This window comes from Bombina bombina, chromosome 4 (assembly GCF_027579735.1).
Source record: "Bombina bombina isolate aBomBom1 chromosome 4, aBomBom1.pri, whole genome shotgun sequence".
Taxonomy (NCBI): Eukaryota; Metazoa; Chordata; class Amphibia; order Anura; family Bombinatoridae; genus Bombina; species Bombina bombina.
In genome coordinates this window covers 882,440,359-882,728,716 of record NC_069502.1, presented here as the reverse complement: position 1 = coordinate 882,728,716, position 288,358 = coordinate 882,440,359, and the positions used below count along the sequence as shown (strand labels likewise).

General features: G+C 38.7%; 2 protein-coding genes across 2 annotated transcripts; both read right to left on the bottom strand.

The window, feature by feature from the left end:
• Positions 1 to 49,841: 49,841 nt before the first annotated feature.
• On the bottom strand, positions 49,842 to 167,201 carry LOC128657430 (sulfotransferase 6B1). The gene is made up of 7 exons (XM_053711782.1): positions 166,973 to 167,201; positions 148,232 to 148,344; positions 128,007 to 128,096; positions 101,755 to 101,881; positions 100,042 to 100,136; positions 70,576 to 70,732; positions 49,842 to 50,499 (listed from the first exon to the last, which is right to left on the bottom strand). The coding sequence occupies exons 1-7, from the start codon at positions 167,169 to 167,171 to the stop codon at positions 50,369 to 50,371; spliced, it is 912 nt and encodes a 303-aa protein (XP_053567757.1). The 5' UTR covers positions 167,172 to 167,201; the 3' UTR covers positions 49,842 to 50,368.
• A 40,950-nt stretch (positions 167,202 to 208,151) lies between these two features.
• Positions 208,152 to 252,721, bottom strand: LOC128655682 (sulfotransferase 6B1). The gene is made up of 7 exons (XM_053709265.1): positions 252,468 to 252,721; positions 246,834 to 246,943; positions 245,509 to 245,598; positions 230,806 to 230,932; positions 229,719 to 229,813; positions 217,429 to 217,585; positions 208,152 to 208,611 (listed from the first exon to the last, which is right to left on the bottom strand). Exons 1-7 carry the CDS (start codon positions 252,664 to 252,666, stop codon positions 208,484 to 208,486), a joined length of 906 nt encoding a protein of 301 aa, XP_053565240.1. The 5' UTR covers positions 252,667 to 252,721; the 3' UTR covers positions 208,152 to 208,483.
• Between the last annotated feature and the right edge of the window lie 35,637 nt (positions 252,722 to 288,358).

The window sequence follows — 288,358 nt, the reverse complement described above, 5'->3', positions numbered from 1 at the left end:
TATTTTAAGTGCTAAATCATCAGCTTATCGGAAGTTGGTGTCTAGCAATAGTACTAAAGGAATTTGGGAGCTTATCCTTTAAACCCTTTCTTGACCTAGGTTCTTCGACAAAAATTAACAGCCATCGAGAAAACTCTTTCGTAGTGCAGCCTAAGTGATTAGACTAAATATTGGAGCCTAGTGGAGTTTGGGCTAGCGTACATTACCCCTAGATGTCTGGGTAACAAACTCACATTGATGCTACTATCACCTTTCTACCAACTAAGACTACTCTATACCACTATTTCTACTATCCATCATGGTGACTGTCTCGCAATTGCTACATGCCCTTCTAGTAGACTTCAAAGCTACAATGCTCCAAATTTTTGACTCTGTGCTAAAGATAAAAAAGCCAGGGGAAGGACATCATCCTGATTCTAAAAAACTGACCGCAGAGGTGCCGATGCCCACGGAACAACAAAGGCAAGGAGCTAGGAAAATCGAGTCAGCATGGGTTCATCACACCTCGTGGGATGCAGCTGATCTCCGGGGACAGATCTCTGAACATTCAGCCCAAAAGATCGAAGACTCAGTGGTCTTACAGAGTGATCTACAGGGCAATCCAGCAAACCAACCTAACAATTGGAGGCTGGTGTTCTATTGAGAACTTCAATAAATAAAAAATTCCAATTAGACGTCATTTCCAGTGATTCCATACATCTGATTGGTCCGTTTCCAGTGAGTGACAGGATTCACAACCAATCAGATGGGCACTGTAATCGCCTATCTTCACTATCTATTTTGCCTCCGCCTGGGGAGTTCAAGGGGGGCAAAGCCTCCCTTGTAAGCCTCATTCCCCAAGGTTTACTTGGGGTGTATGCCAGAGGATCCGCGGTGTGCCCCCCCCCCCAGACAGAGGCAAAATAGATATTAAATGCCGCCCCCTGCAAATTCACGGCCAATTGGCTACTAGCAGGGGGTGTCAATGAACCCGATCGTATCTGATCAGGTTGATTGCTGCCCACCGCTCAGAGGCGGCAGACCAGTTAAGAAGCAGCGGTCTTAAGACTGCTACTTCTTAACTGCTGTTTCCGGTGAGCCTGAAGGCTTGCATGGAAACAGATGTATTAGGCACCATACGGTGCTTAATAATTTGGCCCCAAATCTGAAGGAATCCCATGTAAAAATATTGCAGCAAGCTTATATTACACCTAAACTTAGATCTAAGTGGGTACCACGGGCAAAAGACACATGTGTTAAATACAGTTAGGATTCACCAGATTGGATTAATTTATTATGGGAATGTCCAAGGCTGAGGTGGTCCTGGAACAAAATAGCATACTGGTTAACGAAAGTGACTAAAGAACAAGTACATCTTTAAGTCCAACAGGTAATATTCCTTCTATCGAAAGATAAAGTATCCAAATACAACAAGTTTATTACTTTGGTCCTATTGCTAGCAAGACAATTGATCCTAAGGGGCTGGGCAAACAGTAGAACACCCCCTTTCAACAGTTTCTTAAAAATAAACATACTCAGATGCTAATAGAACAAGCAGATGCAAGGGGGGACCCTGAAAAAAGTGTAAAGTGGTTTCTCCATAAATGGGAAGCTTACCTACTATACTTACCGGTAAGTGTTAAAGATAGAGTACTTTACCCATTTAGAAATAGTCCAGAGGCGTAACTAGAAAGCACAGGGCCCAGGTGCAAGAATCTAAGAAGGGCCCCCCCCCCCAAAAAAAAAAGTGAATTTGATACATATCTTTTTTTTTTTACATTTAACACAGAAAAAAAATGTGAATCAGATTACATGTCTGAAAAAGGAGGTACCCTGTGCCCACAGTCTGTGAGATGGTCTGACCCCCTATTACTGTATATAGTGACACTGTACTATATAGTACTGTATATAGTGAGTCAGTGACACAGTCTGTAATCTGCCGGTGAGATGGCTGGCCTGACCCTACCCACCCCAATACTTTATAAAGTGACCACAGAAGTCTGTGACATGGTCCAGCCCCCCATACTGTATATAGTGGTACTGTATAGTGAAACTGTTTACCCCCCCCCCCCATGCTGTAGTAACAAGGTCTGTAATTTGCTGGTTCCACAAACATACACACATACATACATGCATAAATACACACACAGTCACATACATACATACACACATACACACACACACACACACATAAACACCAATGGGTAAAACAGAAAGACTAACCCCTGTAGTCAGAGACACTAGTGAAGCATCATGTCACACTCACATGATATCAGTGCAGGCAGTGGCTGGTCAAGGTTTTTTATTATTTATTTATTTTTTTTTTTGAAGCTGGGCCCTTGGTTTATGAGGCTGATTTATGCCCCTTGTTTCTGGTGAGCCTTCAGACTTGCCGGAAACAGAAGTTATGAAGCGGCGAACTAAAGACCGCTGCTCCATAACTTGTCCGCCTGCTCTGAGGCCGCGGACATCAATCCTCCCGATCCATACGATCGGGCTGAATGACACCCCGGCAGCGTATGCTGTTGGCATTTATCGATGTGCAGCAGACATGATACGCTACATCGTATCATGCCCGCTTGCACTATGTTAAATATACCCCTATGTATGTACCTGTTTTTGGATAGGATGTCATCAGCACATCATCTTTTCTGACTTCGAAGGTATCCATCATCTTAAAGGTGTCCTTGTAGCAAATGCTGCTGGGATATAAAACTCCATTGTAGTTAAACAGTAAGTCATCTTCAGACATCTGCCGAGCAGCAGAATACCTATCCGCGAACTCTGCCCAGCTCATCATGTTTCAAGGTTTATGTAGGAAAGAAAATAGCAACGGCTTTATCCCTTCAGAGTGCACGAATACTGGCAGACTGGAAAGGAAATAGCTGGAATTTTGTCAGATCAGATTAACTGTGTAAAATGTACTCAGAATGAACTTTAGATTTAAAGCTGCAGTTTATAGTTTAATGATATGGTAAAGGTAAACAAAACATGAATATATTGCTTTTATAAGGCTCTGTTGCCAAATGAATAAACAAATTATGGGCTAGATTACAAGTGGAGCGGTAATTTATTGCACACCCGCAAACGGCAAATTTGCCCGTTTGCAGGTGCGTGATAAATAACTAGCTATTACAAGTGGCTGGTTATTGCTACCCTGAGCTCGCAGTAGCAATTAGTGCTTTTGAAATTAACCAGAGATCAGATCTCTGGTTAATTTTATAAATATGCCCCAAATTCCCCCAAAATACAGTGGTGTGTATTTTATTAAAATATAAAAATTGTAGCATTTTTATTTTGTATTAAAAGAACTGCACCAGGCAGTAATTTGGGGGTTAAAGTTGGAGGGTGTGGGGAGTTTGAAAAAAACGCCACTAAAAAGTACATTTACATTGCGGTCTATGGCAACTGTGTGTTCCCAGTAAATATATACGTATATGCTTATATACATATATATTTATGTGTTAATATGTGTATATATAGCATGAGAACGAGGCTCCCATTTTAGCCTATGGAAGCGTGCTCTATTGAGCGCATAGCTTCCTAGCGATGCACTGGTATTACGAGTGGAGGGCAAATCTCACTCTCATAAAAGCACAATTTTGCGCTCCACTAATAATCTGGCCCTATATGTTTAAAGGGACAGTAAAATCATTTTGTCTATCTATCATCTATATATAATATTATCATGATATATCAACAATAAACACTACATTGCAAAACAATCTGCATACAAATATATATTTTCAGACATTTAACCCCTTCACTACCGGGACTTGCCCCAAAAAAACAGATAATTTTTAGCATTTTAGCATCACTCCATTTAAACAGAAATAAAGCCTTGTTTTTTTTTTTTATTTACCTGCCAAAACTATATATATATTTTTAAGTAGACAACCCAAGGTATTTATCTAGGCCCATTTTGGTATATTTCATGCCACCATTTCACCACCAAATGAGGTAAAATAAAAAACTATTGTTAATTTTTTCAGAAACTTTGGATTTCTCACTGAATTTATTTACATACTGCTTGTGCAATCATGGCACAAATGGTTGTAAAAGTTTCTCTGGGTTCCACTTTGTTCAGAAATAGCAGACATATATGGCTTTGCCATTGCTTTTTGGCAATTAGAAGGCCGCTAATTGCAGCTGCGCATAACACTTCTATTATTCCCGGCAGTGAAGGGGTTAATTAGGTAGCTTAAAAAGTTAATTTTAGCTTTAGTGTAGAGATTACCCTCCCACCTGACACTTCCCAACCCCTGATCCCTACCTGATCCCTCCCAAACAGCTCTCTTCCCTCAACCACCCCCCCACTGGTCACCCCAATCTTAGGTACTGACAGACAGTCTGCCAGTATGAAAATATACGGGGATCTTTTTTTTAATAAAATACTCTTTATTTTATTTTCATGTTTAGGATCCACTACCCCCAACCTCCCTGATCCCCCCAAACAGCTCTCTAAACCTCCCCCCTATATTAGCTGTCTGCCAGTACCATTTTTTTTTTTTTTTAATTTATTTTATTATTTTCTGTAGCGTAGTGTGTCCCCCACCTCCCCGCTTCCTTGATCGTTAGTTAGGGCACCCCAAACCCCTTTTCTGTAGCGTAACTGCCCCATCTTTCCCTGTCCCTTTATTTATTTTTTCCATAGTGTAGGGCACTCCCACTCCCTCCTGCTCCCTCCCCCCTCCACTTCTGGGCTGCCCACCTGCCACCCGCCTACCGCCCACACCTCCTGCCAGCACCAACAGAAGATCGTTACAGATGGTGACATACACAGTGTCACTGTCTGTAACGATCACGCATCTGCCCTTATATGGAACCAGAGCGCCAATCGCGCTCCAGTTCCATATGCGGCAGATACCTGGAGCTTCAGGAACTCAAGCTCTCGGCTGTAATTTAACAATTTACCAACAATAGCCAAAGTACCGCAAGACGTATATATACGCCTTATTGGGTGAAGGGGTTAAAATGTGTTATGTAAGAACAATTTGCATTGTTTTTCAGTCTATAGGGACCTGTTCCTTGCAAATTCTCTTCAGTATGTTTATGTGTCCAAAATAAGATGTACCCCTGGATCAAGCAATAACTCTTTATTGCATTGTCAAAGGTAGAAATCCTGTAGGATGCATGCACACCGTTTTCTCTGGAGGCAATGACGATAAATGAAAGATGGGAAAATAAAAAGGGACATGATACTCATTTAATAAATCACTTGAAAGTAGGCCTGTGCATTCGGGAGCTTTGTAAGTTGCCAAATGTGGAAGAAGGAGGACACTCGAAGCCTTCGGCTCCTTCCAGAGCTGAATTTATTCTTGTGTAAGATTTGCGTTTGGACAGATCTTAGTGTGTTGAACTTTCACAAGAATGAATCCAGCTCCGAAAGGCAACTTACATTTGCCTTTCTATTAAACTATTTTTGAACTATTTAAGGAGCATTCTCACCATACCATAACTTAGTCTTGAAAAAGGCCCATATACAGGGCCGAAACGCGTGGACATTTATGGTGAGCTTCTTTTCAGTTGTTATATTTGACTTTTAAGCTGTATTGCACTATGTTCTGTTTCTATTTACAGGGGAACAGGAAATGAATATTTGAGGAAACCCTTGGATATTTATCGATTCTTCACCACTACTTTCTTGCACACATTTTCTTTTGAAATACATCACAACCATTATTAAGGAACTATTCATGAACTAATTATTTATTTCTACACGACTTGGATAATATTAGACTTTTGTATTATATTGGCGTTTTTTCATCACTTGAATACGTTTTTTCATCACTTGAATACTTTTTGGATTTTTTTGGATCACCATTTTATTTAATTTTTTCACATTTTTTCATATTTTTTATTTTGTAATTTTTGTACTCTCACATTTTTCACAGAACCACACGATTTTTATTGAATTTTTTATCCTAATAATTTTTTATCACCACTTCAGGGATTTGCATACAATTTTTTATCACCACTTCAGGGATTTGCATATTGTTTATATCCATGGACTAACTATCCATTGTATCCATACTCACTTCCGTCCATTCAACATTCATATTTGTTCATCTGTTTTTACAATATTGTTGATACGAGTGTCTGAACCGCATCACCTTGGTTTTATCATTAGTGTAACATTAGTATATGTTTTATTTCTTATTATCATGGATCCATGAATTTTAACATTGTATGTTTTACAGTATTGTATTTTACATTGCATGTTTTACAGTATTGTATGAATTTTAGCATAGTATGTTTTATAACATCGCTAAGATTTACTTTTAGCATTGTATTAACATTGTTTATTAAATACACTATCTCTGCCTACTTTGGCGCTCCTTAGCGTTTATTTATTCTATCTATCCTTCCTTAGGGTCAGCTAAGGACCCTTAGTCTAAAGGAGCCACAGATAGCCACTCCAGTCTAGCGCTGATAGATACATTATTTTCTACTTTCAAGTGATGCAGCATAATTGTAAAAAGTTGACAAGATATCACATGAACATTTCTATGTAAAAAAATGAAGATATTTTACCTCAAAATTCTTTCAGATTTCCAGAGTAAGTGCACTTTTTACTGTTGTCTGCCTAGGGATGCCACCCAGCTGGTATTTTACCGGTAAATGTTAAAGGTAGAGTCCTTTACCAATTTAGAAATAGTCTATACATACTAACCGAAAATCTCTGGGGCAATTGGTGTTTCTCAAAGCAATTCACATAAACCAGTCTTGTTTTGAGAATACTTATCTTCTGTGATATGCTCTCTTACATAGCTAATATGTGGTTGGTGGTCTGGGGGCACTCCAGATAAGTTTAATAGTTTTATTTTTTGTTTGCTTAGTTTTTTAAATTGTTAATATTAATAATTTTAAAAAAGGCGGGTCTTGAGCATAGAATCCTAGTTATTTAAACTTATGACTTGTAATTTGTCATGATACTTACATAGAGCATTATTCATTCTGTTACATAGATATGCCCTTATTTAGTTAACAACTGGATAGAGTCAAGATGCTTGTCTTCACTTTTGTTTGGTGATACTGCATGTTTTTTAAATAAATAAAGTTATACAAAGAATATATATTACAAACTCAACTCAATATATAATAAATAAATGTATCCAAAAATATGTCTCTGGAAACACTCTATTTCCCTTCTTTACAATATTATGTTGGCTAAACAGGGGCAAACAAATATTAAACAGCATTTTATTCTTTAAGAAAGGCTAGTGATCTCTGTAGGATGAAAAGAATCCCATACTAAACTAATACACAATGCATCTCTATCACCTAGTAAACTTTCTAAGTTTTATACCAATATAGAGTATCGCTGCCCTAAATGTTTGTTGGAAAAAGAATTCTGGTATTGTCCAAAAATATATCAACTTTGGTGCAAAGTTAATTTTTGGTATAATAAATTTTTTCACAACAAATTTGAAATTCACATTCAACATATCATTTTTTTTCTTCATTTTAGTGTGGAATTTATTGGACCGGGAAACTATAAAAGTTTAACTACATTAATTATGGTGGTAAGATATCTGATCCTGAGGAAATGGAAAGATCCATCTCCCTCCCGGTTTTTCCTGTTTTTGAAATACATAAACAGATAGTTTTTGAGACCCAGAATATCAACCTTTTCTCTGAAAGTAAGGTTAGCAATTTTTTTTGACAAATGGCTACCTATAATTATATCATACTCTCTGGTAGTTCAAAAACAGATTCTATGACCTCTCTTAAATACTAAAACACATTTAGAAATAGCTAATCCCGGTCATTCCCCTCCCCAATGGGCTCCGGCTTCCCTCGTAATTATGTAGATTGTTTGGAGTCAAAACATGAGGTTTTTATTGAATTTTTTTTTTTTTTACTTTTTTTTTGTTATTCACTCGGAGTAAGGGAGAGTGGGAAGTTTGTATTTTTTTTAAATTTTTTTTCTCTTTTTTCCTTTTTTTCAGTTCTCAGTTGTCTTTTATTTTATAGTTCAAAAATGATCCAATTCATGGTAAAAATGTATTGTCATTTGTATAATGTTAAGCAATGTGAACTTTTGTTTAATTGAGATTGCATTTTGCCTTTTGGAATATCCTGTAATATTGCGATTTTGACTGTCTTTGTCAAATGTATACAAAATTTATTGGTTTGTCATTGAATTATACCTTGACTTGGATTATAATAAATATATAAAAAAAACTCATAGGGGTAGATTTATCAAGCAGCGGATGCTGCAATCTACCCGCTGCTCCTTAACTAGTCCGCCACCTCTGAGGTGGCGGACTGCAATCATCCCGATCAGATATGATAGAGATAATTGACACCCCCCTGCTGTATGTGCAGGGGGCGGCATTGCACAAGCATTTGACCAGAAATGCTTCTGCAGTGATAATTGCCGACAGCATATGCTGTCGGCATTTATCGATGTGCGGCGGTCATGATCCGCTACAGCCTGACATTTGATAAATCTACCCCAATGTGTAATGTCTGGCAAGGACAGCTAATTAGGTTTATGTATGTACCTGATTTCGGATAGGATGTCATCAGCACATCATCTTTTCTAACTTCAAAGGTATCCATCACCTTAAAGGTGTCCTTGCAGCAAATGCTGCTGGGATATAAAATGCCATTGTAGTTAAACAGTAAGGGGCCATTTTAACATTGTGCAAGCTCTTGTGAACTGCTGGTGCAATGGCGCCCCTTGCATATTCGTGGCCAATTTAGCCGCCAGCAGGGGGTGTCAATCAACCCGATCGTTTTTGATCAGGTTGATTTCCGGCGATGTCTGTCCGCTGCCTCAGAGCTTCATAACTAGTGTTTCTGACGAGCCTGAAGGCTCGCCAGAAACACGGGGCATCTAAATATGCCCCTATGTTATCTTCAGACATCTGCCGTGCAGCAGAACACCTATCCGCTAACTCTGCCTAGCTCCTCATGTTTCACCAAATACAAGGTTTATGTAGGAACGAAAACAGCAGCTGCTTTATCCCTTCAGAGTGCACGAATACTGGCAGACTGGAAAGGAAATAGCTGGAATTTTGTCAGCTCAGATTAACTGTGTAAAATGTACTCAGAATGAACTTTCAGATTTAAAGCTGCAGTATATTTTTATGTTTATAGTTTAATAATATGGTAAAGGTAAACAAAACATGAATATATTGCTTTTATAAGGCTCTGTTGACAAATTAATTAACAAATTATGGGCTAGATTACAAGTTGAGAGGTAATTTATCACACGCCCTCAAACGGGCAAATTTCTGTTTGCGGGCGCACAACAAATAACCAGCCATTACAAGTGGCTGGTTATTGCTACCGCAAGCTCGAGGCAGCAATTAGCGCTTAAAAAAATAAACCAGAGATCAGATCTCTGGTTAATTTTATAAATGTGCCCCAAAATATAGTAGTCTGTATTTTATTAAAAAATAAAAATTGTAGCATTTTTATTTTTTAATAAAATAACTGCACAGTGCAGTTTTTTGGGGGTTAAAGTTGGCGGGTGTGGGTGTTTGAAAAAAAAAAAAAGTGTGTGTTCCCAGTAAATATATATGTATGTTTATATACATATTTATTTATGTGTTAATATGTTTAACACTAAGGTAGGCAGCATAATCGTGAAAAGCTGACTAGATATCACATGAACATATAAGATATTTACCTCAAATTTTTTTCAGTTTTCGAAAGTAAGTGCACTGTGATCTTGAGTTACTCTTTTTACTGTTGTCTGCCTATTGGGAAAAACAAAACAGTCGTTCATTCGTGCAGAGTTCTTTACTGTGATCTCATGGAATTTCATTGAAATCTTGAGATATTTCATAGTAAACTTCTTTAAAACAAGGAGGGAAATAAAGTGACTGTGCCTGCACATACCAGATGCATGCTTCATTGCAAGTACCAGGTCAAGTCAGCTTTTTTACAAATTGGTTTGGTTTTACAATTAATAGTAATGTGTTTGAGTACATGGCTTGATTCATGCATCCTTCACTAAGATAAATCTGCCCAATACCAGTCTTGCTGAAGCACCCCCAGATCATCACCGATCCTCTACCAAATTTCACAGTGGGTGTGAGATACTGTGACTTGTAGGCCTCTGAAGGTCTCCATCTAACCCTGGATGGTTAAGCCACGTACAAGGTTATCCTGGAAGAAAACGTCTGCTCTGACAATGTTCCCCAACTCTGAAGATTGTTTTTTCCAGCAGGATAATGCTCCATGTGACACAGCCAGGTCAAAAAAGGTGTGGATGGAGGTTCACCACCCTGTCATGGCCAGTCGAATCTCCAGACCTGAACCCCATTGAAAACCTCTGGAATGTGATCAAGATGAAGATGGATGGTCACAAGCCATCAAAAAAAGCCAAGCTGCTTGAATTTTTGCACCAGGTCACCCAACAGCAATGTGAAAGACTGGTGGAGAGCATGCCAAGATGCATGAAAGCTGTGATTGAAAATCAAACTGTACAAAGATAAAAATTGGTTCACCAGTTATTAGTACATATGTGTATAACATCTTAGTGTATTCCTCTTCCATCTAATACTTCCCTTGTAAAACTCAATATGCCACTTTTAGACCTAACCCAAACATTAACAAGAAAAAGAGGGAAGAATAAATTTAAGACATCTCTCTTAAAACCCAATAGGCCGCTTTTCGACCTAACCTATATATTAACTCAGAATGAGAGAGAAGTATGATTTAGCATGTAGAGGCAACTTGCAGGCTTAATATGTGTGGGTGTCTAGAAAGAAGAAAAAGATAATGGATCTTAAACATGAGGTATAAATATTAAAAACTCTGACTGTTGCAGTCAGAGTTGGAAACTAAGAAGCCTCCACTATAACTATAATGGGAACAACAGTTAAAAACATACTGGGGCCCATTTAACAAGCTCCGTAGGGAGCTTGTGGGCCCGTGTTTCTGGCGAGTCTTCAGACTCGCCAGAAACAGCAGTTATGAAGCAGCAGTCACAAGGACCGCTGCTCCATAACCCTGTCCGTCTGCTCTGAGCAGGCGGACAGACATCGCTGGAAATCAACCCGATCGAGTACGATCGGGTTGATTGACACCTCCCTGCTGGCGGCCAATTGGCCGCGAGTCTGCAGGGGGCGGCGTTGCACCAGCAGCTCTTGTGAGCTGCTGGTGCAATGCTGAATACGGAGAGCGTATTGCTCTCCATATTCAGTGAGTCCTGGCGAACCTGATCCGCACTGTCGGATCAGGTCCGCCAGACTTTAATAAATAGAGGCAATTTTCTCTAAAAGTTATCAAACCCGAAGTTGTCATTGATAGAGGGAATTATATCCTCACAATTATCTCTAAGGACAATGCTGAAGGGATACTTCAGATAAACAACTAATTAGATGACGTGCCTCTGAGATACTAAAGATATAAAGGGATAGTCAATAATAATAAGGGCTACTCTCAGTTAAATTCTTTTAAATGCCTTCTAATGTAGTTATTTATGTTACATGTCAGACATAAGTTATTAAGTGCCGGTAAACCTGGGTTTAGCATATGTACCAAGAGTGTTCCCGGACACACAAATAACAATCAATGTATGTGAGAGTAGGCGCTAGGGATTAGGAACTGGGAAGCCTCCCTTAATACTATAATGGGAATAACAGATAAAAACATATTGTTTCTAAAAGGTGTCAAACCTACAGTTGTCGTTGATATAGTTGTGAGGATATTATTCCCTAAAAGGACTATGCTGAAGGGACTCATCAGATGAACAGCCAAATAAATGACACGCCTATGAGATGCTAAAAATATAAAGGGATAGGTTAATAACAATAAGCGCTGCTCTCAGTTAAATCATTGCAGGTGCCTTCTACTGTAATTAATCTCAAAGTGCTAATGTCCCAACAATTAGTGAGGGTTACCTAATAGATCTACAAGCCTAGCTAAATTTGTTTTTCTACTTAAAACTTATGTTATAGGAAGCAGGATATAATCTATTACAATTATCAAACACTCAATTTCAGAATCAAATTTCCCTCTGATGACATTTCTCTTTTGCGTTGGGTCACAGCAAACAATTTCCAGCAGATCCAAGAAAAACAGTCCAGAGGGCAGCTGACATAGCTGTAAGGTCGTGGAGGGAGATTATGATGCTTAACATTTTTTACTTAGAATTCTAATATCAATGTGTTCATACAGAATAGTCCTAAGAGTATGTACAGTGCTAAAATTCTTACTACATAAGACCCAACAGCCGCATCTAAAAGTCTGGATATATCTATCCATATATAATAAACCTAGAACGCATGGCAATGTAAACCCTACTCCCCTGAAGAGTCAGCACCTGGTACTATATGAGGCTAAACAATGAAACATAATATGAAGCGCAGTAAAACACCCACAGTTGAAAAAAATAATAGATAAATGGCAATATTTTTATTTGGATATTGGGAGAAATGTTGTCAGTAGTTTATAGAATAAAACAAAAATGTTAATTTTACGCAAACACATACCTATAAATAGTTAAAACAGAGAAACTGATAATTTTGCAGTGGTCTGTATATGTGTGTGTGTGTATATATATATATATCTATATCAAGCAGATAAGGTAAGAACAGCACCGTTACTAATACACTTCCAAGTGCAGAATTTGTTTTTCTAGAACAAGTTTCAAAGTGCACGTACGCTGGGGAGGCCTGCCAACCTCTCGTATATAGGTCCACAAAAAGTCAAAGAATAGCGTCAGCACTGCTTTATATACAACATCCTATCTTTATTTAAGCAAAATAAGGATAAAAACAGCAACGTTTCGAGTCATGTAGACCCTTAGTTATGCTACAGATAATGGTTAACAACCTCCTTTTATATCACCTGTATGGGAATTACCTTTTATTGACCACATTGGTTCTCCTACCTGAATTTAAAGTGGTAGCACCCCCTACTGGTCAGGTTCTTAGAAAAACTTTTTTTTTATTGTTTTATTTCATTTTCTTTTATATTGACTACCATAATATATATATTCTTCTTATGGCCTGCTGGAGGTTGGATAACAATTAGATTACACCAACATATTACACACTTATAAAAACATTTATAAAAACAAATGAAGATCGTAATCTTTGTTTAAACCAATCGGATATAGAGTTCTAAGGTGTTATATCCACCATACTCCCCCTTTCCTGAGTAGTAACTCTCTGTTACCTCCTCTTCTTTGTTTGGGAATGTGGTCTATCACCTGAAATATCAGTTGGCTCACAGAATGACCTACTGACAAAAAATGTGATGAAACAGGCAGGGTCATATCCTTGTATCTAATGGAGGACTTATGGGCACTTATTCTATCTTTTATGGGATTTATCGTTTCACCCACATAGCCCCGCCCATAAGGGCATTTTAGAATATACACTACATAATCTGTGTCACAAGTGTAGAGACCATTGATCTCTCGTTTTTTACTGTCATTGATTTGTGCAATAAACGTGCCTTTAATCATCGAATTACATTGTGCTCAGTTTAAGCAAGGATATGACCCTTTGTTTGCAGTAGTTACGTAATTTATTGTCTCTCTTCTGTTGGTACCAACATCTGCTTTTACCACTAGATCCCAAAGATAGGAAACAATTTATTTGTTTGTCAGAATACAATCAGTATAATGATAGTATCTCAAAGATTAGGAAAGGAAACACTGGTACCTATTAAATCCCCATATTGATGAATTCTGTAGACCACCGATCAATTCCTATAAAAGAGTAAAAAAACATCAGGGACCTAGAGGTAAAAGCAGATGTTGGTACCAACAGAAGAGAGACAATAAATGACTTAACTACTGCAAACAAAGGGTGATATCATATGCTTAAATAAAGATAGGATGTTTTATATAAAGCAGTGCTGACGCTACTTTTTGACTTTTTGTGGACCTATATATACAGTATATATATATATATATATATATATATGGGTCACAATGACTCATTTTTTATACTTCAGTCTGCTTTTAGGTAGAGCCCCTATATTCCCTGTATACATAGCAATGCTATGGCATAAAGGGAATCTGCCTAAAAGCAGACTGAAGTATAAAAGTAAGTCATTGTGAACCCCATTTGCATTTTGTCTTACCCAGAATCCTTTCCTGCATTAGAAACAATGTATTCAGAGTTCTTCTGTGGAAAAGGAAGCCTTCTGACTTGTCTAGATTTATTAATGGGTTCCACAATGAGTTATTCTCTCTACATTTTGTGCATAGTGGAGGATTTTAATCTTACATTTCACCTCCCCATAATTTTAAATATATATATATATATTTATATATATGTAAATTAAGAAATACGGGTAATTCTAGGATTACCCGGGTAAAACAGATTTTACCCAAGTGGCTGTGGGTAAAACCTGATGTCCTGTAATTCCCCCATCTACACTATTTCCTTTACCTCCGTCTGGGGGATTCAAGGAAGGCGCCCCACCGATCCTCTGACATTCACCCCAAGTGATCCTTGGGGAATGAAGTTTACAAGGGTGGCTTCACCCCCCCTTGAAACCCCCAGGCGGAGGCAAAAAAGATTGCGAAGATGGGGGGGATTACAGTGCATGCTATAAATGTTTAATGCAGTGACTCTGCACTATGAGGGGATTTATGATCATACATCGGGCTTTATCCACAGCCGCTTGGGTAATGTCCGTTATACCCAGGTAATCCTAGGATTACTCAATATCTGACTTTACCCATAACATATATATATTTATATATATTCATCAAGTAAAATATTTTCTAAATCTGGCTACATTTAATATTGTAATGAGCTTGCTCATGGGATACTTTAAAGAGACACCACTTGGTTTGGTGTAAAATGTTGCTTGTCCCACACTCCGTAGAGAGACCAAAAAACATATCCTGTAGCCTAAATTTTCTTCACAATGCTGCAAATCAATAGCTGGTTTAGGCAATTTGCAGCATTCTGAATTAAACCTAGGTTACACTTTTTTTTGTGTGTGGCCTTTCTAGGGAGTGTGGAACGAGCACAATTTTTACAGAAAAGCAAGAGGTAGATTGTGTAACACCTTCACAAAGCCAGCGTACCCTGTGTATTGACTGTTTGCAGTGCTTCCAGGGCTGTAAGTACCACTATTTTTGCATGGCTTACTGTGCAAGGTTTAATGTCCTAGGACTACAACTGCAGGAAATTTATTTGGTTTTTAACATGAAAAATGTTACGCATTCTTTTTAAAATGAACATTAACTAAGGACTGGAACCTGCATTAAAATAAAAAAAGCAATAGAAGCACAATGTTTTGCCAAACATGTTATAAAACAGTGATTTAGCACTGGGAATCTGCTGTACAAATAACCTAGAGATGTAGGAAGATTTGAGCCAAAATATCTGAGTCAGAATATTTGCTTATGCCAGAATATTTATTGCTCCCTTGTGGTTAAGCAATCACAGTATGACAATACTGTACTAGATATCATTTGCAGGACTATAAGACTTTTACAATTAAAGGGGTATTACTGTAGGTTACCATATTGCCGCTTTAAAAAGGGACACATATGAAAAACATTTATTTAAACAGCCCTGAAAACAACCCCCGACATTTGTATTTACTTTAAACAGCCCTGAAAACAGCCCTGACATATGTATTTTTCATATGTGTCCCTTTTTAAAGAGGCAATATGGTAACCCTATTAATTACACTCAAAATCTTAATTTGATATAAAATATTAAATTATGTATTGTGTTTTTTTTGCTTTGGTTTTTCTGTAATTTTGGAAGTGCTTTTCATAAGATTCAGAACCCTGACTCTGTTATGAAGATTGCTTGATATATGCAAATATCTTTTCCTAATTGACCACAGTGAAGGAGACAAGATAAACAACATATGAAGAGTTTTTTTTATGTTGAAATAAACTTTATTGGATATTTTAAAGTCATATAACAAACAATAACAGAGTTATTTTGTTGTCATTCATTCACAAAATGATACATTTGGTTATTGCTAGAACATTATTTCTTAAAGGGACAGTACAGTAAAAATTAAACTGAAATGGATTGGATAGAGCGTGACATTTTACATAACTTTCCAATTTATTTATTTAATCAATTTTGCTTTGTTCTCTTGGAATCTTCTATTAATGAGTAATCCTATGTGAGCATAGGAGCGTGCATGCGTCTTTAGCCATCTGGCAGCAGGGTTTGCAACAATGTTTATAGCAATGTTATATGTAGTTGCAAACACTGCTGTCTAGAATGGTAGCAAAGTGTATCGACTAAAATAGGAGAGGAACAGCTTAAGGGAGATTGACTTTACTGACTGGGAAGGTTATAGGGGGTTGGGGGCTAGGCGTAGCCCCTTCCTTTGGATAGCACAGCTATAGCAGGACAATAGAAGAAGGGATGGGCAGTGTAGATAAGCTGCAACTAGCTGATCCTAAATAGGCTAGCACAGGGATTGGCCAGGAGGGGGAGAGGGGGTATGAACAGGAGTTGAGGAAATTAACTGCCTATAAAGATGATTGCACAATGCTTGGAGCTCACAATAATTATTTTCTTTTTTCAAGGCAGAGCAGTTTTCTTTGTTGCAGAAATGGCTCCAAGGAACAGGATAATTGCTAAGAAATTGGGAAAGAACTTTGTATACTGAAGTCTCATTCATTGTTACATTTCTAGCTGGTAATGTATAAATAGGTTCTACAGCTTAAAGCTGTGATTTAATAGTGTATTTTATATCTATAATTTAATATCAAATAGATCATTGTATCCTATATAATATTCATGCTAGCATTGATTCAATTTACCACTGTAGAAAGGGTTTTTGTTTTTTATACTCATAAGCTATTTTTAGTTACTGGTAAATGTTTTGAAATTGATTGTGGCCAGATCAGACTCATTATGCTGTACTTGTTGATATATTGAATTGTTAATAGGTATAAAATGCTCTGGTTGATTATTTAGTCAGTGTTTTTACATGTTTGTTTAAAATTAGGAGCCAGTAATAATATTTAGGAGCCAGGCATATCTTCTGGAGCCAGACAGTTAGATTTGTATATAGATATATGGATAATAACCCTTTAGGAGCCGGGGGCAAAAATTCTAGGAGCCAGTGGCTCTCAGGCTCCTGGGATTGTTGAGCCCTAATTTAAGTCATATATAACTATTTCGGTTAGATAGCTAAATTATACCTCCTGGAAATTATAGTAGCTTTAATATTTACTAGCTATATGTTATATAAGCCATATTCCAAATTCGTTAAGGTTACTGGCTAATCATAAATTGTTCTATCTAGTAACATTAAATGGTGATATTTTATAGTTAAGTTATTTTGAGGTAAAGTCATTTCCTAATAATAACGTGACCATATCCAGGATACAGGCGATTTAATTGAATATTAATTAATCTAATTAACCTTATTTTATATTATAATTTTTATATGGTAATAATCAATTTATATATATGGTCATAACCAATAGTCTATTTACTGCATACATATAATCACTGTGTTTATAAAAACAACCTGTTCAGAAATAAGCAAATATTTTCATTTGGGATATTTATTTATTTAATTTGATATTTGATAGTAAGCTTGTTGTCATTAATTGCTAAATATCTCAATAGTGTGATTTTGGAGTGCGCTTCTGGAATTATATAACAATTTTCTGGGGTGCACTGCTAAGATTCTACTATGTGAATTGGGGGTATTGCTGACAATAATTTTATTGTTGTTATTAATATTCATAATCCATAAATAATCTCATTGGGAGGGCACTCCTAAACTGTACTCATATTTATTGAATACACAGCTGAAATATTCTATTAAGCAAAATATCTAATGGAGGGGAGAGAACGGGGGTTTAAAGGATAAGGATACAGAACAATCTGATCAGGAATATGATGCAGATGATGAAGTCTCAGCAACAAGGTTGCTGCCGTTATCTAGGCATTTAAAGACAAAATTAGTGGAAAACGCTGAGAAGGCCCTGAATGGGTTATAGGTTTGGCTTTCTATGCACAGACAAAAGGGATGATGAGGTATTTGCATTTGATCGCTGATTGTTACATGGATGGCATATGGGGGGTTCTTACAAATTCCCAGAAGTTTTGAGAGAAAAACTAGGGAAGGAGGTAGCCTTAGGAAGGATGGCAGGCCCCCCCTTTAATGACAAACAGCTAAAGAATTTGATTAAATTATCTTTGGGGTGGTTACCAAAAAAGAGGCTGGTAAATTCTGAATGATTCAGCGATTATCCTACCTTAAGGGTCAGTCAGTAAATTATGCATCAGTATCCTACCAGCATTTGACCAGGCAGTAAATTTGGTTAGGTTGGCAGGCTGGGTCCTGATTTAGCAAAAGTTGATATGGAATCTGCATTCAGATTACTACCTATAAAGCCAAAAAGTTTTGTTTTGATGGGATGCAAATTTGAGGGCAAGTTTTATATTGACAAATATCTGCCTATGGGGTGCGCTATATCTTGTGTGGATTTTGAAATGTCCAGCACTTTTGCTTTGGCTGGTAGAGAGAAGGGCAGGTGAGAGTAGTATCGTGCATTACCTTGATTACTTCATGGTAGTAGGTAGAAAGTGTACAGGAGAATGTGATAGAGTTCTTAATGTACTGCTGAAAATGTTTGTAGAGATGGGGGTTCCAGTGGCAGATGACAAATCAGGGTGTCCCTGTTCTAAGTTATTCTTTCTAGGCATTTAGAGTTATTCAGTAATCCCCATTGCAGATTGCCCCAAGATAAGGTTGTGAAGATAAGGGAGGCCATACGGCAGGTGATTTATAAAAGAAGGTATCACTTGGAATATGCAGAAATTACTGAGGCTGTTACATTTTGCATGCAGGGTGATTCCAGTGGGAAGAATCGTTAAAAGAAGGTTGGAAGTGAGTACCAGAGGGGTTGTAAAGCCTAGTCACATGATTTGACTGAACAGTCAATAAAAAGGGGATTTAAAAGTATGAGATCATTTCCTAAGTAGTTTTAATGGCATCAGGATTTGGGAGCAGAAGGTGACAGCTAATGAAATCCGGTTATATACAGATGCTGCAGGAAGGGCAGGGTTTGGGGCTTATTTGGATGGCAGAAGATGCGTGGGTAAGTGGCCGCAGGCTTGGCATGAAAAGGGTTGGTGTTACTTGAATCTTTCCCAATTGTGACAGCGATAGAACTATGGGGGAAAGAATTGGCTAACAAAAGCATTTTGTTCCAGTCTGACATAGAGGAGTTGTAATTGTATTAAATAACCTATCAGCATCTTCCCCTCAGGCCATAGCATTCACGCAGCCTCTAGTTTTAAAATGTTTAGAGCATAATATAAAGTTATAAACACATACCAGCAGTTAAGAATGTCGTAGCTGATGCTTTATCAAGGTTTAAATGGGAGGCCTTTAGGAAGCTTGCACCCAATGCGGCGCAGAAAGGCAAGGATTGCCCCATTTATCTTTGGCAGATTGGGAGCAATTAGAGGTAATCAATGGTTTGGTCAGACAATCATTGACAACACGGACATGGATATTTTTGGACAATTTGGTATAACCTAGGCACGCAGGTATCAAGAAAGGCAACTTAAGCACTGTAATGGCAGGAATCTCCTTTGCGCAGCTGTTAGAGGAAGTGGATGCGACAAAAAAGATTCCTGGTTAGGAAAAGGGTTAGAGGTTGGTCAGCGGAGAGATTGGAAATCTTAGAAAAAATTTTAAACAAGGTTTGTACTGCTGGTTTTGAGAATACAATTTTTGCGACAATATTTATGCTGGCTTTGGGAAAGCATTGAGGATGGAATGCCTGTAGAATCAGGACTAATATTCATATGAAGATCAGACAGATAGGGAAGGGAAAGGGGCTTGGATAACTTCTAAAGCAACAGGGGGTAAATATGTCCTGTTTCACATGTGAGAGGCTATTTAGGTGTAGCCCCTGCTAAGGGCGTCATGTTCTTTAGGCACAAGAATGGTAGTAGTTTAACCAGGTTCCAGTTCAAAAGGGTTTTTTCATTAGTAGTGGAGAAGCTAGGTTACGTTGTGGTGATAATGTGTTGTTTGGTGTGTACATTTCAGGTAGAGCCACAAGATTATGGATAATCAGACACTCCTACGTGCACTGGGCAGCTTCACACACAGCTGCAACCAGACAGGGAGCAAACTTAGGTTTTAGTTCTAAAGAAGCAGGAAGTAGGTGGATTGGGAAGAGAGGGATGAAATGAAACCAGTTATTTGGGACAGCACAGATCTCTACGAGAAAGTGGGGTCTACCCGATATCTTAATTATACACCTGGGTGGGAACGACATAGGTTTGGTTCCTTCAATTGAGCTACAGGAGCAGGTAAAATAAATATTCAGCTGGTTCAAGCTAAAATGGGTGGGGACTGAACTAGTCTGGTCTCTGTCTTGGAGGGATAGTGTCACACAGGAAGGATGGACATTGAGTGGTGGTCTGCCGGTAAAAATAACATGCTCGCCTGCTCTTCAAACCTTGTGTTATTTGCTATGTCCTACAACTTCTTAGTCACGTGGGGCCGCCTATTTCTTTACAATGCTGGTGCCTTGATCTGTATGATCGGACAAGAGTAGGAAAAAGGTAAACCAGGCTGTTATGATCTGTTATGATCCAACAAGGGTAGTAAAAAGGTAAATCAGGCTGTTATGATCTGTTATGATCCGACAAGAGTAGGAAAAAGGTAAACCAGGCTGTTATGATCTGACAAGAGTAGGAAAAATGTAAACCAGGCTGTTATGATCTGTTATGATCCGACAAGAGTAGGAAAAGGTAAACCAGGCTGTTATGATCTGTTATGATCCGACAAGAGTAGGAAAAATGTAAACCAGGCTGTTATGATCTGTTATGATCCGACAAGAGTAGGAAAAGGTAAACCAGGCTGTTATGATCCAACAAGAGTAGGAAAATTGTAAACAGGCTGTTATGATCTGTTATGATCCGACAAGAGTAGGAAAAGGTTTAAACCAGGCTGTTATGATCTGTTATGATCTGACAAGAGTAGGAAAAAGGATAAATCAGGCTGTAATGATCTGTTATGATCCGACAAGAAGTAGGAAAATGGTAAACCAGGCTGTTATGATCTGTTATGATCCGACAAGAGTTAGGAAAAGGTAAACCAGGCTGTTATGATCTGTTATGATCCGACAAGAGTAGGAAAAAATGTAAACCAGGCTGTTATGATCTGTTATGATCCGACAAGGAGTAGGAAAAGGTAAACCAGGCTGTTTATGATACTGTTATGATCCGACAAGAGTAGGAAAAAGGGTAAATCAGGCTGTTATGATCTGTTTATGATCGACAAGAGTAGGAAAAATGTAAACCAGGCTATTATGAATCTGATCTGAGGTCTGAGATCTGAGGTGCCATCGTAAAGACCCTTACAAGGTAAGAAAAGGTCACTATGGTTGGCTTTGGTTTGGCGGCAAGAGGGTCTCTTTTGGTGGCGGGAAGGTGGGCGTCCTGGCACGGTGGGTAATGCAGTAATGGGGGGGAGGTGTGTAGGGGTACGGGGCGGGGTATTGGTCTGTCGGTCAAACCACAAGCCCTCCTAGTCTGCAGACCTTTCGTCCCGTACTAGCAAATTGACGACCCCTGAGTTAGCGCGCTGCTCACGCTCTCTTGGTTACGTGGGGACGCCCCAGTTCTCTCGTCATGCTGTTGCATGAATTGGTGTTACAATTCAAAATCCAAAATTGGATTAAGGATATTGTTATTATCCTAGGTAGTTGAGGATCGCTTCATTTTTCATAATTTAGGATTTGAATTTAATAAAATGTGACCTTTTTCCTAACGCCAAATCTGTGTCTGTCTATTATGGTATATGAAAAATTGGGTAAAAGGGGTTACCAAACTAAAGGTAAAGTGGGAGCATTTGGGGTATCAGGGTACCTGTGAAGATAGTTAAAGTGTTAAATCCCATTAGCAAAGTGTATCGACTAAAATAGGAGAGGAACAGCTTAAGGGAGATTGACTTTACTGACTGGGAAGGTTATAGGGGGTTGGGGGCTAGGCGTAGCCCCTTCCTTTGGATAGCACAGCTATAGCAGGACAATAGAAGAAGGGATGGGCAGTGTAGATAAGCTGCAACTAGCTGATCCTAAATAGGCTAGCACAGGGATTGGCCAGGAGGGGGAGAGGGGGTATGAACAGGAGTTGAGGAAATTAACTGCCTATAAAGATGATTGCACAATGCTTGGAGCTCACAATAATTATTTTCTTTTTCCCTCCCTCCCTCCCTAGAAATGACGAAGCCTAGCCCAAGGAAGAGGTCACGCACAAGAGCGATCACAAGCGACACGGCTAAGGGCAGATGCTGTGGTGTTTCCGCCACTCAGATTAAGACCGCCCGTGTAGCGCCCCTTAAGGGTTTTTTTGCCACGAAGCAGGAAATCAGCTACTGGTCTGTCGGTCAGGGCTGGTGGATGGCATAGAGAAATCATGGCATTTTTAGTGGTATATTTCATGACGCGGCGGGAAGTGGGCGTCCTGGCACGTGGGTAATGCAGTAATGGGGGGAGGTGTGTAGGGTACGGGGGCGGGGTATTGGTCTGTCGGTCAAACCCACAAGCCCTCCTAGTCTGCAGACCTTTCGGCCCGTTACTAGCAAATTGACGCCCCTGAGTTGCGCGCGGTCACGCTCCTTGGTTACGTGGGGACGCCCAGTTCTCTCGTCATGCTGTTGCATGAATTGTGTTATCAATTCAAATCCAAATTGGATTAAGGATATGTTATTATCCTAGTAGTTGAGGATCGCTCATTTTTCATAATTTAGATTTGAATTTAATAAATGTGACCTTTTCTAACGCCAAATCTGTGTCTGTCATTATTGGTATATGAAAATTGGGTAAAAGGGGTTACCAAACTAAAGGTAAAGTGGGAGCATTTGGGTAGCAGGTACCTGTGAAGATAGTTAAAGTGTAAATCCCTTATAGACACTCATATGGGCAGGCAGTGTTTTTCAACTATATAGGCTATAAATATAGTTGCAAACACTGCTGCCAGCTGGCTTAAGAAACATGCACGCTCCTGAGCTCACCTAAGACTACTCTTTAACAAAGAATACGAAGGTAACTAAGCAAATTTAGAGCAGTTTTATTGTTTTGTAATAACTTTGCGTGTGATAAATATTTGAACTCAACTTTGGGAGATATATCTGGGGATATCCTTTAGAACGATTGCCCTTACAAACTGTTTTATACAAAAATATTTAACCATTCAGACTGTCTTTTGTTTTACACTATTTAAAAATATTTTGGCTTAGTTACAAATAAAGGGGGACATTCCAGCCAAAATTGGAATCCACATGGATCAATTTTCATTTTTGTAATGTGCATGTATTAGCAAAAATGCTTCTAATAAAAGCTATAACTGTTTCAAAAGTGTACTTAAATATGCACCGTGCACCAGCATTTAAACACAGCATTTGTTTAGAGAGCCTAAATTGCTATGTACCATCTGGTAATGACTCAATTTGTTACATGATGACTGTGATACAAGCCCCACTGTGTTGCTGCTGATGCAGCTGCAAGTAGATTTAAATGATGGTGCACTGAGAATATCTAGGTATGCTTTCACATGGCAGGAAAAAATGTTAACACTAAAACTGATAACATTTACTAGAAGTATTGTTTGTGTCAATACAGATATTTTGTGCAAATATATGTTTTTAATAATAGAAATAATAAATAATTAATCTATGTGCATTTAAATTTGTGACCAGAGATTGTCCCTTTAAGTGAGGGTTTGGTTAATACATGAGGGATAGGTTAAGATTAGGTTTGTGTGGTTATTTGGGGTCTATGTTAACCAATGGACTGCCATAGTTTAATAGGACTGTTCCAGATGTTTAGTGTGTGTAATTTAATGGAGTATGACAGGGATATGAAACCCAAAAATTTTCTTTTGTGATTCAGACAGAGGATACCATTTAAAAAAAGTTTTCCAATTTACTTTTATTATCAAATTTGCTTTGTTCCCATGATATTCTGTGTTGAAAAGGTATATAGGGAGGTGTCTGTAGCACTACATGACAGGAAATAGTGCTGCCATCTAGTGCTCTTGCAAATGGATAACATTCTTGCAAAACTGCTGCCATATAGTGTTCCAGAAATAGGCCGGCTCCTAAGCATATGTCCCTGTTTTTCAACAAAAGATACCAAGGAAAGAAATATAGAAATAAATCATAAAGTTGTTAAAAATTGCATGTTGTTAAGAATTTTTAGCATTTTTGCTATCACTCAATTTAAACAGAAATAGAGCCTTGTTTTTTTTTTATTTATTTATTTTATTTACCTGTAAACCTAGATATACAACCCAAGGTATTGATCTAGGCCTATTTTGGTCATGCCACCATTTCACCGCTAAATGGGATCATATAAAAACATTGTTAACTTTTCACAAACTTTGGATTTTTCACTGAAATAATTTACATACTGCTTGTGCAATCATGGAACAAATGGTTGTAGAAAGCTTCTCCAGGATCCCCTTTTGTTTAGAAATAGCAGACATACATGGCTTTTGCCATTGCTTTTTAAGTAATTAAAATGTCGCTAATTGCAGCTAGGGGTTGCCACCTTTTCCTCAAAAAAATACTGGCGTCTGGTGGGGGCGGAGACACAAATAGGGCGGAGCCAAAAAGAGGCGTTATTCACTCAGATATTGCCTGGATAGCATACAATAAAAGAGGGACACTGGTGCAAACCCAGGACTAAATAGGGAGGTAAAATACTGTATAAAACTCATGTCAAAGTGAATAAAAGTGAACTTAAGAGGAATGTGATACATATTGAAAGTTAAAAGTAAAGGCAAAACTCACAGCAAAGGGAAACTTTCAGTTTTATTAGAAGTTCTACCGCTAGTTCAAAACAGATCCCCCTAACCCACAATTCTGCTGGTCTTCTTTCGCTGCCCCACTTTACAATGTAGCCCATTTGTCATGCTTAGAGCAAACACCCCTGTTACCCTTATACTTGACTTTAACCACAACTTTGACAGAAGGATACTCACTCACTAATCTCCATGCTCTGGAAACAATGATCTCTTTGCAGTTGAGATGTGCAGGAGGACTTTGGTCTGTGTGGCTGCACTCAGAGGACCACTTACAGTAGTATTATAACTTTAGCCTGTATATGGGCTAATACAGAAAGCTTCACCCACCCCAAGACCTGGTAGCCTGCTGCAAATGTGAATTTCCTGCCTGTAGGTGTCTCTGCTGTGCCTGTTTACATTCTCGGTGCTCACATGCTTTCTAACTCTCTCCACATCACCGTTTCCAGCAGGTTACCCACAGGCCATCACATCTCCAAAAGGCAAACAGCTGATCCCATAGCCCAAGGAGCAACACAGCAGGCCTGACATCATACACGACCACCAGCCAGCAGTCCAAGACTGATAAGAGGGTAGGGATGTAGGTTACACAAGAGCGGTGCAGCTCCCACTCTGCTCTCCCCTTTGATATTGCACAGAGGGCTCATGGGAGACCTGCAGCCGATCCCTCACCCCTGACCCTCGTGCTGTTCAGCACCGTCCCCATCAAATTAAATATTTTAAAAAAAAATTACACATACAAACAAAAATAAAAAAGCGCTTGAGAGGGAACATTGGTTAGAATTAAAAAAAAAACTGCTTTTGCATTGCTGGTATTTCACTAATGCCGGCATTGGCTCTTGATCACCAATTACTGATCACCAATTACCGGCTGTGCCGGTAAAATACCGGCTGGGTGGCAACCCTAATTGCAGCTGAGCCCCACACTTATATTATTCCAGACAGTAAAGGGGTTATTCAGGTAGTTTGTAAGGTTAATTTTAGCTTTAGTGTAGAGATTACCCTCCCACTCCCTTACCCCTACTAGACCCCTCCCAAACAGCTCTCTTTCCGTCCTCACCACCACTGCTCACCACCATCTTAGGTACTGGCAGACAGTCTGCCAGTATGAAGAGTTGAGGCAATATTTTTTTTAATACATTTTTTAAAAAAATGTTTTAATATTTTCTGCAGTGTAGGATCCCCCCTTACCTTCCAATCTCCCTGATGACTCCCAAACAGCTCTCTAACACTCCCCCATCTAACTAGCGTCCCCCATCTTAGGTACTGACAGCTGTCTGCCAGTACCTATAAACCACTCTTTTTTAAATTTATTTTTTATTATTTTCATTTTTAAAACAATTTCTGCAGTGTAGTGCCCCTCCTCCAGCATTAGTTAGTTAGGGAGTCTCCCATTCCACGCAGAGCACCCTTTTTCTGTAGTGTAGCTCCCCATCCGTCCCTCTCCCTTTAATTTTTTTTTTCTGTAAGGCAATCCCACTCCCTCCCTTTCCCTCCCCCCTCAGCTGCTGGACCGTGCTCCTGCCTCCCGGATTTCCTCCCACACCTCCTGCCAGCACCAGCAGATGTCACCGTCTGTAACAATCTGGCATCTACCTTCATATGGAACCGGAGTGTGATCGGTGCTCTGGTTACATATGCAGGCTGAAGCCGTGAGCTCACGCAAAGACTACTGGAGCTTCCTGCAGCTCAGACGTATATATACGTTGTGCATTGTGATAAACAAAGTACCGCACAACGTATATATACGTCACATTGGCTTAACGGGTTAATAGGTGAATAAACTCAACATTTAACAATGCATAAAATGTTTCAATATTGAAAGTATAACATTATTGCAATATACATTCATTTATTTTGGTGCCTCTTTTTTGTAAAATACATCTGAAAATTGTGCTTTTTCCACTTTCTCCCAGGAAGGCTAATACTGTTTTCAATTTTTCTATGAACTAGTGTTCCCCCCTCACCTTGTCTCTAGACATTTGCTCTCTTAAAATGGATTATTATTTGTACATCAACAACCACGATAGTAAAAGCATAGCTTACAGTGGGTATGAATAATATGTATATAAAAATATATATATTGTATTTAGATATTACATGAAGATTAGAAAGGAATAATAACAATCAGAAATATATCATTATTAATTAGTATGCTAAATCAGAGCTAAACTATATTAAGTTAAGAGAAGAGAACAGGGATACCCAACTCTCCTTTTTCCCTGCAAATTTATTAATAATGGAGGAATAACCATTAAGCAATATACCCTCATTTGAAAAAATAAGGGACATTATTCAGCGCAAATTTTTTTCTCAGATTTGAAAGTACAATAGATGAGCTATTTATTATTTTTAAAGCTGTCATGATCATATCAATTTTTTTTGAGGGGGCACAGCAATCAATTTGGGTGGGCATTGCCCCCCAATGCCCCCCCCTTGGAGCCGGGCCCTGCCCTTCCACGCTCTAAATTTAGCAAAAGTTCACCAAAATCCCAAATCTTACATTTCAACAAATGCTGAATTTTTAAGCTTCTTAATAGCGTTTAAAATAATTACTAACTCAATTGAATTAAAGTTGAATTTAACAAACGCGAAGTTCATTATTGGAGGATATTCTATTCTTTTTAACCTCTTAGCTGGGCATGACAAGGCTACTGCCATCATGTGCATTCTAACCTGTATTTGGAATGACCCACCATGTATTGTTATCCTTGGGAGGAATCCCGCCTGTCCAACTCTGATCCAGGGACCTCCGCACTGTCATCTCCTTCCCCATCGCTGCCTTCTTCCTGGCAGGTACTGTGAGGTCACCATGCAAGTCATGAAACTCACTTTCTCTATGGGGTCCGAATCACAATCCTTTAGAAAAGCTTTTAGATATTTATCCTATAAAAATTCACATAAAATTTAATGGTGATCGACCCGCTACTGAGCTATCTACCATTTCCAGGGGTAAAACATAGAGGGAGTCGTGCACAATCCTTTTCGAAAACCTTATCCATGGTATTTCAACGGTAATTTTGTTTTATTAATTCTTAGGAGATTTTTGTAGATAAATTATTAGATAAAAGTTTTTCTAAAGGGATGGTGATTGAGCTCCTATGCATTTCACCCTTTTGTGGATTTAAACACATAGGGGCATAATGTAATCAAGGCTCCGTATGGAGCTTGATGCCCCGTGTTTCTGGCGAGCCTGCAGGCCTCGCCAGAAACAGCAATTATGAAGCAGCGGTCACAAAGACCGCTGCTCCATAACCCGCCTGCCTGCTTTGAGCAGGCGGCCAGACATCGCCGCAAATCAACGAGTACGATCGGGTTGATTCGCGAGTCAGCAGGGGGCAACGTTGCACCAGCAGCTCTTGTGAGCTGCTGGTGCAATGCTGAATACGGCGAGCGTATTGCTTGCCGTATTCAGCGAAGTCTGACGGACCTGATCCGCACTGTCTAATCAGGTCCGCCAGACTTTAATAACTAGAGGCCATAGGGTGAGATTACAAGTGAAGCGGTATTTAACACTCTCGCTCGAGCTTTAACTCCGCTAGAAGTAAGCTTTTTGCGCATCGGGTAGCTCTCGTATTACAAGTTAAAAGTAAACAGATTTTGCTCACGAGCTAATCCAATGCATATAAAAAGCTGAACTTAGAATACTCATGCACAAACCCAATTGCATATTCTCAAGTGCGCTAACCCAACATGAAAATATGAATCTTTCCCATTCCAGTGTTATTCCACATAGCATATTATTTTTATACTTATTCAGAAAATACATATTTTCTACATATATCTGATTTATTTTGGTTGCAATATGTATCCTGTACCTATACATATATAGATGATTAAATATAGGTATAAATAAATACAGATATATGAATATTTCACATTCCAATGTTCTTCACATAGCAGAATATGTTCTATCTATTTATAAATACATATTTTATATATATATATATATATATATATAGATATAAATATATATATGTGTATGTTTATTTGGTAAAATATATTATCTATACCTATAAAAATTATATATCGGATTATGATATATACAGGATATTATACTATATATGATTTTACATGGTTTTCATCTACTTGACTGCAAAGGCCTCCACTTGCACATATATATATGTCTATATATATGTAGGCATATGTATTTATATGTGTAATATGTCTGTAAATACATAAATACACATAAATACATATGTAAACAGATATATACATACTGTATATATACATGCAAGTACATATTTAGTACGTGTTTAGTATGTATCTCTGTTAAAAGTTAAAATCCCTTTGCCGTCCTTTTTTTTTTGATTAACACCTGAAACCTCATATCTTTGAGCCTTTATAACTTTTTTGTGCAATATTTTCTATCAATATTTTTTTTATCAGACAGTTTTATTATGATTGTAACTGTACTATTATTTGAAGTATTTTATTCCATGTTTTGTCTCACGTAACAGTTAACCAGTGCTCTGAAGACACTCTAACCTGACGAGCGTAAATCACAATTGCATTTACTTTTCAACTTGTAATTACGCGTGGCTCCTTCTGAAGAGCGCAAACAGCTGCGATAAACCCGATATCGCTCGCGCAAAACAGTTAACGAGCCACTCGTTATCTAGCCCTATGGTAAGAGTTTGTTGCTCCCTGTAACTGGCAAAATAATTGAAAGTATTGCAATTGAGGTTTTTATATGATCCTTTATAAAGAATTCCTGGTATAGTATATATTTTTTTGTAGTAACCAATAAATTATTACTTTATGTACTACTGTAAAAAATGTTAGGTAATTGTTTTATTTACTCTTAATTGCAAAACATAAAGGCTATGCAAACTTGCCTGACAAGTGTTACGTGCTGATGTTTTCATTAACCTGTTTTACATAATACAGGTTAGAGTTGAAAGGTGTGTCTGTGCAAATCTTTTTTTTACCAATGAGGATTTCTTCTTAAGAGGACAGTAAAAGTCATAATTAGACCTTCATTATTTAGACAGAGCATACAAATTTAGACAACATTCCAATTTACTTTCTATTATTTAATTTGCTTCCTTCCCTTGTTATCCTTTGCTGAAAGGTTTATATCTAGTAAACTCAGGAGCAGCAAAGAACCTAGGTTCTAGCTGCTGATTGATGGCTGCATATATAATATATATATATATATGTGTGTGGTGTACCAATTGCCATTGGCTCGCCCATGTGTTCAGTTAGAAAACAGTAGTGCAAATTGCTGCTCCTTCAACAAATGAACAAAGAGAATGAAGAACATTAGATGATAGAAGTAAGCTAGAAGTAGTTTAAAGGGACAGTCAACACCATAATTTGTATTGTTTAAAATATAGATAATCTTTTTATTACCCATTACCCAGTTTTTATGCATAACCAACACAGTTATAATAATACACCTTTATCCCTGTGATTAACTTGTATCTAAGCCTCTGCAAAATGCCCCCCTTATTTCAGTTATTTTTGGACAGACTTGCATTTCAGCCAATCAGTGCTCACATCCTCGGGTAAATTCACCTAGAGTATGGTAATTTTAAACAACTTTCCAATTTACTTTTATCACCAATTTTGCTTTGTTCTCTTGGTTGTCTTAGTTGAAAGCTAAACCTAGGGAGGTTCATATGCTAATTTCTTAGACCTTGAAGGGCCGCCTCTGGCATTTGACAGATTTTTCACCACTAGAGGGCTTTAGTTCATGTGTTTCATATAGATAACATTGAGGCTCATGCACGTGAAGTGACCTAGGAGTGAGCACTGATTGGCTTAAATGCAAGTCTGTCAAAATAACTGAAATAAGGGGGGCAGTCAGCAGAATCTGATACAAGCTAATTACAGAGGTAAAACGTGTATTATTATAACTGTGCCGGTTATGCAAAACTGGGGAATGGGTAATAAAGGATTATCTTTCTTTTTAAAAAACAAAAATTCTGGTGTTGACTGTCCCTTTAAATTAATGTTTCTCAACTCCAGTTCTCAAGTTCCCTAACAGGGCAGATTTTCAGAATATCTGCAGCTTCCATGTGCTAGAAAGTTGGCCATACTGGTCTATATAATAATTGCACTACTTTTAATTTAATTATTGCCTTAAAGGGGCCTGAAACCCAAAATGCTTCTTTCATGATTTAGGTAGCACATAAAATTTTAAACAACTTTCCAGTTTATTTCTATTATCAAATTTGCTTCATTCTCTTGGTATGCTTAGTTGAAGGAGCAGCAAAGCACTACTGGTTTCTAACTGAACACATGGGTGAGCCAATGGACAATCGGTATATATAAATGCAGCCACCAATCAGCAATCTAGAACCTAGGTTCTTTGCTGCACCGGGGAGGTTTCCTAAATAAACCTTTCAGCAAGTGATAACAGAAAGAAGAAAGCAAGGTTAAATTATAGAAGTAAATTGGAAAGATGTTTAATAATTGTATGTTCTATTCTAAGTCATTGGAAGAAAACTTTTGGGGTTCATGTGCCTTGAAAGGACCTATAAATACAATAGATTTGCATGATCAAGCAAATGCATGATAACAAGACAAGAACGAATAGCACTTAGTAGGGGACGATTTATCAAAGGCTTTTGCCAGCCTTTGAGCCCCTACAGCAAGAATATAAGCTTAGGAGCCCGGCCTATTATTTTGGTTCAGTGAACCGAATAGCGCTTGGTAATTAGTGTCTAAATGTATCCACCAATCAGCAAGCACTTCGCCAGGTTTCTAAGACCAAAATTGGGGGGGCGCGGCTCCTAAGCTTACATTCTTGCTTTTTTCAAATAAAGATACCAAGAGAATGAAGAAAAATTGGTTAATAGGAGTAATCAGAAAGTTGCTTAAAATTAAATGCTCTATCTGAATCATGAAATTAGACTATACCTTTAATGTTAGCTTTACTGTCCCTTTAGGATAATGGTGTGCAGTGCAGTACTCCCACCAAGAGGTCGCTGTGGCTTTGATTTTACTACGTTTTCTTTATCTGGGTCTTCTGATGTTTAGCAGGTGTCAGTAAGGGGAAGCCAAGTGATATATAATACCAGGGAGGGCAGAAGGGCAATGAGGTGAGGATTAGGAACCAAGGCATCTCAATAGTGTTGCACAATTTGAAACATGTTTAATTGTCCCCTTTATATACTATAGGCTTTGCTTAGAAAGGGCTTAAGGGACATGAAAACCAAACAATTTCTTTCATGTGCTTGAGAGTAAGAGAGGTAGTGATAAGTCTGGCAGTGCAAAAAGAAAATGCTCTAGGCTAAAACAATTATATTATTGCACATCATTTAAGTCAGGTATAGACCATCAAATGCACCACTGGGGAGCTAGCTGATCACATCTTGTGAGCCGATGACAAAAGGCAACTGTGGTTAGCCCCCAGTATTGCATTTCTGTTGTTGAGCATATGTATATATTTTATGTTCAACAAAGTTAATCAAGAGAGGTTAGGTAATTTGATAATATAAGAAAATTTAAAAATGACATGCTCTATCTGAACATGAAAGTTGAATTTTTCTTTTCCTATCCCTTTAAGCAATCAGTATGGCTAAACGATACTTCTAGTATATAATCATATCCAGGCACCCTGCACATAGGAACATTAGTACACAGATAGGGTAGCATATGAACCTTCTAGGTTTAGCTTTCAACAAGAATACCAAGAAAACAAAGCAAAATTTGGTGATATAGAGTAAGTTAGAAAGTGTGTTTAAAGAGACATGCCCAATTTGAATAATTAAAGTTTATTTTGGGACTAGACTGGTCCCCTTTAATATTTTACAAACCAGTCACATCTGTTGCAATTTTTGTTTAAGCAATTGAATATTGCCACATTTGATGGAGATGAATAACATAGGGCTAGATTACAAGTATAGCGCTATATATTGCTTGTCATGAAAGCGATAATTAGCGCTCCACTTTGTAATACCAGTGGTACGATAATGTGCGCTGGTAATACAAGTTAGTCGGCAATAATGTGCGCTGGTAAATACAAGTTAGCCGCAATGCGAGACGCAAGCTCCGTTCGCATTGCTAGGAACTTTGCACTCCTATGGAATAAAACTTCAAGCGCCAGCGAAGGAGGAAAGTTGCGCAGCAATGTCAGCAATCAAAATATATATGTTATATGCTGATATATATAAAATATGTGTTAATATGTGTTATATTAACACATAAATATATATGTACTGTATATAAGCAGGCATATACGATATTAGTTACAGGGAACACACAGTTCCCAATTACTGCAATGTAAAGGAACTTTTTTTTTCTAACACCCCCCAACTCCCACCAACTTTAACCCCAAAATACTTCCAAGTTGCAGTCATTTTATAAAAAAAATAAAGATGCTATCTTTATATTTTAATAAACTTCATTACAACAGTATTTTGGGGGCATTTTGGGCTGATTTATAAAATTAACAAGGAAGATCTGATCTCTGGTTAAATTATAAGTACAGTAGAGCTTTCTGAAAGAACTCCCTCCTATATGCAAGTTGACTTCGTTACGAACCAAAGATAGCGTGACGTAACTGACAAGCACTGTTGCAAGCTCAAGTGCTTATAATCAACTCACATTTGTTACAATAACCTGAGTATGTTTATGATTTCTTTTTGAAATTTTGTGGTCGATTAAAAGTCAGCTTTTTATAAGTGTTTATCATCTCCCAATTGTCTAAAGGCTTCATCCAAATAACTGCTTTTTATTTAACACTACATTTGATCCACACTTTGATGAAGCCTTTAGACAATTGGGAGATTGATAACACTTATAAAAAGCTACTTTTAATCCGACCACAACATTTAAAAAAGAAATGTCACATTTATTAGATTGATGGTATTGAGAGGGGTATTCTTTCGAATAAAATGTGTGATTCTATTCATGTTGATTATCCTAGAGTACCAATTTTCAAGTTTCTGCCAAAGGTGCATAAGTCTTCGGTGGACCCCCCTCGGGAGGGCCCATAATTTCAGCAATAGGGGCCCTAGGGGAAAGATTGGGGTGAATGGTTAAATGCACAACTACAGCCGGTGGTACAGTCACTCCCAGGTTTTTCTTAGAGACACGAAAAAAACATCTTTTAAGATCTTTACATGGTTTTGAGTGGCATGCAAACTACAAGTTTGTGACCATAGATGTAGTTTCGCTCTATTCTGTGCATGCCGCACAATCTGGGCATCAAAGCCATGGAAAGGATGCTGTTGAAATACTCTAGCTATGACTCTAATCTAATTGAATTTATAATTAGAAGCGACTATGTTCTTTTGAGCCATAACTATTTTATTTTCAATGGGGATTTTTTCTTTCAATTAAGAGGCACAGCGATGGGGCAAAATTTGCCCCGTCCTATGCGAACCTTTATCTGGCAGATTTTGAAGACAGAAGATTATTTAATATATGTAACAGCTACAGGCAAGATATTGTTTATTATACACGCTATATAGACGATATGGCTGATATTTTGGATGGGATCAGAAAACACTTTGGTAGATTTTGTACATTATCTTAACTCTAATGAGGATAATTTGAATTTACATTACAATGTATCAAAGTGAGAGCATGTCCTATTTGGACTCTAACACTGACCAACAATAAAGATAACAGTCTGTACAGAAGTGTTTTAGGGAAAGAGATATCTGAACACGATTTGAGGGTCTGGACTCATGTCATCCAAGGCATTTAAAAAAGAAGGATCCCAAAGGCCAATATGTAAGGTTGAGGAGAAACTGCAGCACTTTGGATAGTTACAGATCAGCATGCAGCAGGAATTGACCACCCGGCTGAGTGACAGGGGTTATGATAGATCTACACTACTTAGGATAGCTGATCAAGTAGGAGATTAGGATAGGGAGAATTTTACTCAAAGATAATCCGAGAGGAAAACCACAGAGAGATGGTATTAATTTTATTACGACTTACAGCAGACAATTTGATGAGATCTGTAGATTGATTGGTAAAAGGTTACCTATCTTGGATAGGGATGCAGATCTCAAAAACTTATCCAATACTTGTAATTATATCTCAAGAAGAGCAAAAACCATAAGGAGAATTTGGTAAGCAGAGATTTTAGTAGAAAAGTGTAACCACTAAAGTGACACCTAGAATTGGCTTTCCACGAGGGAGTTTTTTTTAAATGCAAACATAAAAACCCTGTAAGAGTTGTAGTTTTTGCAGTAGTGGGAGACATGTTTAGGTCAACACAGACTGGGACAGATGTATAAAATTAAGGAGAGAATCACTTGTATATCACCTTTGTTATTTACCATACTTACTTGCAACTTATGTAAGAGTCAATATGTAGGGTTAACGTTGAGGATGCTCAAAGACAGAATTAGAGAGTACCTCTTGTCATTAGAGGCGGAGGTCCCTAAGGACTCCAGTAGCGAAAACACTTTGCCTCACATCATAATAGTGAGGCTTCCTTTGGATACCAAGGTATTGAAATGGTGACGCTAGGACCCAGGGGAGGTGACAGATATGCGGCAATTGAGCAAAAAAGAGGTATTTTGGATTCACACTCTAAAGACAGGGGCACCGCTTGGTATGAACAAGATCAGTGACATTAAATTGTTTATTGATAGGTCTGAGTAAATTTGTTATGCAGGAAAACTGGAGTGTTTTTTTCCCTTGTTCCTTTTTTCTTCCATCCTCTCAATGTTTCCAATTTCTTTTATACTATGGTGTAATGTAACTTCTTGAACTTGGATATGGATCTGTTAGGAGTTTGTGATGTGTGGAGGACGTGAGGTGACAACAATTATAACCGCTAATTTTTTAAACGTTATACGTTTAGCCCTATTTAGGCATAGCAGGTTTTGTTGACACTAGGACACGTCCGTGAACCTCCTGAACTCGGAGGCGGTTTAAATCTTTTGTTTTAATCTTTGCTCTGTATACCTTTTTTTTTTTTTTTTTTTTTTAATATTTTTTATTGAGGCATTAATGTAACAACAATAAGGAATAAAACAGATATCAATGATACAGAAAATAAAGACTGTTGTACAGAAAGTGTTTATTCCCAATAAAATAAAATGCATAGGTTACGTGATATAAATAACAAGATAAGCCCTCACATTTTTCAGTTTTTACCAATTCTATCGGTAATAGTACAAGTTGCTAACCTTTTGGCTAAATACGGATATTCAAGATATAAACCATAGAGTATAAGTAAGATCCTGCTAAAGCTATAAGACAGAATACTTTCCCGCATTGTAAAGGGAGAATAACATATAAGTCGTATATGGCAAGGGAAAAGAAATAATTGAGTAGTGAATAGGACCTACCGTGTGGTTTAAGATGTCTTATCAAAGCATTCACAGGATTTAATACAAACATGAGCATGAGGATCTAAGTTCAGAACATGAAGAAAAAGAAAAAAAGAAAAAAAAAAGAAAAACTATGATTGCATTTGCGGTATTTATCAAGGGAAACTGCATTAAAACACTCCAAGCATAATTACGCATGCCAGGGTGTATGGAGGGGGGGGGGGGGATGGGGATTATATAGAATAGAGATTTTTATTGTTATTAATATTATGGGGGCAGCAGGAATGTTGGGCTAGATACCTTGGTCACAAAGTTGACGTATATTGGTATGGTGAGATTGCCAGATCAATGACTAACAAGGGTAATTTATAACCTTAAAACATATAGTATATGTAGTAATCATAGAGGAGGTAGGACATATAACTAACTACACCGATGAATATATATATGTGTGTATAAACCCAGTTAAACAACCTTTCCATGGCAGATGCGCACTAGCTCAGAGTAGGAGTGCCAGTGTAATACCTATCCCCTGGGTGTGGGCCCTACACCCAGTAGAACAAACATAAAGTATGATAGATACATAGTAACCTGGTCATCTAAGAGGAAATTCAAATACCTTGTGCACATACCTATCTCTGCACCTTATCAAAGAGTGAGCTACAGACATATTATAGACAGTATTTAAGATTCAGTGTTCCCCGAAGTAGTAATATCGAGCAGTATCAATCTGGAACGTTCTTACACATCCCATGAGTATTAGTTATGCCATTGGTGACTATGCGTAAAGTAAGAAGGCTAAACTACAAACCCAAAACCTAGTTGGTAAAATTAGTGTGCCCTGCAATCCTACCTAAATAAAACATAAGAATGCAGTAGACATTAGTACAGACAAATAAATAGATGCAACACAATGTAAACTGCAGGTATCACCTTCATATAGTAGGCTAACAAAATAGAATGTATGAGAGGGTCTAGAAGTAGGCTCCAGACCTTAAACCTATGATTTAACGTTTTACCCTGAATTGTGCATATTAATAGGGCACATCGGTATATGCATAGAAATATAGCATTTGCAAGTACGTCAAACAGACAAGAAGAAAAAAGATAAAAAAAACTTAGTATCATAAACATCGGTATCCCACCACTATGGAAAAGCAAAATATATCATTTAAGTCCCCAGACTGTCATTATGTAAATTTAAACAAGCAAATTACCAATTCTCATTAAAACAAGCTTAGGGAAGTGAGGGTGGTGTCCCTAAGTATTACTTTTGGAGGGTAACTGCATATATAAGTAAAAGAGCAAACCATACAATGAAACCTCAATATAACAGAGGTCACAAGCTGCATATAAATAAACTGAACTTCGTAGAGATGTAATACAGGTCATTCCCCAATGTAGACTCAGCAGTAGCTGAATAAAATGCTAAACATGTTTTGAGATAATATAAACAACTAAGGGAATAGCCCCTGATTTTAGGAGTATTCAATCCGGAAATATAAGGCATATCACAGTGGCCTAAATCAAACAGTCTGGTAGCCAGTATAGGTACTGTAAAGTAGAATGAACTGTTTGCAATCAAAGCACAGTCAAGAACCCTTATAAGTAAGACGTAAGCTCACTATACAAGTATGGCAGTTTATCCCACTCCAATACTCCTGAATGTTCGTTGGTAATGTAGGATTTGTGGGTTTACCTATATACATCTGGCCTTTATAAGGGCAGCCAAGGGGTTAACCTACCAAGTCTGCGAAAGTTTTGTATGCTGGATGTCGAGTAGGAGAGCTCTGACCCATTCTCCTCACCACTATTGAACAGCTGTCGTCGGAGAGTGTGTTGCGTAGCACTAACTGTAATGGCCTCATATCTGTGCCACGCTCCAGGGGGCCAGCCGTACCCCCCCGCAGTGGAACACACAGGCCGCTCTGCTCCGGATCCTTCCAGTTCGCAATCGGCAGGGTGACCGTCCGTGAAGTCCACCATCTCGCCCCGTTGGGGCTGCAGGAACATGTCATTCGTGGCTCACTGGGGTATGTCCGGACCCAACAGGTCAGTGGCGAGGCTTGGTGTAGGATGAGTAGCTGTAGTGGGGTAGATTTTTTTCTCTGATGTCTAGGTTCAAGTTTGCGATCAGTCCACATACTGGTCTCCACATTTCTTGCTCTCCCTGTGCTCCTTCAACCGGCAGCTGCTGTGCGTCTAAAGGTGGCATAGACATTTCTGGATGTGGGTTAAAGTTACGGTATATCACTAATCCTAAGCTCCTCTCTAGTTCGCAAAAATGGCTGCGGAGTAGCTCCGCCATTGCAACTTCCCAATTAATGAGAGTGTCCATGGCTGACCCGCTATGTATTCTTTGTATCTCTAGTGGGATCATTGGCAACTCACTGCAGGAGGTTCAAATGATTAGGTTTAGAAAGTTGGGTTAAATGTCTCTGGCAAGGGTCCAGGTGGGCTGAGAGATGAACTCCTTCGGGGCTTGAATGCAGCACAGTCCCAAGTAATATTGTGTCGATTCTAAGATGAATTTTTCCCTCGAAAGTCTGGCGGAATAGGCTCCTTAGCCTCCAATGTGGCCAATATTATGAAAATTTGGTACTGGATGTCGCTAAACTTGACTTTAAAGATTAATATAGCTGGAGCTGTTGAGAGATGCGTCCATCCAGGTTCAGGAGCTAACTCCTCCCCCCTCTGTATACCTTTTGATTCTTTAATCTTTGTATAGCTGTAGTTTTTAAAATCCTTTGAAAATCCTTGGGATTATTTGATTCATATCTCACCATACAGCAAGCGACCAAGGTAGTGCAGTTAACATAAAGTAATTTTTCTTGGTTAAATAAATACATGTTCCCTGTCATTCTTATTTCACGTTGCTAAGAGGAATCTGGGTCTTCAATTATTGTAATTTTTGATTGGATTGTGCACAATTCTATTACTAGCGATACCATCATTATATTAACATTGCATTACACACTGGTATATTAGACATGTGCACGGCTTAAAAAATTCGGTTCATTTCGGTTCGGATCGATTCGGACTTTTTCGAGATTTCGTTTCGGATCGAATCGGATTCGGCAAAAGAGTTGAATAGAATTCTATCGGGATTTATTCGGATCCGAATAAGATTCGTTTCGGATTTATTCGGTATTCGGCTGAAATTCGGTTCTATTCCGTTCCGAAATTCGGTATGTTTTTAGTACACTAACACCCATTTAGTACACTAAGTCACTAACACCCATAAACTACCTATGAACCACTATAAACCGAGGCCCCCCCACATCGCAAACCCTATAAATACATTATTAAGCCCCTAATCTGCCGATCGGATATCGCCGCAACCTACATTATAGCTAGTATACCCCTAAGCTGCTTGTCCCTAACACCGCCGACCCCTACATTATAGTTATTAACCCTAAGTCTGCCCCCCCCAACGTCGCCCGCAATCTAACTACAAGTATTAACCCCTAATCTGCCGAGCCCGATATCGCCGCCACCTACATTATAACTATTAGACCCGCTAATCTGCTGTCCCTAACACCTGCCGACCCCTACATTATAGTTATTAACCCCTAATCTGCCTCCCCCAACGTCGCCGCAATCTAACTACAAGTTATTAACCCCTAATCTGCCGACCCGATATCGCCGCCCGCCTCATATATAGCTATTAACCCCTAATCTGCTGTCCCTAACACCCGCCGACCCCATACAGTATAGTTATTAACACCCCTAATCTTGCCCCCCCAACGGTCGCCTGGCAATCCGAACTCTACAAGTATTAACCCCTAATCTGCCGACCCGATATCGCCGCCGCCTACATTATAGCTAATTAACCCCTAATCTGCTGTCCCTAACACTTCGCCCGACCCCTACATTATAGTTATTTAACCCCTAATCTGCCCCCCCCCAACGTCGCCGCAATCTAACTACAAGTATTAACCCCTAATCTTGCCGACCACCCTTATCGCCGCCGCCTACATTATAGCTATTACACACCTAATCTGGTGTCCCATACACCGCCGACCCCTACATTATAGTTATTAACCCCTAATCTGCCTGCCCCCCAAACGTCGCCACAATCTATACTACAAGTATTATCCCCTAATCTGCCGACCGGCAAATCGCCCGCTCACTATAATCAAATGTATTTAACCACTAAACCGCGCGCACTCCACATCCCCGCCTCGCAAACACTATAATACATTTGAGTTAAACCCCTAATCAGCCTCCTCTATACATCGCCCCGCCAACCTTACCTACTAATTAGTAACCCCTTAAATCTCCTCGCCCGCCACGTTCGCCCGCGACTATAATAAGGGTTATTAACCCCTAAAACTAGGGGAGTCTATAACCCTAACACTAACACCCCCTAACTTAAATATAATTTTAATGAAAACGAAATAAGTTTACTATAGTTTAAATATATGAATTACCTTTTAAATTAAAACCTAAAGGACTTACCTGTAAAATGAAACCCTAATATAGCTACAATATAACTAATAGTTTACATTGTAGCTATTTTAGGATTTTATTTTTATTTTACAGGCAACTTTGTATTTATTTTAACTAGGTACAATAGTTATTAAATAGTTAATAACTATTTAATAACTACCTAGCTAAAATAAATACAAATTTACCTGTAAAATAAATCCTAACCTAAGTTACAATTACACCTAACACTACACTATCATTAAAATTAACTAAATAAATGAATCATATTTAAAACAAAATACTTACCTGTAAAATAACCCTAAGATAGCTGCAATATAACTAATAGTTACATTGTAGCTATTTTAGCATTAATTTTATTTTACAGGCAACTTTGTATTTATTTTAACTAGGTACAAAAGCTATTAAATAGTTATTGACTAATTAATAGCTACCTAGTTAAAATAATTACAAAATTACCTGTAAAATAAATCCTAACCTAAGTTACAATTAAACCTAAACACTACACTGTCATTAAATAAATTAACTACAAGTACCTACAATTATCTACAATTAAATAAACTAAAGTACAAAAACCCCCCACTAAATTACAAAAAAAACAAACACTAAAATACAAAAAATAAAAAAAATATTACAAGGAATTTTAAACTAATTACACCTAATCTAAGCCCCTAATTAAAATAACAAAGCCCCCCAAAATAAAAAAGAATGCCCTACCCTATACTAAATTAACAAAAGTTAAACAGCTCTATTACCTTACCAGCCCTGAACAGGGCCCTTTGCGGGGCATGCCCCAAAGAAAACAGCTCTTTTGCCTGTAAAAAAAAAACACAATACCCCCCCCCCCCCACATTACAACCCACCACCCACATACCCCTACTCTAACCCAGAACCCCCCTTAAATAAACCTAACACTACCCCCCTGAAGATCCTCTCTACCGTGTCTTCACCCAGCGGGCCGAAGTCTTCATCGATGGGGCAGAAGAGGACATCCAGACCGCAGAAGTCTTCATCCAAGCGGGGCAAGAAGAGGTCCTTCCATTCATCAGAAGTCTTGATCCAGGCGGCATCTTCTCTGTTCATCCTCGGGGAGCGGAGCGGGCAGCATCCTGAAGACATCCCACCGCAGAGCATCCTCTTCTTTCTTGATCCGACGACTAGGTGACTGTACCTTTAAGTGACGTCATCCCCCCACATTACAACCCACCACCCACATACCCCTACTCTAACCCAAACCCCCCTTAAATAAACCTAACACTACCCCCCCTGAAGATCTCCCTACCTTGAGTCGTGTTCACCCCAGCCGGGCCGAAGTCTTCATCCGATGGGCAGAAGAGGACCATCCAGACCGGCAGAAGTCTTCATCCAAGCGGGGCAAGAAGAGGTCTTCCATCCATCATACAAGTACCAAATACAAACAAACACTAAATTACCAAAAATAATAAAATATTACAATAATTTTAAACTAATTACACCTAATCTAAGCCCGCCGACTAGCTATTAATATAGCTTCAATATAACTAATAGTTTACATTGTAGCTATTTAGGATTTATATTTATTTTACAGAGGAGCGGCAGCATCCTAAGACATCCCACGCAGAGCATCCTCTTCTTTCTTGATCCGACGACTAGGTGACTGTACCTTTAAGTGACGTCATCCAAGATGGCGTCCCTTGAATTCCGATTGGCTGATAGGATTCTATCAGCCAATCGGAATTAAGGGTAGGAAAAATCTGATTGGCTGATTCAATCAGCCAATCAGATTCAAGTTCAATCTGATTGGCTGATCCAATCATGCCAATCAGATTGAGCTTGCATTCTATTGGCTGATCGGAACAGCCAATAGAATGCGAGGTCAATCTGATTGGCTGATTCCATCAGCCAATCGGATTGAACTTGAATCTGATTGGCTGATTGAATCAGCCAATCAGATTTTTCCTACCTTAATTCCGATTGGCTGATAGAATCCTATCAGCCAATCGGAATTCAAGGGACGCCATCTTGGATGACGTCACTTAAAGGTACAGTCACCTAGTCGTCGGATCAAGAAAGAAGAGGATGCTCTGCGTGGGATGTCTTCAGGATGCTGCCGCTCCGCTCCGGATGGATGAACAGAGAAGATGCCGCCTGGATCAAGACTTCTGATGGATGGACGACCTCTTCTTGCCCCGCTTGGATGATGACTTCTGCCGGTCTGGATTTCCTCTTCTGCCCGATCGGATGAAGACTTCGGCCCGCTGGGTGAAGACACGGTAGAGAGATCTTCAGGGGGGTAGTGGTAGGTTTATTTAAGGGGGGGTTTGGGTTAGAGTAGGGGTATGTGGGTGGTGGGTTGTAATGTGGGGGGGGTATTGTGTTTTTTTTTACAGGCAAAAGAGCTGTTTTCTTTGGGGCATGCCCCCGCAAAAGGCCCTTTTAAGGGCTGGTAAGGTAATAGAGATGATTACTTTTGTAATTTAGTATAGGGTAGGGCATTTTTTTATTTTGGGGGGCTTTGTTATTTTATTAGGGGGCTTAGATTAGGTGTAATTAGTTTAAAATTCTTGTATTTTTTTTTATTTTTTGTAATTTAGTGTTTGTTTTTTTTGTACTTTAGTTTAGTTTATTTCATTGTATTTAATTGTAGGTACTTGTAGTTAATTTATTTAATAATAGTGTAGTGTTAGGTTTAATAGTAACTTAGGTTAGGATTTATTTTTACAGGTAATTTTGTAATTATTTTAACTAGGTAGCTATTAAACAGTAAATATCTATTTAATAGCTATTGTACCTAGTTAAAATAAATACAAAGTTGCCTGTAAAATAAATATAAATGCTAAAATAGCTACAATGTAACTATTAGTTATATTGTAGCTATATTAGGGTTTATTTTACAGGTAAGTATTTAGTTTTATATAGGATTAATTTATTTAGTTAATTTAATGACAGTGTAGTGTTAGGTGTAATTGTAACTTAGGTTAGGGTTTATTTTACAGGTAAATGTGTATTTAATTTAGCTAGGTAGTTATTAAATAGTTATTAACTATTTAATAGCTATTGTACCTAGTTAAAATAAATACAAAGTTGCCTGTAAAAATAAATATAATCCTAAAATAGCTACAATGTAACTATTAGTTATATTGTAGCTATATTAATAGCTAGTAGGGGGCTTAGATTAGGTGTAATTAGTTTAAAATTATTGTAATATTTTATTATTCTTGCTAATTTAGTGGTTTGTTTGTTTTTTTGTACTTTTCTGATGGATGGAAGACCTCTTCTTGCCCCGCTTGGATGAAGACTTCTGTCGGTCTGGATGTCCTCTTCTGCCCATCGGATGAAGACTTCGGCCCGGCTGGGTGAACACGACTCAAGGTAGGGAGATCTTCAGGGGGGTAGTGTTAGGTTTATTTAAGGGGGGTTTGGGTTAGAGTAGGGGTATGTGGGTGGTGGGTTGTAATGTGGGGGGGGGATTGTGTTTTTTTTTTACAGGCAAAAGAGCTGTTTTCTTTGGGGCATGCCCCGCAAAGGGCCCTGTTCAGGGCTGGTAAGGTAATAGAGCTGTTAACTTTTGTAATTTAGTATAGGTTAGGGCATTTTTTTTTATTTTGGGGGGCTTTGTTATTTTATTAGGGGGCTTAGATTAGGTGTAATTAGTTTAAAATTCTTGTAATATTTTTTTATTTTTTGTAATTTAGTGGGGGGGGGGTTTGTACTTTAGTTTAGTTTTTTTAATTGTATTTAATTGTAGGTACTTGTAGTTAATTTATTTAATGATAGTGTAGTGTTAGGTTTAATTGTAACTTAGGTTAGGATTTATTTTACAGGTAATTTTGTAATTATTTTAACTAGGTAGCTATTAAATAGTCAATATCTATTTAATAGCTATTGAACCTAGTTAAAATGAATACAAAGTTGCCTGTACAATAAATATAAATGCTAAAATAGCTACAATGTAACTATTAGTTATATTGCAGCTATATTAGGGTTTATTTTACAGGTAAGTCTTTAGTTTTATATAGGATTCATTTATTTAGTTAATTTAATGATAGTGTAGTGTTAGGTGTAATTGTAACTTAGGTTATGATTTATTTTACAGGTAAATTTGTATTTATTTTAGCTAGGTAGTTATTAAATAGTTATTAACTATTTAATAACTATTGTACCTAGTTAAAATAAATACAAAGTTGCCTGTAAAATACATATAAATCCTAAAATAGCTACAATGTAACTATTAGTTATATTGAAGCTATATTAATAGCTAGTAGGGGGCTTGGATTAGGTGTAATTAGTTTAAAATTATTGTAATATTTTATTATTTTTGGTAATTTAGTGTTTGTTTGTATTTTGGTACTTGTATGATGGATGGAAGACCTCTTCTTGCCCCGCTTGGATGAAGACTTCTGCCGGTCCTGGATGTCCTCTTCTGCCCCATCGGATGAAGACTTCGGCCCGGCTGGGTGAACACGACTCAAGGTAGGGAGATCTTCAGGGGGGTAGTGTTAGGTTTATTTAAGGGGGGTTTGGGTAGAGTAGGGGTATGTGGGTGGTGGGTTGTAATGTGGGGTGGGGGGATTGTGTTTTTTTTTTACAGGCAAAAGAGCTGTTTTCTTTGGGGCATGCCCCGCAAAGGGCCCTGTTCAGGGCTGGTAAGGTAATAGAGCTGTTAACTTTTGTAATTTAGTATAGGGTAGGGCATTTTTTTTATTTTGGGGGGCTTTGTTATTTTATTAGGGGGCTTAGATTAGGTGTAATTAGTTTAAAATTCTTGTAATATTTTTTTATTTTTTGTAATTTAGTGGTTTTTTATTTTTTGTAATTTAGTGGGGGGGTTTTGTACTTTAGTTTATTTAATTGTAGATAATTGTAGGTACTTGTAGTTAATTTATTTAATGATAGTGTAGTGTTAGGTTTTATTGTAACTTAGGTTAGGATTTATTTTACAGGTAATTTTGTAATTATTTTAACTAGGTAGCTATTAATTAGTCAATAACTATTTAATAGCTATTGTACCTAGTTAAAATAAATACAAAGTTGCCTGTAAAATAAATATAAATGCTAAAATAGCTACAATGTAACTATTAGTTATATTGCAGCTATATTAGGGTTTATTTTACAGGTAAGTATTTAGTTTTAAATATGAGTCATTTATTTAATTAATTAAATGATAGTGTAGTGTTAGGTGTAATTGTAACTTAGGTTAGGATTTATTTTACAGGTAAATTTGTATTTATTTTAGATAGGTAGTTATTAAATAGTTATTAACTATTTAATAACTATTGTACCTAGTTAAAATAAATACAAAGTTGCCTGTAAAATAAACCCTAAGATAGCTGCAATATAACTAATAGTTACATTGTAGCTATTTTAGGATTTATTTTTACAGGTAAGTCTTTAGTTTTAAATAGGATTCATTTATTTAACTATAGTAAATTTATTTCGTTTTATTTAAATTATATTTAAGTTAGGGGGTGTTAGTGTTAGACTTAGGTTTAGGGGTTAATAACCTTATTATAGTAGCGGCGACGTTGGGGGCGGGAGATTAGGGGTTAATAATTGTAGGTAGGTGGCGGCGATGTTAGGGAGGGCAGATTAGGGGTTAATAAAATGTATTATAGTGTTTGCGAGGCGGGAGTGCGGCGGTTTAGGGGTTAATACATTTATTATAGTGGCGGCGATTTGCGGTCGGCAGATTAGGGGTTAATACTTGTAGTTAGATTGTGGCGACGTTGGGGGGGGCAGATTAGGGGTTAATAACTATAATGTAGGGGTCGGCGGTGTTAGGGACAGCAGATTAGGGGTTAATAGCTATAATGTAGGCGGCGGCGATATCGGGTCGGCAGATTAGGGGTTAATACTTGTAGTTAGATTGCGGCGACGTTGGGGGGGGCAGATTAGGGGTTAATAACTATAATGTAGGGGTCGGCGGTGTTAGGGACCAGCAGATTAGGGGTTAATAGCTATAATGTAGGCGGCGGCGATATTCGGTCGGCAGATTAGGGGTTAATACTTGTAGTTAGATTGCGGCGACGTTGGGGGAGGCAGATTAGGGGTTAATAACTATAATGTAGGGGGTCGGCGGTGTTAGGGACAGCAGATTAGGGGTTAATAGTTATAATGTAGGTGGCGGCGATATCGGGTCGGCAGATTAGGGGTTAATACTTGTAGTTAGATTGCGGCGACGTTGGGGGGGGGCAGATTAGGGGTTAATAACTATAATGTAGGGGTCGGCGGTGTTAGAGACAGCAGATTAGGGGTTAATAGTTATAATGTAGGTGGCGGCGATATTCGGTCGGCAGATTAGGGGTTAATAAAATAATGCAGGTATCAGCGATAGCGGGGGCGGCAGATTAGGGGTTAATAAGTGTTAGATTAGGGGTGTTTAGAGACTCGGGGTACATGTTAGGGTGTTAGGTGCAGACTTAGTGTTTCCCCATAGGAAACAATGGGGCTGCGGTGTTAGTTTTTTTTCAGCCGAAACTCCCATTGTTTCCTATGGGGAAATGCCGAATTTTAACGAGCTAATTCGGATTTATTCGGAGATACGGCAGCTATTTCGGATTCATTCGGTAGATTCGGAAGTATTTTAATTCGGAAATCCGAATCGATCCGAATCTCCGAATTTACCGAATTTCCGAATTAATCCGAAACGAACCGCACATGTCTACTGTATATTACCTAAGTAACAATGTACTATGGTTTTCACTAATAAGGAATACTTTCTATACTTTAGATTGTATCGCTTGTAAGATAAAGCACCTTTGGGTAAGAGACAGACCATTTACAATCATACATAAATCTTAGAATTCACAAAATTGTAGATGTCACGCTTTGATTTTTAATCTTTTGTATTTGTATTGCGTTACGTCAAGCATCTGCCATTGGAACTTTCACTTTAAGGCTTTACTAACAATTATGTATAATGTTAGTGAGACGATATATTGAAGGTTTTTCGTATGATTATTGCGCTGCATAGAGTTAGTTATCAAACATTATATATGCTTTTCTGGGAAAATAAAACTGGTATTTTACTTGAACATATAATGTCTCCAAACAAATTTTAATTGCAAAGTTAGTGTATATGTAATTTACAATTGTTTTGTTAATGTTTATACAGTTTAAATGAGATGAAATTTGTATTACATTTAATGTGATTTATGCACCAGGTGTGGGAGGAGTGTTTTTCTCCAGAGTAGGGTACAAAGGGTTACCTGCACACCTGTTTTGTAAGCTCTGATGAAGTGCAGAGTGTGACAGGAAACGCATCAGCGGTGATCAGGTCTGATTGTACTGTGCCTTTTGAAACTTTTATCTGAGTAACCTAATAAAAAGGACGTTTTAATTGCAATTTTATAGCCTGTCTATGGTCATTTATGGAAAAGAAAATCTGAGAGGTGTTGTACTTTTCTGTATCTTTTTAAATTTATAAGCGCTAATTGTGGTAGCAATAACCAGCCACTTGTAAATGTGCACGTTTGCGGGAGCGCGATAATTTAGTGCGCCACTTGTAATGTAGCCCATAGTATGTAAATCGCTATAACTCTTCTTTTTTTCTTCAAGATTAATATTGTGATCAACATTGGTGGATGTGTATTTGTTACATAAGGGAGCAATAGGATCATTGATTAATTCTGTGGATAAGCTTGCTTCATACATTTAGGGTGATATGATTGCACACTTTTACTTAAAGGGACACTGAACCCAAATTTTTTATTTCATGATTCAGATAGAGCATGCAATTTTAAGCAACTATCTAACTTACTCCTATTATCAAATTTTCTTCATTCTCTTGGTATCTTTATTTGAAATGCAAGAATGTAAGTATAGATGCCGGCCCATTTTTGGTGAACAACCTGGGTTGTTCTTACTTATTAGTGGATAAATTCAAACACGTGCCGTCCAGGGTCTGAACCAAAAAATAGCTTAGATGCCTTCTTTTTCAAATAAAGATAGCAAGAGAATGAAGAGAAATTGATAATAGGAGTAAATTAGAAAGTTGCTTAAAATTGCATGCTCTATCTGAATCACGAAAGAAAAAAAATATGGGTTCACCGTCCCTTGAAATACCTTACAAACTACCTAAATTTAAATAATTATCCTGCTCCCTTTTGTCCTGTTATATTATATGTATTACCTTTTTAGGATTATTCTATAAATGATTTACTCACACTATGATAAATATTTGTATAATTGCTAATTAGGGCTATCACCCATTGTGACTATATTCCTAAGTATACTCGTTTTCCTATGATGTGATTTTAACTTGCGCTATCAGTGAACAGCTTAATGCCAAATAAGCCATTTTAAATTTTCAAAATAATTTTTCTTTTTTATATTGTTTCCTTTTTCTTTCTGTCTTGATACAATTTATAGCACCTTGTGCATTTTTACACTGTGGACTCCCTTTGTCTTTTGGTTACGTTATGTAACTTAGTTAATGGAAGTATATTGCAAAAATGCTTGTATTTAAAATTGAAATGCACCCTATGCACATTTCAGTCTTGACCTTTCTATGATACACTTTAAAATTTAAAAGCAAAAACAATGTAGTGCAAATAGTAATATTCCAAGAAAAAAAAAAATCAGAAATCAAGTCCAGCGGGAAAGCATGGGAACTGAGTTCCTGCACTATTTTTGCAGCTTAAAATTAAGTTCCCCCTGTACAGAGAACAGAAACGCTTCAATAAAAACTGCTTCTGCTGGTGGGAGGAGCTGGAGCACAGTCTGTTTAGTGGGATAGTGAGACCCTCTAGTAATGAGCAGTAACACTTCCTACAATATACTAAATGCAAGTTTGTCAGCGGTCATGTTGTATGATCACCCCACACTGTGGGGAACACATGTTGCTTACATTTCTGTGTGCCCCTCAGCTGAAATAGGACTATTGCACCTTTAGTGGGTTAAACTCTATGAAACAGGAGGAGTCTGGAGTTGCTGTCAGACACCAAGGTCTTAGCCCGCCCTGGAAAGGAAGGAGAGGGGAGGAAGGAGGGTGTGAGGAACTGAAGCTAAGCTGGCTATGCACCATGTGAGTTAAAAGCAAAGTATGGACACCCTGGATCTTGACATTAAACAACAGGCAGGCATTCATGTGTGTCTAGTTTAGTTATTTTAAAGGTGTTTTTAAAAAATTCAGTGTTTCACCAAAGAAAAAATCATGGAGTCATGTCCTTCCAGCTTCCTATCTGATTGAAATTCCTTGTAGTTCTTCCAGAGATAGCTGGGATGAGGTTTGCAAGGAAATCTGTACACACAAAGGAAAATAATGATGTATTTGCTGCAGATTTAACCTTACCAGTTTTATCCCAAAATGCAAGGTGACCTGTTTTGCTTTCAATGTTACTGTGCCCACATGCCTTCTGCTTTCTCTGCCATTGTTATTTGCTCCACATTTACTTGGTATACGTGTTAATGGTAAAAGAAAGAGACACTCAGATCATTGTGACCATAATTTTACTTTAAATCACATTATCATTATTTTTTTTATTGTAGCGTGAGCGCACTCAGATGTTTATATTACAGACCTTTACACACCCTGAGAGCCAGGGAGTAACATCTCCTAAAATTTGAGTAAGGCTCTTAGCTTTTTGGATTATTCAACATCATCTATATACAAATGCCCCTTCATCTGTTTTAAAAAGTGTGTGCCTGACTTCTCAGTATTCAGAATCAGTTGAATCCTAAACTACAAATAAAAAAAATCACCCTTGACATGTAAAAATGTAATCATGGGTGTCCATCCTCAGGCTCAAAGGTAACCACTCAGCCCATTGGTTTTAATTGGCTTTCATTAACCAGAGTGTATAGATTATATACATATAAATATAGTGTGTGTGTGTGTGTGTGTATAAAACTATATTAATTGCGAGGGGGGGTGGAAGTCTTGGTGAGTTCCCACACTTATTTTTGTAGGACTTGATCCCTGAAAAAAATGTTTTATTGTGCAATCTACAGATAGGCATTTTACATTTTACAATACGCATTATAATTCAGTTTTTCTCCTAGTTTTGTTCCTGCTAAACATTCTTCAAATTTTGCATCAACTTCTTGACTCTGAGCTTCTGAGAAGTGATTTTTCCAGTCTCCAACGTCACCTTTAAGTAAAGACAATATTACTTATAAATAACATTTACAAGTACATCACCAATAGCAATCTATTGTTTAAAGGGGCATGAACCCCAAAATTAAACTTTCGTGATTCAAATAGAGCATGCCATTTTAACCCCTTAATGACCGACAAAGTACGCTGTACGTCCTTAAGAAAAAAAATAAAGTTAATGACCAAGGACGTACGGCGTACGTCGTCAGTCTTGGAAAGCGGTGAAAGCGATCCTGATCTTACCCCTCCGGTGCAGAGAGAGCCACTCTGAGGCCCTCTCTGCACCGGACATTGATGGCCGGTATCGTTGGTGGGTGGGAGCCAGTCTGGGAGGCAGGTGGGCGGCCATCGATGGTTTCTATTAGTAAGAGGGGGGTGGGATTGGGGGCGAGGTCGCCAACAGATGTGTGTGCATGCACGGGGGCGAGCACGGGGAGGGAGCGGGTGGGAACAGCTACACTACAGAAAAAAAAAATTCTGTTATAAGTGGGAGAAAGGGGGGAGGGAATGCTTAAAAAAATTATCTAAGGGATATGGGAGGGGGTGGGGGGTTGGTCTTTGGGGGGGGGGAAGCTACACTACAGAAAAAATAAAAAAATAAAAAAAATAAATCTATTTTATTGTAAACTGGGTACTGGCAGACAGCTGCCAGCACCCAAGATGGCTCCCAATAAGGTAGAGGGGGAGGGTTAGAGAGCTTTTTGGGGGGGATCAGGGAGGTTCGGGGCTAAGGGGGGATTCCACACAGCAGCATATGTAAATATGCAAAGTACTTAAGATGGCGGGGACAATTGTGGGGTGGGGGAGGGACGAGAGCTGTTTGGGAGGGATCAGGGGGTGTGATCAGGTGGGAGGCTGATCTCTACACTAAAGCTAAAATTAACCCTGCAAGCTAACTAATTAACCCCTTCACTGCTAGCCAGAATACACGTGTGATGCGCAGCGGCATTTAGCGGCCTTCTAATTACCAAAAAGCAATGCCAAAGCCATATATGTCTGCTATTTCTGAACAAAGGGGATACCAGAGAAGCATTTACAACCATTTGTGCAATAATTACACAAGCTGTTTGTAAATAATTTCAGTGAGAAACCTAAAGTTTGTGAAAAAGTGAACAATTTTTTTTATTTGATCGCATTTGGCGGTGAAATGGTGGCATGAAATATAGCAAAATGGGCCTAGATCAATACTTTGGGTTGTCTACTACACTAAAGCTAAAATTAAGCCTAGAAGCTCCTTAATTAACCCCTACACTGCTGGGCATTATACACGTGTGGTGCGCAGTGGCATTTAGCGGCCTTCTAATTACCAAAAAGCAACACCAAAGCCATATATGTCTGCTATTTCTGAACAAAGGGGATCCCAGAGAAGCATTTACAACCATTTGTGCCATAATTGCACAAGCTGTTTGTAAATCATTTCTTTGAGAAACCTAAAATTGTGATAAATGTAATGTTTTTTTTAATTTGATCGCATTTGGCGGTGAAATGGTGGCATGCAATATACCAAGATGGGCCTAGATCAATACTTAGGGTTGTCTACTACACTAGACTAAAGCTAAAATTAACCCTAGAAGCACCCTACATGCTCCCTAATTAACCCATTCACTGCTGGGCATAATATACGTGTGGTGCGCAGTGGCATTTAGTGGCCTTCTAATTACCAAAAAGCAATCGCATTTGGCAGTGAAAGGGTGGCATGAAATATACCAAAATGGGCCTAGATCAATACTTTTGGATGTCTTCTAAAAAAAATATATACATGTGAAGGGATATTCAGGGATTCCTGACAGATATCAGTGTTCCAATGTAACTAGCGCTAATTTTGAAAAAAAGTGGTTTGGAAATAGCAAAGTGCTACTTGTACTTATTGCCCTATAACTTGCAAAAAAAAGCAAAGAACATGTAAATATTGGGTATTTCTAAACTCAGGACAAAATTTTGAAACTATTTAGCATGGGTGTTTTTTTTGGTTGTAGATGTGTAAAAGATTTTGGAGGTCAAAGTTAGAAAAAATGTGTTTTTTTCCATTTTTTCCTCATATTTTATCATTTTTTATTATAGTAAATTATAAGATATGATGAAAATAATGGTATCTTTAGAAAGTCCATTTAATGGAGAGAAAAACTGTATATTATATGTGTGGGTACAGTAAATGAGTAAGAGGAAAATTACAGCTAAACACAAACACTGCAAAGACATAAAAATAGCTTTGGTCCCAAACGGACAGAAAATGGAAAAGTGCTCTGGTCACTAAGGGGTTAAACAACTTTCCATTTAATATCTATTATCAAATTGTCTTTGTTTTCTTGGTATGCTTTGACAGCAGTTTTGCAATATTGTTACACACTTGTAAGAGCATTATATGGCAGCTCTATTTCCTGCCATGTAGTGCCCAAGACATATAGACGCTACCTACCTGAGAATCAAGCAAATTTGATAATGAACTTTTTTTAAATTGTATGCTCTGTCTAAATCACGAAAGTAAAATTTGGGGTTTCATGATCTTTTAAGTTCCACAAAGAGATGAGCCCTTTTCATTGTAGACGTGATCACAATCAGCAATTTTCATTGCTTATCAGCAACATTTTTTATATTGTTGGTTCAGTGAAAAATAACCCTGTGCTTAGTATGCGCCAGTCCTGTTTAAAAATTAAACAACTAGAAAAACTAATTGTATAAGGAATACAATAGGATTCACAGCAGAGATTACCACAGATTTAGTATCATATAAACTCCAAATAGAGGATTCAGATAAGGATTATATCAAGTATTTAAAATGTTCCATATCATTCATACCTTTATATCTTTATTAATATACCTAGGAACCAACATTCACACAAAAGTAGCGAAGAAAGAGTTAAAAACACTTAAACCCAGTCTTAAATAATTATTATGCTGAGAGATCATATAATTTACAAGTGCCTGCTGGCCAATATCTAAAGTAAGCTAAGCCCTTACAATCCGAGGGCTGATTAACTTAACTTATAATCTAAGCAGGCACCAGAAGAGCAATTATTTGAAAACAATGTCAGTTAGACAAGGGTAAGCAAGTTAAAAACGGCAGACAGGAGAGACAGAGCTACTCCTGCTGGACCCCTGACGCGCGTTTCACAGAACGCTTCCTCAGAGGGGGTGCGGGCCGCCGCTACTCAGCGTTACTTAAGATCATATTGAGCCCACCTTCCTAACACAATAGGTTGCCCATTACCGATGCAAGGTATCTGATTTGTTCAAAGATCCGTCAGTCAGTGCTGTTAGTTCTGACGTGAGTGATCTCATCATGTGACCGGAGGGCGTGAATAGTAAGAAGTATCTTCAGTGACAGTTGGCCAATCACGGATTGTATGCAGGGGGCGTGTAAGTACTGCTTAGGGACAATTGGATGATCACAGAGCAGTATAAACAAAGGGCTGAATATCGTATATTAATCTAACATTTAATGATATCGATGACTTTGTTTGATATACATACAGATCTAATCATAAGACCATATTGTAAATTCACAAATGACGATGTCAATGGATGTCAATTTTCTGACTTCGAATAATAATAACAATGAAAAACATAATGAGTTCATAATACAACTTTTGGAGTTTGTTCTAACTCATAATTTTTTCACTTTTAATGATAGATATTTTTTGCAAACACAGGGTACCGCCATGGGTACAGCCTGTGCGCCCACTTACGCAAATTTGTTTCTTGGCTACTGGGAATCTTTTTATGTATTTACAGATCATCTTAATACATATACTGAACATATACCCATGTGGTTAAGATACATAGATGATGTCTTTTTCATTTGGGAGGGGCCGTATGAAAAATTAGAAGCCTTCATGAAAGAAATTAATATGAACGATCTTAATATAAAACTAACCCATGAAGTGAATCAGCAGGAAATATGCTTTTTGGCCTTAAAGATATTTAAAAATAATGAAGGATTCATCAATACCACAATATACAGAAAAGAAACTGCAACAAACACGCTCTTACACCATACTAGTGCCAATTCACCTAGTACTTTAAAAGCGATACCTTACGGTGAATTTCTGAGACTTCGCCGTAACTGTACCAGTACTGAAATCTATATGTCAGAAAGTACAGCCTTAACACAAAGACTATCTGCACGGGGATACAGTAAGAAATCCATAAAAGAGCTAAGTACAAGGCACTAAGAAAGAGCAGAGATGAATTACTTACTCCAAAGGTAAGAACTGTCCAAGAGTCCTGTCCTAGACTGATAACAACATACAATCCCCAAATGCCACACATTATCAAAATTATTAATGACCACTGGGGAATACTGCAAAATGATGATACCCTCAAGTCAGCAATAGGAGAGAGAGTTGGATACAAGAGACCCAGCAATTTAAGAGACCAACTGGTCTCCAGTCATTTTGTAAGATCTGCTAAGAAAAAAGATACTGACCCAGGCATGTACCCTTGCAGCACATGTCCAGCTTGCAAATATGTATTGAAAACTAAAATAATAACTGACAAAACTGGAAGATCATACAAACTCCAAGCACGTTTTTCATGTAGAACTATAGGAGTGGTTTATGTACTCTATTGCTCATGCCAGATGGCATATGTAGGTATGACCACAAGGGAGGTCAAGACACGTATCCTAGAACATGTCTATAACATTAAATATGCTCACAGAGACAAAGGTAAAAAAATTACCTCAGTCACAAAACACTTTCTGATTCATCATAATGGCTCACCGAAAGATCTAAAATACACAGTAATTCAGAAAGCATCTCTTGGTATAAGAGGTGGCAACATTGAAAAATCTTTATTGAAACTTGAATGTAAGTGGATTTATTCCCTAAATGCTGTTAAACCTTCTGGTATGAATGACTTTAATAATTATTTTGTATACTTATAATCTAATACCGGATTGGATATTCTAATAACTAAGGCATTTAGCCTCTGTATTTAGAATCACGTAAAATCTACGTGTTTCCATCAAACATATTAGGAATACCATATACATTAAGATATATACAGAGTATGAACTTTAAGTTGAATTTATGAACAAAAATATATTCCATTCACTGGCATTTTAAACACATTATTATAGCGTCACACTATGATTTTGTGCTGGCCATTAGAATCCTGATAATACTCAGGGTCACAAGAACACCATTTTTAGAAAGGTGTTGTCCCTTTTGCACCATCATTGGTTTTTCTAATGTACCCCCACTGCACCTTTTCACCTTCCCTTCCCTCTTTTGTTTATCCCTTTTACTCACTATATATTGAAATTATTCACTTTTGTGTTATAGACTAAATATGAAGTCAGGTTATTTAATATCACTATGATATCCATATACAAGCATTATGTAGCAATGCTGTCACTCTCTTGCTTCTTTCATTGTGAAGCATCATACCACACAACTTGAACGTTAACACTTGATCATTCTTATCACTTGTCACTATGTTGCTGATTTTTAAATTCTAGTGGAATATATAACTAGTAATTTTTTAATATTCATTGTCATTTAATTATATATAATTTAAAAACAGTGGTTTCTGAACAATGAGCCAAATGTTCATAATATACCATATCAAATCGGTTTATTTAATGTGTTCCTCGGCTTGTAATAATTTAATCCCCACAATAATCATATCATTAGACGAGAATTTATTATTATGGCACTATCTATAACTTAAAGTATAAATCATTTGTAGTACTCTGATATATGTATAAATAATTGATACAGAAATAGACTAGTATATTTGAGAATCCTTATTCTTATAATTCCATATGTATATCCTGAATAATCATTATTACTCCATCTTATTTGCTGATATTATTCACCTTGTACACACCTAGTTACTATGATTACAATACTAGAAGATTGTCCAAACGGCATATTTATGAGATACCTTTTTTGTTTCAACCCAAAACTTACGATCATTTTGTGATCTGTTGATACTTGTTATGAGCCATTGACATCGTCATTTGTGAATTTACAATATGGTCTTATGATTAGATCTGTATGTATATCAAACAAAGTCATCGATATCATTAAAAGTTAGATCAATATACGATATTCAGCCCTTTGTTTATACTGCTCTGTGATCATCCAATTGTCCCTAAGCAGTACTTACACGCCCCCTGCATACAATCCGTGATTGGCCAACTGTCACTGAAGATACTTCTTACTATTCACGCCCTCCGGTCACATGATGAGATCACTCAGGTCAGAACTAACAGCACTGACTGACGGATCTTTGAACAAATCAGATACCTTGCATCGGTAATGGGCAACCTATTGTGTTAGGAAGGTGGGCTCAATATGATCTTAAGTAACGCCGAGTAGCGGCGGCCCGCACCCCCTCTGAGGAAGCGTTCTGTGAAACGCGCGTCAGGGGTCCAACAGGAGTAGCTCTGTCTCTCCTGTCTGCCGTTTTTAACTTGCTTACCCTTGTCTAACTGACATTGTTTTCAAATAATTGCTCTTCTGGTGCCTGCTTAGATTATAAGTTAAAAGTTAATCAGCCCTCGGATTGTAAGGGCTTAGCTTACTTTAGATATTGGCCAGCAGGCACTTGTAAATTATTTGATCTCTCAGCATAATAATTATTTAAGACTGGGTTTAAGTGTTTTTAACTCTTTCTTCGCTACTTTTGTGTGAATGTTGGTTCCTAGGTATATTAATAAAGATATAAAGGTATGAATGATATGGAACATTTTAAATACTTGATATAATCCTTATCTGAATCCTCTATTTGGAGTTTATATGATACTAAATCTGTGGTAATCTCTGCTGTGAATCCTATTGTATTCCTTATACAATTAGTTTTTCTAGTTGTTTAGTTCTGCTTCTTGAGATCCCACACCAGATATGGATCCCATTTGGCAATATTTTATATAACATATAGGTACATATATATGTGTTGTAATTCTAATATAAGGGACCATTTCTGTTATTATTTAACTCCAATAATCCCCCCATAACCTCTAATTCTACTGTTTAAAAATTAGCCAAATCAGCAAACTGGCCAGAGGAACCTGAAATAGTTTATAAAATTGACATGAGCCTCCCTTATTGGAGACATATTCTATTACATTGATGTATTCTAATTTGTTAGAGATTGGCCTTATTATGTGATATACTCTAATCAAGTGTTGTTTTTTTGTAGAAAGCATTACTAAAGTCTGGACATTGTTGTAGATAAATAATTTGCTAACCCTTTATATAGGATAGCCCTATGTGTTTAAAGTGAAAGTCAACCCTAGCGTTTGTGAAACACTAGGATTTACAATTGAAACAAATAAAGGGGACTTCATGCAGAAAGCTCCTTTATTTGTTTCAAGCGATCGCCGCTCTAAGCTGCTAAGACAGCCTACGGCAGATCGCTGTTTTGCTATGAGGTGACATTTTCACCTCTAAGCCAATAGCCGTGCGGTAAATACGGCTTGGCGCCCTTGGTTACACGTCAAGAAATAGGGTTACACACACACACGGCTAAAATCAAGTTAGAAGCACTACATGCCGGCTCTTGCGTAGGAACTGTAATGTATGAAGGTTCATGGTACTTTTACTATGTACTTAATGACTTTGCAGGGTTTATTAACACATAGGTCTGGATTCCAACCTTTTCTGAAAAACACCTGATAATTAAATATGTGTATATATATTTTTTTGTATTAACAGGGTCAGTAAAAATGGCAAATTACTTTTAAGGTTCTGTGGGATATGTATCGGCTTCTGGTATACAGGGAGTGCAGAATTATTAGGCAAGTTGTATTTTTGAGGATTCATTTTATTATTGAACAACAACCATGTTCTCAATGAACCCAAAAAACTCATTAATATCAAAGCTGAATATTTTTGGAAGTAGTTTTTAGTTTGTTTTTAGTTTTAGCTATTTTAGGGGGATATCTGTGTGTGCAGGTGACTATTACTGTGCATAATTATTAGGCAACTTAACAAAAAACAAATATATACCCATTTCAATTATTTATTTTTACCAGTGAAACCAATATAACATCTCAACATTCACAAATATACATTTCTGACATTCAAAAACAAAACAAAAACAAATCAGTGACCAATATAGCCACCTTTCTTTGCAAGGACACTCAAAAGCCTGCCATCCATGGATTCTGTCAGTGTTTTGATCTGTTCACCATCAACATTGCGTGCAGCAGCAACCACAGCCTCCCAGACACTGTTCAGAGAGGTGTACTGTTTTCCCTCCTTGTAAATCTCACATTTGATGGACCACAGGTTCTCAATGGGGTTCAGATCAGGTGAACAAGGAGGCCATGTCATTAGATTTTCTTCTTTTATACCCTTTCTTGCCAGCCACGCTGTGGAGTACTTGGACGCGTGTGATGGAGCCTTGTCCTGCATGAAAATCATGTTTTTCTTGAAGGATGCAGACTTCTTCCTGTACCACTGCTTGAAGAAGGTGTCTTCCAGAAACTGGCAGTAGGACTGGGAGTTGAGCTTGACTCCATCCTCAACCCGAAAAGGCCCCACAAGCTCATCTTTGATGATACCAGCCCAAACCAGTACTCCACCTCCACCTTGCTGGCGTCTGAGTCGGACTGGAGCTCTCTGCCCTTTACCAATCCAGCCACGGGCCCATCCATCTGGCCCATCAAGACTCACTCTCATTTCATCAGTCCATAAAACCTTAGAAAAATCAGTCTTGAGATATTTCTTGGCCCAGTCTTGACGTTTCAGCTTGTGTGTCTTGTTCAGTGGTGGTCGTCTTTCAGCCTTTCTTACCTTGGCCATGTCTCCGAGTATTGCACACCTTGTGCTTTTGGGCATTCCAGTGATGTTGCAGCTCTGAAATATGGCCAAACTGGTGGCAAGTGGCATCTTGGCAGCTGCACGCTTGACTTTTCTCAGTTCATGGGCAGTTATTTTGCACCTTGGTTTTTCCACACGCTTCTTGCGACCCTGTTTACTATTTTGAATGAAACGCTTGATTGTTCGATGATCACGCTTCAGAAGCTTTGCAATTTTAAGAGTGCTGCATCCCTCTGCAAGATATCTCACTATTTTTGACTTTTCTGAGCCTGTCAAGTCCTTCTTTTGACCCATTTTGCCAAAGGAAAGGAAGTTGCCTAATAATTATGCACACCTGATATAGGGTGTTGATGTCATTAGACCACACCCCTTCTCATTACAGAGATGCACATCACCTAATATGCTTAATTGGTAGTAGGCTTTCGAGCCTATACAGCTTGGAGTAAGACAACATGCATAAAGAGGATGATGTGGTCAAAATACTCATTTGCCTAATAATTCTGCACTTACTGTATATAAATATGCTCATGAGTAGTAAACACATAAAAGCAAATGAAAAACAATAAGAAATGATTTTCATGGGACTTATGACAGATTATTCAGTATATGACAGTCTAATGACTGTTTTCACTTAAAGAGCCTTTATAGTAGAACAATTGCATGCTGTAATTCATCAGAGCATCTAATTTTAATTTTAAGACTAGCGACCCTGCGCCTCTATGTGTTTCTACAGAAAAAGGTGGGAAAGGGTTCCATAACGATCGTGGGATGGGGGGACTACTACACTACAGAATTATTATTTTTTTGAATTAAAAAAAACCAAAACACGTATCTATAGGTACTGGCAGACAGCTGCCAGTACTAAAGACGGCTGAAATTAGTGGGAGGGTTAGAGAGCTATTTGGGGAGGGAGATCACTACACTGCAGAAAAAATCCATATATATATATATATATATATATATATATATATATATATATATATATATATATATATATATATATATACTGTTATTTATTGTTTCTATCCACAAACCAAAAATTTAATTTGAAAGGAAACAAAGAACATTCACCAACTTAAATTGCAATTTATATCTACACTTATATCTTTCTTAAATGTGTGTATCTATGATTCTACACATACAACAGATAGTAGATATGGGTTACACAATTTGAGATACAATTCATATATTTACACATATTTAAATTGTATTTCCTTACATTTAAAACTAGAAATTATGCTGATTTAGGAAAAGATACCCAAAAGGATTAATCTCATTAGTACTGTTTCAGTCTGGAGAACTTAATCACTAAAGTTACAGAATTAGATATTTTATTTTGAAATTGTTGGCATATTGGTTTATACATTTCTTTAAGTATATTTATTAGTCTAGACATACATCAAGATTCTAACATTATACTATATATTTGTATACTTTTACAGAAAGGGGGCAAAGTTTATTTTCTCATTCAGTCTTCGGGGTTTTAAAGCTTTAAGATTGAAGATCTATTTGCATTCTACTTGCAGTAATCTCTGATCCAAATTTCCTCCCCTCCCTTGCATGGTAACACATTCTAGGCCTCTGAATCGTAATAATGTTTTGTTGCTATTATGGAACTCTAGGAAATGTCTTGCTATTGCACTGTTTTTTATATTATTGTTTTTAATATCTCTTTTATGTTCTTTAATTCGCTCCCGTAACTCCCTATAGGTTTTGCCAATATAGTACATTGGACAGTCGCAAAATAACATATAGACTACTCCTTCACTGCCACAAGATATGTGGCCTTTAACTTTATGTTTAATTCCATATTTATCTTGAAAGCCATTGTCAGTTACCATGTTTTGGCATACTGAACAATGGCTACATTTATAGTTCCCATTTCTAACTCTCCATTTATCGAGCCATGTTAGTTTTGGTTTGGAGTTAAAATGTCAGGAATCTAGCTCACAGTTCAATGTCCCTTTAACATCTGCAATATCCTCTCCCTCTGCCTATTTAAGGCTCCTCCTTGCTAAGCTCATTGCTTAGTATTGCAGTTCTGAAGTTGTTCATTTCTGTGAGCCTTGCCTGGAAAACTACATACAAGGATTTTTACCTGGTCCTGTTTCCATCTACCACCTTCTGCATTTAATATCCTTTTATCCTACATGATAACCGTTTGTACCTTAACTTGTAATCTCTGCTCAACCGTTATTACTTTGTCTAGGTCTTACGATCTTGTTGCTCTGTTCCCTGCATATCTCTTTAAGCCTCCGCTCTCCATACCTGCTTCCTCCTCTGCTCTACTCTGCAACGCGGTGACGTCATCGCCGGCTGCGACTCACTCTGCATCTCGCCGGAGGCCTGAAGCCTACTAGTACTCCGGAGTTTCCTTTTGCCTTCTACCTTCCCAGTCAGTACTTTATCTAGGAGTTCGTGAGTAATTATTTCAGTTCATTGCATCAATCGATTCTCCTGCCATCTTCTTTTTGCCGCACTGAGACTTTATTTTTTACTTTATCAGCTTATATATTTTTATTTTTGTTTTGCTCTGTATTTTATATTTCCACAGTGATCCTCTGAGTATGTCTTGGTTTATATTACTGTTACTATACACTCAGTTGTGAATCTCTGTATCTCAGGACAGATTAACATTTACCCCTGCTGCTATTAATTTTTTTCCATCACAGTGTCAATCCTGATACATGTGGCAGCCATAGGGTGTATGTGTAATCCCTACCTGTATATTAAACATTGCATAGTGATTGCCAGTTTATGATTGTTGCCAAGGTTTATTCATATATTATTCAAACTTATCACACATGCAAAACAAACTATTGCCTATAGTTAATCTCTCAGCAGTTGTGGTCCTTAACTTTTTGTCTATTATCAAAAGATAGGGAAACTTGTTTTCAGCAAACCCTGACATAATACTAAGCCCTCCTCATGGATCCAGCTGGGATGAATACCCATTTACAGAACCTCACACAGAGGGTTGATTTATTCACTGAAGCTTTAAACACCCTGAAAGTTGAAAATGACACCATGAAGGCGTACATTAGAGATGTGGTGGATAAGAGGGTTCCCATACTAGAGCCCCAGGTTAGCACCCCAGAGAAATTCAGTGGTGATAGGTCTCAATACAGAGATTTCAAGAATGCCTGTCTTCTTCTATTTTCTTTAAAACCTCATACATATCCAAATGACAGAGCTAGAGTTCTCACAGTTATCTCCTATTTAAGAGGTGAACCCCGTACCTGGGCTAACTCTTACTTTGAAAACAACGATGAGATACTAAACTCTCTGGACAATTTTTTTCTTGCCATGGGAAACCTGTATGAGGATCCCTACAAGCAAATTACAGCAGAGAATGCAATGAGAAACCTTAAACAAAGGAAAAGATTAGTCGAAGATTATATCACTGAGTTTAAAAAATGGGCTAAGGACACACAGTGGAATAATCTGTCACTAAGAAACCAGTTTCGGTTGGGCCTCTCAGAAGGTATAAAGGATGAGCTTTCCCGTTCTGAGTTACCCCAAACCCTTGAGGAATTGATGTCATTAAGCATCACCATTGATAGGCGTCTCAGGGAGAGACAACAGGAGCGCTCTTATCATGAAAATTATCCTAAAAAACATTACACACCTCCTGTGACTAAGTCCACTCCTGAACCTATGGACATAGGTTTCACTAAAGGCCCACTCACAACCGAGGAAAAGAATAGAAGAAGAGCAAATAACTTATGTCTCTATTGTGCTTCTGAGTCACATACTGTTAGAGATTGCCCTTCCTTGCAGAAACAAAATAAGGGTAAGACTTATATTCAGCCTTTTTGTTGCACCACCCAACATTCTCCAACTCCTTATTTACAATTCTCTCTTCTCTTACAGTGGGAGTCTCACCGGGTCATGGGTTCCGCGATCATTGATTCTGGAGCTACAGCATCATACATTGATAGTGTGTTTACCCATACAAATAAAATACCTATAGTCAAAAAAATATCTCCTGTGTTATTACGGGGAATTGATGGTAATCCTATTCCAGATGGTCCAGTAGAATATCAAACCATTCCCTTACTTATTTCTTCCACTGATCATCATAGGGAGTACATCACATTTGATATTATCCCTTGCCCTATCTCACCTATCGTACTAGGGATAAATTGGCTCCACACACATAACCCAAATATAGATTGGACTAATTTCACTCTTTCCTTTAATTCAAAGTATTGTCTTACTACTTGTTTTCCAGCTACTGCTTTACATACAACTGAACTTCCTCCCGTTGCCAAGATTCCTGAGGTTTACCAGGACTTTGCTGACGTTTTTAGTAAGGCAGAATCTGAAAACTTACCGCCCCATAGGAAGTATGATTGCCCTATAGAGATCATACCTGGTTCAGAAATCCCTACAGGGCATATATACCCACTTTCCAACCCAGAGTTATCACACCTGAAGTCTTACTTAGAGGAAAATCTGAAAAAAGGTTTCATCCGACCATCTACCTCACCTGCTAGTGCAGGGATTTTCTTCATAAAGAATAAAGACGGTTCACTTAGACCCATTGTCGATTATCGACAATTAAACAAGATAACGATTAAAAACCGTTACCCGTTACCTCTTATTCCTGAGCTCATAGAGAGGCTGGAGGGTGCACAGTTTTTCACCAAACTGGATTTAAGGGGTGCCTATAACCTCATCCGAATTAAATCTGGCGATGAGTGGCTTACGGCATTTCGAACCCGCTATGGGTTGTTCGAATATGTCGTAATGCCTTTTGGGTTATGTAATGCCCCCGCGACGTTTCAGCACCTCATAAATGACATTTTTAGAGATATACTCGATATTTTCGTTGTCATTTATCTTGACGATATCTTGATATACTCCAAAACATACCAACAACACATTTCTCACGTTAGACAAGTACTATCTAGACTCAGGGGTAACCACTTATATGCTAAAGCAGAAAAATGTCTTTTTAACACACAGTCTATCACTTTTTTGGGGTATGAAATTTCTCCCAAGGGTATTTCAATGGAAAACAAAAAGGTTGAAGCAGTCTTGAATTGGCCTACACCCAAAAATGTTAGACAAGTTCAATCATTTTTGGGGTTTGCAAATTTTTACCGCAAATTTATAAAAAAACTTTTCTAAAATAGCAATACCCCTCACTTCCCTCACTAAAGGTCATACTCCTTTTAAGTGGACACAACAAGCTCAGTATGCTTTTGATTTATTCAAACAAATGTTTACCTCTGCACCCATACTCCGTTTCCCAGACTCCAAGTTACAGTTCATTTTGGAGGTTGATGCATCCAATCATGCAATTGGTGCAGTCCTGTCACAAAGAGAGAGTTTGACAAAACCACTTCATCCTGTGGCATATTACTCGAAGACTTTAAATTCAGCAGAACAAAATTATCCTATCGGTGACAAAGAATTGTTAGCCATCAAACTTTCTTTGGAGCATTGGCGTCACCTCCTGGAGGGCACTACATTACCAACTCTCATATACACGGATCATAGAAACCTCCAGTACTTAAAATCCACTCGTACTTTATCAGCCAGACAGGTTCGGTGGAATCTTTTTTTTTCCCGTTTTAATTTTTTGATCACATACCGACCAGCTGGTAAGAACAAAAAGGCGGACGCTCTTTCAAGACTTAGCAGTCATTCTTCTTGTCCACCGACAGTTAGTTCTCTCTTGCCAGATCATAATTTCATATCTTTTGTAACAGATTCCACTGCTGTTTTAAAAAGAGAACAAATGAAGGATCTGACAAAACCCACAGAACTCCTACAAGTAAATGCACAGGGACTCTTTTCTCATGACACAAAATTATATGTCCCACCTACGCTCAGATCTCCTTTTCTACGATCTGTTCATGACTCCCTTTTCGCTGGCCATCCAGGTCTCCGTAAGACCCAAGAGTTAGCGAAACGGAACCATTGGTGGCCGACCATTACATCTGATGTTAAGAATTATGTTTCCTCTTGTCCTACCTGCACTACTTCCAAAAAGGGCAAACAACCACCCTACGGTCTTCTGCTACCCTTACCAACACCAAAGAAGCCTTGGTCGGAGATCGCCCTAGACTTTATAGTTGACTTACCTCTCTCATCCAAGAATAATACCATCTTAGTTGTTGTCGACCTTTTCACAAAAATGTGTCACTTCATTGCCTACCCCAAACTCCCTACTGCATTGGAAACCGTAAAATTACTCCTTAATCATGTCATTAAACTTCATGGTCTACCCATGTCCATACTCAGTGACAGAGGGACGCAATTCTCTAGTAAACTTTGGTCCCAATTCTGCAAAACTTTCTCTGTAGAAAGGAAACTGACTACTGCTTACCACCCTCAATGTAATGGTCAGACTGAGAGATGTAACCAGTGGCTGGAACAATTTCTAAGACTTTTTTGCTCTGCTAATCAGAATTCTTGGTCAGACTTTCTTCCTTATGCAGAATTCTGTTATAACAATACTATTCATTCCGCCACTGGTATCTCCCCATTCTTTGCTAACTACGGTTTCCATCCAGTTTTCCACTTGTTTGAACCGTCTGAAACCTTCTCACCCACAGTATCAGAACTATCAAATAACATCTCATCTAACTTTCAAGCCATTGAATCTGCAATAAACAGCGCAAAGGAGGTATATAAGAAGTATTATGACAGACATAGACGTCCTCCTCCTACCTATAAGGAAGGTGATCTTGTTTGGCTCTCTACCAAACACTTACATCTGAACACCCCCTCCAGAAAGATGTCTCCACTGTTTATTGGTCCTTATCCAGTTTCAGCAGTTATCAATGCCAACACTGTACGTCTCAAACTGCCTGACACCTTCAGAATTCATCCCACCTTCCACGTCTCCCTCCTTAAACCCTATCGGGTTCTCAGGGACTCTGGAAGCCTTGCTGCTACTCCCCCGATCTCCATCGATCCTGCTTTGGAATATGAGGTGCATTCCGTTTTGGATTCCCGCTTCCGCCGTGGTCGTCTAGAATATCTGGTTCGTTGGAAGGGGTATACTCCTGATGAGGATTCCTGGGAGCCTGCTGGCAACATTTCGGCCCCGCGTTTACTCTCTTCTTTCCACAAGCGCCATCCGGATCGTCCTAAACCTTGAGCCTCGGAGTGGCTCCTTGAGGGGGGGATTCTGTCAGGAATCTAGCTCACAGTTCAATGTCCCTTTAACATCTGCAATATCCTCTCCCTCTGCCTATTTAAGGCTCCTCCTTGCTAAGCTCATTGCTTAGTATTGCAGTTCTGAAGTTGTTCATTTCTGTGAGCCTTGCCTGGAAAACTACATACAAGGATTTTTACCTGGTCCTGTTTCCATCTACCACCTTCTGCATTTAATATCCTTTTATCCTACATGATAACCGTTTGTACCTTAACTTGTAATCTCTGCTCAACCGTTATTACTTTGTCTAGGTCTTACGATCTTGTTGCTCTGTTCCCTGCATATCTCTTTAAGCCTCCGCTCTCCATACCTGCTTCCTCCTCTGCTCTACTCTGCAACGCGGTGACGTCATCGCCGGCTGCGACTCACTCTGCATCTCGCCGGAGGCCTGAAGCCTACTAGTACTCCGGAGTTTCCTTTTGCCTTCTACCTTCCCAGTCAGTACTTTATCTAGGAGTTCGTGAGTAATTATTTCAGTTCATTGCATCAATCGATTCTCCTGCCATCTTCTTTTTGCCGCACTGAGACTTTATTTTTTACTTTATCAGCTTATATATTTTTATTTTTGTTTTGCTCTGTATTTTATATTTCCACAGTGATCCTCTGAGTATGTCTTGGTTTATATTACTGTTACTATACACTCAGTTGTGAATCTCTGTATCTCAGGACAGATTAACATTTACCCCTGCTGCTATTAATTTTTTTCCATCACAGTGTCAATCCTGATACATGTGGCAGCCATAGGGTGTATGTGTAATCCCTACCTGTATATTAAACATTGCATAGTGATTGCCAGTTTATGATTGTTGCCAAGGTTTATTCATATATTATTCAAACTTATCACACATGCAAAACAAACTATTGCCTATAGTTAATCTCTCAGCAGTTGTGGTCCTTAACTTTTTGTCTATTATCAAAACATAGGGAAACTTGTTTTCAGCAAACCCTGACATAAAATGACTCCTTACCAAAGTATCTCTTAAGCTTCATGCTCTCCTTGGAGTTAGAGAAGGACCTGTGCCTACTATTTCTGCTATTTGTGGTTCTGCTTGTAGGATATGCCAATGTCTCTGTAAAATTTTCCTCATTTCTTTCCATTTATTGTGATAAGTAGTTACAAACCAAACAGTATTTGTGTTTTCTATCTCTTTTTCCTTATTGCCATATAGTAGTTCACTTCTCTTTTTTCCTTTTGATCTATTATATGCTCTTGTTAAAACTTTATTTGGATAGCCTCTTTCTTTGAATCTTTCCTTTAATTCACCAGCTTCCAATTTGAATTTATTATCATCTGAACAATTCCTTTTTAACCGTAAATATTGACCATACGGGATATTGTTTATTAAATTTTGAGGATAATGGCTGTTCCCTGCTGTCTGTTTTCTATAAGTAGATGTTTCTATTTTGTTATTTGTTCTTTTTATATTCAAGTCCAAAAAACTAATGCTGTATGTACTCTGGGAAAATGTGAATTTTAGATTCCAATCATTACTGTTAAGATTTACCATAAATTTAGATAATTTTTCTTTTGAATCTTCCCAAATTAGAAATATATCATCTATAAATCTAAGCCATAGGCTAATAGAGTTTTCTCTATTGAATTTACTACCTAGGACACAATCTTGTTCCCATTTTCCCAGGTACAGACATGCATAAGTAGGGGCGCAACATGTCCCCATTGCTGTTCCCAATAGTTGTTCATAGAACTTCCCATCAAAAGTGTAGTAATTATGTTCAAGAATAAACATTAATAATTTCAATACAAAATCCGCATGTTTGTCATATATTCTACCCCTCTGTTTAAGGAAGTATTGACAGACCTCAGTACCTAATTTGTGTGGGATCGAAGAGTATAATGACTCCACATCTATTGCTACTAGGAGAATATCTTGTTTTACTGAAATATCATCTAGTTTCTTTAGTACATCAATAGTATCCTTTGTATATGATGTTAAGTTTTAGAGAAATGGTCTGAGGCAAAAGTCTACATACTCGGAGATCTTTTCAGTTAACAAACCAATACCGGAGATTATTGGTCTACCAGGAGGCGGGATCTTTTCTTTATGTAGTTTGGGAATTGTAAAAAGTATACAAATATATAGTATAATGTTAGAATCTTGATGTATGTCTAGACTAATAAATATACTTAAAGAAATGTATAAACCAATATGCCAACAATTTCAAAATAAAATATCTAATTCTGTAACTTTAGTGATTAAGTTCTCCAGACTGAAACAGTACTAATGAAATTAATCCTTTTGGGTATCTTTTCCTAAATCAGCATAATTTCTAGTTTTAAATGTAAGGAAATACAATTTAAATATGTGTAAATATATGAATTGTATCTCAAATTGTGTAACCCATATCTGTTGTATGTGTAGAATCATAGATACACACATTTAAGAAAGATATAAGTGTAGATATAAATTGCAATTTAAGTTGGTGAATGTTCTTTGTTTCCTTTCAAATTAAATTTCTGGTATGTGGATAGAAACAATAAATGTGTAATAGTGAAAAAGCAATATGGCAACATTTGGTGACTAAAAGTTTTGATACAATTTCAACCCGGGACGAAAGAAAAGCAAAAGAGGAGCAGTTTTAAGGCAGATTTAAATCACATGGAATTTGTGACCAATCACAACTCAGCCGGACGAAGCCCGTACAAACAAGGGTGAAACGCGCGTAGCTGTAACAAGCTGGATGGGTAACAGCTGACCGCCTCCGCAAAATCAGTGAGCCCCAGTAAAGACAAGCCCGGATAAGACAGCCAAAGGAAGGAAAGAATAAAGAGAAACTAGGCGTGGGTAACCACTAAGTGCCTAACCGAAACGTAAAGTCGGTAAATATATGGAACTAAGTTTGAGATAGCACCGCCTGAGTTGAACAATGTATAAGCAGCAGCAAAAGCTATAACACAAAAGGCCGGTTCGTTGTGAAATACGGACGATGATTTGAGCCCTATAGTTAAAGCAACACCTGCTAAAGAACTGTATATAAGGGAAGTTTGTTTGTATTACGGGCCGCTATCAACCCTTAACATTTGTCAAGAAAGTCGCTCGTAATTAAGTAGCGGTGTCGACCATCAAGTTTGAATCCATAACCTGACAAGTTTAAAACGCAGTTTTTTTTGCTTCTAAACCAATGTGATCTACGAGATCAGTTCCACAAAGTGTTAATGCTCTGAACTAACATGATCTATGAGATCAGTTTCATAAAAGTGGCCGTAACAAGGATTTATACTGAAAGGACACAATAAGGGTATTATTTACCAAATATTACTATTATCCTTACAAAAACAAGGACTTTGTGATCCTATTATTGAGATCTGTGCGGGTACATTATATAGGATACTTTAATTCAATATTCCTATATACTAATTGGGACTTTTCTGGGGTGTAATTTTGTTGCCATAGATTTTGTTTTATGTAATTTACTTGAAGTGATATAAAGTTATATTCTGTCAGCAACCTGATTCACTGTGTGTTTCTTCCCACCTGGTTATATAATATTAGAATCAATACTTTGTGCTGGGTTAGGAGCCACTAAATTTTCTTTTATTCTTGGTATATATATATATATATATATATATATATATATATATATATATATATATATATATACATACTTAAAAATGTATATGTATGTATCTCTTTGTTAAAACCCTTTGCAGTCCTTTTTTTCCTCAAACACCTGATACCTTGAGCCCTTAAAACTTTTTATGCAAATGTTTTAAATCATTTTTATTAGATAGAAATGTATGTTTTATGTGTTTTTGTTTCACTTATCAGTTAACCAGTGCTCTGAGGTTGCGCTATCCTGACCTTCGTTAAATTAAATTACATACAAGCGATCGTGTTTTCTTTCAATTTGTAATACGCACGCTACATCTGGCGCACACAAACAGCTGCAATTAACCCGATATTGCTTGCGTGGAACTGTTAGCGCACCTCTTGTATCTGGCCCTTTATCTTTTAATAAATATATTCTTTTTTCATTTAACAATATTCTTTGAGCGCTGTCTTTTGTTTATAATATTATTTTATAATTAAAGAGTTATTGTTATTATTATTATTATTATTAATAATAATAAAAACAAAAATAGAAATAATTTCAGTTTGCTTACCTTTCCTAAAGAAAATATTTCCAATTTCACCATGTGTTTCTTTGGATTTCTCTTTCATTGATTTGAAAGTCCCCTTTTCAGTTATTTGCTGAATCTGCTCCTCAGTCAGATTAAACCCATAGAAATTAGAAATTTTCTTCACGGCAGCTTCCAAATCCTTCAAAAATATAGTGAAACAGTTTTCCATATCCATTAAATAGAATAAATACAAATGAAAATGTAAAACATAATGATACTAAAGAGGTTGAACATCATTCTTGTAAGGCTGACTTCACAACTGACTTGTATTTACTCAATAGCTGACTTGGGAAATTTTCTCAGATTCTGTGCTTTTTCCTAACTTATCTTAAAGGGATATGAAAACTAAATAACAAAATTTATACTTACCTGATAAATTCTTTTCTTTCCTGGCATGGAGAGTCCACAAATCTATTCAATTACTAGTGGGAATTCAACTCCTGGCCACCAGGTGGAGGCAAATAACACCCCAGCAAAGCTTTAAGTATCCTCACACTTCCCACAATCCCCAGTCCATCAGCAGAGAAAACATAGAAAGAGAAGAAGACCCAAAGGATATAGAGGTGCCTGAAGTTTAGAAAATGTCAAAAGCCGTTGTAAAAATAAGGGCGGGCCGTGGACTCTCCATGCCAGGAAAGAAAAAAATTTATCAGGTAAGCATGAATTTCGTTTTATTTTCAATGGCATGGAGAGTCCACAAATCAATTTAATTACTAGTGGGAACCAATATCCAAGCTAGAGTACACAGAATGGAAGGGAGGGAGAACAAGACAGGCGAACCTAAACAGAAGGCACAACCACTTGAAGAACTTTCCTCCCAAAAGAAACCTCAGCTGGGGTAAAAACATTGCAATTGTAGATTTAGAAAAAGTAAACAACCAACGTTCCTTCTGGAAGAAGGAGAAGGACATGACGAAGAAACAATCATTTCCTGATTGAGATTATGGTCGACACTACCTCAGGAAGTAAATCCAATTGGGTATGAAGGACCGCCTTATTCGCATGAAATATAAGGAAAAGGAGAGCACCTGGCATAGCCAAGAGCTCTGATACCCTACGAGCAGACAATATAAAACCTTCCAAGGCAACAACTTAATATCAACAGAGAGCATAGACTCAAAAAGAGTCTGTTGTAGAACTCTAAGGACAAGAGTAAGACTCCCAGGAGGAGCAATAAACTAAAACATAGGCCTGAATCTGACTAAGGCCTGATAAAAGATTAAACATCTGGAAGGTCATCCAGACGTTTAATCAAAAGAATCGAAAGGGCAAAAATCTGGCCTCCTCAGAGAACAGACTGATAAACCATTCTCCAGTACCCCCTAAAGAAAAAAAAACAAAGCGAGGAACCCTCACTAATTTCAAAAGAAAACCCCTAGATTCACAGAAAAATAATCTATGCTATACATAATTGTATAGGAGAGTGTGTATAATTGTGTATGGAGAGTGACCTCCGAATGGAGAGCCTATTTAGAGCCAAACGTAATCTTCGGGCAAAAAGATTGTCTGCTCAGAAATCCATTTAAATTATCCCTTAAAAAACATTTGCTTGTCCGACCTGTACCCAGGATTAAACACAGGTCTCTGGGTTTCCAAGTCCTAAGGTTTTCTCCCAGCAGCCCTACTGAGGAATCCCAAACTGTTGCCCAGCCTAAAGGTCTGGGAAGCATTCCAACCGGCAGGGCTATGGTTGGATTTCAACCCATGGCTCTAAATCTTCTGACCTGTTTGCTTGAGAGTTGAACCACAGCCAATTCGAGAGAGGTCTGTAACATGGCTCACAATCTCCCAGAAACATCTCAAGAAGCATGCGCCTAGAGACAAATGGTCCTGAGAACCACCGGGACCAGAAACCTCTTGTCAGGATGTCCAGGACTATCCTATGAGAGAAACCAGAGAGGTCTCCAGTCCATCGTCTGAGCAAGCATAGCTGAGAAGTCTCAGACAGAAGAGATCATGGAGATCAATCTATGGTCGTCTCCAAAAACGTATCCCCTGGTATCTGGTATCAAAGAACACTTATCCAGATTCACCTTCCACCCAAGAGAATGGAGAATCAACAAGAGATCTCTTGCTAAGAGAGCGCCCAAACCAAATTATCATCCAGGAAAGCGCCACCATATTCTAGAGATCTGGCCAGTGCCACAAGAGCCCCTAGAACCATAAAAATTTGAGGGGCCGGGGATACAATTTGTAATACATTTTGAAAAAAAAGGCAAAAAACTGAAAAAGGAAAGGATCCCAGAAGATAGGAACACAATATACCCATCCTTCAAGACTAAGGAGTCATGTACTGACCCTGAACTGAAGTTGAGAGAAAAATGATCGACTCCCTTTGAAGGATGAAACCCATTGATCTAGGTACTAAAAATTCCCACTTTCTTGGGAACCATGAATAGGATGTAACATAAACCCTGACCTGCTCCACCAGAGGAACTGGTACAAACCTCTCAAAAAAATGAAAACCTTGAGAAATGTCAGGATGCCTCTCTCATAAACCGGATTGAAGATAATCCAGAGAGGAAAAATCTGCCTCTATGAGAACTAGAAATGAACCCATCCTGTATCCCTGGGATACTACTTCCACCGCCCAAGAATCTAGCACATCACAGATCCAAGGCTGTTGAAAGAAGGCACCCTGTCCTCTACATGATCCGAGGTTCAATCGGGTGCACACCCTTCATGCTGAATTGTTCTCAGCGGAAGGCTATTTGGATCGCATACCCTATTCCAATGGATAGACCTCTATAAGGGTCTGGAAGAAGAGGATAAAATTTGTTCCTGAAGCCCACCTTAGGGGAAGAAGGAACGAGAATAAGAATATGTCACAGACATTAAAAGGACATCTAGCTCCAACAGATAGGAACGAGCCAACACCCCTATAGATGCAACATAAGCTATCCTCAATAGGGGAAAAAAATAAAACCTTCCAAGGCAACAACTTAATATCAACAGAGAGCATAGACTCAAAAAGAGTCTGTTGTAGAACTTTAAGGACAAGAGTAAGACTCCCAGGAGGAGCAATAAACTAAAACATAGGCCTGAATCTGACTAAGGCCTGATAAAAGATTAAACATCTGGAAGGTCATCCAGACGTTTAATCAAAAGAATTGAAAGGGCAAAAATCTGGCCTCCTCAGAGAACAGACTGATAAACCATTCTCCAGTACCCCCTAAAGAAAAAAACAAAGCGAGGAACCCTCACTAATTTCAAAAGAAAACCCCTAGATTCACAGAAAAATAATCTATGCTATACAAAATTGTATAGGAGAGTGTGTATAATTGTGTATGGAGAGTGACCTCCGAATGGAGAGCCTATTTAGAGCCAAACGTAATCTTCGGGCAAAAAGATTGTCTGCTCAGAAATCCATTTAATTATCCCTTAAAAAACATTTGCTTGTCCGTCCTGTACCCAGGATTAAACACAGGTATCTGGGTTTCCAAGTCCTAAGGTTTTCTCCCAGCAGCCCTACTGAGGAATCCCAAACTGTTCCCCAGCCTAAAGGTCTGGGAAGCATTCCAACCGGCAGGGCTATGGTTGGATTTCAACCTATGGCTCTAAATCTTCTGACCTGTTTGCTTGAGAGTTGAACCACAGCCAATTCGAGAGAGGTCTGTAACATGGATCACAATCTCCCAGAAACATCTCAAGAAGCATGCGCCTAGAGACAAATGGTCCTGAGAACCACCGGGACCAGAAATCTCTTGTCAGGATGTCCAGGACTATCCTATGAGAGAAACCAGAGAGGTCTCCAGTCCATCGTCTGAGCAAGCATAGCTGAGAAGTCTCAGACAGAAGCGAACAAAATGGAATCCACCAGTAGACCAATGACTTCCATACACAAAGCCACCTAAGGTGGACAGAGAACAGAAGAGAAGACTATATCAAAAAGACTGTTTTAACGTCATAAGAAAATCTTCATGGAGATCAATCTATGGTCGTCTCCAAAAACGTATCCCCTGGTATCTGGTATCAAAGAACACTTATCCAGATTCACCTTCCACCCGAGAGAATGGAGAATCAACAAGAGATCTCTTGCTAAGAGAGCGCCCAAACCAAATTATCATCCAGGAAAGCGCCACCATATTCTAGAGATCTGGCCAATGGATAGACCTCTATAAGGGTCTGGAAGACGAGGATAAAATTTGTTCCTGAAGCCCACCTTAGGGAAAGAAGGAACGAGAATAAGAATATGTCACAGACATTAAAAGGACATCTAGCTCCAACAGATAGGAACGAGCCAACACCCCTATAGATGCAACATAAGCTATCCTCAATAGGGGAAAAAAATAAAAACGTCCAGTCAACCACATAGGTTAACACTTAAATCTATTAGGGCGCAAGCACACTACATAAGATTTTTAAAACCTAGCCGCTGCTGCTGGAATCAAACTACTAAATTTACGCTTGCAAGGCTGTTCACTTGCCTGCTAAGCCACAATGGCTTCCTGCATAAAGAAGACACGATACAAGGAATGTCACAGGCCTTAGGAAATATGTCACCTCAATAGGAGAAATATTTTAATATAATTTTCTTATATATTTATTATAGGTAAAACCAGCTTGCGAGCACACATTCAAGGTGCAAGTAGATGCATGTGCCACAGACATTTGCAATATATCCCTCAATATGAGAGGTATAAAACAGGTCCTTACATTTAAGATAGGGTAACATACATGTCGTAGATTCACCTCAGAATGAGAGAGAATATTATACGGAGTCCCAAAAGAAAATAGAATAATGTATATAAATATGGGAAAGTGTCTCCATTCTTCCATAGAAGATCGTCATGCCCCCATGGGGTCTGGCACTAAAAAAATAAAAAATTATAGGGACATGTAAATAAATTATGTATGCAAACAAAACATATTAGAGCCTTAAGGCCATATTGTGGATTCATTCTTTCAGAAACCCTTAAAAATAAGTATATAAATAAACACATGAACTCCTCAGAAGAGGGAGAATGGAATAGCATTTTATACATGACAAATAGAATTGATGCATTTGCAGTGAGCTGCCACCAGATAGCGACAAATACTAGGGAAACACACTCTCAAAACAAACACGTCCTGAAAGAAAAGTTCAGATTTATAATGGATTAATGTAGAAATTATTACGAAATTCCATACCCCAGATAAAAATAATATTGCTGTATTGTTTGTAGAGACAACTGACCTAGTGTCCCTATGTTACACATATAAACACATCTGATAAACATTTCAGTGTTATAACATGTCAAGACATCTGCAGCCTGCAGATCCCTACTAAAGTAAACGGAGGAGTCGCGGGAAAAAGCAAAAGTAAGGCAGGGTATAGTACAGTCCTAACTGCTGTAAAACTAAACCCTCCTACAATCTCTATGCAAGAGATCCCAAATATTACTAGTAGCTGCAGATCGCATCCCTTGCGAAAAGAAGGTATCGGTGCTAAAGTTACCGCCCACAATGGCGGATCTGTGAAGTACACCGACAAAATGCATGGCTCAACCACATGAAAGGATAACCTAACCAGTTACACCCTAATCCGCGAAGCGGTCTCACTGCTGTGATCGCAAACATCAGAGGGTCATGTATAATGCCTCCATCACAGATCGAAGGAATGGCTGCTTCCCGCTCTATCCATCAGAGCACAAGGCACATATGCTGAGAGCAGGTTCACAACTGTATGAGGCTTAAGCGCGCCAAAACACCTGCCTACAACGGGAAGAGTCGCAACGTATTTGTGACTTAAAATGGCGCCGCTTCCATGAGATATAATAAAGTGCGCATATAATGAAACATAAATCACATTGAAAATACAAGCAGCCCCTTCCCAACATAAATGATCCTTTATCATCAAACACAGTAAAAGGGTCATAAATGAGCCCACAGAACAGCATGCAATGATCTCCACCTGTAAACAGAGGTGCTGCCGCCAAATAAATATTGTGCCCCTACAATGATAAGCACTTCAACAATCCTTAAAAAGTGCCTTACAGGGATAAAAAATGGAAAAGACAGAATCACCATGACTCAGTTCCCACACACCATAAAGCCTGACAATCTGTAGAAAAGCCCGGCACTGGCAGCGGTTAATAAAGTACAAACCCCTTCTGAAGATAGCAGGCCCACTAGGTCCCTGCATATCCCAGTCCTTCCTCCATAATATTACTGACCTGAGAAATATATATAAAAGGATTTACCCTCCAGGGTCTTCTGTGGAGCAGTCACAGCAGCTCCATGTTTAAAAGCCTCATCTGACTGCTGACTGGGACCTGAAGACTCAAGAAAAACAGAGTAAGAAACCCTGGTTTTCTATATATTGGTAGCATAAATGTTGGAAGGCAAACAAGGACTACCTCGCCGTCTTCCAACTTCTAATAGCCACAATTACTCTTACTTAAGAGGATTACATGGACACAGCATAGCCCCAATCCACCTACGATGTACACAGGCATAGAATGACTGGGGATTGTGGGAAGTGGAAGGATACTTAAAGCTTTGCTGGGGTGTTCTTTCCCTCCACCTGGTGGCCAGGAGTTTAAGCCCCACTAGTGACTGAATGGATTTGTGGCTCTCCATGCCATTGGAAATAAATGTTATTTTGTGATTCAGAAACAGTTTTACAAAATGTTTCAATTTAATTATTTGATCAATTTTGCTTTGTTGCCACTATTTTAGTGTTAACATTTTTCTCTGCAGGTGCATGTGAAGCATAGATGATATTCTCAGTGCACCAGCATTTTAAATACTGCAGCTGCAAATAGCACCAGTGGGGCTTGTATCATGTCATCCTATTATATAAAAGGCCAAGTGTGTTTGTCTGAAGCTGTCATGCGCAGTAGAGACAGCACGAGGACAAACACACCTGGCCTTTGAGTCCCTACCTGATCTGCGGCAGAAGTGGGCATGGCCAGACATGAAAGGGGCGTGACCGGATGCGAGGGCCCGCAAAAGGGGCGTGGCCGGGCATCAAGGTGGCGTGGCCGGGCGCGGTCGCTCACGCAAGATAGAGGGGAATCAGGGGATAGAGAGAGAGAGGGAGAGAGAGCACAAAAGAGAAGGGGGAGAGAGAGAGCACAAAAGAGAGGGGGGAGAGAGAGAGCACAAAAGAGAGGGGGGAGAGAGCACAAAAGAGAGGGGGGAGAGAGAAAGCACAAAAGAGAGGGGGGAGAGAGCACAAAAGAGAGGGGGAGAGAGAGCACAAAAGAGGGGGGGGGGAGAGAGCACAAAAGAGAGGGGGGAGAGAGAGCACAAAAGAGAGGGGGGAGAGAGCACAAAAGAAAGGGGGGGAGAGAGCACAAAAGAGAGGGGGGGAGAGAGCACAAAAGAGAGGGGGGGGGGAGAGAGCACAAAAACAGAATTTATGCTTACCTGATAAATTACTTTCTCTTGCGGTGTATCCAGTCCACGGATTCATCCTTTACTTGTGGGATATTCTCCTTCCCTACAGGAAGTGGCAAAGAGAGCACACAGCAGAGCTGTCCATATAGCTCCCCCTCTAGCTCCACCCCCCAGTCATTCGACCAAAGGTTAGGAAGAAAAAGGAGAAACCATAGGGTGCTGTGGTGACTGTAGTTTAAACAAAAAAATTATTACCTGACTTAAAAGCCAGGGCGGGCCATGGACTGGATACACCGCAAGAGAAAGTAATTTATCAGGTAAGCATAAATTCTGTTTTCTTTTGCAAGGTGTATCCAGTCCACGGATTCATCCTTTACTTGTGGGATACCAATACCAAAGCTTTAGGACACGGATGATGGGAGGGAACAAGACAGGTACCTTAAACGGAAGGCACCACTGCTTGCAAAACCTTTCTCCCAAAAATAGCCTCCGAAGAAGCAAAAGTATCGAATTTGTAAAATTTGGAAAAAGTATGCAGTGAAGACCAAGTCGCTGCCTTACAAATCTGTTCAACAGAAGCCTCATTTTTGAAGGCCCATGTGGAAGCCACTGCTCTAGTAGAATGAGCATTAATTGTTTCAGGAGGCTGCTGGCCAGCAGTCTCATAGGCCAAACGGATGATGCTTTTCAGCCAAAAGGAAAGAGAGGTAGCAGTCGCTTTCTGACCTCTCCTCTTACCAGAATAGATAACAAACAAGGAAGATGTTTGTCTGAAATCCTTAGTTGCTTGTAAATAGAGCTTTAAAGCACGAACTACATCAAGATTGTGTAACAGACGTTCCTTCTTCGAAGAAGGATTAGGACACAGAGAAGGAACAAGTATTTCCTGGTTAATATTCTTGTTAGAAACAACTTTAGGAAGAAAACCAGGCTTGGTACGCAAAACTACCTTATCTGCGTGGAACACCAGGTAAGGTGAATCACACTGTAAGGCAGATAATTCTGAAACTCTTCGAGCAGAAGAGATAGCTACCAAAAACAAAACTTTCCAAGATAACAACTTAATATCTATGGAATGTAAAGTTTCAAACTGAACCCCTTGAAGAACTGAAAGAACTAGATTTAGACTCCATGGCGGAGCCATAGATTTATAGACAGGCTTGATTCTGACTAAAGCCTGAGCAAACGCTTGAACATCTGGTACCTCTGCCAGACGCTTGTGTAAATGGATAGCCAGAGCAGATATCTGTCCCTTTAAGGAACTAGCTGACAATCCTTTCTCCAATCGTTCTTGGAGGAAAGACAATATCCTGGGAATCCTAATCTTACTCCATGAGTAACCCTTGGATTCACACCAACCCAGATATTTCCGCCATATCTTATGGTAGATTTTCCTGGTGACAGGCTTTCTAGCCTGAATCAGAGTATCTATAACCGACTCAGAGAAACCACGCTTTGATAGAATTAAGCGTTCAATCTCCAAGCAGTCAGACGTAGAGAAACTAGATTTGGATGCTTGAACGGACCCTGTATTAGAAGATCCTGCCTCATTGGCAGTGTCCATGGTGGGACAGATGACATGTCCACTAGGTCTGCATACCAAGTCCTGCGTGGCCACGCAGGCGCTATCAGAATCGCCGAAGCCTTCTTCTGCTTGATTCTGGCGACCAGACGAGGGAGAAGGGGAAACGGTGGAAAAACATAATTGAAGGACCAAGGCGCTGCTAGAGCATCTATCAATACCGCCTTGGGGTCCCGGGACCTGGACCCATAGAGAGGAAGTTTGGTGTTCTGACGGGACGCCATCAGATCCAACTCTGGAGTGCCCCATAGCTGAGTCAGCTGGGCAAACACCTCCGGGTGGAGTTCCCACTCCCCCGGGTGAAAAGTCTGATGACTTAGGAAATCCGCCTCCCAGTTGTCTACTCCTGGGATGTGAATTGCTGAGAGCTGGCAGGAGTGATCCTCCGCCCACCTTATTATTTTGGTTACTTCCGTCATCGCTAGGGAACTCTTTGTCCCCCCCTGATGATTGACGTAAGCTAAAGTCGTGATGTTGTCCGACTGAAATCTGATGAATTTGGCCGCAGCTAGTTGAGGCCATGCCTGAAGAGCGTTGAATATCGCCCTCAGTTCCAGAATGTTTATCGGGAGAAGCTTTTCTTCCCGAGACCATAAGCCCTGAGCTTTCAGGGAGTCCCAGACCGCACCCCAGCCTAACAGACTGGGTCGGTCGTTACAATGATCCACTCTGGTCTGCGGAAACATATTCCCTGAGACAGGTGATCCTGAGACAACCAACAGAGAAGAGAATCTCTGGTCTCCTAGTCCAACTGAATTTGGGGAGACAAATCTGCATAATCCCCATTCCACTGTTTGAGCATGCATAGTTGCAGTGGTCTGAGGTGTATCCGAGCAAAAGGGACTATATCCATTGCCACTACCATTAATCCGATTGTCTCCATGCACTGAGCCACAGATGGCCGGGGAATGAAATGAAGAACTCGGCAAGTAGTTAAGAGTTTTAATTTTCTGACCTCCGTCAGAAATATTTTCATTTCTACCGAGTCTATTAGAGTCCCTAGGAAGGAAACCCTTGTGAGAGGGGAAAGGGAACTCTTTTTGATGTTCACCTTCCACCCGTGAGACCTCAGAAAGGCCAATACAATCTCCGTGTGAGACTTGGCTCTTTGGAAAGACGGCGCCTGAATTAAGATGTCGTCTAGGTAAGGCGCCACTGCTATGCCCCGTGGTCTTAGAACCACTTGGAGGGACCCTAGCACTTTTGTGAAAATTCTGGGAGCAGTGGCTAAGCCGAAAGGAAGAGCCACAATCTGGTAATGTTTGTCCAGAAAGGCGAACCTGAGAAACTGGTGATGATCTTTGTGGATAGGAATGTGTAGGTATGCATCCTTTAGATCCACGGTAGTCATATATTGACCTTCCTGGATCATTGGTAAGATTGTCCGAATGGTCTCCATTTTGAATGATGGGACTCTGAGGAATCTGTTTAGAATTTTTAGATCCAGGATGGGTCTGAAAGTTCCCTCTCTTTTGGGAACCACAAACAGGTTTCAGTAAAAACCCAACCCTTGTTCCGCACTTGGAACTGGGTGGATCACTCCCATTGTATGTAGATCTTCTACACAGCGTAAAAACGCCTCTTTCTTTGTCTGATCTGTAGACAGACGAGAAATGTGGAACCTTCCCCTTGGAGGAGAGTCCTTGAATTCTAGAAGATATCCCTGGGATACAATCTCTAATGCCCAAAGATTGTGTACATCTCTTGCCCAGGCCTGAGCAAAGAGAGAGAGTCTGCCCCCTACTAGATCCGGTCCCGGATCGGGGGCTACCCCTTCATGCTGTCTTGGTGGCAGCTGCAGGCTTTTTGGCCTGTTTACCCTTATTCCAGCCCTGGTAAGGTTTCCAGGTTGCCTTGGGCTGTGAAGCGTTACCCTCTTGCTTTGCAGCCGGAGAGGATGAAGCGGGGCCGTTCCTGAAATTACGAAAGGAATGAAAATTAGCTTTGTTCTTTGTCTTAAAGGACTTGTCCTGAGGGAGAGCATGGCCTTTTCCCCCGGTGATTTCTGAAATAATCTCTTTCAATTCAGGCCCGAAGAGGGTCTTTCCTTTGAAAGGGATGTTCAAAAGCTTGAATTTAGACGACACATCGGCCGACCAGGACTTTAGCCATATCGCCTTGCGCGCCAAAATGGCGAAACCTGAATTTTTTTCCGCTAACTTAGCTATTTGGAAAGCGGCATCAGTGATAAAAGAATTAGCTAGCTTTAGAGCCTTAATTCTATCCATAATTTCCTCATATGAGGTCTCTGTCTGGAGCGAGTCTTCCAGCGCCTCAAACCAGAAAGCGGCTGCAGTAGTTACGGGAATAATGCAGGCAATAGGCTGGAGAAGAAAACCTTGTTGAGCAAAAATTTTCTTAAGTAAACCCTCTAACTTCTTATCCATAGGGTCTTTAAAAGCACAACTGTCTTCAATTGGTATGGTTGTGCGTTTAGCAAGTGAAGAAACAGCCCCCTCCACCTTAGGGACCATCTGCCACGAGTCCCGCACAGGGTCAGATATGGGGAACATTTTCTTAAAAACAGGAGGGGGAACAAAGGGAACACCTGGTCTATCCCACTCCCTAGTAACGATATCCGCAATCCTCTTAGGGACCGGAAACGCATCCGTGTAAACAGGGACCTCTAGGTACTTGTCCATTTTACACAATTTCTCTGGGATCACCAAGGGGTCGCAGTCATCCAGAGTAGCTAATACCTCCCTAAGCAAAACACGGAGGTGTTCTAGTTTAAATTTAAAAGCCAATGTATCTGAATCTGTCTGAGAAGGAACCCTTCCTGTATCCGAGACTTCTCCCTCAGACATCAAATCCCTCGCTCCCACTTCAGAGCGTTGTGAGGGTATATCGGATACGGCTACCAAAGCGTCAGAATGCTCATAATCTGTTCTTAAAACAGAGCTATCACGCTTTGCAGGTAACACGGGCAGTTTAGATAAGAAGGCTGTAAGAGAATTATCCATGACTGCCGCTAAGTCTTGTAATGTAAAAGGGTTAGACGCACTAGAGGTACTAGGCGTCGCTTGCGCGGGCGTAACTGGTTGTGACACTTGGGGAGAGGCAGACGGGCTACCCTCGTTACCTTCAGTCTGAGAATCATCTTGGGGCACATTCTTAAGTGCTACAATATGATCTTTAAAGTGTACAGACATATCAGTACAAGTGGGACACATTCTGAGAGGGGGTTCCACCATGGCTTCTAAACACATTGAACAAGGATTTTCCTTAGTGTCAGACATGTTTAACAGACTAGTAGTATACACAAGCAGGCTTGGAAATCACTTTAATCAAATAAAAAACACAATTTACTGTGCCTTTAAGAGATAAAAAGAGCACACAATTTTACAAAACAGTGAAAAATGCAGCAATCCTTTTGAAATTTTCACAGTATGTACCTAAAGCCTTAATAAGATTGCACCACAAGTTGCAAAACGACTAACCCCTTAATGCCCAAACCGGAGCAGCCTAAAGCCAACACCGGGTTAAAATTACTACAGCACCTTGCCACAGCCTTGCTGTGGCCCTACCTGCCCTTAGGGATCAGATTTGGGGGAATATAGCTTCCTTAAGGCCCTCAAACAGCAGCAGGACCCTCCATGTGAAGAAGCATGAACTTCTCTGCAATTCTAACTGCGCATCTGAGGCGCGAAATTAGGCCCCTCCCACTCTACTCCGGAGCTGTGAGGCCTAAGAAATCACTCCTAAGTGAATAAAAAATAGCCATGTGGGTAATAACCCCAGAAAGAACCCAAAAGGACTTTCAAAGTGTCTTGCAAACGATATTTTCCTTAGCTAAACAATTGATTGCCCTGAATAAGTGTCAACCAGCATAATTAGCCCTGTTATGTAAGCATTCAATTCCTTACTAAGTCTGTGAACATAGCTTACCCTCCCCTCATGGGGATATTGTCAGTCTCTTCTAGCATTATCTCAGTCTTGTCTAGAAATAAATGACTGAACATACCTTATTGCAGATCACCCTGCAAACTGTTCCCCCCAACTGAAGTTTTCTGGTACTCCTCAGTCCTGTGTGGGAACAGCAGTGGATTTTAGTTACAACATGATAAAATCATTTTCCTCTCAGCAGAAATCTTCATCACTTTTCTGCTAGAGAGTAAATAGTACAAACCGGTACCATTTAAAATAACAAACTTTTGATTGAAGATAATAAAAACTACAATTCTAACACCACATTCACTTTACCCTCCCGAGAGAGACCCTAGTGCTTAGAGCCGGCAAAGAGAATGACTGGGGGGTGGAGCTAGAGGGGGGGCTATATGGACAGCTCTGCTGTGTGCTCTCTTTGCCACTTCCTGTAGGGAAGGAGAATATCCCACAAGTAAAGGATGAATCCGTGGACTGGATACACCTTGCAAGAGAAAGAGAGGGGGGGGGGGGGGGGGGAGAGAGCACAAAAGAGAGGGGGGGGAGAGAGCACAAAAGAGAGGGGGGAGAGAGCACAAAAGAGAGGGGGGAAAGAGTACAAAAGAGAGGGGGGGGGAGAGCGCAAAAGAGAGGGGGGAGAGAGAGCGCAAAAGAGAGGGGGAGAGAGCAAAAGAGAGGGGGAGAGAGCAAAAGAGAGGGGGGAGAGAGAGCGCAAAGGAAAGGGGGGAGGGAGAGCACAAAAGAAAGGTAGGAGAGAGCGCAAAAGAGAGGGGGGAGAGAGAGAGCGCAAAAGAGAGGGGGGAGAGAGAGAATGCAATGGAGAGGGGGAGAGAGAGCGCAAAAGAGAGGGGGAGAGAGCTCAAAAGAGAGGGGGAGAGAGCGCAAAAGAGAGGGGGAGAAAGAGAGCAGAAGGGGGGGATAAAGAGAGGGAGATAGACAGCAAAAGAGAGGGGGGAGAGTGCACAAAAGAGAGGGGGAGAGCGCAAAAGAGAGGGGGGAGAGAGCGCAAAAGAGAGGGGGGGAGAAAGAGAGCGCAAAAGAGGGGGGGGGAGAGCACAACAGAGAGGGGGAGAGAGCGCAAAAGAGAGGGGGGAGAGAGCGCAAAAGAGAGGGGGGAGAGAGCGCAAAAGAGAGGGGGGAGAGAGCGCAAAAGAGAGGGGGGAGAGAGCGCAAAAGAGAGGGGGGAGAGAGCGCAAAAGAGAGGGGGGAGAGCACAAAAGAGAGGAGGAGAGAGAGAGCACAAAAGAGAGGGGGAGAGAGAGAGCACAAAAGAGAGGGGGAGAGAGAGAGCGAGCAAAAGAGAGGGGGGAGAGAGAGCGCAAAAGAGAGGGGAGAGAGAGGGGGGGAGAGAGTGCAAAAGAGAGGGGGTAGAGAGAGAGCGCAAAAGAGAGGGGGAGAGAGAAAGCGCAAAAGAGAGGGAGAGAGAGCGCAAAAGAAAGGGGGAGAGAGAGAGCGCAAAAGAGAGGGGGAGAGAGAGAGCGCAAAAGAGAGGGGGGAGAGAGAGCTCAAAAGAGAGGGGGAGAGAGCGCAAAAGAGAGGGGGAGAGATAGAGCAAAAGAGAGGGAGAGAGAGAGAGCAAAAGAGAGGGGGAGAGAGAGAGCGCAAGGGGAGGGACCGCTGTACTGCAAAAAATGGCCCGTGTGAACAGGCTTTAGGACTAGTCAATTAATAATTTGAATCATTACCAGATGGTACAAACACCTTAGGCTCTCTGAACAAGTGTTGTGTTTAAAATGCTGGTGCACGGTGCATACTTAAATACACCTTTTAAGCAGTTATAGGTTTTATTTGAAGCATTTGTGCTAATACATGTATATTACAAAAATGCTTCCATTCAAAACTGAATCGGGCAATAGCAAATCATGTCCGCCTGGGGTATGATAAAGCTACCCCCTAGCCTCAACTACAATTTTTTTTAAAATCATACAGGAAATTATTTCAACCTGGTCTGTTAGGATTCCCTGAGAACTGGAGTTGAGAAACCCTGAAGTAAAGGGACTTATCAAATGTTATTCAGGAAAATACAAGAATGTTTTTTTAAAAAAAACAAACTATATTTACCTTCAAACAGACTTTCCAGTATAAATCTGAGTATTTCCCACCCACGGGTTGTCTCCAGAACCCATATTTTTAGTTCCTCTTTTGCCTGGGGCCATAAAAACGATGGCACATATTCTTAGTTCCCCCTTTATTCAGGAGAGTGCAAAAAAAGGAAATTTATGCTTACCTGATAAATTTATTTCTTTTACGATATGACAAGTCCACGGATTTCATCCTTACTTATGGGATATCGCCTCCTGGTCAGCAGGAGGAGGCAAAGAGGCTCCACAGCAGAGCTGCATAAATAGCTCCTCCCTTCCCCCCCAACCCAGTCATTCCACCGAAGTTAGGAAGAGAAAGGAAAAGCCAAGGAGCAGAGGTGACTGAAGATTATTAAAAAATTAAAACCTGTCTTAGAAAATAACCGGATGGGCCTTGGACTCGTCATATCGTAAAAAAATTACATTTATCAGGTAAGCATAAATTTCCTTTTCTTTTACAAGATATGACGTGTCCACAGATTTCATCCTTACTTATGGGATACAATACCAAAGCAATAGGACACGGATGAAAGGGAGGGACAAGACAGGAACCTAAATGGAAGGCACCACCGCTTGAAGAACCTTTCTCCCAAAAACAGCCTCAGATTGGTGTGTACACTGACCAACAGCGAGATTTCTTGTTAAATTTACTAAATATCATCCTATACTGCAATTATTTCCTATTTGAAGACAATTTTTACATGCAAGTAAAGGGAACTGCTATGGGGTCCAATGTCGCCCCAACCTATGCAAACTTATTTATGTCTGCATTTGAAGAGAAATTTGTATATATCGGAATGAGATGTTTCTTCTATATGGCGCCACCTGGTGGCGGTATATAGATGATGTCTTCGGTATTTGGTGGGGCGACGTTGGATCCCTACTTAAATTTGTTGACACTCTAAATAGTGCCACGAGACACATTAAATTTACCCTTACTTGGGATGAGAATTCAATACATTTTCTTGATACTTTGGTATACAAGGAAGGGGGAACACTTATGACAGATATATACAGAAAGAGTACAGACAAGAATAGTCTATTACACTACACAAGTGCACACCCATATGCTCTTATTAAGTCCCTTCCTAGGAGCCAAATGACTAGGGTTAAAAGAATTGTCTCAGATGAAAAACTTGTTGATAAAAGATTTGAGGAAATGGGCAGAAAATTTAGTGATAGAGGCTATCCAACTGACCTGATAAAGGGTGAGATTTTGAGAGCTAAAAGTGTAGCACAGACCAGTGTGAGTAAAGATAATGATAAGAAAGAAAGGATAATTTTTGTATCAGAATACAATAATCAGAGTTCACAAATTCAAAAAATCATTAAAAAACACTGGTTTATGTTAAAAGAATGTCATCCAGGTGTACACGCTTTTAACAATGGCCCTATGTCTGCATATAGGAAGGGTTCTAGTATTAAAGATAGACTTGTGAGGGCTGATATTGGTACTAAAAAAACAAAACAAAGTTATATTTCAAGCAAAAACCTGGGCTGCTATCCCTGTTTGGGTTGTGCAAATTGTAATAACATGGTTAAAGGTCCTACTTTTGTACATCCACTTACTGGTAAAATCTATAAGATTAATGGCTTTTTCACGTGCAATACAGGGTATGCAATCTACCTAATCAAGTGTCCATGTGGGTGGATCTACATTGACGAGACCACCCAACGGGTGAGAGATAGGATCATACAACACAAGTCAAATATAAGGTGTAAGGATCTTAATGCTCCAGTCTCTAATCATTTTTTGACTTTTGGTCATTCCATTGCACAACTTAAATTTCAAATTATAGATCATGTTCCTGTCCCAAGGAGAGGTGGTGACAGGGAGTTGATCTTAAAAAAGAGAGAATCTATGTGGATATATAAATTGGATTGTTTATATCCAAAAGGTATGAATCGTGAGATAGATTTTAATATTTTTCTTTAATTTTATTTTTTCCAGATTCTGCTAAACCTTTTTCTAAATAAGATTGCTGCGAAGAAGAATCCCTTCTCCCTAGACTTGTAACTATTTATATATTTATATATTTATTTGTTTGATGTAGTTCAATGTCAAAATGCGAATATGTAACACGGTTAGACTTTTCATTTAGATGTAATTTTATACCTTGACCACTAGGTGGCGTTTAGACCTAAAGGTTAGATATATGATGAAATTGTATTAGATTAGGTACACCTGTGGTGACAGGTATTTAAGTAAGGTGTGTGTTGTAAAAAGGTCATATGATTAAGGGCATTTGAGCCCGAAACGTCATGTTTGTTTTCCTCCTGGTACAATAAAAGGTTTGGAAATTGTTAACCCTTGATGTGCTGCTGGAGTTATTCGTTTGTGGATTGTGTTGGAGCCTTCAAGCAGGGGCTCTTCCAGCGTGCACTCATATTACCACTGGTGCTGAGGTATTAATAATTGTACAATATAAAATTTGGAAAAAGTATGAAGAGACGACCAAGTTGCAGCCTTGCAAATCTGTTCAACAGACGCATCATTTTTAAAAGCCCAAGAGGAAGCCACAGCTCTAGTAGAATGAGCCGTAATTCGTTCTGGAGGCTGCTGTCCAGCAGTCTCATATGCAACACGGATGATACTCCTCAGCCAAAAAGAAAGAGAGGTAGCCGAGGCTTTCTGACCCCTACGCTTTCCAGAAAAAAACAACAAATAATGAAGATGTTTGACGAAAATCCTTAGTCGCCTGTAGAAGTAGAACTTCAAGACACGGACTACGTCCAAATTATGTAACTGACGCTCCTTCTTAGATGAAGGGCTAGAACACAAGGAAGGAACAACAATTTCCTGATTAATATTCTTGTTAGAAACAACCTTATGAAGAAAACCAGGTTTGGTACGCAACACCACCTTATCAGAATGGAAAATAAGATAAGGAGAATCACATTGTAATGCTGAAAGCTCAGAAACTCTGCGAGCAGAAGAAATAGCAACCAGAAATAAAACTTTCCAAGATAACAACTTAATATCTATGGAATGCATAGGTTCAAACGGAACCCCTTGAAGAACCTTAAGAACTAGATTCAAACTCCAAGGAGGAGCAATTGATCTAAACACAGGCCTGATCCTAGTCAGAGCCTGACAAAAAGACTGAACATCCGGAACATCTGCTAGACGTTTGTGTAGCAAAATAGATAAGGCAGAAATCTGTCCCTTTAAGGAACTTGCTGACAACCCCTTCTCCAATCCTTCTTGAAGAAAGGACAAAATCCTAGGAATCCTAATCTTACTCCATGAGTAACCCTTGGATTCGCACCAATAAAGATATTTACGCCATATCTTATGGTAAATCTTTCTAGTAACAGGTTTACGTGCCTGAATCAAGGTATCAATGACCGAATCAGAGAACCCTCGCTTAGATAAAATCAAGCGTTCAATCTCCAAGCAGTCAGCTGTAGAGAAATTAGATTTGGATGATGGAAGGGTCCCTGAATGAGAAGGTCCTGCCTCAATGGAAGCTTCCACGGTGGCAGAGATGACATGTCCACCAGATCGGCATACCAAGTCCTGCGAGGCCACGCAGGAGCGATGAGAATCACCCAAGCCCTCTCCTGTTTGATCCGGGCAATCACCCAGGGAAGGAGAGCAAATGGTAGAAACACATAAGCTAGGTTGAATGACCAAGGCACTACCAAGGCATCTATCAGTTCGGCTTGAGGATCCCTGGACCTGGATCCGTATCTCGGGAGCTTGGCATTCTGACGAGATGCCATGAGATCCAGCTCTGGTCTGAGAATCAGGGTGGCAAAGACCTCCGGATGGAGTTCCCATTCCCCCGGATGAAACGTCTGTCTGCTCAAAAAATCCGCTTCCCAGTTGTCCACTCCTGGGATGTATATTGCTGACAGATAACAAGAGTGAGCCTCCGCCCATCGAATTATCTTGGATACTTCTGTCATCGCCAAGGAACTCCTTGTTCCTCCCTGATGATTGATGTAAGCCATAGTCGTGATGTTGTCCGACTGAAATCGGATGAATTTTGCTGAAGCCAACTGAGGCCAAGCCTGAAGGGCATTGAATATTGCCCTCAACTCCAGAATATTGATTGGAAGTAGAGACTCCGACCGAGTCCACACACCCTGAGCCTTCAGGGAATTCCAGACTGCACCCCATCCTAGTAGACTGGATTCCGTTGTTACTATCACCCATGATGGTCTGCAGAAGCACGTCCCTTGGGACAGATGATCCTGCGACAACCACCAAAGAAGAGAGTCTCTTGTCTCCTGATCTAGATCTATCTGAGGAGACACATTTGCATAATCTCCATTCCACTGTCTGAGCATGCTCAGTTGTAGCGGTCTGAGACGAAAACAAGCAAACGGAATGATGTCCATTGCTGCCACCATTAATCCAATTACCTCCATGCACTGAGCCACTGATGGCCGAGGATTGGACTGAAGGGATCGGCATGTATTCAGAATCTTTAACTTTCTGACTTCCGTCAAGAAGATTTTCATGGATATAGAGTCTATTAGTGTTCCTAGGAAAGGAACCCTTGTCTGTGGAATTAGTTAACTCTTTTCTAGATTCACCTTCCACCCGTGCGTCCTTAGAAAGGATAGAACCATGTCGGTATGAGACTTTGTCTTCTGATAAGACGATGCCTGGATCAGAATATCGTCCAGATAAGGCGCCACTGCAATGCCCCGTGGCCTGAGGATCGCCAGCAGAGACCCTAGAACCTTCTTGAAGATCCTGGGTGCCGTGGCCAGCCTGAAAGGAATGGCCACGAACTGAAAATGTTTGTCCAGAAAGGCAAACCTCAGGAACTCATGATGATCTCTGTGGATAGGGATATAAAGATATGCATCCTTTAAGTCCACGGTAGTCATATATTGACCCTCCTGGATCAATAGAAGAATTGTTTGAATAGTCTCCATCTTGAAGGATGGAACTCTGAGAAACTTGTTTAGTCCTTTGAGATCTAAAATGGGTCGGAAAGTTCACTCTTTCCGCCCCTGTTCCTGTTTTGGAATGGGACAAATTACTCCCATAATGAAGAGGTCTTTTACACAACGTAAGAACGCCTCTCTTTTTATCTGGTCTACAGACAATCATGAAAGAAGAAACCTTCCCCTTGGGAGGGAATTTTTGAACTCCAACTGATACCCTTGAGACACGATTTATAGTGTCTAGGGATCCTGAAATCTCTTATCCAAGCCTGGACAAAGAGAGAAAGTCTGCCCCCTACTAGATCCAGTCCCGGATCGGGGGCTGCCCCTTCATGCTTTCTTGGGAGCAGCAGCGGGCTTCTTGGGTTGTTTACCCTTGTTCCAAGCCTGGTTGGGTCTCCAGGTGGGCTTGGCTTGTGAATAATTCCCTTCCTGTTTAGCGGCAGAGGAAGGGGTGGCTCCTTTGAAATTACGAAAGGAACGAAAATTACTCTGTCGTCCCCTTTGTTTAGAAGTTTTGTCTTGCGGGAGTAGATGACCCTTACCTCCCGTAATATCAGAAATAATTTCTTTCAAGTCAGGCCCGAACAGGGTCTTTCCCTTGAAAGGAATAGCCAAGAGCTTAGATTTAGAGGACACATCCGCAGACCAAGATTTTAGCCATAAGGCTCTGCGCGCTAGAATGGAAAATCCTGCATTCTTAGCCGCCAATTTGGCGATCTGAAAGTCGGCATCCATAACAAAGGAATTGGCCAGCTTAAGGGCCTTGATTCTGTCCATTATTTCCTCTAAAGAAGTCTCAGTCTTAAGAGACTCTTCCAAGGCGTCAAACAAAAAGGCAGCCGCAGTTGTGACTGGTACAATGCAGGCTGTCGGTTGTAATAGAAACCCTTGATGAACAAATAGCTTTTCTCCAACATTGGTGTGTCCGGTCCACGGCGTCATCCATTACTTGTGGGATATTCTCCTCCCCCACAGGGAAAGGCAAGGAGAGCACACAGCAAGAGCTGTCCATATAGTCCCTCCCAGGCTCCGCCCCCCGTCATTCTCCTTGCCGCTCTGAACAAGTAGCATCTCCTCGGGGATGGTGAGGAGTTTGTGGTGTTTAGTTGTAGTTTTTTATTCTACTATCAAGAGTTTGTTATTTTAAAATAGTGCTGGTATGTACTATTTACTCTGAAACAGAAAAAGATGAAGAGTTCTGTTTGTGAGAGGAATATGATTTTAGCAGACAGTAACTAAAATCGTTTGCTGTTTCCACATAGGACTGTTGAGATGAGATAACTTCAGTTGGGGGAAACAGTTGGCAGACTTTTCTGCTCAAGGTATGACTAGCCATATTTCTAACAAGACTGTGTAATGCTGGAAGGCTGTCATTTTCCCCTCATGGGGACCGGTAAGCCATTTTCTTAGTCTCAAACAGAATAAAGGGCTTAATATGGGCTATAAAACTGGTAGACACTTTTAGGGGCTAAATCGATTGCTTTATTTAAGTATTATATGCAGTTTGAAGTGAATTTCACACTTTTATAACATTGGGGAACGTTTTTAGCACCAGGCACTTGTTAAGACACCTTCCCAGTCAGGAAGGGCCTTTCTCTGTAGTAGGCAGAGCCTCATTTTCGCGCCATTATTGCACAGTTACTTTTGAGTACAGTACATGCAGCTGCATGTATGAGGGTCTGGAATCCACTAAAAACGTTCCTAGAAGGCTTCATTTGGTATCATATACCCCCCTGGGATTGGTGAAGTCGCAGCAAAGGCTGTGGCTGGGACTGTAAGGGGGTTAAAATTAAAAACGGCTCCGGTTTCCACATTTTAAGAGTTAACAGCTTGAAAATTGGGGTGCCATACTTTGAATGCATTAAGACACTGTGGTGAAAATTTGGTAAAGATTGGATAATTCTTTCATAGTTTTTCACATATTCAGTAATAAAGTGTGCCCTGTTTAACATTTAAAGAGACAGTAACGGTTTTGTTTTAAAACGTTTTTTATGCTTTATTAACCAGTTTAAGCCTGTTTAACATGTCTGTACCTTAAGATAGATCATGTTCTGTATGTATGGTAGCCAATGTGGTTCCCCCTTCAAATATGTGTGATAATTGTGCCATAGCGTCCAAACAAAGTAAGGACAGTACTGTCACAAATTGTAAAGTTGCCCAGGATGATTCCTCAGATGAAGGAAGTAGACATAGTTCTACATCATCTCCTTCTGTGTCTATATCAGTTATGCCCGCGCAGGCAACCCCTAGTACTTCTAGCGCGCCAATGCTTGTTACTATGCAGTAATTGACGGCAGTAATGGATAACTCCATAGCTAATATTTTATCCAAAATGCCAGCATTTCAGAGAAAGCGCGATTGCTCTGTTTTAAACACTATAGAGCAGGAGGGCGCTGATGATAATTTTTCTGTCATACCCTCACACCAATCTGAAGTGGCAGTGAGGGAGGGTTTGTCAGATGGGGAAATTTCTGATACAGGAAGAATTTCTCAGCAGGCAGAACCTGATGTTGTGACATTTAAATTTAAATTAGAGCATCTCCGCGCATTACTTAAGGAGGTGCTATCTACTCTGGATGATTGTGACAATCTGGTCAACCCAGAAAAATTGTGCAAGATGGACAAGTTCCTTGAGGTCCCGGTGCACCCTGATGTTTTTCCGATACCTAAACGGGTGGCGGACATAGTGAATAGGAAGTGGGAGAAGCCAGGCATACCTTTTGTCCCTCCTCCTATATTTAAGAAATTGTTCCCTATGGTCGACCCCAGGAAGGACACATGGCAAACAGTCCCTAAGGTCGAGGGGGCGGTTTCTACTCTAGCCAAGCGCACAACCATTCCTATTGAGGACAATTGTGCTTTCAAAGATCCTATGGATAAAAAATTGGAGGGTTTGCTTAAAAAAGATTTTTGTACAGCAAGGTTACCTCCTTCAACCTATTTCGTGCATTATTCCTGTCACTACAGCGGCGTGGTTCTGGTTCGAGGAACTGGAAAAGTCGCTCAGTAGGGAGACTCCGTATGAGGAAGTCATGGACAGAATTCACGCACTTAAGTTAGCTAATTCCTTTATTTTAGACGCCGCTTTGCAGTTAGCGAGGTTAGCGGCGAAAAATTCAGGGTTTACAATTGTGGCGCGCAGAGCGCTCTGGCTTAATATCCCTTTCAAAGGTAAGACCCTTTTTGGGTCAGATTTGAAAGAGATTATTTCAGACATCACTGGGGGAAAGGGCCATGCCCTCCCACAAGATAAACCTTTCAAGGCTAAGAATAAGTCCAATTTTCGTTCCTTTTGCAATTTCAGGAACGGACCGGCTTCCAACTCGGCAGCCTCTAGACAAGAGGGTAACGCTTCCCAGACTAAACCAGCTTGGAAATCAATGCAAGGCTGGAACAAGGGTAAACAGGCCAGGAAGCCTGCTGCTGCTACCAAAACACCATGAAGGGGTAGCCCCCAATCCGGGACCGGATCTAGTAGGGGGCAGACTCTCTCTTTGCTCAGGCTTGGGCAAGAGATGTTCAGGATCCCTGGGCACTAGAAATAGTCTCTCAGGGTTATCTTCTAGAATTCAAGGAACTACCCCCAAGGGGAAGGTTCCACATGTCTCACTTATCTTCAAACCAAGTAAAGAGACAGGCATTCTTACATTGTGTAGAAGACCTGTTAAAGATGGGAGTGATACACCCAGTTCCAACTGTGGAACAAGGTCGGGGGTTTTACACAAATCTGTTTGTAGTTCCCAAAAAAGAGGGAACTTTCAGACCAATTCTGGATTTAAAAATTCTAAACAAATTTCTCAGAGTGCCATCGTTCAAAATGGAAACTATCGAACGATCTTACCTTCAATCCAGGAGGGTCAATTTATGACTACCGTGGATCTAAAGGATGAGTATCTACATATTCCTATCCACAAAGATCATCATCAGTTCCTAAGGTTCGCCTTTCTGGACAAACATTATCTATTTGTGGCTCTCCCATTCGGACTAGCCACTGCTCCAAGGATTTTCACAAAGGTGCTCGGGTTCCTTCTAGCGGTTCTAAGACCCAGGGGCATTGCAGTGGCACCTTACTTGGACGACATCCTAATTCAAGCGTCGTCTCTTTCAAAGACAAAGGCTCACACAGACATTGTTCTAGCCTTTCTCAGATCTCATGGGTGGAAGGTGAACATAGAAAAAAGTTCTCTGTCTCCGTCAACAAGAGTCCCTTTCTTGGGAACAATAATAGATTCTTTAGAAATGAAGATTTTCCTGACAGATGTCAGAAAGTCAAAGCTTCTAAACGCTTGTCAAGTTCTTCACTCTGTTCTACGGCCTTCCATAGCTCAGTGCATGGAAGTAGTAGGGTTGATGGTTGCAGCAATGGACATAGTTCCTTTTGCGCGAATTCATCTAAGACCATTACAACTGTGCATGCTCAAACAGTGGAATGGGGACTATACAGACTTGTCTCCAGTGATTCAAGTAGATCAGAAGACCAGAGACTCACTCCGTTGGTGGCTGACCCAGGATCACCTGTCCCAGGGAATGAGCTTTCGCAGACCAGAGTGGGTCATTGTCACGACCGACGCCAGTCTATTAGACTGGGGCGCGGTCTGGGATTCCCTGAAAACTCAGGGTCTATGGTCTCGGGAAGAGTCTCTTCTACCGATAAACATTCTGGAACTGAGAGTGATATTCAATGCTCTCCGGGCTTGGCCTCAACTAGCAAAGGCCAGATTCATAAGATTCCAATCAGACAACATGACGACTGTTGCTTACATCAACCATCAGGGGGGAACAAGGAGTTCCCTGGCGATGAGGGAGGTGACCAAGATCATCAAATGGGCGGAGGATCACTCCTGCCACCTATCTGCGATCCACATCCCAGGAGTAGAAAACTGGGAGGCGGATTATCTGAGTCGTCAGACCTTTCATCCGGGGGAGTGGGAACTCCACCCGGAGGTGTTTGCCCAGTTGACCCAATTATGGGGCATTCCAGACATGGATCTGATGGCGTCTCGTCAGAACTTCAAGGTTCCTTGCTACGGGTCCAGATCCAGGGATCCCAAGGCGACTCTAGTGGATGCATTAGTGGCGCCTTGGACTTTCAACCTAGCTTATGCGTTTCCACCGTTCCCTCTCATTCCCAGGCTGGTAGCCAGGATCAAACAGGAGAAGGCCTCAGTGATTTTGATAGCTCCTGCGTGGCCACGCAGGACTTGGTATGCAGACCTGGTGAATATGTCATCGGCTCCACCATGGAAGCTACCTTTGAGACAGGATCTTCTAGTACAAGGTCCATTCGAACATCCGAATCTAGTTTCTCTCCAGCTGACTGCTTGGAAATTGAACGCTTGATTTTGTCTAAGCGTGGGTTTTCGGATTCTGTGATAGATACTCTGGTACAAGCCAGAAAACCTGTGACTAGAAGGATTTACCATAAAATATGGAAAAGATATATCTGTTGGTGTGAATCCAAGGGATTCTCATGGAGTAAGATTAAAATTCCTGGGATCCTTTCCTTTCTCCAAGAAGGTTTGGATAAGGGATTATCAGCGAGTTCTCTAAAAGGACAGATTTCTGCTTTATCTGTCTTGTTACACAAACGACTGGCAGCTGTGCCAGATGTTCAAGTTTTTGTTCAGGCTTTGGTCAGGATCAAGCCTGTTTACAGACCCTTGACTCCTCCCTGGAGTCTAAATTTGGTTCTTTCAGTTCTTCAAGGGGTTCCGTTTGAACCCTTACATTCCATAGATATCAAGTTGTTATCTTGGAAAGTTCTGTTTTTGGTTGCTATTTCTTCTGCTAGAAGAGTTTTCTGAATTATCTGCTCTGCAGTGTAATCCGCCCTATCTGGTGTTCCATTCAGATAGGGTTGTTTTGCGTACTAAACCTGGTTTCCTTCCAAAGGTTGTTTCCAACAGGAATATTAACCAGGAAATAGTTGTGCCTTCTTTGTGCCCGAATCCAGTTTCAAAGAAGGAACGCTTGTTACACAATTTAGATGTAGTCTGTGCTTTAAAGTTCTATTTAGAAGCAACAAAGGATTTCAGACAAACGTCTTCTCTGTTTGTCATTTTATTCTGGCATGAGGAGAGGTCAAAAAGCTACTGCTACCTCTCTTTCCCTTTGGCTGAAAAGCATCATACGATTGGCTTACGAGACTGCCGGACGGCAGCCTCCTGAACGAATCACAGCTCACTCTACTAGGGCTGTGGCTTCCACATGGGCCTTCAAGAACGAGGCTTCTGTTGATCAGATATGTAAGGCAGCGACTTGGTCTTCTCTGCACACTTTTGCCAAATTCTACAAATTTGATACTTTTGCTTCTTCGGAGGCTATTTTTGGGAGAAAGGTTTTGCAAGCCGTGGTGCCTTCTGTTTAGGTAACCTGATTTGCTCCCTCCCTTCATCCGTGTCCTAAAGCTTTGGTATTGGTTCCCACAAGTAATGGATGACGCCGTGGACCGGACACACCAATGTTGGAGAAAACAGAATTTATGCTTACCTGATAAATTACTTTCTCCAACGGTGTGTCCGGTCCACGGCCCGCCCTGGTTTTTTAATCAGGTTTGAAGAATTTCTTTCTCTATACACTACAGTCACCACGGCACCCTATAGTTTCTCCTTTTTTTCTCCTAACCGTCGGTCGAATGACTGGGGGGGCGGAGCCTGGGAGGGACTATATGGACAGCTCTTGCTGTGTGCTCTCCTTGCCTTTCCCTGTGGGGGAGGAGAATATCCCACAAGTAATGGATGACGCCGTGGACCGGACACACCGTTGGAGAAAGTAATTTATCAGGTAAGCATAAATTCTGTTTTTTAGAAGACCCTCAAACTTTTTATCCATAGGGTCTTTGAAAGCACAACTGTCCTCAATAGGGATAGTCGTACGCTTAGCCAGGGTAGAAATAGCTCCCTCCACCTTAGGGATCGTCTGCCAAGAGTCCCGAAAGATGTCAGCTATAGGGTACATTTTCTTAAAAATAGGGGAAGGTGAGAACGGGATACCCGGTCTTTCCCATTCCCTAGTAATAATTTCCGAAATTCTCTTAGGAACTGGAAAAACGTCAGAATAAGAAGGAACCTCCAAATACCTGTCCATCTTACACAATTTCTCTGGAGGGACCACAATAAAGTCACAGTCGTCCAGAGTCATCAAAACCTGCCGCAGTAACAGGCAAAGGTGTTCAAGCTTAAATCTGAAGGACATCCCATCCGAATCTGTCTGGGGTAATGCACTACCTGAGTCAGACAGTTCCCCTTCAGACAGAGCCTCCCTACCCCCCCTCAGAGCCCTGGGAGGTTACGTCGGAGATCGCCATCAAAGAATCAGAAGGTGCATGGACCACCTGGGTCTCTTTTCTACTCCGTTTGCCCTGTAACACTGGCAACTTAGATAAAACTTCTGTAAGAGTGGATGACATAACTGCAGCCATATCCTGCAGAGTGAATGACGCAGACGCCGTCGAAGAACATGGCGTCACCTGCGCGGGTGTTAAAGGCTGAGACTCTTGGGGAGAAAGAAGCGGCTTACCCTGAACCTCATCAGTCTGAGGACATTCATTAGTATCATTATTAAAGAAAATGTGTTCCTTACACTGTAATTCCCTAGTAATACATGAGGGACAAAGTGTAATAGGGGGTTCCATAATGGCATTTAAACACATAAGGCATGTACTTTGTTCAAAGTCGTCCATGTTAACATACAAACAAGGCAAACTTGGTCGAGTCACAGATCATGTATTTGTTAATAACATAAGAGTACTATGTCTTTATACTAAAATTCTGCAACTACCCGACAGGCTAATAAAAAGAGAGAAGAATTTATCTATCCCTTGTGTTGATAGACTTTATAACTAGCGCACTGGCCAGAACAAAAGGACAGTCACCTCGCCGCAGCTCCGCTGCGGCTCCTACCTGCCCCCACGTGCTTCAACTCTGACCCTCTCGTGCGGCACACCTAAGATCGCTTGCAAGATTTAATAACAAGCGAACTTAGGGGCCATGAAGAACCGCTGCCATCCGGAGCCCAACAGAGGAGTTACTGCGCAGAAAGCGCGCGAACATCAAGCCCCGCCTTCGTGGGCGTAAACGTAACCCTGCAGTTCCGTAGCGTAATTTACCACAGTGAACCGCCATTTACCGGAGTTTACACAAAAAAACCCTACAAAACTCCTCAGAATCCCCAGCGTCAGCCATCTCTTATGCGATATGTTTCCACCACATTAAACAGAGATTTGCCCAATATAATGTACATTGTAACACATCATATCTCCAGCACTTCTAGCATATCTTATCCACGCCACTAGAATGTCTGTAGGAGCTAAATAATATGTTGGTTCTCGTTCTGATAAACTTAATGAGAGTCTGCATATTAAAAAAGGGCAGCCGTTTTAGCCACTAAAACCCCAGATAGAGAAAAAAAGGTACAGTCAGATCTGAGATAAGCTGCAGAGCCCCAGAATAAGAGACTGCACATACTTCTATGCTGAGGAGCAGCATGATAACTCACAGTGTCAAGAGGTCCATTCTTCCTCCTGAGGTCCTGTGAAGGTATAAGGGTCTTAGTTAAGTTTCTCTAAGGCCATCACTTCAGAGCAGCACCATAATGAGAGGCGCAGCAAGGTTAAAAACCCCACCAGTTCCCATAGCCAAAAATGCTATAACTTCAGATGCTGCTCTATAATTAAATAGTACACTTTGGCACCATTATTTAAAAATAAAAAACTCTTGATTGAAGCAACTAAACTAACACCTCACTTTACCTCTTCCTGTCACTAACACAGGCAAAGAGAATGACTGGGTTGGGGGGGAAGGGAGGAGCTATTTATGCAGCTCTGCTGTGGAGCTCTTTGCCTCCTCCAGCTGACCAGGAGGCGATATCCCATAAGTAAGGATGAAATCCGTGGACTCATCATATCTTGTAAAAGAAATAGTGGCCCACTGGTCGCCAGTTGGCCATCTGTGCTCTAAAGCAGTTTTTTCTCAATTCCAGTCCTCTGGAACCCTAACAGGCTAGATTTGCATGATAATCAGCTGATAAGTAACCATGGTTACTAACATGCACTCTCTCATCAGCTAATTATTTTACCTGTGCTCTAGTTCAGATATGAAAATCTGGCCTGTTATAGGTCCTGAGTAATGGAATTGAGAAATTCCAGTCCTTTAGTCTTATAAAGCTATCTATACTGCATTAAAGGGACAGTCTAGTCAAAATTAAAGTTTCATGATTCAGATAGGGCATGCAATTTTAAACAACTTTCCAATGTACTTTTATCATCAAATTTGCTTTGTTCTCTTGGTATTTTTTGTTGAAAGCTAAACCTAGATAGGTTCATATGCTAATATTTATGCCCTTGAAGGCCGTCTCTTATCTCAGTATATTTTGACAGTTTTCACAGCTAGACATCACTAGTTCATGTGTGTCATATAGATAACATTGTTCTTACTCCAGTGGATTTATTTATGAGTCAGCATTGATTGGCTAAAATGCAAGTTTGTTAAATGAACTGAGATAAGGGGGCATTAGTATATTAATATAAGAGTGTTGGTTATACAAAATTGGGGAATGGGTAATAAAGGGATTATCAATCTTTTAAAAATTACGAAATCTGGAGTATATTGTCACTTTAAGCATAAGAAAGTAATCAAGAACATTCAGAATGGCAATAAAGAGTAAACACACCTTCTTCATTTCTTCAAATGTGACAATAAGAATTCTTTCATCATCAATGTGTTTGTTCCATTCAAGGGCATGATCAAAATAGGATCCCCATATAACTGAAATTCACAAAACAATTAGTTTAAATACAGAAGAGTTTTCATTGTATTCTTTAGCAGAATATGTTGAAATATCTGTCAGGTAAAAATTGTTGTAATGGGATTTGCTGGATTTTAGATTATTGAATGAATTAACAACTAAAAAAATGTATTTCTCTCAGTATTCTTATTAGGCAATAGATATAAGGGAATATAAACTGGGCATGAATACATTATATTTGTGTGGTTAAACCAATAATGATATTTACTGATAAACAAGATACAAATCTTGAACTAATGACTACAGAACTCTCTAGATTTATTTCTTATTTAATCAATTTTGCTCAATATATCACTTTTAAGTTAGATTCTTTTATTCAGCCTCACTTGGTGGTCTTGTATCAACCATTTTATTAGCAGAGTGGTTTGGGCAGCACCTCCACACCTGTAGCCACGGACAGGGAAGGCCAGTCCCTCATATACAAGAAACATGGTTGATTGATACAAGACACAGAAAAGTCCAATCCTAGGAAATAAAATAAAATCCTTAATTTCTCCATAGGGGTAAAGGTGAAACAGAACGGAGACGTTTTAAGCTCAAAAGCCTTTAATCATGTCATGAAATGTTTTCTCAGTTCTCACTGGACTCTTCTTTGTCCTGTATCAACCAGCCATGAGCTTGTCTGACCACATCAACAATATTGGAAAATAATACCTGGTGCAATTAATAAGCACAGTTACAGTATAACAACCATCTATAACATCAGTTCCTCTGATACCCCGGAACATAACTTTGAATGCAACCTACCCATGCAATTATCCTCTTTCTACTGTACCTGCACTAATATTATACTCTAACGCCTTCACCTCAATAATATCCTAACTTTGTTCCCATACCCTATGAACCCCTTCTGACCCTTACTTTATTAATCCTATGCAACCAGGTACCTAGTATCCACATCTATCCATGATCCCCCACTGCATTAAAGCCTGTTTATCCCAACTCCAATATGAAACTTTAATTTGAAGATATAGCACCCTTGACTGCAAATCCCACCAATGCACCACTCAAAAAATACTTATTCACACTAAGGAAGCATAATTGCTCCCCTGAAGAGACCCCCAGCACCTATAACCTATCTCTTCCAAGGTTCCTCCATGGCCAATAATGAGAACTTGTATTCGTTTTCAACTGTAGTCCTCAAGGCACACCAGCAGGGCCAGATTTTCATGATATTTGAACTAGAGCACAGGTAAATGAATCAGTTGATGGGTGAGAGAAGGTTAGTAACCATGGCTACTGATCAGCTGATTATTTCACTAGTTCAGATATCATGAAAACTTGCCCTGTTGATGTGTCATGATTTCTGGAGTTGAAAAAAACTACAGCATTCATATTTTCAGTATTTTCAACAGGCAATAATAGCTGATTAAAATAACAATAAAGCTAAAGGAGCTGTTTGTAAGCAATTTTAAGAACTCAAGTGGGTAATAAGGATTATCGGGAACACCTTAAAGAGGAACAAAAAATTACAGTACACTGTCTCTTTAAGTAAACTATATTAATTATATAAATATAAATACAACAAAAAAACTGTTGTTTTCAGCATTAACTGTTTAATGGTTACTAGTAAATTACCTTTGCCAGTCATGAAGTCTTGGAAAAATGTATCCCATGAACTACATTTAGGGAGCACAGGGTTGTTATTATAAAAATGGAAAAGTGACACAGCCGTATCTTTAGGATTACGAGAAACCATTAGAATCTGAAAAGAAACACGTTATTTCTATCAATCAAAAATGTTGTTTGGTCATTTCAAGGCTCTCAGGAGGGTACAAGGCAAGAGACTGTATATGAGGGGACAAAATGTCTAGTCAGTAAAATAATTTAAAAAGAGGCAACAAAAAATACAAATAGAAGTAAATACAAAAGTTTTTGTGTGCTCTATCTAAATTACCTGTTTCTTTGTAAATAGGCATTATATATATATATATATATATATATATATATATATATATATATATATATATATATATATATATATATATATAATATTATAACAATAAAGAATATAAATAGCAATTAAGATAAGAAAAGTTCCAATAGCATTTGTGTGCTGCGCCTCCAACAGGACTAAAGAAAGTGTAACTTAGGTATATATAACAGTTATTGTTTACAGTTCCCAATGTAAGGATAGTCCTTGTTCAACAGGTTCAGACCGGTAGATGTCTGGCATATATTATGCAAAAGCATGGAGTGTGAGTCACAAACATTGAGGCAGAGTTCGATACAAGCAGTGTAAGTATTTATCTTATCCCACCAGCTGGGTGCAGGTGCTGTTGATTTGCTACAGTAGCGTGTGTGTCAGCCGTTATTCCCATCTACGTCCGCCTGGTACGTGTCGTTTAGTATGCTGTGGACAACTTCTGTTGGCGATTCCAGTCAAGTGATGAAGCCCTCCGGTCACGTCAGCAGGGAATGTCCATGATGTGCAAACCCGTCCTTCTCGGTGGGCTTGCCACCTTCTCTGACGTCAGAACGTACGCACTTACGATAGGCTCCGGATCATGGGGTAGGCAGAAATTGATAGTGTAGAGCACCAATCAGCTGTGAGCAGGACTTAAGACTTCGGTAAGCAGAAAAGCGGTATCCCCATCTGCTAGATATATAGATAATTACAAAAGAAGCAAAGCCGGTGCCAAAACGCTTGAATGCAAGTGATTTATTCAGTATTTGCTCCTTGTCCATTTCAAATTATTTATTTATCTATCTATCTATCTATCTATCTATCTATCTATGCACACAACAACATTTAAAATTAGGGGGAGGTAAAAAGTGAGTTTAAAATCCTTCACTACGCACAAAATATAAAGAAAATAACTCATTGTGTAGTTCATGAACACATCTAGACAGGCCAGAAGGCTTGTTTTTCCCACAGAAAACCTCTGAATTACATTGTTTCCAATGCAGCAAAGGATTCTGGGTAAGATATGCAAATGAGGTTCACAATGACACACTTTTTTACTTCAAGTCTGCTTTTCAGCAGATTCCCTTTCTGCCAAAGCATCGCTGTTCACACAGTTTATAAGCTTAGCTAGGGTTAGTGCAGTGATTCATAACCATCCCAGGACAGACTGATTTGTGGTTTTTGCCACTCATTAGCTGGGAGAAGGTATGAATCACTGCTGGGTGAAGTTGATTTCTGGGCAAAATACAACAACATTTAAAATAAGGGATGAGGTAGTGGAGGATTTTAAACTCACTTTTTACCTCTCCTAATTTTAAATCACATAACTTTTAGTTAATATCTATTGACTTGCATTTTAGCCAATTAGTGCAGTGTCTGCCACTAGCCACGGGCGTGATCACAATGCTATCTATATGGCCTACATGAGCTTGCTCTCCCCTGCTGTGTAAAGTAAATAAAATAGAGGCGGCCTACAAGCGCTTATAAATTGGAAAGTTGTTTTTCATTTTTCAAATAGTGCATGTAATTGTAGTTTTTTTTGGACTTGACTGTCCCTTTAAATAATATGATAGGATATGTAGGTATAGTGCAATATTTAGGGTGCGGTAACTGAGAATAGGTTGGCAATTAATATTTCAAATGATATCAACAATGAAGGCGTCATTCGTATGCTTAAATAATATGGTATGATATGTAGGTATGATGTAATATTTAGGGTGTGGTATAGGCAAGATAAACCGCATAGTTAACTCTCCCAGGTTGGGAGGTTTATTATGGGGGTGCTGTGGGGGTGGGAGTATAATAAGTAGAATATATCAAATATGTTCCATATATTTGCATATGCATGTTCATTGGTTACAATGGGGGCACAGATGAAAGCCAGTTTTGTGTACGCACAGTAACCTGTCTCTGAGCTCCTAATTGTACAGTAGATAAGGGCTTGCACATCGCTAAGATGATGGGAAAGAGGATCTTGCTGCCTCGGCCGCTGGCAGCCTGACCTCCATGTAATAAGATTATTGGTGCTAGCCTAAAAGGCATAACAAAGGAATAAAATGAAAAATTAAACTTAAACTTTTCAACAGAGGTGTAAGGGGACATAGGAAACTTCTAAAGCGTAATAGTGGCAGGATATTCAAATAAATACTCTTGTGGAGACATCTAGCAAATAAAGTATACAAAAGAATATACAGAAGGATAATGTTAATTGCGTAGAATTATATGTGAGATGGGTTTCCCAATGAATGAACAGTAGACCTAGATACTCATGTGATGCACTTATATACATCTCCAGTGGGTTAAGAGTTACCAAATATATAAATAGACTATGGCTAGTCTGGATCATTAGGAGCTCAGATAACACTAACGCTAAAATTAAACAGCTCTACCTTCAGGGGGGTATATGATGCAGACGATACATTTAGAATATCAAACTGTAAATAAGTAAGCAAACTATACACTGCGAAGATCAATGTTAAACAGGAAACAAGGTAGTGGCAATGAGCTTTCTTAAAGGGACACTGAAACCAATTTTGTTCTTTTGTAATTCAGAAAGAGCATGCAATTTTAAGCAACATTCTAATTTACTCCTATTATCAATTTTTCTTTGTTCTCTTGCTATCATTATTTGAAAAAGAAGGCATCTAAGCTTTTTTTTGGTTTCAGTACTCTGGACAGCACTTTTTTATTGGTGGATGAATTTATCCACCAATCAGCAAGGACAACCCAGGTTGTTCACCAAAAATGGGCCGGCATCTAAACTTACGTTCTTGCATTTCAAATAAAGATACCAAGAGAATGAAGAAAATTTGATAATAGGAGTAAATTAGAAAGTTGCTTAAAATTTCATGCTCAATCTGAATCACAAAAGAAAAATTTTGGGTACAATGTCCCTTTAAATATAAGGTACACTAAGAGTTAGAGACAATATGGTGTGGTATAAACAATACTACACAGATATATAGACCGGCTAATACCCATTTTATATTGCGGCTACCGTCTTGAAGCTCATTAACCCAAGTCAGAGTATGATCTTATTTGCATAACTATCTAGGAGAGCTGTAAGTAAGGAGCTATGTGGGCATTATTATGAAAAAGTGTGAACAAATAACCATGGACACTTCATTAGCATGCCTGCTGTGCTTTTAAAACATGCAGATAGCGGTCTGAGAACAGTCACAGTTGTAGGTGAGGACCCACTCCTTAGCCACAGGAAAGCAAAATACTGTATAGCTGTGGAGAGGAGACAGAGAAGGGCTCACACTCACTAAGTAATGATGGTGTTCAGTCTACAATGTGTGTACCCTCCTTACTAACACTGCCATTTCAATAGGCTATTTGTAAAAGCACCTTATGGCGCAGCTGCTGTTGTGACAAATATATTAATGTAGGCATTGACAGGGCCCTCAGCACAACATTAAACAACTATAATTCTGGTGATATGAGTATAGTGACCAGGTTAGAGAAGAAGAAAAAACAAACAAACAACAACAAAGTAACCTCATATGAAAAGTAACTTCACTAGAATAAAACAGGAAAAAAAACTCAAATTGCTTCAAGTTCATAGAAAAGTCCCAGAAACCGCAAATGTTTCTCCTATTGTGGGCACTGAGACTGTGTCCAAATTAGCCGATACCTTTTCTAAAGCCACAGGGAGCGCGCTGCACTTGCTGCATAGGTTCCAGCCATGACCACCAATCTGCAACGGTGACCAAGTTCTGGAGGACCCCGCATAGTTGTAGTGCACAGGCTCCAAGTCCATCCAGCCTTGAATTGACGTTGTTAAATGTTCCATGCACCTCAGAGGGGCTTCGGTAGGTTGGCTGGTAGAAGGAAGTCACGCGCGGACCATGTGCCCAAATCCACCCTTTAATACGCTGTAATGTATCTGCCAGTGGTGCATCTCTCAGGCCTCTATAGAGTGCATCCAATTGCAAGCTCATTAATGGTGTCCAGTTCCTTGCCAACACCCTGCCCTTCGATCTCCTTTATGTCACAATGTAGTGAAGAATGTTTTAATATTAAAGATGGCGGCTGTTGTGGGTCAATTTCACCTTCTGCGTATTTCTCCTCACAGGCAGTTAGGGCAACTGAAGCAGTAGTATGAACAGTGAGAGGCTTGAAAGCCTCAACCGCTGCGTCCAAAAGAGCTTCGTTGTGATGGTCTAGCAATTCCTTCATCTGAGATATAATGAGCGTGGCCATGTCTTCACACATTCAGTATCCCAGTGAAAGTTAGAGAACAGGGATTGTAAAATTTAAAGTGTTTAGCACTGCAAAGTTTCCCCAAAAGCAGTAAAAAGATAGCTCTCTATATGAATCTCCAGAATAGGATTAGAAGTGGGTAAAATATGTAATATAGCCTTTAAAAATATTGTATATATTAGGAGCTCTTGAAATGTGCGTCTTGCCTCAATGGTAGTTGGCTCCGCCCCCCATATATATTTTTTAAATTCTGTAGTGTAGTGGTCCCCACACCTCCCCCCTCTGGTGATCAATTGTTAGCCCCCCCCCATTCCTCCTTTTTTTCTGTAGTGTAGCTCCCCATCCCTCCCAGTGTAGAGCAAATCGTGCTCCGGTTCCCAGGAAATCCAGCTCTCGGCTGTAACTTTATACATCAAGGGGTTAAAGGGCTATAAAAACCCCACATTCTGCATACTCTTTATTTATCTACTCTCCCATAGCCTCCTAGATATGCACTATTGCATTTTTCCTACTAAATCGTATTAATCTTCATGATTCATCTTCCTCTTCTGGTGCTTTTCAATCATTAGCTACTTTATATTCAACAACGTGCTTTATTTTACTGACCCACCCACCTACTGCTTCTTCCTTGCCCACAGCCACTCAGCCCTCTTGCGACTCCTCACTAATTAAAAGGACATGGAAGTCAAAACACTGAAACACTAATTCACTTTATCCTGTGCTCTAATTACCAACGCTATCCTAGTTAGTTTCTTAATCTTACTGATTCTCCATACATCCTCTATAACCTTATAGCATTAAACGGAAAGTTCAAAATTAAACTTCAATGGATTGAATAGAGAATGGCATTTTAAATAACTTGCCCGTTTACTTCTGTTATCCGTTTTGCTTATTTATTTTGGTATCCTTTTTTAAAGAGTAATTTTAGGTGAGCTCAGGAGCGTGCACATGTCTCTATTCACCTGGGAGCATTGTTTGCAACATTGTTTAAAGAAATGTTAAACATAGCTGCAAACACTAGTGCCATACACTGCTAAAGTGAGTCTTGATAAAGGCCTAGGAAGGGCCAAAACGCGTAGACTGAGTATTGGTAAGCCTAATTTCATTTGTGTATTAATTTTAAAAGGTTATCTGCACTATATACTTTTATATTTCTAGGTGGATATTGTTTCTTATCACATTGTTTACCTATCTGTGGGCCCAACACTCCTTCACCTCACACATTCACGGAATCAACTAAACTTTGGGATCAACTACACTTTGGGACTGACTACAAGCAACATTTGATGTAATTAGAACCCTGGGTGATTGTTTTTTATATTTTTATATTTTTTATATTTTTACATTTTCATATATTTTTACTTTTTCATTATTCTTTCACAATTAAATTTTTTTTTCACAATATATTTTTCACAGAGGAATTACAATATAATTTTTCACAGAAGTGTATTTTTTTTTTTTATTCATTTGATGAACTAACACTACGGATTCACATTTTCCATTTTATTTTTGATCACTGACTCTATAGGATTCACCTCAGGCTAATACTACACACCCATTAATTAACTTTTGGATACTATCCACATATGAATTTTTGAACACTATCCACACTTTTATACAATTGGAACTGACATCTATTGGTTACATCTACACAAGTTCTGCACTGTCCATTTTTGGATGGGCTCAAGCCCTAGCCCTCAATCCATTTCTTCAAGTCTTTTGGTTTAAATTACCATTATCATTGTGCAATCCAGACCATTGTTTCTATTACTGTGCAATTCATTTTTTATTGTGCAATTCATTGTTCTCTTATATATTGTTCTTATATTATTGTTGTTTTTATTTGCAATTTTGTATTCATTTTATGTATTTACTCATGGATCCATGATTATTGTATTTGATTTTATCCAAGTTATATTAAATAAGTAATTTTATTGTATTCACTGTTATAAGTGATTTTACTCTCCTTCGGTTCTTTGCTGATAATCCCTTTGCCTCCGGTTGGGTAGGCGCTTGAGGGAACCCCTATTTTTTATTCCATACACTGCTAAAGACATTTGCACACTCCTGAGCTCCTATCGGCCTACTTAGCTTTACTCTTCAACAAAGGATGTCAAAAGAACAAAGCAAATAGAAGTAAATTGGAAAGTTGTTTTACAATATGCTCTATCTATTTCATTCAAGTTTAATTTTGACTTCTTCTGTCCCTTTAAGTCAACCTCCTTGTCACCTAATTGGGAAATTGCAAGTCATCTATATTAGTAATATCAAAAGCAGTGGTATCACTTACTGTTTACGGAGTATACAGAATACCTATTTATTTTTCTATGTTATTAAATCTTATATTTTATTTAATTTTAGTCTCCTGAGCCTTTTGAAAATCTAAACAGGACCCTTGCAGCTCTGGAAAATCCTATTATTTAAAACTGCAGAAAACAATAAGTACACCGTAATAGGGGGAACCCTCGAAACAATGAAAGAATGATAAAAGATTTAATAAAACTTAATGACAAAACAATTGCTATAAAAGATTAATAAGGATTCACATTCCCCAGAAAAAAAAACTTTTTTTTAATTCTCTATAGAGAGAAATTCCCCAGTCAGTGTCCACAGCAGTCCAAGAACATAAAAAAATTGATAGAAACGCCCAGGCAGCTCATTGTAACAAGTAATACCCTCCCATGTAGATCGGTTTTAAAAAAAAACCCCACAAGGGTGCCAAAGTATTGCTGAGAAACGTGTAGCATTGTTTTACTTGTTTTATACTTGATTTTAAATAAATATTTGTTATTTTTCATGACATTTGCTTGCTGAATATTGGTATCTTGACCACAAGGTTAAGAGGTTTGAGAGTTCAGCCTCACGTTATCCTCAAGGCAGACTCCCCCATGGGATCAAGTGGGTCCAATAGACCCAGGTAGCATTTGACAAGGGGCAGCACTTTAGTGACTGAGTCAGTCACTGTCAGACCCAAACCACTTCTGTCCCATGTCTCCATGGAGGAAGTTGAAGGCTCCAAGTAGTATAACCTTATCATGCACAAAGACACAGAACTGGTCAGGGGCAAAATTTAAGGTGACACACGTGCACCTCTTCCCTAAATTCCTTCCCACTTATTGCGCAATTGTATATATGCAATGGATGCATGCAGATAGGCAGGCTTAGTAAGGTAAGTGGCCAGGATAGTAGGTTGATATCCTAATCAGTAATGTTACTATTAGGGTGGGGGCCTTATTGCATTCTTGGACCCAGGTAGCACAATTTCTTGAGCCGGCCCTGGTTATCCTGATCATGGGACCTAGAAGATTGAGATCAGAGTTGTATCCAGGATTAGCATGGTGTGCAGTCTGCTGGATGGCTGTGAAGTTCTAGCCTGTACAATGCTTGGTGGTGCTTTCCCTTGGTGATTATACACTGGTTGATTCTTTATGGAAGAAATATTGTCAAAATGTACTTTTCCATGTGGCGCCCTTTTGTTTTTTTGTTTTAGTTAGAGGGACAGTCTACACTAAAATTGTTATTGTTTAAAAAGATAGATAACGCCTTTACTACCCATTCCCCAGCTTTGCACAACCAACATTGTTATATTAATATACTTTATAACATTTAAACCTCTACATTTCTGCCTGTTTCTAAGGCTCTACAGACAGCCTCTTATCACATGCTTTTTATTAGCTTTTCACAACAGAAGACTGCAAGTTCATGTGGACCATATAAATAAGATTGTGCTAAGCCCAGGGAGTTATATAAGAGTCAGCACAACACAGCACTAATTGGCTAAAATGATAATAAATAAAAAGTCATGTGATCAGAGGGCTGTCAGAAATTTCTTAGATACAAGCTAATCACAGAGGCAAAAAGTATATTAAAGAAACAGTCAAGTCCAAAAAAAAAATTTCATGATTCAAATAGGGCATGTAATTTAAAAAAAAACTTTCCAATTTACTTTTATCACCAATTTTGCTTTGTTCTCTTGGTATTCTTAGTTGAAAGCTAAACCTAGGAGGTTCATATGCTAATTAGTTAGACCTTAAAGGCCGCCTTTAATCTAAATGCATTTTGACAGTTTTTCACCACTAGAGGGCGTTAGTTCATGAGTTTCATATAGATAACATTGAGCTCATGCACGTGAATTTACGAAGGAGTGAGAACTGATTGGCTAAAATGCAAGTCTGTCAAAAGAACTGAGATAAGGGGTAGTCTGTTGAGGCTTAGATACAAGGTTATTGCAGAGTTAAAACGTGTATTATTATAACTGTGTTGCTTCTGCAAAACTGGGGCATGGGTAATTAAGGGATTATCTATCTTTTAAAACAACAGAAATTCTGACGTTGACTGTCCGTTTAATATAACTGTGTTGGTTATGCAAAACTGGGGAATGGGTAATAAAGGGATTATCTATCTATCTTTTTTTTTTTAATCATATTTATTTTATTGAGGTATATATATATATATATATATATATATATATATATATATATATATATATATAACACAACATGCAAGGCATATTAATACATAATAATAGTAATTAAACAGGTTATATTCAACAATATCTGAGAATATAAATAACTTCCTGACAAATTACATAATAATAACCTGCCTCTTAATCATAGGCATTAGAGATATGAAGGTGATATTTTAATTAAGATGATAGTCATAACAGTGTGTAAAACATGTATCTTCAATATGGTAAAACACATATAAATGAAACCTCATTTTTTTTCTAGTAAATGTTCCTCCCACAACTAAGAAGGACTCTTGGACGTAATAATTTTAATGATACCCAAAAAAGGATGATTAACAATTGACATGGCCACTCTTGGCCTTATTACATATAAAAATAAAACTGAGCGTCCTGTTCACGTTATCATCACCCCAGACATCTGTCCCTGAGGTCCTGAAAGTTTTCAAACAATTTGGTGACTTTTCCAATTTCAGAATTAATGAACAAAAGTCAGAAATCTTAAATATCTCCCTCCCACCTCAAGAATTTCAGACCCTTTTACAGTCCTGCACTCTTAAACACCAACCACAAGCGATCAAATATTTGGGGATGTATTGTGCTCCAAACACGAAAGCCCTCCTAGAGCTTAACTTCACTAATCTACTTAATACTATATCGACAGATTTAAAGACTTGGAAGGACCGTCCCTTTTCATGGTGGGGTAGACTCCAAATTTTGAAAATGAATGTACTCCCTAGATTGCTGTACGCGATTCAAGCTGTCCCTATCACCCTAACACAGGGCCTCCTTACTCAGAAACAACACGCTTTAGATTCGTTTGGGGGTAGCATAAAACCCAGAGTTAAGAAGGCAAATATGTACAGGTCAGCCAGAGAGGGAGGGTTGGGTCTGCCTAAGATAGGAACAGAATTTATGCTTACCTGATAAATTTCTTTCTTTTGCGATGTACCGAGTCCACGGTTTCATACTTACTTGTGGGATATTATCCTTCCCAACAGGAAGTGGCAAAGAGAGCACCCACAGCAGAGCTGTCTATATAGCTCCCCCCTTAACTCCACCCCCCAGTCATTCGACCGAAGGCTAAGGAAGAAAAAGTAGAAACTATAAGGCGCAGAGGTGACTGAAGTTTTCAATAAAAAATACTGTCTTGAATAGACAGGGCGGCCGTGGACTCGGTACATCGCAAAAGAAAGAAATTTATCAGGTAAGCATAAATTCTGTTTTCTTTTGCAAGATGTACCGAGTCCACGGTTTCATCCTTACTTGTGGGATACCAATACCAAAGCTTTAGGACACGGATGAAGGGAGGGACAAGACAGCAACCTAAACGGAAGGCACCACTGCTTGCAAAACCTTTCTCCCAAAAATAGCCTCCGAAGAAGCAAAAGTATCAAATTTGTACAACAGAAGCATCATCTTGAAAAGCCCATGTGGAAGCCACCGCTCTAGTGTAGTGAGCTGTAATTCTTTCAGGAGGCTGCTGTCCAGCAGTCTCATAAGCCAACGGATGATGCTTTTCAGCCAAAAGGAAAGAGAGGTAGCCGCAGCCTTTTGACCTCTACGCTTACCAGAATAGACAACAAACAAAGAAGATGTTTGATGAAAATCTTTGGTTGCCTGCAAATAAAACTTCAAAGCACGAACCACGTCCAAGTTGTGCAACAGACGTTCCTTCTTAGAAGGAGGATTAGGACACAGAGAAGGAACAACAATTTCCTGATTGATATTCCTGATAGTAACAACCTTAGGGAGGAACCCAAGTTTGGTACGCAAAACCACCTTATCAGCATGGAAAACAAGATAAGGCGAGTCGCATTGCAATGCAGATAGTTCAGAAACTCTTTACGCCGAAGAGATAGCAACTAGAAACAGAACTTTCCAAGATATAAGCTTAATATCTATGGAATGCATAGGTTCAAACGGAACCCCTTGAAGAACTTTAAGAACTAAATTCAAACTCCATGGCGGAGCAACAGGTTTAAACACAGGCTTGATTCTAACTAAAGCCTGACAGAACGACTGAACGTCTGGAACATCTGCCAGACGCTTGTGCAGTAGAATTGATAAAGCAGATATCTGTCCCTTTAAGGAACTAGCTGATAGCCCCTTCTCCAATCCTTCTTGGAGAAAGGACAAAATCCTAGGAATCCTGATCTTACTCCATGAGTAGCCTTTGGATTTGCACCAATAAAGATATTTACGCCATATCTTATGATAGATTTTCCTGGTGACAGGCTTTCAAGCCTGAATCAAGGTATCTATGACCGACTCAGAGAAACCCCGCTTTGATAAAATCAAGCGTTCAATCTCCAAGCAGTCAGTTGCAGAGAAATTAGATTTGGATACTTGAACGGACCTTGATCATAAGGTCCTGCCTCAGTGACAGAGACCATGGTGGCAGAGATGACATGTCCACCAGGTCTGCATACCAAGTCCTGCGTGGCCACGCAGGTGCTATCAAAATCACTGAAACTCTCTTCTGTTTGATTGTGGCAATCAAACGAGGAAGGAGAGCAAATGGTGGAAACATAAGCCAGGTTGAACGACCAGGGTACTGCTAGAGCATCTATCAGTACTGCCTGAGGATCCCTTGAGCTGGACCCGTATCGAGGAAGTTTGGTATTCTGACGAGACGCCATCAGATCCAATTCTGGTGTGCCCCATTGCTGAATCAATTGAGCAAACCCCTCCGGATGGAGTTCCCACTCCCCCGGATGAAAAGTCTGACGACTTAGAAAATCCGCCTCCCAGTTCTCTACCCCTGGGATATAGCTTGCTGAAAGATGGCAAGAGTGAGTCTCTGCCCATCGGATTATCCTGGAAACTTCTATCATTGCTAAGGAACTCCTTGTTCCCCCCTGATGATTGATATAAGCCACAGTCGTGATGTTGTCCGACTGAAATCTGATGAATCTGGCCGAAGCCAGCTGAGGCCATGCCTGAAGAACATTGAATATCGCTCTTAATTCCAGAATATTTATCGGTAGGAGGGCCTCCTCCTGAGTCCACAAACCCTGTGCTTTCAGGGAATTCCAGACTGCACCCCAGCCCAGAAGGCTGGCGTCCGTCGTCACTATAACCCACGCTGGCCTGCGGAAACACATTCCCTGGGACAGGTGATCCTGTGACAACCACCAAAGAAGAGAATCTCTGGTCTCCTGATCCAGATTTATCTGAGGAGATAAATCTGCATAATCCCCATTCCACTGACTGAGCATGCATAGTTGCAGTGGTCTGAAATGTAAGTGAGCAAATAGATCTATGTCCATTGCCGCTACCATTAGACCGATTACCTCCATACACTGAGCCACTGACGGCCGTGGAATGGAATGAAGAGCTCGGCAGGTGGCTAGAATCTTTGATTTCCTGACCTCCGTCAGAAATATTTTCATGTCCACCGAGTCTATCAGAGTCCCTAGGAATGAAACTCTTGTGAGAGGGGAAAGAGAACTCTTTTTTACATTCACCTTCCACCCATGAGATCTTAGAAAGGCCAACACGAAGTCGGTGTGAGACTTGGCTAGTTGGAAGGTCGACGCTTGAATTAGAATGTCGTCTAGATAAGGCGCCACTGCTATGCCCCGTGGCCTTAGGACCGCCAGAAGGGACCCTAGCACCTTTGTGAAAATTCTGGGAGCCGTGGCCAACCCGAAGGGAAGAGCCACAAACTGGTAATGCTTGTCCAGAAAGGCAAACCTGAGGAATTGGTGATGATCTTTGTGGATAGTAATGTGTAGATACGAATCCTTAAAGTCCACGGTGGTCATATATTGACCCTCCTGGATCATTGGTAAAATAGTCCAAATGGTCTCCATCTTGAAGGATGGGACTCTGAGGAATTGGTTTAGGATCTTGAGATCTAGGATTGGTCTGAAGGTTCCCTCTTTCTTGGGAACCACAAACAGATTGGAGTAGAACCCCTGCCCCTGTTCTGTTTTTGGAACTCGGCAGATCACTCCCATGGTAAATAGATCTTCTACACCGCGTAAGAAAGCCTCTCTTTTTGTCTGGTTTAAGACAATTGTGAAAGATGGAATCTCCCCCTTGGGGGAGAATCTTTGAAATCTAGAAGATACCCCTGGGTTACGATTTCTACAGCCCAGGAGTCCTAACGTCTCGTGCCCAAGCCTGAGCAAAGAAAGAAAGTCTGCCCCCTACTAGATCCGCTCCTGTATCGGGGGCTACCCCTTCATGCTGTCTTGGTGGCAGCAGCAGGCTTCTTGGCCTGTTTACCTTTGTTCCAAGCCTGGTTAGGTTTCCAGACTGGCTTGGAGTGAGCAAAGTTCCCCTCTTGCCTTGCAGCAGGGGAAGAGGAAGAGGGACCACCTTTGAAGTTCCGAAAGAAACGAAAATTATTTTGTGTGGTCCTCATTTGACTTATCCTGAGGGAGGGCATGACCCTTCCCTCCAGAGATATCTGAAATGATCTCTTTCAGTTCAGGCCCGAATAGGGTCTTACCCTTGAAAGGGATGGCTAAAAGCTTAGATTTTGATGACACATCAACAGACCAGGACTTAAGCCATACGCGCTAAAATGGCAAAACCTGAATTCTTTGCCGCTAATTTAGCCAGTTGAAAAGCGGCATCTGTAATGAAAGAATTAGCTAGCTTGAGAGCCCTAATTCTATCCAGGATATCCTCTAATGGGGTCTCAACCTGAAGAGCCTCCTCCAGAGCCTCAAATAAAAAAACAGCAGCAGTAGTTACAGGAACAATGCACGCTATAGGTTGGATAAGAAAACCCTGATGAACAAATATTTTCTTTAGGAGACCCTCTAATTTTTTATCCATAGGATCTTTGAAAGCACAACTGTCCTCAATAGGTATAGTTGTACGCTTAGCCAGGGTAGAAATAGCTCCCTCCACCTAGGGGACCGTCTGCCACGAGTCCCACATGGTGTCTGATATGGGAAACATTTTCTTAAAAGTAGGAGGGGGAGCGAACGGAATACCTGGTCTATCCCACTCCTTAGTAACAATGTCCGAAATCCTCTAGGGACCGGAAAAACATCAGTGTAGGTAGGAACCTCTAGAAATCTGTCCATTTTACACCATTTCTCTGGAACTACAATAGGGTCACAATCATCCAGAGTCGCTAAAACCTCCCTGAGCAATAAGCGGAGGTGTTCTAGTTCAAATTTATTAGCCGTCATATCTGAGTCTGTCTGAGGGAAAATCTTTCCTGAATCAGAAATCTCTCCCTCAGACAGCAAATCCCTCACCCCCAACTCAGAACATTGTGAGGGTACATCGGATATGGCTAATAAAGCATCAGAGGGCTCAGCATTTGTTCTCACACCAGACCTACTGCGCTTCCCCTGCAACCCAGGCAGCTTAGATAAAACCTCTGTGAGGGTAGTATTCATAACTGCGGCCACATCTTGCAGGGTGAAAGAATTAGACGTAATAGAAGTACTTTGCGTCGCTTGTGCGGGCGTTAACAGTTGTGACACTTGGGGAGAATTAGATGGCATAACCTGATTCCCTTCTGAATGAGAATCATCCTGCGACATACCTTTATTAGCTAAAATATGTTCTTTACAATTTATTGATGCATGAGGGACACATTCTAAGTGGAGGTTCCACAATGGCAACATATTGAACATTGACTTTCCACAATGTCAGACATGTTGAAAAGGCTAGTAATGACTATAAACAAGCATGAAAACACTTTATTTAGTGAAAAAAAATAACAATCTTAAAAGAACGGTACTGTGCCTTTAAGAGAAAAAAAAGTATACACGTTCTGCAAAACAGCCTAAACATGCACCAAATCTTTCAAAATTTTGTATGTAGACCCACTATAGGTAGTTAAGATTGCACCACAATTTTTTTTAAACAATTAACCCCTTAATGTCCAAACCGGATCAAAAATAGGCCCAGATCCGGAAAAAAAAACCTCAGCACCTTGCCACAGCCCTGCTGTGGCCCTACCTGCCCTCAGGGATCGAAAATGTGGGGTAAAAGCTTTGATTTGGCCCAAAACACACACCAGGGCCCTCAGGAGTTAGAGCTTGCTGCTTGCTGATAAAACTAACTGCGGTGCGAAAATAGGCCCCGCCCATCTCACTAGATGTTCCCTGAGCCTTAAAGAACCGCACCAGAGCGGTTATAACTAGCCATGTGGGTTCCAAGACCCTAAAAATAAGCCATGTGTGTCCCAATAAAGTTGCCCAAAACGTTTATTGCCCACAAAAAAATGTTAAAGTACTCCCATCCAAAAAACGTTTGCACACAAACATTTTACATTCAGTGTCAACCTGTAAGGATTCCACTCCATGTTTCACCTTCCTCCTTACTCTGTCACCTGACCTCAGCTTTACCTGTATTTAAGGCATCAGCTGACTGCAGACAGGTGCTTAATTATTAAGTTCCTGAACTAGATCTGAAGCTAACATCCTCATTCAGCACTGCTTCTGCTTACAAGCATATCTGGATTTCTAATTAATATATACCAGCGTATTCTAGGGGAGCAGCGTTATAACTAACTCAGCTTACTTCAACGTTCAAAGCCGAATTACATACTACTGCTGCAAGAGGTTTCTACTTCTAAGCGTGCACGCTTCACCGTTACTCACTTTATGTAACAGCTCCTGACTTGCCGTCTCCCTTCAGCTTAACAACGGCTGAGACTCTGAAGCGATACACGCTTCCCGGACTCCTCCCCCACTCACAGCCACACATTGCATCTTCGCCACAGGCAGCGTTCAGTCTGTACACGCCTCAGGACTCTCTGCAAACTGTCCCGCTCCTGTCTAAGTGAAACTGATCATTGGGGGTAAGCGTGATACTTGAGCTAACCTGTTACAGAAGCTAAACCAATTTCTCATTACTGAGACTTTCACTGACCGCAACTTTATCAGCATATATGCACGCTGTGTTTTCCATTTTGTCCTTATAAGAACTGGTTTGCTGACATGCTACGTATTCTGTGATTTGCTTCAAACATTACTTACTAAAAGACTATACTAACAGCATACTGGAAGTTTACTTTCCTTCTAACATATAATTAACACTGTACCTTCTGATGTATACAGAGACATTCTACCTAAGGGAAGTTAAAGGGACATAATACTCATATGCTAAATCACTTGAAACTGATGCAGTATAACTGTAAAAAGCTGACAGGAAAATATCACCTGAGCATCTCTATGTAAAAAAGGAAGATATTTTACCTCACAATCTCCTCAGCTCAGCAGAGTAAGTTCTGTGTAAAAAGTTATACTTCAGCTGCTCCCAGCTGCAGGTAAAACATTTTTAAAAAAATGAAGAAATAAACTGCAGCCAATCAGCATCAGCAGTGCTGAGGTCATGAACTCTTTTACTGTGATCTCATGAGATTTGACTTAACTCTCATGAGATTTCATAGTAAGCTTCCTTTACCTGATTGGTGAAATAATATGAGAGTGCACGAGGCTCATCCCCTAAGCTGTCCTAGGACAGACACACTAAAATGCTGCTTAGAAATCCTTTACAATGGGATGTGGCTACTGAGGAACTTTTGAGGTAAAATATCTTTCTTTTTTACATAGAGATGTTCAGGAGATATTTTCTAGTCAGCTTTTTACAGCTATACTGCATCACTTTCAAGTTTTTAAACATTTGGGTATTATGGCCCTTTAACTAAGGTTGTGAATCTGCATCCTGTGAAATTCTTATTTTTCTGTTGCTGTGACATTTAACAGCAATCTTGCTGTGCTTATTTATTGCCAGACAAAACTTCTGTTCAGCAATTCATTTATCTGAGAATAACTTTTCACTGCAAGCAGCCTGGTCTATGCTGATCAATAGCCCAATTGCTAAAGTGATACATTTGATTTATATTATCTACAACTCTGCAGTTGTGATCCAGTCTGATCCTGCATTGGTTCATTACAGACATTACACAACCATATATGTAATTGGCCCCATAAGCAAGCTAAGTAATGCCCTTCTTTTTAGCTCTAGTATTACTGCTTACCCTTACCCTCCTGGGTATAATATCAGTCTTTCTGAAATATCACAGTCTCTCCAGAAAATATATGACTGAACATACCTCATTGCTGCATAGCATGAAACGGTTCCTCACACTGAAGTTTTCCTGTACTCCTCAGCTTCTGTGGGAACAGCAGTGGACCTTAGTTACAAATGCTAAGATCATCATCCTCCAGGCAGCAGTCTTCATCCATCTGCTGCCTGAGAGTAAATAGTACAACACCGGTACCATTTAAAAATAACTCTTGCTTGAAGAAAAAATAAAGACTAACAGTTTATCACCTCTTTCACTTTACCCTTCCTGCTTAGAGCCAGCAAAGAGAATGACTGGGGGGTGGAGTTAAGGGGGGAGCTATATAGAGAGCTCTGCTGTGGGTGCTCTCTTTGCCACTTCCTGTTGGGAAGGATAATATCCCACAAGTAAGGATGAAACCGTGGACTCGGTACATCTTGCAAAAGAAAATCTATTACCAGGCCACGGGCTTACAGAGAATCATAGAGTGGCACAGAAGTAGGGACTCTAAGGCTTGGATTCCAATAGATTCACATATACTTCACTCCCCCTCTACGGGAGCTTTATGTTGGATACCAGGGCAGAATCGACCCCCATGGTTGAAGGCATACCCGCTTTTACACCATGTGTTTGAATTATGGGACACTTTGATAAAGAGATTCCCAGGAATATCAACACTCAGATCACCCATTTCCCCAATTTCCCCGAATGCTGAGCTATTAGGGGGGGGGGGGGGGGTAATGTTTGACAGGAATAACCTGAATAATTGGGAGATGGATTACACGGTTCCCCTATTTAATTTACTCAGTGAGGGCAAACTCAAAAACAGGTCAGACCTTACAGACATCCTAGGTGGAGTTTTTGTTAGGTGGCTAAAATATAACCAAGTTCACCATTTTCTCCATACCCACTCTCTCAAACAGTCAATTACAAGAAATCTCACACCCTTCGAACAGACATGCGCTATGACAAGTTCAGCACATCACACCTTATCGTGGGCTAAGAGACTGCTAGTTAATGCACAGAGCTCGAATCTTCCTGATTATATAGAACGCTGGCATAGGGAATTGAATAAGAATATCACAGAAGCAGAGTGGGTTAAAATTTTTAATAACACAAGAAAATCTTCATGCTCAGCTAGATTTTTAGAAACAAATTACAAACTCCTGACTAGGTGGTACTTGACACCTACCAGACTTAAATGCATTTTCCCTGCCTCGTCAGACCTTTGTTGGAGGGGTTGTGGGGAAAGAGGGACGATGACACACATATGGTGGGCATGTCCTAAATTGTCACCTTTTTGGGAGGGCATACAGAATATCCTACAAGTCATAATGGGGCGGGGGGATTCCTATCAGCTAGACCCGACAACGGCCCTACTGAACCTGTTACCTAAATGTAAATTAAGAACACGACTAATTCAGTTGGCATTGAATTCTGCTAGATCCTTAGTCGCAAGGCTCTGGAAATCTCAAATCTGCCGACCCTAAAGGACTGGCACTCTCACATGACAGATACCTTGAGAATGGAATAATTCTTTAAATCGAATAGGTTAGGATTCTTCCATGATTTAAAATTCATCTGGGATGAAATCTAAAATGATCTGAGGATAGAAGGGCGGAGCTTTACACAAGTTACAGGAGTGACCTAGTTGGAATGACAGGCCTAGTGTTACCTTAGAGGGGTATGGCTGACGTGGTCCCACCCCTGCCTGATACTCTAATAATGAACTCTTTAGCTTAGCACTTCTCGCAAAGGTTGATAGTTAAATACAAAGTCGAGGGATACCACTAGATGTGTAGAATATATACAAAGTGATCTTAAATTAAGAAATTTCGGCATAGTTTTGTTGTTGTTTGAGTTATGTTTTGTACATTGGTGTCATTGTCAATCACCATGCATTTATATGGAGTGGGGCTACTGTTTTCAAATGAACTTATCACGGACAGTCTAGCTCTACTATTTGATTTTACTATACAAGAGTACGTTCCTGTGAAAAAATGGAGGGTGCACAGGCTTATGTAATTTCCCAAACATATACAAAACATGGGTGGGGTCAGCACTCTCAGGCCGGACCGGGTACACATCCTATGACCCTGCAACATGCACAGCCCTGGTTTTTTTTTCACAGTTGCTTTTTTTTCACAGTTGTTTGATTGTGAGCCTGCATTGTGTGGCTGTTTAGGGACCCAGGTTTATTTGGAAGAAACCTTGACGAGGTACCTGGGCTTTTCCCATTTGGCCAGATGCGGTAACTAATTCTTCCATTGCTGCTTTTTATCTTAGTTGAGAGCTTGTGAGTGAGTGCTGGACTTTTTCTGTGTGTTTATATTAAAACATATTATTTTTTGTAATTTTCCTTGTTTGGGCCTTGCACCCAGGCCTGACTGGGGTTAACTGCCTGTGACTCTGGTGACAGTGCAGCTTCCTGAGAGTGCTGGTTTGCACCCAGGGCTGTGCATGTTGCAGGGTCATAGGATGTGTACCCGGTCCGGCCTGAGAGTGCTGACCCCACCCATGTTTTGTATATATATATATATATATATATATATATATATATATATATATATATATATATATATATATATAAAAAGTTGAGTTTCAGAGTTCAGCGCACATAGAATGGAGAAAAACAAAACCAAAACCAAATTATGGTGCAGTATGTCAGTACTAGGCAATCAAAAACTAAACGTGAGATTTAAATGTGCTCACCTTATTTAACCTCAAACATGTGAGGTATGTTGGAAGCATGGAGGGGATGTAATCCCTATCTGTGGTAAAGATGTTTCCAGCTGGTATGCAGAAACTTTTAGCAGGTGGAAATCTTGATATCCCTGGAGTAGAAATATGTTGGTATTTCAGACAAACTTCTCCTCTTTGGAGTTAGAGACACTTTAATTCTTTTTGCTGGATTTCTTTTCTTGTTGCTGATTATTTCTTTTCTCCTTCTTTATACTTGAAAGGCTTCTCCTCTCTGGAGTATGGTATAAACTTTATGTATGCAAACCAATTAGTGCTCAGTTTACATACTATGAGATCAATTGTGGATATTAATTGCAGCACTCATGAGATGTGTATAAATGATGCTTGCAAGGACACAAAGTGAAATTTAAAATAAAAACAGTTTTATTTTCCAATGTCCAATAAAAAATGATAAACAGAAATCCTCTTTGATAATAGTCCAGATCAGGGACAGAAATAGGTGAGCAGATGAAATATAGTATATTTCTCTAAATCCGGTAGTGAGTTTTTTTCTTATCAGGGCTGGGGCAAAAACAGATAGCTGATAAAAAATAGTGATATTGTGGTATAGGATGCTGTAAGTACAGCTAAAAGTGGATAAGTTGGTGTTTATGATGGAAAACCGTAATAAATAAATAGGGTATACCCTCTGATGAAGTGAATGTAATTCACGAAACGCGTAAGGGCACGCCCACTTCTGACGTCACTTCCTGTCCAGGGAGACCAAGCTTCAAACACTTCAGCAATGGACCCTGTCACTGACAGGCTTAAGAATCCACATCCATCCGGATATTGTGAGCTATCTAGAGCTCAAAAAACCACAAGGAATCATCATCTAGCTGTATTTACAGCAGTTCATGTAACTATTTATTACGGTTTTCCATCATAAACACCAACTTATCCACCTGAACTCTGGGAGCTTTTCAGAGCTCAAAACCAACGCAAGGAATTTACCTTTAGCTGTACTTACAGCATCCTATACCACAATATCACTAATTTTTATCAGCTAGCTGTTTTTGCACCAGCCCTGATAAGAAAAAAACTCACTACCGGATTTAGAGAAATATACTATATTTCATCTGCTCACCTATTTCTGTCCCTGATCTGGACTATTATCAAAGAGGATTTCTGTTTATCATCTTTTATTGGACATTGGAAAATAAAACTGTTTTTATTTTAAATTTCACTTTGTGTCCTTGCAAGCATAATTTATACACATCTCATGAGTGCTGCAATTAATATCCACAATTGATCTCATAGTATGTAAACTGAGCACTAATTGGTTTGCATACATAAAGTTTATACCATACTCCAGAGAGGAGAAGCCTTTCAAGTATAAAGAAGGAGAAAAGAAATAATCAGCAACAAGAAAAGAAATCCAGCAAAAAGAATTAAAGTGTCTCTACCTAACTCCAGAGAGTAGAAGTTTGTCTGAAATACCAACATATTTCTACTCCAGGGATATCAAGATTTCCACCTGCTAAAAGTTTCTGCATACCAGCTGGAAACATCTTTACCACAGATAGGGAATACATCCCCTCCATGCTTCCAACATACCTCACATGTTTGAGGTTAAATAAGGTGAGCACATTTAAATCTCACGTTTAGTTTTTGATTGCCTAGTACTGACATACTGCACCATAATTTGGTTTTGGTTTTGTTTTTCTCCATTCTATGTGCGCTGAACTCTGAAACTCAACTCCATACCTTTTTCCTTCACATTCCATTTGATGATAGTGGAATATTCAGAAACTAGCTGCCATTGAAATATATCAGAAGGAACTATTTAGAGCAAAATAACCATTTGCAACGTACACAGCGCAGATCAAGAAACACCCAAGCAACACTTATATATATATATATATATATATATATATATATATATATAAAATAGTAGCCAGGTGTTTATCTATAAAAAAAAAAAGAAAAGAAAATTGACACCATGAAAAATACTTCAAAAGTTAGTTTTACAAACCCAGCGTTAAAAGGCAAGAAGTGAGCGTAGAGCAAAATTGTGCTCCATACCGCACTTCAACACCAGCGCTGCTTAAGTCAGCGGTGAGCTGGTTGTACGTGCTCATGCACGATTTCCCCATAGACATCAATGGGGAGAGCCGGCTGAGAAAAAGTCTAACACCTGCCAAAAAGCAGCGTAAAGCTCAGTAACGCAGCCCCATTGATTCCTATGGGGAAACACATTTTATGTTTACACCTAACACCCGAACCTGGAGTCTAAACACCCCTAATCTTACACTTATTAACCCCTAAACTGCCGCCCCCAACATTGCCGACACCTGCTTTATACTTATTAACCCCTAATCTGCCGCTCCGGACATCGCTGCCACCTACATTATACTTATGAACCCCTAATCTGCTACCCCCAACATCGCCGACACCTACATTATAGTTATTAACCCCTAATCTGCTGCCCACAACATCGCCGACACCTACATAATGTTATTAACCCCTAGTCTGCCGCCCCAACGTCGCCACCACTATAACATATTAACCCCTAAACCGCTGTACTCCCGCATCGCAAATACCAGTTAAATATTATTAACCCCTAATCTGCCTCCCCAAACATCGCTGCCACCTACCTACATTTATTAACCCCTAATCTGCCGCCCCCAACGTCGCCGCCACTATATTATATTTTTTAACCCCTAAATCTAAGTCTAGCCCTAACTCTAACACCCCCCAACTTAAATATAATTTAAATAAATCTAAATACAAATTACTATCATTACCTAAATAATTCCTATTTAAACTAAATACTTACCTATAAAATAAACCATAAACTAGCTACAATAATAGTTACATTGTATCTAGCTTAGGGTTTATTTTTATTTTACAGGCAAGTTTGTATTTATTTTAACTAGGTAGAATATTTACTAAATAGTTATTAACTATTTAATAACTACCTAGCTAAAATAAATACAAATTGACCTGTAAATTAAAACCTAACCTAAGTTACACTAACACCTAACACTACACTACAATTAAATAAATTACCTAAATTAAATAGAATTCCCTAAATTAAATACAATTAGCTAAATTAACAAAAACAAACACTACATTACAGAAAATAAAAAACAAATTACAAGATCTTTAAACTAATTACACCTAATCTAATAGCCCTATCAAAATAAAAAAAGCCCACCCAAAATAAAAAAAAACCTAGCCTAAACTAAACTAGCAATAGCCCTTAAAAGGGCCTTTTGTGGGGCATTGCCCCAAAGAAATCAGCTCTTTTACCTGTAAAAAAAAAATATACAAACAACCCCCCCAACAGTAAAACCCACCACCCACACAACCAACCCCCCAAATAAAACCCTAACTAAAAAAACCTAAGCTCCCCATTGCCCTGAAAAGGGCATTTGGATGGGCATTGCCCTTAAAAGGGCATTTTAGCTCTATTGCGGCCCAAAGCCCTAACGTAAAAATAAAACCCACCCAATACACCCTTAAAAAATCCTAACACTAACCCCCGAAGATCCACTTACCGGGAGAAGTCTTCATTCAAGCGGCAAGATGTCCTCAATGAAGCCGGCAGAAGTGGTCCTCCAGACGGGCAGAAGTCTTCATCCTTCTGGCGCGGAGCGGCTCCATCTTCAAGACACTTGGCGCGGAGCATCCTCTTCTTCCAACGTCTTCTTGCTGAATGAAGGTACCTTTAAGTGACGTCGTCCAAGATGGCGTCCCTTAGATTCCGATTGGCTGATAGATTTCTATCAGCTAATCGGAATTAAGGTTGAACAAATCCTATTGGCTGATGCAATCAGCCAATAGGATTGAGCTGGCATTCTATTGGCTGTTCCAATCAGTCAATAGAATGCAAGCTCAATCCTATTGGCTGATTGGATCAGCCAATAGGATTGAAGTTCAATCCTATTGGCTGATTGCATCAGCCAATAGGATTTTTTCAACCTTAATTCCGATTGGCTGATAGCATTCTATCAGCCAATCGGAATCTAAGGGACGCTATCTTGGATGACGTCACTTAAAGGTACCTTCATTCAGCAAGAAGAAGTTGGAAGAAGAGGATGCTCCGCGTCAGATGTTTTGAAGATGGACCGGCTCCGCGCCGGATGGATGAAGATAGAAGATGCCGTCTGGATGAAGACTTCTGCCCGTCTGGAGGACCACTTCTGCCCGTCTGGAGGACCACTTCTGCCGGCTTCGATGAGGACATCTTGCCGCTTGGATGAAGACTTCTCCCGGTAAGTGGATCTTCGGGGGTTAGTGTTAGGATTTTTTAAGGGTGTATTGGGTGGGTTTTATTTTTAGGTTAGGGCTTTGGGCCACAATAGACCTAAATGCCCTTTTAAGGGCAATGCCCATCCAAATGCCCTTTTCAGGGCAATGGGGAGCTTAGTTTTTTTTAGCTAATGTTTATTTGGGGGGTTGGCTGTGTGGGTGGTGGGTTTTACTGTTGGGGGGGTTGTTTGTATTTTTTTTTAAAGGTAAAAGAGCTGATTTCTTTGGGGCAATGCCCCGCAAAAGGCCCTTTTAAGGGCCATTGATAGTTTAGTTTAGGCTAGGGTTTTTTTTATTTTGGGGGGGGCTTTTTTTATTTTGATAGGGCTATTAGATTAGGTGTAATTAGTTTAAAGATCTTGTAATTTGTTTTTTATTTTATTTAGTTATGAGTTTTTATGCTACAGCGTTGTATGCTACAGCGTTGTAGCGTAAAACTCATAACTACTGACTTTAGATTGCGTTACGAATCTTGAAGGGGTAGGGTGTACTGCTCACTTTTTGGTCTCCCAGGACAAGCTCGTAATACCGGCACTATGGAAGTCCCATAGAAAAAAGACTATACGCAATTTGCGTAAGTTGATTTACGGTAAGGCCAAAAAAGTGTGCGGTGCCCCTAAATTGACAAGACTCGTAATACCAGCGGGCATAAAAAAGCAGCGTTAGGACCTGTTAACGCTGCTTTTTCACCTTACCGCAAAACTCGTAATCTAGCCGTAAGTTATGTTCAGCGAGGAAGTGGCATGCAATTACTTGCAAGGAAGTGGAAAACTCTGTAACTTAACATTATTAAAAGTTCAACTATATCTTTAGGTATAAACATGAGGGAGAATATCAATATGTTTAGATGAGCAACCTGTTACATGGCACCTTAGGATAGACAATGCCTTTAACAAAGAGAGTTCTCCAGTCCCTCGGATATTTAAAATGAGGGAGTCCGGTAGGGCTGCAGGCTCTCATCTCACATTGGGAAGAATAGAATAAATTATCCGATGCCAAGTCTGTAAGATCAAGTCCTCAATAACGCTACACATGGGTCCTTTACATATGCGTTACCACCTCCTATGTGGTATAACTGAAGAGGTATGTCGCTGTAATGGCAGAATGGCTATCAACCAGTTTTGCCGTTTTGATTGCGCTGGATCCTCATGTGAGATTGTCAGTGCCATGGACTCCGGATCCCAGCCACGGAAGTCGGCCGCTCCTCCACGGTCAAGGTCCTGAGGCAGGTAAGGCATTCCCAGCATTTTGAGGCAAGGTTTGGTGACGGATGATTGCTGTGATGCCGACTTCTGTGAAATCAGCGGCAACATTTTTATGCTGCACCTGCTAATGCCGCCAGAAACAGGGCCCTTCAAGCTCCATTCGGAGATTGATAAATGGGCCTCATAGTTATTTAGCCACATTGGCTTGGATTTATTTCTTATACTTTTATAACCATGTGGTATGTGTTGATGTGTATATTTATTTTAAAACGTTTTAAATATTATACATTTATCCTCTGTATTTTTATTAGAGAATACTTTGTTCCAATTTATGTTATTAAATTATTTCCTTAAATCATTGAATGTTGCTTTCTTAAAATTAAAAGTCTTAGTTGAACCCTTATAACACTGCTTATGGAAAGTGATTACAAATGTGACCATGTTATGATCACTGTTACCCAAATGTTCTTTGAAATCTATGTTTGATATAATGGGGCCGATTTACTAAAGGATCGGGCGGATCGTATAGGATCGGGCGGATTGAAGACCACAGCCTCACAGGCAGCGGACAAGTTATGGAGCAGCGGTCTTCATAACTACTGTTTCCGGCGAGCCTGAAGGCTCGCACGGAAACAGGGGCATCAAGCTCCATTCGGAGTTTGATAATTCGGCCCCAATATCTGTATTATTTGATAGCACTAAATCCAATAATAGCTTTATTCCTAGTTGGCTTCTCTATTAATTGTAAAAATAAATTATCCCTGAGAGCATTTAAAAATCTATATTCCTTTAGCTGAATTACTTTTATTTGCCCAATTTATGTTGGGGTAGTAACTGCACTGTTATTATTAGCAGCCTTACCTATTTGCATTAGTAGTTGAGTTTCCGCCATGTCACTAATGTTGGGGGGCTTTTAGCATGTTCCTAGTAATATTTTTATAGGATTTGTTCCCCCACTCCTTAATTCAGCCCACAGAGTCTCTACATTATCACCTGTATTATCATAAATATTGTAGGTTTAAGGCCAGGTTTAATATACATGCAGATTCCTCCATTTACCTTTACTTTCTTAGCAAAAAATGTTTTCGGGATGTTGTCATATAGTAAATGTGTTGACAAGATTCTGGGTGAGGATTCCTCTTTTAGTTTCTGGAAAAAAAATGAAATGAAGAATTAGGAATGTCTGAAACTTAGAAAGTGATGCAGTATAAATGTAGAAAGATGACATGAAAATATCACCTGAGCATCTTTATGTAAAAAGAGAAGATATTTTATCTCAAAATTTATTTAGCCCACAATAGTAAGTACTCAGTGAACAGTTATCCTTCAGCTACTGTCCAGCTGCAGTTTGAAAGAAAAAAACAATAGCCAATCAGCATCAGAAGTGCTGAGGTCATGCCTTGCCTTGCTGTAATCTCATATTTCACTGAAATCTCATGATATTTCATAGTAAACTTCCTTAAACTGAATAGGAAAATAACATGACTGTGCCTGCACATGCAAGATGCACACTCCCTTGCAAGTTCTGGGAATAACGTCCTGATTGGCTGCTTAAAGTCTCTTTACAGTGGGTGTGAATACATTTTTTGAGGTAAATATCTTTCCTTTTTTACATAGAGATGTTCAGGTGATATTTTCTAGTTAGTTTTTGCTATGTAGCATCACTCTTAAGTACTTACAGGAAGTACCTATCAGCAAATCAGCTGTAGCAGGAAGTACACTGATACAACTGGAAGTTAAAGGGATATGAAACCCAAAAATGTGCTTTTATGATTCAGATGGAGCATACAATTTTAAACAAGTTTCCAATTTACTTATATTATCTATTTTGCTTTGTTCTTTTGATATCCATTGTTCAATAGAATACCTAGGAAGGCTTAGGAGCAGCAATGCATTACTGGGAACTAGTTTCTGATTGGTAGATGCACATATATACCTCTTCTCATTGGTTAATCCAATGGGGTAGATTTAACATGCAGCGGATGCTGCCTTCTACGCCCGAGATTTCCTGCTCACCGGAAACCTAAGATAAGACCACTGCTCCTTAACCGTTACGGACTGCAATCATCCCGATCCAATACGATCAGGATGACTGACACCCCCTGCTATCGGCAAATTGTGCAGGGGGCGGCATTGCACAAGCTTGTCAAAAGAAATGCTTGTGCAATATTAAATGCCAACAGCGTATGCAACTAGCGATGCCAGGTGGACATGATTCGCTACATAGAATCATGTCCGACCAGCATTTGATACATTTACCCCAGTGTCTTTAACTAGCTTCTTGTAGTGCAAGGCTGCTCCTTCCACAAAGAATACCAAAGGAATGAAGCAAATTTGCTAATTGAAGTAAAATGGAAAGCTATTTAAAATTGTATATATATTCTATCTGAAATGTAAAATAAAAATTTTGGGTTTCACATGCCTTTTAATTTAAACAGCTTGTACAGCACATTTTTTTAGGCACATAAAAATCACTGTGTTTAACCCCTTGAGTGCTAAAAACGGCTCTAAACCATTGCAAATTGTCCTAGTCAGGTGCTGACGAGGGCTCAGAGCCATTGCTAGAACTCACCCACCTTGAGGGCTATCTGGGAGCTCCCACCTACTCCCACCCCGGCGATCTGGCCTGTATAGTGACAGGCATTGCCGGGGCTTGATGTTTCACGATGACGTCATCGCACAACTTTATTTAAAGTTTACAATGACAAGTATAGGGAGATGGGGGCATGCTGCTTAGAAGACTGTCTCTTGGGCATCTAAGCAGCTACAGACAACCAAGACCCACAGTTGGAAAGGTAATCGCCTAACCTTTCCAACTGTATCAGTCTTGGGGATCTGTAAAAAAAAAAGTAAAAAAGTTTTAAATGAATATATTTAAAAAATATTTTTTTTTTAAAAAGTTAAAAACCAGCTTAGCACCCAGGTGGGAAATGGCTTAGCAGCCAAAGGGCTAGATGTTAGTTTGAATGATAGAAACATTTAAGAAATATCTTTCCATAAGCTTTATTTGCTTAACAGTTTGCTTAACTGTTATGCAAAATTCTGTAAATCAGAAAATAATTGGATTTTCTTTAATAAAGACAAAAGTGAAACAAATAAGGGCTAGATTAAAAGTGGAGTGCTAACTATAGCACACAAGCAGTATCAGCATGGGCATCCGCAGAAATTTTTCAGGGGAGGCAAAAAAAAAAAAAGGCCCTAAGCATAATAATATCAATGAAGCAGACACAGTTGCTCTTTTGGACTTGTAGCTTATAAGTGTCAAGAGTGACTCAAGTGAGTGCTTATACTTATATATAAGTTCGGGCTTAATAAATATGATTCGGAAATCTAGAAGCCAGCCCAAAATAAATATATATATATATATATATATATATATATATATATATATACACACACACACATCATACAACAGAGGTGGGTACACCACTGGGCAATATCATTTTAACCCCTTAATGACCAAGGACATGTCAGGCACGTCCTCCAAAAAGTGTCCGTTAATGACCAAGGACGTGTCTGACATGTCCTCTGGGGTTTCAAGCGCTGGAAGCGATCGTTGGGCAAGGGATCTGGGAGGGGGAGGGGGGAGGGTATTGAGGGGGGGCAGCTACACTACAGGAAATTGGGGTTTTATTTATTTATTTATTTAAAAAAAGGCATTTTTTTTTTAAGAAACTGGATACTGGCAGACAGCTGTCAGTACCCAAGATGGTGGCAACTAGGTAGAGGGGGAGGGATATAGAGCTGTTTGGGGGGGGGGATCAGGGAGGTTGGGGGCTAAGGGGGGATCCAACACTGCAGAATAACTATAAAAAAATAATAATAAAAAAAATGCCTTTTATTTTAGTTTGGCAGACTTTCTGCCAGTACTTAAGATGGCGATGACAATTGTGAGGTGGGGGAGGGAAGAGAGCTGTTTGAGGGGGGTCACTACTTCACTGCTGGGCATAATACAAGTGTGGTTCGCAGCGGCATTTAGTGGCCTTCTAATTACCAAAAAGCAATGCTAAAGCTTATGTCTGCTATTCCTGAACAAAGGGGATCCCAGAGAAGCATTTACAACCATGTGTGCCATAATTGCACAAGCTGTTTGTAAATAATTTCAGTGAGAAACCTTAAGTTTGTGAAAAAGTTTGTTAAAAAGTGAACTTTTTTTTTTAGATTTCATTTGGCTGTGAAATGGTGGCATTAAATATACCAACATGGGCCTAGATCAGTACTTTGGGTTGTCTGCTACACTACACTAAAGCTAAAATTAACCCTACAAGCTCCCTAATTAACCCCTTCACTGCTGGGCATAATACACGTGTGGTACGCAGCGGCATGTAGCAGCCTTCTAATTACCAAAAAGCAATGCCAAAGCTTATGTCTACTATTTCTGAAGAAAGGGGATCCCAGAGAAGCATTTACAACCATTTGTGCCATAATTGCACAAACTGTTTGTAAATAATTTCAGTGAGAAACCTAAAGTTTGTGAAAAAGTTTGTTAAAAAGTGAACTTTTTTTAAAAATTTGATTGCATTTGGCGGTGAAATGGTGGCATGAAATATACCAAAATGGGCCTACATCAATACTTTGGGTTGTCTACTAAAAAACAATATATACATGTAAAGGGTTATTCAGGGATTCCCAACAGTGTTCCAATGTAACTATCGCTAATTGTGAAAAAAAAAAATGGTTTGGAAATAGCAAAGTGCTACTTGTACTTATTGCACTATAACTTGCAAAAAAGCAAAGAACATGTAAACGTTGGGTATTTCGTAACTCAGGACAAAATTTAGAAATTATTTAGCATGGGTGTTTTTTGGCTGTTCTAGATGTGTAACAGAATTTAGGGGTCAAAGTTAGAAAAAGTGTGTTTTTTAACATTTTTTCATCATATTTTTTTTTTATATATATATAGTAAATTATATGATATGATGAAAATAATGGTATCTTTAGAAAGTCCATTTAATGGTGAGAAAAAAAACGGTATATAATATATGCGGGTACAGTAATTGAGTAAGAGGAAAATTACAGCTAAACACAAACACAGCAGAAATGTAAAAATATTCAAAATTGTATCACCTCTCAATAATTGTATTATTTCTAAGTTGATAAATAAGGCATTTTCTATTATAAACAAACAAAAACAAATACCTTAGAAAGATTATATTGAAAATACAGGCCAAAAAGTTAAAACTTAATGCAATAAAAGTGAATACACCCGTGGTCATTGACACACAAGTTAGATCACTGAAACAAAATTGATTACACCTGCAATTTCCAATTAGCCTTATTGCATGAACATAGTTACAAGAACATTCTCATTTTTGGACCAATGGGCTGTATCTATCTGCAAGTCTGTATCATGACTCCACATGTAAAAAAATTGCCAGAGGAATTGAAAAATCTGATTGTGAGACTTCACAAAGATGGAAAAGGATACAGGAAGATCAGTGATCAACTAAAAATCAGTTAAAATGCAGTTGCAGCAGTATTCAGGAGGTATAGAACGATACACAGTGCCAAAAATCAGATACTCAGTGGCTGTCCTCCTAAAATGACGCCACAGAGAGAGTGCTACTTGCACAATCTATCTCTGAAAAACAGGCAAGTGCTTCAGATTTGGATCAAGGCAAGTGCTTCAGATGTGGCTCAGGGATTATCATTAGAATTTGGAGTTTCTGTGACAGCTCAGACAGTGCTAAGGACATTGCATAATGTCAACTTCTATGGACGGCATCCAAGGAGAAAAACCTTGCTTGGTCTTCGGCACAAAACTGCAAGATTAAACTTTGCTAAACTATATGAAAAGCATGATGAATACTGGGAGCACATTCTTTGGTAAGATGACCAAGATACAATTTTTCGGCTCAAATGGGGTGCAGCATGTTTGGTGTGAACCTGGTCAGGATTATTACAGTGAATGCATATTCCCAACAGTGAAGCATGGAGGTGGGATGTGACGATATGGGGCTGCATGACTGCAAAAGGTGTTGGGGAGATGACATTTATAGATGGCACCATGCAGTGACGTGCGGTGAGCTCAGATGCTAGTGAGGCACTGGCTGTGATACACCCAAGAAACAATCACGTATTTAGAAATTAAAGGGACATCATAGTTGAAAAACTACATACTCTTTTTCTGTAGAGCATGCAGTATTAAGACTAGTGACCTGCACCTCCACGTGTTTAACCCTCGCATATGGGTTAAATACATAGTATAATTACTGCACTGCTGGTCCTAAGTGGAAACTGCCACTAATACATTCAGCAGCGCTAGTTAAACCGCTGAATCATGCTACTAGTGCTGATAATTGTATCAGTGTCAGTTTCCACTCAGGACCAGTGGTGTTGTGTGAGGCCTGAGTGGTACTTCTACTATGTGTTTAACACCTTTGCAGGGGGGGGTAGAGATATAGGGGTACAGAGTCTTAAAATAGCATGCTTTAATGAATTAGAGTATGTCATTTTCTATTTTACTATCCGCACCTGTAGTTCCACCCCTGGCAGCGCCCCACTACAAATTTTTGGGCCCCTTACTATACCATTGATTGGGCCCCCCTAACCACAGAAATACACATATAAACACACAGACACACTCACACAAACACAGACACACACACACAGATACACTCTTATACACTCACACAAACACACACAGAGATACACTCTTATACACTCACACAAACACACACACAGATACACTCACACAAACAAAGACACAGATACACTCTTATACACTCACACTCTTATACACTCACACAAACACACACACAGATACACTCACACAAACAAAGACACACACACAGAGATACACTATTATACACTCACACAAACACAGACACACACACAGATACACTCACACAAACAAAGACACACACACACACAGATACACTCTTATACACTCACACAAACACAGACACACACATAGATACACTCACACAAACAAAGACACAGATACACTCTTATACACTCACACTAACACAATCACACAGATACACTCTTATACACTCACACAAACACACACAGATACATTCTTATACACTCACACAAACATAGACACACACAGATACACTCTTATACACCGGTGAGTTCAGAGGTTAGTGAGCCAGAAATTTTTGGGCTTCCACGTGATATATATACAATTACATATGATTACATCATTTAGTTGTTAATCACATCATTTAGTGCAGTACAGTGGCTTTCATACCTGCATCAAAGGTGTACGAAAAATCTCCTTAGGCACCCAACTATCGGCGAGATTACGAGTCTTGCGTTAGCCTTAAAAAGCAGCGTTGAGAGGTCCCAACGCTGCTTTTTTCCTAACGCTGGTATTACGAGTCTTGCAGGTACAGGTGTACCGCTCACTTTTTTGGTCAGACTCGAAAATACTGCAAATCCACTTACGTCAATTGCGTATCCTATATTTTCATTGGGATTTGCCTAACGCCGGTATTTCGAGTCTTCCAAAAAGTGAGCGGTACAGCCTCTCCTGTCAAGACTGATACCGCATTTAAAAGTCAGTAGTTAAGAGTTTTATGGACTAACGCCGTAATATAAAACTCTTAACTAAAGTGCTAAAAATTACACTAACACCCATAAACTACCTATTAACCCCTAAACCGAGCCCCCCCCCACATCGCAAACACTAAAAAAAATGTTTAACCCTTAATCTGCCGAACCGGACATCGCTGCCACTATAAAAAATATATTAACCCCTAAACCGCCGCACTCCCACATCGCAAACACTAGTTAAATTTTATTAATCCCTAATCTGCCGTCCCTAACATCACCGACACCTACCTACATTTATTAACCCCTAATATGCCGCCCGCAACGTCGCCGCAACTATATTAAAGTTATTAACCCCTAAACCTAAGTCTAACCCTAACCCTAACACCACCCCTAACTTAAATATAATTTAAATAAATCTAAATAAAATAACTATCATTAACTAAATTATTCCTATTTAAAACTAAATACTTACCGATAAAATAAACCCTAAAATAGCTACAATATAACTAATAGTTACATTTTAGATAGCTTATGATTTATTTTTATTTTACAGGCAACTTTGTTTTTATTTTAACTAGGTAGAAGAGTTATTAAATAGTTATTAACTATTTAATAGCTGCCTAGTTAAAATAAATTCAAATTTACCTGTAAAATAAATTCTAAGCTAAGTTACAATTACACCTAACACTACACTATAATTAAATTAATTACCTAAACTAAATACAATTAAAATAAATTATCTAAAGTACGAAAAAAAAACACACTAAATTACAGAAAATAATAAAATAATTACAAGTTTTTTAAACTAATTACACCTAATCTAATCCCCCTAATAAAATAAAAAAGCCCCCCAAAATAATAAAAAGCCCTACCCTATACTAAATTACAAATAGCCCTTAAAAGGGCCTTTTGCGGGGCATTTCCCCAAAGTAATCAGCTCTATTACCTGTAAAAAAAAGTACAATACCCCCCCAACATTAAAACCCACCACCCACACACCAACCCTACTCTAAAACCCACCCAATGCCCCCTTAATAAAACCTAACACTAACCCCTTGAAGATCACCCTACCTGCCGAAGTCCTCAACGAAGCCGGGCGAAGTGGTCCTCCAGACGGGCAGAAGTCTTCATCGAAGCCGGCCAGAAGAGGTCCTCCAGACGGGCAGAAGTCTTCATCCAGGCGGCATCTTCTATCTTCATCCATCCGGCGAGGAGTGGGTCCATCTTCAAGACATCCAACGCGGAGCATCCTCTTCAAACAATGTCCAACTGAAGAATGAAGGTTCCTTTAAATGACGTCATCCAAGATGGCGTCCCTTGAATTCCGATTGGCTGATAGAATTCTATCAGCCAATCGGAATTAAGGTAGAAAAAATCCTATTGGCTGATGCAATCAGCCAATAGGATTGAAGTTCAATCCTATTGGCTGATCCAATCAGCCAATAGGATTGAGCTGGCATTCTATTGGCTGATTGGATCAGCCAATAGAATGCGAGCTCAATCCTATTGGCTGATTGTATCAGCCAATAGGAGTTTTTCTACCTTAATTCCGATTGGCTGATAGAATTCTATCAGCCAATCAGAATTCAAGGGACGCCATCTTGGATGACGCCATTTAAAGGAACCTTCATTCTTCAGTTGGACTTCGTTTGAAGAGGATGCTCCGCGTCGGATGTCTTGAAGATGGACCCGCTCCATGCCGGATGGATGAAGATAGAAGATGCCGTCTGGATGAAGACTTATGGCCGTCTTTAGGACCACTTCGTCCGGCTTCGTTGAGAACTTCGGCCCGGCTGGGTGAAGACTTCTCAAGGTAGGGTGATCTTCAAGGGGTTAGTGTTAGGTTTTATTAAGGGGGTATTGGGTGGGTTTTAGAGTAGGGTTGGGTGTGTGGGTGGTGGGTTTTAATGTTTGGGGGTGTATTGTACTTTTTTTTTACAGGTAATAGAGCGGATTACTTTGGGGCAATGCCCCGCAAAAGGCCCTTTTAAGGGCTATTTGTAATTTAGTATAGGGTAGGGCTTTTTATTATTTTGGGGGGCCTTTTTTATTTTATTAGGGGGATTAGATTAGGTGTAATTAGTTTAAAAAAACTTGTAATTATTTTATTATTTTCTGTAATTTAGTGGAGGGGGTTTCCTACTTTAGATAATTTTTTTAAATTGTATTTAGTTTAGGTAATTTATTTAATTATAGTGTAGTGTTAGATGTAATTGTAACTTAGGTTAGGATTTATTTTACAGGTAAATTTGAATTTATTTTAACTAGGTAGCTATTAAATAGTTAATAACTATTTAATAACTATTGTACCTAGTTTAAATAAATACAAACTTGCCTGTAAAATAAAAATAAATCCAAAGCTAGCTACAATGTAACTATTAGTTATAGTGTAGCTAGCTTAGGGTTTATTTTATAGGTATTTAGTTTTAAATAGGAATAATTTAGTTAATGATAGTAAGTTTTATTTAGATTTATTTAAATTATATTTAAGTTAGGGGGGTGTAAGGGTTAGGGTTAGACTTAGTTTTAGGGGTTAATAACTTTAATATAGTGGCGGCGACGTTGGGGGCAGCAGATTAGGGGTTAATAAATATAATGTAGGGTTCGGCGATGTTGGGGGCAGCAGATTAGGGGTTCATAAGTATAATGTAGGTGGCGGCGGTGTCCGGAGCGGCAGATTAGGGGTTAATAAGTGCAAGATTAGGGGTGTTTAGACTCGGGGTTCATGTTAGGGTGTTAGGTGTAGGCATAAATGTATTTTCCCCATAGGAATCAATGGGGCTGCGTTAGGAGCTTTACGCTGCTTTTTTGCAGGTGTTAGGTTTTTTTTCAGCCGGCTCTCTCCTATTGATTCCTATTGGGAAATTGTGCACAAGCACGTTTTGCCAGCTCACCGCTACCGTAAGCAGCGTTGGTATTGAGGTGTGATGTGGAGCTAAATTTTGCTCTACGCTCACTTTTTTGCGGCTAATGCCGGGCTTCTAAAAACCCGTAATACCAGCGTTGTCTGTAGTGAGCGGTGAGGGAAAACTGTGCGTTAGCACCGCACAGCCTTACCGACAAAAACTTGTAATCTAGGTGTTTGATATTATAAAAAAATACTGCTCAAGAATAATTTATAAGTGCTAGCAAGAAACTTTTTAAAAATCTTCCTTACTTCCATGTTACGTTTTCTTTTTGTGTATTATAAAAATAATATATTAAGATATGCAGGGTTAAAAAAAAAAACTATCATTATTTTGTAATTTTTATTGGTCTAACATAATCTTAGCAAACACACAAAGCATTAAGCTTTAGCAGGAGAGAGAGAAGAGAGATAATGTAATTTGTATTTTGGGAATGTTTACACTAACTAAAAAATGCTTCATTCAATGGAGGCAATTGCTGTGTGCTTGCAAATTCCAGGGGTTTCGATTCAAGTGCCCCACTTGCCCCCCCCTCCCCCTCCCCTCCAGATACCCATGGTATAATTATTTTCAGATTTTTGCACGCAACAAAAATAGCACGCATATTACGAGTTGAAAGTAAGCATATTCGCTCCAGCGTAATCTAATTTAATGCACATCGGCTTAATGCAACTTCAGAGCTCAAGTAAAGGGTAGGAAAATTTAAAAAGTTGCATAAAACACAACATAAATACATGTAAAAGTACAGTTACATTCATATAAACACTGTCTGCTAAATATTATTAAGATAGATGGTAAAAGGGGGTTTTAAAATAAAGACTGCAAAGGGCTTTAACGTATGTGAACCCTTTGGAATTAATTGGTTTTCTGCATGAATTTGTCATAAAATGTCATCTCATCTTCATCAAAGTCACAAGTATAGACAAATACAATGTGCTTAAGCTAACAACATACAATTATTATATTTCATGTCTTTATTGAACACATGCCAATAAATATTCAATATGTTGTGGAAAAAGTAAGTGAACACTTGAATTTAATAGCTAATTGATCCTCCTTTGGCCGCAATAACCTCAACCAAGTGTTTCCGGTAGCTTTGGATTAAACCTGTACAATGTTCAGGAGGAGTTTCGGACCACTCTTCCTTACAGAACTGCTTTAACTAAGCCATATTCTTAGGATGTCTGGTGTGAACAAATCTCTTAAGGTCATTCCATATCTCTATGGGTTAAAGGGACATGAAATCCAAAATGTTTCTTTCATGATTCAGATAGAGAATACAATTTTAAACAACTTTCTAATTTACTTCTATTATTTAATTTGTGTCCTTCTCTTTTTATACTTTGTTGAAAGGTTTATCTAGGCAAGCTCATGAGCAGCAAAGAACCTAGGTTCTAGCTGCTGATTGGTCGCTGCATATAAATTCCGATTTTCATTGGCTCCCCCATGTGTTCAGTTAGAAACCAGCAGTGTATTGCTGCTCCTTCAACAAATGATATTAAAAGAATAAAACAAATTAGATAATAGAAGTAAATTAGAAAGTTGTTTAACATTGTATTCTCTATCTGAATCATTAAAGAAAAATTTTGGGTTTCATGTCCCTTTAAGGTCTGGGCTCTGACTGGGCCACTCCAAAAGGTTGAAGCCATTCTGTAGTGGATTTACTTCGATGTTTAGGATCATTGTCCTGCTGCATCACCCAGCTTCTACTAAGCTTCAGCTAGCTCCCAGTCACCCTAATATTATCCTCTAGAATATCTTGATAAACTTGAGAATCCATTTTTCCCATCGATGGTGGCAAGTAATCCAGGCCTGAAGCAGCAAAGCAGCCCCAAATTATGAGGCTCCCTCCACTGCACTTAACCAATGGGACGATGTTTTAATTTTGGTATACGTTGCTTTTTTATGCCATACATAGTGCTTTGTGTTCTTCCCAAAAACTCAACCATACGGCTAGATTACGAGTTTTGCGGTAGCTAAAAAAGCAGCGTTAACAGGTCCTAACGCTGCTTTTTCACTACCGCTGCTATTACGAGTCTTGCAGGTTTAGGGTCACCGCACACTTTTTTGGCCTTACCGCAAACCGACTTACGTAAACTTCGTAAACCCTTTTTTCTATGGGACTTCCATAGCGCTGGTATTACGAGTTTGTCCTGGGAGGCCAAAAAGTGAGCGGTACACCCTCTACCTCCAAGATTTCTAATGCATTCTAAAGTCAGTAGTTAAGAGTTTTATGGTACAACGCCATAGCATAAAACTCATAACTAAAGTGCTAAAAAGTACACTAACACCCATAAACTACCTATTAACCCCTAAAACGAGGCCCTCCCGCATTGCAAACACTATAATAAAATGTTTAACCCCTAATCTGCCGCTACGGACATCGCCGCCACTAGAACATATTAACCCTTAAACCGCCGCACTCCCGCCTCGCAAACACTAGTTAAATATTATTAATCCCTAATCTGCCACCCCTAACATCGCCGCCACCTACATTATACTTATTAACCCCTAATCTGCCGCTCCGGACATCGCTGCAACCTACATTATATTTATTAACCCCTAATCTGCTGCCCCCAACATCGCCGCCACCTACCTACATTTATTAACCCCTAATCTGCCATATCCAATGTCGCCGCCACTATTCTAAATGTATTAACCCTTTAAACCTGTCTAACCCTAACCGTAACACCCCCTAACTTAAATATAATTTAAATAAATCTAAATAAAATTCCTATCATTAACTAAATTATTCGTATTTAAAACTAAATACTTACCTATAAAATAAACCCTAAGCTAGCTACAATATAACTAATAGTTACATTGTAGCTAGCTTAGGGTTTATTTTTATTTTACAGGCAAGTTTGTATTTATTTTAACTAGGTAGAATAGTTACTAAATAGTTATTAACTATTTAATAACTACCTAGCTAAAATAAATACAAATTGAGCTGTAAAATAAAACCTAACCTATGTTACAATAACACCTAACACTACACTACAATTAAATAAATTACCTACATTAAATACAATTAAATAAATTAAATTAAATTAGCTAAATCACAAAAAAAACACAAACACTAAATAAAAGAAAATAAAGAACAAATTACAAGATATTTAAACTAATTACAACTAATCTAATACCCCTATCAAAATAAAAAAAATCCCCCCCAAAATAAAAAAAAACCCTAGTCTAAACTAAACTATCAATAGCCTTTAAAAGGGCCTTTTGCGGGGCATTGCCCCAAAGTAATTAGCTCTTTTACCTTTAAAAATAAATACAAACAACCCCCCCCAACAGTAAAACCCACCACCCACACAACCAACCCCCCAAATAAAAGCCTAACTAAAAAAAACCTAAGCTCCCCATTGCCCTGAAAAGGGCATTTAAATGGGCATTGCCCTTAAAAGGGCATTTAGCTCTATTGCAGGCCCAAAGACCTAACCTAAAAAATAAACCCACCCAATACACCCTTAAAAAAATCCTAACACTAACCCACAAAGATTCACTTACTGGGAGAAGTCTTCATCCAAGCGGCAAGATGTCCTCAAGGAAGCCGGCAGAAGTGGTCCTCCAATCGGGCAGAAGTCTCCATCCAGACGGCATCTTCTATCTTCATCCTTCCGACGCGGAGCGGCTCCATCTTCAAGACATCCGGCGCGGAGCATCCTCTTCAAACGACGTCTTCTTCGGAATGAATATCACTTTAAGTGACATCATCCAAGATGGCATCCCTTAGATTCTGATGGGCTGATAGAATTCTATCAGCCAATCGGAATTAAGGTAGAAAAAATCCTATTAGCTGATGCAATCAGACAATAGGATTGAGCTGGCATTCTATTGGCTGCTCCAATCAGCCAATATGATTTTTTCAACCTTAATTCCGATTGGCTGATAGAATTCTATCAGCCAATCAGAATCTAAGGGACGCCATCTTGAATGACGTCACTTAAAGTGATATTCATTACGAAGAAGATGTCGTTTGAAGAGGATGCTCCGCGCCAGATGTCTTGAGAATGGAGCCGCTCCGCGTCGGAAGGATGAAGATAGAAGATGCCACCTGGATGAAGACTTCTGCCTGTCTGGAGGACCACTACTGCAGTCTTCCTTGAGGACATCTTGCCACTTGGATGAAGACTTCTTCCGGTAAGTGAATCTTCGGAGGTTAGTATTAAGATTTTTTTAAGGGTGTATTGGGTGGGTTTATTTTTTAGGTTAGGTCTTTGGGCCTGCAATAGAGCTAAATGCCCTTTTAAGGGCAATGCCCATCCAAATGCCCTTTTCAGGGCAATGGGGAGCTTAGGTTTTTTTTAGTTAGGCTTTTATTTGGGGGGTTGGTTTTGTGGGTGGTGGGTTTTACTGTTGGGGGGGTTGTTTGTATTTATTTTTTTTACAGGTAAAAGAGCTGATTTCTTTGGGGTAATGCCCCGCAAAAGACCCTTTTAAGGGCTATTGATAGTCTAGGCTAGGGGTTTTTTTTTATTTTGGGGGGGCTTTTTTTATTTTGATAGGGCTATTAGATTAGGTGTAATTAGTTTAAAGATCTGTCATTTGTTTTTTATTTTCTGTAATTTAGTGTTTGTTTGTTTTTTGTGATTGAGCTAATTTCATTAAATTTATTTAATTGCATTTAATGTAGGTAATTTATTTAATTGTAGTGTAGTGTTAGGTGTTATTGTAACTTAGGTTAGGTTTTATTTTACAGGTCAATTTGTATTTATTTTAGCTAGGTAGTTATTAAATAGTTAATAACTATTTAGTAACTATTCTACCTAGTTAAAATAAATACAAACTTGTCTGTAAAATAAAAATAAACCCTAAGCTAGATACAATGTAACTATGAGTTATATTGTAGCTTGCTTAGGGTTTATTTTATAGGTAAGTATTTAGTTTTAAATAGGAATAATTTAGTTAATGATAGGAATTTTATTTAGATTTATTTAAATTATATTTAAGTTAGGGGGTGTTAGGGTTAGACTTAGATTTAGGGGTTAATACATTTAATATAGTGGTGGCGACGTTGGGGACGGCAGATTAGGGGTTAATAAGTGTAGGTAGGTTGCGGCGACATTGGGGGCAGGAGATTAGGGGTTAATAAATATAATGTAGGTGTCGGCGATGTTGGGGGCAGCAGATTAGGGGTTCATAAGTATAATGTAGGTGGCGGCAGTGTCTGGAGCGGCAGATTAGGGGTTAATAAGAATAATGTAGGTGTCTGCGATGTCGGGGACGGCAGATTAGGGGTTAATAAGTGTAAGATTAGGGGTGTTTAGACTCGGGGTTCATGTTAGGTGTAAACATAAATGTAGTTTCCCCATAGGAATCAATGGGGCTGCGTTACTGAGATTTACGCTGCTTTTTGGCAGGTGTTAGACTTTTTCTCAGCCGGCTCTCCCCATTGATGTCTATGAGGAAATTGTGCACGAGCATGTACGACCAGCTCACCGCTGACTTAAGCAGTGCTTGTAGTGTGGAGCAAAATTTTGCTCTACGGTCACTTCTTGTCTTTTAACGCAGGGTTTATGAAAACCTGTAATACCAGCGCTGCAGGTAAGTGATCGGTGAGAAAAAACTGCACGGTAGCACCGCATAGCTCATAACGCAAAACTCGGAATCTAGACGTTAGTTTCTTCAGTTCACAAAACATTTTCCAGTAGTTTTGTGGGTGTCAAGGTGGTCTTTAGCAATATTCAGGCACGCAGCAATGTTTTTTGGGAAAACAGTGGCTTTCTTTGTGGTGTTCTGCTATGGCCATCATGTCTGTTCAATGTTTTCCACATTGTAGACTCATGAACAGAGATGTTGAACAGTTCAAATGATTTCTAGATTGTAAGTTCCCACGGGAATAGGGCCCTCAATTCCCCCTGTATTTGTCTGTAAAATGTCTTTTATCATATTGTTTCTCCATTGTACTGTTATCCTTGTACCCATGGTCAGCGCTGCGGAATCTGTTGGCCCTTTATAAATAAAGAATTATAATAAAGAATAATAATAATTTCTTCAAGTTTTTTGCTGTCACTCTAGTGTTCTTTTTTACCTTATTCAGAATTGTGCAGTGCACCCTTTGAGTCATCTTGGCTGGATGGCCACTTCTAGGGACACACAGTACTAAAATGTCTCTATTTATAGACAATTTGTCTAACAGTTAACAGATGAATATCTAATCTCTTTGAGATAACTTTGTAACCCGTTCCAGTTTCATGCAAAGCAACAATTCTTGATTCCAGGTCTTCTGCGAGCTCTTCTTTGTGAGGCATTGTTCACATCAATATATGCATTTTGTGAATAGCAAACTCAAAATGTTTGAGTAGCTCTAACTCACTCCTCCAATTTAGTTTAATTTGGACACATTCAAGTGGACACAGATGAATATTTGAATGATATATCAAATATGTATAAGAACAATAAAATAATTTGTGTGTTATTAGTTAAAACAGATTGTGTTTGTTAATTACTGTAACTTAGATGAACATCAAACCAGATTTTAAGACAAATTTATACATAAATGCAGTTATTTCTAAAGGGTTTACATACTTTTTCTAGCCACTGCATATGCATACATACACATGTCTAAATGTATATGAAATGTATGTATTTACATACATACCACATATAAACACATAAATACACACATACAGTATACAACACACACACACACACAAACACATATATATATATATATATATATATATATATATATATATATATATATATATATATATATATATATATCTGCATTGGTGCACTTTGCATTAAGATACCTAAAAACATGAAAAATCCTTTAAATTCAATATTAATATTTAATAATGGCTTTCACTATGTATTTACTGTTTTACTGTAAATATTGCCCATTCCAATGTTCTTCACATAGGTATTTTTAAATAGATATTCTTATATATATCTATACCTATATGTAATTATATATATATATATATATATATATATATATATATATATATATATATATATATATATATATATATATATATATATATATATATATATATATTATAAATATTTATTTAAGAATAAAACAAACATATTCTGAAATGTGAAATATTCATAATTCATCTCGGTTTTAACACTCTTGAATAAATCAGGTTAGCTACGAGTATGGTTCTTTGTTTTTTGCAGTTTTTATGCACAATTTAAAAGGACAGTCTACGTCAGCATTTTTATTGTTTAAAAAGATAGATAGTCCCTTTATTACTCATTCCCCAGTTTTGCATAACCAACACATTAATAAACTTTTTACCTCTGTAATGACCTTGTATCTAAGTATCTGCAGACTACCCCCTTATTTCAGTTCTTTTGAAAGACTTGCATTTTAGCCAATCAGTGCTGACTCCTAGGTAACTCCACGGGCGTGAGCACAATGTTATCTATATGGCACACGTGAACTAAAGCCCTTCAGTTGTGAAAAAATTTCAAAATGCATTCCGATAAGAGGCAACCTTCAAGGGCTAACAAATTAGCCTACCTAGATTTAACTTTCAACTAAGAATACCAAGAGAACAAAGCAAAATTGATGATAAAAGTAAATTGGAAAGTTGTTTAAAATGGCATGCTAGACATACTAGCTGCATTTAATGAATATTACCAGGAATTATATTCATTTAAAACAAGTGATACGCATACATCTGATGACTTTTGGAGAGATATCACGTATCCTACTGTCACATCAGAAATGGCTGATAGCCTCAATGTCCCTATTTCCATAGAAGAAATAGAGAAAGTAATATCCAAGCTTGCCTCAAATAAAGCAGCAGGTCCAGATGGCTTGCCTAGTGAATTCTATAAGATCCTGATTGGTGAAGCCACCCCACATCTTTGCACGCTCTTTAACAGCTTCTTTATTAGTGGTAAAATGATCCCCTCTTCATTTACCAATTCTTACACAACTTTGATATTAAAAGGCGGAAAAAACCCTGAATACAAGGAATCCTACAGACCAATTGCACTGTTAAATTCAGATTACAAAATTCTTACTGCAATTCTAGCATCTAGACTTCAAAGACCCCTCTCAGAAATTATACATACTGATCAAGCAGGTTTTCTAAATAACCGCAACTCAGCCTCAAAAATTAGGGAAGCCCTATTGGTGACAGAATATTTTGAGGTACTATCTAATTTAACTAGCGGGGGGGAGGACATACCTGACCTTGCTATTATTTCCTTAGATGCTGAAAAAGCCTTTGATTCAATATTTTACGAACATATCAAAACATCGTTAAGACAATTTGGCATCAGAGGTAATTTTCTTGAATTTATCGAAAATCTATATAAACACCCATCTACAAGATTGATAGTGAATAACAACATTTCCCCCTCTATCTTGTTAGGTAGAGGAACAAGGCAGGGCTGTCCTCTTTCCCCGCTCTTATTTAATATTTCCATTGAACCTCTGGCAATTAAAATACGCCATCATTTGGATGGTATAAAAATTCGTAACTGCGAAATAAAAATCGGTCTGTATGCTGATGATCTGCTGCTTTATTTGGCTAACACCAAACTGAACTTACCAAAACTTTTTCAGATCTTGGAACAATTTGGTACATTCTCTGGATACAAAGTAAATATGACAAAATCAGAGATAGTGTGGCTCAGGAAAAATAAAACTTCAATATTAAAAACTCCTTTTCGCCAAGTAAAAGATTCTTTTAAATATCTAGGGATTCATATTCCGACAAGGTCTGTAGATCTCTATACATTGAACATACCCCCAGTAGTAAAAATGATCAAAGAAAAGCTTTTGTTATGGCAAAATCTCCCAATATCACTTTCTGGAAGGATTGCCCTTTTTAAAATGGCTCTTCTTCCAAAACTTTTATATATACTTCAAAATACACCAATAATTCTATTAGGTAAGGATATACGTTCAATCAATACTTCACTTATACAGTTCTTATGGCAGAATAAGAGGTCAAAGATATCTCTTATGAAACTTTCAATACCAAGAAAGGATGGTGGTCTTGCCTTACCAGACATAAGGCTATATAACCTCTCCTTTCTGGCTCGTGTCGTAACAGACTGGATCTCATCTAATAACTATGTCTTGAATAATTATCTCGAGACCAGTGTCTGCTACCCATATTCTCTATCTGCATTAATACACTTAGTACCTAAAGAAATCCCCTCAGAAATTAAACGATTTAAAACAATTCTTAACCCACTTAAAGCTTGGCACAAGATAGTAACCTTTCTTTCAATTAATAATAGTGCTACCTGTCTTTTGCCTATAATAGGTAACCCTATTTTTCAATCAGGATTGCATTCCGAAGTCTTTAGGAAATGGCATAATCGGGGGTTAACCAAGGTATACCAAATAATTGATAAAGAGAGAAAATATATCAAAACATTCCAGGAATTAAAAAGAGATTTTGATTTGCCCAATAAAGACTTCTTTGCGTATTTGCAATTAAGGCATTTTGCACAGGACCTAGTTAAGAAAGCTGGTTGGGAATGGGGACTAGGTAAACTCGATGATTGGCTTGCTCTAACAAGAAATGGTCATATGTCAATTGCACCATGTTATCATCTTCTGGGTACAAATAAAGGAGAACCGGTACTGGCAAAGATTGCCCTCTACTGGAATACAGCAATCCCTCAGAGTAATATTGAGTCTAAAACTATTCAATTGTCAATTAAAAAAATTGCACAAGTAACGCTCTCTGCAACTTGGAGGGAGGCACATGTTAAGCTCCTTCATGGGGCATATTTTACCCCCGAGAGAGGTTTCAAATGTGTGAATGTAGGGTTTAATAAATGTCCTAAATGTTCGTATCAGGCAGCTGATTTAATACATATGTTTTGGTATTGTCCAAAGATTAAAAATCTCTGGGCTAGGCTCGAATACTGGCTAAAAAAGGTGCTTAAGATAGGCTATGTCTCTTTGACAATATATCAGATAATACTCTGCCTTAAGGAAGAGCCTGGTAAGCAAACTGATGAAAAAATAATAATCTCCGCTATTCTTGCTACCAGGTATTTAATCTGTAAGAAGTGGAAAAGTCATGCAATGCCAAGCATTACTGAAATTAAAAACTGCATGAAAAAACAATGCATTTTAGACCAGAGAAACGCGGATATAAATAATGAACAAGACATTAAAAGGTTCTTTGATAAATGGGCAGCCTTCTTAAAAATCTTTCCGGCTGCAGAAATAGATTATATAATCTTCCCCTTTAGAAATACAGAAATTGTTCTATTAGGGAACTGGTAAAGCTTCAGGAGGAAGAAAGTGATGGTAATTTTTTTTTCTGTTTTCGTTTGTTTTTTTTTGTTTTTTGGTTTTTTTTTTGTTATGTTTTCTCTTCGCATGGGGGGGGGGGGGGAACAAGGGGGGGGGTTATACTGAAAATCAAAAACTCCAAGCATTGTAGGAAAATAAAATGTTTGTGTTCATTAATGTGATGATTAGCCTAAATTTAACTACATGTATAAATGAACATAGTACTATGTTGTCAAATTTATTGTATCTTTTGATTACGCCATGTTTTCAAAATGGTTGATATTGTTTTTGGACAGTGACTTGGATTATAAATAAAACAATTAAAAAAAAAAAAAAAATGGCATGCCCTATCTGAATCATGAAAGTTTACTTTTGACTAGACTGTCCCTTTAAGTCTATGTAAGAATGCCTTAATGCGGTTGCAATATTATAAAGTTTTGTGTGCGTTGGGTTTTCGCTCTCGCACTAACTTTTTACTTTCAACTTGTAACATGAGCACAGCCCGCCGTGCGCAAAAAGCCTCTGTCTAGCGAAGTTAACGTGAAAGCAGGAACGCAAAATAGCGCTCCACTCTTATTCTAGCCCTAAATAAATAAAGTGATTTTCGGGTTCACATACTGCATTTGTAATTCCATTACTACACAAACCTGAAATTTGTCTGGAGCTCCAAATTCTATTCTTCTTTGACTTGTTGGTTGTATTTCTTTATTGTAGACACATTTTACCATGTGTCCTAACAGTTGCAAAGTCCAATTACTTCCTAAGGAAATTGAAATGAGAACATTAATTAAACAATTTTATATCAATGTACAGATTATAAGCATTTGGCATTAAAGGAATAGTCTAGTCAAAATTATACTTTCATGATTCAGATAGAGCATGCAATGTTAAGCAACTTTCTAATTTACTCCTATTATCGATTTTTGTTTGTTCTCTTGTTATCTTTATTTGAAAAAGCAAGAATGCAAGCTTAGGAGCCGGCCCATTTTAGCTTCAGCACCCTGGATAGAGCTTGCTTATTGGTGGCTACATTTAGCCACCAATAAGCAAGCATAACCCAGGTTCTGAACAAAAAATGGTATGGCTCCTAAGCTTTACATTACTGCTTTTAAAATAAAGATAGCAAGAGAACAAAGAACAATTGATAATTGGAGTAAATTAGAAAGTTGCTTAAAATTGCATGCTCTATATGAATAATTATTATTTTTTTTTTTTAAATATTTTAACCCCTTAATGACGCATGACGTACAGGGTACGTCTTACACAAGCTGGTCTTTAAAGACCAGAGACGTACCCTGTACGTCGTTAAGGGTTTCAAGCAGCTGGAAGCGATCCTGATCGCTTCCAGCCGCTTTCAAGGTATTGCAGTGACTGCAATACCTTTTTAGGCACACCGATGCAGAGAGAGCCACTATGTGGCCCTCTCTGCATCGGCTAGTGATGGTGCCGATCGTTGGTGGGTGGGAGCTATTGAAGGGGAGGTGGGTGGGCGGCCCATCACTTGGGAACTTCCTTCCGGCTGTCCTCTATGCCGGGTGCGCACGGGAGCGCGTGCTGGAGGTGAGGGGCGGGTGCGCGCGCATGCGCCTGTGCGCGCGCACCCGCAATCTAAGGCAGTTGCTGAACTTGCTGGGGATTTTGTTTTTGCTGAGAGAGGGTGGCGGGTGCAGAAGAGGGGTGATCTGGGGTGATCTGGGAATGATCTGGGAGGGGGAGGGTGTAGGGTATGGAGGGGGGCAGCTACACTACAGAAAAAGTTAGGTTTATAAAATAAAAATAAAGTTATTTTGCAAAGTGGGTACTGGCAGACAGCTGCCAGTACCCAAAATGGTGGCTAATAGTTAGTGGGGGGAGGGTTAGAGAGCTCTTTGGGGGGGATCAGGCAGGTTGGGGGCTAAGGGGGGATCCTACACAGCAGAATATCTTTTTTTTTTTTTTTTTTTTTTAATAATGAAAAAAAAAAAAAAAAACAACTTTTATTTTAGTACTGGCAGACTTTCTGCCAGTACTTAAGATGGTGGGGACAATTGTGGGGTGGGGGAGGGAAGAGAGCTGTTTGGGAGGGATCAGGGGGTGGGATGTGTCAGGTGGGAGACTGATTTCTACACTAAAGCTAAAATTAACCCTTCAAGCTCCCTACAAGCTACATAATTAACCCCGTCACTGCTGGGCATAATACAAGTTTGGTGCGCAGCGGCTAGCGGCCTTCTAATTACCAAAAAGCAATGCCAAAGCCATATATGTCTGCTATTTATGAACAAAGGGGATCCCAGAGAAGCATTTACAACCATTTGTGCCATAATTGCACAAGCTGTTTGTAAATAATTTCAGTGAGAAACCCAAAGTTAGTGAAAAAGTGAACATTTTTTTTTATTTGATCGCATTTGGCAGTGAAATGGTGGCATGAAATATATCTAAATTGGCCTAGATCAATACTTTGGGTTGTCTACTACACTACACTAAAGCTAAAATTAACCCTACAAGCGACCTAATTAACCCCTTCACTGCTGGGCCTAATACAAATCTGGTGCACAGCGGCATTTAGCGGCCTTCTAATTACCAAGAAGCAACGCCAAAGCCATATATGTCTGCTATTTCTGAACAAAGGGGATCCCAGAGAAGCATTTACAACCATTTGTGCCATAATTGCACAAGTTGTTTGTAAATAATTTCAGTGAGAAACCTAATATTTGTGAAAAAGTTTGTGAAAAAGTGAACGATTTTTTTTTATTTGATCGCATTTGGTGGTGAAATGGTGGCATGAAATATACCAATATGGGCCTAGATCAATACTTTGGGATGTCTACTAAAAACAAATATATACATGTCAAGGGATATTCAGGGATTCCAGACGGATATCAGTGTTCTAATGTAACTATCGCTAATTTTGAAAAAAAAAATGGTTTGGAAATAGCGAAGTGCTACTTATACTTATTGCCCTATAACTTGCATAAAAAGCAAATAACATGTAAACATTGGGTATTTCTAAACTCAGGACAAAATTTAGAAACTATTTAGCATGGGTGTTGTTTGGAGGTTGTAGATGTGCAACAGATTTTGAGGTTCAAAGTTAGAAAAAGTGTGTTTTTTTCCATTTTTTCATCATATTTTATAATTTTTTTATGGTAAATTATAAGATATGATGAAAATAATGGTATCTTTAGAAAGTCCATTTAATGGCGAGAAAAACGGTATATAATATGTGTGGGTACAGTAAATGAGTAAGAGGAAAATTGCAGCTAAACACAAACACCGCAGAAATTTAAAAATAGCCCTGGTCCTTAAGGGAAAGAAATTGAAAAATGGCCTTGTCCTTAAGGGGTTAAAATTGTATTTATTTTTTTGAGATTAGTTTGGACTTTATCTCTTTATTTATTTATAATTTAATTTTTAATTTTACATTTTCTTTATTGAAGGTCAAAAACACTTTACAATATTAGATTATAACCATAGTAATATCTTATATTTTACAGACAGATACAATAAAATATAGAAAACAATAACAATACATTTAGAAAAGCAAAACACAATATGTTGTGATGTACATTTTATATATTTCCTGTAGAAGTCCTAGTTGTATTGCTTTTGTATCAATTAACGATATGACCTTCTCAAAGAACAAAGTTGTATTTCAATATAACGAAGAGAGAAGAAAACATCATCATTTTCCATTGTATATCATGTTATAATTGAATAAACTAATAGAAATCCAAATGATTAATTTTACCTATAAACTAATAAAAAAACTTTTTAACTTTGTTGCCTATTTTGTTGCCTTTCATGAAATCGATATTTGCGCTCCACTGTGTAATACCAGCGCACGCTAATGTATTACAAGTTCACAGCAATGTTCGTACTGCTGGGAAGCATTGCGCTCACTAGAACCTGCTTCCATAGGCTCCTATGAGAGCTTCGTTCTTCATCAGAGACGGCATCAGAAAACAATCACTACACTAGGCAGTTTTGGGACTTCAAAGTTGGTGGGAATGGGGTGTTTGAAAAATAACAGCACTGAAAAGTACCTTTACATTGTGGTCTATGGGAACTGTGTGTTCCCATAGACCGCAGTGTAAATATATATATGTATATGCTTACATACATATATATTTATGTGTTAATATGTGAATATACACATATTAACACATAAACATATATGTATATTCGCTGCGCAAGGTTCTGATGCCATTTCTGACTGCATCAGAACGAGGCTCCCATAGGAGCATATGGAAACACACTCCCGTGAGCACAATGCTTCCTAGCGATTTGAACGCGAGCTCGCATTTACATTGCAATTTACTTGCAATACCAGCGCACATTAACGTACACTGGTATTACAAAGTGGAGCACTAATATCGCTTGCATGTCTCTGACGGCATCAGAACGAGGCTCCCATAGGTGCCTACGGAAGTACGCTGTTGTGAGCGCAATGCTTCCTAGCAGTGCGAACACGAGCTTGCGTTTGCATTGTGATTTACTTGTCATACCAGCGCACACTATCGTCCACTGGTATTACAAAGTGGAGCACTAATGTCGCTTGCACGCAAGTGGAGCTCTCCACTTGTAATATAGCCCAAAGAAAATTTGATAATACTAAATTGGAAACTATTTTAAAATGTTATCCTCTGTCTGAATCTCAAAAGAAAAATTTTGGGTTTCATATTCCTTTAATGTGAAACTACCGGGGGGGAAAAAAAAAAGATTTTTTTTTTCAGCAGAACAGATCAGATAATACCATGTCCTTTTTTTCCATTTAAATATCTTTATTACATTTTTCAACAATATAGCGATAACATCATCGTACAATTAAAGTAGTTGAAACAAGGGAGAGAAAGAACAAGTAGAACAGTCATACTTATCAGGAATATAACATAAGTCTCTGTAATGAGGTGAGAGCTGTCTTTACAAAAGGATATATAAAGAGACGTTAGGGTTGAGTACCTCTTAATATAGCATTTTCGTGCAACATATTATGAATACAAGTTAGCTAATAATAAATAGTGACATTCAATAAGGATTGTGAGTGAAGTAGACTGAAAGAAGCAGGGGAGGGGTCAAGGGGTAGGAATGGAGGGGAGAAAGAATAAGGGAAGGTAGAAGAAGGAATGAGAAGTATATGAGCTGGTTAATTCTATAATTACTGTAGATGATATGATTAATGGAAATACCTATGTTGGAGATTGTGATGAGGTTTGTTTATTTTAATGTTTTCTGTTCCCATATGAATATAATGTCTAGAATTTAATCTGATTTACCCTGGAAGCTATAGTGATTGTTTTTCTAAGGATAGGACATGATCTACTTCTTGTAGCCACATCTGGGGCGTAGGAACTATCATTTGGCACATCTTAGCATGCATTGAAACCGTTTTCTACAGTACTGACATGGAATTTTTGGCAGGTTATTCAGGATTATCATTGAAAGATGGAGTTCCAGTGTGGATCCCAGTATATAATTGATGTGGGTGATAACGGTTTCCCAGTAGGGTTTAAGAAGGGGGGCAGAACCACCAGATGTGGGAGCTTGGGTTCGAAATAGTCCATCCTAAAATAGTAGGATGCTTGGTAAAGTACAGGGTCGGTCAGATAACGCTGGTAGTTGTAGTAGTTCTGATTGTATAAAGAGCAGGTTGTTTAACAGTTCTATGGAGTTGGATGGTTTTGTACCATATTCTAAGTAAGCTTGCTATATAATAGTTGGATTTGCATAATGAAGGTCTATACTTTATGGGGATCCAACATATGGGGTGTCTTTATAAGAGAAGCTTCAACTTGGACCCAGGTTTTAGATGGTATGGAGTGGTTACAAGCCATTATACGAGCTAGGTGAGCTGCTCGAAAGTAACTGGTCAGGTTGGGGATCCCTAGACCACCATCATCTTTATTAAGTAGTGTAATTTTAGATTCTTGTCCTGGGGTAGGACAATATAAAAGTTTCTATCATTTTCTGTTGTGGCGGTAAATATTAAATAGGCAGGTCAAGGGGAAGAACCTGGAAAAGGTATAAATAATTTGGAAGTAGAGTCATTTTGACTGTGTTCGCTCAGCCTATCCAAGAAAGATGGCTTTGCTTGTGCCAGGTATCTAAGAGTTTGCAGGGTTCCACTTTTAAGGGGAGATAGTTGAGATTATATAAGTCTGACGTGTTGGGAGTTTATGCCTAGATAGTGTAAAGAGTTCTTGATCGAGAAGTTGGAGTTTTGCGTTAGATAGGTGGTTTCATTTTCAAGCAGATAGATAAGTAGGAGGACTGATTTGTCCATGTTGATGGAAAAGTTTGAAACTTTTTTATATGTGTCAAGTTCTTTCAAGAGAGAGGGAATAGATATAAGTGGGAATCGAATGGTAAAAATAATGTAATCTGCATATAGTAAGCATTTCTGATCAATCGGGCCGAATTCCATTCTTTAATATTTGGGTAAGATCTGATGCATGCCACATGCATCAGATCTAAACCAAATATTAAAAGGAATGGAATTTGGCCCGATTAATCAGAAATGCTTACAATATGTAAATTACATTTTTACTAGTCTCTACTGTGAGAACAGCCTTTTTTCGGGTGCCGTTTTTTATGGGGAATTTAGGAGGACGTGTTATTTGCATGTACAATGGCTGACAGGTTGGCGTAGAGGGCTTTGATTCTATTAACAAGTATTGGAGAGAAGCCAAACTTCGACAGGGCCGGCCACATAAACTCCCAGTCCACCCTGTCAAAGGCCTTCTCAGCATCAGTAAAAAGCATAATTATGGGAAGATTTCTGTTAGTAGCTGTATAAAGGGTTTGGAGTACACGGATAGAGTTGTCCTGCCTGGGATGAAGCCGACCTACTCTGTGTGAATCAAATATGGCAGTACTTTATTTAAACGGTTAACTAATATCTTAGTGTAATAACTTGATGTCTATATTTAGTAAGGAGATTGGACGATAGTTATCAGAAGGTTTACCGGGCTTGGGGATTACCGATATTGGCACCTCGAGAAAGTGTTGGGAAAAGCTGCTGGTCTAATCAATCGATTGATATATAGCTCAAGAAGATGAGGGCACAATTGAGGTGTGAACAGGTGGTAGTATTTTGGAGTGAAGCTGTCTGGGCCTGGGACTTTACCTGGTGGTAGGGCTTTGATGGCTGCTAAGTCTCCCTGAATATGAAACAGTCTTCAGCTGTTAGAGACGGTAGGTGGACATGAGCGAGGTAATCAATAATTAAGCTTGTTTTAGTACTAGGGTCTGGTGTCTGTTAATTGTATAAGGAGGTGTAGTAGTTGGCAAATTCATTGACAATGGCTGTGCTATCAGTGAGGGTATTGCCTGAGGGTCCTTTGACGTTTTTTATAAACGTTTTAAATTTCTTCTTTTTAAGGGATCTAGCTAGCATACGTCCTGTCTTATTGCTTTCGGTAAAGAATTTAGTCGCAGATGGGCGTTTTTAATGAGATATTTGCTCAGGTCTTCCCAGGTCTGCATAGTGTTGAGGGGACTGCAGATTTTGCTTATGAGCTAGTTCGGATTGTGTAAGTTTAGTAGTGAGAGTGTTATAATAGGTCGTTCTTTGTTGGCGTTGTCTCTTGGTGTGTTTTACGAGTTCCCCTCGTATATAGCATTTGTAAGCTTCCCAGTTATTGGACACAGAAGTGTCAGAGGAGATATTTAAAGTAAAGAATTCATTGGTTTTCTTTGTGATATCTGTTATCATCTGAAAGATGAGGTCATTGAGCCTCCAATTTGGGCGGTTGGATGTTTTTGTGGACCATTTAAAGGATATAAGTATATCACTATGTTTGGACCATACTGTGTGACTACTTTTAGAATCTATGAGTGAGGATAAGGTAGATTGGTCACACTTTATGTAGTCCAAGCTTGTGTAGGAGCGTTGTGGGTTGGAAATTTTTTTTATAATCTCTAACAGTAGGATGTGTGATACGCCATGTGTCGAATAATGGAAGAGTGTGTAATGCTTGCCATTAGCTTTGACTTGTTTATTACCAATGTATGATTTCCCTGAGGAGGCGTCAGTTATTGGGTTAATGGGGATATTAAAATCGCCTCCAATAAAAATTGGATGTTTAGAGATATCGATAAGTTGATTGAGGTCTCAGTGGAAGAAAGACGAATTGGGGCGATTAGGCACTTATATGTTTTCTATTGTAAGTGGTCTACCATAGAACAGACCCATAATGATTAATATTCTGCCTTCAGTATCTGGGAACTGTTGTAAGAGTTCATATGAGGTGCCTTTTCTAAATTAGATACTCCACCGTTTTTCCTACTATGGCCTGAGCAAATGAAGTGTTGATCAAAATAGAATGTTGGTAGTTTGGGCTCATTGGACTTTTTAAAGTGAGTTTCTTGGGCTAACCGTATATAAACTCACTTTTTGTAAAAGTCGTGGAAAGCGATATAGCGTTTTTCTGGAAATAAAAAGCCTTTGACGTTTTGGGTGGCAATAGTGAGAGTGGCTAATGATGAGGGGGTGTTCATGAGGGGTTCCAATGGGGTGCTAATTTGATGGGTTTGCAGTTAGAAGGGGAAAAATGAATTGGTAATAAATGAGCAGGTGGTAGTATGAGTAACCAGCCTAAGTGTAGGGAAGGGTGAACTAATGGGGTAGTAGTCTGCAGCCAAGTGTTGGTCGAGTTTAAGTTATAATGGAAGTGAGCTAAAGAACAAATTGGATAATATATTTTGTGTATAGGGTAAAGTGGTGGAAAAGAAAAAGAAAAAAAAAAGAAAAACAAAGAAAGTATGGAGAAATACAGTAGGGGGCAAAGCACGGCTTGAGAAAACCCGCCACTGGTATTACAAAACAAATTTCAATAACAAGAATAAACAGAAAAAAGGGGAGCCATGCAATTCAACAATTTCAACACTAATATCAAGATTCTCTAAGGAGATAAAAAGAGCATTATTGTCAAGTAGGCCTAGTGCGTAACCTAAAGAATAACAAATGTAACATTAGTGTGAACAAACTTATGGCTAGATTACGAGTCTTGCGGGTCCCAGCGCTGCTTTTTGACGCCCGCTGGTATTACAAGTCTTGAAGGTACAGGTGTATCCCTCACTTTTTTGGCCAGACTCGAAAATAACGCAAATCCACTTACGTCAATTGCGTATCCTATATTTTCAATGGGACTTGCATAGCGCCGGTATTACGAGTCTGACAAAAAGTGAGCGGTACAGCCTCTCCTGTCAAGACCGATACCGCATTTAAAAGTCAGTAGTTAAGAGTTTCACACTACAACGCCGCAGCATAAAACTCTTAACTAAAGTGCTAAAAAGTACACTAACACCCATAAACTACTTATTAACCCCTAAACCGAGGCCCCCCCATATCGCAAACAATAAAATAAATATTTTAACCCCTAATCTGCCGAACCGGACATCGCCGCCACTATAATAAATATATTAACCCCTAAATCGCTGCACTCCCGCATCGCAAACACTATTTAAATATTATTAACCCCTAATCTGCCGGCCCTAACATCGCCGCCACCTACCTACATTTATTAACCCCTAATCTGCCGCCCCCAACGTCGCTGCCACTATAATAAAGTTATTAACCCCTAAACCTAAGTCTAACCCTAACCCTAACACCCCCTAACAAATATAATTTAAATAAATCTAAATAAAATTACTACAATTCACAAAATTATTCCTATTTAAAACTAAATACTTACCGATAAAATAAACCATAAGATAGCTACAATATAACTAATAGTTACATTGTAGCTATCTTAGGGTTTATTTGTATTTTACAGGCAACTTTGTATTTATTTTAACTAGGTACAATAGTTATTAAAATAGTTATTAACTATTTAATAAAACTACCTAGTTAAAATAAAGACAAATTTACCTGTAAAATAAAACCTAACCTAAGTTACAATTACACCTAACACTACACTATAATTAAATAAATAAATTAAATACAATTAATTACAATTAAATAAAATTATCTAACGTACGAAAAAAACCAAACACTAAATAACAGAAAATAAAATAATTACAAGATTTTTAAACTAATTACACCTACTCTAATCCCCCTAACAAAATAAAAAAGCCCCCAAAAATAAAAAAAAGCCCTACCCTACACTAAATTACAAATAGCCCTTAAAAGGGCCTTCTGCGGGGCATTGCCCCAAAGTAATCAGCTCTTTTACCTGTAAAAAAAAAAAAAGTACAAATACCCCCCCCCAACATTAAAACCCACCACACACACAACCAACCCTACTCTAAAACCCACCCAATCCCCCCTTAAAAAAAAACTAACATTAACCCCTTGAAGATCACCCTACCGTGAGACATCTTCACCCAACCGGGCAGAAGTGGACCTCCAGAAGTCTTCACCCAACCAGGCAGAAGTGGACCTCCAGAAGGGCAGAAGTCTTCATCCAGACGGCATCTTCTATCTTCATCCATCTGGCGCGGAGCGGGTCCATCTTCAAGACGTCCGACGCGGAGCATCCTCTTCTAACGACGGCCGACGACTAAATGAAGGTTCCTTTAAATGACGTCATCCAAGATGGCGTCCCTTCAATTCCGATTGGCTGATAGAATTCTATCAGCCAATCGGAATTAAGGTAGAAAAAAATCCTATTTTTCAGCTTAACTTACATGATACTTGATATTGTGTAGAGGTATCGTAGGTTCACACGGTTATTGACATCTTGGAGTGCAGCAAGAGAGTTTTTTCATGTGTTGCTCGTAAGTGCGCCACAGCCACGTAGTGAGGATGTAGGCAGTGGACACGATGCAGGGCCTGTGCCTGTATGTAGCTCTCCCTCTGGGTGTGTTGCGAGAGGTCCGATAGGGTCCGGGCTTTATCAAAGGGTTGAAGTGAGACGCTTGTTCACAGTGGTAAGGTTGCAACCTTGTGCATGGCAGGCAGTAGTGTCGGCAGTCATTGCAGCGGCTGAGCAAAAGTCATCGATCAGCTAGGGTGAATGCTGAAGGCTCAGAGTATTCCCCTGCTTGTTTTGTGCTGTTTTTGGGGCAAATAAGCAGGTCAGTGGCGGTTTTCAAGCGAACCGTGCCAGTAGCTTTAGAGAGGTGCAGCCATCAAAGACACCTGCACGCTCCACCCCCGACTACCAATTCTTTTCATGTCTTCCTATTTACTCATATGTCAAATCTTACAAATAATGGTTACAACTGAGATATCAATAAATAACCCAGCATGTATATCTGAAAAAGAAGCGCTTTTGCATGTCAGTTACGTTACTTACTGCATTTTGGATAAGCTACCATCAGTATATCATCCTCTCTGGCCTCAAAGGAAGTCATTGCCTGAAATGTGGCCGGACTACACATTATAGTGGGGTATAGCAACCCATTGTAAGTGAAAAGCAACTTGTCATCTGGTAATTCTTTAGCTTTATTATAAAATGTTGTCACCTCTTGTAAAAATTTGCCTCTGTCTCCCATTTTTAACAGGTGGACAGTGGAAAAGATATGAAATTAAAAACAAACTGTGGAATTTTTTTTTAATTTTTCCTCTTGTGTTTTTTTTTTTTATGAAAAAAATGTGAGGGGCTACATGTAGGGCTGTACATTTAGCCACCAGCCAGCAAGCGCAACCCAGATGCTGAACCAAAAATGGGCCTGCTTCTTAGCATAAATTCCTGCTTTTTCAAATAAAGAATTACAAAATTAAGTCAAGTACTCAAGACCCCTAATAGGCCAAATTTTCATGATATCTGAACTAGAGCACATGTGAAATAATCAGCTGATCAGTAACCATGGTTATTAACCTGTTCTCACCCATCAGCTAAATATTTCATCTGTGCTCTAGTTCAGATATCATACATGTTAGGGATCCAGAAGACCAAAATTGAGAGACAATGCTCTTAATCATGAACATGTAATTTTCCATGTCCCTTTAAGTATGACAGAGGCAATCCAACCTCTGTGGAGAATGGTACTAGAACAATTTTCATTGGTATTTTACAGCAAAAACTATTTATATACTAGTGCTGTTCTATTTGCTGTTCTATTTCCCTTAATTAAAATCATATGGGCTCATTATTTTTAAATGTACTGTTCATTGCAATACATTTAAAATTGATCCTTCATCATTCAGCGAATGCAATTATTGAAAACAATGTTCCAGTATATTTTCATTAACAAATAATAGACTGCTTTTTTTTCTTTTTACACACACTTTCCAAAGCACAAGCTCCTATATATACTGTACATATGTAAGTCTGTGATTTGATGATGGCTGTCGCATGATATAGGGGGCCAGGTAATTAAAAGAAACTATCACCTGAAAATCTCTATGTAAAAAAGGAAGGAAGATATTTTACCTCAAAATGCCTTCAGCTTACAAATGTAAGTGTTGTGGGTGAACAGTTATTCTTCAGCTACTGTCCAGCTGCAGTTAAAAAAAAAAGCCAATCAGCATCAGCGATGCTTAGGTCATGTTTTGCTTTACTGTGTCGTGAGATTTCACTGAAATCTTGTAAGATTTTATAGTAAACTTCCTGAACTAAGGAGGGAAATAACATGAATGTGCTGCACGTCAGATGCACGCTCCCTTGCAAGTCCCAGGACTAGCATCCTGATTGACTGCTTAAAGTCCCTTTAGTATGCGATATGGCTTCTGAGGAAACTGTGAGGTAAAATATCTTCCTTTTTTACATAGAGACGTTCAGGTGATACTTTCTAGTCAGCATTTTACAGCTATTCTGAATCACTTTCAAGTGCTTTAGCATGTGGGTATAATACCCCTTTAAGCCATTTTGCAATCACCTAACTGATATAAGTGTTTTTAATTACACACGCTGCTTTAAATATTTAGAAAAAGCTTACTTCATAACCTGCATGTGACCAGCTGCAGAAAATGTGACTAAAATGTGTACGTACTCTGCTTAGCCTTACGAAAACCTATACCAGACCTCCCAACTGTTTGTATTTGAGAGGACAATCCCTATTTCTGAGCTCTGTCCCACTGTGCAACATAGCTGTAAAAATCTGACAAGAAAATATCACCTAAACATCTCTATGCAAAAAAAGGAAGACATTTTACCTCACAATATCCTCAGAAGCCAAATCTCACTGTAAAAGCAAGGTAAAATATCTTGCTTTTTTACATAGAGATTTTCAGGTGATATTTTTTAGTCAGCTTTTTACAGCTATGCTGCATCACTTTTTCAAGTGCTTCAAAATAGGGATGTACTAAAAGGAATGACAAGGGTGAATGACAAAATGGAATGCCCATAGACTTTAATAGGATGTAAAATTAAAAAAGTGTTGAAGCAAGAAAACTATGAGACATATCAACTAGATATTTACCATATATGTTCCCCAGGTACAGTAGCATATTCTGAAAGTGAGATTACATCAGATTATAGCTGCTTTCTATGGAATGACAAGGGTGTATGACATAATGGAATGCCCATAGACTATAATAGGATTACATTTAAAAGTGCTATACCAACTAAACTATGATACATATCAAATAGATATTTACCAGATATGTTCCCCAGGTATAGTAGCATATTCTGTAAGTGAGATTACTTCAGATTATAGCTGCTTTCTATGGAAAGACAGGAGTGAATGACAAGATGGAATGCCCATAGACTATAATGGGATTACATTTAAAAGTGCTATAGAAACTAAATTATGAGACATATCAAATAGATATTTACCAGATATGCTCCCCAGGTACAGTATCATATTCTGAAAGTGAGATTACATGAGATTATAGCTGCTTTCTATGGAATGACAAGGGTGAATGACAAAATGTAATGCCCATAGACTTTAATGGCCTGTAAAATTAAAACTGTTGAAGCCACAAAACTATGAGACATATCAACTTGAAATTTACCAGATATGTTCCCCAGGTACAGTAGCATATTCTGAAAGTGAGATTAAATGAGATTATAGCTGTTTTCTATGGAATGACAAGGGTGAATGACAAGATGGAATGCCCATAGACTATAATGGGATTACATTTAAAAGTGCTATAGCAACAAAAATATGAGACATATCAAATAGATATTTAGCAGATATGTTCCCCAGGTACAGTAGCATATTCTGAAAGTGAGATTACTTCAGATTATAGCTGCTTTCTATGGAATGACAAGGGTGAATAACATAATGGAATGCCCATAGACTATAATGGGATTACATTTAAAAGTGCTATAGAAACTAAAATATGAGACATATCAAATAGATATTTACCAAATATGTTCCCCAGGTACAGTATCATATTCTGAAAGTGAGATTAAGTTAGATTATAGCTCTTTTCTATGGAATGATAAGGGTGAATGACATAATGGAATGCCCATAGACTTTAATGGGATGTAAAATTAAAAAAGTGTTAAAGCAACAAAACTATGAGACATATCAACTAGATATTTACCAGGTATGTTCGCCAGGTACAGTAGCATATTCTTAAAGTGAGATTACGTCAGATTATAGTTGATTTCTATGGAATGACAAGGGTGAATGACAAAATGGAATGCCCATAGACTTTAATGGGATGTAAACTTAAAAGTGTTAAAGCAACAAAACTATGAGACATATCAACTAGATATTTACCAGGTATGTTTCCCAGGTACAGTAGCATATTCTGAAAGTGAGATTACATCAGATTATAGCTGCTTTCTATGGAATGACAAGATGGAATGCCCATAGTCTATAATGGGATTACATTTAAAAGTGCTATAGAAACTAAACTATGAGACATATCAAATAGATATTTACCAGATATGTTCCCCAAGTACAGTAGCTTATTCTGAAAGTGATATTACATAAGATTATAGTTGCTTTCTATGGAATGACAAGGGTGAATGACAAAATGGAATGCCCATAGATTATAATAGGATTACATTTAAACGTGCTATAGCAAAAAAAAAAATATGAGACATATCAACTAGATATTTACCATATATGTTCCCCAGGTACAGTAGCATATTCTGAAAGCGAGATTACATCAGATTATAGCTGCTTTCTATGTAATGACAAGGGTGAATGACAAAATGGAATGCCCATAGACTATAATAGGATTACATTTAAAAGTGCTATAGCAACGAAAATACGAGACATATCAACTAGATATTTACCAGATATGTTCCACAGGTACAGTATCATATTCTGAAAGTGAGATTACATCATATCATAGCTGTTTTCTATGGAATGACAAGGGTGAATGACAAAATAAATTGCCCATAGACTTTAATGGGATTACATTTAAAAGTGCAATAGCAACAAAATATCAGACATATCAAATAGATATTTACCAGATATGTTCCCCAGGTACAGTAGCATGTTCTGAAAGTGAGATTTTGTCAGATTATATCTGTTTTCTATGGAATGACAAGGGTGAATGACAAAATGGAATGCCCATAGACTATAATGGGATTACATTTAAAAGTGCTATAGCAACGAAAATATGAGACATATCATCTAGATATTTGCCAAATATGTTCCAAAGGTACAGTACCATATATTCTGAAAGTGAGATTACGTCAGATTATAGTTGCTTTCTATGGAATGACAAGGGTGAATGACAAAATGGAATGCCCATAGACTATAAAGGGATTACATGGAACAAGTATATATATAAACTGCGCTTTCCAGTTATCACATAAAGTATTTCATAACAGATATAGAACCAACATATTAAAATATCATAGAAAGTAAGTGGTGAATAGTTGTATGTACACTATATAATACAGAGAATATAGGGTAAAACTTCAGAGTGACCTGTATACTTATAACCAGATCAGAAAAGTGTGCATCACCCCTGTTGGTATGTAAATTCCTGCATATGATGGAAGCAGAGGAAAAAGTATATATGTCCCTGGAAAGCGGTGTGGACAATTCCAAGCGGTGGCCTCAGAAAATGTTGTCAATGGATGCTGCTCTTATTATACTGAAAGGACTGTGATCCCCCTCCCAAATGGAACTCGTAAAACAAAAACAGAGAGCGCAAACCACTCTAAGAGTAAAAGTATTTAATACAAATTGTAAAGTGCACGTAAAAAATATACGTACAGGAATTAAAAACAACAAAGCATATAGTGCATATCACCACAGAAACTCTGTTGCAGGCCAGATGAGCGTTGACTTGTGCCACTCGGTCCTTCCTACAGTCTAAGCGCAACCGGTACGCCGTGAAGACTTGGAGGTGCGGGGCTACTCAAAGTTGTAATAGCCTGTGTCTGGAGCTCATGTGACTACGATATAGTTCCTCAACGCGTTTCATCGGGATCCGACCCGATTTTGTCAAGAGGTGATGTATCAACAAACTGGTTGGAACCTTTTGAATTCAGCGGGCTGTCAAAGGTCAGGTACGTTACAGCGTCTGATTGGCTGACTACGTGTCACTTAATGATTGGCTACTGAACGCCAATGAAATCCTCCCAAGCAGCTGTCATAGCGATATGTGATATAATGCATAAAGTGCTAAGAAGGCCTATACCTAGCTATTGGACACTACTTATATAGCTATACACATACAAGCATGTATTAAGTAACACTGTAAAAGGGGTACAATGTAAAAAATTCAGTAATATAAAAACATTGCAAAGCAAATAAAACACTAATGATTAAAAATATAAGAACACGTAAAAGGCTATCCGGCAGACAAAATACAAACTATCAATAGTTAATGATGTAAGTAAACTGCACTACACACAGGCTACACTATATAAGACCCCCTAACTGGATCTTGGATTCAAAGTAACGAAAAAGGGAATAGGAGCGCCAAGGTTGGCTAAAGTATATATAAACAGGATAATTCCGGGACAAAGCTGACTGAAAAGGAGGGTGATATTTTCAATGGTTTATCTATTAATATATATAATAAAATATAACACCTACAGTGGTCTTGCTATATAGGCAATACAGTTTAGAAACTGGTAGTCTCAAAAATACTTAAAACAATTTATTTATATTAGAAACTTATATAAACATTTTCTTAAAAAAAAAAAAAAGAGTGACTCAGGATTATATATATATATATATATATATATATATATATATATATATATATATATATATATATATATATATATATATATAGTCAAAAACTATTCAGATAATATACAATACAATCAGATTCAATGTATAGAAATACATAATATACAATTGTTATACAATGTAATAGATATATAGTGCAAATGATGAATACACTAATAGAAGAGACAATCTCAAAAGATCAAATAGTGCAATTGTCTAAATAGATATCCGGTTAGGATACCAGTAACAAACGTATACACGTGCAATAAAAGGTGATATACTGTGAAAGACGGTCAAAAAAATGGCCAAAAACTCAAATATATATAGGACTAAATGTAATCCTATTATAGTTTATAGGCATTCAATTTTGTTATTCACCCTTGTCATTCCATAGAAAGCAGCTATAATCTGATATAATCTCACTTTCAGAATATGCTACTGTACCTGGGGAACATATCTGGTAAAAATCTACTTAATATGTCTCATATTTTTGTTGCTATAGCACTAAATGTAATCCCATTATAGTCTATGGGCATTCCATTTTGTCATTCACCCATGTCATTCCCTAGAAAGAAATTATAATCTGACGTAATCTCACTTTCAGAATATGATACCGTACCTGGGGAGCATATCTGGTAAATATCTATTTGATATGTCTCATATTTTAGCTTCTATAGCACTTTTAAATGTATCCCCATTATAGTCTATAGGCATTCCATCTTGTCATTCCATAGAAAACAGCTATAATCTGATGTAATCTCACTTTCAGAATATGCTACTGTACCTGGGGAACATATTTGGTAAATATCTATTTGATATGTATCATAGTTTAGTTCCTATAGCACTTTCAAAAGCATCCCCATTATAGTCTATGGGCATTCCATTATGTCATTCACCCTTGTTATTCCATAGAAAGCAGCTATAATCTCACATAATCTCACTTTCAGAATATGCTACTGTACCTGGGGAACATATCTGGTAAATACCTATTTGATATGTCTCATAGTTTAGTTTATATAGCACTTTTAAATGTAATCCTATTATAGTCTATGGGCATTCCATCTTGCCATTCACTCGTCATTCCATAGAAAGCAGCTATAATCTGATGTAATCTCACTTTCAGAATATGCTACTGTACCTGGGGAACATATATGGTAAATACATATTTGATATGTATCATAGATTAGTTTCTATAGAACTTTTAAATATAATCCCATTATAGTCTATGGGCATTCCATTATGTCATTCACCCTTGTCATTCCATAGAAAACAGCTATAATATCACTTAATCTCACTTTCAGAATATGCTACTGTACCTGGGGAACATATTTGGTAAATATATATTTGATATGTATCATAGTTTAGTTAATATAGCACTTTTAAATGTAATCCCATTATAGTCTATGGGCATTCCACTAAGTCATTCACCCTTGTCATTCCATAGAAAGCAGTTATAATCTGATGTAATCTCACTTTCAGAATGTGCTACTGTACCTGGGGAACATATCTGGTAAATATCTATTTGATATGTATCATAGTTTAGTTTCTATAGCACTTTTAAATGTAATCCCATTATAGTATATGGGCATTCCATCTTGTCATTCACTCTTGTCATTCCATAGAAAGCAGCTATAACCTGACATAATCTCATAATGTTTCAGAATATGTTACCGTACCTGGGGAATATATCTGGTAAATATCTATTTGATATGTCTCATATTTGTGTTCCTATAGCACTTTTAAATATAATCCTATTATAGTCTATGGGCATTCTATTATATCATTCACCCTTGTCATTCCATAGAAAATAGCTATAATCTCACTTTCAGAATATGCTACTGTACCTGGGAAACATATTTGGTAAATATATATAATTGATATGTCACATATTTTAGGTTATATAGCACTTTTAAATGTAATCCCATTATAGTCTATGGGCATTCTATTATGTCATTCACCCTTGTCATGCCATAGTAAACAGCTATAATCTGATGTAATCTCACTTTCAGAATATGCTACTGTACCTGGGGAACATATCTGGTAAATATCTAGTTGATATGTCTTATAGTTTTGTTGCTTCAACACTTTTAATTTTACATCCTATTAAAGTCTATTGGCATTCCATTTTGTCATTCACCCTTGTCATTCCTTTTAGTACATCCCTTCAAAATATTGGTATCATGTCCCTTTAAAAAATATATAATACACACACATATATATTTTGGTATAGCAGTAACATATATGGCCCTAACTAAAAGCTTTTTAAGGTGATACTTAAATGATACTTTAATGTCTTTCTATTTACTATTTTTTCATATGTCAAATCTTACAAATAATGGTTACACCTCCCTTTACAATGCATATATCAATAAATAACCCAGCATGTATGTATGAAAAAAAAGCATTTGCATGTCAGTTATGTTACTTACCACATTTTGGATAAGTTACCACCAGTAGATCATCCTCTCTGGCCTCAAAAGACTTCAATGCCTGAAAAGTGGCCGGTCTACACATTATAGTGGGGTATAGCAACCCATTGTAAGTGAAAAGCAACTTGTCATCTGGTAATTCTTTAGCTTCGTTACACATTTTTGTCACCTCTTGAAGAAAATTGTCTCTTTCTCCCATTTTTGGAGAAGGATCTAACTGCAGACTGGAGCTCCACTCTTAGACAGGAAACATGTGACCTCCACTCAAAGCTCTTTATTTCTTTGCTTTTTTTTTTTTCTTTTCAAATCAACTTTAATGTAACAAACAACCTATAGACAATCATTCTGAAATCGAAACATTTTGCAGCTTTCTTGTTCTTAATGTTCATTCACAGTGGTTTATGCTGATTTTCATTTATAAGGTAATCACTGTGACTGTCATTTATAAGGTAACCACTGTGACTGTCATTTAGAAGGTAACTACTGTGACTGTCATTTATAAGGTAACCACTGTGACTGTCACTTATAAGGTAAACACTGATTGTCATTTATAAGGTAATCACTGTGACTGTCATTTATAAGGTAACCACTGTGACTGTCATTTATAAGGTAACCACTGTGACTGTCATTTAGAAGGTAACTACTGTGACTGTCATTTATAAGGTAACCACTGTGACTGTCACTTATAAGGTAAACACTGTGATTGTCATTTATAAGGTAATCACTGTGACTGTCACTTATAAGGTAATCACTGTGATTGTCATTTATAAGGTAAACACTGATTGTCATTTATAAGGTAATCACTGTGACTGTCATTTATAAGGTAACCACTGTGACTGTCACTTATAAGGTAAACACTGTGATTGTCATTTATAAGGTAAACACGGATTGTCATTTATAAGGTAATCACTGTGACTGTCATTTATAAGGTTACCACTGTGACTGTCATTTATAAGGTAAACACTGTGACTGTCACTTATAAGGTAACCACTGTGATTGTCATTTATAAGGTTACCACTGTGACTTTCATTTATAAGGTAACCTCTGTGACTGTCATTTATAAGGTTACCACTGTGACTGTCACTTATAAGGTAACCACTGTGACTGTCATTTATAAGGTTACCACTGTGACTTTCATTTATAAGGTAACCGCTGTGACTGTCATTTATAAGGTTACCACTGTGACTGTCACTTATAAGGTAACCGCTGTGACTGTCATTTATAAGGTAAACTTTGTGACTGTCACTTATAAGGTAACCACTGTGACTGTCATTTATAAGGTTACCACTGTGACTGTCACTTATAAGGTAACCACTGTGAGGGTCATATATAAGGTAACTACTGTGACTGTCATTTATAAGGTAACCACTGTGACTGTCACTTATAAGGTAAATACTGTGATTGTCATTTATAAGGTAAACACTGATTGTCATTTATAAGGTAATCACTGTGACTTTCATTTATAAGGTAACCACTGTGATTGTCATTTATAAGGTAACCGCTGTGACTGTCATGTATATGGTAACCGCTGTGACTGTCATTTATAAGGTTACCACTGTGACTGTCATTTATAAGGTAACCACTGTGACTGTCATTTATAAGGTTACCACTGTGACTGTCACTTATAAGGTAACCACTGTGACTGTCATTTATAAGGTTACCACTGTGACTGTCACTTATAAAGTAACCACTGTGAGGGTCATATATAAGGTAACCACTGTCACTGTCATTTATAAGGTAACCACTGTGACTGTCATTTATAAAGTAACCACTGTGACTGTCACTTATAAGGTAAACACTGTGATTGTCATTTATAAGGTAAACACTTATTGTCATTTATAACGTAATCACTGTGACTGTCATTTATAAGGTAACCACTGTGATTGTCATTTATAAGGTAACCGCTGTGACTGTCATTTATAAGGTTACCACTGTGACTGTCATTTATAAGGTAAACACTGTGACTGTCACTTATAAGGTAACCACTGTGACTGTCATTTATAAGGTTACCACTGTGACTGTCACTTATAAGGTAACTACTGTGACTGTCATCTATAAGGTAACCACTGTGACTGTCACTTATAAGGTAAACAATGTGATTGTCATTTATAAGGTAGACACTGATTGTCATTTATAAGGTAATCACTGTGACTGTCATTTATAAGGTAACCACTGTGATTGTCATTTATAAGGTAACCGCTGTGACTGTCATGTATAAGGTAACCACTGTGACTGTCATTTATAAGGTAACCACTGTGACTGTCACTTATAAGGTAAACACTGTGATTGTCATTTATAAGGTAATCACTGTGACTGTCATTTATAAGGTAACCACTGTGATTGTCATTTATAAGGTAACCGCTGTGACTGTCATGTATAAGGTAACCGCTGTGACTGTCATTTATAAGGTTACCACTGTGACTGTCATTTATAAGGTAACCGCTGTGACTGTCATTTATAAGGTTACCACTGTGACTGTCATTTATAAGGTAAACACTGTGACTGTCACTTATAAGGTAACCACTGTGACTGTCATTTATAAGGTAAACACTGTGACTGTCACTTATAAGGTAACTACTGTGACTGTCATTTATAAGGTTACTTACCACTGTGACTGTCACTTATAAGGTAACCACTGTGAGGGTCATATATAAGGTAACTACTGTGACTGTCATTTATAAGGTAACCACTGTGACTGTCACTTATAAGGTAAACACTGTGATTGTCATTTATAAGGTAAACACTGATTGTCATTTATAAGGTAATCACTGTGACTGTCATTTATAAGGAAACCACTGTGATTGTCATTTATAAGGTAACCGCTGTGACTGTCATGTATAAGGTAACCGCTGTGATTGTCATTTATAAGGTTACCACTGTGACTGTCATTTATAAGGTAACCGCTGTGACTGTCATTTATAAGGTTACCACTGTGACTGTCATTTATAAGGTAACCACTGTGACTGTCATTTATAAGGTTACCACTGTGACTGTCACTTATAAGGTAACCACTGTGAGGGTCATATACAAGGTAACCACTGTGAATGTCATTTATAAGGTTACCACTGTGACTGTCACTTATAAGGTAACCACTGTTATTGTTATTTATAAGGTAACCACTGTGGCTGTCATTTATAAGGTAACCACTGTGACTGTCATTTATAAAGTAACCACTGTTAATAGGGTTGCCACCTTTTACTAAAAAAAAATACCTGCCATGGGTGGACGTGGCCACAAAGGGGCATGGCCAGAAAAAAGCCGGACCAAAAAAAAGCCTTTCTTAGTTAAAGGGACATTAAACCCAAAAAAAACTTTCATGATTCAGATAGAAAATACAATTTTAAACAACATTCCAATTTACTTCTATTATCTAATTTTCTTCATTCTTTAGATATCTTTTATTAAAGAAATAGCAATGCACATGGGTGAGCCAATCACATGAGGCATCTATGTGCAGCCACCAATCCGAAGCTACTGAGCCTATCTAGATATGCTTTTCAGGAAAGAATATCAAGAGAAAGAAGCAAATTAGATAATAGAAGTAAATTAGAAAGTTGTTTAAAATGGTATTCTCCCTCTGAACCATGAAAGAAAATTTTGGGGTTTAATGTCCCTTTAAGCTTGAAAAACTGCAATTAATAAATATGATTAAATAATGTACTTGTGCATTATCACTTTGCAAGGGACTTATAGAAATATTTTTTTACAAAGGCTGTTTGTCAGTAGTAACTGTAATTATCACTGTGTTTAAAATACACACAAAACTATAAATATTTATGGCTGTTTATACATTTTTATATATATTAATGTACAGTTATATCATCCTCCTCTGAGTTCTGGGTTCTCAGCAGATTGATGTTTTTTTTTAACAAGGAGGGGATTTGGCATTGCTTAATATGGTTGGACAGGTTAATTAATAAACTATGCCAGTGTATCGTCTGGAATGCAAAGTGCAAAGAAAGCGATTCCTGTTGTATCATTAATGGATTGATTTGCTTGTAGCTCCCTAAAATAGGCATTGGGCATAAAAGAGACTTCTGAAATTACTGACAAAAACTTTTTCTAGTGTATTTTACTTTGCAGAGGCTACAATAAATTGTAGCCTGGGTAAAGTAAAATAAAATTGAAAACGTTTTGTCAGTAATTTCAGAAGTCTCTTTTATGCCCAATGCCTATTTTAGGGAGGTACAAGCAAATCAATCCATTAATGATACAACAGGAATCGCTTTCTGCAGACGATACACTGGCATAGTTTATTAATTAACCTGTCCACTCGTCTCGACTCCTCAGCAGCCAGTGAGTATCCTACTTACCAGCAAGTCTTTTTGATGTTGAATGAACTTGAAGCAACGCGCACAGCCAGTCAGCCACACCACAGTCGAGGCCAGGCACGAGACACATGCACGCGCGTAGATAGCGCTGAGCTGCAGAAGGATGGATAATTATCACATCATGGTGGTTTGGAAATTTGAATTATTGGACAGACACAACTGTCAGCAGCCTCAGGCAGATCTAATGAGATAGACGATCACAAAATGATGTCACTGGGTTTAAACTAAAAAAAAAAAGGCTTTAGCATTGCCGGTATTTAACTCATTCCGACACCGGCTCCTACTCTCTGATTACCGGCTGTGCCGGTAAAATACCGGCTGGGTGGCAACCCTAACTGTTAATGAGCATTAAGAACAAGAAAGCTGCAAAATGTACAAGGCTGAAGTTGTCTTCTTATTTAGTCAGCTTCTTATTCTGCAACTGATTGCAATTTGCAAAATAACGATATCTAGCATTATTTTTATTTTAAATTAAATACACTTTCCAAAAACCTAAACAGAATTACATTTTATAAAAAAAAATCATATTATATTGCAATAATCAGATGGAAAACATGGCATAATTTTGAGTAACTGATATTTTAAATGGGTTAAAATCCTGTGGGCCACTTATTTATATGTGGATATATATACAGGGCGTGAACCCCATCATACATCAGACGTTAACAGCTTGGCCCAATGCTCTTTATGGCAAATAAATTGGTGACAACCTTGTGACTTCATATTTTTTGTAATCACAAAAAAAAGATAAAAGAAAACCCCTATTTGGCACACATTTAAACACATAGGTAGATCCGCAGAAAGAGAGCAAAAAAATAAATAAAACTTAACTTTTACTGTCAAATTGTTGAGGCTCTAAGAAAGCCCAGGTGAAACGTGTGTTAGGCGTTCGCCTGTCTGTGAGTAATCTGGACATGGTTATACTTTATTTGTGTGCTTTCTGTGATTGATATACAGGTAATTCCGTATCTTAGGCACTGCAAGCCGTACCCTTTGCACAATAATTGTAAGCAGCTGCCTACCAAGAGATAGTCTGATAAGCCCAACCCTTCACCCACCTATGTGGGTAGCACCAAACCATAGTCAGTAGTTTTTTAGGGATCTCGGGGGACATCTTACAATGGGTCTCTGACAGTGTTGGAATCTTCTTAATTTTGCAAACTTAGAGCCTCAACGATTATTGTCTTATTTTAAAATTGACAATTGTAGTGTGTTTAATCCAGATGCTCCAATATTTGTATTTTAATATTTGACAGTAAAAGTTGTTTTATTTTTTTGTCTCCCTTTCTGCGGATCTATGTGTTTAAGTGTGTGCCAAATAGTGGTTTTCTTTTTTCTTTGGGATTACACTGTATACCAACCACTAGGGCACTCCCTGCACTCACCTAAGGAATATGAGTGTATAGTTTATAGATGGAACCAGAATTTGATGAATAAGGCAGTTCTATACCTATCTCATTGATATACACTTCATATATTTTACCTTTTCTGAATAAGTAACTGATAAGTAACAGTTTTTTTTAAAAGGGTTAAAATCCTTTGGGCCATTATTTTCTGCGTGGATACATACACGGCATGAAGCCCTACATAGGATAAACATGTATTCAGCCTGGCCCAATTGTTTCTATGGCAACAAAAACTATTGCCAACCTTGCCACTTCATATATTTGACCTTTTCTAAATAAATAACTGGTATTTCAAATGGCTTAAAATCCTTTGGGCCACTCTTTACTATGTGGATATATACCGCGAGTGAGCCCCTTCATAGGATAAATATGTTCTCAGCCTGGCCCAACGCTTTTTGTAGCAAACAAACTGGTGCCAACGTTGCCATCTCATATATTTTTACATTTCTGAATAAGTAACTAGTATTTTAAAAGGGTTAAACTCCTTTGGACCACTCACTTCTTTGTGGATATATACAGGGCGTGAACCTCTCCATAGAATAAACATGTTCTCACCCTGGCCCTGTCAGTATATTTATAAGAATCTCAGTAGTGCTCTCCAAATAATATGTTAATTTATGGCAGGGTTATAACACAATATATTTAATAATTATCCTTTACAAATAAACCCTCAATCAATATGCATCTACTAGAAACCATAAAATTAATATAAATACCTGAATTCTTTTTATTAGTTAATATCTATGAACACATTGGAATATATTTGTAATACCAGAATATGAAACAATATTATACACATTTAAAAACTATTAAAATATGCTATACAAACTTTATAAAAGTCTATTCTTAAAGTTAGTCTTACTCACAGCAGCCTTTCATTCAGTTAACACTATGAGATTAAAATATGAACCACTAGGCATCCAGACTGGTACAGTTTTAACAGTGATTTTTTAAAACAATAGTACAATATACACTTCTATTAAAACATCAGAAATTGTTTATATTATTTGTGCCAATAGCCAAACTCTGAGTTATAACTCTATATTTGCACAGATAAAAACAACTTAGCATTAAGGATATATGTTTAGCAATATACAGGGCTATGGATACCAGTTTTAAAATACAATTTATTTCTTTAAGTCTACTACATACAGCAACAATGAATGTTTGCTTTAAATGTTTTGCATACAAAAGGCAAGCTAAGGGCTATTCAAGACTATGAAATACAGTTTAAAACACAAATTGCTCTCTTCAATCTATCAGTTGTAATTTAACTGTAGTGGCTATGTATATATCTTATTTTAAAACATCACACGTAATTTCAATACTTTACCAGATGATATTCAGCTTCAAAACTTGTCCCACCTCATATAACGATAAGTGTAATAGCAATTGATCAGAGAAAGTATGGCCCACTTTGCTTATAGTTTGACTGTATCCCAAGCAACAGTTTCAGTCAGTTTAGCAAGTGCCTACCACTTATATTGTTTAATCATTGGTGAGAAATATGGGTGGCCCTTCGGAACCTTCTTGTTATTGGCCCTTACGCTTGTCCCTTCTGATTGGTTCACCTTGTGAATGTATGTTGTCAAGGAGATGCATCCTTGCAACAACCAAACATCTCTTGGCTGCAATTCTCACATCATAACACCGGGGGCAGCGTGACACACAACACGGCAATACATTTACTCATTTCTAACAGTTATCCCATACAATGATTATTTCTATGAAATGGTTATTCATTAGACCATAACTTCCTGCATCAATCATTCACAATATCAATCACAGATGGGGCAGTATCACATCACCTCTCTGATCATTTTGATATGAAACATCATGTGTCTAACATTATATTATATTAAAATAACTACATTGTTAATTCAATTCTCCCTATTAAACATATTATAATTTATTGCATTAGTAAATTTCTCTTGTTAGCATTTATATTTCATTTAGCCTAACAGAAAATTTATAATTTGATATCAAACATCAATATTGTATAGTCATATCACATCAAAATGACTTCCATATATCCATCTCACTATTATTTCAAGAGATGTATTTAAAATTTCATAAATATTTAGTGCATAATCATATGACTTAGGTTCACAATTTTCCCTATTCATGTGTTCATATTTAACATCACACAAATAGACAGTCTCATATCCACCAAAATATACATTTTCTTGCAATGCTGAAGTATATTCTACTTGCATATAATACAGTTGTTTTAAACAGTGAACTTTGAAATTATAATGTAACCCATGTGCTTCCACTGTGTGTGTTACCTTCCCCCCAGCCGTATGTCTGCAGTACATCTTCAAATGTCAGAGATTCAGTGAAATAGAACTGTTGTCATCACACATGCCTGCTAGCACATGTCTTCTTTTGAAGTCACAAAGATTTAGGCGAGAAATTCCAGAGGACCCTTGAGCACATCCTCCACTAAAAACACAGACTATTTACTCTAAATAATCAAGGGGTTTCCTGTAATTTCAGTGCTATGCTTATCTTTGTTTGGAAAGATAATTTAGTTGAAAAAGGAATCCAGTTATTTAGATTTACCCTCTCTCTGATCACCAAATGTCTTAGAGCCATAAAACTCTGCACATAGTCAAATAAACCAAATGCTCTATTGTCCTCACTTGTGTGTTTAGAATAACTTTGCATACTAAGTGGGGGGAGAACTGAACATGAGTGAAGTCAGTTTTTCTGAACCATTTGCTACAGACTAGCCAAGTATATGATTAAAATATATATATTTATTAACCTTAAAATATATGATTAAAATATATATATTTATTAACTATACATATACCTTGACAGCCCAATGCTTTTTGAAGCAAACAAACTGGTAACAACCTTGTCACCTCATATATTTGACCTTTTTCTAAAAAGGAATCAGATATTTTAAAAGGATTAAAATCCTTTGGGCCCTCATTACTGTGTGTGGATATATACAAGGAGTGAGCCCCTTCATAGAATAAAAATGTTTTCAGTCTGGCCCAAAGCTTTTTGTAGCAAAGAAACTTGTGCCAACGTGGTCATCTCATACATTTACCTTTTCTGAATAAGTAACTGATATTTTGAAAGGGTAAAAATACTTAGGGCCACTCATTTCTGTGTGGATTATAACTAGCATTTTACTTATTTGTCATGGCATCTTTTATAAATGCAACAAGACTTTACTCTTTACATGCATGATCTATGTATCATGCTCTTATAATTTGTCATTCGATAATTTTTTTATCACCTTAAGGTTATGGTGGATATTTATTTTTATTATTTTATTTTTGTTTAAAATATGCACATTTTATTTCACTCACACTGACTGAGTTGAATTCTACCTCGTGTAATTTATTTAAAAAAAATATTTGTTAAAGGTATAATTCACCAATGTAAAAATATTCCTTCTGGTATTCATTTTTTGTTTAACTTTAGACCAGTTACACTTATTGGTTAATGCACTACTAGCACATTCACGACGTTCAAAAACACTTTGTTATGGGTAAATTTTTATATTATTCACTTGACAGTCATAACAGCGTGTATAATAATACAAAGCTATTATCCAGTAAGTAATCTTGCAATCACGTTTCAGATAGCTTTGGATACAAATGTATCAAAAATCATTGTAACACGCTTACATTCTAACAAAACATATTTTACTTATATGTATTTCCTTTTCTAGTTACTAACAGAATACCTCTTCTATCCTACCTAGACAATTGCAACTATGTCTACTCTCAAATGCAACATATTCTGTTAGTATTTATAGGTCAGGATATCGTTCTTATTTCATATAATTAAAAATTATGTCAGCTAACAACTACATTGATGGGCTTAGATCAGACTTTATTCCAGAAGAAATACATTCATGACGATTTTGATAACAATCACTTTAATTCACTTGGCAGCTACTGATATGACATGACATCTTTCTGTTTCTACCTAGCAAACAATGACGCTAGTGAATACCACCATTGACTGGTTTCAAAAATGTTAACCAATCCAAAATGGAGAATGAGACTATGATGATCCAATCAAAGGATCTGGTCGGGTCTTACATTTGGATATTACCCGCTCAGTTCGGCCGGCGCGTACCCCTCTGAAGAAGCATTATGTGAAACCCGCGTCAGGAGCACTTTCACAAGGTCATAGTACCTCTCTGTTTTTAGACGCTTACTCACTAATATAATGATACTACCAATTTATTAAGAAATCAAATCTAGTTCAGGATAATGTTAACACAGTCTCCGCTATAGAAGAGACTTTTTTCTTAGGACAGTATTTTATTTTCACTTAATCCTATGCAATATTAATGATTAATACAGTGATTCAGTTACCTGAATAATATCTATTTACAAACGATATTTATATTTAGACCATATGTTATCTCGTAAGTCATTTTGATAACTGACAGGGCCACTGTTTATATTACTACATATGTGGCTTAGACAAATCAGATGGTGCAATTTGCGTAAGTGGCTAAGAATCTGTTCAATAACAATCTGTAACAATATCTACCGCATAGATAACGAGTGATTATATTAACTCAGTGTATGTCTCCTATCGTTACTTTTTTGAACATCTAGTGGAGCAACACTTGCGTATAATATTTGAGGCAATAACGTTATAGTGTTAACTATCCATAGTATATAATTGATATTGCAATCCTAAGTCATACCTCATGAGAGGGTAATTTAATTTTGCCTAAAGAGTGCTTGCAATTTTCACATCTTTTTTCGATTTATGCATATTACAAACTTATTATCACATTACGTTTGTGAGTTCAAGCTATTTTTAATCAGTGTGTGTGTGTGTGTGCGTGTGTACAAGTCCAGCTGGACTAATTTCTTGTCTCCAATAAAGTTTTTGAGTTTAAATGTTGCTGTCTGAGACAATTTTAAATATACTGATTTGATTCTTTTTGTTAATGGGTTTTGGTCACAAGTTTTCTTAGAGACAGGCAGTCTCTCTCTCTGTTTTGCAAACTCTGTTGCATCATTTATACATAGATATTTTCTAGTCAGCTTTTTACATCTATGCTGCATCACTTTCAAGTGCCTTAACATTTCGGTATCATGTCCCTTTAAAAAATATATTATATTATATATTGGTATAGCATTACTGATTATGTAACATATATGGGCCTTTCTTCACAGTGCATATACATTTTACTGGTGATTTCTGGTATATTTTTAGAATTGGAATGATTCAGAGTATGCATATGTTTGCAACAATTTTGTTATACACTGCTGCCATCTAGTGCTCAAAAGTGTATAACATTGTTAAAACACTTTCTAGCAGCATTTTCCCCCCATTGTGCTTAACAGTAACAATTTATTTTGAAACTACCTTTAAAACTGACACTTGAGAATAAGGTGACAACCACTGTAATTGTGCCATCATTATATAGTCATATTTCAAGGGACATAAAGGGCAAAAAGAAAATGCTCAAATATGTTACAACAGTGATGGCCAACCTCCTCACATGTCGAGGCAGTAGCGTCACTGGGGGGATGCGCACCACACTCGATGATATGCTCAGGGGGTGACACCCCCAGGCAGGTAGGAACAGTATGGAATGCTGAGTCAAAATTTAGAATACTTCAACAGGTGCAGTAGATTAATATTATAGGCAAAGAAGACCAATTAAGTAAATAAAATATATTGCAAAGTGTGGGACGACTTCAGTATTGGTTTAATATCCCTTTATTTATAGCTTTATTTGCTTTTTATAGTGATTCATCAATGACTTACCAGTCAGAAAAGTGTGCCAACATCATACGGCAAATCGATGAGAAAGAAAAAAAATATATAGCTAACCGTTTGCCTGCGCATTACGAGAATGGGTCTTCACGTAAATTTCTTGCTATCTGTGAGCGCATGACGACCTGTTCTTTTCATTAAAGGACATTGCTTATCACAGCCTACACTGCAGGCCCAATTGTTGGTGGAATCATGTGCTGCACTCCCAAAGCTACATAGGAGTGCTAGTGATGTCACCACGAACATGCGTGGTGACATCACAGAGTGGGTGGGGCTGCAAAATGAAAGGCAGTTAAGGGAGCAAGATGGGGGGGGGGGTTTGCTGTTCAAACCCCTCAATCTCAGCTCCCTTACTATCAACATACCTCTAAGACCCCTCATTTGAAAGAGAATAACCTGCTCTTGATGGTGGTCTTGGAAAGCCACAAGAAAACAAATCTTTTAAAAAAAAGTTCAAACAAAATAAAAAGGGATTTAATTGAGAATGGGTTGTTTTATGCTTTACAAAGAAATCTGTTATGTCCAAAAAACCCTATCAAAGTTTATTTTCTTCTAGACAAGTCCCACACTTAATAAAATATCTTAATTTCGTCTGTATAGCCAGGTGGTCACTGTGGTACCAGTGATCACCTTGCAAGAAAAAAGTGTTTTTATTTCTGTTCCGCACAAATGAGCCTCTCTAATCTATATTATAACCCCTAAAAGTCCATACGGGCTCCTATTTCATATGTGGCTACCCTTGATGACAATTTAGTAATGGGATCACAGTAACAGCAGTGGTCACCTGACCATTTTCAATATTATCTACTAATATTACAGTTTTTGCTGCAGGTATCTCACGTCATGTCACGTAAAATATAAATATAATAATGGTACAAAAAAACAATATATAATTTGTGTGGCTCACTGGCTGACATTTGACTTACAATAGTGTTTAAATGTAAGTTGCAAAAAAAGCTCAAAATTGTCTCAGCAGTGGGGTGTGAAAATGACTTAGCAGCGAAAGGGTTAAAGGGACATTAAACTGCTGGGTACAACTACAGTAGCAGGATTACTACTCACCATACTAATGCATTTCCTACTGTACCTGCAGCTCTCTTTAAAGCTGTTCTTCTTTTTTTAATTCCTTACAGAATCCAGCTGATAAAGTTCTGCAATTTATACTGGTTGGCGCCATCTTGTAACAGACGTATTGTTGCATCCTGTAATAGAAGCAGTGCGCTTTCACAGATATGGCTTTTTGACCGCTGTGCCTTTCACTTCAGGTGAGCTCATATAATAGAGAGTGTTACATTTTTGCAGTTTAAAAGTTACATAACAAATATAAGCTCCAAGATGGCGGGGCCCAGTGTGAAGATGCAGAGGTTTACTAACTGATAACTGTAAGGGGTTAAAATAAGAGAACAACGTTGAAGACAGAAGCATGGTGAGTAGTGACCATGAGACTGTAGTTGTACACAGCAGTTTAATATCCATTTAAAGCAGTTTAGTGTCCCTTTAAATTGTATTATTATGGTGGAAAAAGCAAGTCATGCATTTACTCAGAAGAAATAAGATTATACATATCACAGAGAACATAAAATACTCAAGTGCCCCCAGCAGCTAAAAGAAGCTGCTCTCACACATGGGCAACAACAGAGCTCAATAATATGGTCTCTAAACACCTGACCTGAGGAGAATGAAGTGAGGGAGCAACAACACCATATCTCCATGAAACTGACCTTGTCATTAGGGACATCCTCAGCAATATCCCTTTTCTCCATAAAGCACCTCCCTAGTGTTGCAGATGATCACATAAGACGATTTATTCAACACAGAGGTGACAAATCCTATTAGTGTAAGGGCTCCATTTATCAAATCACAGACAAACAAGGTTCTCTATGTGGGAACATGTCTGCCCGTGATAGGCAGCGGACGCTGTGTACCTGCTACACTCATGTAATAAAGCACAACAAAACATCTATTGAAGTGCCGCCCACTGCTCTTGTGTAACCAATCACAGAAGTACAAGGCCTGTCAATCACCATGAGCAAGTGAGTTTGGAGTGTTTGAAAAAGGGTGACCACCGCTTCTTAACTTAGGGTTTACAGATTTGCATGAACAACTCTGACCTGCAAGGGATTCAAGGCAGCTTCTACTGCTTCATAAATGTATCCCTAAATCTTCATATCTCTTGGAGGGATACAGAGGGAGAATAGCGGCAATGTTAGGGCCCCTATCTATCACCAGAATGTCTCTATTACCTAGTATCAAAGGTGATCACAATTTTTATAGAGATCACCAGCATCTGCAGGTGACATGAGCACGAGACCTTTCATTTGAAAAAACATGTAAACCTCTTTTAAACATACCATTTTAAGCATTGCAGGGGCTAAGAAACAGGCTCCAGAGTGCAATGAGCAAGCGTTTCACTTTCCTTTTGAGACATTATCACACTCTTACATAATGACATCACTATGTGCCACCAGCCCTAGCATGTAATGAAGTTAAATCTTTTATAATCCCTAGACAACAAGCAAGAGGGGCTCTGCCAAGGACAATTGGGAAATGTTCTCTGAATATGGGAACTGCAGGGACCACATCTCCCAGTCATCTTCTGCCTTGAAGAGGTTAATTTTGGATAACAATATAAAAGTGTGGTATTTGAAGAATTTTCAAAAGCAAAACGGGATAAAAAAGGAAAAAGGGTTTGTATTTGTTAAGCATCAGGGGGTCTTACGCTGACTATTGGAGCCCCGTAACTCCCTAAACTAGCTAGAAAATAAACCTAACACCTAACGCATGCGCAATGTCTATCTAGCTGTCACCCGCAATCTGCTAAATAAAACCTAACACCTAACGCATGCGCAATGTATATCTACCTGTCAACCGCGATCCCCCGCCGCAATCCCTAATAAAGTTATTAACCTCTAAACCGCCGCTCCCGTACCCCGCCACCATCTACATAAACTAACCCCCTACTGTGAGCCCCTAAAACCGTCGCCATCTACCTTATCTATCGCCTAATGTGAACCCCTAAAACCGCTGCCATCTACCTTATCTATCCCCTAATGTGAACCCCTTACACCGCTGCCATCTACCTTATCTATCCCCCAATCTGACCCCTTACACCGCCGCCACCTATATTAATATTATTAACCCCTAATCTAATCCCCCTAAAGTAATAAACTCTATTACCAGCCCTTAAAAGGGCCTTTTGCGGGGCTTTGCCCCAAAGTAAACAGCTCTTTTGCCCTATAACCTGCCCTCCCTACACCGCCGCCACCTATATTAATAGTACTAACCCCTAATGTAAGCCCCTTACACCGCCGCCATCTATATTAAAATTATTAACCCCTAATTTAATCTACCTACCCCGCCGCCAGCTATATTATCTATATTAACCCTAAGTATATTATAGTTAATATAGTTATTACATTATATATATTAACTATATTAACCCTAATTATATTAGGATTAATATAGTTAATATAGTTACTATAGTATTTATATTAACTATATTAACTCTATCTAACCCTAACACCCCTAACTAAATTCTTATTAAATAAATCTAATTCATATTATAAACTAAAATATTCCTATTTAAATCTAAATACTTACCTATAAAATAAACCCTAAGATAGCTACAATATAATTAATAATTACATTGTAGCTATGTTAGGGTTTATATTTATTTTACAGGTAAATTGTTAATTATTTTAACTAGGTATAATAGCTATTAAATAGTTATTAACTATTTAATATCTACCTAGTTAAAATAATTACCCAATTACCTGTAAAATAAATCCTAACCTAAGTTACAAATACACCTACACTATCAATAAATTAAATAAACTACAAATATCTATCTAAAAATACAATTAAATAAACTAAACTAAATTACAAAAAAAAAAAAAACACTAAATTACAAAAAATAAAAAAGATTACAGCAATTTTAAAAAGCTAATTACACCTATTCTAAGCCCCCTAATAAAATAATAAAGCCCCCCAAAATAAAAAAAATTCCCTGCCCTATTCTAAATTAAAAAAAGTTCAAAGCTCTTTACCTTACCAACCCTTAAAAGGGCCTTTTGCGGGGCATGCCCCAAAGAATTAAGCTCTTTTGCATTTAAATAAATATACAATACCCCCCCCCAACATTACAACCCACCACCCACATACCCCTAATCTAAACCCACCCAAACCCCCCTTAAATAAACCTAACACTACCCCCCTGAAGATCTCCCTACCTTGTCTTCCCCACGCCGGGCCGAACTCCTCATCCGATCCGGGCGATGTCTATCCAAGCGGCAAAGAAGAATTCTTCATCCCGGCGATGTCTTTCTCCAAGCGGCAAAGAAAAATTCTTCATCCCGGCGATGTCTTTCTCCAAGCGGCAGCAAAGTCTTCTTCCATCCGGCAGCATCTTCCATCAAGCGGAATTAAGGTAGAAAAATCTGAATGGCTGATTGAATCAGCCAATCAGATTCAAGTTCAATCCGATTGGCTGATTGGTTCAGCCAATCGGATTGAACTTGAATCTGATTGGCTGATTCAATCAGCCAATCAGATTTTTCTACCTTAATTCCGATTGGCTGATAGAATCCTATCAGCCAATCGGAATTCGGCGGACGCCATCTTGGATGACGTCATTTAAAGGTACCTCATTCGTCGTTCAGTCGTCGGCCGGGATGGATGCTCCGCGGCGGCGGAGCGAAGAAAGAAGATTGAAGATGCCGCTTGATGGAAGATGCTGCCGGATGGAAGAAGACTTTGCTGCCGCTTGGAGAAAGACATCGCCGGGATGAAGAATTCTTCTTTGCCGCTTGGAGAAAGACATCGCCGGGATGAAGAATTCTTCTTTGCCGCTTGGATAGACATCGCCCGGATCGGATGAGGAGTTCGGCCCGGCGTGGTGAAGACAAGGTAGGGAGATCTTCAGGGGGGTAGTGTTAGGTTTATTTAAGGGGGGTTTGGGTGGGTTTAGATTAGGGGTATGTGGGTGGTGGGTTGTAATGTTGGGGGGGGTATTGTATATTTATTTAAATGCAAAAGAGCTGAATTCTTTGGGGCATGCCCCGCAAAAAGCCCTTTTAAGGGTTGGTAAGGTAAAGAGCTTTGAACTTTTTTTAATTTAGAATAGGGCAGGGAATTTTTTTTATTTTGGGGGGCTTTATTATTTTATTAGGGGGCTTAGAATAGGTGTAATTAGCTTAAAATTGCTGTAATCTTTTTTATTTTTTGTAATTTAGTGTTTGTTTGTTTTTGTAATTTAGTTTAGTTTATTTAATTGTATTTTTAGATAGATATTTGTAGTTTATTTAATTTATTGATAGTGTAGGTGTATTTGTAACTTAGGTTAGGATTTATTTTACAGGTAATTGGGTAATTATTTTAACTAGGTAGATATTAAATAGTTAATAACTATTTAATAGCTATTATACCTAGTTAAAATAATTAACAATTTACCTGTAAAATAAATATAAACCCTAACATAGCTACAATGTAATTATTAATTATATTGTAGCTATCTTAGGGTTTATTTTATAGGTAAGTATTTAGATTTAAATAGGAATATTTTAGTTTATAATATGAATTAGATTAATTCAGGGGTGTCCAAACTTTGCTCTCCAGAGGTTTTGGAACTACATTTCCGATGATGCTCAGCCAGCATTTCATCTAGCTGAGCATCATGGGAAATGTAGTTCCAAAACCTCTGGAGAGCAAAGTTTGGACACCCCTGGATTAATTTAATAAGAATTTAGTTAGGGGTGTTAGGGTTAGATAGAGTTAATATAGTTAATATAAATACTATAGTAACTATATTAACTATATTAACCCTAATATATTTAGGGTTAATATAGTTAATATATATAATGTAATAACTATATTAACTATAATATACTTAGGGTTAATATAGATAATATAGCTGGCGGCGGGGTAGGGGGATTAGATTAGGGGTTAATGTGTTTAATATAGGCGGCGGCGGTGTAGGGGGATTAGATTAGGGGTTAATACATTTATTATAGGTGGCGGCGGTGTAGGGGGATTTAGATTGTAGGCAAAAGAGCTGATTACTTTGTGACAAAGCCCCGCCAAAAGCCCTTTTAAGGGCTGGCAAAAGAGCAGTTTACTTTGGGGTAATGCCACGCAAAAAGCCCTTTTCAGGGCTATTTGTAGGGTTAGACTTAGGTTTAGTGGTAGGGATAGTTTAGTATTTTAGGGGTTAAATAATTTAATATAGATGGCGGCGGGGTAGGGGGATTAAATTAGGGGTTAATAATTTTAAAATAGATGGCGGCGGGGTAGGGGCTCACTTTAGGGGGTAGGTAAGGTAGATGGCGGTGGTGTTAGGGGCTCACTTTAGGGGGTTATAGATTTAATGTAGCTGGCGGCGGGGTCCGGGAGCGGCGGTTTAGGGGTTAATAACTTTATTAGGTGGCGGCGGGGTACGGGAGCGGCGTTTTAGGGGTTAATAACTTTTTTTATTGTTAGGATAGTGAGGGGGGATAGCGGATAGAGGGTTAGACGTGTCGGGCTATGTTTAGGAGGCGTGTTAGACAGTGCGGGTGATTTCATACTTTAGTCAGGTTTTGTAGGCGCCGGCAGTTTTTAACGTGGCGCAAGTCACTGGCGACTGCAAAAATCTGTACTTACGCAGATTTCTGGACATCGCTACTTTGACAGACTTACGCCACTTTAGCAACTGACGGCGCCGCATATTGGATAGCTTGAGTTGCGAGCTGAAACTGCGGGCGACGCGGGTTCCCTCGCTTGCGCCGCAAACTACGCCGTATATCGGATCGCGCCCCATGTCTTTACAGTAAAAGACATGTCATTAGTTACTGGAAAATTCTTTGAAAATGGAAGTAGAGAGCTAATCATTTATCTTAATCCTGTTTGACACTCAGCTGACACCAAATTGATATTTTCCTCTATCCTGTACATTGGGACCCCATGCAAATGGGGTCTCTTAGGCTGTTATACATTATTATTATTAGAACTGTTTATGGTAAAAATGATGTCTGTCATTGCAAATGAACCAATCGTATTCTGTAAGTTTACTTTTCTCAATAAAGCTCTTTTGGAAAAAAACAAAACAAAAAAAAACAAAAAAACAAAAAACAAAAAAGGGATGATCTGACCCACTATTGCTGTAAACCCTTCTATATGATGGTCATATTTAAAGGGACACTGAACCCAAATTTTTTCATTCGTGATTCAGACAGAGCATGCAATTTTAAGCAACTTTCTAATTTACTCCTATTGTCAATTGTTCTTCATTCTCTTGGTATCTTTATTTGAAATGCAAGAATGTAAGTTTAGATGCCGGCCCATTTTTGGTGAACAACCTGGGTTGTTCTTGCTGATTGGTGGATACATTTATCCACCAATAAAAAAGTGCTGTCCACAATTCTGAACCAAAAAAAAAAGCTTAGATGCCTTCTTTTTCAAATAAAGATAGCAAGAGAATTAAGAAAAATTGATAATAGGAGTAAATTAGAAAGTTGCTTAAAATTGCATGCTCTATCTGAAACACGAAATAAAAAATTTGGGTTCAGTGTCCCTTTAAGGTTGTTGTTTTTTTTACATAATGTTAGAAAAAACTGTTTATCAAAAGAAAAATGTTCCTCAGACATTACACTTTCAGTGTATTGAGATAAGCCATTATTTGACAAACACAAGTAGCACTTTGGACTGATAAAGTGATGTAAGAATAATGCAGTGACTTTTAACCAGTAGACCTGATTTAATATTGGTCAAACTATCAATTTTTTATAGATGTTGTTCATCATGTGCTGCAGCCTGGAATCTGAATATCACATTGTTCACTTCTCCCTACCATCATAGCCCTTATCTGGGTCTGCTACGAAGTGTGAGATGTGATAGATAGACTGAGATATGTGCTTAGAAAAATTGCGCACATCCTAAGAACAATTGTATAGATTATCCTTGTGCATTTGCAAGAAGTAACCAGCACTCTCTGTCCCAAATTTAAATCCAGGGCGCCTCCCAACATATAATAGAAAAACAAATCCACAGGGAGCACTCTCTGTACGACATTCAATCTTGTGATTTAATCAGTAGTTAACGTTTTCGGGGTATTACCGCCGTTATCAGACGTGAGAAAAAAACAAAACAAACATTTCCTTTTTTTCTCACATGTGTGATGATGGAGGTAATTTCCCCCGAAAATGTTAACTATTGATTAAATCACAAGAGTGAATATTGTACAAAGAGTTCTTCTTCTTTTATATATATATATATATATATATATATATATATATATATATATATATATATATATATATATATATATATATATATATATATATATATATATATATACACACACACAGAGAGAGAGAGAGGTGCACTCACAGGAATGAACAACCATTGTGAGCCTGTTCTATGGCGATTTACCACCTGGGTGCAACTTCTTTTTAGCTTAGTAATGCTTTTCACAGAGTAGAACTTCCCTGTAGTATATAATTCTAAACCCGCTTATTATGGTCAGTCCAGCGCTGAAATACCAGGCAATTCTTCTCTGAACAAGGAACACAGCAACCCCAGATGATTGTTTCTGCCTTCATTGAGCCTCATTAGTGAGGTGTAGCCATATTCCTCTAAGCACACTGAGCAAGGAGTCTACGTCTGGTTGCCTTTTTTTCCCTTAGGGAGACTAAATAACTCACAGAGAGAAGTGCATTCACAGGAACAAACAACCGGCTCAATACCATTGTTAGCCTTTTCTATGGCAATTTACCACCTGGGTGCAGCTTCTTGTTAGTATAGTAATGCTTTTCACAGAGTAGAACTTTCCTGTAGTATATCAGTCTGAACCCGCCTATTACGTTCAGTCCAGTGCCGAAATACCAGGCAATTCTTCTCTGGATAAGGAACACAGAAACCCAGACGATGGTTTTGGCCTTCATTCTACTCTGTGAAAAGCATTACTGGGTTAAAAAGAAGCTGCACCCAGGTGAAACATTTATAAAAAAAACTTTTACTTGCATGTTTGATGTTTAAGTCTCCTTTGTTTATCATTTAGTTGGTGCAAGAATATTTTTAAAATGAATATTATTTTTTGTATGTTATGTTTGGTGTTTTTGGTAAATCTTTGCCTATAATAGGATCCCTTTTCAATATTTCCCAGTGTCTCTTAATAATTATTTCTATCTCCATAGATGCACTGTTGTAGGTGATAATGAACCTTAGTGCTTGCATTTCTTTTTGGTTTATCCTCCATTTTCTATTATTTGTAACTAAAAAGTTTGTCAGTCAGTTGCTTTTACTTTTTTGTAGGCCTCATCCCCTTGTTTATGATTGAATCTTTTATGATATAGTTTTGATTTTAACACCTTCGAAAAACTTTCAATGTTCTCTGTTTTTGAACAATTTCTCTTCACCCTCTGATCATATGTAATATTTTGTATCCTTCTTTTGTGATGGCTGCTGCTGGCATGGATATATCCATTTGTGTCAGTATATTTTGTATATAATTTAGTATGATTTTTTTATTTTCAATGAATAAAGTAATATCTAGAAAGTTTATCTCTGTTTTGTTCAATTCTTTTGGAAACTTTAAATATAAAGTCATTGATGTTTAATTCCTTAATGAATGTATTAAATAATGACTCATCCCCTTTCCATATTATTATAATGTCATCAACAAATCATTTCTACCCAATGATATTGTTTTTATTTCGGTTATTGTTCCATATTCTATAGAGTTCGAACATCCCCATATAAAGATTTGCAATGCTTGGCGTAAACTTTGTCCCCATAGCAATGCCAAACTTTTGTAAATAAATTGTTTTTTTCAAATTCAAAATAGTTTTTGGTTAAAATAAGTCTATGGCTTTACCTATGAACTTAATGTGTTCCTGATTGTCAAGGTATTTGAAATATTATTAAATAATATATACAAGTATGTTTGTCTTTATTTAATAAGTATGTGGATGTGTACATCAAATAATTAATTTACCTTCTAAAAGCTGAAAATGGACACTAAATAGAAACAACCCTCTCCCTCTTATCAAATGAATTATCTGAGAACAAAGGATTGTTTCCAAGAGATCTCCCACACTCAATATGCTAAATTATGCAATTGTATAACCACAAGGAGCTGCAAATTAACACAGGAAACTCTTAAAGATTACTTTAAAAGAGACATTCCTAGCTAAAGTGTGAACATGAAGCCTGTACCAAATTGTAATTAAAACTTCCCCCTGACACTAAAAGATTTGCTCTAATCAACTTACAGTTTGAGACAGGATGAGTCATAAAAGGTAATTTAAGAGGATAGATTGTCAGATAGGTAACTATTTAGTCAGTCTAAAATGTTTAATAACCTCTGCATTGTTTGTATTTTTCAGACATATAATTTCAGTTCTGCATGAAAAGGATTCATATATCCAGAATTTATTAGAAACGTGAAATATGGTATATTCATGTTAGAACACAATGCAGTACTGAATGTAAAATAGGCTGTTATTTGCATAGAAATGAATGTGTATGTATATGTATATGTATATATATATATATATATATATATATATATATATCTCTTTGAAAGCATGAAGTGTCTTAGCATCTGTGTTTTAAGAATCTTTGTGGACCTAAAAAGAAATGATTAATGACACTTATTATTTTATTTCAGGTGGACCATGGGCAAAATTCCTGCATGCAAGAATTGTGGGAGACATAGAGCATACTATATTATGTGAAAACATATTAGATATAGAAATGCCAGGATACTGATAAAATTGTAATGCATTTTAAGCTAATAATTAGCAGTATTAAATTGCCTTAATATAATACAATGTTAATAATATAACATATTTGGTATCAGAATAATAAAAAAAAATAATCTAATACTACCCATCTATAATTGGGGTTATATATGATTAATGCAGAGAGTGTGATCTGATTAAATAACCATTTTATGAGAATAATTAACTTGTTTAAAAATGCTTAGAAATATTAAAGGTGAATTTGTTGTGTTGTGCTGTCTGCTGCCACCCAGTGTTATGTTGCGAGAAATGGAACAGTGAGATGATTGGTTGTTGCAAGGATGCATCTCCTTGGCAACATATATTACCAGATGAACCAATCCATGTTCAGTTGCAAAGGGCCAATCCGAAACAAAGCTTCCGTTGGGCGTTTCCAATACTCACCAATGATAGATAATGATCAGAAAAAAGGGAGGGGTGAAATCAGATGATTTAACCCCAAGCATATAGACTGAGAGGAGGCTGCTGGCTAATCCTGAAGGAATAACTACTGTGGTTATTATTAAAGCACACAGCTACCCTTGGACTCCATATGCAATATCCCCAATTTTGAAATTCTGAGGTGAAATTGAATCTGTTGAGAAACATTGGAAACTGGATATCGATTGGTTTATTTGGTAAAGTATATAAGGTTATTGATAAGACTATAGTTAAATTATAAGTCACTGCAGTTTAAAGTACAGTTGAAAGATTAAAGAAGCAGTTTGTATTTCATAAGCCTAGGTATTGTTTAAATTTGTATCTGGTAGGCTAAGTAACTTATCTGTGCAAGTTCTGATGTTTTAAATCAATATTGTATTAGGATAAATTGCAGTTAAATAGCAGAATATATATATTATCCTATTGTTTATAAGCACTGTTAGGATTGTATTGCTTGGATGTTAAGAGTCAAAGGTTTTAGTCCCATTGTGTTAACTGAATGAAAGGCTATTTGTAAATAAGGCTGATTTTTAAAGGTACATTTTTCTGGGTTTTGTAAGAAGGATAGCATATCTTAATAGTTGGTTTTAACGTGTATAATAGTGTTTCATATTCTGGTATTGCAAATATATTTCAAAATGTTCATGAATATTAACTAAATAAAAGAATTCAGGTATTTATATTAATTGTGTGGTTTCTAGTAGATGCATGTTAGTTAAGGGTTTCTATTTTTAAGGATAATTATTATTTATATAGTGGTATAACCCTGCCATAAGCTGATATATTATTTGGAGAGCACTACTTAAATTCTTATCATAAATACTGACATATTGATTGGAGGCACTTGCTGAGATTTATTAAAATTCATCATATTGATATCATATATTTGTAGTAAATAGAAATTATTATAAAAGAGAGAAAAAGTTTCATATTTCGATATTAATATTTTGAAGATATAATTTTTTAAAAATTGAAATATTGATTTTCATATTTCAAGATTGATATTAATATCTTAAAATATTATTAAAGATTCATTTTTGAAAAATTAATAAAAATATTAATTTTTCATATTTCAAAATTAATCAAAAATATTAATTTTTCATATTTTCAAAGTTAATCAAAAATATTAATTTTTCATATTTCAAAATATTAATTTTTCATATTTCAAAATTAATATTATTTTTTTTTAATATATAAAAAAATGTTCTCTCTTTTTATTGGCAAAAATTGTATTAGCGTTTTATTTAACTAAATACTAAACCAATATAATAATGTCTGTAGCCAGAAGTGACTCATTTAATTCTGTACATAGCGAGGAAAATGGTCCACTCCCAATACCCATTACTAAAGGTCAGGTCCTTAAGAAAGATACCATAAGTTACATTAAAGGGAAGTTTAATATTACGGGTGAATTAAATGATTTTATGGATATGCTTGAAACTAGGGCTAAAAATATTACCGCTAATAATAATATGTGGAAGGAAGAGAATGAATTATTCCAAGAAGTATTAATGATTAATCAATGCAAGACTCCCAAAAAGTGAGATGAACTAATACTAAAATCTTGGCCCCTTTTAATATGCATTATTGACGAAATGTCGTTTTGTGTCATAGACAAACGATTGCAAATACAGGAGCTAAAAAGTAGTATTTGTTCCTCACGCAGATGCGAAGAGGATTTAAAAATAGCCAAAAATAAAATGGATGAATTTGCCCAAAACCTAACCGCCTTAGATAAGCATAACATAGACTTACTTGCACAGATACAAGATTTAAATAAACAGCTTGCGCAAAGCCAGAGAGAATTAAGCAATTTAAAAAGGTCATATCGCCATAATGAAAACCCTTATATTAACAGTGAGAATAATGCAGATAATGCTAACTCCTTTAGGGAACGCGTCAGGGACGAGGTACAAAAGTATATGGAACAGTATAGACAAATTACCCCTAATGGGTCAGAAATAGATTTCCCAACTAGACAATCACCTCATGAGGACTGCTGTAACGCAGCTGGTGCGGGGGAGGGAAACTCTAATAGAGAATCTCAAAATAAGTCTAATAAAGTATATGATTCCCATAAAATAATCACCTTCATACAAAGTGCAGTGCCTATATTCTCCAATAAGGGAACAAAATCTGTAATTGATTATTTAGAGGCTTTTGAAAATGCACTAGCTATAATGAATGTTACAAGTGAAAAATTGAAAATTTAATTTCTGCCTTGGGTATTTGACAGTAAACATCACAAATTCTTTGCTTCACTAAAGGATATGAATATTCATTCCTAGAGTGGGATAAAACGACAATGCAGAAAAGAATTCGGGCAATATCGCACTAAAACTGCAGCAAAAATAGCGGTATATGGTTTAAAATGTAGTGCGAATCAGAGTCCAATCGAATTCCTTTCTGAATTGAAAAATGCGTACAGTATGGCTGAAGATAATCCCAGATTTGATGGCTCAGAATTTGTAAATTTATTTTTTTAAGCACTGCCTACACCCATCAAAATTAAGTTAGCTAGGGATTTTGATAAGGACTGCTCATTGGAATGGCTGATCAAAGAGAGTACAAAATTATACTCTATTCAGCAATCCAGTGAACAGGGGGTGAAAAAGGAGTCAAAACCCAAAATTGTAGCAGAAACTAGGGTGTCACCTAGCCCCCTCAATTTGGAGTCTAAAAAGAAAACCTATGCAGAGGTGGCCAGTCAAAACAGGCCATCTCCACAGAGGTTTAACTCTGCCCCCTCCCCTACACGGGTTGAGGCGCAGGGAGACTATAACCAAAGTGGGGGACATAATCAGGTAAATAATTACTCACAAAGAGAATACTCACCAAATAATTGGTATCCGCGCAAGGGTAGATACAATAGACGGCGAAGATATTCTCAGGGTAACCAGACACCCCAGGTATATAATGCTCCCCAAAGTACTAATACTGAACAAGCTGAACCCCAGGGGCAACCACACCAAAATAGAAATAGCGGCCCTGATTCGGAGGGAACCCAATGGTCCAGGAATCATTATTATGGGGCACCAAGAGATAGGCCCAGGGGTAGAGGTAACTTGTACAATCAGGTAGATATGCTGTTTACCCAGTTAAATTGGTTGAGCGAACAATTCGCTAACATGAGTCAACCTTCTATGGCTCAGCAACCGAACAATACTTTTTTAGGGGTACAGCCAGTGGTCAGCAGTGGACCACAGGCACAGTCATAAATACTGCAGCATCACCTGAGAGGGAGGGGAGAGATATACAAAATGTAAGGATAAATGTCAATGATACTGATCATGTTCTCTCCCCACAGACCGAAAACGGACAATTTAGCTGTGATGACGAGCAACCTCGGCCTGAAAGCATTAACCAATCTTTCCCTTTGCAGCACTCTCTTAACCTTGTTTATACAGATGCAGTACACAAGAATCCAGCCGACCCTGTCATAGAGGAAACCGGTAGGTATGAAACTTCTTCTGCATCGGAAAACACAGCAAATTCAGGTAACACATGGAGAAGCCCACAGATGTATGATAACACCAACTTTATGTGTGAAATGGTAGAAACTGCAGGAAGGTACTATGTATTGGCTGAGCTGCAAGATTCAGTCTCCAACCCTATCATGGGATTAATCGATACCGGGTCTCAGGCAACTATCTTATCCCACAGGTACTACACCCCACAAACCTAGAATAAAAGAATTTGATGGTTCTCTAATAGGTGTTGGGGGTGACTCCCTAAAAGTTTACGGTACTGCCTGGTTAAAATTTAAATTGGGGAACAGGGTCATAAGACACCCTGTCATTATAGTGGATCTGCCTACTGATCGTTTAATTATTGGTAATGATCTCCTGAAGCGATTAAGCACCATAATTGATTGCATAAATAATCTAATTTGGTCACAAGTTAAAAAGCCTATCAATTATGAAAAATCTAGTATATCTCGCACCCGACATAGCTGTCACGTGGTGGAAGAGAAACCAGATGCTGTGGAGATTCATTTCAGTAATAACTCTGTACCTGAAATCACTATTCTACAAATAGATGATCAGACTCCTTTAAGTGGCTCTGATGGTAATACTTTTAAAATTTCGCCTGGAAAGAGAGCGAATATCTTCCTAGATGGCAATGTATTAACCATATCACTCCACAAGGGGAATCATAAAATCCCTAAGGGGGAAGCCACGCTCAATACCTCACAGAGATTGAGAGAGTTAAAGAGGATCTATTTATCCCTATACAAATGCATGACCTTGGTACAACAAAATATGCCAAGTTGAGTTTAAAACAGGAAGCTAGCTATATAAGCGAAGGCTTATTAGCACAAATAGCTGAACCTAAAGTGATTAAATATCTTTCTCCCCAAGACCACTGTGTCCACAACCTGGATAACAGGTCTGAAAGCTATAACATCACAGCTAAGTGCTTATTATCTCTCTCTATTGGTAATAAGTCAGTGAAGCACCTGTTTCTAATTTTAAATACTCCCCATAATCAAATATACATTGGCAATGATATCTTACATAAATATGCCATACAAATAGATTTGATTAACTTTTGCCTCTGGAGCAGGTTAAAGGGGGACCCTGAAGTATTTCAGGATGAAAATGCAGCCCTGAAATCAAACCAGCAATTGCCATATGCTGTGAATATGCAGGTATCTAGCGATGTTATAATCCCTGCCGGGGCTGATAAATTTCTTTTACCCTTACAGGTAAAGAGAGGTCAGAAATTAAAAACTTCTGAAACACTAATTTGTTTACCCAGAATGCAAAATCTGGGTGTCACAATGACCTACACTCCTATGGTGAATACTGGAACTGTTCCAATACATATTATTGTGCATAACATGACCCCACAGGATATAACATTATCCAATGGAACTACCATAGGATATGCACTGGAATCAAGTTATTACACTTTTGGATTCCAGAATAATGTAATTGGGCTGATCCCTGAAGGATACTTAACTGACGAACAAGTGATAGAACAATCCTTTGCATCTATGCCAGAGGGTCTATTTAATATTCAGTCTATTTATCCCTTCAGCTCAGAGGAAGGCATCTGTAAAATTGAAGACGCCTCTCTAGTATTTGATCAGCCGATCAAACAACAAGATTACCCCAATACCCAGAGTCATGGGGGCAATGTAAATTATAATCAAGGGGATCTCACCTCTAGGTTGGAAGAAGCCTATGAAATAGGACAGCCTGAAATCTTTCCAGGATTTCAGCAAATTGGTCGAAGAGCAAATATCCTTAGCTAATGGCTGTTCCAGCGATGATGAACACCAACAGCTGTGAGAACTCCTGATGGAGTACAAGGATATTTTTGCTAAGGATTCTTATGACTGTGGTACTACAGACTTGCACATTGCAAGAATACAAACAGATCCCGATGCAACACCTGTATTTGTCAAACAATACAGACTTCCCTTAGCCTCATATGATTCTCTTGCAGAGATCATAAGGAATTTGGAAGAAAGAGGTATTATCAGACAGGTGCACAGCTCATATAATAATCCTATTCTAGGCGTTCTCAAGCCCAATGGACAATGGCGTTTGTGTGCTGATTTAAGACAGCTAAACAAACTAGTGTACATGTCTGGCTGGCCTGTGCCATATATTGACCAGTGCCTAGCACAAATGCAGGGATCCAAAATATTCACTTCCATTGATTGTGCACAGGGATAATGGACCATCAAGGTACATGAGGAGGACCAGTATAAGCTAGCATTCTCCTTCCAAAACGTCCAATATGCATTTCAAAGACTTCCTTTTGGATACATAAATTCTGGACATGAATTTGCTGTATTCATGCATAAGTCTATGCCTGGAAAGGGGGACCTTATCTTATCTTGATGATGTTTTAATCAAAAGCACAGACTTTGAAAAACACATCGCAGAGCTTAAAAACGTCCTCAGCCAACTTAAAAGGGCAGGTGTCAAATTATCCCTACAAAAAGCTCAGTGGTGCCGCACTCGTGTAAACTTCTTGGGACATGAAGTTACTTCTGAAGGGCTAAATCCTCAGAAGAAAAAGGTGGAAGCTATAGTAAATTCTAAAAACCCAACTAACTTAAAGGAATTGAGATCATTCCTGGGTATGACAAATTATTCTCGCAAATTCATTGATAATTATGCAGAGTTAGCTAAACCACTACTACTTCTTCTAAAGAAGGATGTGAAATGGCACTGGAGTGAGTCTCAAGAGACAGCCATCAGAGAGCTGAAGCGAAAACTCACTCAAGCACCTTGCTTAGCGTACCCTGAAGGTGGTAAACCTTTCTTCTTAGAGACAGGTTACACAGCTATAAGCATGAGTGCTGTTTTATACCAAAAGCATGATAATTTAAGCAAAGCCATTGCTTATGCGAGGAAAACGCTATCCCCAGTGGAAATAAAATTTAGCGATTGCGAAAAAGCCCTCTTATCTACTGTATGGGCTCTACAAAATTTCCGCAGCTATATACAGGGCGAGAAAATTATTGTAGAAACGGCCCACCAGCCTTTGCTATATTTGCAAAGTGAGAGAATAAGAGATGAGAATTTGTCAAATAGCCGCATAACAGCGTGGACTCTTTCCTTACAAGGCTGGCCTTTAGAAATTCGCTACAAGCAAAATAAAAAGAATCCAGTTGCACAGGGGCTTGCTGAGCTCCACGACTGTACTGCTGGAGATCCTGGGGAAAAATTATCAGAAGATGATTTTCTGGAGGAACAATTGCTTTCCCCATATAAAATATACAATGAGGACCATTGTCAAACATTACCTTGGGTATATGTTGATGGTTGTTCTTACCATGCCACTATTGATAATGAGCGCAGATTAGTCGCTGGCATTGGTATAACTTGGGCAAATGGATTCTCAAATATATCTATAGGTTTCAACATTGGACCAAGATCCAGTCAGGTTGCAGAACTCACTGCTGTTCTAAAAACCATTGAAATGGCTATTGAACATGGTATTCATGAATTTGTGATCATAACTGACTCAAATTATGTGCGTGACAGTTTTGTTGAATACCTGCCAACTTGGAAAAGAAATGGCATGCAGAAAAGCAATAACAAACCAGTCAAGCATGGCAAGTTGTTCTGCGAGATTGATAATCTGGTGGTATCCAATGATTTAACCATACACTGGAAAAAGACCAACGGTCATTCCAGAGTTCTAGGTTCTGATAAGGAAGGCAATGATCTTGCGGATTCATTAGCCAAACAAGGAGCCATAACTGGAGAACTCCTTAATATTGACCACTTAATGGGTGCAATTCAGGTAGAAGCCATTACCAGAAACCAGACAAAACAACAGAGTGAACCTAACCTGGTACAATGGAGTCAGGATTCTCCTAGTGAGGACCTGATCACTAGTCAAAAAGAAGACCCCATTGTAGGCATCTTCTATAAACACATAGAAGATCCTGAAAGCAACCCCATCTCAAAAGATGATTGTATTGGCAAAGAAGATCTTAGAATCTTAATAAAATCTAAATCACAATTCAAGTTACAGGATGGTTTGTTAATTAGAACCTCCAAAACTGGCATTCAGCAATGGGTAGTACCTACCAAGTTCAGAGGTCTAATGCTTTAACATGCCCATGATGCTCCCACATCTGGTCATTGTGGTGCCAAACTCACATATGAAATATTACGTGACTACGCTTTTTGGCCACACATGTTGAAAGATGTTCAAACCTACTGTCAAGGGTGTTTAATCTGCCCACAGTTCCAACCCACTGCACCAACGCATAGAGCCCCATTGCAGAAAAGGGGGATGGTAATGCCATGGTCAGATATACAAATTGATTTTAATGGTCCAATAACAAGATCATCAAGAGGTAACAAATACATGTTAACCGTGACATGCCTGTTCAATAAATGGGTAGAGTGCATCAGTGCACCTAACAATAGTGCTGAAACATGTGCAGCATTGCTCATCAACCACGTATTCTCCAGATTTGGTTTACCCCAAAGAATCGAGTCAGAATCGAGTCAGATCATCACTAGCGAAGTGATGACCAGAATGTGGAAAATACTAGGGGTTAAAAGAAAGCTCCATATTGCTTATAGAGCTGCCTCAAGTGGTGGTGTAGAGCGTTACAACCAGTCCATTGTTAAAATCCTCAAAAAGTTTGTGAGTGAAACAAGGTAAAGACTGGGATGTAAAACTACCTCTAGTCCTAATGGCATTAAGAGCAACTCCAAGTAGTGCTACCAAGATGTCACCTTTTGAACTGATGACTGGTTGAAGAATGATTCTACCTCAGCATCTGCTGAACCGTACATCAGACCAAAACTTGATAAACGCTGCCAATACACATCAATATGTGGAGAACCTAAGAAAGCACTGCAATATGCCTTTGCATTTGCTCAAAGGAATTTAGAAAGAGCCGCAACTGCCACTAAAACCTATTATAATCTCAAAACGTCCAAAAAGGAATATGAAATAAATGATAAAGTTTATCTTTATAACTTTGGAAGAGATCAGGTTAGGGAGAAGAAATTTCTTCCCTCATGGAAAGGTCCTTTTGTCATTACTGACAAAATATCTCCAGTGGCCTATAAAATAAGGATCCCGAAAAATGAAAGTTTCATAGATAAATGGGTCCATATCAATCAATTGCGGGCATGTCATCCCAGATCCCAACTACAAGTCATAGAGGGAGAATGAAGTGTCATATCCCCAAATGCACTAAAGACCTACTGTAATTTAAAGATGACTAGCTGATAAACATGAAGACTAAAAAATGACAGATTATCTACATAGAAGACTGTCTATGGTGTGTACGGTCAACATCCTCACCAAATACCACTAACTTTGTTCCAATTTAAATACATGTGTCCTACATATTTTTGAATTGGAAAGGGGGATTTATGTCAAGGTATTTGAAATATTATTAAATAATATATACAAGTATGTTTGTCTTTATTTAATAAGTCTGTGGATGTGTACATCAAATAATTAATTTACCTTCTAAAAGCTGAAAATGGACACTAAATAGAAACAACCCCCTCCCTCTTATCAAATGAATTATCTGAGAACAAAGGATTGTTTCCAAGAGATCTCCCACACTCAATTTGCTAAATTATGCAATTGTATAACCACAAGGAGCTGAAAATTAACACAGGAAACTCTTAAAGATTACTTTAAAAGAGACATTCCTAGCTAAAATGTGAACATGAAGCCCGTACCAAATTGTAATTAAAACTTCCCCCTGACACTAAAACATTTGCTCTAATCAACTTACAGTTTGAGACAGGATGAGTCATAAAAGGTAATTTAAGAGGATAGAGTGTCAGATAGGTAACTATTTAGTCAGTCTAAAATGTTTTTTTTTTTTTTTTTTTTTTATTGAGGGAATGACAATTTCCAAGACAAAAAAAAAAAAAAGTTTGCTTTTACAGACATATGACGCATAAGATATATGGAAACATAAACATTACATACATAAACATAACATATTTAGAGAAAGATCCCTTATCATAACATTCACATAATATTCCCAAGTTGAAATGAAAATCAAATGTGTAAAAGTTATAAAGCAAACCCCAAATCACCCTCTTTTCCCTCCAATATTGCTAAGGCCACTTTTGGACCTCCCGAAATTAAAGGTACTACTCAGAGGGTTTTTAAGTAGTACAGGCCTAAACAAGACCTGCATTTTATAGTCTCCTTCATATGATATCTAGGACCATGGATAGGTCCATAAAGCTAATAGTAAAGTTGAAGGAGGATGATAAAATTTACATAACAACATTAAAGATACAATTACCCAACGCTGTGTCAGAGAAAGAAACTACAGGGACTGCTTCACACATACTTCCAAGCATCGATAGTTAAAAGAGAATGACTGTTTACGTTAATACAGCTGGCATAGGGTCTTCAAAAAGCAAAAAAAAACAAAAAAAAACGAAAGATAACAAGCTCAAAGAGATCTATAAACTAGCTGTAATATAAAGCTAACAGAGCTACAAAACTCTGTAGTCCCCTCGGGGCAACGTAGCACCATGGAGGGGAGCTAGTAGAAAAATTGCTGAGTAATTTTAGTAGGAGCCTAGAAATCTTGTCATGTCTGGCTGTATTATACTATTAATGGAGTAAATGATTCCCACACGGATAGCCATATATATCAGGTTTGTGGTTCAAGTTAACCAAAACTCCTACTTATTGGTACATCTCCCTGTCAACTATACCCACCAAATGCACCATCAGGATTTCTCTTTGTGAAATACGTGGGGAGCACATGCTTTAATCTCCCAAAAATCTGTGACCCTCAACCATCTCGCCAGTAATTGTGACAGGTATATCAGTTACATTAATGAGCTAACATCCATACTGAAACTATGGTGATAGACAGTCTGTAGACTTTGAACACAGGATAATATTCTTAATGAATCTTTTCATTATTAATCCAGAGAACCCTCTTTACACTTATATAGGGATAAACAACGACAGTGGTTCTATGGACAGGGCAGAGACAACATAACTCTGCCAAAAGGGAGTATGGAGGATAAGTTATTTATCCCTTACCATACACTTGTAAGAGGGGGAAAGGGGGGAGAAAAAAAAAAATTAAAAGGGAAAAAGAGAAAGAAGGGGGAAGGGGAAAGGGACAGGAGAAGAGGGGGTGGAAAGAGGAGAGGGAGAAGAGATGGGAGAGGGAGAAGGGGGGGTGAGAGGGAGAAGGGGGGGTGAGAGGGAGAAGGGGGGGGTGAGAGGGAGGAGGGGGGTGAGAGGGAGGAGGGGGGGTGAGAGGGAGGAGGGGGGGTGAGAGGGAGGAGGGAGGGTGAGAGGGAGGAGGGGGGGTGAGAGGGAGGAGGGGGGTGAGAGGGAGGGGGGGAGGGGAAGGGGGGGGGGGAGGGGAAAGGGAGAGGAGAGGGGAAAGGGAAAGGGAGGGGGGCGAATCCTAGACTGGTAATGGAGTCCCCTACTGTGAACAAGCAATGTATCCCAAGCTATATTTAGGTGTAAATACTCTCTTTCTTGCCAACATATAATATCAGGAGGGGACCGCCAGAATGATAAGGGAGCAGACTTTGTACAGGTTGTAAGTGGAAAAGGAGTCACAAAAGGACACTTAATAAGGGCACTAAGGGTGCTAGGTGTAGAGGTCTGTTCACGTAGTAGGATTAACTAGGTTTGTTCAATATGACTAAAGTGCATGCTATATAAGCATCTCCTTCTCTAGTTCTCAAGTTACACACCCTAGCAGTTCACGAAAAATAGGCCTACAGCATACTTAGGAGTTATTAATACAGTGGTACCTATATAGTTTTTATAATCAGCCCAAGGACTTCATAAACACAATATAGAATGGTCAGGAACTGTACTCTAAGAACTTGTGAAATTAAAATCACCAGACACCTTCAGCAAGAATAACTTAGCGTCCTGTGACCCAAGTCCACCTCCAATGTCTCTCCTCAGCCTACTCCTGTCCTACAGGCTAGCGAAAAAGGTGCACGGCTAGACTTCACACATCCTGCCAAGGCACCCTCAGACGCTGCTTGTCTCCTATTCAAGAGCCTATGTAGGGCTCGAAATGGCTCAGGGCAGTTCCGGATGCTTCCTTTCTGCAAACCCATAGGCAGCGTGGGGTAAATAACCCCGTTCTCTTTGGGCGGTGAAGAGAGGATAGGTTGTTGATACCCGCAGTCATCTGTGGGCTCCCCATGATCCGCTGCTTCAAGCTCAGGGACAGTTCCCATTATTGAGTCGGAATGAGGAAGAAGCTGTAAGTGGTCGGGTCTACTCGCCCCCACGAGGATCATATCTTGATTGATTTGTGGTGCCTGACCGGCACAGTATGGCGTGTTCCTTTGCCGTCTCTCAGAGTCCACCTCCCCGGCCGCCATTGCCGTAGCAACGGAGTCCCAATCACCGACAGACTGCATTTTCAGCAAAAGGCTATCAAATCTAGCCAACATTGCAGTCTCATGGTCCTTCAATAAAGCTTGCAATGCGCTCATTAGGTCCGCCATCCTGAAGAGTATATGGTTCCTACCAGTGCAGGAGGTATCGCCACGTAGTGCTGTGTAGGGCTAACCTCTCCCCAGTAGTAGATCAAGTATCCGCTTCTGGTTGTTAATGGCCTCAATAGCCCTTATGTCTCTTGGTTAATATCTCTAACCCTCTGGCAATGAGGGTTCAATTGCAGCAAGGAGTCTCGTCGGCTCTGGCAATCTCGACCTGAGGGCCTAATGCTACAGAGCTATCAGGGCCCTCAAATTTCCATAAATCTCGTCTCCTGCAGGCACTTCAATGATATCCAGGCTGGCCTTTCAGCTACAAGGGTGCTCTAGGACAGTTTGTATTAAATAATATTAGTTTTGAGCTCATATATATATATTTATGGCAGGAGCTGTGGTCCCACACGTCTACTCTGATAGCTAGTTGGCTCCGCCCCCCGTCTAAAATGTTTAATAACCTCTGCATTGTTTGTATTTTTCAGACATATAATTTCAGATCTGCATGAAAAGGATTCATATATCCAGAATTTATTAGAAACGTGAAATATGGTATATTCATGTTAGAACACAATGCAGTTCTGTATGTATATATATATATATATATATATATATGTATCTCTTTGAAAGCATGAAGTGTCTTAGCATCTGTGTTTTAAGAATCTTTGTGGACCTAAAAAGAAATGATTAATGACACTTATTATTTTATTTCAGGTGGACCATGGGCAAAATTCCTGCATGCAAGAATTGTGGGAGACATAGAGCATACTATATTATGTGAAAACATATTAGATATAGAAATGCCAGGATACTGATAAAATTGTAATGCATTTTAAGCTAATAATTAGCAGTATTAAATTGCCTTAATATAATACAATGTTAATAATATAACATATTTGGTATCAGAATAATAAAAAAAAATAATCTAATACTACCCATCTATAATTGGGGTTATATATGATTAATGCAGAGAGTGTGATCTGATTAAATAACCATTTTCTGAGAATAATTAACTTGTTTAAAAATGCTTAGAAATATTAAAGGTGAATTTGTTGTGTTGTGCTGTCTGCTGCCACCCAGTGTTATGTTGCGAGAATTGCAGCCATGAGATGATTGGTTGTTGCAAGGATGCATCTCCTTGGCAACATATATTACCAGATGAACCAATCCATGTTCAGTTGCAAAGGGCCAATCCGAAACAAAGCTTCCGTTGGGCGTTTCCAATACTCACCAATGATAGATAATGATCAGAAAAAAGGGAGGGGTGAAATCAGATGATTTAACCCCAAGCATATAGACTGAGAGGAGGCTGCTGGCTAATCCTGAAGGAATAACTACTGTGGTTATTATTAAAGCACACAGCTACTTTTGGACTCCATATGCAATATCCCCAATTTTGAAATTCTGAGGTGAAATTGAATCTGTTGAGAAACATTGGAAACTGGATATCGATTGGTTTATTTGGTAAAGTATATAAGGTTATTGATAAGACTATAGTTAAATTATAAGTCACTGCAGTTTAAAGTACAGTTGAAAGATTAAAGAAGCAGTTTGTATTTCATAAGCCTAGGTATTGTTTAAATTTGTATCTGGTAGGCTAAGTAACTTATCTGTGCAAGTTCTGATGTTTTAAATCAATATTGTATTAGAATAAATTGCAGTTTAATAGCAGAATATATATATTATCCTATTGTTTATAAGCACTGTTAGGATTGTATTGCTTGGATGTTAAGAGTCAAAGGTTTTAGTCCCATTGTGTTAACTGAATGAAAGGCTATTTGTAAATAAGGCTGATTTTTAAAGGTAAATTTTTCTGGGTTTTGTAAGAAGGATAGCATATCTTAATAGTTGGTTTTAACGTGTAAAATAGTGTTTCATATTCTGGTATTGCAAATATATTTCAAAATGTTCATGAATATTAACTAAATAAAAGAATTCAGGTATTTATATTAATTGTGTGGTTTCTAGTAGATGCATGTTAGTTAAGGGTTTCTATTTTTAAGGATAATTATTATTTATATTGTGTTATAACCCTGCCATAAGCTGATATATTATTTGGAGAGCACTACTTAAATTCTTATCATAAATACTGACATGATTCATATATGTAGATGTCCCCAGTGTCTCTGCTATGGTTCTAATGCACTGTTTGTGAGGGATAGATGTATATAGAGATGAGACATATCATTTTTCCAAAAGCATATTCTTACTCCAAATTTATTTCTGTTATTAACAAGAGGAGTTGTGGTGTATCCCTTACGTATGAATTTAAGGATGGGATTATGGGCTATAAGAAATAATCAATATATTCGGATAGTTAACATTGAAATGAAGATGGCTAATATAATAGAGCTATGTAAACAGGATTATACTTTACTAGGCGATAAGCCTAACCACAGGGCAGTCTATGTTTAAAAAATTACAAACCCCAAAAGGTGATATTACAAAAAATTTAAAATTACAGGAAAAAAATAAACAATGCTATCCACATCAAAAAAATTAAACCTAAATTAATACCCTTATAAAAATAAAAAAATCCCCCAAAATAAAAACACCCCTTAATCTAATACTTAACTACCAATAGCCCTTAAAAGGGCATTTGTAGGGCATAGCCCTAAGTTAAACAGCTCTTTTTACTAAAAAAATTACCAATTACCCCCTAACAGTAAAACCCCCCATGCAACCAACCCCCCATAATAAAAAAACTAAGTCTAAAAAAACCTAAGCTACCCATTGCCCCTAAAGGGACATTTGTATGGGATTTGCCCTTAAAAGGGCATTCAGCTCTTTTACTGCCCTTAAAAGGGCAATCAGCTATTTTACAGCCCAAAAAACCCTAATCTATAAAAAAAGCCACCCGAAAAAATAAAAAAAAGCCTAAGACTAAGCCCCAAATAGGTACTCACCATTCCTGAAGTCCAGTTCTATCTTCATCTGGAGCAAAGGCGGCGCAGAGCGGAGGTGCGGAGCTGGCTTCCCCGATGCGCAGATCTGGATCGACGGTCCTCAGTGGCGGTCTTCAGCGGCGGCGATCCAAAGCGGCGTGGAGGCTCCTCTTTATCCGATCTCCGTCATACACTGAAAATTGAATGCAAGGTACTGTGCATTCCTATTGGCTGAAATTTTGAAATCAGCCAATAGGATTAGAGCTACTGAAATCCTATTGGCTGTTCAAATCAGCCAATAAGATTTCAGTAGCTCTCATTCTATTGGCAGATTTCAAAATTTCAGCTAATAGGAATGCAAGTTACCCCAATAAATATGGGGTACCTTGCATTTAATCTTCAGTGTGCGGCGGCCAATCTCATGAAGAGGAGCCCCCACACCGCTTTGGACTGCCGCCGCTGAGGATCCGTGCATCGGGGAAGCCAGCTCTGCACCTCCGCTCCGTGCTGCCTTTGCTCCGGATAAAGATAGAAGATGATGGAGCCACCTGGAAGAAGACCTTCTCCGCCAGACTTCAGGAACGGTGAGTACCTATTTGGGGGTTAGATTTAGGATTTTTTTTTTATTTTTTGGTGGGGGGTTTATTTTTAAGATTTGGGATTAAATGGGCTTGTAAAATAGTTGAATGTCCTTTTAAGGGCAGTAAAGAGCTGAATGCCCTTTGAAGGGCAATGCCCATAAAAATGCCCCTTTAGGGGCAATGGGTATTTTAGGTTTTTTGGTGTTAGTTTTTTTTGGGGGGGGGGTTACTCTTAGGGGCTACTTAATATTTTTTAAATGTAAAAGAGCTGTTTAATTTTAGATACATTTTTGTAATTTAACCCTTTGAGTGCTAACGACAGCTCTGAATAATCACAAATTGTCCCAGTCAGATGCTGACGACGGCTCAGAGTCGCCGCTAACACTCACCCACCTTGAGGGCAGTCTGGTGGCTCCCACCTACTCCCACCCCGGCAATCTGGCCTGAATAGCGAGAGGAGATGCCGGGGCTTTACGATTCGCGTGGTGACGTCATGTGCAATGACGGATTGACGTCACTGCGCAACTTTATTTAAAATTAACAAAGGACATATAGGGAATATAGGGAAATTGGGGCATGCTGCTTAGAAGCCTGTATCTCAGGCATCTAAGCAGCTACAGACCCCCAAGACTTAACCTTTCCAACAGTAAGTCTTGGGGATCTGGAAAAAAAATAAAAAAGTAAAAAATAAATATATTTAAAAAAAGTGAAAAAAAACACACAAAAAACCCTCAAATCCAGCTTAGCACCCAGGTGGGAAATGGCTTAGCAGCCATAGGGTTAATGTTAGGTTTTATTTTTAAATGAATGTTAGGATTTTTATTTTAAATGTAACTTAGTTTATGTAATTAGGGTTAATTTAGGGGGTGTTAGGTTAGGGGGCTTAGTAATTAAATTAGTTATTTGCGTTGTGGGGGGTTGGCGGTTTAGGAGTTAATAGGTTAATTAGGTTTATTGTGATGTGGAGGGCTGGCCGTTTAGGGGTTAATAGGTCATTAGGTTTATTGCGATGTGGCGGTTTAGGGGTTAATATTTGAATTATGTTTTATTTGCGGATTAGGGGTTAATTACTTTATTATTTTGTGATGTGGGGGTTGGCGGTTTAGGTGTTTGTTAATACTTCATGTGGGTGGTTAGTTTTTTTTATTTCGGCAGGCAGTTCGTTTTTTTTTTATTTCTTGCGGGCGGTTACATGTTTTTTGTTATTTCGTGCGGGCGGTTGCTTTGTTTGCCTACGCAAAAATGGTCCTTCGGTGGATTCTTTCACCAACCTGCCATTTTTGGAATCCACCTGGATGCAGCGGATTCTTTTGGCTGTGTGCGCAGCCAACAATCTTTTCTTCACGCAGCCAACATTTCTTTGAGGATGCGTGCGCAACTGGCAACACAAACGCGATTATAGTGTAGATGTATTCTCTATTTGTTCTTTCCTTCTTTATATGTGTTTTTTTTGCACTGAACGTAGCGCTTCATGACCCACAATGACCCACAATACTTTTAAAATACATATATATAAACTTACCAGCAACAATCTTTAATAAAACATTAAAGGGACATTTCAGCCAAAATTGAAATCCACATGGATACATTTCAGTTTTGAATAGAAGCATTTTTGTAATATACATGTATTAGCAAAATGCTTCTAATAAAAGCTATAGCTTAGTGTATTTAAGTATGCACCGTGCACCAGCATTTTAAACACAGCACTTGCTCAGATTGCTAAGGTGTTTGCATCATCTCGTAATGACTCAGTTTGTTAATTGCTGACATGATACAAGCCCCACTGGTGCTCTGAGCAGCTGCAGTATGTAATTCATCTATGTGCATTTAAATTTCGGCCGCAAAGTCCCTTTAATCGACATCACTCTGCAGAAAAAAGTTATTTGCGGGGTGATGGTGTATGGAGGTAGGAAAACAAAATAAAAAGTAAAAAAAGAGAATAAATTAGTCCCAATAAGAGACCACAAGCCTAACCTAGCCAGCACAGATTATAAAAAAATGATGGTTGTATTTTTAGGACCAATAAACACTGCCTTTGATACTTAATCCTTGACTGATGGGACATATGCCATATACTGGGTTTAAAATTTTATTTTTTATTATCTGTGCTGGCTAGGTTAGGCTTGTCTTTTCACTTTTAGAGGCTACAGCAACAGCTCTTAATGAATATGTGGGGAAGTTCACGGCTCATATACATATATGAGTCAGTGATTTGCTGACAGCTGTCACATGATGCAAGGGACAGGTAAATTAAAGGAAACTTTAATCAGAAAATAAATCTACAGCTCATTTAAAATTCAAAGTAAGTGTAATTGTATTGGGCTTTTGTTATATATTTGTTGAGTATGCAATTCTTCTGTATTTATTGGTGCTAATGTTTTTGTGCCTGTTCAATTTAAATTTATAAACACAAATGTTTTCCATCTTAAAAAGAAATAAAATAAGCTCAAATCAAACTTGTACTTAAAGGGACAGTCTACACCAGAATTCTTATTGTTTTAAAAGATAGATAATTCCTTTATTACCCATTCCCCAGTTTTGCATAACCAACACAGTTATATTAATATACTTTTTACCTCTGTGATTATCTTGTATCTAAGCCTCTGCAGACTGCCCCTATTTCAGTTCTTTTGACAGACTTGCATTTTAGCCAATCAGTGCTGACTCCTAGGTAACTCCACGTGCGTGAGCACAGTGTTATCCATATGACTCACATGAACTAACCCCCTCTAGTGGTAAAAAACTGTCAAAATGCATTCATATAAGAGGCGGCCTTCAAGGTCTAAGAAATTAGCATATGAACCTCCTAGGTTTAGCTTTCAACTAAGAATATCAAGAGAACAAAGCAAAATTGGTGCTAAAAGTAAATTGGAAAGTTGTTTAAAATTACATTTTCTATCTGAATCATGAAAGTTTATTTTGGACTAGACTGTCCCTAAATTGAATATGATCCTCAGTCTCAAAATGTATATTTATGATTAAAATTAAATGTTTAAAAAATATTACCTGTAAATTTACTTAAAATGATATGAAATTGTTAATTGCACAGATGTTTATGAATTGATATTTATTTAAGAGAAAAATCTGCAATTCAACACATTAAGCTGTAATCACTAATACAGAATTAATAAACTGTAAAAATTGATCACATATTTTGCTTCTGTGAATGCTGTGAAAATACTGTTTAGTTTCGCTTGTTTAACCAGATTTTCCTGTTTTATGCTATACTAGAGTCAGGTTTTGTTTTCTTTGCTAATTCAAATGGCTTGAATAGCTTAGAAAACAAAGACAAAATAATGCTGTTTAACAAGGTTTTCATGCAACACATTTTTTGGATTAGAACAGAGGCCATTGATTGGATGTTTATATCCCATCAAACATTAACTATTTACAGTATACATTATAATTCATCATTTCTCCCAGTTTCGTTCCCGCTAAGTACTCTTCAAATTTTGCATCAATTTCTTGGCTTTGAGCTTTTGTGAAATAATTCTTCCAGTCACCAACTTCCCCTGCAATAAAAACACAATATATATTATTAGATAAACTTACCATAGAAATCCTACTTTTGCACTATTTTAAATCGGCATTTAATGTGTTTAAAAATAACTATCTACAGAAAATCCCCTTTAAAGTCTATAGTGATTATATTAGATATATCAGTTGAAAGTTTTGCTAAATAAATGGAATTGACACTGTAGTTGTTCCCAGCAGTGCCTAGCTGATGCTGTGGATATGTACATATGTTTTCTTAAAGGGCCATAATACCCAAATGTTTAAACACTTGCAAGTGATGCAGCATAGCTGTAAAAAGCTGACTAGAAAATATCACCTGAACATCTCTATGTAAAAAAGAAAGATATTTTACCTCAAAAGTTCCTCAGTAGCCACCTCCCATTGTAAAGGATTTCTAAGCAGCATTTTAGTGTGTCTGTCCTGGGACAGCTGAAAGGATGAGCCTCGTGAACTCTCATATTATTTCACCAATCAGGTAAAGGAAGCTTACTATGAAATCTCATGAGAGTTAAGTCAAATTTCATGAGATCACAGTAAGAGTTTATGACCTCAGCACTGCTGATGCTGATTGGCTGCTGTTCATTTCTTCATTTTTTTTTTAATTTTTTTACCTGCAGCTGGGAGCAGCTGAGTATAACTTTTTACACAGAACTTACTCTGCTGAGCTGAGGAGATTGTGAGGTAAAATATCTTCCTTTTTTACATAGAGATGCTCAGGTGAAATTTTCCTGTCAGCTTTTTACAGTTATACTGCATCAGTTTCAAGTGATTTAGCATATGAGTAGTATGTCCCTTTAACAAAGGACACCAAGAGAACAAGTGCATTTATAAAACAAAGTACATTTCAAAGTGTCTTAAATTAACATGCTCTATCTGAATTCTGAAAGTTTAATTTCGACTTGCATGTCCTTTTAAAGCTTAAAGGGACATGAAACCCAACATTTTTCTTTCATAATTCAGATAGAGAATATAATTTTAAATAATATTCCAATTCACTTTTATTATCTAATTTGCTTCATTCTTTATGTATCCTTTGTTGAAGAAATATCAATGCACATGGGCGAGCCAATAACACGAGGAATCTATGTGCAGTTTCCAATCAGCAGCTTCTGACCATATTTAGATATGTTTTTCAATAAAGGATATCAAAATAATTAAGCAAATTAGACTATAGAAGTAAATTGAAAAGTTGTTTAAAATTGCATGCTCTATCTGAATCATGAAAGAAAAAATTTGGGTTTCATGTCCCTTTAAAGGGCTATTAACAGTAAATACATGCTAGGCACATTTAAGTATTCAAAGCAAAGATTAGTCTTAGAGTAATATGTTGATGTATTTTTGCAATTATATTAGTGGTTTAAATATTGATAATATAAGGGAAATTAAAATAGGGGCGGAGCTACATGTTTTTCCAATATCTATCTCTTAGAGACAGATTTAAAAAAGGCAATAAATCACACTGTGCAAACATGACTGTGTGGAAAACCTGTTAGATTGCATTTTTAACAATCTTATGTTTCATACAGCCCTATTTGCAAACTGTCTTTTATTGCCCTGTTTTACATATGCGCCTATTTGTCCTCAGCAGGAAAGAAAGACAAGGAGAAAAAAAGTTTAAACATTGCGGCGCCGAGTGAAATTTAGAAAACCAACAATCAGCGTTAAATTAGAGGAAAATGGGTTAAAATAAATAATGAATTTATTTTGCAGTAAGTTTTTTTTTTAACTACACATAACTAAATATTTTATACTAAACTATCATACTGTTTAATATTCCTTTAATACATGTGAAAAAGAGATAATAATAATAAAAAAAAGAAGGAAAGGGGTCAAGGGTATATTTGTGTAAATCTGTATGTGTAGGCTAAGTCTATTATATGCAATTAAAGGGATATGAAACCCAGACATTTTCTTTCATGATTCAGATAGAGAATACAATTTAAAAAAACATTTGAATTTACTTCTAATATCTAATGTGCTTCATACTTCAGATATCCTTTGCTGAAGAAATAGCAATGCACATGGGTGAGCCAATCACATGAAGCATCTATGTGCAGCCACCAATCAGCAGCTACTGAGACTATGTAGATATGCTTTTCAGCAAAGGATAGCCAGAGAATGAAGCAAATTAGATAGTAGAAGTAAATTGGAAAGTTGTTTAAAATTGCATGCTCTTTCTGAATCACGAAAGAAAATAAAAAAATTGGGTTTTATGTCCCTTTAACATGGAAAGTGTATAGCAAAAACATAAACATAGCAAATTACATATGATTATATAGTGCTCAAATTTTACTTTGAAGAACGTAATATGTAACAATCTCGATTCAGTCACGTTAGGGCTTTTAAAACAGTATAATATTGAATTTTTGGTAGCAAAATAGGTTCATAAATCTGCAACTCAAATGTTTTAGTGTGCTGCAAAATGGTACAAGTGCAATGTGCTGATTAAAATATTACGCGGTTAAGGGTTAGTAACTCATTGGCTGTCAGAAGCAATGCACCACCGCCTTCTCTGGCAACAAAGGGGTTAACAAGACATTGCCCCATTTTTATTAATAACCATAATCTTGCAGCATATTGATTTGTAACTTTTGCAGTGCTGCAAAATAATGTGATTGAGATAACATCAACCATAACAGCTATGTTACACTATTACTGCAGTAAATCATTTACCAAGAACTATTATGCAAAAGTGTCAATGTGAACTTTGTAGCCTCAAGTTAACCTGTTGTAATCAGTCATCTTACAATGAAGTGACTCTAGTGAGCTTCATTATAAAATAGTTTTTAAGTAGCAATTTCTTGGGTTCACATTGCTTGACAATTTCAACAATTACATTTTTAATATATGTTTTTTATGTCTGTATATAGGAGTGTACATGTGTGTATATGAGTGAGTGTATTTGAATATACATACTGTATATTAGACATGTGCGATTCGGATCGTCCCGAATCGAAATTCGGACGATTTTGTTCGAATTCGGAGATTCGGATCGATTCGAATTTCCGAATTGCGGTAGTTCCGAATCTACCGAATAAATCCGAATCAATTCGAATTTATTCGGTAGATTCGGATGGATTCGGATGGCTGTGTATTACACTAGTATACTAGTGTAATACACAGCACATCCTACTTTACAGTGACCGAATTTCCGAAAATCTGAATCGATTCGAACTGAATCGAAACGAATTCGAACCAAATTTTTTCGAATCCGAAAGAATCCGAATGAATCCGAAACGAATTCATTCGATTTCTTCCAAATTCGAATCGATCCGAACCGAAATTCGAATCGGTCCGAATCGATCCGAACCGAACCGAATTTTTCGCAGCTGCACATGTCTACTGTATATACATGCAGTAGCAAATAAGTCAGACAAAACACTCACACATGCTACACAGCACCCAAACACTACACACATAGAAAACAAGCAGTACACAAACTATGCAAACTACACACACACACACACACACAATTATATATATATATATATATATATATATATATATATACACATCACAAAAAAGCTACACACATTACACAAACATTACACACACACAAAAATACACTATACTCGCACACTACAAAAACACAACATATAGAACACAAACACTATGTAAACTAGACAAGCCATACAAACAATACAAAAAATGTATAAATATACACACATCACACAAAAGCTACACACATTACCCAAACATTATACACACCACAAAAACATTACACTGCACCCACACCCACTAACTAAACACTACAACGCATAGGGCATTCAATGGCTAAAAAAACATGTTAATGGAAGAGCTTAAAGGAACATGAAATGTATTTCTTCCGTGATTTAGAAAGAGCATCCAATTATGCCCCTTAAGGACCAGGCATTTCAGACAAAAACTTCAACAAAAACATTTTTAGCATTTTTGCCATTTACTATATATAAACAAAAATAGAGCATTTTTTATATTTACCTATCAAAACTATTTATTTTTTTAGTAGACAACGCAAAGTATTGATCTAGGCCCATTTTGGTATATTTCATGCCACCATTTCACCTCCAAATGCGATCAAATAAAAAAATGTGTTAACTTTTTCACAATTTTAGGTTTCTCACTGAAATTATTTACAAACAGCTTGTGCAGTCATGGCACAAATGGTTGTAAATTCTTCTCTGGGATCCCCTTTGTTCAGAAATAGCAGACATATATGGCTTTGGCATTGCCTTTTGGTAATTAGAAGGCAGCTAAATGCCACTGCGCACCACACTTGTATTATGCCCAGCAGTGAAGGGGTTAATTAGGTAGCTTTAAGGATTAATTTTAGCTTTAGTGCAGAGATAAGCCTCCCACCTGACACATCCCACCCCTGATCCCTCCCTGACCCATCTCAAACAGCTCTCTTCCCTCCCCCACTACCTATTTGACACCATCTGCCAGTACCCAGTCTGCCTCAATTTATACATTTTTTAAATAAAAAACCCATAACCATTTTTTCTGTAGTGTAGTTTCCCCCTCATTACCCTCCCCCTTCCCCTCCCAGATCCCTTTCTCTCAATGGATCCCACATAGGATCCCCCTCATTGCCCTTCCTTCCTCCTTCCTCCTCCCTCCTCAATGACGTAGTTACTTTTTATTTTTCTTTCCCTTTTGTTTAGCGTGGCGTAGCGGTCCCGCCCTCCTCTAGCGATGGGCCGCCCACCCGCCTCCCTCCTTAGGCTCCCACCCACCAACGATCGGCACCACCGCTGTCCGATGCAGAGAGGGCCACTCTTGGGGCATGCAGAAATAGCGCAATTTCGCTATTTTGAGTGAGATCGCAGCAGATAGAAGCCCAGGACCCTGTACGTCGCTGGTCCTTAAGGGCATAGCGATTAGCGTCATACAGGGTATGACGCTGGTCGTTAAGGGGTTAAACAACTTTCTAATTTACTTCTATTATCTAATTTGCTTGATTCTCTTGATATCCTATCAGAAGCTTCTGGTTGGTGGCTGCACATAGATGCCTCGTGTGATTGGCTCACCCATGTGCATTGCTATTTCTTAGATATTCTCTATCTGAATCATTAAAGAAAACATTTGGGTTTAATGTCCCTTTAAGTTCCAAATCAAATGTGACAAAGCATGGGAATTCTGAAATTAACAGCAGCAATGTCACATAATTTATAAATATTATATAAAACAGTATATTTCCTCGGTCATTTAACGACTGTTCATTTGAGTTTGTCTGACCAAATTTTTTTATTTACTAATTTTATATATATATATATATATATATATATATATATATATATATATATATATATATATATATATATATATATATATATATATAAAACCAACTCCACTGAGTGAATCTACCCTCCTGGTTCAACTGCCTGGGTGCAAAAATGTAGGAAATATGTAGCAAAGAATGCACTCTCAGGAGTTCCAATCCAAGTGTCAAAAGTTTATTGATGTTTCGGGGATTAACACATCTCCTTCATCAGAATCTATTTATATTATTCAATAAAGTGCTGACCATCCAAATGCACTTGCAGCTAATTTTTGTCATTGCCCCTTTCAGATGAATGATATGTTATAATTATATGACTACTTTATGCACGTTTTCTTTCTTTCATTTAAATAGAGCTCCATTTTCTGTTTTATGAAGGAACCTATTTATCCAGTATAGATTTTATATATATATATATATATATATATATATATATATATATATCCTCTCCAAGAACGCAGGCACTCACTGGTCTTTAGAACATAATCCTTTTATTAATCCATTAAGACAATTAAAATACCATGACGTTTCGGTACATCGTTGTACCTTTATCAAATGTGACAAAAATAGATATTAAAAGCTTTTAATATCTATTTTTGTCACATTTGATAAAGATTTGGTTTGCAGTGCACCTTGGCAGCTGAATTGTGTAAGATAGTGCTGTCCTTTACCTGGACTAATATATATATATATATATATATATATATATATATATATATATATATATATATATATATATATATAGTGGGGCAAAAAACTATTTAGTCAGCCACCAATTGTGCAAGTTCTCCCACTTAAGAAGATGAGAGAGGCCTGTAATTTTCATCATAGGTATACCTCAACTATGTGAGACTAAATGTGGAAACAAATCCAGACAATCACATTGTCTGATTTGGAAAGAATTTATTGGCAAATTATGATGGAAAATAAGTATTTAGTCGCCTACAAACAAGCAAGATTTCTGGCTCTCACAGACCTGTATCTTCTTCTTTAAGAGGCTCCTCTGTCCTCCACTCATTACCTGTATTAATGGCACCTGTTTGAACTTGTTATCAGTATAAAAGACACCTGTCCACAACCTCAAACAGTCACACTCCAAACTCCACTATGGTGAAGACCAAAGAGCTTTCGAAGGACACCAGAAACAAAATTGTAGACCTGCACCAGGCTGGGAAGACTGAATCTGCAATAGTCAAGCAGCTTGGTGTGAAGAAATCAACTGTGGGAGCAATAATTAGAAAATGGAAGACATACAAGACCACTGATAATCTCCCTCGATCTGGGGCTCCACGCAAGATCTCACCCCGTGGGGTCAAAATGATCACAAGAACGGTGAGCAAACATCCCAGAACCACACGGGGGACCTAGTGAATGACCTGCAGAGAGCTGGGACCAACGTAACAAAGGCTACCATCAGTAACACACTACGCCGCCAGGGACTCAGATCCTGCAGTGCCAGACGTGTCCCCCTGCTTAAGCCAGTACATGTCCGGGCCCATCTGAAGTATGCTAGAGAGCATTTGGATGATCCAGAAGTGGATTGGGAGAATGTCATATGGTCAGATGAAACCAAAGTAGAACTGTTTGGTAGAAACACAACTTGTTGTGTTTGGAGAAGAGAGAACACCATACCTACTGTGAAGCATGGGGGTGACAACATCATGCTTTGGGGCTGTTTCTCTGCAAAGGGAACAGGATGACTGATCCGTGTACATGAAAGAATGAATGGGGCCATGTATCGTGAGATTTTGAGTGCATACCTCCTTCCATCAGCAAGGACATTGAAGATGAAACGTGGCTGGGTCTTTCAGCATGACAATGATCCCAAACACACCGCCCGGGCAATGAAGGAGTGGCTTCGTAAGAAGAATTTCAAGGTCCTGGAGTGGCCTAGCCAGTCTCCAGATCTCAACCCCATAGTAAACCTTTGGAGGGAGTTGAAAGTCTGTGTTGCCCAGCGACAGCCCCAAAACATCACTGCTCTAGAGGAGATCTGCATGCAGGAATGGGCCAACATACCAGCAACAGTGTGTGACAACCTTATGAAGACTTACAGAAAACGTTTGACCTCTGTCATTGCCAACAAAGGATATATAACAAAGTATTGAGATGAACTTTTGATATTGACCAAATACTTATTTTCCACCATAATTTGCAAATAAATTCTTTCCAAATCAGACAATGTGATTGTCTGGATTTGTTTCCACATTTTGTCTCTCATAGTTGAGGTATACCTATGATGAAAATTACAGGCCTCTCTCATCTTCTTAAGTGGGAGAACTTGCACAATTGGTGGCTGACTAAATACTTTTTTCCCCCACTGTATATATATATATATATATTTATAGGCATACCTCAGAGATATTGCGGGTTTAGTTCCAGACCACCGCAATAAAGTGTCACACTATTTTGTTTTGTTTCCCTAATGAAGAAAGAGTTATATTTACACTATATTATAGTCTATTAATTGTGCAATAGCATTATGTCTAAAAAAACAATGTACATACCATAATTAAAAAATACTTTTGCTAAAAAATGCTAACCATCATCTGAGCCTTCAGTGAGTCCTAATCTTTTTGCTGCTATTATGCATATATTTGTGTTTATATGTGTTTATTTGTGTATATATTTGTATTTATGTGTTTATATGTGTATATATTTGTATTTATGTGTTTATATGTGTATATATTTGTGTTTATATGTGTATATATTTGTATTTATGTGTTTATATTTGTGTTTATATGTGTATATATTTGTATTTATGTGTTTATATGTGTTTATGTGTATATATTTGTATTTATGTGTTTATATGTGTATATATTTGTATTTATGTGTTTTTATGTGTATATATTTTGGAAAAATGACGCAGATAGACTTGCTCAGCACAGGGTTGCCATAAATCTTCGATATGTAAAAGGAACAATATGTGCAAAGCGCAATAAAGCGAAGCTCAATAAAACGAAATATGCCTGTATATGTATATAAAATATAATATACATACATATACAGTATATATATATATATAATAGATAACTATTTGTTTAAAGGGACATGAAACCCAATTTTTTCCCATGATTCAGATAAAGCATACAATTAAAAAATAGATATTTTACTTCTATTTTCTCTTGGTATCCTTTGTTGAATAACAAGCAAGTAGGTTCAGGAGTGTGCATATATCTGGATAACTGCAACTGTTTTGCAAGAATACTTGTACTGTGTAGGTATGCTCTTTAACTAAGAATATCATGAGAACAAAACAAATCTGACAAGAGAAGAAAATTGAAAGCTTTTTTTTAATAAATTGTATGCTCACTCTAAGTCCTGAAAGTAAAATGTGAGGTTTTATGTCCATTTAAGTTCCACAAAGAAATTAAACACATAGGTAAAGTCCTACATGGAGCTGCTTCCAGGCATGAAACCTACAGTAAAGCGAGCAGGAGCAGCAGTCACACGAGCTGCCCCAATCGCAGACCATGTTGTGGTGGGTCACTGCAATGCTTTAGCCTTAAAACACCAGATAAATAAATAAACAGCTTTAGCATTAGTCTGTTACCTTTTCTAAAGAGAACCCGTCCAAAATCTCCATATGATTCTTTGGATTTCTCTTTCATAGACTTGAATGTTCCATTATCAGCAATTTTCTGTACCTGCTCATCATTCAGAGAAATCCCAAGGAAACCTGCCATCTTCTTTACTGCTGCCGTCAAGTCCTGTAAACATATTAGGAAAAAATGATTATGAACAACCTTTGTTATATGAAAATGTACTAACATTTTTCTTAGCGCTTTACAACATCAGTTTAAAGGGTCATAATTGTAAAAAAAAATCAAAAAAATCACATGCTCTAATTCATTAGTAATTTGTCATTTTAAGACAATTGACTCTGCACTACTATGTGTTTAATCATTGCAAAGTAGAAGTATAGCTCAGGACCCGCAGAGCAAAAACTGACGCTGATTCAATCAGCAGTGCCAGTTACACATCTGAGCATCATACGACTACTGCGGCTGATTGGCTCTGTGGTGGGTTTCGCTCGGGTTCAGCAGGGCTCTGTGAGTCCCAATCGGCACTTTTACTCTGTGTTTAACCCCATTTGCAGCAGTTAAATACACAGTAGTCTAGGGTCAATAGTCTTAAAATTACATGCTGAAATGACTTAGAGAAAGTCATTTTTTTACTCTTATGGCCTTTTAAATAAATGCTTGAGATGAGATGATAAACATAAAATGAACATATTGATATTTAAAGGGATAGAAAAGTCAAAATTAAATGCACAATATACTTCTATTTTTAAATGTGCTTTGTTCTTTTGATATCCCTTGTTGAATAATAATACGCACATATCCTACACTAGTGGGAGCTAGCTGCTGATTGGTGCCTGCACACATTTGTCTCTTTTGATTGGCTGACTAGATGTGTTCAGGTAGCTGCCAGTAGTGCAATGCTGCTCCTTCAGCAAAGGATAACAAGAGAATGAAGACAATTTGATAAAAGAAGTAAATAGGAAAGTTGTTTAAAATTGTTCTATGCGAATCATGAAAGAAGATTTGGGGGTTTCCTGTCCCTTTAAAGAAACATTCCAGCTATAACTGAGATGCACATCAGTGAATTTCTACCTTTAAAAATATTTTTGCAATGTGCTTGCATTAGTAACAATGTTTATGGTAAAAAGTTATCACTTTTCGCATAAGAGCTTTTGCTGTGCTCCGTGCACCAGGATTTATAAACTGTATGTTCGGTCAGATAGCCAGTGATGCCAGGGGCATTACTAAACAGTGCTTGGCCCAAGGGTCAAATCAAGCGGGAACGCACTATTTTTGCAGGTGGAACTAAGTTTCTACTAGAAAGAGAACAGAAATGCTTCAGTACACACTGCTGCTGCTGGTGGGAGGAGCTGGAGCCCAGTCTGGTTAGAGGGATAGTGAGATCCTCTAGTAATGGGCAGTATCACTTCCTACAATAAACTAAATGCAAGCCTGTCAGCGGTCCTGCTGTATGATCACCCCGCACTGTGTGGAACACATGGTGCTTACATTTGTGTGGCTTGCTCTGGGGTTATTTAGCTTCCCTCAGCAGAAATAGGACTATTGCACATAAAGTGGGTGAGACTCTGTGACAGAGGAGGAGTCTCTGGCCCAAAGGCAACTATTCAACCGTTCATTGGATTTCATTTGCTTTCATAGATTATATGCATATAAATATACTGTGTGTGTATAAAACAATATTAAGTGTGAGGGGAGTGTAAGTCTTGGTGAGTTCCCACACTTTTTTTTGTAGCAGGGCCTCACATTTAAGCAACATTTCAGTTTGCTTACAATCAGCAGAAACTGAACCAGCAGCCATATAGGTGAAAGACAAGCATAATGTCTATGAATAAGTCATCCTTGCACTTTGGAAAGTCTGTGCCAGACGATATCTGCAGCCTAACTGTAGAAATATGGTGGTCTCTTTATTGTAAAGAGAAATCCTTGTACTCTCCTTAAACTGTGAGCCTAGTTGTAGGGATTCATAAAGAGGGGCAAGGCATGATGCAGGTGGAGTAATGCAACTACTGATTGCAGGGCCCAGATGGGCCCCCTAGAGGTGTGGGCAGCCTCAATTGAGACCTCTGAGACCCTTGCATCACATTGGTGATTAATTTACCTATTCTCTGGCTAGGCATGCTGTCTGAAATGCTGGTATAGGGAGCATATCTAGGTATGATCCGTGTGCCTGTACACAATTAGAGGGTTTGCTGAAATGCAGTGAATGTAGTTTTGCCATAGATTTCTTTATTACATTTCTGCTGGGGAAGTGCACATTCAGAGGCCATATGTGCAGGCACTTAATGGGACAAGGATCTGTTCTAGGGGCTGGCTTTTTTTTCTGAGCTGTGTACCAGAATAAAAACATAAAGTGACCTTTTTTAGCTTTTTTTTATATCTTGTTTAATCATTAATAAAGAATTAACGTTTGTTCTTCTTCAGGAGCGGAGTCACATTATACTGTTATTTTAGAGATCTCTGTAAAGCTTAAAAGGACATGAAATCTCAAATGTTTCTTTCATCATTCAGATAGAACATGCAATTTTAAACAACTTTCTAATTTACTTAAATTATTTTATTTGTTCTTTTGGTATCTTTCGTTGAAAAGCAGGGACGTTAGCTCAGGAGTGTGCACGTGTCTGGAGCACTATATGGCAGCAGTTTGGCAAGAATGTTACACATTTGCAAGAGCACTAGATGGCAGCACTATTTCCTGTCATGCAATGCTCCAGATAACCTATGCATCTCTTCAACAAAGAATTCCATGAGAACAAAACAAATTTGATAATAGAAGTTCATTGGAAACTTTTTTGAAATTGTACGCTCTTAATCATATATACATTTTTTGGGTTTCTTATCCCTTTAAGTCAGTGCTTTCCAAACTGTGTGTTGTGACACATTAGTGTGTCGCCGGCAGTGTGTAGGTGTGTCCCTGCTTCAGCACAAATTTTTTTTTATTTAATTTTTTTTACATTTTTTAGGGGGTTTCTGACATCCTGCCTGCCTGCTACGCATACCACATGGTTGACACATGATTGATACCTAGTGGGTTACAGATCATCTTAACCTATTTGTCTTGGTTATCTAGCAGGTTCATTGTGGCAGCTGCTTATTCTGACGGACTTATTGCTTGCTAACCATCCACCCGGTGACTGTTTGATCGTCACACCCCTCTGGGAACCTATCCGGAGCTGGTTTCTTCTCCCACACCCCCTGTGTTGGCTGGCCGTCCAGATCGGAGTGGTGTGTGTGGATCGTGGATTACCTGGTCGTATTATCCTGGGGAGTGTCTGTCGGGCGACGCTTAAACAGACCCGACATGCTGTGTTAGGCACTTTGCTGGTGCCGCTTCACTTGTGAGTAGCTTTCCACTAGATCTGTGTTTGTTGCTTTGATTTTGCCGCTTGTCCAGACGATACTGCTCTATCTTGCGCCTCTCTGTTTCTGTGCTTACAGGATCCTTCATCTTCACGACTTTTGCTGAGAGTGCTGCCGACACCTGGGACTTTTTCTTTGACCTTACTAGCGCACCTCCCTGGGGCCCCTTGGCTCCGGCTACTACTTAACCTATTGGTGCAGCTCAGTGAGAACTGAAACTATTCCCATTGGCAGCATTGGCGGCACATTGGCTCCTGACTGCATGTGTAGTCTCCTCAATCTGCTTGTGACTGCATGTGTAGTCAGTGAGAGGGATAGCACTATGTTTGCAGCATGGACAGTAGTCAGTCGGACTCACAGAGCTCTGAGGGTGGCAGCTCAAATGCTGAGCTGAAGTCAAAGTGTTTGGGTTTTTTTGCAGCTAGCTCCCTGAAGTGCATTGCTGCTCCTGCTCTTGATATATGGATAGAAAGTGGAAGCTTAAAAATGCAAGTTAGTTAACCTCCTGTTTGCTAGTACAACTGAATTACTGTGTCGTGAAATGACGTAGGTCTAAAAAGTGTGTCACCAACATGAAAAGTTTGGAAAGCTCTGCTTTAACCCCTTAAGGACAAGGCCATTTTTCAATTTCTTTCCCTTAAGGACCAGGGCTATTTTTACATTTCTGCAGTGTTTGTGTTTAGCTGTAATTTTCCTCTTACTCATTTACTGTACCCACACATATTATATACCGTTTTTCTCGCCATTAATAGGACTTTCTAGAGATACCATTATTTTCATCATATCTTATAATTTACTATAAAAAAATTATAAAATATGAGGAAAAAATGGGAAAAAACTAATTTTTTCTAACTTTGACCCCCAAAATCTGTTACAAATCTACAACCACCAAAAAACACCCATGCTAAATAGTTTCTAAATTTTGTCCTGAGTTTAGAAATACCAAATGTTCACATGTTCTTTGCTTTTTGTGCAAGTTATAGGGCAATAAGTACAAGTAGCACTTTTCTATTTCCAAACCATTTTTTTTTCAAAATTAGCGCTAGTTACATTGGGACACTGATATCTTTCAGGGATCCCTGAATATCCCTTGACATGTATATATTTTTTTTAGAACACATCCCAAAGTATTGATCTAGGCCCATTTTGGTATATTTCATGCCACCCTTTCACCGCCAAATGAGATCAAATAAAAAAAATTGTTCACTTTTTCACAAATTTTTTCACAAACTTTAGGTTTCTCACTGAAATTATTTGCAAACAACTTGTGCAATTATGGCATAAATGGTTGTAAACACTTCTCTGGGATCCCCTTTGTTCAGAAATAGCAGACATATATGGCTTTGGCGTTGCTTTTTGGTAATTAGAAGGCCGCTAAATACCGCTGCGCACCACACGTGTATTATGCCCAGCAGTGAAGGGGTTAATTAGGGAGCATGTAGGGAGCTTCTAGGGTTAATTTTAGCTTTAGTGTAGTGTAGTAGACAACTCCAAGTATTGATCTAGGCCCATCTTTTTATATTTCATGCCACCATTTCACCGCCAAATGAGATCAAATGAAAAAAAAACGTTAAATTTTTCACAATTTTAGGTTTCTCACTGAAATTATTTACAAACAGCTTGTGTAATTATGGCACAAATGGTTGTAAGAGCTTCTCTGTGACCCCCTTTGTTCAGAAATAGCAGACATATATGGCTGTAGCGTTGCTTCTTGGTAATTAGAAGGACGCTAAATGCAGCTGCGCACCACACGTGTATTATGCCCAGCAGTGAAGGGGTTAATTAGGAAGCTTGTAGGGAGCTTGCAGGATTAATTTTAGCTTTAATGTAGAGATCAGCCTCCCACCTGACATATCACACACCCTGATCCCTCCCAAATAGCTCTCTTCCCTCCCCCACCCCACAATTGTCCCCGCCATCTTAAGTACTGGCAGAAAGTTTTTTTTTTGCATATTTACATATGCTGATGTTTAGGATCCCCCCCTTAGCCCCCAACCTCCCTGATCCCCCCCCCTCAAACAGCTCTCTAACCCTCCCCCTCTAACGTATTAGTAGCCATCTTGGGTACTGGCAGCTGTCTGCCAGTACCCAGTTTACAATAAAATATATTTTTTTTTTGTTTGTTTTTTATAATGTTTCTGTAGTGTAGCTTGCCCCCCACCTCCCTCCCTCTGAGATCCCTTAGATCATTTTTATTATTTTTTTTTTTCCCCACTTTCTGTTAAAAGAAATTTCTGCAGTGTAGCGGTTCCCACCCGCTCCCTACCCGTTCCCGGCTCCCGTGCACATGCCCCGTGCACGTGCGCGCTCCCGTGCGCGCACCCCGGCGATCCCGCCCACGATCCCGCCCCCCTCCACATCACAGGGCCCATCGATGGCCGCCCACCCACCTCCCAGACTATCTCCCACCCACCGATACCGGCCATCGATGTCCGGTGCAGAGAGGGCCACAGAGTGGCTCTCTCTGCATCGGATGGCCAAGGAGAGTTATTGCAGGATGCCTCGATGTCGAGGCATCGCTGCAATAACCGGAAAGCGGCTGGAAGCGATCAGGATCGCTTCCAGCCACTTTAAACCCTAATGTCGTACAGGGTACGTCACTGGTCTTTAAAGACCAGGTTGTGTGCGACGTACCCTGTACGACATGCGTCGTTAAAGGGTTAAGTAATGGATAAAGCTCTCCTTCTGTAGCATGTCACATTGTTATGAAATCAGATAACATTGTTTAATTTTTTATTTTTTTATTTTATCTTTTTATTGAGGAATTGTGTGATACATATTACAAACATATGCAGGAATACACGATACAGTTGATATGCTCACATGGAAATATACAGTAAACTTTAGTGCATACGTTATTTAGAGATATCTTGTGCATCCTAAATTGCAGTCCTCATTTTTTAGTCCCTTTTAATGTAAATACAGACCACTTTTGGGCCTTCTGCGTTGAAATCAAAACATGAAGTTAGGGGTTATATAGTATAAACAAAAATCAAAGTAACAGATAAAAGAACATAGCTATAAAATTCTAATATCATGAAATATACTGAATAAGAGTCATAACTGATCTTTACTCAAAATAAGGTCAGGGATAAATTGCGTTCTGCTCGGACTTATGGCCCCCTATGGAATACAAGATTTCTTAGCTGATAAGTTTTGTGTAAAGGGGCAATATAATATGTAGGGTATATAAAGGGATATGGGAAGTTTAAACACTTTGGAATGAGAAGGCTAAGTATCCAGGCAACAATGCTGTAATAGATAGATAAATAATAGACTTGTGCATGGTCGAAAAATTTGTTTCAGTTCGGATCGATTCGGATTTTTTCGAATTTCGGTTCGGATCAATTCGAATTCGGAAAAATTTGAATGAATTCGTTTTGGATTCGTTTCGGATTCATTCGGATTTGAATAAATTCGGCTGGATTCGGTTTGGTTCGGAAATTCAGAATTTCGGTATGTGTTAGGTGGGATGTGCTGTGTATTAGACTAGTATTATGTACTGTATATTAGGTGTAACCCATAGCAGAGTGATATAACCTAATATACTGTACAATACTAGTGTAATCCATGGCCATCCGAATTTACAGAATAAATCCAAACTAATTCGGATTTATTCGGTAGATTCGGTGCTACCGTAATTCGGAAATTCAAATCGATCCAAATCTCCGAATTTAACAAATGTGTCCGAATTTGGATTCGGAACTAATCGAAACGCACATGTCTAATAAATAGATAAAAGCATGAGTAGCATTACGGTCTCTCATTTACTGAGACTTAATGGTGTACTGTATGTTATTTTCCTTCCCTGCAGCTCCAGCCACTAGCCACAGGCAAAGTACTTGTGTCTCCTTGGTTTAGCTTTTTAAAGTATGTTGACTCAGATATTGATCATTCCTGCAAATAGTAGTGAAATGTATTGCCAGGTCTAAACTAACTATAACTATAACAAACAAAAACATTTTTTTTGTATAAATTGTATATAAAAGAACATTTGAAAATGTAACTGTGTGACATCAAACTAATTCTGTAGTATAGTGGTCCCCGTTTTTAGGGTCTTAAATCTTTATCAGCCCCAGGATTTTATGTAGGAAAATGTCTTAGTGAAGATTTGAAAGTTCCTTTGGGAATGTTTATTCCTAGACGGGGTGATGTCTAAAGGCAACCTCGTGTGTTACCCCTCCGTGAGCGCCTGTTAAGTGAGCCATACTGGTTGTTTGATGTAGGTCCCCAGCTCAACTGCTGCTTTCTGCCAACATCGCGGCTGCTATCACAGACATTGGGCAAATCTTTTTTGCCAATACAGTCCCCCGAGAGCCTCCCACAAACCCCGTGAGGCCACACTTACTGGTGCTTGTTTTCCCGTCTGTTGGAATCCTTCTTGGATGCCCGGTGGAGCGATAATTTGTGGTGTTGTGCTACGTATAGCACGCTTCTTGGATAGTTCCGCGCAGAGGCCGTCTGACACCTCCGGAGGCTTCATGCGGTGATGCTGCATCCGTGTGCTGAGGCCCATTCTGTAAGTTATTGCTCACAGTGGGCTTGGGATCCATTTGTTCCTATGTCGTTTTAGATGTTATCCCAGTAGGGCAGAATTGGATCATTAGGTAATCCAGCGGAGCTTTATCGATAAGTTTCTGACACAATGCTTAAAATTTGTGCCACTGAATACTAAGGCTGTCTTGTTTGGTGATATCCCCTGTTAAGGCCATTTTGGTTGTAATGCTTTAATAGCCTTCTCTTCTTAGATCTCCTTAGTAAAAGTGATAAGTTTAGTAGTGTGACCAGTTATGGCTAAGTACCTCGCGTTAGCGAGGGGGTGGCTTCGCCTATATTGAGCCGCCGCTCTAGGCCCCAGATGTCTGTGTCAGATCTCCTGTGTTAAAAATACAGCATTAATTATAATTGCCCCTCTAATGATGGAGCACTTCAGCTTGCTGAAAAGAAGATTTTGCTGTAAATGTTCTCCTTTTATCGGCGGTTAATAGAAGAATCTACTGAAGCTCTGAGAAGTGCGACCTCTCGGGATCGCTGTGCAGACACTCCCCCTAACATTGTTTAATTTTCAATTTAAATTTATGCATTTATTTATCTGTTTGTTTTTTTCTCTGCTTTCAAGTATTTCTGGTGGAAGAATAGGAAACCATTTCGCTTCATAAAAATCGTTAAACCAGAGCAAAAATATAGTGAAACGGCATAGCATCTATTTTTCATGTCTCTTCACAAATATTATTGTGGGAACTAAATTTGTACCGTATGAATTATTCCTCATAATGATACATATTGGGCAAGATTACAAGTGGAGCACTAAGTATCACTTGCGTGCAAGCACTATTAACACTCTGCTTTGTAATACCAGTGCACAAAAATGTGTACTGGTATAACAAGTTAAGCACAATGCGAATGCAAGCTCGCTCTCACATTGCTAGGAAGCATTGCGCTCTTGAGCGCGCACTTCCATATTTCTCCTATGGGAGCCTCGTTCTGATGCTATCAGAGACGGCATCAGAACCTCGCACAACAAAGGGGGTAAGTAGCGCAGCAATGGGCAGCAAACTTAAATATATATGTATATGATTATATACATATATATTTATCTGTTAAAGGGACATTCCAGCCCAAATTAAAATGCACATGGATGCATTTCAGTTTTGTATAGAAGCATTTTTTTTAATATACATGCATTAGCAAAATTGCTTCTAATAAAAGCTATAGCTGTTTAAAACGTGTATTTAAGTATGCTACGTGCACCAGCATTTTAAACACAGCACTTGCTCAAAGAGCCTAAGTTGTTTTTATCATCTGGTAATGACTCAATTTGTTAATGGCTCACATGATACAAGCCCCACTGGTGTTGTGAGCAGTTGCAGTATTTAAAATGCTGGTGCACTGACAATATCTAGCTATGCTTCACATAAAAACATTCTGAATGGAAAAAAGGGTCAAAATTCAACTTAAACGGATGAGATAGAGCACAATATTTTAAACTTTTTACATTTACTTTTCTGATCAATGTTGCCTTGTTTTCTTGGTATCCTTTGTTAAAGAGTAGTCCTAGGTGAGATTGGTAGCGTGCATGTGTCTTTATACAATATATATATATATATATATATATATATATATATATATATATATATATATATATATATATATATATATATATATATATATATACACACACCTTAGATATATATCACAATAGTATCCCTTGTTTAAGTCTACTCCATAAAGTTAAGGAGACATTGCACACTAGATTTTTATTTGCATAAATGTTTTTAAAAAAAAAAAAAAAAAAAGTGTTTTTGTAACAATGTATAGTTTTGCTTATTTTTAAATAACATTGTGCTGATTTTAAGACTCCTAACTAAACCCCAAAGTTATAGATCTAGACTGATGTCTACAGACTCCAGCATGTGTTAATGAATCTCTTTATATGCAGGGGAGGGGAGGGGGGGGTCTGATTTTCTATCTTTCTTAGCCCATTTCAGAAGGTGACCCCCAACCTAACCTCATCAACAGTGCTAAACTGGGAGCTTCTAAGTACGTTTGTAAAAGGTTTTATACTGGATTTTTAGATCAGTATCTGAGCATATTCTTCTTTAGAGTAGTGTCTATTACATGGAGTTATATAAAAATTGTATACCTTCCCTTTAATAAACACCCTCATTTTAAAAAAAAAAAAAAATGTTCTACTTAAAATAATAGTCAGAAGGAATAGAAATCTTTAGTCATCCTGTTATAGTCATCAGAATTTGTAAAGAGGTTTTCAATGAAGAAACTTCCAAAACAGTCTCCAATCTGATTTTCCAATTAAAATTAGGTAGCAATAGTCCTCAGTTGAAGTGTGAATCTTACAATTTATTCATTTTAATCACTAGAAAGACTCATAGCTTTTTTATGTGTTAATCAATACCAATGCAATATTATATAGCCATATTACATTTTAAATTACTTAAAGGTAGAGCATTGCAACTTAATGGTTGAAGATAAGATCTAATACTTTCGAATGAAACATGTTTCTTTACTTATTTTAATAAATATATCTTTACCGCAGTGAAACTATGTTTCTAATCAAGCAAATGTCTATTAAAGTGATGGTAAAGTCATCTGTTGTGCAATACATAATCCTTTTTCTTTTACCATAACTAGCACATCGATGTGCTTATATAAATAAAAAAACATTTATTCACGCTATAATGCCGATTTTATTTCCCTCTCCGTACAGTGTTTCAAACAGCCTCTCTATATTTTTTCACCGGTGCAGCTTTGATTGACAACGCTTTTAGCCAATCATCAGCTCACCATGCGCCCTATGTGAAATATGTACCGCACGCTCCCGACATCTACACTAAGTCTTTGCTACTTACTGCGCATGCGCACTTCTTACACTAACTGCGCATTGCTATATGACACTACGCACCGATAGGCTAAAACCAGGAGCTGAGTTTTCTCATATAGCAATGCGCAGTTAGCGTAAGCGGTGCGCATGCGCAGTAAGTAGCAAAGACTTAGTGTAAATGTCGGGAGCATGCGGTACATATTTCACATAGGGCGCATGGTGAGCTGATGATTGGCTAAAAGCGTTGTCAATCAAAGCTGCACCGGTGAAAAAATATAGAGAGGCTGTTTGAAACACTGTATGGAGAGGGAAATAAAATCGGCATTATAGCGTGAATAAATGTTTTTTTATTTATATAAGCACATCGATGTGCTAGTTATGGTAAAAGAAAAAGGATTATGTATTGCACAACTGATGACTTTACCATCACTTTAAAGATACAATGGATATTATGTATAATAGAAATTATAACATTGTGTAGCAATTTCAATAAGTGACCACTAGATGGTGCAATTGCATAAGGTTATAAATAGAACTATACTAATACAAACAAACAAAAAATGTTTTTGAGAAAGTCTGACCGTAGTCAAATGAAATGCGTAGAAACCGTTCAATTCATCAGAACCCACGTGATCACCCCTGTGACTAACCACATGATGACGGGAAACTACCGGCTAGTGAAGGAATCCCGAAGGAGGAAGGGAGATGCCAAAAGGGAGCAGATCGCAAAGAGACTAAACAGACAGGACGAGTGATGATCCTAAACCTATGCTGAAATATTAATTTTAAAGTGTGAGTGTATTATTTTACTTGCGCGAGGAAGCGCATTTTAATATTAAATTACCTTTAATCAAAGCTACGCTGTGGTTTATATTTTTCAGTTTGTGCATGTGTCTTTTCAAATCTGTTTATAACTGATTGCTCTATCTGAATCATAAACGTTTAATTTTGACTTTACTGTCCCTTTAATATTGCAGGAAAAGTAAATATAAAATAAATAAATAAATAATAAAAAGAAACTGAACGGCATACTGGCAGACTGTCTGCCAGTACCTAAGATGGTGGAGACCAGTGGGGGTGAGGGAGAGAAGAGAGTTGTTTAGGAGGGATCAGGTAGGAATTGGGGGTGGAAGGTGTCAGGTAGGAGGGTAATCTCTATGCTAAAGCTAAAATTAACCTTACAAGCTACCTGATTAACACCTTTATTGCTGAGAATAATAGAACGGTGGTGCACAGCTGCAATTAGCAGCCTTCTAATTACCAAAAGACAATGGCAAAGCTATGCATGTCTGCTATTTCTGATCAAAGGGGATCCCAGAGACGCTTTTACAACCATTTGTGTTATGATTGCACAAGTAGTATGTAAATAATTTCAGTGAGAAACCCAAAGTTATTTTATTATTATATTTGACTGGTAAATAAAAAAAAATTCTGAAAGTCACAGTAGCTAAGGGGTTTATTTAGTCTGAGACAAAGAGAAGAGAGAGAGGAGAGAGAGTAGAAAGAAAGAGAGAGAGAGAAAGAGAGAGAGAGAGAATACACAACTTGAATCATAGTGAGATTGAGTGACCACATGTTTATTTAGTGAGACAGAAAACTCACCTGTTTCATCTCTTCATATGTTACTATATATACAGAGTCATCATCAATGTGTTTGTTCCAAGCAACCATTTGATCAAAGTAGGATCCCCAAATAACTGAAATATTCAGATTTAAAAGATTAGTTTAAATTCAGGATAGATTAACTGCAAGTGTGTTTTATAGTACAAATATGAGTAAACAAAAGTGCCTTTTAACTGTCTCTTTGTAACAACTTAATTTGATATACAATAAAAACAATGTCTATTTGTCCAAAACTGGGGATGACAAGTTAAAGGGACATTATACACTAGATTTTTCTTTGCATAAATGTTTTGTAGATGATCCATTTATATCGCCAGCTTTTTTTTTTAAAGTGTAGTTTTGATTATTTTGAAATAACATTGCCCTGATTTTCTGGCTCCTAACCAAGCCCCAAAGTTTTAGGAGAATACTGATGTATACCTACTCCAGCTTGCTCCTGTTTGTCTAAATGTTCTTTTCATGTGCAGAGGAAGGGGGGGGGGAGTGTTTGCTGTTTTTGCTATACAATCACTTGCAGTGCGTGTTCGAGTTAACCTTTCAATAGTGCTAAACTGTGAGCTTCTAAGTAAGTTTTTAAACGGTTTTATACTGGATTTTTAGATCAGTATATGTGCATATTATTCTTTATAGTAGTGTCTTTTACATGTAATTAAATAAAAATGGGTGTATACTGTCCCTTTAATAGTAATGCACTTGCAAGGGATGATCTCAATTATATGCAGTAAGGACAGTATTTTCAGGAGACGGAAATTAGTTCTCCACTGCTCCAGAGCTATACGTTAACTATGTGTTTAACCCAGGGCTCGACAAACCCAGGAGCCAGAGACCCTCTAGCTTTGGGGGTTATTCTCTATATATCTATACACAAATACCCTGTCTGACTCATAAATTATGTCTGGCTTCTAAATATTCTTACTGGCTCCTAAACTTTAAACACATTTTTCGACCCATGGTTTAATCCCTTTTAAACAAAGGTTCAAATATAAGCATTTAAAGTAAAAGACATATCAGCAATACTAAGGATTCCCTACATGCAAACGTTAAAAGTAAACAACTTGTAAAATACCTTTTCCGCTTACGAAGTCTTGATAAAAGGAATCCCAAGTAGTGTAGGTCGGAAGCAGTGGGTTACCGTTATAAAAATGGAAAAATGACACCGCTGTATCCTTTGGATTTCGAATTACCACCACGATCTGTTAGAAAATACATATAAATAATATATATATTTTTTTTTATTTATTGGGTAATATTTTTGTTTGAGTGTTCACCAAACAATATTTAGGGCTAGATTTATCATAGCTGAGGCGTACAGGGGCACGTATACGTAGGTAATCAACATTGCACACAAGCGCAATTTTGCGCTCACATGCAATCCCGCCCCGTGCCCGCGCACAGCCAATCACACGCGGGCAGGAGCTGTCAATCTCCTCGGTCAGACTCAACTGAGGAGATTGAATTTCGCCACCTTAGAGGTGACAAAGAGCGTAGGGAAGCAGCGGTCTGGTGACCGCTGCTTGATAAATCACGGCGAGCAAGTTCTTGTGAGAACTTGCTGCCGTAGGGGCTTGATAAATCCTTGCCCTTAACCTTTAAAATAACTGCACAAGACTTTTATCCTTATATGTATTTGGAAGATTTTTCAAACCTGTATAAACTGGTGGTAACAAGTAACTCCATTAAAGGGATATGAAACCCAAAAAAAATATTTTGTGATTCAGACAGAGCATACAATTTAAAAAAAAGTTTCCAATTTACTTCTATCATCAAATTTGCTTTGTTCCCATGAAATTCTTTGTTGAAGAGATACCTTGGTAGGAAATAGTGCTGCCATCTAGTGCTAATGAAGAACATTTCATAATAGAGGAAATTTAGAAAGTTTTTTTTAAATTGCATGGTCCATCTCACTGGTTTCAAACTCAAACTCCTCAGACCTCACCAACAGGCCAGATTTTCAGGATTACTTTGGATTAGAACAGGTAAGATAACCATGTTTACTAATCAGCTGAGTATTTTACCTGTGGTCTAGTTCAGATATCCTCAAAATGTGGCCTGTGAGAGAGGCCCGAGGACAAGTTTGAAAACCAGTGCTCTATCTAAATCATGAAATTGTGGGTTTCATGCCCTTTTAAAGTTTATGGAGAAATGTTATGCAACCACCAGTTTACAACAGCAATAAAAAAATAGGCCCCAGTTTCTAGAAGTGAGAGGTGTCTCCTAGCAACACGTCCCTCAAAATACAGGGCACTTATAAGTTACACATGCTGCAGGGTGTGCAGGGAGGAACATGAATAGTGATGTCCAGAAACACAATACATGTTCCTCCCTGCAAACCCTGCAGCATGTGTAACTCATAAGTGTCCAGGAAAACATGGCTGAGGTGGCAACCCTAGTCTACACAATTATTTAACTTGAAAGTTGTAATGTCTGTCTAGGGTCAAAGGAAAAGATGTAACATTTGTATTAGGGACTCAGGAGATTGAGAGCGGAGGTTGTTGTTTTGTGGACGGGCTTGTGTTGGGAGGGGGTGGGCTTACAGGTGGATAATTGGTGGGATAATGGGTGTGCATGGTTGGTGGGCATGTCTAGTCAGTCTATGGGTGGGGCAAAGGGAAGCTCTGCAAATTGTGACATATGTCTCTCTTAGAAGGTTAGCAAGGATAGAGCTTGGAATTGCTAGGAGGTCTGATTTAATACTCAACAAAAAGGTAGCCTTTTGGATATTTTGGTAGAATAGTAGACACCCTTATGGCTTTGATGTAGAATCAATAATTGTTAAATATAGCTAATTAATTTGCAATATATTGTGAATTATATATAATTAATTATATATATAATACAGCCCTCCCCTTTTCTTCTTTCACACAATAAAGTTTTCCTTGGGGGTTGGTGTTATAGCAATATACATTGTTTATAATTGTTATGTCACATCAAAATAATGTAACAAGATGTTAGAAAAATGAATTGCAAAGCAAATAGGGAGAAAGCAGTTGCAATGGCTTTATAAAAAAATACCAAAGTAAAATTAGAAATGAACCCTTGGTTTAAAACCCAGAAAACAACTTACTTGTTTTATTGCAAAATAATCACTTAGAAATTCTCAGTATATCTCCTGCCCTCATTGTGATGAGAGAGCTGGCATCTTGGCAACTTAGGTTATATTCTGACTGATCTGAGCATTGGCAAATCTGTCTCTCTGTTTATCTAGTCTATTCACTTTATAGTAAACCAGCTCATATCACTTTGATATACCTTCCTGTAGAGACCAAAGCCTCGTTGTAGGCCTGTGACAGGAAGTAATGGACACTGCACAAATGTAGTGTAAAAAATTAAAAATAATGAAAGGTAAAATCCATTTATTTGAATAATACAAATTGCAATGATTTTGAAAGTATAAGCCACTGCTTAGTGCTTTTTTATTACAATAAAATAGCCTGTTCAACCTTTAAGAAGCCGTAGTCTTAAAACAGACAGATCAAACAGGGATTATTAATTATTATGCGATTGGTTATTGGCTAGTGTAGGGATAAATGTAGACAGTAGATGCTTCCCACTCACTATGATACTGGGCAGACAGGTTCCTTGTCAGCCCACAGTATGGTAAATTGGCCCCTAGGTGTAGTGTTATTAGTAAATATATAAGTGGAGAGAACTATATATATATATATCATCTGTGTGATGATGCTGCAGTCATCTTATGTTAACCCCTCTTGGGCTGTGCATAATTTGGCCTTCTTGTGTTTGGATTTCCTCCCCCTTTTCTGCTTTTCTCCCTGGTGCATTTTGTGTTCTATCTGTATCGAGAACTATATATGTAAATGCTAGTCTCAACTTTTACAATTGCATTTTACTGATTTAAATATTTTACTCAAAACATAGATTGTTAAATGTTACCTTTCATACCCCCAATTAAATGCCCTTTAGTTATCTTGGATTAGCACCATAGGCTGATTTGTGTGACATTTTCTCTGATAGGATAAACGCCCTAGACTAGGTGTCTCTAATATTGCTAACTTTGACAAATTTTCTCTGTACCAGGCAACACTTAATTATAGTATTTAGTCTTTTGTTCAGCTGAATAAGGAAAAAAAAACTTGCTTTTTAGAGAGAGAATAAAGAACGTGCCTTTAAACCTCTATTTTTTTTCCCTGGATCTATTACACTGTTCTTAACCCCTGGTACATCCCTTTAAACCTCTGTTTTTTCCTGAATCTATTATACTGTTCTTAACCCCTGGTATGTCCCTTTAAACCTCTGTTTTTTCCTGGATCTATTACACTGTTCTTAACCCCTGGTACATCCCTTTAAACCTCTGTTTTTTCCTGAATCTATTATACTGTTCTTAACCCCTGGTATGTCCCTTTAAACCTCTGTTTTTTCCTGGATCTATTACACTGTTCTTAACCCCTGGTAGGTCCCTTTAAACCTCTGTTTTTTCCTGGATCTATTACACTGTTCTTAACCCCTGGTACGTCCCTTTAAACCTCTGTTTTTTCCTGGATCTATTACACTGTTCTTAACCCCTGGTAGGTCCCTTTAAACCTCTATTTTTTCCTGGATCTATTACACTGTTCTTAACCCCTGGTAGGTCCCTTTAAACCTCTGTTTTTTCCTGGATCTATTATACTGTTCTTAACCCCTGGTACGTCCCTTTAAACCTCTGTTTTTTCCTGGATCTATTACACTGTTCTTAACCCCTGGTACGTCCCTTTAAACCTCTGTTTTTTCCTGGATCTATTACACTGTTCTTAACCCCTGGTAGGTCCCTTTAAACCTCTGTTTTTTCCTGGATCTATTATACTGTTCTTAACCCCTGGTACGTCCCTTTAAACCTCTGTTTTTTCCTGAATCTATTATACTGTTCTTAACCCCTGGTACGTCCCTTTAAACCTCTGTTTTTTCCTGAATATATTATACTGTTCTTAACCCCTGGTACGTCCCTTTAAACCTCTGTTTTTTCCTGGATCTATTATACTGTTCTTAACCCCTGGTACGTCCCTTTAAACCTCTGTTTTTTCCTGGATCTATTATACTGTTCTTAACCCCTGGTACGTCCCTTTAAACCTCTGTTTTTTCCTGGATCTATTATACTGTTCTTAACCCCTGGTACGTCCCTTTAAACCTCTGTTTTTTCCTGGATCTATTACACTGTTCTTAACCCCTGGTAGGTCCCTTTAAACCTCTGTTTTTTCCTGGATCTATTATACTGTTCTTAACCCCTGGTAGGTCCCTTTAAACCTCTGTTTTTTCTGGATCTATAACACTGTTCTTAACCCCTGGTAGGTCCCTTTAAACCTCTGTTTTTTCCTGAATCTATTACACTGTTCTTAACCCCTGGTTCGTCCCTTTAAACCTCTGTTTTTTCCTGGATCTATTATACTGTTCTTAACCCCTGGTACGTCCCTTTAAACCTCAGATTTTTCCTGGATCTATTACACTGTTCTTAACCCCTGGTACGTCCCTTTAAACCTCTGTTTTTTCCTGGATCTATTACACTGTTCTTAACCCCTGGTAGGTCCCTTTAAACCTCTGTTTTTTCCTGGATCTATTATACTGTTCTTAACCCCTGGTAGGTCCCTTTAAACCTCTGTTTTTTCTGGATCTATAACACTGTTCTTAACCCCTGGTAGGTCCCTTTAAACCTCTGTTTTTTCCTGAATCTATTACACTGTTCTTAACCCCTGGTTCGTCCCTTTAAACCTCTGTTTTTTTCCTGGATCTATTATACTGTTCTTAACCCCTGGTACGTCCCTTTAAACCTCAGATTTTTCCTGGATCTATTACACTGTTCTTAACCCCTGGTACGTCCCTTTAAACCTCTGTTTTTTTCTTGGATCTATTACACTGTTCTTAACCCCTGGTTCGTCCCTTTAAACCTCTGTTTTTTCCTGGATCTATTACACTGTTCTTAACCCCTGGTACGTCCCTTTAAACCTCTGTTTTTCCTGGATCTATTACACTGTTCTTAACCCCTGGTAGGTCCCTTTAAACCTCAGATTTTTCCTGGATCTATTACACTGTTCTTAACCCCTGGTACGTCCCTTTAAACCTCTGTTTTTTCCTGGATCTATTACACTGTTCTTAACCCCTGGTACGTCCCTTTAAACCTCTGTTTTTTTCTTGGATCTATTACACTGTTCTTAACCCCTGGTTCGTCCCTTTAAACCTCAGATTTTTCCTGGATCTATTACACTGTTCTTAACCCCTGGTACGTCCCTTTAAACCTCTGTTTTTTCCTGGATCTATTACACTGTTCTTAACCCCTGGTACGTCCCTTTAAACCTCTGTTTTTTTCTTGGATCTATTACACTGTTCTTAACCCCTGGTACGTCCCTTTAAACCTCTGTTTTTTTCTTGGATCTATTACACTGTTCTTAACCCTTGGTACGTCCCTTTAAACCTCTGTTTTTTTTTCTTGGATCTATTACACTGTTCTTAATCCCTGGTACGTCCCTTTAAACCTCTGTTTTTTCCTGGATCTATTACACTGTTCTTAACCCCTGGTAGGTCCCTTCAAACCTCTGTTTTTCCCTGGATCTATTACACTGTTCTTAACCCCTGATACGTCCCTTTAAACCTCTGTTTTTCCCTGGATCTATTACACTGTTCTTAACCCCTGGTTCGTCCCTTTAAACCTCAGATTTTTCCTGGATCTATTACACTGTTCTTAACCCCTGGTAGATCCCTTTAAACCTCTGTTTTTTTACTTGGATCTATTACACTTTTCTTAACCCCTGGTACGTCCCTTTAAACCTCTGTTTTTTTCTTGGATGTATTACACTGTTCTTAACCCCTGGTATGTCCCTTTAAACCTCTGTTTTTTCCTGGATCTATTACACTGTTCTTAACCCCTGGTAGGTCCCTTTAAACCTCTGTTTTTTCCTGGATCTATTACACTGTTCTTAACCCCTGGTACGTCCCTTTAAACCTCTGTTTTTTCCTGGTCTATTACACTGTTCTTAACCCCTGGTAGGTCCCTTTAAACCTCTGTTTTTTCCTGGTCTATTACACTGTTCTTAACCCCTGGTACGTCCCTTTAAACCTCATTTTTTTCTGGATCTATTACACTGTTCTTAACCCCTGGTATGTCCCTTTAAACCTCTGTTTTTTCCTGGATCTATTACACTGTTCTTAACCCCTGGTACATCCCTTTAAACCTCTGATTTTTCCTGGTCTATTACACTGTTCTTAACCCCTGGTACATCCCTTTAAACCTCTGTTTTTTCCTGGTCTATTACACTGTTCTTAACCCCTGGTACATCCCTTTAAACCTCTGTTTTTTCCTGGATCTATTACACTGTTCTTAACCCCTGGTACATCCCTTTAAACCTCTGTTTTTTCCTGGTCTATTACACTGTTCTTAACTCCTGGTACATCCCTTTAAACCTCTGTTTTTTCCTGGTCTATTACACTGTTCTTAACCCCTGGTACATCCCTTTAAACCTCTGTTTTTTCCTGGATCTATTACACTGTTCTTAACCCCTGGTACATCCCTTTAAACCTCTGTTTTTTCCTGGTCTATTACACTGTTCCTAACTCCTGGTACATCCCTTTAAACCTCTGTTTTTTCCTGGATCTATTACACTGTTCTTAACCCCTGGTACATCCCTTTAAACCTCTGTTTTTTCCTGGTCTATTACACTGTTCTTAACCCCTGGTACATCCCTTTAAACCTCTGTTTTTATTCCTAGACCCCTTACACTGTTTTAACCTCTGAATGGACACTTCCTTTAACTTTGCCTAATTAATTCATTTATCTCCACCCAATTGTTCTGCTTGCATCTGTCCCTCTGATCTTGTTGTAAATATTAGTCTTCTCACCTGGGTGTAATTTATCTCTAGTAAACTCAGCTGTCTGTAAAAGCCTTATAAATGTAAGACCAGCTAAGGGGTAGCATTTGCTGGGGCTGAGCATTTGCAGAGTCAGACCATTCCATCTCTCTAAGCTCCCTTCTGTCTAAGTGACCATCTTTAAGTGGCAGCACTAAGAATTAGACAAGAACTGAACAAGATTTGAAGAAGATTTGAGGCAAGCAAAATCATTTCAGGACTGCTTTTCCTTTTAAGAGTCTTATGCCTATTCCACAGGCATGCTCACATGCTCATACCTTACCCTTCTCCACATGCAGTTTATATTGGCCCCTCTCTCCTTTCTTCTCCATACCTTAGGATCTCATGAACTACTTTCTATTTTAAAATCTATATCAATAAACTTCACCACCTCACAGAAATACCCCCACTGCTATAAATGTCATTCTCACCTACTCTTACTTTCCATCCTGCTGCTATTAGCATCAGGCAACATCTCTCCAGATCCTGGGCCCATCCACATTCCCACCATTACCCAATCACGCACTCCTTATAGAAACTTTAATAAAAGCATCAAACATTACCTCATTTCCATCCAATGCATCCCATAAGCACACACTCCTTTCACTTGTGCACTATGGAACTCTCGTTCTGTCTGCAACAAACAACCATTCATGACCTTTTTATATAAATGCTTTCACCCTTTTAGCAATTACGGAAACTTGGAAACTTTTTCTGACACATTTTCCATTGCTGCTCTCACACATGGTGGTTTCCACTTTAGCCATACCCCAAGACTAGGTGAGAAACATGGTGGCAGTGTTGGGATCCTGCTCTCCCCGTCCTGCACTTATCAGTACCTACCTCCAATCCCATCTCTCTTCTTCTCCTCCTTTGAAGTCCACTGTATTCGCCTGTTCTCCCCCCTCTCCCTCAGAGTGGCAGTCATCTATCGCCCTCCTGGACCGACTGCCCAATTCCTAGACAACTTTGCTGCCTGGCTTCCTCACTTTCTCTCTACAAATATACTAACCCTAATTCTTGGGGACTTCAACATTCCCATTGACAACAAATGTGCCCCTGTGGCCTCTAAACCTCTTTCCTTCACATCCCCCTTTGGTCTCTCACAATCCACCCTATTCCCTACTCACTGTGATGGACACATCTTACCTCTGCTCTATATCTGACCTCACCTGACCTTTTCCCATTTCAGACCATCATCTGGTCACCTATAATATTAATGCTACAGCTAATCCCACTTCTCCATCTCGCCCCCTCACCTGTAGAAATCTACACACTGTTTTCAAAAATCATTTGAGATCTCCTCCCTCTCACTTCCACTATAACCTGCCCTGATCTCGCTACAGCACACTATAACAAAACTCTCTCCTCTGCACTAGACACACTTGCTCCTCCCCGACTGCGCAAAACATCATGCCGTCAGTTACAGCCCTGGCACTCTCAGCAAACACGCTATTTGCAAAAATGCTCCCGTACTGCTGAGTGTGTCTAGAGGAAAACTCACTCTGAACCTGATTCCATACACTATAAGTTTATTCTTCATTCATACACTTCTGTCCTTCACTTAGCCAAGCAAACCTACTTCACTTCTCTCATATCCACTCTTTCCTCAAACCCTAAATGACTCTTCTCTACCTTTAACTCTCTCCTCTACCCACCTGCTCAACCACCCATGTCTGTCTTTAGTGCTCAAGATCTGGAAGACTACTTTTTAAACAAAACACATAATATCCGAAGCAACATACCAACACCAACCTACAATCTTCCAACAACAGGCCCAGGTACTCCCTCTGCATCTTCCATCCAGCCATTGAGAATTAAGTTTCTTCCTTATTATCATCCTCACGCCTCACTACCTGCCCACTCGACCCTACTCCTTCTTATCTAATACCCTCCCTGTCTTCCACCCTCACTCCTTACTCACATCTTCAACCTATCTCTCTCTACCGGTTCATTCCTATCTTCTTTCAAACACACAAAAGTCACTCCCATACTCAAAAATCCCTCCCTTGACCCTAATTCTCCTGAAAGCTACCGCCCCATATTACTGCTTCCACTAACATCAAAACTTCTTGAAAAACTAGTTTACAATCTCCTAACCCACTTCCTGTCCACCAACTCTTTGCTTGACCCCCTGCAAGCACATGCTGCAAGGTTTGTTGGGAGAAAAAGGTTTTGTGCCTCTGGGTAGCACATGAACAGTGCTGCTTGACAGCAATAGCCATGTTCCTCCCTGCCCCCCCCCCCCCCCCCCAGCATCTGTAACTCATAACTGTCCAGGCTAACATGGCTGAGGTTAGCCTATAATATCCATAATACACTGTTATAAGTTTTATATATATATATATATATATATATATATATATATATATATATACAGTATATATAATTACTTAATTAAAATCAATAAATGTAATTAGATGAATAATATAGTATGTAATTTCTGTTCTGTGTCTTTTTCTAACAGAATTATCTTGGGGGGGGGGAAGGGTTATGCCCATGCTCCACTTTGCTAATGCCAAAAACAAATACCACACAGTCTGAAGGGTGTGAATTGTGCTAACAAGTTGCATGTCAGCAGATGGATACTTGAGGAAGAGGTGGCAGGCTACATTTTAGTCATCATGAAGATGGTAAAAGCTGACCTTGTTGTCTCTGGGGGCCTAGCTTGGGAGACACCTCCCTCAGATGAAGAACTGCAAATGTGGGTGAGCATAATACAGTTCTATAACAGTAATGCATCACTGAGATGGGGCTGGCAATAGCAGTGTGGAAGATAACATACTACATTGAGCCAATGAGCTTCCTCACTGTTGTGTAATGAATAGGTGTGGACTGTTGTGTAATCAGTAAGTGTTGGCTGTGGTGTAATCAGTGGGTGTGGACTGATACATTTTGTCCTGGCATATGAACAAGGTCTTTTAACTTGCTTAACAAGCAAATATCTTATTATATAAGTGGCTCCTGTAGTGCTAACTTGTATCTTAATATCTTGCCCTTGTAATATCCCAGTTTTCCCCGTTTACAACTCTGACTATAATATTTGAACTTTATTATACTGGCATCAACTACTAGTTATTATGCTGCTGTCATTCTTCCTGCCCCTCATCCATCTCTGTGAGGGAGGAGTGGAGATAACCGAACACTGCTATGTGACCCATAGTGAGACAAGTTCTTCAGTACTATTATATAAATACTGCATCACTTGCATATTTTTAGGCTGAATTAATAAATCTGCATTTTGGAGGGCCATTGGGAAGACTTTTGTAACAAGAATAAGTAACGCCTGTCTAATTCAGAAACATTTAGGAAAGCTATATGCGGAAACACATAGCATATGTTACTAAACAAAAAAGAGAGAGATGCGCTCCTCATCAATAAGTTGACTATTGCTTACCTAGCATTTTGTCAGAGGCCTACTGTAACTTATTGAGTATTATAGATTAATCTAAAAAAAGAAAGAATTGTTTTCATTTTCAGTCTCACAGCTTCTTAGAAAATAGACGAATATGGATACGTCAACAGGATAGGGAAGCATTTCGCCTCAATGCTAAAAACACAGCAACCTAATAAATGGGTGTTTGCGCTAAAAGGGCACAGACACTAATACACATGTGGAGAAGATTACTGCAGAATTTGCTAATTTTAACAGCAAACTATATTCTGCACAAACAAGGGTGACTGACTCTCAGGATGACTTCTGGGATAAGATTCAGTTTCCTAAAAGTCAAAACCCTCCAGGTCAGAAACAGAAGGGAGTGGTAAGCATTATCAAATCTTTAGCATTGGGCAAAGCACCCGGCCCTCTCCTGCTTTGACAAAGCTATTTGATAGTTACTTTAAACAGGAACAAAACTGCTACTGAGTCTGTAATAACCAAAATAGGTAATAAATACCCTACAAAACCTGAATCATACTGGAAAATATCACTTATAATTGTTAAGTATAAAATAATTATGAGGTTGCTAGCGACGCCCTTAAAGTTTATTTTGTTATGCCTCTTGCACACAGAGCAAACTGGGTTTACTACTAACAGATCCTAAATCACAAACCTGTGTATTACATGTGGTCATACATTATTGGCTCCACAGGGCCATATTTGAGTGCATGGGCGCAGAGAAGGCCTTAGACAGATTAGAGTGGGGGCATTTGTTTATACAATGGAGACCTGACCTTAAGAAATCGCAAATACAAATTAAATATCAAGACTATGCTCAATAGGAATAGTAAGTAGAGGCAAAACTTCCCTAAATGTGTGTGGCAAGCTCATACATCAGAAACCAGGCTTCCTACATTCGGCCAGATTATAAGTGGAGCGCTATTTAACGCTCCCGCTTGCACACTAACTCCCCTAGAAGTAAGCTTTTTGTTTTTACAGCGGGTAACGCTCGTATTGTAAATTGAAAGTAAAAAGTTTTTGCTCGCTTGCTAAACAGACTAGCATAAAAAGCCGAACTTACAACATTGGGCATGAGATAAAATATTCCCCCATGGAAGTCAATGGAGCAAAAAAATTGGAAACAGCACATAAATCCCTACTCGCATGCAAACCCGATCGCATATTCTCATGTGCACTAACCCAACATGAAAATATAAATATTTTATATTTCAGTGTTCTTCACATAGCAGAAAATTTTATATCTATACTATATTCGCGTTTGTAATTCATCCGTCACCAATTGTGCACGCATCCTCATGGCAGCCAAAAGAATGTTGGCTGTGCGCGCAGCCAAAATAATCCACCTGGATGCAGCATTGGCAAACCTGAAGCCTTAAAAAAAAAAAAATACACGCAACCGCCCGCACGAAATAACAAAAAGACACGTAACCGCCCACAAGAAATAAAATAAAAAACATGTAACCGCCCGCACGAAATATAACAAAAAAAAAACTAACCTCCCACACGAAGTATTAACAAGCACCTAAACCGCCAACACCCACATAGCAAAACAATAAAGTAATTAACCCCTAATCTGCAAATAACATAATTAAAATATTAACCCCCAAACCGCCAACCCCCACATCGCAATAAACCTAATTAATCTATTAACCCCTAAACCGCAAAACCCCACATCGCAATAACCTTATTTAACCTATTAACTCTTAAACAGCCAACATCCCGCATCGCAATAAACCTAATTAACCTATTAACCCCTAAACCACCAAACCCCCACATCCCAATAAACCTAAATAATATATTAACCCCTATACCACCAACCCCCCCACAATGCAAATAACTAATTTAATTACTAAGCCCCCTAACCTAACACCCCTAAATTAACCCCAATTATTACTAAATTACAATTAAAATAAAAAATCCTAACATTAAATTACAAAAAATAAAAAAGTCTGACATTACAGAAAAAAATAAACAAAATTATCAAAAATAAAAAAAATGTTACCTAATCCCTATGAAAATAAAAAAGCCCCCCCAAAATAAAAACACCCCCTAATCTAAACTACCAATAGCCCTTAAAAGGGCCTTTTGTAGGGCATTGCCCTAAGTTAAACAGCTCTTTTACGTTTAAAAAAAGTCCCCCCTAACAGTAAAACACCCCCACCCACCAAACCCCCCAAAATAAAAAAAATATAACACTAAGACCCAAATATGTACTCACCATTCCTGAAGTCTGTCCGAGAAGGTCTTCTTCCAGGCGGCTCCATCATCTTCAATCTTAATCCGGAGCAAAGGAGGCACGGAGCGGAGGTGCGGAGCTGGCTTCCCCAATGCACGGATTCTCAGTGGCGGTTCTCAGCAGCAGCGGTCATCAGCTGCAAGGAGGCTCCTCTTCATTTGATCGTATGTCGCACACTGAAGATTGAATGCAAGGTACCCCATATTTATTGGGGTACCTTGCATTCCTATTGGCTGAAATTTTGAAATCGGCCAATAGGATGAGAGCTACTGAATTTTTATTGGCTGATTTGAACAGCCAACAGGATTTCAGTAGCTCTAATCTTATTGTCTTATTTCACAATTTCAGCCAATAGGAATGCAAGGTACCCCAAATTGAATGTGGTACCTTGCATTCAATTTTCAGTGTGGTACAGACATCAGATGAAGAGGAGCCTCCATGCCGCCGAGGATTGCCACCACTGAAGACTGCCGCTGAGGACCGCCGCTCCAGATCTGCGCATCAGGGAAGACCGATCCGCTCCTCCGTTCCGTGCAACCTTCACACAGGATGAAGATAGAAGATGACGGAGCCGCCTGGAAGAAGACCTTCTCTGCCAGTCTTCAGGAATGGTGAGTACCTATTTGGGGCTTAGTTTTAGGATTTTTTTTACATTTCTTTTAAGATTAGGGATTTAATGGGCTGTAAAAGAGCTGATTGCCCTTTTAAGGACAGTAAAAGAGCTGAATGCCCTTTTAAGGGCAATGCCCATACAAATGCCCCTTTAGGGGCAATAGGTAGTTTAGGTTTTTTTAGTTTTTTTATATTTTGGGGGGTTTGTTGGGTGGGGGGTTTAACAGTTTGGCGGTAATTGGTAATTTTTGTAAATAAAAGAGCTGGTTAATTTAGGGAAATGCCCTACAAAAGGCCCTTTAAGGGTTATTGGTAGTTTAGTATTAGATTAGGGGGTGTTTTTATTTTGGGGGGATTTTTTATTTTTATAGGGGTATTAGTTTAGGTTCAAATTTTTTATTTTGGATAGCTTTGTTTATTTTTTTCTGTAATTTAACTTTTTTATTTTTTGTAACTTTAGCTTGGGGGTTTGTATTTTTTAAACATAGACTGCCCTCTGGGCAAGCTTATCACCTAGTTTATACATAAATACACATTTCTACATATATTTGATAGTATTTTCATACAAAATATATCTATCTATCTATCTATCTATCTATCTATCTATCTATCTATCTATATATATATATACATATATACATACAGTATATATGCATGAATATATATAGGTATAGATATATACGGATATATATAGGAATATCTGTTTAGATATACTAAGAACATATTCTGCTATGTGAAAAACATTGAAATGTGGAATATTTACAGTAAATACACAGTATAACACTTTAAAAAAAAAAGAATATTGCAGAAATCTGTTTTTACATGTTTTAATCTACTTGAAGGGACAGTCTAGTCAAAACTGAAAACGTGAGCTCGCGGTCACTTATAATGGCGGGTTATTTAACGTGTGTGCCCATAAATGGGCTTTTTTGCCCCTTTACGGGCGCACGTTAAAGGGACAGTCTAGGGCTAGGCCAAAATAAACTTTCATGATTCAGATAGAGCATGTAATTTTAAACAATTTTCCAATTTACTTTTATCACCAATTTTGCTTTGTTCTCTTGGTATTCTTAGTTGAAAGCTTAACCTAGGAGGTTCAAATGCTAATTTCTTAGACCTTGAAGGCCACCTCTTTTCAGAATGCATTTTAACAGTTTTTCACCACTAGAGGGTGTTAGTTCATGTATTTCATATAAATAACACTGTGCTCATGCACGTGAAGTTATCTGGGAGCAGGCACTGATTGGCTAAACTGCAAGCCTGTCAAAAGAACTGAATTAAAGGGGCAGTTTGCAGAGGCTTAGATACAAGATAATCACAGAGGTTAAAAGTATATTATTATAACTGTGTTGGTTATGCAAAACTGGGGAATGGGTAATAAAGGGATTATCTATCTTTTAAAACAATAAAAATTCTGGTGTAGACTGTCCCTTTAACATAGCGCCTTACTTGTAATCCAGTCCTATATATGCTGGAAGCAAAATTCAGAAGGGGATGTCTTACAAGGAATGACTAAGAGTTGAAACTTTTTAAACTTTTCTGCGGTTGTCTGGCTCTGAAGGAGGGGAATGAAAGTTACAGTATCCATGACACAGAAATACTATTGAACATCCTTACTGTATTGTACCTTTGTTATGTATATGTATTTCTGGCAATTAAAATAAAAACAGATGTTATTGAACTTTAATCAGTACCTTTACTCTCTTCTCAAAAACATTTTTGGGAATCTCATCATACAGCAGATGTGTTGACAGGAGTCTGGGTGAGCATTCTTGTTTTAGTTTCTGAAAATAAAGACAAAGTATTAAAGTGTATGGAAAGTATGAATTGCAGAAATTCAATTTGTTCTACTAAATCTCTCAGAAACTGAGCTGCTTCTTATTACCCCGTCTCACAGACACTTTACACCTGACATTTCTCTTACTCAACTCCAAATATTCCCCAACCCATCCTCTTCAATCAGCTTCTAAACTAAGGGGTAGATTTAACAATCAGCAGATGCTGTTAACTACCCGCGTAGTTTCCGGCTTGCCGGAAACTTGAGTTAAAGGGACAGTCTACCCCAGAATATTTATTGTTTTAAAAGATAGCTAATCCCTTTATTACCCATTCCCTAGTTTTGCACAACCAACACAGTTATATTAATACACTTTTAACCTCTGTGATTATCTTGTATCTAAGCCTCTGCAGTCTGCCCCCTTATTTCAGTTCTCTTGACAGACTTGCATTTTAGCCAATCAGTGCTGGCTCTTATGAACTCCACGTGCATGATCACAGTGTTATCTATATGAAACACATGAACTAACGCCCTATACTGGTGAAAAACTGTCAAAATGCCCTCAGATAAAAGGCGACCTTCAAGGACTTAGAAATTAGCATATGAACCTCCTAGGTTTAGCTTTCAACTAAGAATACTAAGTGAACAAAGCAAAATTAGTGATAGAAGTAAATTGGAAAATTGTTTATAAATGCATGCCCTATCTGAATAATGAAAGTTTGTTTTGGACTAGACTGTCCCTTTAAGAAGCAGCAGTCGTAAGACCGCTGCTCCTTAACTCGTCCGCCACCTCTGAGGTGGCGGACAGCAATCATCTTTCCGATCGGATACAATTGGGATGATTGACACTCCCTGCTAGTGGCCAATTGGCCGTAATTGTGCAGGGGGCGGCATTGCACAAGCATTTTATTAGAAACGCTTGTGCAATGTTAAATGCTGACAGCGTATGCTGTCGGCATTTAGCGATGTTGGGCAGACATGATTCGCTACAGTGAATCATGTCTGCCGACACTTAATAAATCTACTCCTATGTTTCTCTACTCCTGTTATTACCCCTTCTCTCTCCCTCCTCCAAGATTTCCTATATGCTGCTTCTCTTGAACTCTTCCTTTAAATTTATTTTGTGATAAACCTGGGTAACAATGATCATTAATATACAACATCAGAACTGTTGCTTTCTTTTTATCTAGTATTTCTATTTTTAGAGTTGCTCTTATTTGTGTTTCATTATTGTGTACAAACCTCAAATTTACCAGGAGCAGCAAATTCTAGAACTGGAAGCCTTGCTAGTTCATTTCTAGAATAACCAGCTTTTATCATGTCACTGAGTAATTGCATAGTCCAATTACTTCCTAGAAAGAAAAGAAATTGGTAAATGAACGTTATTTTAATGATAACATATTAGCGTTACATTTTTTCCCAACTGCAGTTGCTGCCAGGGCCTGACTGGGGATATAAAGCAGCACTTGAAAAATATGAAGACAAGCCCCACCGGGAAATCTCCTGGTAGTCTAGTAGGCCAATCCGGCCTTGGTTATTGCCCCAAGACTGCTAACAAACCCCCTTAGAACACCTCATTTACCCCCACATAGAGTAACCTTCCACCAAGGTACTCCTATTTTAGTGTAAGGTGGAAATATCACTTTAATTATGGTAGAATAAGTTGTGGTTATAATTTATTATTGCAAGTGCTGTGTGAGACTTTGTGGAGGATAACAGAGTGAATGACACTTTAGGTTAGGGGTAACCCTAGGATAATGGGCTACTGAGTGGAAATCAGATCTGGATGAGGGTAGCTTAGAAAGAAGATATCTTATGATGTGCAATTTTACTGTAATGTAGAGAGAGGTTATGATAGGATGAGTTTTGTGTGAGGAAGTGCCTTGTGTGGGAATTGTTAAAGTGACATAAAACATATTTATATATATATACTAGTCCTAAAGCCCGTGTACACAGGCTTTCTCTTTTGCTCTCTCTCTCTCCCTCTCTCTTTTGCTCTCTCTCCTCTCTTTTGCTCTCTCTCTCCCCCCTCTCATTTGCTCTCTCTCCCCCTCTCTTTTGTGCTCTCTCTCTACCCCTCTCCTTTGCTCTCTCTCTCCCCCTCTCCTTTGCTCTCTCCCCCTCTCCTTTGCTCTCTCTCTCCCCCTCTCTTTTGCTCTCTCTCTCTCCCCCCTCTTTTGCTCTCTCTCTCCCCCCATCTCTTTTGCTCTGTCTCTCCCTCTTTTGCTCTCTCTCTCCCCCCATCTCTTTTGCTCTGTCTCTCCCTCTTTTGCTCTCTCTCTTTCCCCCTCTTTTGCTCTCTCTCTCTCTCCCCCTCTCTTTTGCTCTCTCTCCCCCTCTATTTTGCTCTCTCTCCCACTTCTCTTTTGCACTCTCTCTTCCCCTTTCTTTTGTGCTCTCTCTCTCTCCCCCCCTCTCTTTTGCTCTCTCTCTCTCTCTCCCCCCTTCTCTTTTGCTCTCTCTTCCCTCTCTTTTGCTCTCTATTTCCTCTCTTTTGCTTTCTCTCCCCCTCTCTTTTGCTTTCTCTCTGTCCCTCTCTTTTGCTTTCTCTCCCCCTCTCTTTTGCTTTCTCTCCCCCTCTCTTTTGCTTTGTCTCCCCCTCTCTTTTGCTCTCTCTGTCCCCCCTCTTGCTCTCTCTGCCCCCTCTCTTTTGCTCTCCCCCTCTCTTTTGCTCTCTCTCTCCCTCTCTTTTGCTCTCTTTCCCCCTTTTTGCTCTCTCTCCCCCCCTCTCTTTTGCTCTCTCTCTCCCCCTCTTTTGCGCTCTCTCTCCCCCTCTCTTTTGCGCTCTCTCTCCCCTCTCTTTTGCTCTCAATTTCCCCCTTTTTTGTTCTCTCTCTCCCCCTCTCTTTTGCTCTCTCTCTCTCCCCCCTCTTTTGCTCTCTCTCTCTCCCCCCATCTCTTTTGCTCTCTCTCTCCCCCTCTCTTTTGCTCTCTCTCCCCCTCTATTTTGCTCTCTCTCTCTCTCTCTCTCTCTTTTGCTCTCTCTCCCCCTCTATTTTGCTCTCTCTCTCTCTCTCTCTCTCTCTCTCTCTCTCTTCTCTTTTGCTCTCTCTCCCCCTCTCTTTTGCTCTCTTTCCCCCTTTTTGCTCTCTCTCCCCCCTCCCTTTTGATCTCTCTCTCCCCCTCTTTTGCGCTCTCTCTCCCCCTCTCTTTTGCGCTCTCTCTCCCCTCTCTTTTGCTCTCAATTTCCCCCTTTTTTGTTCTCTCTCTCCCCCTCTCCTTTGCTCTCTCTCTCCCCCTCTTTTGCGCTCTCTCTCCCCCTCTCTTTTGTGCTCTCTCTCCCCTCTCTTTTGCTCTCTCTTTCCCCATTTTTTGTTCTCTCTTTATCCCCCTCTTTTGCTCTCTTTATCCCCCCTTTTGCTCTCTTTCTCCCACCTCTCTTTTGCACTCTCTCTACCACCTCTCTTTTGCGCTCTCTCTCTGTCCCCTCTCTTTTGCTCTCTCTTCCCTCTCTTTTGTTCTCTCTGTCCCCTCTCTTTTGCTCTCTCTTCCCTCTCTTTTACACTCTCTCTCCCCCCTCTTTTGCTCTCTCTCTCTACCCTCTCTTTTGCTCTCTATATCCCTCTCTTTTGCTCTCTCTCTCCCCCTCTTTTGCTCTCTCTCTCCCCCTCTCTTTTGCTCTCTCCCACTTCTCTTTTGCACTCTCTCTTCCCCCTTCTCTTTTGCTCTCTCTCCCCCTTCTCTTTTGCTCTCTCTCCCCATTCTCTTTTGCTCTCTCTTCCCTCTCTTTTGCTCTTTCTTCCCTATCTTTTGTTTTCTCTCTCCCTCTCTTTTGCTCTTTCTTCCCTATCTTTTATTTTCTCTCTCCCTCTCTTTTGCTCTCTCTCCCCCTTCTCTTTTGCTCTCTCTCCCCCTCTCTTTTGCTCTCTCTTTCCCCCTTTTTTGCTTTCTCTTTCCCCCTTTTTTGCTCTCTCTCCCCCTCTTTTGCGCTCTCTCCCCCTCTCTTTTTCTCTCTCTCCCCCTCTCTTTAGCTCTCTCTCCCCCTTTTTTGCTCTCTCTTTCCCCCTTTTTTGCTCTCTCTTTCCCCCTCTCTTTTGCTCTCTCTTTCCCCCTCTTTTGCTCTCTTTCCCCTCTGTCTTTTGCACTCTCTCTCCCACCTCTCTTTTGCGCTCTCTCTCTGCCCCCTCTCTTTTGCTTTCTCTTCCCTCTCTTTTGCTCTCTCCCCCTCTCTTTTGCTCTCTCCCCCCTCTTATTTGCTCTCTCTCCCCCTCTCTTTTGCCCTCTCTCTCCCCCCTCTTTTGAGCTCTCTTTTCGGCCATGCCCACTACCGCCTGGCCATGCCCCATCATGGCCGCTCCTGCCTGGCCACGCCCGATCACTGCACGTCAGCTGGCCACGCCCCCATCACAACACACCCTGCCCAGCCCCCCATCACGGCCACTTCGGACCACCATTTCTGCTGCTCAAGGCCAGGTATGTTTGTCCTCACGCAGTCTCTACTGCACATGACAGCTTCAGACAAACATACTTTGCCTTTTATTATATAGGATATATATACTGTGATATATATATATATATATATATATTATCGGTTATTTGTAGAGCGCCAACAGATTCTGCAGATATTATTATTATTATTATCGGTTATTTGTAGAGCGCCAACAGATTCCACAGCGCAGCTATATATATATATATATATATATATATATATATATATTATCATTTTAAATATATATATATATATATTTTATATATAGATATATATAGATATATAGAGATATATATTTTAATTACATAAATAAATATTTATATATTTAAATTTAAATAAAAAATATAATTTTCTTCTGAGGTAAAGGACAAAGGTATCTCCACTATTTCTTAATGCACCTTCAACTTTAGAGCATTTTGACTTAGTGCACCTAGTTCATAGTTGTCAACATTTGAAAAAAAAATAATTCCAGAGACACTTTGGAGCATGGTCACGCCCATTTATGTATTGCAAAGTCCCACCCACTCCAATCCACCTTAAAACAAGCATGTAAAATAGTAGTAGTATAATTTAACCATACTGATTTCTTAAAGGGACAGAAAAAATTTATAGTTTCATGATTCACACAAAGCATGTAATTTTTTCATTCACTTCTATTATCAAGTTTTCTTTGTTCTCTTGGGTACCTTTGTTGAAAAGAAAATGTACATATCCTCAGCAGCAGCAATGCACTACTGGGAGCTAGCTGTTCATTAGTGACTAAACACATTTGTCTTTTGCCGTTGACATTTGTTCAGCGAGTTCCCAGTAGTACATTACTCTTCTGGAGATAAATTTAACTATGTGTTTAATCCCTCTGCATGGTTTAAACACATAGGGATAGATTACAAGTGGAGCCCTAAATATCACTTGCGATAATGTGCACTGGTATTACAAATAAACCAAGAGCGCTTTTCCATAAGCTTCTATGGGAGCCTCATTCTGAGGGTGTCAATGACAGTATCAGAACCTCACGCATCAAAGGGGATAAATAGCGCAGTGATGGGCAGCATTTTTAAATATATATGTACAAAAGCCTATTCATATATATTTATAATGCCTTTTTTTCCTAACACTCCCCTCCCATCAACTTTAAAGCCCAAAAACGGCCTAGTGCAGTTTTTCTTATTTAGAAAAAAAATGGTACATTTTTTTTTAATAAAAAAACTATAATGCCCTCTATTTTCAGGGCATTTGGGGAAATTTTAGAAAAGGCCTGACCTCTGGTTAATTTTCTGAGCGCTAATTGCTAATTGCAATAGCCAGCCACTTGTAATGGCTGGTTAATTATAGCGCTCCACTTATAATCTAGCCCATAACTATTTGCAAGCAACAGTGCAATAATAAATTAGATCATTTACTTTTTGTACTGATACAGCCCTTTAATGCAGGTTAAATCATCAAGCTCCGCATATCCTCCTTTACTCTCAAGCACATAACTGTCATAGGAAGAATAACTTTACAGCAAGTACCAAAATAAACATTCGAAAAATTCGAATTTAGATTGTAATAGTATTTCTAATGCTTTTTCTTTAAATGTAATATTAGAATTATGCAATATTCGAATTCGAAAAATTCGAATTTAGATTGTAATAGTATTTCTAATGCTTTTTCTTTAAATGTAATATTCGAATTATACAATATTCGAATTCGAAAAATTCGAATTTAGATTGTAGATTGTAATAGTATTTCTAATGCTTTTTCTTTAAATGTAATATTCGAATTATGCAATACGTGTATTCGAATTCGAAAAATTCGAATTTAGATTGTAATAGTATTTCTAATGCTTTTCCTTTAAATTTAATATTCGAATTATGCAATAGTCGAATTCGAAAATTTGAATTTATATTCAAATTCGAAAAATTTGAATTTATATTCGAATTTGAATTTATATGTTTGTAATAGTATTTCTAATGCTTTCTTTAAATGTAATATTCGAATTATGCAATATTCTATATGGAAACATTCAAAATGATATATTTGTATCTATTATGTATCAATTTACTAGATTCCCGCCCTACCACATGAACTATTGAACTTCTGAATAGTATTTGATAAATAGAATGTTAAATTCGAAATTTCGAATGTGGACATTCAATATAATTATAAACATTCAAATTCGAAAGTGACATTCGAAAACTGTAAATAACATTCGATTTTCGAATTTTTAAGAATATTCGTTCTTATCGACATTCGGATTTAGAATTCGAATTTCGGTAATAACATTCGTTCTACATTCGAAATTCGAAAATTTACACATTCGCCCATCCCTAGTGTCTAGTTAGCGTGACTTAAGAGATCTGGTTAACTGTTACGCAAAACAAAACAAATTGTACATAAAACATAAAATTATATATAAAAATACAGTTGTTTAATAAAAAGGATTGAATGTCTGGAAATAAACTTACCACATTTTGGATAAGAAGCTAACATGATGTCATCTGTTCTAGCTTCAAACCCTTCCAATGCTTGAAATGTTTCAATGTTGCAGGTTGAACTGGCATATAACACACCTTTGTAAGTGAACATTAGTTTCTCAGGTGGTGACTGTTTAGCTGCTTCAAACATTTTTAGTAAATCTTCATTATATGTTTTCTTCTCAGCCATTTTGTCTTGCTACCTGCAAATGAGAGAGAACGATCAAATGAGTGGGTTTTTTTTCTGCATTTACAGAACTTTATAAGAGCACAGGGAGGGGGGAAGAGAGCAAATGAACTTTATCCCATTGTTTGTGCCAAGTTTTAATTTCATATAGAGCATGGCAGTGCATACATTTTAATCATAGGGAATAGATGTATTAATGCCAAAGTAAACTTGGCATTTTTTTTTCTTTATGGCCTCTATAAAAGGTTGTTGGAACCCTTTAACTGCTGAGTCATTTTCACCCCTGTGCTGAGTTTTTAAATGCTGCTCACATTTAAGACCTACTGTGTTCTATTTTCAGTGAGAAATTATTATTATATATAGTTTATTTTTATCAGATCCAGCAGATGCAAACTATACTGTTATTTTATGTATATACATCATGGCACGCGAGAACCTCATAGTTGCAGACAATTTCTAATTTACAGGGACAGTCCCTGGATTTTGTTGTATGTCCCTGTATTTTTTTTTTTTGTCCCTGGAAATGTCCCCTCCAGGAGATTTGGAGAGCTGCAGCTGAGCTGGGGCATGTGTGGCTCAAGTTAATGCACGTTCTCTGAGTGATAAATGTTTAAACTGCCACAAATTAGAAGAAAAAAACACTTACAGCGCCTCTACACTAGGTAAGGAGCTGAGCTGATTTGTTCTAAAAAAAAGAGTTGGGGGGGTTACCTTGCTACTACTATAGATCATTTATTGTTTTCATATTTGCATTATTTAGTATGACAGTAATCTTCATTATTTATATGTCAGACTAAATAATACAAAATCCATTTGCCCTTAACAACTCACCCAGTCCGGTGCTGTGCATAACCACACAGTAAGATCAGCTGCACTGAGCGTTATTTGTCTGCCTAATTTTGATGCTGTGTTGTACACAAACCATATGCCCAGAATGTGTTCCAGAGACTGGTATTGTCAATATTATTGGGTAGGTGTAGGAGCTTGGTGCTGTAATCTGTATAATAAGCTATGGTTAACTTAAATTATACTATTACTATCAAACGTGTGTCTTTTGATCGCAGAACTGAATGGGCGGAGCAGTTGAACAGAACTTGCTTGCTTTTGGAACCTTACAACAAAATGTGTGAAAAAAAAGGAAATTTTTAAAAGAAATTTTAATTAACGAGGTTGCAAACAATTGTGTGTTTTATTTCTCGGAAGGAGTTATTTTCATATTAAAAAGGGCCTTTGTGTATAGTTATATAACTTTGATATGTACACAGGCAATCCTATGAGCCTCTTTTCAAATAAATGCACATTTATTCATGCTAAGTGATCACTATTACCATGGTGATCCCCTGGCTATTAAAAAAATGATATGGGTCTTTTTTAGCGAGAGGCTTATAGGCTTTAAAACAAGGGGTCTTGGGGGTCTCTAGGCCTTTTTGATGAGTTTTTCATAAACTCTATAGTCAAACCAAGAAGGGTTTATTCTCATATAAATTAGGGCCTTTTGGAATATTTGTATAACTTTGATGAGTACATAGGGGGATTCCATGACCCTCTAATTAAATAAATGCACATTTATTCATGCCAGGTGATCAAACTTATATCGTTTTTTTTTTAAATTATATGGGTTTTATAACAAGGGTTGGTAAGGGTTTCTATATGTCTTTTTATTTTATTTGAAAGAGTAGACAATTATCTTTCAAACAATGGGTCATAGGGGTTTTTAGGGGTTAAGGGGGCTGATATTGAGGCATTTGGTTAATTACTACTCTTTCCATCTCCCTTAAGCTCCTAATTGCAACTCTGCACTTCTGAGGGTGGTGACGTAACCTGCATCCTCAGATTTACCTTGTTTGACCCCCCCCCCCCCGCATGACAGCACATGTTTGCCATCCGCACTAAAGGCATTAGGCATTATGTGGATGATGACACGCAGCACAGGGGTTACAACTAAATACATTTTGAGAACTGCTTTTCCTATTCAGAGTAATGCTTTTTTATGAATATGGTAACTGTGGTTGATGTCCCTATCAGCCAATGTCTGTGCATGCTAAAGTCAACTATGCACAAATATGCTACTAGGTATGCTGTTCAACAAAGGATACCAATCAGCTAATGGGTGAGAGCAGGAAAATAGTGTTCTAGTTAAAATATCAGGAAAATCTTTCTAATTCGGGGTGCTTTATACTGGGGTTGAGAAACACTGATTTACAGCATTCGGCCAAATGGTGATAAGCCCAGGAACCACTCAACAGTGTCTTTTCCCTGGGCCCAAACCTACAGCAACACATTAGCTTCCATCAAAACGACCTGCACAGAAAACACAGGTGACATATCCAGTTCTATAGAAATATATATATAAAAAAAGTTGTATATAGTGAAAGTGTGCTTTACAGAGCTGTCTATATAAAGTGTTCCATGCAAACCAAACAGTGCATACTATAAGCTTCACGCTTGTAGATTAATATCAAGCAAACTAGCGTAGGTTAATAAAACTAATAGATAACTGAGGGGGCGGAGCCGGCAGCTGTCATGATAGCAGCATAACTCCGGAGCTCTGCCACAAAAGCCCTTAAATCCCTTGGGAATCCTGGCCATCCCTGCACTAACTACCCTTTAAAGTATACCCTATCACCCACAACCTGCAGCTACAACCTAAGGGAAACATTTTCAAATTTCCTGAGACCTGGGACCCGCAACGCAATAGACCGCAAATAGGCCGCATCCATCTCCACGCCTCAAGATTGCCCCCTAATCTAGCTCTAGGGACCGTAATCGAGCCTCTAGGGAGGCATACACATCAAAATAAGAGGCCTTAAAAGCCAAAAACGGCCGAGGGTAAGCGTTCCAGGTACCTCACTACAACAGCTTACCCCCACAAAGATAGGCCCACCACTACACAAACCAGCAACATCTAGCAGCCTGTTCCTACACAGACCCTATAGCACAGCCCGAGCTGCAGCCAAAAATCTAGCCCGGGGATTGGGCCTACCACAGGACCGGTTCCTGTAAAAGACAGGCTGCACAGCCTTGCTCTTTAACCTCACACTCTTTAATAGAAGCTGCAGCTCTCACCCGTCCCCACAAGCAGCCCTCATCCTCAACCTGGAAATATTTGTTAAGCAGCACTAGGCTAGTTAATCCACAATACCTACTCTGCAGCCTCTCTAGCAGATACGCCCACAAAGCCTACCTTTTCTAGGTTTCCAAAAAACTGCTCAGAGACCCAGACCTCCTTTCAATAATATACCACTGCGACTGCAGGACCAGTTTAACCCCTTCAGCATGCAGCAGACTGCTGACATGCACCATCAGTAAACTGACAGGCATTGCCACTTTTTTTCTTTTCAGCAGCCCAGATATTAAATTTACTTGCTGCACACAAATTACATTACAGCAACCTTGATACACTCCAAGTGCATCTCCTGTCCAAAATGGCGTCCAAACGCAGCACCAAGCAGGACAAAATGCCAAAATCTACTTCAGGGAAATCTAATTTAATGTCCTCCTTTTTGCACAGCTCTAGTACGGTGAACGCCTCTCCTTCTAACCATAAAGCTGGGGAAAAAAACTCCTCTGGCACAGTCACAAGTACCTTAAACTAGCAGGAATCTACCAGCATATTGCCAGCTCTCTCCTACTTTTTTGCAAAACTTACCTTCGAAACAAGACATCGCGGACATAGTCCGTTCTTGCATCAGAGAGGAACTGGCGGAACTGAAGCAGGACATTGACACACTAGGCTTTCAGGTTGAAACCTTAGAGAGCAATCAGGACATAATTAAAGAAGACGTGCAACAGTTGACAGAGCAACTAAGGAGACTATACTCTCACTTCAAGGTAAGCTCGATGATCTCGAGAACCAAAGCAGGCACAAAAATATGCACATCAGGGGCGTACCTGAATCGGTCTTACCTAGAGACTTCCCCGTCTACCTGCAGGACCTGTTCCGGCATTTTAAAGATCCCCTTTATACTGATGACATCCCATGGGTCAGAGCTCACAGAACTTTGAGACCAAAGCCACCAGACTCAGCCCCACCAAGGGATATTGTGATCCGTTTTAAGAACTTTCAGGAGAAAGAAATGCTCTTAAATCAATCCCGCAAAACTCAACCAGTAAGATTCAGAGGCAATGTCCTATAGTTCTTCCAGGATTTATCAACCCGCACCTTACAGTGCAGAAATGAATTTTCGCCACCTACCACTTTGTTAAGAAACAAAAGAATACCCTACAGGTGGGACTTTCCAACCCATCTCTGGACTATCAGCAACAGTCCCTGTATAGTCTGTAAGACTCCAGAAGACATTCAGACTTTATGTACAGCACCCAACGCACCCCCTCCTGAGCCACGAAGCTCACAAATGCCCAAAAGTAATCCAGGTGAATCCTGGCATACAGCCTTCCTAAGAAAATCAAGCCAAAGGACGCCGCCATCAGAAGGCTCACCACCACTAGCTCTGCTTCTTCTGATAACTCACCATTGTGAACTGTGTATCCTTTACTTGCAGTGCTGTAATAAACAGACTTGATTTCTGGACAATGTCTCCTCCTTAGGACAGGCAAGTAATCTCAGCATCAGCCTTGTTACTTAGTACCCCACCATTTCCTGTTATCCCTAGAATAAGGAGACTGATATACCCTAATTACCTTGACTGTCCCATACCTCTCCCCTATCTCTCATTTCCCCAAGTTCATCGCCCCTCTCCCTCCCCTCCTTTCCCTCTCCCTCCCCATTTCCCATTCCCTTTTTTTCTCCCTTCATGGGTCAGACCAGGATACCCAACCTCTTAAAATTACCAAACAAATACCACCTATTGGGCGAATTGTGGTAATACCCCCAAACCTCTCATTTATGCCCTATAATAGGAAGAGAGACTTTTTGGTTTTTGTTGTTATGTTCCTGTTTATTATTGTTAATGATGTTACAATGTTAGTCATGACACACTATTTGTCATGTTACCTGTTATACAATTGTTTTTTTCCTGCAGAGATCTACCCACATACACAAATGCCATCACCACTTACTCTATTACCGGTTATACACATGTCCTCCTCCGGCACTAATTCACCCACTCATACCACAACTGCACATGCACACCAGGTTTAATGTCCCTACACAACCACAATTAGCCAGGGTACCACAGAAAAAACACCATGATCCCCACGACTATGGATGATAGGAATTGTAAACTAACTCTTCTTACACAGAACGCAAAGTGACTGAACTCGCCCCACAAACGATTCAAGGCCCTTCTAGACCTATAAAAAAGACAGGTTGATATTCTGTTCCTAAAGGAGACTCATTTTAAAAGAATCAGGGAACCCAACTATTTTGGGAAAATGTTTACCACCCATTATCACAGCTTTAACACCTCCAAGAGAGGAGGAGTCAGCCTCCTCCTGCACAAATCGCTCCCATTTACCCACATCCAAATAACAAAAGATTTGGATGGAAGATTTCTGGGCTTGGTAGGCCTGCTATATGGCAGGCCTATCACCCTAGTAAATATCTATGCCCCAAACACTAACCAAACCCCCTTCTTTAAACGCATGTTTAATTTTATTGTCGACATTGCAAAAGGACCCACCTTTGTAGCGAGAGACTTTAATGTCCCCCTGCAACCAGCCAAAGATAGCTCCAGTCCCACCATAGCAATTTAAAAAAAGTCACAAAGGTACTGTGGACAGGTCTGAGGAGTCTCAACCTGCACGATACCTGGCGCAGACTTCACTTTCTTTTCACACCCAAATAAAACACACAGTCGCATAGACTACATCTTCTCCAATCAAACAGCCCTATCTCTAGTCAATAGATACGATATTTTCCCCACATCGTGGTCAGATCACTCAGCGGTAAAACTGAAAATATCTTGGACGAACATACCATTAATACCCTATACATGGAAATTAGACAACACTCTACTCAACAACCCAGATACAGTCACAAAACTTAAGGTCAGTATCAAGGAATATTTCCAACTAAACGCGCACTCGACAACCAATAACTATGCAATTTGGGAAGCGCATAAATGCATGATCAGAGGTGAACTGATTAAATTAAAGGCTCAACACCAAAAATTATACCGACAGAAATACAAAGAACTGTCAGATGCATTCGCCCGCCTAGACTTGGCTCACAAATTATCCCCCACTGACCCCCTTATAGTGAAAGACTTACAACATGCCAGGCAAGCACTAGATGACTTCCTACAAATCGAATACCAGACACTCCGCGCAAAAACTAATAATATGTTTTTCTATGAAAGTAATAGATCTGGCAAGCTCTTAGCAAGAGCTTTGAAAAAAAAGAGGCTAAAATCATATATATCAATGAAATACACATACCCAACCCTCCCGACATCCTTAAAACAACAAAGGACATTCTACAATCTTTTCAAGTTTATTATTCCATTCTCTACAATATTCAAAAAGATATCCCAACACAAGGGCTTTCCCCAGATTTGATTTCCTTTATCTCCCATGCGCAATTACCCAGTATAACATCTGACTAACTCAAAACTCTCAATAAACCTATCTCCCAACCTGAGCTCCTAGCGGCCATCAAATCACTCAATAACGGGAAAAGCCCAGGACCAGACGGTTTTACAGGAAAATATTATCACACCTTCTCCTCCCTACTTTCACCCCATCTCACCCAGCTCTTCAACGAGGTCACAGACACTAACCAATTCCCTTAATTAATGCTAGAGGCACAGGTGGTAGTGATCCTGAAACTGGGTAAATCCCCCAATACGCCTGCAAATTTTCACCCAATTTCCCTTCTAAACATAGACATCAAATTGTATGCTAAAATCTTAGCCACCCACATTAACTCAATCCTCCCTTCAATTATACATATCAATCATGCAGGCTTCACTCCACTCAGAGAAGCCAAAGACAACACCACTAAAATCTTACTGTTGATGGAACACTCCTTTAACAACAACATCCCCTCCAAATTCATCTCAAAGGATGTGGAGAAAGCCTTTGACAGGCTAAACTGGCGATTTCTACAAGCAACACTTATACAATTTGGTTTTGACAAAACATTCATCGGGAAAAAAATTTTCCCTTTATAATAATGCCCAAGCCAAAATTAAATGATACCCTATCCTGCCCATTTGACATTACAAATGGTACTAGACAGGGATGCCCTCTCTCTCCCATACTATTTATACTCACTATGGAAGTATTAGCCTCATATATTAGACACAACGCAAATATACAAGGGTTCACAATCGACCGCCCGGAATACAAAGCCACTCTATATGCAGATGACCTTTTCCTCACGCTTACACAACCTCACAAATCAATACCCCCCTTATACAGATGCTACACACCTATGGCACCTTCTCCAATTTTAAGATAAATATCACTAAATCAGAACTATTCCCAGTTAAACTACACGCAGAAGAGCTCAGGGTGATTAAAACACTCACACATTTTCACATCCAACCCCACTTGATAAAGTACCTCGGGGTACATATATCCCCACACACACAAGTAACACTTGACGCCAACCACAAAGCCATAAGAGATGAGATCCTGGAGCAGTAAGCCACTCTCGTGGATAGGTAGGATCAACTCGGTTAAAATTATTCTTCTCCCTAAATTCTTATATCTTTTTCAGACCCTGCCGATCCCAATCCCTAACCCACAAATCCATAGTCTCCAAAAAACCCTCATTTCTTATATATGGCAACATAAAATACCAAGGATAGCTACTGCCACACTATACCGCCCCAAAAAGTTAGGCAGTCTTGGGATTCCAAACCTCATACAATACAGACTTGCTTGCTTCTACACCAGAATTATTCATTGGTGTCGACACTCGATCCACAAGGAATGGATCCTTCTGGAACACTCATTATCCCACACTTCTTGCCTTGGCAGCAAATGCTGGTTACCTCCTAATAAAAGAATTTTGCCTGCATGTCTCCCAACAATCACTAAAGAAACTTTTAAACTATGAGACACATCTATCAAACAAAACAAGCACATCTCCACAATACCTTCCCCGCTGACACCCCTTTGCGAAAATCCAGATTTCCCAGTTCAACCACTTAGCCCAACAACACAAACACCTCATATCACTAACTCCCTTCCCTGTCTCACAATCACTCAGAATGGGAAACTCAAACCCCTATCCGAACTCACCTCTGTTCTAGGAAATACACACATAGACTGGAGAAAAAGTCAGCGAGTTGCTGGTGTCTAAACCAAACACCCTCAAAAAGCACAACTTATGCGCTCCCTAAACAGTTTTGATAGTAGTTGTATTCATGAATGATACACTCAACAGGGGTTTTCCATCTCTCTCACATTAATTACTCATGCAACCATTCAATGCGTCCCTACCTTCATGCACTCAGAAATGGTTGGGGGAAATAGGTGACATTCAAACCCAAAAAGAGTGGCAAAAAATGTTCTCCACCATGACAAAATCCTCATCATACATATATGTAATGGAAATGAACGTTAAACTATTATATAGGTGGTACTACACCCCACACCGCCTACACACCATCCTCCCCACGCTCACACCAGAATGTTAGAGATGCCCAACCGCCCAGAAATTTTGGGAGGCTATTAAGATCGAGTTTGAGAAGATCTTATCCGAAAGCCTTGAACTTAATATTTGGTTCTTCCTCTTTAACAAATTTACCCAAATAAAATGTAAGTTACGTCTAGCTCTGTTGACCATTATGACAAACTCAGCTAAGAGACTGATCCCAAAAAATTGGAAAAGTACCAACCTCCCTTCTATCCAAGTTTGGAAGGAGACAACCACTCAATCCCTTCAACTAGAAAAATACCACTACACCCATAACAAACAAATAGACGATTACCACTCAGTCTACTTCCTATGGGAAGACTATCTCAATCAGACAACACCCACACCCACAGCTGGCACTCTTACACTCCCCTCAAACCCACAGACGTCTAGTGCTCTTTACCAACAAATTTTAAATGATACCTCATAACCCCTAACTAGACAGGAGACCACCTTTGTAGCCTATCAACTAAAAATGTACATGTTTTTTTCTCTGCAGGAACCATTGCCTTTAGTAGACTGATCTTACTTTTTATTTACCTAGCACTGATAATATCTTATGTAATTTAAAATAGTACATGCAATGATCTATGTAATTATAACACAACCTGGGTCCCCATCCGATATGCAGCGTCACCCGCAAAAGCCGTTGACGCCAGATTTTGCGCGGGTTTGGTATTACATATACGGCGTAGCATACAAGTTATGCGCGTATATTTCACCCTTTGGCCGTAATTTTTTTAACCATACACTAACATAGAACTACGCGCAATTTGGTATCCAATATACAGCGTTTCAGAAAATCTACTCCATTCTCATCTCACCACAAATTGCAGGCGCAGGAACCCTTGCACTGACTAAAAAACCAACGTAACTCCCTGAAGGCCTAACAAACGCATGCGTAATCACATACATATCAGCAGCAGATCTCAAACAGTTAAACCTCTTCTAAGCATTCAGAATTCCTGCCCCTGCAAGTGTGTCAAACCAATCACAAACAGCACAATCTTTCACCTGCAGCCTTAAAACACCTGGCAATGCACACCCTCATTAGCAAACCATGTTTCCCCTGCATTATCTGCAATTCATACAGAGACAGCATTGTGGGGCACAAGGGGTGCTGGAAGCCCTACAAGCCCCTGTTGTGGAGGATATAGTTGCTGCTGAGGTCCCTGGTCATGGTGCTGTAGCCATCCCTGCTCCTGCTGCTGCTGTCCCTGCTCCTCCTGCTGTTGTCCCTGTTCTTGGTGCTGCCCCTGCTGCTGTTGTTGCTGCAGCTGGTCATAGGCCAGCAGGGCCTATACGACGTCAACATCAGCAGAGGGGAAGAGCAAGGGCAGCAAGGATACACAGGGTTAGGGTCACCCTGTTTGGGATGACAGAAGTGGAGGTCAGGGAAAAGTATCGCTTGACTTCTACAAGCCTCATTGACCTATATGAGGTCTTGAAGGATGATATTGACCCTCAAGCGAATAGGAACCTAGCTCTGACTGGTATGCAGAAGCTGTTGTGTGTTGTACACATCCTGGCATCCGGCTCATTCCAGTCAACAGAGGTGCTTGTGTCTGGCCTAGCGCAGTCCACCTTCTCCAGGATTCTAGGGGAGGTTTTGACTGCTCTAGATAACCAGACACAGCGATACATTCATTTCCCCCGTACCCCCCAGGAATGGAACAGTCTTAAACAAGGCTTCTATCGACTGGGGGGTATTCCCAATGTCATGGGGGCAATTGATTGTGGCCCCACATGAGGAGTCATTCCTCTATATTAACAGGAAAGGGTTTTACTCCTTGAATTGCCAGATGGTCTGCGATGCCACTCTGAAATTCTTACATGTGTATGCAGGCTTTCCAGGTAGTGCACATGATTCCTACATCCTGTGCCAGACCTCCTTATTCCAGCTTTTTGAATCTGGCACACTCTCGGGAGGTTAGCTGCTTGGTGAGTATGCACTACCTTCATTCTATCTGTATATTTCTACTAAAGGGACACTAAACACAAAATAATTTTCTCATGTTTCAGATAGAGAATACAATGTTAAACAACATTACAATTTACTTCTATTTTCTCATTTGATTTATTCTTTAGTTTAAGAAATAGCAATGCACATAGATGAGCCAATCATATGAGGCATCTATGTGCAGCCACCAATCAGCAGATAATGAGCATATCTAATATGCTTGTCAGCAAATTATATCAAGAGAATGAAGCAAATTACATAATAGAAGTAAATTATAAAGTTGAATAAAATTGCAGCTTCTTTTAACTCATGAAAGAAGAAATGTGTGTTTCCTGTCCCTTTTAAAGGGACAGTATACTATAAATAGTTTTTCACTTAAAAGGACATTTTCTTAAAATGGAATGTTCTATCTGAATCATGAAAATAGAATTTTGCCTAGACTAATCCTGGCATAAAAGTAGATAGCTTACAATGCACCAATTTAATGTATTTGAAAAATATATCTTTTAAATGAAATCCATGTTATGTCCCTTTAAGCACATGATGAACCTGTAGTAATCAGAATACATATGTTACATGACAGGCGACGCAGGGTACGACTGCAGACCATGGCTGTTAACCCCCTTAGTACACCCTCTTACAGAGCCACAACTCAGGTACTAGGAAGACCACATACGGACCAGAAATGTGATAGAAAGGAGCTTTGGCCTACTCAAAACCAGATTCAGGTGTCTGGATTTGACAGGTGGAGCTTTACAGTATAACCCCAATAAAGTGTGTTCCATTGTCAATGCATGTTGTATTCTACATAATATTGCTGTGGACACACGTATATTGGGGGACATGGAACCAGAACAAGATCAGCAGCTGGTTCCTGTACCTGAGGATGTTGGCAGGGGGACACTGAGGGGGAATGAAGTGAGGGACCTTGTCATCCGTCAATACTTCACCTGTAAGTTACTTGTTCATAGGTACAGTAAACCGTAACATTCACATGTTTTTTGATGTTTGACTGTACCTCACCAACTATTGCATGTGTATATATCATGTCTTGCAGAACTACATACTGCAGATTTCCACTGCATGTAAGTGTAACTACTACATCCCACCCCCCTTCCCTTAACCACCCTAATTACTGAAAATGTCTCATTTGTTTAATTTATGTTTATGTCACTATGATTTATTGACTATCATTAATAAGAATGAAAATGGATGTTTATACCTTATGTTCACACCTTCTGTAAATACATTATTATTTATATATATACCCATGTGGCAATTTATATTGGATGTGAGAAACCTTGATTTACATCTTAGAAGTGAATATTACTATATGTACCCTTTATACACAACTATGTGATGTGTTTTCTAGAACATGAATATGTCATAAACATGATAATATTACCTTTGTTTGCCATTTCCACACAGGTCATATTATATGTTTTAACAATATTAGTGTACTAAAACACACCTCGCATGGATGTGGATGACAAATATATGGTAAATAACAGAGGACAAGATTTATGGTGAACTATAAGAATATTTATTTCTTTTTTGGCTTCTTGTATGAGGGAGCTGAGGTGGCTGTAGTGGATTTCCTTGTTCTCCTGGTTTGAGAGGATTGTTCTGTTTCTGCTGGTTTGCTGGCCACAGATGATAGGCTGGAGGCAGTGTCCTGCTGGTGTGTAAAGTGCTCAACCAACACACCCAAGAGTTGATTTTGTTCCCGCCATCTATTGTCCATCTGCATCTGCATATCAGACTGAATTCTCATCATCTGCGACTGGTTTTGTACAATTCCATTTAATGATGCTGCAATGTCCCTCTGCAGCTCTAGGCTATGCTTGAGGAACCTCTCTTGGCTCCTGTGAAACCTCTGATGGCCTCTTTGAATGCTCTCGCAGCTTGTTATGAGCCTCCTCTGTAGTAAAATGTATTCCTCACCCAGGGAGAATACAGAGCATCCACAGGCTCTTCAGCAGCAGGGCTTCTAGGTGCTTGATGTACAGGTCCAGCTGATTATGCTGGTGCTGGTGGGACATCCTCAGCTGCATCTGCTGGTGCGACATCCTCAGCTGCATCTGCTGGTGCGACATCCTCAGCTGCATCTTCTGGTGCAACATCCTTAGCTGCATCTGCTGGTGCGACATCCTCAGCTGCATCTGCTGGTGCTTCAGTAATTCCAGCTATATGCTCATCTGCAGATATTGGAGCTCTCCCAAGGGAAGAGGATGCTGGAGCTCTCCCAAGGGAAGAGGATGCTGGAGCTCTCCCAAGGGAAGAGGATGCTGGAGCTCTCCCAAGGGAAGAGGATGCTGGAGCTCTCCCAAGGGAAGAGGATGGTGGAGCGCTCAGGGTGGATTGGTAGTCCCATTGATGAGCAGTGTGTGACCACTTAGCCTGTCCAGTTTGCACTTCTTGGGACATACCTTATGTATAAAATCCATGACTGCCCTGATATTGTGTTGGGGGGTAAAGACATGTACCCATTGTGGCTGACTTGGCTCCCCCTCAAAGCCAAAAGAAGAGTATTCCTCTGGCCAGGGGTCATATGCCAATGGTGGTGGCATCACTTCCTGGTCCTCTACTGACGCCATCCAACCCTGCTCATGCCTGGGAGCATAATGTTCAAGTTCTTGCCTGAAGACTGGTGGTGGTGGCTGCATGCCTGCTACTGGTGGTGGTGGCTGCATGCCTGTGACTGGTGGTGGTGGTGGAGGTGGCGGCATGCCTGTTTGCAGCCTGGTGACAGGAGGTTCTGTGGAGGAGTCAAATGATGAGAGGGATTAGTACAGTCATATATATGTCCATGTGGGCATACAATGTACATTGATACATGCTAGGGCCTATACTTATTCTCATGTCAAACTCTATAACATGCATGTGCACAATGTGATTCGTGATATGAGGGATTTTAATCTGCACAGTATACAGGTATGTGTTTCATACAATAGTTATGTGTACATGTCAATGATGGAGAAAATGTGTTCTTTAAGTGACACTATGGTCACACAATTTACTTTAGCCTGATGTAGGCACAGAACCTGCTTTCTGAGCTAAAAGTATTGTGATGGCTATAGTGTCCATTTACTGAAAACTCTACATGTGGCTTGTGTTACTCTGAAACATGTTAGTATTGCACTATTCCACCTCATATCATGAATTGCATTGTGTTAAGTAGCATTAATGTGAAATATAATTGTAGATGTTTTTGTTAGTAGGCCAAATACCATGCTCCTCATTGTGTACATGAATGTGTGACATTAACGGATGTTATATCTCAAATACATATGATACTGGTGTGTAGGATGTTACTCACCAGCATGAGGTGCTGTGGTTGCAGCCCCTGAGTCACGAGCCCCTGGAAGTCCACGGACTGCTGTGATACTCAGGGACCTGCGTATCATCTCCTGCCAGGTGTTGTATTCTGTGTCCAGAGGTGGACCACCGCCTGTTCCCCTCTGGTGCATGGCTTCCTACCCCATCTTCTCTTTCACCCGCCTCTTACAGTCGTTCCACCTTTTTTTAAGGCCCTCAACAGTCCTCCTCTGCGGGGCCACACTGTCGACGGCATCCTCTACCGCCAACCATGCTGTTTTCCGCCTTCTGGCAACACCTTTGCCCTTCTCCTGACCAAAGAGGGCACTGTGATTGTCGATGATGGCCTGGACTAGGGCAACATTCTCAGAGAATGAGAAATTAGGACATCTTATCCTCTCATCCTCTGTGGACACCTGGCTTCCTCCCTGCGATGTCCCTGGTGTGGGTTCCTCCCTATCCTCTCCCTCCTCCCCCCTTCTGTCCCCAGGTGCACCCTCTGTCCCTCTCCTTGATGTGCCTGGTCTCTGGGGCTCTTGGGCATCTCCCCTCCCATCATCCCTTCTAGCTCTCCCTCTCCCCACTCCACTTACTCCCTGACGGGGACCCCGCTGCTCCTCCTGTCTGCTACAATACTCCTCTCCCTGCCACTCCTCTCCCCTCCTCCCCTCCGCCCTACCTCTCCCTACCATCCTCACACTACACACACTCACACACTCACTCCCAGTTCAATCACACACAATCACAACCAAACACTCAGCCTATCACACTGTAAAATTGAAATAAAATGTGTGAGGTGTTAGGAAAAAAAAGTGTTGTGTATTTTGTATATGTATGTATGCAAAATGTGTGCAATATGTAAAAAGATGTGTAAGTGTACAAGCTTACCCAACCAACAATGCGACCTAACTAACTCCTCTGTTTGCGCCTCTCTCTCTACTCTAACTAATTCTCAACTCCAGTGTAGTGTGCTGTAGCTCAACGAACCATCCAAACACACTGAAGAAAATGGCGGCTGCGCATGGGTTTATATATGAATTTTGAATAGCGTAATTACGTGGCGCATTTTTAGATGAAGTTGAGGGTCATTTTTACGATTGTTAGCCTAACTTGCATAAAACTATACTTTATTGAGACTTTACATGGACAAAATACTGGCGTAAGTACTTGCAACGACTAAAATGTGTATTTGCGCACTTTTCGGAACAACGCCAGTTTGTCCTACTTAGGCCACTTTAGCATCTGACGGCGCAGTATATGTAATACCCCGATGTGCGAGGGGAAATTATGGGCAGTGCGGGTTACCTCTCTTGCACCGAAAACGACGCCGTATATCGGATCGCACCCCTGGTTAGCAATCTGTTATATATCACCTATGCAAAGGGCACATTGTTGTTATTTATGTCTCCTGACCAGCGAAACGCTGTTGTATATGTACTTACCTCTATTTTACATTGTATGTGATGATTATACTTTCTTCAATAAAGCTTTTTTTTAAAAAAAAAACAAAAACAAACCCCCCACAAAAAAACAACTAAAAGATAACTGTATAAACTGAAAGCAAATAGGAAATCTAACTCTCCACGACTTAACATTTACTTGTCAATTATATCTGTATAAATTGCTATTTTATGGCTGCCTGTTTCTATAAATATATTCAAAATGTATGGGGATAAAATGTTTAATTGACAAAAAAAATAACCTAGGATGGTGTATGACTGTGAGTTCAGGTTTGTCTCAGCTTAAGAAGTAAAGTCAAAACTATACTTTTATGATTCAGACAGAGCATGGGATTTTAAACAACTTTTCAATTTACTCTATCAAATTTGCTTCATACTCTTGGTATCCTTTGTTGAAAAGCATACCAAGGTAGGCTCAGGAGCACCAATGCACTATTGGGAGCTAGCTGCTGATTGATGACTGCAATCTCTTGCCATTGGTTCAACTGATGTGGTCAGCTAGCTCCCAGTAGTGCACTGCTGCCCCTTAGCCTACCTACACGTTAAAAGTCCTAATGTTTACTGCAAACAATTAATGAGCTTGGGGAAGTTGGTATAGAATATATGATGATAAACATTTTTCTGCCTTTATGCAGGATTTATGTGTCCTCCAAATAACATAAGGGGAAATGTGCAGCAGGCAAATGTGTCTTGTTGTGCACGAGTATTATACAAATTGTTGCTCATTACTAAAAGATTAATGATTAACTGGATGTTTATGCTTTTATATATTGAGGCCAGTGTCCAGGTGGCATTTGACCCCACTGCAGATACCCATGTGTATGATTATGCATTTAAGCAATATATCAACATCTATGGTTTAAATTCTATATATACTTGAATTTACAAATAAAATTCCTGAACGGTTGCACTATATATTGTGTCTGACATATGCATTGTGTGCTAGCTGTGCAGTTCCACACCGAGTGAGGACAGCAAGTGGCAACAAGCAACCGTTGAATTTCATGAGCTTCATGAATGGTGCTTGGATCTGTTCTGAACTGGAACATTATGCAACTCTAACTATGGGATTGATTATATTGTGAAAGCTGATAAATATTATTATTCTAAATAAGAATTACCAGCCCCTCAGTGTATTTACTGCAGAGAGTGTTAGGACATTTGTTGTACATTGTCTGGTCTGCCATGTTGGGAGTTTAGTTTGGAGAACAGTCACCTACAATGGGATTTGACCCGATATACCACTAGCCCATTACACCTCAAGGGAAAGCATCCTCACCACTCGTTCTGATACAATTAAACCAATATGGCTGCACCTCACTGACGAGGCCCACAATAGGCCGAAACGTACGTCTGGGGTTTTGCTGTTTCTCTCGTTCAGAGAGGGATTGCCTGGTATTTCAGGGCTGGACTGTACTGTGAAGTCAGGATCAGACTGATATGCTTCAGGAAAGTTCTTCTCTGTGAAAGGCACATGTTGAGCAAAAAGAGGCTGCTTCTTGGTTGGTAACTAGCCATAGAACAAGCTATTATGCTATTGTTCGTTCTCAGGTTGAGCGCTTCTCTCTTTTAATTTTTACAATTAAACCAACAACATGGGGAGAATGGATAAGCATAAGCTACTACCCAGATTCAGGGGCGGAACTACTATCGGTGCAGCCGGTTCAGTAGTATCAGGCCCATAGCAGCCAGCTTATAAATAGATAGGTGTGCAGAATGTGAACAATCCTAATGCAGAGGAGACTTTAATTAGTGCAGGTTGCAAATCCAACGTATCTATCAATTTATACTCAAAATTATTATACAGAGCAGGATGAATATATTATTACTTTTGTTACTTCTGATTGTGTTTTGTGTTTTAGCACCAGGGCCATCTGTTTTGTAGGTCCGCTATTGCCTGGATACATTAATAAATTTAAAGCTACAGTTCAAATATGTTAGGCCAAATTGTGTAATGTTAATGCACCTAGGAACAAAATATATAATTAATAAGATTTTGTATGATCGACAGATCTCAGACAATGTGGCATGGAAGGCCATGCTAAAATTAGGTCCATGCATTTAAGTCAGCTCATTGACAATCTTTGGAATTGTTATTGAGAGATTATGGCTAAAGGGACAGTCAACATCAGAATTTTTATTGTTTAAAAAGATAGATAATCCCTTTATTACCCATTCCCCAGTTTTGCATAACTAACACTGTTATATTAATACACATTTTACGGGGGGGCCGAGCTAGCCTTGGAGAGGAGCAGACACGTCTTTTAGAGCTCCCGCTTGTATAACTCACTAACTTAATGCCATCGCAACTTTTTTCTCAACTTTGATATCTTGAGCTCTTACAGTTTCATATATAAAGGTTTGCGATCACAGAGACACCAAATTTATATGGATGAGTTGAGCGGGACCCATAATATAACACTGATGTCTGATGCAGCCCTGGTTGTGGGACCTATAACACTGATTGCACCGTGTTGCTTTGTCATCTGGGCTTAGAAAGAGCACCTTGTTGTGGTAACAAGCCATAAGCAAGTATACAGCGTCTGATCGCTTAGGCTAAGCTTCACATATACTGCTCTGAGGCTGACCTATTACACACATGGAGTACTTGGAGAGATGGGAGTCGAAAGTGGCGCAGCTAATAGACCATCACTTTACTTCACTAAGCCGGGAACTTGGCGCCTTACTTGATCTAGCAGGAGAGAAGTCGTATCATGGGGAGAACCTTCCCACACCACACATAACGAGCCGAAAGCATAGGCGAGAGGTCAGTACCCGAGATGAGACCCCAAGACAGGGTATCCGCCATGCAACGGAGCTACGGCCCTTGACAGTATTTACTCTCCCCGACTTAGCCTCAGTCAGAAACAAAGCTGCGACACTGACCAGCTCTCCCCAAATAGACCAGCTCTGCGAACCTAGCTGCCTACCCACTTACAAGAGCCCTTCAAAACGCCCACAGGGCATATCTGGATTTGCCAACCTCAAACATCTGAGAGGGGAGACCTCCTACGTCGAAGCATCAATTAACAGATCACGACAACTGATAAGAAGACAGTTGAAACTCAGAGACGCTCCTATCTCTCACGAGGCAGCCATTAAACACCCTTTCAGAGAACTGAGACGCATCAGAAAAGGAGACTCAGGGAGCCGGCTTTTCCGTATTTGGGTACAGAAAGAGGATTCCGAAAACGGCATATACTTGAAATCTTTAAACATTCCAAATCATACTGCAGCCCTAATGTTTTATATCCCCTTACATAGACCCCCACATCAATGGCTCCAAAGGGACATCCTAAAGCCTCTAAAAGCAGGAGTTGGTTAGCTATGGATGATCCGACGCAAGTGGTAACAGAGATTCATTTATGTCACGCTTTGTATGCAACTTAGTGCTGTTACCCTAGAGAACTTCACAAACAAGCTTATGCAGACATTTATCTTGTTAGACTCTATGCCAATCCTTAACAATCCTAATCCCTAGTGATTTTGCCAAGATCGTCCATATTGTCATTATGTAATATGTGCATAGATGTTTTACATATTTACCACTGTTTGTGACAACCATTTCACAGTGTTTCAAGTGTTGTTAGCCTAACCCAATCTAATTATATGTTGTCTTTCTTTTGCTACAGTTGACCATCTTTATGTTAAATTTAGGACTCTACATTAGGGACATTAACTCTTTACCCAGCTTATTGATGTTGGCAGTGCTCTCTGATAATGTCTCCTTTTTCCCTCCATGCCTGAGTTTATTACAGATGCCCAATACTTAAGAGCTATTTGTTTTATAATCCCATATCAACCCTCCATTTGGTCCATGCCTGTATGAAATGTTATCGGTACACCTTTGGATAAGGGGTATGTAGAGCTTGACTTGCTAGTTTCATTATCTATAAGCCAATCTCACACCATAGGTCTCGGTTTCAGATATCTTTAGGATTAGCAAGGGGAAAGTATTTTAGCTATCATATAGGAACATACCATTATTATATCTGGATTAGAGGGATTTAAGCCACTAATGCTCACACTACTATCAGCAAATTTTAGCTTTATTCATGCTGACACTATTTTTGCGCATTACACCTAGGCCTGGGAACTCACTTCACTTTTCTAGAGTAATACTGTATTAGTTACCCTGATGATAAACTCATAATATGCGCATCTACATTTTATTTACAGATGTTCCATTATTATAGCCGCACAATTCTAGTACCTTTACCACTATTCCCTTATATTACACTAAAAGCGGGTTTACTTAAACCATGCGCAGGTATCTTATCCAATCAGAATTATGGTCCAGTTCAGTTAATATACCATGTACTAGCTTCTCTTTGCAACTAAAATTGTTAATAATGTTAAAAGTTTCCATAGGATGCTGTGGTATAGTGTCTCAGTACAGGTTATTAAGCTCACAACTACTTTATTATAGCAAGTTTTTGATTATAACTAGGGTCTCTTTGGGTCCATATTATTATAATTTTAGGTTATTATATCCTTTCCTATAAAGGGAAATACAGCTATTATTTTATTAGAGATGCCCTAGATTTATCTCTTAGTATCATAATTATTTCTTTCTGCTGCAGATATCAGGACCCAAGTTATATGAGATCCTTCATATGCCCGCATTTATTGCCTGGCTCTGGATATGGTATAGCTCACCCTCTACTTTCATGCAGCCTTAGGACTTATTGGACTCCTAGCTCTTATATAAATATGTAACCCCTTCTATTCTATATATCACAGTGTTTTATGGTTGTACCATAATGATGAGTCTATTTATTTATTGTGTGACATTTTACATGTTTAGGAATACAGTGTCATCTAGCTTTCTGTACACCAGGCAATACCACAGTAGACTGTGTAATATTTTCATATATGGCACATTGCGATGAACAATAGATAGCAGTATATTTTATCTTTTTGTAATCCTATAAATTAAGAGGGGAATGTAACTATATACTGGTTTTTCCTGTCATCTTACCCTTCACCTATCTAATGAAGAACCCATTAGAGTACTTTATCTTTATAGGGTTATTTCATATTACTCTATACTCAGTGTATCAGATTATCCTCACTCTGTGTATACTACAATGGTGAGGGCATTGATATATCATATGGTATCTATCTTTGGATATGGATCTTCATTCTATTTTAACGGCTAAATGTGGTACTATTTGTAACATCTGTATCTTTATTATTGTCCTCCAGTCTAACATCTCAGCTAGCTCTGGCCCCCCCTCCCCTTGTCCCATCTAGAGCGGCTCTTGCCCGCTGCAATTCCCTCCCCCTAAATTCCATACTGCTAACTCCCTCTTTTGCCTCAATTCCTTTTCTTTTTACTAGTTAAACTAGTTTATGCTTCCCAGTGCAAAACGGGGACCATTTTTCTTTTATTCTTTCTAGAATGTAAAAAAGAGGTTTAATTTCACCCTATATAAAAGCCTCCTGGACATGCCAAGTTAATTTACTTTAGACTATTATCCTTGTCTGTCAGTCTTCCATGATGGTCTGGTATATTCTATCGCTGGCTGGTAGAATGGTTGACTACGTCATAAGCTCTGTGAGCACAATGTCCACACTGTTTTAATGTTTTTTAGAATTCTGTCTAGAACTATGATGGACTTGCCTCTCTACTGTACTTTTATGTTAAGCTTATATGTTTTCTTGGTATTATTGCCTATGGGTGTCTATATCTGTAATGTTTTATTCAACCTAAACAAAAAAATTATTTTAAAAAAAAAATACACATTTTACCTCTGATTACCTTGTATCTAAGCCTCTGCAAACTGACCCCTTATTTCAGTTCTTTTGACAGACTTGCATTTTAGCCAATCAGTGCTAACTCCTAGTTATCTTCACGTGCGTGAGCTCAATGTTATCTATATTTAGGGTGACCTTATTGCCTCTTTAAAAAGGGACACATATGAAAAATACATAAGTCAGGGTTCTTATACAAAACATTTCTTTAAACAGACCTGAAAACAGCCCTGACATATGTATATTTCATATGTGTCCCTTTTAAAGCAGCAATATGGTCAGCCTATCTATATGACACATATGAACTAACGCCCTCTAGTGGTGAAAAACTGTCAAAATGCATTTAGATTAGAGGCGGCCTTCAAGGTCTAAGAAATTAGCATATGAGCCTACCTAGGTTTAGCTTTCAACTAAGAATGCCAAGAGAACGAAGCAAAATTGGAAAGTTGTTTGAACTTGACTGTCCCTTTAAGTAGAATTTTAAGTATTGAATAATAGATACTTTGGGAAAATGCAGAATATTTGCTCTATAGGTGATCAGTGTAACATTGTGGTGTTTTATTAAATCTGTATATTATGTTAGTAATCTTATGTTATAGCTTTTCTGATCCATTTTTAAAAAGTTTTTACTTTTGGATAATTTATTTTGTTGTTCTTTTAAGATTGTTATTAGCTATTGCTTATGCTGCCTGCAAAAAAATGGTCACTGTTCAGGCAACCTTCTATACTAGTGTCTATGTATTGCGGCCATAACAAAACAGCACTGAGCCAAAAAAAACCCCCAAAAAAACTGGTTGGTAAGAGGAAGGGGGGCCCCTAAACTACATTAAAATGTAAAATAATAAATAATAATATAAAATAAAAAAAAATTGCATGGTAGTGGTCAGTGGAAGGAGGAAGGGTAAGAGAGATGTTGGGGGGGATCAGGGAGGTCGAATAGTAAGGAAGGGCCCCTACACTACAGAAATAAATACATTTAAAAAAAAAAAAAAAAAAGCCCTAAACTGCATACTGGTAGACTATCTGCCAGTACCTAAGATGTTGGTGACCAATGGTGGGGGCGGGGGGAAGAGAGCTGTTTGGAGGGGTCAGGTAGTGATCAATGGGAGGGAGGCCTCAGGTGAGAGGGTAATTTCTACACTACAGCAAAAATGTACCTTACAAGCTAGCTGAAAAACTCCACTGCCAGGCACTGTTCCTTCATTTCATAGCGATGTATTTACAGTATTTATTTATATATATTTTATTTTTATTTTTTGGTGGGTGGTCCAGCAGAGTGTAGCAATATTTATTTAGGGCAGGGAGTTGAACCCTGTGACATGCAAGGAAGCAGCCGCTTCAGTTACCCAGAACATAATGTGTCCTGCTGCTTGAGAGGGGAGAGGTGCAAGGCTGATGGCTACAAGCTGTCCCCTCTACTTAACTTGCATTCACTGTACTTCAGCCTGGATTTGACTCCTACATCTTTATACCACCCTGCAATAATTATCTCCCCTTTTATATTATTATCACAAAAGGTACACGCCCCCTTGTCCCTGTCATGCAGCTAAAAAACTGGCTGATATGCAGGGGGCAGGAGAGCAGCTAAAGTGACATCTGACAGCACAGATCTTACAAGACAGGTCAGTGTGCACTATGTAGCAGTCTCACTCTTTGTATGGCTGTGAATTGATGCATAATACATGTCAGTATTGTGTATAGATATGTGCACACTGTTTTGCCTATGTAGCAGTTATGTTAAACATGATGTTTGGTATTCACAGTTACACTCTTGTACTAGATGATCCTGACACAGTTGAGCTGAACACAGTGAGACAGAATTGAGAAACAAATGCTGGAAGATGTTACTGCTATTGGAGGTTAAGGGTTGAAGTGAGGACACAAATCTTTGGCTGAGCACAATTCCGGTTGCTGCGTTAGTACAGCTGCTGTTTGCTCAGAAATGAGTCTGCTTGAGAATCTAGAATGTTATACATCTACTGTACTATACTCCTCGTGCTACTCAACTTGCATATGAAATCAATAATATCCTGACAGTCCTACCGCTTTAATTTGCCCCAGAAGCTATATAAATCATGTTAGAACTGTAGTATGAAAGCAGTTATAAGTGAAAACTAGTGTAAAACAGTATCTGTATATTGCATGTTTCATACTGCCAATAATGGGCCAGGTTATGAGTGGTGCATTAACAGTTAAAGGGACACTAAATGCAAATTTTTCATTTAATGATTCAGATAGAGCATGCAATTTTAAGCAACTTTCTAATTTACTCCTATTATCAATTTTTTTCGTTCTCTGGCTATCTTTATTTAAAAAGCAGGAATGTAATGCATAGGAGCCAGACCATTTTTGGTTGAGAACCTGAGTTATGCTTGCTTATTGGTGGGTAAATATCAGCCTCCAATAAGCAAGCGCTATCCATGGTGCTGAACCGAAAATGGGCTGGCTGCTAAGATTTACATTCATGATTATCAAAATATGATAGCAAGAGAACAAAGAAAAACTGATAATAGGAGTGAATTAGAAAGTTGCTTAAAATTCTATGCTCTATCTGAATCATGAAAGAAAAAAATTGGGTTCAGTGTTCCTTTAAGCGCAAGTGAAAAGGGATTTATCGTGGCTCTTTGTTTAGCGCTCTTATTACAAATTGAAAGTAAACGCAAATGTGTGAGCGTAATTGTGATATACGCTAGAATTATCTGGGTAACTGTTTCATGAAACAAATACCAGGTTCATGTTAGAAAATATGCTGAAAACACAATATATGCCCCTCAAAACTGTACAATATGTAAAAGTCAAGCATGTATGTGATAAACATGACCAATTCATTATTATAATAATGGACCTGATATTAAATAAATTATATAAATTATAATAAAGAACCTAATATTTAATAAAGGTTCTATGTACATGGTTGTATGTGTGTATATATTTACACACCTGTGTGTTTGTGTGAGAGAGAGTGTAACCATGTGACTCAGAGACAGTCTGAGGAGCTGTCAAATTCTCTAAACCTCATCGGCACTGAATGTCCTAAGCATTTTTATGCATTATAAACTTTTTTTTAACTTTTTTTCTTTAAACCACACGATCGCCGGTGCTGCGGCGGAACAGCAATATTTTTAGAGCATAATCGAATTATTCAGTCATGGCTTCTTAAGGGTAGGACATCCATGATGGAATAATTGGTCATTAAGGGGTTAAATGCATCCTGGCACAGACTGCTCTGATTAAGTTTTTCAATACTGGGGAAAACATCACACTTGAAATTGGGCACGGTATAAGACTGCCAAATCTTCTGCAGGTATAGCAAACACACGCTTAGATTCCAGCCTTTGTTAAAGAGACCTCTATTCTTTCATTACATGATCTATAGGAACAAACAGCTACAACGTTTCTAGCCTACTATAGGCCCCTAGTCATGTATGTTAACTACACACAGGTGTGTTCCTTTTATGGGCTAGATTACAAGTGGAGCACTAATTTATCGAGCGATAAATAACCAGCCATTACAAGTGGCTGTTTTTTTCTCCTGCAAGCTTGCGGTGGCAATTAGCACTTCTAAAATTAATCAGAGGTTAGAACTTAATTTTATAAATGTCCCCTGATTGCCCCCAACATTTAGTGTAGTGTGCATTATGAAAAAATAAAAAATGTAGCATCTTTTTTTTTTATATATATATAAATAACTGCAGGAGGCCGTTTTAAGGGGTTAAAAGTGCCTTTACATTACGGTTTATGGGGATATGTTATCCCTGTAAATATATATGTATATGCTTATATACATGTATATTTATGTGTTAATATGTGTATATACACATATTAACACACACACATATATATATATATATATATATATATATATATATATATATATATATATGTATATATTCATATACATATATATTTATATTTGCTCCCTACTATCGCTGCACGACTTGGAGCCTATGGAAGTACTCTCTCGTGAGTGCAATGCTTCAGTGCAATGCAAACACAAGGTATTACTAAGTTTAACACGAATATTGCATTTGAGGAAGCGACATTTTGCACTCAATTTATATTCTGGCCCTAAATCTGGTACAGAAAAAAATCAACCTGAAATACTTTATCACCATCTTGTGGTCAAAATTTAGAATGCCATATATGCATTTTTGGCAGGAAACATATAATATTGTTGGGGGGGGGGGGGTTAAGCACACAGTATAAAACCTATATGTAAAAAAAGAGAAGATGTATAAGCCCAAGCAAAGCTAAATGACTAAAAATAAAAATATTCATTTTTATTTTCTTGTTCTTTCCCTTTTTTTTCGTCTTTCTTTTTCCCAATACGCCCTCTCACAAAATATCTTTATATACATACGCCTAGATTTAGAGTTCTGCGTTAGCCGTCAAAACCAGCATTAGGGGCTCCTAACGCTGGTTTTGGGCTACCGCTGGTATTTAGAGTCAGTCAGGAAAGGGTCTAACGCTCACTTTGCAGCCGCGACTTTTCCATACTGCAGATCCCCCTACGCCATTTGCGTATCCTATCTTTTCAATGGGATCTTTCTAACACCGGTATTTAGAGTCTTGGCTGAAGTGATCGTTAGAAATCTAATGACAAAACTCCAGCCGCAGAGAAAAGCCAGGAGTTAAGAGCTTTCTGGGCTAACGCCGGTTCATAAAGCTCTTAACTACTGTGCTCTAAAGTACACTAACACCCATAAACTACCTATGTACCCCTAAACCGAGGCCCCCCCACATCGCCGCCACTCGATTAAATTTTTTTAACCCCTAATCTGCCGACCGCACACCCCCGCCACCTACGTTATACTTATGTACCCCTAATCTGCTGCCCCTAACACAGCTGACCCCTATATTATATTTATTAACCCCTAATCTGCCACCCCCAACGTTGCCGCCACCTACCTACAATTATTAACCCCTAATCTGCTGACCGGACCTCACCGCTACTCTAATAAAGTTATTAACCCCTAATCTGCCTCACTCCCGCCTCAATAACCCTATAATAAATAGTATTAACCCCTAATCTGCCCTCCCTAACATCACCGACACCTAACTTCAAGTATTAACCCCTAATCTGCCGACCGGACCTCACCGCCACTCTAATAAATTTATTAACCCCTAAAGCTAAGTCTAACCCTAACACTAACACCCCCTAACTTAAATATAATTTTTATCTAACGAAATAAATTATTTCTTATTAAATAAACTATTCCTATTTAAAGCTAAATACTTACCTGTAAAATAAACCCTTATATATATATAAATAATAATTATATTGTAGCTATTTTAGGATTAATATTTATTTTACAGGCAACTTTGTATTTATTTTAACCAGGTACAATAGCTATTAAATAGTTAATAACTATTTAATAGCTACCTAGTTAAAATAATTACAAAATTACCTGTAAAATAAATCCTAACCTAAGTTACAATTAAACCTAACACTACACTATCAATAAATTAATTAAATAAACTACCTACAATTATCTACAATTAAACCTAACACTACACTATCAATAAATAAATTAAATACAAATAAATACACTAACTAAAGTACAAAAAAATAAAAAAAGAACTGTTGCAAAAAATAAAAAAAGAACTATGTAACAAAAAATAAAAAAATAATTTACAAACATTATAAAAATATTACAACAATTTTAAGCTAGTTACACCTACTCTAAGCCCCCTAATAAAATAACAAAGCCCCCCAAAATAAAAAAATGCCCTACCCTATTCTAAAATATAAATTGAAAAGCTCTTTTACCTTACCAGACCTTAAAAGGGCCTTTTGCGGGGCATGCCCCTAAGAATTCTGCTCTTTTGCCTGTAAAAAAAACATACAATACCCCCCCCAACATTACAACCCACCACCCACATACCCCTAATCTAACCCAAACCCCCCTTAAATAAACCTAACACTAAGCCCCTAAGGTCCATCATCGGCTGAAATCTTCATCCAAGCGGGGGCTGAAGAGGTCCATCATCGGCTGAAGTCTTCATCCAAGCGGGGGCTGAAGAAGTCCATCATCCGGCTGAAGTCTTCTATCAAGCGGCATCTTCAATCTTCTTTCTTCCGGCTCCATCTTCATCCCGCCGACGCGGAACATCCATCCTGGCCGACTATTTCCCGACGATGATGGTTCCTTTAATGGACGTCATCCAAGATGGCGTCCCTCGAATTCCGATTGGCTGATAGGATTCTATCAGCCAATCGGAATTAAGGTAGGAAAATTCTGATTGGCTGATGGAATCAGCCAATCAGATTCAAGTTCAATCCGATTGGCTGATCCAATCAGCCAATCAGGTTGAGCTTGCATTCTATTGGCTGTTCCAATCAGCCAATAGAATGCAAGCTCAATCTGATTGGCTGATTGGATCAGCCAATCGGATTGAACGTGAATCTGATTGGCTGATTCCATCAGCCAATAAGAATTTTCCTACCTTAATTCCGATTGGCTGATAGAATCCTATCAGCCAATCGGAATTCGAAGGACGCCATCTTGGATGACGTCCCTTAAAGGAACCGCCATTCGTCGGGAAGTCGTTGGCCAGGATGGATGTTCCGCGTCGGCGGGATGAAGATGGAGCCGGAAGAAAGAAGATTGAAGATGCCGCTTGATAGAAGACTTCAGCCGGATGATGGACCTCTTCAGCCCCCGCTTGGATCAAGACTTCAGCCGATGATGGAGCTCTTCAACCCCCGCTTGGATGAAGACTTCAGCCGATGATGGACCTCTTCAGCCCGGATAGGAGGAAGACTTCGGAGCCTCTTCTGGACGGATCGGTGATACCCGGCATGATGAAGACAAGGTAGGAAGATCTTCAGGGGCTTAGTGTTAGGTTTATTTAAGGGGGGTTTGGGTTAGATTAGGGGTATGTGGGTGGTGGGTTGTAATGTTGGGGGGGTATTGTATGTTTTTTTTACAGGCAAAAGAGCAGAATTCTTTGGGGCATGCCCCGCAAAAGGCCCTTTTAAGGGCTGGTAAGGTAAAAGAGCTTTTCAATTTTTATTTTAGAATAGGGTAGGGCATTTTTTATTTTGGGGGGCTTTGTTATTTTATTAGGGGGCTTAGAGTAGGTGTAATTAACTTAAAATTGTTGTAATATTTTTATAATGTTTGTAAATTATTTTTTTAATTTTTTGTAACTTAGTTCTTTTTTATTTTTTTGTAACTTAGTTCTTTTTAATTTTTTGTACTTTAGTTAGTGTATTTATTTGTATTTAATTTATTTATTGATAGTGTAGTGTTAGGTTTAATTGTAGATATTTGTAGGTAGTTTATTTAATTAATTTATTGATAGTGTAGTGTTAGGTTTAATTGTAACTTAGGTTAGGATTTATTTTACAGGTAATTTTGTAATTATTTTAACTAGGTAGCTATTAAATAGTTATTAACTATTTAATAGCTATTGTACCTGGTTAAAATAAATACAAAGTTGCCTGTAAAATAAATATTAATCCTAAAATAGCTACAATATAATTATTATTTATATTGTAGCTATAATAGGGTTTATTTTACAGGTAAGTATTTAGCTTTAAATAGGATTAATTTATTTAATAAGAAATAATTTATTTCGTTAGATAAAAATTATATTTAAGTTAGGGGGTGTTAGTGTTAGGGTTAGACTTAGCTTTAGAGGTTAATACATTTATTAGAGTAGCTGTGAGGTCCGTCGGCAGATTAGGGGTTAATACTTGAAGTTAGATGTCGGTGATGTTAGGGAGGGCAGATTAGGGGTTAATAATTGTAGGTAGGTGGCGGCGACGTTGGGGGCGGAAGATTAAGGGTTAATAAATATAATATAGGGGTCGGCGGTGTTAGGGGCAGCAGATTAGGGGTTCATAGGGATAACGTAGGTGGCGGTGGTGTACGGAGCGGCAGATTAGGGGTTAATAATAATATGCAGGGGTCAGTGATAGCAGGGGCGACAGATTAGGGGTTAATAAGTGTAAGGTTAGGGGTGTTTAGACTGGGTACATGTTAGGGTGTTAGGTGCAGACTGAGGAAGTGTTTCCCCATAGGAAACAATGGGGCTGGGTTAGGAGCTGAACGCTGCTTTTTTGCAGGGGTTAGATTTTTTTTCAGCTCAAACGGCCCCATTATTTCCTATGGGGGAATCGTGCACGAGCACGTTTTTGAAGCTGGCCGCGTCCGTAAGCACCGCTGGTATTTAGAGTTGCAGTGGCGGTAAATTATGCTATACGCTCCCTTTTTGGAGCCTAAGTCAGCCCTTCTGTGAACTCTAAATACCAGCGGTATTTAAAAGGTGCGGGGGAAAAAAAGTATGCGTAGCTAACGCACCCCTTTGGCCGCAGAACTCTAAATCTAGGCGATATTTTTTCTAAACAAATAACAATATGGATTTAAATATGTTTTTCTGTAAATTAGTGAGGGAGAGCAACTGTTTACTCTCTTAGGAACTAATAAACAAAATATCTAGGAAACAATGAAGCAAACCATTTGTTTTATAATCTTTTGTCTATATAGTAAGGGAAGGAGTTTGCTTTGATGACATTAACAAAATATTTCAGTTTTAAACCTTAATGCATACAATGCATTAAACATAATTGGATACCTCCAAGAGAAGAACTCCGGGGGGAAAAACCCTCCCCTCCTTCTTTTCCTACCTTGGACATTCTAATTGCTCCTATTCTATTTTACTCTCTTTCCCCTCTCTTCCTTATGTCTTTTCTTGGGCCTTGTCAGGGGTGTAATTTGGCATAGGCAAACAAGGCACTTGCCTAGGGCGGCAGATTGGGAGGGGGTAGCACTTTTTTGTGGCTATAGTTGTAAAAACATTACAGGTATTTTAGAAGTATTATACATGTACATAATGGGAGATTATGCCCAAAGAGCTTACATTCTAGATGGGTATAATAAGAGACTGCCCATGGAACTTATAGTTTAGCGGTAGCTCTGAACCTTTCTTTAATTTGGCTAGCTATTGCCTTTAGTTCTGTTGTTTTTCAGAGCTTAGTATTGTTTGGGGAGGTATTGCTTAAAACAAATCTGTGTTTGGGTTTTTATGTATATTGCAGCAATAGAAAGATATATGTGTGTGTATATATATTTGTGTGTGTCTGTGTGTGTGTGTGTGCACACGCTTGTATGTATATAACTCTGTGTGTGTATGCGTCTGTGACTGTGTGTGCATACATTTATTTTGGAAATGCCACAGCAAAATTCACATTACTCCCTGATGAAAAAATATTATGTCCAAAAACACTTAAAACCTTATTGTGGGGAGGGATAGGGGGCAGCAGATATTCAGTGCCTAGGGCAGCACAAACTCTAAATACGCCACTGGGCCTTGTCGATTTTATACATCAGAAACAGCTGATAAAAGTTGTGAGTGTAAGTTATCTCTCTAACCTAGGATCAGCTTTTGCCATTTGGCAAAGTATGCTTTAACTGAATCAAATTCCCTGTTTAAACCTCTAGGGGTTAATTATTCCAACTTATAAATCCAGAACATTTCCCTATTTATTTTTTATTGAGGGATAATTAAAGCATACACAATGCAAAGTGAAAAGGAAGGGGCCTATCTATCAAGCTCCGAAAGGAGCTTGACGCCCTGTGTTTCTGGCGAGTCTTCAGACTCGCCAGAAACAGCAGTTATGAAGCAGCGGTCACAAAGACTGCTGCTACATAACCCTGTCTGCCTGCTCTGAGCAGGCGGACAGGAATCGCAACAATTCAACCCGATCGAGTACGATCGGTTTGATTGACACCCCTGCTGGCAGCCGCGATGGCCGCGAGTCTGCAGGGGGCGGCGTTGCACCAGCAGCTCTTGTGAGCTGCCGGTGCAATGTTAAATGTGGAGAGCGTATTGCTCTCCGCATTTAGCAATGTCTTGCGGACTTGATCTGCACTGTCGGATCAGGTCTGCAAGACATTTCTTAAATATGCCTCAATATATCAGATATTCACATCAAATCTTTATACATTAGATGTAGTATTCCTCATTTTTTCAGTCCCTTAATTTTTTAATATAGGATTTTTTTGGATCTTGTTCTGAGTCCAGGGGTTAATATTGAACAGAAAATGTGATAAAAACATAATAAGAAAGTTGCATCTAGGAGAAAAGATAACGTTTCAATGGCATAATCAATTTAATTATATAGATGCCTAAGCCAGACCCAGGCACATGTTAATGCATACATGCTAACAATTTATAAGGTAATGTTAAGTATATAAGGTTAAAAAAGTAAGTAGAGTAAATGAGTAAACTGCCAGTTTAAATTGCTGTGAACAATGTGGAAGTGTGGGCAACCTTTTATGGGTTTAACCAAAACAATATATATTTGGTGCTTATGAGATATAAAATAAAAGAATATTTTTATTATATTATTATACTTTATTTATGAAGCGCCAACATATTCTGCAGCGCTATCCATGGATACAATTCATTTAAATAAAACAATATAAGACTTGTAAGAGACAGAACCAAATTTACAAACACATACAGGAGGGATTGAGGGCCCTATTCCCATGGGAACTTACAATCTAGAAGGGTAGGAGGTTGAGACACAGGAGGTGAGGACTGCAAGATTGAGAAAGATGTTAATACAGAGTTAGATGAGGGAAATGTTTAGGTAAGTGAAATTAATTTATTATTGAGTTGGGTGGTAGGCTTCCCTGAACAGAAAAGTCTTCAGGGAACATTTAAAGGAAGAAAGATTAGGGCAAAGCCTGACAGCACGAGGGAGAGTGTTCCAGAGGGTAGGTGCTGCACGACAGAAGTCCTGCAGTCTAGCATGACAGGAGGTGATAGTCGCGGATGCAAGGAGCAGGTCATTGATCTTAGTGGGTGGGCTGGAGTATTCTTGTTGATTAGAGAGGATAGGTAGAGGGGAGCGGTATTGGTGAGAGCTTTGTATGTAAGGGTGAGAATTTTGAATTTAATTCTGCTGTGAATGGGGAGCCAATGAAGGGACTCGCAGAAAGGTGCAGCAGATACAGAGCAAAGGGAAATGTGGATCAGCCTGGCAGAGACATTTAGGATGGATTGAAGGGGGAGAGGCGGGAAAGAGGAAGGCCAGCTAGTAGGTTATTGCAGCAGGCAAGTTGGGAAATAACAAGGGAGTTGATTATTTGCTTTGTGGTGTCAGCGCTCAGAAAAGGGCGAATCTTGGAAATATTGCATAGATGCTTGCGGCAGGATGTAGAAAGCAATTGGATATGGGGGATGAAGGATAGATTTGAGTCAAGTGTAACTCCGAGGCAGCGGACTTGGGGCAATGAGGAAATGGTGATGCCGTCAACAGGGATAGAGAAGTCAGAAGTGGGTGTAGAGCTTGAAGGGGGGATAAGAAGGAGCTCAGTCTTGGACATGTTAATCTTTAGGTGGTGAGAGGCCGTCCAGGAAGAAATACCAGATAAGCAGTCGCTGACATGAGACAGGACAGAGGGAGAGAGAGCAGGGGTGGAGAGGTAGATCTGGGTGTCATCAGCATAGAGGTGATATTTGAAGCCATAACTGTTGATAAGTTTACCCAGCTAAGAAGTATAGATCGAGAAGAGTAGAGGACCCAGAACAGATCCCTGAGGTGCTCCAACAGACAGAGGCATAGTAGAGGAGAAGTCACCAGCAAATGACACAGAAAAAGACCTGTGAGAAAGATAGGAGTGAATCTAGGAAAGAGCAGTGCCACAGAAACCAAAAGAGCTAAGGGTCTGTAGGAGGAGGGGATGGTCAGCTGTGTCAAAGGCAGCTGAGAGGTCAAGTAAGATGAGTATAGAGTAGTGGCCAATATTTTTATCACAGAGAAGATCGTTAGTAACCTTGGTAAGGGCAGTCTCAGTTGAGTGTTTGGGACGGAATGCAGATTGCAGGGGGTCAAGCAAAGAGTTGGTGAACAGGAAGTGGTTTAGGCAATTGTAAACTAGTTTTTCAAGGAGTTTTGATGTTAGTGGAAGCAGTGATATGGGATGGTAGTTTTCAGGAGAATTGGTGTCGAGGGAGGGTTTTTTGAGTATGGGAGTGACTTTTGCGTGTTTGAAAGAAGATGGGAAAGAGCCGGTAGAGAAAGATAGGTTGAAGATGTGACTAAGAGCAGGAGTGAGAGTGGAAGACAGGGAGGGTATTAGATAGGAAGGGATTGGGTCGAGCGGGCAGGAAGTGAGGCATGAAGAAGATAGTAAGGAAGAAACTTCATTCTCAGTGGCTGGATGGAAGATGCAGAGGATGGCAGAGGGAGTAACTGGGCCTGTTGTTGGAATATTGCAGGCTGGTGTTGGGATGTAGTTCACCTGTCATTTATCAGGCATTAGATTGGGTATTTTTACATATTCTGCTTTGTTATGGAGGCCATCTAGTGGACTATACCTTTTTTTAAATAAAAAGAAAAGATTTTCAGATGGCAGGGGTGTGCCTTAAATAGCTAGATAAGAGGTTAGATCCAATGAGCTGTTCATCTCCTCCGAAGCTCCGGCCACTAGCTGCTAGGATAGGTCTATGTTAACATAAATATATTAGTATACATATATCAGCCTCATTGTGTGAAAAGTGGTTATATCATACAGTTGCTGTTAGGCCCATTTACCTCATATGAATGCTTTGTCTACTAGACTAGATGGTTTTAGATTGTTAAAGGGACAGTCTAGTCCAAAATAAACTTTCATGATTCAGATAGGGCATGTAATTTTAAAAAAATTTCAAATTTACTTTTATCACCAATTTTGCTTTGTTCTCTTGGTATTCTTAGTTGAAAGCTTAACCTAGGAGGGTAATATGCTAATTTCTTAGACCTTGAAGGCCACCTCTTTTCAGAATACATTTTAACAGTTTTTCACCACTAGAGGGTGTTAGTCCATGTGTTTCATATAGATAACACTGTGCTCATGCACGTGAAGTTATCTGGGAGCAGGCACTGATTGGCTAAACTGCAAGTCTGTCAAAAGAACTGAAATAAAGGGGCAGTTTGCAGAGGCTTAGATACAAGATAATCACAGAGGTTAAAAGTATATTAATATAACTGTGTTGGTTATGCAAAACTGGGGAATGGGTAATAAAGGATTTATCTACCTTTTAAAACAATAACAATTCTGGTGTAGACTGTCCCTTTAAGTTTAAGGCAGCATGGGTATATTATTGGGATATGTTGAACTAGACAGGTCTAGGTGTCATTAGGGCAAACATTCCAAGTTTGGAATAAAGAGTTACTAAAGTGTTTATATTATTTCTAATAATGTGTCGTAGTCTCACACTATGGGGCCGATTTATGAGGACTCCTTGCCCAGTGTGCTAAGAGGAATGTGGCTGCACCTCACTGACGAGGCCCATAGGAGGCCGAAACGATCGTCTGGGGTTGTCATGTTCCTTGTTCAGAGGAGAATTGCCTGGTATTTCGGGGCTGGACTGACCTTACTTGGCGGGATCAGACTGATATACTTCAGGAAAGTTTTCTTCTGTGAAAAGCACACTGGTCTAAAAGAGGCTGCTTCCGGGTGGTAAATCGCCATAGAACAAGCCACTGAGCTGTTGTTCGTTCCTGGTAGAGCGCTTCTCTCTTTGTATGCCGATTTATGATGGCCCGATTGGGGCCAAATTCCCCTGTTTCTGCGCAAGCCTTCAGGCTCACCCAAAACAGGAGTCAAGAAGCAGTGGTCTTAAGACCGCTGCTCCTTAACTCATACACCTCCTCTGAAGCGGCGTACAGCAATCCGCCTGATCGTGCATGATCGGGCTGATTGACACCCCCTTCTAGCGACAGATTGGCCGCAAATCTGCAGGGGGTGGCATTGTACAAGCAGTTCACTAGAACTGCTTGTGCAATGCTGAATGCCGACAGAGTATGCTGTCTGCATTCAGCAATGTCTGGCGGACATGATACGATGCAGCGTATCATATCCGCCAGGCATTGTTAAATTGACCCCTATAGATATAGTTTCTGCGTGGCCTATATTCGAATGAACATGAATATATGAACACAAACAGAACAAACACTGAACCAAATAAGATAACATTGAAAACATTGGGTGTATCAGTAATATTTTCACACTAGTGTCAGGGTGCCAGGAATCAGACTAAGAAGAGAAGTGCAAAAATAATCACACCTTTATTAATAACAAAAAATAATAAAAAGTCCACATGTCAAATAACAAGCCAGGAGTCAAAAACAGAGCTGGTAGTCAGACGAGCCGAGTCAGGAGCCAAGGCGAGTAGAAAGACGAGCCGAGTCAGGAGCCAAAGCGAGTAGTCAGACAAATCAGGAACAAGGGGAACAGCAGAGTCAGGAACAAGCCAGGGATCAGGAACCAGGAAGGACGTCAGAAAGCCAGGTAATACACAGGAAATGGAACTCACAAACAGGTCTGAGACAACGCAAGGGCAAAGCATACTGAACAGAGGCCCTTTAAATAATAAGTGATGACATCACAATTCTAAGACTGCAACCTGTCTCACATGGATGATGTACACCAGTCTGGCCATAAAAGGGTGTGCAGGAAATGAGCAGCATCACACACTATGCACCAGAGTCAGCAAGAGAGGTGAGTAAAATGGCTGCCAGCAGCACATGGCAAACAAAGCAGGGAAAAAACCCTGACAACTAGAAAAAGAGTATTTTAAGAATTATTTGCCTAGATTACAAGTTAAAGGTTATGGCTGTGCGCAAATAGCGCATGCGTAATGTTTATTGCG

What these genes read in the sequence shown, in the direction of transcription:
- LOC128657430 (XM_053711782.1), bottom strand. Translation starts at nt 167,171, where the DNA reads ATGGGAGAAAGAGACAATTTTCTTCAAGAGGTGACAAAAATGTGTAAC. An exon ending in GAGCTCCAGACAAATTTCAG is followed by an intron (nt 128,097 to 148,231) that starts GTTTGTGTAGTA and finishes TTTTTTTTCCAG; the next exon opens with AAACTAAAAGAGGAATCCTC. An exon ending in CATTTGAAGAAATGAAGAAG is followed by an intron (nt 70,733 to 100,041) that starts GTGTGTTTACTC and finishes ATATTTTTGAAG; the next exon opens with GATTTGGAAGCTGCCGTGAA.
- LOC128655682 (XM_053709265.1), bottom strand. Translation starts at nt 252,666, where the DNA reads ATGGCTGAGAAGAAAACATATAATGAAGATTTACTAAAAATGTTTGAA. An exon ending in CTGCTCCTGGTAAATTTGAG is followed by an intron (nt 245,599 to 246,833) that starts GTTTGTACACAA and finishes CTTTATTTTCAG; the next exon opens with AAACTAAAACAAGAATGCTC. An exon ending in CATATGAAGAGATGAAACAG is followed by an intron (nt 217,586 to 229,718) that starts GTGAGTTTTCTG and finishes ATATGTTTACAG; the next exon opens with GACTTGACGGCAGCAGTAAA.